The sequence below is a fragment of the Pan paniscus genome, chromosome 5, assembly GCF_029289425.2.
Source record: "Pan paniscus chromosome 5, NHGRI_mPanPan1-v2.0_pri, whole genome shotgun sequence".
Classification (NCBI taxonomy): Eukaryota; Metazoa; Chordata; class Mammalia; order Primates; family Hominidae; genus Pan; species Pan paniscus.
In genome coordinates, this window is record NC_073254.2 from 49,674,583 (window position 1) to 49,917,517 (window position 242,935).

The window sequence follows — 242,935 nt, forward strand, 5'->3', positions numbered from 1 at the left end:
CGATGATCCTTCCTTATTGCAGGTTTTCAGCTTCTCCTAGAATGATTTTCAGCCCAATGGGAGCCCTTCTATGGAAATGTAATAGAAGCTATTGGGTAACTGAGCTTTGTTTTACAACAATTTGCTTTATGTTCTACTTGAAGTTGGTTCATGGATAAATTGAACTTTGCCCCAATACTTCCACCTATCCTTTCCTTAATCCAGGATATCCATAGGAGTGGTATTGGTAGATGAAGTGGTCCTTCTCCACCTCTCCATCTTTTCCTCTGAGGAGGGAATCCAGTGGAGATCTAGGAGAGGATAGCCATAAAGAATAGGGTAGGGGGAGGGAAAGCAAGCCACCTCTTAGCAAAATTAGGAAGTTCCTTATGAGTGTTCCTACAGCCCCCTCCTCTGACACTCACAACACATTTTTTAGGGTGTCAACTGATAACTAAAGTTTTAACTGGCAAAGGCCGTCACCCTCTCTCACAGGAATATTCGTATTTAGGGACAAAGAACATAAAGGTTTAGCTCAAAGGAGTGATTCTCCAATAATGGAATGTTAAGCATCAGTCAGAAAGATCTTTGATGAGGTGGCAGAGAATCCCCCAGGGACTTTCAAGTGGCCTCACCTAGAGTTTTCCTTCCTGGAGTTGCCTCCCAGAGTTCATATGAGAGCTGCCTATAGACCCCTTTCATCTGTTCTGGCCCCAGACCTCTGACCACTCAGGCTGCTTCTTGACCAGTCTCCTACCTCTGGCTGCTTTATCTAGGCTGCCATTACCCAGTTCTTCAGACCTTTGGGGATATCCTGAGCTCTGGCTTGGAAGGTTCCAGACACGCATCTGTGTCTTCCAGACCCTGAAAGTCTCTAGCAGGAGTCCTCTCCTAGGCCCCCTGTGTGTCCATGGTCTTTCTTCAGTGGGGTTTTCCACACTGCCCTTCCATTGAACACCCTCTGCTGCCCTAGGTCCTCCAGGAAACCTGAAGCATCCTCAGACGGGTGGGAGGCAGGGAGACGAGGTCAGGGAATGCTTCACTTCTCCTCTGGGGTTTGCGTGAGCTCACCCTTCCTTTATTCTTTCAGCTATTCAGTAAATATTCACTGAACACAACTATCTGCCAGGCATATGCTTAGAGCTGGGGATACAGAGGTGACCCAAATGGGTCTTGCCCTCAAAGGTTTGACAGAACTAGTGGAAGGTAAACAGACCATTACCGATAGCCAGGGCCATCACTGGGATAGGTTTCAAGGACCACTGAGCTCCAAGTCTGCTGGGGCAGTAAAAAGACTTCCCTGCCAAGGTACCATGGAAGCTGGATCTTTTTATTTTTGTTTTTAACAGGGTCTCATTATGTAGCCCAGGCTAGAGTGCAGTGGTGAGATCACAGCTCACTGAACCTCCAACTCCTGGGCTCAAGCAGTCCTCCTACCTCAGCCTCTGAGTAGCTAGGACTACAACTGTACATCACCACTTCAGCTAATTTTTGAATTTTTTGTAGAGACAGGGTTTCATTATGTTGCCTGGGCTGGTCTTGAACTTCTGGCCTCAAGTCATCCTCCTGCCTCAACCTCCCAAAATACTGGGATTAAAGGCATGAGCCACTACAAGATTTTAAAGGGCAGTAGTTCTCCAGCTGACAAGAACATGGTGCATGCCAGGCATGGTGTAGCTAGGGTGTAGTGATGGTGAAGTTAGAAGACAAGCATGAAATGTCATTGGAAATAAAGGCTCAGGACTGGCACAGAAGGCCACGTACACTGTGCCAAGCAGCTAGAACTTAGCTCTGTCAGGCAGTGGCCCACAGGAGACACAAGAAGTACCTGAACTGTGGCAGCAGCAAGGGGGATCAGGAGGAGGACTGTCCTTAGGACTCTGAGGAGTCCAAATGGGGCCACTGAGTAGGTTTTGAGCTATTAACCTCAAGATGGAGATCACGGGAAGAGGACAGGTCAGGGGAGAATGTTGTGAGGAATGAGTTCAGCTGGGGGTAGGTTCAGCTTCAGGTCTTGAAAAATATCATCGGAAGTATCTATAAGTAGGTGGAAATATAGGACTAGATAGGAAGCAGAGAAGGGAGCTAGAGCTATAGATCTGCAAATTGAATATACGGAATTAGAGCTAGGAGAAAAGTGGGGTTAGGGATATAGATTTGGTGGTCATTGGCATATCGGCGGTGCCTGGAGCCATAATGCCCCACTACGTGCTGTCCACCTATTTTGTGAGGGACCTTCCACACAAGTCATCATCAGTAACACTCCAAACATCAGTAACAGAAGTTTATCCTCCCTATTTTCCAGATGAGGATGATAAAGCTCAAAGAGGTGAAGAAACTTGCCCAAGCTCACCCATTGACGTGGCTGGGATTTAAACTTGGGACTATTTGACCACAAAGCCAATGTTCTTTCCATCACCCTTGCTGTCCCTCAGAGAGTCCCCTAGGGAGGTCATGTAGAGTGAGAAGTGAAAAAAGCCAAGCTAGAAGCCCAAACTCTCCAGCATGTAAGAGGCCAGCAGAGAGAAAGCAGCCAGCAGGAGATACAGGAGAAGAAAGTGCTCCAAGAAGCGGAAGAAGAATGTTCAGAGGTTTTGGATGAGGCAGAGATGTCAGGCTAGATAAGGACCGGCAAACAGCCCTGGATATGAAGACGTGGAAGTCGCTGGAGACTTTGGGGGAGGGGTGGCAGAGGGAGTCTGGGACAGAATGCATTAGGGCCAGGGATGAAAGGGAAGCAGTGTCATGGAGACCTAGGGCAGAGAAGTTGGGAGCCTGGAAGGACAAGAGGCAGCAGGGTCTGGGTTACTTCCCTGTTGCTACTATAGGATGCTGCAGATCTTATTGTGTTTACAGGAGGAGCTGAGGTGAGACATTCAGGCAAAAGAGGGGATAACTGACAGAGCCAGCTCCCTGAAGTGGCAAGAGGGGATGAGATCCAGGTACATGTACATGGTATTAGGTTTGGCCAAAAGGATGGACCCCTCTCCCAGCAGTGGAGAGGGAAGGGAGCAGGCGATAGGAGGCTCAAGTTAGATGGCTCCTGGCTTTTTGGAGAAACAGGAATTGAGGATGCTGATTGGAGAAGTATGGGGGCTGGGGTTGGCAGAAGGGAAACAAGTTTGGGAGGGCAGCTGTGTGGAAGTGGACAGGGTGCAGACCTGGGGTGGCTGAAGATTTGCCTTGTGATGTGCAGGGGTCTGGAACCACACATCGGTGATGATGCCAGTTGGCAGGGTAGAGATTTTTGTTTCCTTAGTGAAAGCAGCTGGGGCACAGGTGGAGAGGAAGCAGGTGGCAAGGTAACTCAGGAGTGGATGTGGGCACAGAGGAGGGGTGGGAGGAAACTGGGGTGAAGGGCCAAGGGAGCTAAACTGGAGGTGGCCTAAGTGTCTGGAGGAGAGGCTGGAACAGGTGTGGGCAGCTTGGATTGGGTTACCTCTGCCCCATGTCTTGGCAGGGCTGCCTGTGGACCTCTCTGTAAAGCCAACACTAAGGGCCTGGGAACAAGGTACTCCTAAAATCCCAGAGCTGGGAAACAGACTTTGAGAGAGGGTTACTTCCAAGCCTCTGCCTATATGGCAAAATGACTCCTGAGCTACCCTGAAGGAGTGCAAAGCAAGGACAGAGTCAGCCTGTCCACCAGCCTAGTAAGATCCCCTCCTTCTGATTAGGGTGTGAGTGGCAAAAGTGTATCAAGTCTCTGTGAATTCAGAGGAGGCAGTGTAGACAGCTGAGGAGGTATACAAGCTTCAGAGTCAGGCCTGGCCCCAAGTCCTGGCTTTCTTCTTTCTTAGTCTGTCATCCTGGGTAAGTTAATCTACCTGAGCCTCAGTTTTCCCACCAATAAAATGGGGATAACAATTCCTGCCTTATAGGCTCGTGATGGAGTGCCTGGTATAGTGCCTGGAACATAGAAAGCACTTGGTAAATGGTATCTATGAGCTCTAATTTGTGTCTCGGGGTGTCTATGTCTTCTTAAGGTAGAGTAGGAGGTGCAAGACAGTAGGGATGGAGAGACTCCAGAGATACCTAGTGGGCAAGTGAATATTCTTCTAACTGCATAATGTATAAGTGCTGATGACAAGGGCAGTGTGCTGGAATGCATGGAATTTTTGGAACCTTCTCAGTAGGTATGTATGACAGACAGGAACCTGTTGGGGGTGGTGAGAATCTAGCCCAGTTGGCTGTGTTCACAGCCAGTGGCATCAAAGCCTAATCTGGGACAAGGCTGCTTCTTCCCACCAGCCACTACTATACCTTTGTTATCAAACCCTTGGGCTTTTTTTTTTGAGCTCTGTCGCACAGGTCAGAGCAGTGGCACAATCTCGGCTCACTGCAACCTCCAACTCCCAGGTTCAAGTGATTCTCCTGCCTCAGCCTCCCAAGTGGGTGGGATTACAGGCGTGCACCACCACACCTGGCTAATTTTTGTATTTTTAGTAAAGACAGGGTTTCACCATGTTGGTCAGGCTGGTCTCAAACTCCTGACCTCAAGTGATCTGCCCACCTTGGCCTCCCAAAGTGCTTAGATTACAGGTGTGAGCCACTGCAGCCGGCCCCAAACACTTGGGCTTTTGTTCTTCTGAGAAGTAGTGGAAAGAACAACAATAGCCTCTACCTATTAAATGCCTACATGTGCCAGTGCCAGGTGTTTTCTACATATTATCTCATTTAATTAACACCAATAACCCTACGAGGTTTTTATCCCCTATGTCAGATGAGAAAACTGAAACTCCCTGAGATTGAGTAATTTCCCTGAAGTCACAGAGGTAGAAAGTACCAGAGCTGAGATTTGAATTGCAGGTTTGTTTAGAGCCCACACAGACACTGATGGATGGACACTTTTGAGGTCATATAACCATATCTATTTTCCAGGTGAGGAAGCTGAGGCTCAGAAAAGTGAAACAACTCACCAAGAAAAATAGATGGCTGGGAAATGGTAGGGCCTAACAATGATCTCAGGGCAATCTACTTCCAGCTTGTATGTGCTCTCCATTAGACTATATGGCACTGCCCATCGAGGTAGGGTCACTGGACTCATTTTATATATAGGGAAACTGAGGAGCAGAAAGAAAAAGCAACGCTCATGGAAGGAGACCTTGCAGGGGAGGGGAAACCCCTGAGCCTGGTGGGCCCTGGCAGAAGGATCCCTAAACAGGACTGAACCAAGATCTATCAGCTAGGGGATCCCTGACCCCTGCCAGTCTTCTCCTCAGACATTTTCAGGAGCAAGTAGAATGAAACAAATGTCAGAAGCATCCCTGAAGAAAAATGAAGCCCCAAAGCAAACTGCAACCTTAGAGGTGCGTGTGGGAGGCCCAGAGCCCACTGGACATTTTGCCCCTGGTGGTTATGATATGGCACGTGCTGCTGCTGCTTTTGTAGTACCACTTGCAAGTGCCATCTTGTTGTTCCTTCCCTGTCATCTTCCTGAGTTACTGTCCAACTGAGTCCCTGCAGAAGAGGACAGGGCAAAAGGCAATATGAATTGGACCAGCACCTCAATTCACAGTGTCCTGGTGATATAAGCCCTGCTTCTACTCCTGTAGAATACTCTGAAGGGCTGAGGGTACTCTGGAATCAGATTGGGTGAGTGGCAGCAGGAGAGAAGAGCAGGGAACTGCCTCTTTTTGCCCAGATGTGGAGGAGTAGCTCATCTGGTCCAAGAGGAAAAGAGGAAATCATCAGAGGAAAACTGGTAGGATGAGATAAAAGGCAACTACGGGGCATAAAAATCAATCTTCCAGAGACATAGTGGCTTAGGTGGAAGAACCCACCAAACCTCCCTCCCTGAAAGCCAGGGCAATATCCGTACTCAGAGGGCCAGGAAATCACCCTGAACTGAAGGCCCCAAATAACCCATAATCCCCCTACAGAATCCTCCTTGCCCACCTCAAGGAGGATGTAGGGGCCCTCCCTCCATTCCCCCAGGGACCCAGAGGAGCTACCCTAGTGTCCAAAGAAGGCAGAGGCAGAGCAAAGCAAGGCAGCGTGCCATCTCCCCTCCCAGCCGTGGGGGAGCTCCTCGGCTCTCTCTCTCTGTGCCCCCATGGAGATCACAGACACCGTCCGGCAACCTCCAATTCTTTCTCTTTTTTTGAAACCATTCTCTTGTTGGGGGCAAAAAAGATGGCAAATTTACACTTGTCCTCCAACCCTACACATAATTGGTGGCAGCAGGCAAAACTGCTGCAAGGGGAGGGTTTTGCCAGTGGAATGAAGGAGGGAGGGCATCTTAGAGTGACAAGGCTGGGAGGGACCTCAATCATCTGACCCAGCCTTTCTGTGGCCTCCACACCATTCCCATGATCTATGTGCTCCCATCCCAAAGGTAATCTTTGATGCTATGCAAGGTTCTCCAGGACTCCTCCCCCAGGCTTCCTTGGGGCACTGCCCCCTTTCCACCACTGAGTGAATCCACTACCCTCTTGTTTTCTGAGGAAACTGAGGCCCATTGACATATGACTTGTTCAAAAGTAATCTTCATCCCAGGATAAGAAGTTTGAGTCTGTTTCCATCCTACTTTTCCACTGAATCCCTAGGAAAGGAAGGGCTCAGCTCTTCTCCCTGGTGGACAGGAACATTGCCAACAAAGTCCTCCCCTTGCCCCAGCTGATGTGGGCAGCCAATATGGAAGGTCTCAGAACTGAATCACCTTTGAGGAGATCTTGGTCACTGCCTCTTCCTCCTGGGTACGCTGAGGGCTCTGTGAGGCTAGTCTGGGTCCTAGCAGCATCTTCCCTGCAGAAAACTGGACCTGGCCTGGTCTCATTCTGAACACAGCCTCACACTCCAAGAAAGTCTTCATAGCCTTTCAAGAGGTCTTTCCTCTTTCCCTTACAATGGAAGGAAAGAAGATACAGAGTGGGTGAACAGTCAAGAGGCAGCATCCATGGTTGGAAGACCCTGCTCCTTCTGCGGTTTGCCCCTGTTTTAAAAATATCCTTTCTCTTTCCTCTGCTTCCCCTCAGTTGGAGGGATGAAGGGTTCAGAATGGACCAGTCAGGACCACCTCTTGAAGCGGGGTGCAGGTTTGGAGGAGCCTCTTGTACCTGTCTTTATGTCTCTGTGTTTATACACATAGACATGATTCTGTGGGGTAGCTTTCGCCCCTGTGCTGACGACATGAGAGTGTCTGTATGTGAGTCCATGTCTCTGCGGGTAGGGTGGTTCAGTAGGCTTACCTCCAAGGCCTTAACTGCAAGGGAGTCTGCCCTGGAGCTGGCAGTTTTAGCAGGCGGAGGCTACTTTCTTTTTGGTCCTCAAAGTGGACTCGGATCTAGGAATGGGGACTGAGTCTTGAGGTTGGGGGTGTGGTAGGTGTAAAAGTTGAGAGGTTGTTACTCGGCCTGGTGTCGGAGGCGGTGTGTTCCGAGGTCCTATGTCCCCTGTCAGGCTGTGTCGGTGGAAACGCCCGAGTGCCCGTGTGTCCGTGTGTCCACGTCTGCCCCAGCCTCCCCAACACCTCGCACCCTCTTTGTCTCGGGTGGAGGTGTGCGTTCAAACCTGGCGCCGCACGGCCGTCCTCGCGAGCGAGCGCGGGGACGCACCCTCGCTCCCCGACTCTTTCCTAGGGGAGCGAGGACGAGTCGGAGCCCGGTGCTGTTTGGTCTGGAGCCGAGCGGAGCTTGCATTGATCCATTGATTGCGCGCGGTCTGCGCCTGACCTCCCTGCTCCCGGGGAAGCCGTCTCCATGGAGACCGGGCCCGCTCCCCCATCGCCGGATTGTAAATTCCTGCAGGCAGCGGCCCGGCAGCCTGGGGAGGGGGCCACCGCGCCCGGGCGCGCAGGGGGAGCAGCCACCGCGCCGAGGCCCCATTTGAAAGAAAAAAGGGCACGAAAAAGGAGGTGGTGGAGAAGGAGGAGGTGGTGGAGAAGGAGGAGGAGGGGGAGGAGGAAGAAAACGAAAAGGAGCGAGGAAAGGAGGAGAAAGAGGAGGAGGAGGAGAAAGGCGAAGAAAAAGAGCCTGAGAGACGGAGAAAGAGCGAGAGAGGAAGAAAGAGAGGCAGAAAGGGCGTGTTTCTGGCGCTGCGTTTCCCCTCCCCTTTCTCAGGTCCTTCGCTCGGGCTCTGCGCGCTCTCCGGCTGCAGCTCTCTCCCGGCGAAGCTGGGAATTGGGTGGGATTACACGGAGCAGCCCCGCCGCCGCCGCTGGCAGAGGCCGGCTTGGAGAGGGCGGGGGTTCCCCTCCGTCAGTCGCCCCTGGCGCCCCTCGCCTCGTCGCACTCTCCGCCTCGCTCTCCCAGACGTCCGGCCAGGAGGAGCCGGTAGCATCGGGAGCCTCGCGCCGAGGGCGCCGCGGTCCGCGCCCCGCGACTGCAGCCCCCGGCCTGGCCCCGGCGGGGCGCCCCCTCCCCTCCCCCTCCTGCGAGCTGGGATCCGGCCGGCTTCCGCCCTCCCCTGGCCGCGAGACCGGCCCCGGCGGCTGGGCCGCCAGTAGCTCCAGCCATGGGCTCGGGGCGCATACCCGGGCTCTGCCTGCTTGTCCTGCTGGTCCACGCCCGCGCCGCCCAGTACAGCAAAGCCGCGCAAGGTAAGGAAGGAGGGGCGCGCGGCCTGGGGGCTGTCCTGGCTGCTGGGCCTCAGGGCCTAGGAGCGATTCCCGAGGGGCAGGGCAGGTGCTGGGGAGCGTGCTGCTGTCAGAACCCGGCTCTGTGCACCCGGACTCCCCGGCCAGGGGCCCGACCGCTGGGCGCTGCGCCCCGAGCGAAAAGCCGGACAAGCTGGGGGCGGCAGAGAGGAGTGAGAAACTCTTGGGGGCGGTGGGCAGAAGAGACCACGCGCCTCAGAATTCCGCTCGACTTCATCCACCCCCAGCATCTTCGAAAGACTTCTTGTCCTCCAAAATCTGAGAGAGAATTTTCTCTTCTCTCAAACATTGCCAGAAACTTACGCTGTGGCCTGGAGAGACTGAGGGAATAATGAAAACTTTTCAGCCGTGCCGTATATTTCTTTCCCTTACCCCCAACCCGCATGCAAAGTTAGACATTTCTAAGTTGATGCCTTATCAGTGGAAAAATGTTGAAGAAAAATAGGATCTTTTATGGAAAAATCAACTCATCTCTCACCGGATGGTAGGGGGCTGAAGAAGAGAAGAAAATTTCTGTGACTGGCTCCCGACAGGAATGTTGCGTTTCTGCCTCTTTGGGGTGAAATCTCTTTCGTCTTGCATGGCTTTCATTTCTTATCATAATATTTATTTATTAAGGCCTCGGGTTTCCAATTCCATTTAAATCCAGGTCAGAATTGCATTAAAATAACAAAGTAGAATTCCAGGCCGGGGAGCTCTGACAGATCCCTCTAGGAATTAAAGAGAGACAGGGAGGCCTCCCGCCCCCGTCCCTGACCCCCAGCTCATCGCCTGGTAGGTCCCAAGGCCGTGCAGGCAGAGACTAGGCTGATGTACTACAGTTCTCTCGGGACAGTTTCTCCTCCCCCTTGACCTCTTGCTGTACCCCTCCCCCATCGTGTCCTCACCGACAAGAGATTTATATGGACAAAAAGAAAATTCCTCCTGGCAAGGTTTTGCCCAGGAGAGTATGATTCTGCCTATTGTCCCAGGGGCTCCTGAAGCCAGCTGGGTGAGGAGATGGCTGGGCCAGAAGGAAAGTTGAACTTGGGAGTTGGGGAAGCCTGAGTGTCCGACACAGGTCGCTGTGTCCCAGAGCCTGAGTGTTTGGCTCTTAAGCTGCTCTGTTGTATTGGATGGGCTCCTGCTCTGTGAAGAGGAAGGTGCTGTATCAATGCCGCCCTCCTCTCCCCAAACACTGCCTCTTCAGCTAACCTCTTCCCCCTCCAACCTGTCCTTTCACAGAACTGAAACACTAGAGATCCTCAGCTGTCAAATACTGGACCCTGCCCCCACACCTTCCAGCCCCACACTGCCTCTTTTCCAGTCCTGGTTCCAGACAGCGCATCGCCACTGCCACCCCCAACCTGGGAGCAGCCCCTCTCCTCACTGTGGATTTGTGTTTTCATAAACAAAGCTGGCTTTTGTAGTGTGTGCTGACTTACTCATAACATGGAATTAGCTGGGGAGTTTAGTCTGAAGGAAGGAACAGATATGAAGTAACCTAGAGACAAGATAAGGGCCTCTTTTAAGTTGGAGCCAGTGTCTGTAGTGGACTAGTGAGGCTGTGGACCAAAGGAGAAGCAGTGTATTCGAGGGGGGCCCAGGGGCAGATGGAGACCCCTCCAAGGGACAGGTGCCATCAAGCCAAGGCACTCAAGTATGGGAGATCAGCTCATGATTCAGGAACGGGAGTCAGAATCCCTGCATGGTACTCCAGGGCTTCCACTTTCATTGGACTCCCTGCTGGGTACTGAGGAACATGCTGCCAGAGTGAAGGCCCCTGCCCTCAAGGAACTTAAGAGTAGTTTTTGTCCCCAGCTTATCTCATTCACAGGCCACCCTTCCTGTGACTGGACCGCAGTTAGCTTGGTATCCTCCTTCTTTTCTTCTGATCCCTAAGCTTGGCCTAGAATGGAAGCCTTTCATTGACCCTTCTCTTCAGGAAATCTACAAACCCCATCTGCCAGAGATTGCCTAATAGCAGGTTTGCTGGGTTACAGGGATGTCTCTGGACACAAACTTGCAGGCAGATGCTGCAGGAAGAACTAGTACTGACCAGGCGGGGCAACCTTACAGCCTTACCCATAGACACAGTCTGTGAGCATCAGGGAGGCCTTACCTTCAAACATATCTCCTGGTTATCAGCAGTGCCAGAAAGTGTGCCTTTAATGCCACATGCTTTATATGAAGCACTAGCAGGTCTTTAAAATCAAATACCCTTGGCAAGTATCTTGCACGGAGTTACTATACCTCTGGGGGTATCTGGGTTTCTGTCCCTTTTCATCAGTGATTCCCACAATGGGAAAACCAAAGTCATGTGGAAGGGGGGAAAGGGGGAGACAAGGAAGGGAGCCCTAAGTGTAAAGGTGAGTGTGCGACTGTGCACACATGAGAGGTTCACCACAGTTACCCACAGGCAACATAGCTGGATGTCTGTGTTTCTTGTGACGTAGTTGCTAAGGGTAAACTGCTGTTTTAGTGTCTGTGAGAACTGTATGGAAGAGTAGGTGGGTAAGCCTGTGTGACTGGGAAGGGAGGGAGCATGAGGGGACATGGTTTTGAGTGTTTTTCAAGTGCTTGTCTGTATATTTTAAAGTAGATAGACTGGATAACCAAGATAATTGTTAACTTAAAAGCATTAATTTGCTTTGCTTTTGGTAGGGGGGTGGGTGTTTGGCGGGGGGGGGGGCGGGGGGGAGGCGCGGCGGGGGTGTGTGTGCAGCAGTGGTTAAAAAGACCTAATCCTCGCATAGGGCTCAGGTTACAGCTGAATGAAAAGGTCTCTCGGCCTCCAGGGAAACTTGTCCCCAGGGCTGGCTCCAGGAGAGCCAGCCTGGCCGTTTAGTTTACCTGGTAGTTTTCTCTCCTTGTTAGGGATAGAGTTTTGATAAAGTCATGCATTTAGAATTTCCAAGTAACCCCATCCCTGGGACTGAGAGCGTTCGTGTGGTGGCAAACAGTGTCTCTCTGTCTCGGTGTGTCTCTCCGGGTCTCTGTCTGGGTGTATGTGTCTCTTTCTTTCCCCCACCCTTCTCTTCCTCTTTAATGTGGCTGTTTCCTTTCCTCCCCGCTTCCCTGGGCTCCTGTGGCCAGCTCTTACAGTGAGGGGACTGTTCCTACTAGCCCCTCCCTCCAAAATATGAAATGAAAACCATAACCATGTCAGCGGGTAAGGGTGGCCCCGTGGGCAGCCGGCTATTGCCTGTGCCCTGTCCAGGCCACACTGGAGAGAGGGAGAGTCCCCACTCAGAGCCTGATCTTTAGTCAGTTCCCTCTAAGCCCACCCCCATTTTTCCAGAAGGTGGAGAAGAGGGTGGACTGCTTAGAAATTCCTCAGGAATCCCTTTGACCTCTCTTCTCTCATGACATGTCTCAGAGGTGGGGAAAGCCTCGGGGTGGGAGAGTACAGAGACTTTTCCCTGTTTTCAACCCCTTCCTTCTCATCTCTTTGAGTCTCTGCAGGGTGGAATAAGAGAAAGGGGACTAGAAGACACTAAGGCCAGAATTACTGCAGGCAGAGAAAGAAGACAGTCATCAGCAGCCCTCAAATGAGATTGTTTTTTGAAACCTTCAGGAATCTGAGAGCATGAGAACCGGTTTGAGATGTGAGCAGCTGGGACCTGTTGTAAGAGGAGCCGGCCCTGGGTGTGAGTTTGGGAATGTGAAGTGTGCATTCACACACGTGTGAATGTGTGTGCATGACTCAGGGTGTGTGTGTGTGTGTAGTGCTCTGGTGAGAGGAAAAAGGAAGTGGGGCAATGTGCATTTTGTTTTAGTTGGAGAAATAAAGAAGTGGAATGGCTTGGTCCAGTGCCTTGAACTGAGGACAGGGGAAGGGAACGAAGGGCTTCAGACCTTTTGAGAAGATGGAGCTGGAAGAGCTTGCTGCCTGAACTCACTCAGTCCTTTCCCCCAGCTCTGGTCCCCAAATGTCAGGGTGTGGGCCTCCTTTGACATCCCGTATCCCTAGCACATGACCACTTATAAGAAAGAGTCCCTGTCAGGGCTGGAAACTGCAGAGCTGCTCTGAGGCTGGCAGTGCCTGCAAGAGGCCCAGACCTGGGGACAGCTTCTTCAGGCTCAGAAGACTGGAGTCTGGAAACAGAAGGACTGCTGGGCCTTGGGTATAGAAGCGAAACAACGGCCAACCCAGGGATGTCTGGGGGGTACAGGAGCTAGTCACCTGGGCTAAGAGGGGACAGAGACTCCCCTCCCCCACCGGCCACTTAACATTGGACTGGCTACTCTCCTGTTCCCATGCCCACCCAATGCCAGCCTCAAGTGGCACCGGGGATATAGAGGTATATGGTGCCAGTGGGTTTAGACAAATGCAGAGCCTAAGGATTTGAGCCTCGGAGGAAATCACTGAAATCCCTCTTCTCACTTGTAAAATATCAGTAGGGTTCCCTGCAGCCCTGAGATTCTGCACATCTCACTGAAATCCTTCCTGCTGAAGGCAGAAGGCGCCGGGCCTCCACAGGTTACTCACCCAAATCTCAGGCGCTCTCCTCCTTGGATGCTGGTCCACTTCTGCCTGCCTGAGGCTAGGTCATCTGGATACTTTTCCTTTCTTCCCCCACCCCAGTTTCCTGGAACCCCAAGTAGCTGATAGTTCTTACTGTGTCCATGAAGTGGGTATTTATCCCTGGAAATAGCCCCTGAAGAACACATGTGTGTTTCTATATGTGTGTATCCAACAAAGTTGGGAAGTGGAGCTGAAATATCCGTGTTATGGGAACTGAATATTCTTGGATCTGGGCCCCAGGATTCCGTGGTTCTAGCTCTGAGACTAGCTGTCTGTATTCTGCCCTAGCCTAGACATGTCCCCCTGCAGATCAAGCACTGCTTTGTAGTTGCTGTTAGATGCTGTGCTTTGGCTGAACAAATGGGATGATGACCCCTATATAGGGCACAGTGGTCCTTGCTCTTACCTCTGGTTTTCCCTGTGGTTATAACCATAGCCCTAGAGAGCTGTGGGGTTTGGATTTCTGAGCCTACACCAGGGGCTCTTCAGGTCTGGTCACTGGTGGTAACAAGCTGAGGAAAGACCTGGGCAGGGGCTGCAGGGCTGGAGGGAAGATCCAGGATAAGGAAATACATCTAAGGAATCCCTCTGAAAGGGGGGAGTATCAGGATATGTGGGCATTGGGGGGAGGGCTGGGGAAGGGGAGTGCTTGAAGGGTAGACCCTGGGGAGCAGGTTTACAGAGAGGACGTTTTTACAAGTTTCTAATTATATTTATTTGGAGTTTTCCTCTGGCGGTTTGAAGCTGTTAACAGCAGGAACCTGTATCCCTGGTGTTTGTTTTTGTTTCTAACCAGCTGCTTGGCCCCAGCATAGTGAATCCAAGGGCAGGCAACACCTGCCCACTGTTGCACTGCCCACCCTTTCCTTATTGCAACTGTGTCTGTACCCTCCCTGCCCACTACTCAGCCTTGCTCTCTTCTGCTGCTCCCATGCCCAAAGCCTCAGAGCATCTGCATTCCCACTGCTGATTTCCTCCCTGGATCATGTACATTTCAGCTCCTTCCGCTCCACGGTTATATACTGGATGCATGCTTCATGCTGAACTAAGTGCTGAGGTGGAGTTGGGGGAGGTACAATAATGACTAAGGCATGGATTCCTCCCTCAAGTGCTTAGAGAACACAGTGGGTAGTTAGAGAGCACTGGACTGGGAGTTTGAAGACCTGGATCCTGGCTTTACACTAGCTATTTGCTCTTTCCTGAGGTATCCTCACTGGGCTTCAGTTTCCTCATCTATTCAATGAGAGAGGACAGTTTGAAGACCACGTGAACCAACCTGCATGAAAAAACTGTACACTTAGTGAAATTATACAAATCTGAAATGAGTTTATTTTTTTCAATTAAAGAGATAATATTACTAATCACAAAACCAGAACCTACCCATGCCCACTGCCTGCCTCTCTGCCCCTCACTCTACAATGTTCTGTTCTTCCCCCACTTCACTACCCATCCTCTAAAAGTCTCTGATTCATGGTTGTTGATTTTGTCCATACTGAAAGGGAGAAAATTCTTGTCCAATTAGGGTTACATTCAAATGATCAGGGAGCTAGATTAGGGATAAGGCAGGACAACAGAGAGAAACTCATCAGGGTCCCCAGTAAGTGACAAGCTTCTGAGGTTCAGACCCCCTTCCCTTCAAATCACCAAACACCAGCAGCTTTTCCTGGCTGTTCAGTTGAGCAGGCTAAGCTTGAGTGAGAGGAGAGGATACTGTTTTTAAAAGGAGAAAGTGCTCTGTCTCCGCCTTGGAATCAACAGGTGGTCATTTGTGTGGTTTTCTGGACTTTCTCTAGGCTACCCTCATCCTTGCATACGCTTTTTCTAGACTGAGGATGGGCCCAGACTCTCACTGAAGTCACAGTGCCTCAGCCAGTCCCAAACTGGGAAGACAGCCTGGTACTCCAGGCTCTGCCAATCTCCCTGGTTGCTATTTTGATCTGGAGGTAGAGCACATATGCACAGATGTGGGTACATGTGCACATGCTGTGGGTTAGGATATCATGGCCCAAGGCTGGGCTGGTTTTATTTTGGATGTTACTTAGAGGTGAGAATGAGGGAACTCACCAGGGGCAAGCAGTGGAATGCCTGTCTCAGGTGCCCCATCATTGAGAGTTAGCATGGAGGCTGAGGAACATCTGTTGAAGGGGATGCTCTGAAAAGATCCCTGTAGCAGCCCCATATGATGTCTGAAGACCCTGAGACCCTATGACTCATTGGTTCCAGTCTCTTCTGGCCCCAGCACTCATCATATGGATGCCTTTAAGTGGGTACTACCCCTCTGAGTTTAGTTTCCTCTCTCCCTACTCTCCAGTTGAGACTAAACTTCCTGGGACTTCCTCCATCCAGAACAGTTGTGGGATCATGGAGAGTAAAGAAGTGAGATTTTTCTCTGAGGTAACATAGAGCAGAAGGGATGCCACAGATAGAGACATTATCCACTCACTACTAATGCATCCATGTCTCCATCCACTCGTCTATCTGTTTAACAAATATTTACTAAGTGGCTTCAATGTAGAATTCATCTCTGGTTCACTGCCAAATCCCCAGCACCTAGCACGGTGCTTCGCATGTTGGAGGTGCTCAATAACTATTGAGTGAGTGAGTGAATGAATGAATGCTGAGCTCTATTCCAGTTGCTGCATGGGTTTCAAAGCTTTAGGAGCCATGGCCTCAAGCTCCTACTGCTTCAGTAGGAAAATTATACACATGAACTAAAAGTTAAATAATGGTACAAGGTAGCATATGAGGTATCACAAGCCTGGGATTGATCAGGTGACCACAGAGCCTGACAGTAAGTCTTAGGAGTCAAGAGAAAGAGTAGATCAGAGAAGGCTGGTAGTGTCACAGGGAGTGTCCCAGCAGAGGCACCTGAACTGGGTCCTCAAGGACATTCAAGGAGAGGAAAATAGCAGAGTGTGCTACACACACCATATATCCTGGGCTAGCCTGGCTGGGCTGAGGATGTCACAGATATGTGGGTGGGTACATTAGGGCTCTAGGCAGGCTGTTTCTGACTGTCCCACTGGGCCCATCAAATTTGCCCACAATTACCCCCTCCCCTATGGGTGGTAAGGTAATAATTCCTGTGGTAATGGGAAGGTGGGGTGGACTCTACCTAGGGGGTCTGCTTGTCCACAGCCGGCATCCCTGCTCATTTCCATTTGTTACTGTTCCTGAGCTGGGCTTGGGCAAACTTGTGAAGTAGATGAAGTATTTACTTGGGAATCCCACTGCTTCCCTTTTAGGGTACACCTGCCCATCCTCAGAATCTTAGGACTACTTGTATTATAATAATCCACCCTTTCTGGTCTGACCCTCTGACCCTCATATCCCATACCCCATCCTACCCTTCCTACCTACTTTAGGAGAGTTTATGGAGTGCTCTGCTAGGCGCTAAAGCAAATTCAGAAGAAATGTCAGATGGTACTGGGAAAAGCTGCTGTAGTTACAGACCTGTGCCTTCATGCCAGGACAGGGCGAGGCAGGGAGGTCTTGGCTTGTCTATGGTATCTGTGCAGCCACCACTCTCCCCCACCTCAACTTTGGTTCCAATGCATGGCCTGAAGTAGGAGTGGGATCTCCCTAGCCTTCAAAAAGAATTGTAGAGGACAGCTTTTGGGTTCCCAACTGGCCTCTCACCCACTTCACCCCCATTCTTTGTGCAGTTCCCAGCACAGGTAGAGTAAGCAGTGGGGATGTGTCTCCCCAAATCCTCCCCACCAACACATGCTCACCTGGTGCTGCATTTCCCCACACCAGGCCTGAAATGGGGCTTTGATAGGGAAAGGGAGTTCAGAAAGAATACAGGGAGAAGGTTGGAGAGAAGGAATAATAGTAGCAAACCTTGGCTAGGCATGGTGACTCACACCTGTAATACCAGCACTTTGGGAGGCTGACATGAGAGGGTCGCTCAAATCCAGGAGTTCGAGACCAGCTTGGGCAACATAGCAAGACCCTGCCTCTAAAAAGAATTTTAAAAAATTGGCTGAGCATGATGCCACGCGCATATAGTCCCAGTTACTCAGTAGGCTGAGGTGGGAGGATCACTTGAGCCCAGGATTTCGAGGTTGCAGTGAGCTATGTTCATGCCATTGCATTCCCGCCTGGATAAGCAGAGCAAGACCCTGTCTCTGTTTCAAAAAGAAAGAAAAAAATAGCAAACCTTTGTTGAGCACTTTCTATATGCCCACACTGTGATGTTAAGTACTTCATGGGTATTAACTCAACTGATGTTCCTGGAAGCCCCATGGGGAGGTACTATGATGAATATTATTCCCACATACAGAGGAGGGAACAGGTAAGTTCAGAGGCTGGCCCAGGACCACACAGACACAGGTAGAGCTAGCAATTGAACTGACAATGTTGCTCCAGAACCTCTCTCTTAACTACTCTGTCATGTGGCTGCCCCGGTCTCTTCCCAGCTTGGGCAAATAGTTTATTGGCATTACCTTGGGAAAGGAAGACAGATAGTGGCCGCAGCCTCACCCTGGAGATCCTGATTCAGCTGGTCTAGGGGACATCTGTACATTCACATTTTTTTCAAAACCCCCAGGGAATTCCAGTGTGTAGCCCCAGGGTTGAGAACCGCTGGTTTAAACCAGTCCACACCCAGTAGCATCAACTGGTTTTCCAGCTAGTAAGCACCTGCATCCTGAGAGAACAGGCTAAGATGAGGCTGTGCTGTGAGCGTTGAAGGGTCCTTGCAAGGACAAATTCTGGGTGGGCACATATGGTAGGAGAGAACTCTGGAAGAATGAGTGGTAAAAGGAGGAGATACTGAGTATAATTTGGGGCCCTCTTTCACAGCTTTGTCTTAGGTCTGTTCTGCTTCAAAAGACTCCAACCAAACATTGAAGGGACATCTTCCTCAGCAGGTACCCAGCCAGGTGAGGAAAGCTGAACACGCTTTAAAGTATTAGCAGAGCAATTCAGTGACAGCTGTAAATGAACTGAGGAAAACAGTCCCCTTGGACCAGGAACTCACCAGGAACGGGGCTTACAAGGAAGAGCTTTTGGGAAGAAAAATTTGAGCTGGAATGGAAAGCTGAGCATAGTGTGGCTGGAAGAGAAAAATGAGGAATGCATCTGCAATGTGAATAACGAAAATATGCAAATGCATAGAAAGGAATAGGATGGTTAGGTATTGTAGAGGGAACAGGAAGAGATAATGTCTTCCAGAGCAGAGACTCTTTGCTGGAGAGGGATAAGCATTGTGAGCAGGGAGGTGAGGGAGAGGGGTTAGTTAGATGGTGGGAGAAGTCTGGCTGTAGGAGGGGTCTAAAAAATCTGTGGCCAGGTGTAGTGGCTCACGCCTGTAATCCCAGCACTTTGGAAGGCTAAGGCGGGCAGATCACTTGAGGTCAGGAGTTCGAGACCAGCCTGGCCAATGTGGCAAAACCATGTCTCTATTAATAATACAAAAATTAGCCAAGTGTGGTGGCACATGCCTGTAATCCCGGATACTCAGGAGGCTGAGGCAGAAGAATAGCTTGAACCTGGGAGGCAGAGGCTGCAGTGAGCCGAGATCACACCACTACTGTACTCCAGCCTGGGTGACAGACCGAGACTTCATCTCAAAAAAAAAAAAAAAAAAAAAAAAAGAATCTGCTGGGAGGCCTGGGTTTGTGGTGATCAGCATCAAGATCCACTCTAGTACTGGTGAGCACTGAATGGGAGGCAAAGGAAAGAATTGGGAGCCCATATAGTCTGACACAGTCTCTAGTGAAGCACCAGCTGATTCAGTCACAGGCACATACCTCTGATATGGTCAGGGGAGCAGTTCCAGACCAGTATCCGTGCTGCTGGACCCAGGGAGTATCTCTTATTCAGAACCCCAGAGCAGTGCTATCCTGTGGTGTGCTAATAGCAGTGCTATTTCTGTGGTGTTGGAAATGTTCCATATCTATGCTTTCCGCCATGGTAGCCACTAGCCACATGTGGCTATTGCGCATTTGGCCTGTGGCTAGTGCAACTGAGGAAGTGAATTTTAAATTAAATAACCACATGTGGCTAGTGGCTGTCATACTGTCTAGAGCATCTATTGCCTGACCAGTGATTTAATACCATCTCAAGCTTCCTGTATTGGGACCCTACTGTTTACCAGATACTTTATTAGCCAATTTACACAAATTATCCCATCAACTACTCACAGCCTCTCATGAGGAGGTATTATCATCCCCATTTTAAGGGGGAGGAGATGGAGAATAAGAAAACCATCCCTAGAGAAGGGTAGAGCTGGATTTGAATCTGGGACTGACTGGTTCCAGTGCTTAAGATCGTTCTGTGATAGCACATTTCTTTGTATTTTCTGTTCATCAGTTGGACAAACTGATTCTCCACAGAGCACCTTACCATCTGCGAGGTCCCTCTTGCCCTTACCTATGAACTAGTCTTCCATGCCCTCTCTTTTCCATTCTGTCACGTTGGGATGACTTCCCAGGATGGGCCAGCAGATAGACACCATGCCTATGGAGCCCGAGCGAGGTGGAGAGTAAGTGTAGACAGAGGCTCCCAGCACTTAGAATCAACTGGTATGATGGTTGGCTGCATAGGAGTTGAAGGGTAGAATGAAGAGCTGAACGGAAACCTGTGAGATTTGAGGCAGGGTGTTTGGGGATTTCAGTTCTCTTCTTAGCCCCAGGAAGTTTCAGAGTATAAAAGCGGAGGACAGATAACTGTCTCAAGCTAGGACTCTGGGTATCTATAAATTGGAGAGAATACTGGTCCATGCATCCATTCACTCAGTAAAAATAATCACTTAAGGATTTGGATTCAAAAAGGCTATAATGAGTACTGAGAATCTGCATTTTAATAAAACCTAGGCAATTCTATGGCCCATAGATCACACTTGGATATCAAATTGTCTTGGTGTCAAATCTCATCTCCTTTCTGTGCTCAGTTGTGGGATCACAGGAGAGTAATGCCTCCCATTCAGTGCTCACTCACTTGCAGGCTGCTACTTAAGACACTATTTTGGGTTTCCCAGTTTACAGCTGGAAGTAATCTCTTTCTCCTCTGATCTGCCCCGTAACACAGGTTCTCAACCTTGACTACACATTAGAATAACTGGAAGAGCTTTAGAAAAATATTGATGGCCCGGCACCAGTCCAGGCTATCTGACCAGAATCTCTGGGGTTGTGGCTTGGACATCTCCTAGGAGAGTTGACTCTGATGTGCAGGGTGGAGGACCCCCTCACCTTATCTCTCATGTCTTCAGGGCATGTACCACATTCTGCTCCATGTTTTTTGTTTCTCCTTTTGGCTGAGCTGAGTCACCTTTGAGCCTCCACAGCTATCATTATAGTGTCTTTCACAAACACACTCAATAAGGCGTTTTCAACTGAATAACACGTTCTCTATTTCAGTTCAGATTTAAGGGCACCATAATATTGCCTCAGAAGTTGGACTCTTTTCTATGTCCTTTTTTTTTTTTTTTTTTTTTTTTGAGATAGAGTCTCACTGTCGCCCAGGCTGGAGTGCATTAGCGCGATCTCGGCTCACTGCAACCTCCGCCTCCCTGGTTCAAGCGATTCTCCTGCCACAGCCTCCTGAGTGGCTGGGATTACAGGCACACATCACCACGCCCGGCTAATTTTTGTATTTTTAGTAGAGATGGGGTTTCATCAAGGTCAGGCTGGTCTCGAACTCCTGACCTCATGATCCACCCGCCTTGGCCTCCCAAAGTGCTGGGATTACAGGCATGAGCCACCGCGCCTGGCATCATCTATGTCCTTTCTTAACCATCCTCTTTTTTGCTAGATGGTGAGTGGCCTCTTCCTTCAAGTATAGCTGTGTGTATAGCACCTATTGTTAGAGCTAGGGCCAGGAGACAGAGGGCTAAACACTGGGGATTAGGGCCTGAAGGGCTGCACTTATTAGGCTTCAGGTAGCTGGTGCCAACCTCTGCCAGCTCTGGATGTCTCCATTGTTGGCAGCACAGGGGCCAAGGAAAATCATCCAGGATGGAACATTTTTCCTCTAAAGCTTCTTGGCTCCATGGTGGGCAAGTGGAAGCAGGCCTGGTCTCAAGCAGAATCATGACACAGATGAAGATCCCTCAGATGCCCCATCCCCCTTTCTTCCTCCTTTACTAGTGATTGCTGGACCCTGCCACCTTCCCAGAGACCACTGTTCCCATGCCTTTTCCCTTAACTTTCCCTCTAAGCCTTCTCCGTAAACTCATTCACTTTAAGTTGATTATTCCTAATCAAGTTAAGTGTACTACCCACTCTAAGGGTTTTTTGTTTGTTTTCAAATAAAAAAAGGAGTGTTTCGAATGATGGAGTTTTAGCTGTCACTGTGAATTTAGTGTTTTTGAGGGCAGTGGGGGTTCCTTCTGAATTCCCGAAATCAGTGTCTGCCTACTCTGAAATCAGAGAGATGTGAGACAGCACCTGTTTCTGGAGGGGGTCACTGCCTCTGTTTTAGAGAAGAGGGGATTCTGCCCTTGGAAGCCCACCTTCAAGACACCCCTTAAGAGGTGCCAACAGAGGTTCTCATGTGCCCCCTCTGCCCCTGCCAGATGTGGATGAGTGTGTGGAGGGGACTGACAACTGCCACATCGATGCTATCTGCCAGAACACCCCGAGGTCATACAAGTGCATCTGCAAGTCTGGCTACACAGGGGATGGCAAACACTGCAAAGGTGAGGCTGGGAGGGCACCTGGAGGAGAGGGACGTGTGGAAGAAGGCAAACCAGTGCCACTGCCCTCAGTTGGCCACTCTCCATCACATCAAGGCTAGAAATTCCACTGGTCAAGTGGTGGGGGGGTGGTGAGGGGGGCAACTGCATCTTCCCAGAGAGGGTGCCATTTTCTAATTTGCACAAAGGCACCATGCAGGCTAGCAGAGGCCCTGGTGGGGACAGTTCACAGCCCACAACCTGGCTGGGGTGGGAGCATGAAAATCATAAGACTAAGACCTGAGGTTCCCTGACATTGGAACCTTTATCTTTAGACCCTTACACCACATCCACAATGGATGGGAACAGAAAGTGTGCTTCAGAGGAAGTTCATAATGTAAACACATCTTCCCCTCATAATTAAATCAATGCAAATTAAAGTAGCCTTGAGATATTAAATTTATGAGCTTCAGTGTTGGTGAGACTTTAGTGGACAGGATACACTTGTTAATTCCTAGTTGCATTATAAATTGAAAAGTAATTTTGTAATACCTACCAGGAATCTTAAAAGGTATTTCCTTTGATCCAGGAATTTTACTCTTGGGGACTTATTCAAAGTAACAAAATAATACATGGGAGAAGATGTTCTTTGATGCATTATCTATGATGGTAAAATAAATTAAAGAAATCTAAATCTCTAACAATAGAGAAAAAATAGAAAAATAATATTCTGCAACCATGTACAATGGTAATTAGAAAGACTGGATGGAGACCTGAAAATGTTTATGACTTAGGTTTAAATGAAAACAGAAAAATGCTAAATGACTTATAGGCTATGAACATAACTATGTAAACACAACCATAAGGCTGAGTCTGGGGGTGGACAGTGGGTTCGCAGGTGGGTTCAGCTGTCTCAGCTTCTCTTTGCCCACAGACGTGGATGAGTGCGAGCGAGAGGATAATGCAGGTTGTGTGCATGACTGTGTCAACATCCCTGGCAATTACCGGTGTACCTGCTATGATGGATTCCACCTGGCACATGACGGACACAACTGTCTGGGTAAGCAAAGGAGAGGGGATTTGGTGGAGGGATGTCTTGTGGAGAAAGAGATCTTTTCAGCATTTCCTATTTCCCAGGGAAGGAGGAGAGAGTGATCAAGAAGAGCTACATTCACAAGAGAATAAGGTCAGCCTCCCCTTTGAGACTGGCCACTTAGGATGAAAAATCCTGCTGGATGAAAAACATTAGAGGAGAAGCTGCTACAAAATGCTCCTAGGGCAAGGGCCAGGAGATGGGAATAGTGGGTTTAGTCAGTGGTGAGGCATGGTAGGAAGCTGATTTGGCTCCACACAGATATCTTGGTTCTGCTGCTTACTAGCCTTGGGTCTTGGGCAAATCAGCCAATCTCTGGAAATCTCAGCTTTCTCCTCTCTAAAATGGGGGTGGGACCAGGTGTGGTAGCTCGCACCTGTAATCCCAGCACTTTGGAAGGCCGAGGCAGAGGGACTGCTCAAGCCCAGGAGTTCAAGACAGGCCTGGGCAACATAGTGAGACCCTGTTTCTACAAATAATAATAATAATAAAAATTAGTCAGTCATGATGGTGCATACCTGTAGTCCCAGCTACTTGGGAGCTCTTCCTTGGCTTGAGCCCAGGAAGTCGAGGCTGCAGTTAGCTGTGATTGTGTCACTGCACTCCAGATCGAGCAATCTTATCTCAAAAAATAACAATAAAATAGAATGGGGTGGTAATAACCCACATGAAGGCTGCTGTGCAGATCACCACAAGACAACATATGAAAAGAGCCCTGTACAATCCTTAGCACATGGTAGGAGCTCAGTAATGGGAAGAATGTTTTTGATGATGTTGACAGTGCATCCCTATGCCCCAGGAAGCCTCTGACCCTTACAGGCTTGTTTTCTCCCAGTTCTTCCTGCAATCTCCAGTCTCACCCTCTCCTCACTGATCTCCTTTGTCCCAGGAGCTGGATCAGAGATAAGAGAATCTCTAAGAAACTGAACTCAACTTTGGTCTCTGTCATTTTGGAAAATTACTGGGACCAAGTCAGACTCTTCCCCAAGCAGAAAATCTGAAGCTCATAGCAGAAAAGGATTTGAAATTTGAACCCAGGGCCTTCTCCCAAATTACTTCACCCTGTAGCCACAACAGAAAACAGGCACTAGAAGCATAAAGGACCAGGAAAGGAAGAGAAACAAAAGGAATGATGCCCAGAAAAGCAGGCTGGGCTGGTCCTCACCCACCAATTGACCAAATAGATGAATTCTCTTAAGTCCTATTGGCTGAGAAGAGCCTCCTTACTGCAGAGCTGCCTCCAAACCTAGTCATAACCCATCATTGGACCCAGGCTATAGGTTTCTACACCCAACCCTGGCCTCCAAACCCTGATATCTGCTAGGCCCTTAATCCCAGCCCTGGTCACCTCTCCTACCACTTTAGCTTCCAGGGAAGGGCCTCATATCTGCCCAGTCACCCTTGAGGGCCTCTTATGAAACTCCTTTGGGAAGGGAAGCTGTGGCACTTAGACCAGGACAGTGAGTTGCCTACAGGACATGCACAGAAGCTTCTGAGTTCTTTGGCTGCCTTTGACTTTTCTAGGCCCCTGATTCTCACCACATCTCATTTCCCTATAAGTGTTTTGGGGAGAACCAACCAGAGGGACAAGAGAATGATTAGGTATAGAGAGGGTCAAGGGACAAAGATTACCTAGGGTTAGGGTTCAAAGTCTCAATACTACCTTTGGCTCTTAGGGGAATTTTGAGAAAGTTGTCCATGCTCTGGGCCTTAGCTTCCCCACTGAGAATTGGAGGAAAGAGCTTGGCTAGAGTAGCAAAGCCACAAGGTTAGATAGTAAGGGAGCAGACAGAAGGATGGCATGTAGAATGTGGCAAGAGCAGGAAGACAGGGATGGGGAGAAGTCAAGAGAACAGCAAAAGACAGGGTAGAGACAGGAGCAAAGCACAGGAAAGTACACCTTAGCTCTTCCAACAGGTGCATCTCTTGGGCAAGAGCCAGCTGGATCTGGGCCTCTCTGCCCTGGCCAGAAGGGGAAGAGAAGGTTGCAGGATCTCAGCAGAGAGGATGGGAAGAGAGGGGCAGATGAAGCCCTCAGGAGCCCAGATTCTAGCTGCTCCATTTGACAACCAATCTACGTGATCCCTCCTGGGCCAAGGCAAACTGAGAAGGGCCATGGACTTGGGAGGGCAGTAGCTAGCATAGAGATGGAGTCAAGGTGTTGAATTGGGGGGCTCCAGGGTGAGCTTGGCTCTAGAACCTAGGGGTGGTGATTTGGGGGTGAGAGCCTACTGTTCTCCCTGCCCCCCACCCCCACCATCTAGGGTGTGGCCTGGCAGCTCTCCCCAAATCCCTCCCCGCCAAGTTGTCAGACTTTGTTTTGTTAAGCCAAAATAGGAGAAAGGCTAGGGAATATGGCAGCAAGCCCAGGCACAGGGGGGAGGGGAGGAAGGACGGGGCCGTGGCCTGTCCACAGAAATGGTCCTTGCTCCACAAGGAGTTGAGGCTCAGCTGGCTTTCCCCACCCTGTCCCTCCAACCTCAGCACCATGGCCATAGCTCTGCCTGCACCCAGAGCCACTTCCCAGGTTCCTACATTCCCTGGCTGCTCATTGCAACCAGCTGCAACCCCCAGTTACCTATCCGACCAATGTGACCAATCTCCATCCTTACCTTCATCACTGTTCCTCTTTCTCTGGCTTCTTTCTTGGTGTCCTCTGTCCTCATACCCAGTTTACACAGGTGAGGGAAAGGGAGGCATGGCTTCACCTAGGTGACATTTGAGGTTCAAAGGTCCCCTTTTCCCCCACTTGCTTAGCTTCCCAGCTCTGCCCTCAGGGCAGCCTTTTTACACTTAGTGAAATATTAGCTGACAAGGGTGTGAGGACTTCCTGGCTTAAGGCTGGGCTTAGGGGGTAGTAGTTCTTAAGACTGCCTTTGGTGCTGAAGTCTTGGGATATACCCTGGACCCTGCCTGTACCCCATGACCCCACTGACTACCTATCCTGCACAGATGTGGACGAGTGTGCCGAGGGCAACGGCGGCTGTCAGCAGAGCTGCGTCAACATGATGGGCAGCTATGAGTGCCACTGCCGGGAAGGCTTCTTCCTCAGCGACAACCAGCATACCTGTATCCAGCGGCCAGAAGGTCAGCCCATGACCTGGGATGGCCCCATCCCTGCCCTCCCCAGGCTTCTCTTCCCAGCTGTCCCTCAGCAGCCCCTAAGTCTCACCCTCCATTCTCAACTCAGCTAGCTCCTTCTTCTCTTGTCCTTCAACTCAATCACACCCTAAAGGATCTAGGAACAGACACCCTGTTAGGGCAAAATCTGGGGAAATTACTTTGAGGTTGGGATCAATATGGGATTAAGGCTACTATGGAGTATCCTCTGTGTCCAGACCTGAGGTGGATGTTGTCCCTAATTGTAGATGGCTGAGCTTCTCTAAGCTGCTGCCTATCTGAGAGGGCCTCACCAAATCTTTTTCCTTGGATTGGCATGGGAGGGTCAGGCAGGAATAATGGGTTTATATTGGCTGTTTCTATGACTCATGCCCCCCACTCCCACTAGACTGTGACATCCCTGAGGGCAGGGACTATGTCTAACTCATTGTTGTATCCCCAGCACCTAACATACTGCCCTGCGTGTAGTGAGAGTTTAATAAATGTTTGTTGAATAAAATTGCATAGTAAATATCTATACCAATTACCCTCCACTCTCATTGTAGATCTGATTGCTACTGATCTTCTTCCCAGTTTGACTGTAAGCTCTTTGAGGGGAGTGATCACACCTTGTATTTTTCTAGGACCTTCCTAAATCCACCCCATCTCCAGCACAGTGCTGGACACCTATTATACACAATTTTTTGGTTGTTTAAAGGAAAGGGTGATCATTCGTTGGGATGAGTATCAATAGCTAGCTAGTTATACATCGTTCAGAACAGCTCTGTGCTCTGCTCATGAGCACCCAGGTCTGTGGGGAAGACAGGAGGCCTGGGACAAGGAGAGTCAGTCCCCTCGTGTTGAATTCAACCTCAGTAGAATTCTCCCAGTTCCCTAGGTCCCCAGTTGCCCCCTGTAGTTTTTCTTTTCTAGACATCCAGGGGTACAGAGCATTCACGCCCCTTTCTTCTCTTTTAGAAGGAATGAATTGCATGAACAAGAACCACGGCTGTGCCCACATTTGCCGGGAGACACCCAAGGGGGGTATTGCCTGTGAATGCCGTCCTGGCTTTGAGCTTACCAAGAACCAACGGGACTGTAAATGTGAGATAATTGGGATGGCAGGTGGGGCAGTGGGGTCGGGGGTGAAAACATAGAGAAGGGGTATAGGGCTTCAGGGGCAAGAGGACAGGGCTGGGAGGAAAAGGGAATATGGGGGAGGCAACTAGGCAAGGGGGCCAGTACCCACATTGTGGAAAACTGTGGATGCAGGGAGGAGCAAGCTGACAGGGCCCTGTCCTCTCTGTGCACAGTGACATGCAACTATGGTAACGGCGGCTGCCAGCACACATGCGATGACACAGAGCAGGGTCCCCGGTGCGGCTGCCATATCAAGTTTGTGCTCCATACCGACGGGAAGACATGCATCGGTGGGTGAGGCCAGGGGAGAACTCAGTCCACCTGAGATAGGGGTGGGGGTGGGACCCTTTGGGAACCAGGGAAGTGGAGGAGTGCATGGGGCCCAGGTGCTGGGCACAGAGGGACTGGTGAGGGAGTTAAGACCCAGAAAATGCCAGGTCTAGTAAGGGACAACTCTAAGAGAGACTGAAGGGCTCCCCCGCCCTCTTCCCCTCCCCAACCCAGTGGTTTTACCACCCTGTTCCAGGAGCCTCACCACCCTCTTCATCCCAGGACAAAGTGTTGCCAAACTGGGAATAATTAGCAGAGTTGCTTATTGACCAAGGCTGTAGTTGAGAAGTGGGAAGAGATCTGGGGAAATGCATCTGCTTAGGCCTGACCAGAGGCCCTTGGTTGACTAGTGTGATAACAGAGGAATTATCAAAGCCCAGTGTCCCCACTCTGCAACTGAGGGTGGGACAGAGTGCTCCTTCCTGGAACAACCATCCCTGAACTGACTGACAGATGGGGTTTCCTGGCTCCAGGTATCTTTTTCCTCTTTATTCCTTCTCTCCTCACTCTCCTCCTGCAACTCCCCTTTCTACTCACCTCACCTTACCCCCCATTTCCTTCTCTCTCCTCCAGATGCCAGTGGTACTCCCTCTCAGCTCCACCAGCAACCCTGTTTCTTCCTCACCAACTCCAGCCTTCCATCTCTTACCTTGATTTGAGGTCCTCTTAATACCTGGATCCCTCTTCCTGAATTCTTAGGCCTTATCTCACATATTTTCAGGTACCCTAGATGAGTTTAATTCCTTAAAGTTAATTCCTAATTCCTTTAGCCTTTAGGTCTTTAGTGCTGAGAAGGATGATGGAACAAGGTTTCCCCTTGGAGAAGTGGGAAATGAAAGGAAGAGGTTTGGCTGAGAGAGAGGCTGTGTCTTTAGCCAGGCAGGGCATGAGCTTGCTGTGTGGGCATAGGTGTTTATGAATGACTGTCCATCTGGTGGGCTGCGGCATGCTGAGGATGGGGGTGTGTGAATCCAGTCACTGTGTATGAAGTTATGTATATCAGAGACATGACATTAACTGAGGAACTAGACTTTCCAGAGACCTGTCCCTTTCACTGCAGGAATAGGAACTGGAGAGCAGATGATGCTCTTACAGGGCTCCCTCAGGCACTTGCTCCAGAGACTGGCATATCCATTTCTAAAGTCCCTATATAATTAAAATCTCCCCTGCCACGTTTCCCTCTGAATTAACTCTTCAAAGACCCCAGAACATTTTTAGGCTCTTCTCATTGCCACCTTTGGGCTGGTGTGTTTCAGCTCCTTTCATTTTTTACTCATAGGTCTAATTATTTTGCTTTTCAAACCTCTCACCACCTCCTGGACACATTCACACATCCCCAGTCTCTCAAAAGAAATTGTTTGCAGTCCCCAAAGAAAAGATGCATGAGTCAGGGGCCAGGGATGTGAAGGTCTGATCCCTCTCTGATTTATTTCTGTTCAAAGTTCCAGACATGGTTGCTTCTGAAAACACCCTTACTGAGCTTGGGCTCTTCTCTAACTCAAGACCTATTCCAACACTGGGCTGTGGCCAAATAAAGCAGAAAAGGCCAAATGAGACAGAAAAGACCAAATGAGGCTATTCTGGGGTTTACAGCTATATTCTTTCCTAGTTCCTCTTCCTCTTCTCCAATAGAACTTATTTTACCTTGCCATATATCTAATTTTTCTGGCCATCCCTGGTAAGAGGAAACATCATTGCCTGGGGCCGTCAGGACATTCAGATTCGGTGGGAAGACTGAGAAGGCAGTATAGTTTAGCAGAAAGGGCAGCACCCTTTGGGATTTGGGATTTTGTGGTTAGTAAGACTTGAGGGTGCATCCCAGCTTAGGCTTGAGCATGCTCTGTGGTCCTGGGCCCATGGTTGGTTGCCCTTTCTGAGACTGTTTCAGTTTTTCAGTCACTTGCGGGGAGCTTGGCATCTTTGGGGATACCACCAGACAGGATAAGGATGAGGAGTGAAGCTGTCATAAGGGTCCCAGGGCTAATCATTTGGGGCTACTGGTTTGGGCTGGCAGTGGGGAGGAGAGGGTGGGGAGGGGTCCGGGGCCAGAGGGCCACAGTGGCTTCTGCCCAGCACCTAAACAGCTTTTTTACAATGTCAAACAGGGGAAAGGCGGCTAGAGCAGCACATCCCCACTCAAGCCGTTTCTAATGGTAAATATGTCTGCTCTCTCCGCTTGCTCTCACTGGCTTGCTAGGGAAAGGGCTAACCCGCTGGGGCTCCCACTAACTGCATGCCCACTGGGCCCAGCCTGACTGGGCCCCAACTTGCCAGCAGGGCTATCCTGGCAGCCTGGGCACTGGGCCCATTGGGTGACAAGAAACCTGAGTCCCTAAGAGCTGGCCCGGGAGCTTTCATGTTGGTCTCGTCTTTGTTCCTGTCACTCTCCTTCTGCCCTTCCTCTTCTGCTGTCTCCTCCCACACCCACCTTCTAACACCCCACCCCACTCCCAGCCATCTGCTCCCCACCCCCCTCTACCCAGCCAGCCTCATCTTCCCTGTCATGCCCACTGTGCCACCTGAGATAGGGGTGCGATAGGATTAGATGCCATCCCCTCCTTGGGGCTTCTTTCTTGGGTTCTTACCCACATTAGTTCACAGTCCCAGCATCACTCACCATTCTCTCCCACCGTAATGGCTAAGAGCATGGCATGTGTGTTCAGGCAGACCTGAGTTTGAATCCTGGCTCTGTTACTTTCTAACTGTATGACCTCAGGCAAGCTACTTTCCTCTCTGATCCTCAGTTTACTTTTCTATAAAATAACAGTCTTTCCTTAGGGTTGTAATGCTTGAGATAGTGCATGTAGAGCATCTACCTGGCAAGTGCCTGGCACAGCATAAGCACAGAGTAACTTGTGGTTTTAATATTGTGACCTAGAGAGCAAAGGGGTGAGACTATATGGTCCTGCTGCCCCACCCTACTCTCAAGAATGCCATCCTGCACAGGTGGGCAGCTATGCCCAGCTTTCTGTCCAGCCTGGGATGGACATTGTGCCAGCTCTGCTATTCCGTATCCTACATCCTTCAGAAGCTATCTGGCCTTGGCATAAGATCTCTGTGCCCCTCCCCCTGCTCCTGGGCTTAGTGGACCTCTTCTTATGCTAAAAGCACTCTTAAGGGGGTGGCTAGCCTTGGAACCTGAACTCAATGTTCCCTACTAGGTTCCTCCCATGGTCTTGGAGAGCCTCAGGAGAGACTAAAGTGGAAATGGCACAGACGATATCCCACTCCAGGTTGGGCTGTTCCACACATGGGCATTTGAGGGACCAGGGCATGGCCAGGGACCCATAGAGTTAGGCTTCTTTTGGAGCCCTGGCCTTCCTGTTCTCATTGGTGACAAGAGTTGGGCCTGAGTGTGGGGAGTCAGAGACTTAAGAAGATGACAGTACATCCAGTACTGGTCTTATTCAATTCCCTTGATTCTGAGAACCATTCTTCTATCTTCCCTAGTGGAGGTCTTGGGATTCTTTCTCTCTAATGGGAGAATTCTAGTCACCCCAAGAGGACAGTACGCACCACCTCCACAGTCTCTGTATCAGGGGCCTTCACTGTTTGAACTAATGGCTTTTCCTTGGACACATCTGACTTTCCCAAGCTACCATTTAAACCTGTTTTTCTCCTGCTGTGAATTCAGAAAATAGGGAGAGTGACCCATCGACACTCCTCCTACTCTGACCTTTTAGTGAAAGGGAAAACTTACCAGTTAAGAGGGAGCAGCATAAGAGACTTAGCTAAAATATGGATTTAGGTCTTATCTAGCTCTGAGGTTCTCTAACTCTTTCACTAACCTTTTTACACCCTTCCTTCTCCTCTGGATTCTTCTCTTTCTTTTGCTTCTCCCCTCTCCTATACAACATCTCCCCATTAGCAGAGTAAAACAACAAAACAGCCAGCTTATCTCCATCTAGAACTAAAAGGAGGGTTTGGGAGGAGTTGAAGGTAGATTAACCCAGTATGTGCTACCTCCTCTGAGGATGAGCAGTCAGTCGGTCCTGGAAGTGGGATCTTTCTTAAGACAGCTAGGCAGCAGGGAAGGGGAAGATAAATTGATGGATATCCTTCAGTTGCCTTAGGAATGGCCAGGCTCATTCTTTCCAATCCACTTACACTAAGATTGTCCCACCACAATCCCCACCCACCCACCAAAGACATAGTGGAAAGAGGAAGAAACTCCTATCTGTCCCTTCTGGTTCCCTGGCAGCCAGAACCACCCTCACTTAGCTCCCATCCCTCCCTACCGCCCCCCGCCCCACCTCCTCCACCCCCTCGGCACATTCCTGCCTGACAGCTCTGGCTTGTACCTGCCTCACTGCTGTCCACCTTGTTTCAATCAAGTAGGGGGCAGGGAAGTGGACTGCTTGGCTGTACTTGTGAGGGGATGGGGGTTGGGAGTGATGGGAGGAAAGGGGCTGGGAGCCTCCCTCGGCTTAATGCTCCTTCTAAAGCACAGAGAGGCAGCTGAGGCCTTCCCTCGGGCCTCTGTGGTCTCCACTACCCTCAGAGTTTGGGACTCCTCCAGGCTTGTAACCTCGTTACCATCCCCCACTTCCCTCCTAAACAGAGACCTGTGCTGTCAACAACGGGGGCTGTGACAGTAAGTGCCATGATGCAGCGACTGGTGTCCACTGCACCTGCCCTGTGGGCTTCATGCTGCAGCCAGACAGGAAGACGTGCAAAGGTAAGGACTTTGAGAGGACAGAAGCAGAGTGACCTTTGGTAAGGGGCTGAGGTTGGGACCAGAGATAGGGTGCCTATTAGGGGATAACACCTCCTCAACCTCCTTCTTATGAAGAACCCAGGACATAGCTAAGGGTTGTCTCCTATCTGCCTGTTCCATCTCAGTTCAAGGGACACAGAAGTCCAGCCAGTTCCTTAGTGCCCCCTTCCCCTACCCCACCTTGTTTCCCTACTCTCATTCCTATCCCCCATGGGTCCCTAACCCTCTTAGTTAATGGACATGCGATTCACATTTGCTCCTGGGTCTGGAAGGATATTTGAGCCCTGACTGTGTGTGTGCATGAGGTCACAGGTGTGTTCCATAACCTTCTTACCCGACATTCCTCAGACCTTCCCAGTGGGCTCTGGGGAAATGATGTCTACCCCTCGAAAGGCTGTACTGGTCAAAGGGAGAGTAGGATACTAGTTAGGAGGACTGAAGCTGGAGCCTGGCCACTTGGGTTCAGATCCCAGCCCTGTCTCCTACTAGCTCTGTGATCCTGGACAAGTCACTTAATGTCTCTGTGCCTCAGTTTTCCATAGTGCTCGCCTCATACTGTGTTGTGATTAAAAGAGTGATTATATAAAAAGTACTTAGAACAGTGCTTGGCAAATGGAAACACTTTGTGTTAACTGTTATTACAGTATAGTTACCCACATTATGCATTCTGTTTCCCTTTCTTTTAATTAGCCAGGTCTGAGGGAGAATGGGGGGAAAGGGTGGAGGAAAAAGGAAGGGTAGCCATACTGAAAATGATGATTCATTAGGTCCATATCCCCTGGTCACAAGGAGTGGGGACGAGGAGAACTGGGCTCGTTCTTTGTGTCTTTTGGCCCAACAGCTGCGAGAGGAGGGGGGAGGCTAGGGCAGCAGGTCAGCCAGCCAGAGTTGAGAGGTTTCCTGCTGGGAAGAACTGTTGACAGGTATGCTAAGAGTGAAGTGAAAGGCTGCCCTCCCTGCCCCTTCCCCCAACCAGGGGTGAGTAGCCTGGGTCCTGTCTGCCACCAGCTTGGGGAACTTGACCTCAGGAAGGAAGCCATTCACCAGCCCCCCTTTCCCTTACTAGTGCTGAAAGCTGCCTCAGGCCTGAGTCTCTCCAGATCTCTCCCAGTCCAGCCCCTTGCCTGGCCCCCAGCCCTCCCCCATCAGCTACCCAGCCTCACTGGCTCTCCTGGAGGTCCTCCCTGCCTGGCCTCTTTCCCAGCTCCTCCTCCTCCCTAAAGGGCTGCCCGTTTTCAGTGAGTCCCTTTAGACCCTCCACCTCTCCTTGCCCCGCACCCCCCCAACCCCCTGAGGGACAGGAAAGAGATAACCCTTACCCACCAGCCTTTCAGGGAATGGCCATCAGCTGGAGACTAAGGGCTAGCCTGTTAGGTAAAATGCCCACCTGCCCCTCCTCTAGGTAATTCCCTGAGGGCCTGTTCCTAGTTTTGGTTCCAATTTGTCCCCTTATAAGAACACTCAATCCCAGAAGAGAGGGTGTTACTAATGGCCACAGATCCCCTGAACAGGGAAGAAACAGAGACAGGAAAGAGAGAGACAGGAAAGAGAAAGAGAAAGAGACAGAGAGAGAGATCAAGAAGAGGCAGGCCCAGGACTCCTTGATTTTTGCATGTCTCTGTCAGTGAGGGAGGGATCTTTCTCCTTGTTTGTTCTCAGCCTTTGATAGTATCTTTTATCCTGTTTTGTCCTCCTTCTTCAGATATAGATGAGTGCCGCTTAAACAACGGGGGCTGTGACCATATTTGCCGCAACACAGTGGGCAGCTTCGAATGCAGTTGCAAGAAAGGCTATAAGCTTCTCATCAATGAGAGGAACTGCCAGGGTGAGCAGACTCAGCCAAAGGTGAAAGCCTTAGGAGAGGTTCTTGTGGGAGAGCTTCAAGGAGGCCAGAGGGCTAAAGTCTTAGAAACTCAACAGATATCACGCAGAGTCTCTATAGGCAGTGTCATCCTGCAAATTAGCAAATGGTACTCTTTCCCCTCAGCGGACTAGCTCCATATCAAAGCACTCAGCTTGGCAAGGACTGAGGGATGGATTTCACCCCCATTCATATCCTTGGCAGAGTAGGACGTACCTAACCACACATGGTGGGCCCTGACCTAAAGGCACCAGATCTTGCAGTTCCTAATTCCAAGGACTCCAAATAGAGGGGGCAGAGAAGATGGAATGGCATTGTTAAATCACTGGTCCTAGAGCTAGGACATGAATAGGAACTCTTCAGTTCAAGGGGGAAAGCCAAGGCCCCTCACTTGGGTCCTTCAACTGAGCAAGGGTCAAGTGCTCCAAGACAGATTCAGTGGCTTGAATCTTTGCTCTTCCAGATATAGACGAGTGTTCCTTTGATCGAACCTGTGACCACATATGTGTCAACACACCAGGAAGCTTCCAGTGTCTCTGCCATCGTGGCTACCTGTTGTATGGTATCACCCACTGTGGGGGTAAGCTAGTAAGCTTGCACCCCCAGCCACCCTGGCCCCCTCACCTCTTCACCCTCCAATTGAACAGGTCCCTGTGTTGGCTTGTGGCTATGGGCAATCCCTGGATGCATGCACCATGTCTGCATCCACTGTGACAAAATAGGAGGAATTAAGACAGCTTTTGAAGAACCGGGAGACTGCGGAAACAGCATCCTACCTCCAAAATTCCTATCTCCCATTCCTATAACTGTCCCTGAACCCCCACTCTCAGCTCCCAAATGACAGTCTCACTGGTTGGGAGGAGTGGAAGGCTTTAAAAAGCTTGTTGGCTTGGCCCCTTCTCGATCATTCCTTTGGGGACAGAGATAATTGGAGGAGGTTTGAGCTCTTCTCAGGCCAGTAGTCATCTTACAGTGCCTAGAATGCCTTTTTAATTTTTTAAATTGTAAGAATATTTAACATGAGATCTACTCTCTTAAGTTTTTAAGTGTACACTACAGTATTTATGCCTATGTTACCTATAGGCACATTGTTGTACAGTAGATCTCTCGAACTTATTCATCTTGCGTAATGCAGGGTACCTGAAACTCTAACCAAAGGCCCTCACTCACTGCCTACTCTCTGGCTCCTCCTCCAACTCCATCGTTGTTTTTCTGTCTCCCTACTCCTTCCTCCAGATGTGGATGAATGCAGCATCAACCGGGGAGGTTGCCGCTTTGGCTGCATCAACACTCCTGGCAGCTACCAGTGTACCTGCCCAGCAGGCCAGGGTCGGCTGCACTGGAATGGCAAAGATTGCACAGGTGGGCAGTGCCCTCTGCTGGCCAAAGATGACACTGCCATTTCAGGGAGCAGTTGGGGTTCTGGAAAGCATAGAGTATCACATTGGGGAAAGGTGTGAGGTGGGAAGGGTGGAGAATGTAGCCATTTTGAGTTAAAGACATGAAATTTGTAGTAAACAATCCCATCATCAGTCTCCATGGGTACAACAATAGTTATGCAAGTAGCTGATTCCTCCAAATTACCCAACTGAGGGAAAGGAATGCATTCATTTGCTCAGGCCTCTCTCCCCTTCCTAGAGCCACTGAAGTGTCAGGGCAGTCCTGGGGCCTCGAAAGCCATGCTCAGCTGCAACCGGTCTGGCAAGAAGGACACCTGTGCCCTGACCTGTCCCTCCAGGGCCCGATTTTTGCCAGGTACATGGGAGGAGGGTGCTGGAGAGCTTTGGAGGAGAAAAGAGGAAGGACTGGCCGTTCAGGCAGCTCCTTCATTCCCCCTGGATTCCTCCAGCCAGCGGGGGTTGGGAAGGCAGGTCAGAACTGTGACAGGCTCCTTTTCTCAGAGTCTGAGAATGGCTTCACAGTGAGCTGTGGGACCCCCAGCCCCAGGGCTGCTCCAGCCCGAGCTGGCCACAATGGGAATAGCACCAACTCCAACCACTGCCATGGTGAGCACCAGCCCAGAAGCCCTGTTCCCATGCTACTCTCTTACATTAATCCCTTATTTTTGTTCTTCATCAATCCCCTGGCCTTCCTTTCTCCTGGATCCTCTTTTTTGCCCTGTAATTCTCCAACCCTGCTCCCTCACTCCCTCTGCCCTAACATCTGATCCCCTTGACTTTCATAATCTCACTCCCCCAGCCAAGCCCCTGGCTTATTGCCCAGCTTCTCAACAACCCCTACGGCACCCCCGACCTCCATGGGCATCCCATACTGTGCTGAGTTTCTACCATCCCTCTAGAGGCTGCAGTGCTGTCCATTAAACAACGGGCCTCCTTCAAGATCAAGGATGCCAAATGCCGTTTGCACCTGCGAAACAAAGGCAAAACAGAGGAGGCTGGCAGAATCACAGGGCCAGGTTTGGACTGGGGACCCCATTCCAGTTGGCTGTCTGGCCACTAAATCCTCCTTACCCCTCAGCTCCTCTGCTTCCAAAAACCCACCAGAACCCTGAACTCTAGGCAGAGCAGAGGAAAAAGCAGCTGTAGGCATAGCACCCAAGGAAGTCCCAGAATATTCCCCTCCACCAACTAATTAGGACCCTAGACTAAAACAGGATTGAGAGATAGTTACAGTTAGAGATCTGGGGAGGTCTGTCTGGGCTGGGAGTGAGAACTTTCCAGGGGATGTCCCTGGGGTTGACAAGGCCTCTCTCCCAGGTGGTGCCCCCTGCTCTGAATGCCAGGTCACCTTCATCCACCTTAAGTGTGACTCCTCTCGGAAGGGCAAGGGCCGACGGGCCCGGACCCCTCCAGGCAAAGAGGTCACAAGGCTCACCCTGGAACTGGAGGCAGAGGTCAGAGCCGAAGAAACCACAGGTGGGACTGGGGGCACTGTTGGGAAGAGGACTGGAAGGGGAGGGCAGAGGTGGGGAAACCACAGGTCTCAGCAGCAAAAGGAAGGGATGGAGCCTGTACTAGGGGCAGACCCTGCCTGGTGCCAAGCCTAAAAGCTAGTCCCTCTTACCATGCCCCTCCTAGCTCCCAGCTTTGCTCCCCTGCCCTCCTGCTCACAGCAACTCTTTCTCCTCCCTGATACACACGGCCATCCACCACCAGCCAGCTGTGGGCTGCCCTGCCTCCGACAGCGAATGGAACGGCGGCTGAAAGGATCCCTGAAGATGCTCAGAAAGTCCATCAACCAGGACCGCTTCCTGCTGCGCCTGGCAGGCCTTGATTATGAGCTGGCCCACAAGCCGGGCCTGGTAGCTGGGGAGCGAGCAGAGCCGATGGAGTCCTGTAGGCCCGGGCAGCACCGTGCTGGGACCAAGTGTGGTAAGGGAGCTTACTGGGGAGCAGGGATGTAGGAAAGACCCAGTTTGGGCCTGACTCAGAGCAGGACCCTTTGTGGCCTCAGATGCATTTCTCAAATTATGAGGCAGCCAGGATGCTCCTGCCCGCTGTCCTCCCTTCCTTGGTTTCCAGGCTGAAATCTAGAAGGATGCCAGGTGGGGCCAGCAATCCTCCTGCACACGGTTTTGACCCTCCTATCCCCCCAAGTAGGATTGTGTTTGTTCCCTGACAGAGATTCTCCCTGAATCGGGGGTTGTGGTGGGGAGTGGGAAGGGGAGTCCCAGGCCTGGGTGGTGGGAAATGCGGGGGTGGGTGGCTAGCGCGGCCGACTCTCCCTCAGTCAGCTGCCCGCAGGGAACGTATTACCACGGCCAGACGGAGCAGTGTGTGCCATGCCCAGCGGGCACCTTCCAGGAGAGAGAAGGGCAGCTCTCCTGCGACCTTTGCCCTGGGAGTGATGCCCACGGGCCTCTTGGAGCCACCAACGTCACCACGTGTGCAGGTGCCAGGGGAACAAACAATACAGAGTGGGGTAGGGTGGGCACTGGGATGCCCATGGGCATGGGATTTCCCAAAGGGCAGGCCCAGGCTCCAGGCCACTCTCTTAGTCAACATCCTGTTTGTATACCTTTGTCCCCTGAGATCGGGTGACCCCATGGGGATGACTCAGGACCATCCCCATCAGAGTTGGGCCCTTGATTCATTGCAGGTCAGTGCCCACCTGGCCAACACTCTGTAGATGGGTTCAAGCCCTGTCAGCCATGCCCACGTGGCACCTACCAACCTGAAGCAGGACGGACCCTATGCTTCCCTTGTGGTGGGGGCCTCACCACCAAGCATGAAGGGGCCATTTCCTTCCAAGACTGTGACACCAAAGGTGAGTAAGCTACTCACCTCCCTGGGGGATGCCCCAACCCCAACTACTCCCAAAAAACTCTCCAATTTCCCAGAGGGGACATTGACCCACCATTTTCTCCAAACCAGTAATGGGCCCAGCTACTTGACCAACCATACCATCCTGCTTCCAGGACCCACCCTGCCCCTCCACTAGTCCCAAGCTTGGGAACTGAGAAATAATTAACAGTCCCACTTACCCCTCCACTTTGGAGAACTGGTGGCATATTCTCCTCCATATCCCAAATGAGTTTCTATATAGGTTTGGCACTGTGCTCAGCGTCTGAAAGAAAAGGATTGGCACTGTAGCCAACCACTCTGTAAACTCTGTTTTTCCGTGGGCTTAAATTCTGGCATGACTGGGAAAGATTGAGACCCTAGAAAAGAACTTTGATGTATCTGATCTCCTGATTCTCCAAGATGAATGTATCCTGTCCATCCCATGCCCGTAACTCCCACCTGCCTACCATCTTGATTCCTGCCCTTCTCCCTTGCCTACAGTCCAGTGCTCCCCAGGGCACTACTACAACACCAGCATCCATCGCTGTATTCGCTGTGCCATGGGCTCCTATCAGCCCGACTTCCGTCAGAACTTCTGCAGCCGCTGTCCAGGAAACACAAGCACAGACTTTGATGGCTCTACCAGTGTGGCCCAATGCAAGAGTACGTGGCAAGCCAGGCTGTGCAAAAGGGAGGAGAGAGGCCTGGGAGCAGTGGACATCTAAAGGAGGGGTGTGAAACCAACAGGGAGCAGGGCTGGGGGGTGGAGGAGCAGGAAAACTCCACCTTCCACCTCTCCCCAACTCACTCAATCTCAAGGCCAGTTGCTAGGCTGGACCCTGTAACACCCTCTCCCTGGAGACAGTTAATGAGGAAGCAGAGACAGGTGAAGTGAGAAGAGAAGGTACTAAAAGGGCAGGAAGGAAGATGGACTCAGAGCTTGGAAAATAATGATGAACTAGAACGCAGACTTCCCATAAATGTCTGACCTCTACTTCAGAACTCTTCAATTCCCCCAGCACACTTCCCCACTGACTTCCCTTCTCTGTCTTGTTTTATCCACTGGGGTTTGGCTGCAGATCGTCAGTGTGGTGGGGAGCTGGGTGAGTTCACTGGCTATATTGAGTCCCCCAACTACCCGGGCAACTACCCAGCTGGTGTGGAGTGCATCTGGAACATCAACCCCCCACCCAAGCGCAAGATCCTTATCGTGGTACCAGAGATCTTCCTGCCATCTGAGGATGAGTGTGGGGACGTCCTCGTCATGAGAAAGAACTGTGGGTGGCTTGCAGAGCTGGGCCAGGGAAGGGCAGTCCAAATCTGGTTAAGGCGGAGAACAAAGAGAGAGACTGATACAGGAAGAAATGGGGCAGTGAAGTTAGGGATCTATGAGGGTGAAATAGTGAGAGGCCTTTAGGAAGAGAGAAGCTAACAAAGGAAAACAGCAATGACACATGTTTGGTAGAAAACAGAGTTAAGAAAGCTAGCAGTGGGGCTAGAACTCCAATGGCGTTACATGTATCACTTTCCTATCCTAGCATATTTGCCATTCCATTCATTTAAATGTCATATTTATTACACTATGTGAGTGCCCAGGTATCAAGAAGGAATTGTGGAATGAGCCCAGTGGGCAATGGGAGAGGGTGTGGGGTAGGGTGTGTGTATGCGAAGGGGGAGCCTTTGTCAGAATGATTCTCTTGCCCTATACCCCCACCACCAGCTGTACAGCCCACGTTCTAGGAGGGCTTGGGTAGCCTGCCCTGCTGCTCTACTGACCTGCTGCTTGCCTTCCCAGCATCCCCATCCTCCATTACCACTTATGAGACCTGCCAGACCTACGAGCGTCCCATTGCCTTCACTGCCCGTTCCAGGAAGCTCTGGATCAACTTCAAGACAAGCGAGGCCAACAGCGCCCGTGGCTTCCAGATTCCCTATGTTACCTATGATGGTAAGCCAAGGAGGTGGGTGAGAAGGGGAGGTATGTCAGTTTTGAGAGGGAACCAGGAGAGCAGGAAGAGCTCCCGCCCCTGAGCCCCTCACCTTGGTTGACTTTGCAGAGGACTATGAGCAGCTGGTAGAAGACATTGTGCGAGATGGCCGGCTCTATGCCTCTGAAAACCACCAGGAGATTTTAAAGGTGAATGAATATTAACAATAATGATAGCTAACATTTAATAAGCATGTAACAATATATAGGCAATAGGCTAAGTGCTTACATGAATATTCTCACTTGATAGACACAATAGCTCTATGAGGTAGGTGCTTTCTCCATTGCCTCTTTACAGATGGGAAAACTGGGGTATAGAGAGTTAAAGAACCTGCCCCATGGGAAGCTGGGATTTGAGCCCAAGGCTATCCGACTGCAGCGTCACCCACACTATATTACACCTTGGGGAAAACTTGGAAGAGAAAGGGAAAGTGAGGAGAAGAAATGTCCCTACCTCTTCCAAGAGACATAGGGAAAGTGAAGTATAGAAAGATACTTTTGTATAAGTCCCTTCCTTCCCCTATTCTCTCCCCAGGCCTCATTAAGCAGCAGCAGATCGGCTGGGCGTGGTGGTTCACGCCTGTCATCCCAGCACTTTGGGAGGCCGAGGCGAGTGGATCACATGAGGTCAGGAGTTTGAGACCAGCCTGGCCAACATGGTGAAACCTCGTCTTAATTTTGTAAAAATAGAAAATTATCCGGGTGCGGTGGCAGGCGCCTGTAATCCCAGCTACTCAGGAGGCTGAGGCAGGAGAATTGCTTGAACTCAGGAGGCGCAGGTTGCAGTGAGCCGAGATGGCGCCATCGCACTCCAGCCTGGGTGACAAGAGTGAACCCTGTCTCAAAAAAACAAAAACAAAAAAAGCAGCGGCAGATCTAGCACAGCTTTCTCAGAATCAATTTATGTACAGACTTCTTTTCAAGGAAAATAAATACTTCCAACATTGAAGAATGGACTAGATGCCCTGGGTCGGTGAATCCCAATTTAAGAAAATCTTCCTTAAGAAACTATAGTCTGGCTGCGCATGGTGGATCACGCCTGTAATCCCAGCACTTTGGGGGGCTGAGGCGGGTGGATCGCCTGAGGTCAGGAGTTCCAGACCAGCCTGGCCAACATAGTGAAACCCCGTCTTTACTAAAAAATACAAAAAATTAGCTGGGTGTGGTGGCGGGCGCCTGCAATCCCAGCTACTCGGGACCCTGAGGCAGGAGAATTGCTTGGACTGGGGAGGCAGAGGTTGCAGTGAGCTGATATCATGCCATTGCACTCCAGCCTGGGCAACAAGAGTTAGACTCAGTCTCAAAAAAAAAAAAAAAAAAGGAAACTATAGTCGTAGTCATAGAATTATCCTTCATAAATTATCACTGCAAAAAAGTTAAGTGTTAGCAAAATATTTTTATATTATCATCAAAATAAAAGCCTTGACAACAAAAATCACCTAGAACTTACAGACTTCAAAGAATATACTTTTAATAATACTTTTCAAACATTTTTAAAGCATCTGAACCCTTATTTCAAATCAAATGTACTGTGGAATTCCAACACATAAAGCAGTGCAGCTGTTCTGATTAAAGTGGGGTAAGAGGCTGAAACCCCTACTTCTTATTTGAAAAATCCACTGACGCCATGGAAGGAGCACCAGCCTAGGAGCCAGAAGACCTGAGTTTTAATGCACAGTGCCTGGCACCTAGTAGGCTCTCCACATACCATGCTACTGTTGTAGACAGGGTGGTCAGGAAAGGCCTCTAAGGAGAAGAGACCCAAATGAGGTAAAAGGGCTCCCCATTAGAAGATGAGGGAGGAGCATTCCAAGCTAAGGAGCATGGGAGCAATTTAGTGTGTTCAGGAACCTCCAGAAGGCCAGTGTGGCTCAGCAGAGGGAGCAAGAGTGGAGGTGGAAAGCAAGATACAGATCACATTCTGCCGATGAGTGATAAAAGAAACCAGAGAAGAGTTTCAAACAGGAAAAAGATGAACTAATTAAAAACACAAAAAGTCACTCTGGCTGCTGTGGGGAGAAGAGTCTACGGAGGGACAAAGGTAGAAGCATGGAGACCAGTTAGGAGGCTACTACAGTACTCCAAGTCAGAGACGATGGTGGCTTGGGAAGATGATAAGTGGTCAGACCCAGACATATTTTGAAGGTAGAGTCAATAGGATTTGCTATACTTGTAAGCAAGAAAGAGGATTCAAGGATGGCTCCAAGGATTGGGGCCTAAGCAACAGAAGGATGGAGCTGCCACTGATTCAGTTGTGGAATTCCAGAATAAGGGCAGATGGTGGGAATGGGAATCCAGAGTTGCCCTCTGGATATATTCAGTGTAGGATGCCTAGTAGACATCAAGAAGGGCTGCTGAGTCATGGTGTTTCTCTTTCCCACCCCCGACGCTGAGGCTGACATTGCTCCCTGCCATCCTTTGCAGGACAAGAAGCTCATCAAGGCCTTCTTTGAGGTGCTAGCCCACCCCCAGAACTACTTCAAGTACACAGAGAAACACAAGGAGATGCTGCCAAAATCCTTCATCAAGCTGCTCCGCTCCAAAGTTTCCAGCTTCCTGAGGCCCTACAAATAGTAACCCTAGGCTCAGAGACCCAATTTTTTAAGCCCCCAGACTCCTTAGCCCTCAGAGCCGGCAGCCCCCTACCCTCAGACAAGGAACTCTCTCCTCTCTTTTTGGAGGGAAAAAAAAATATCACTACACAGACCAGGCACTCTCCCTTTCTGTCTTTCTAGTTTCCTTTCCTTGTCTCTCTCTGCCTGCCTCTCTACTGTTCCCCCTTTTCTAACACACTACCTAGAAAAGCCATTCAGTACTGGCTCTAGTCCCCGTGAGATGTAAAGAAACAGTACAGCCCCTTCCACTGCCCATTTTACCAGCTCACATTCCCGACCCCATCAGCTTGGAAGGGTGCTAGAGGCCCATCAAGGAAGTGGGTCTGGTGGGAAACGGGGAGGGGAAAGAAGGGCTTCTGGCATTATAGGGTTGTGCCTTGCTAGTCAGGGGCCAAAATGTCCCCTGGCTCTGCTCCCTAGGGTGATTCTAACAGCCCAGGGTCCTGCCAAAGAAGCCTTTGATTTACAGGCTTAATGCCAGCACCAGTCCTCTGGGGCACATGGTTTGAGCTCTGGACTTCCCACATGGCCAGCTTTCTTGTCTATACAGATCCTCTCTTTCTTTCCCTACATCTGCCTGGGGTCTACTCCATAAGGGTTTACAAATGGCCCACAACACTGAGTTAGTGGACACCGGCTAAATGAGGAAGAGCAGCAGGCATTGTCATGTTGAATGCCCCGCTGTAGCTCCCTGAGAGAAAGACTGTAACTCTGCAGGACAGAAACAAGGTTTTAAAGCATTGCCAAAAAAAAGAAAACAGAAAGAAAAAATGTATCATCTAAAGGACTAGACACAGAACAATTGGAAGTCAACTTCAAACACTAATCCCTTTTCTTGTCTTCCCTGGCCCAGCCACCTCCTCGGCCCCATGTGATGCTCCCTGGGGGAGCCCTACTCCCCTTGCTACATGTTGTCCTTAAACATGGTTATTGACCTGAAGCCAGCCTAGGCCTTGCCCTACAGTTGTTTTTCCCTTGTAGCCCCAGCTGGCTTGTGGGCTTCACCAAAGAGGACCCCACTCTGAAGCCAGCCTGGAGCCACCTACCTCTGGCCTCAGGCTGTGGGCAGCAAAAGGAATGTGTGTGCACTTGGCGAGCCTCCTGCCCACCCTGTCCACACCTAATAAGTGCAATCATTTTGAGTCTTTCTATGTTGTCTAGACGGAGGGGTTTTTGTTTTCTGGGTTTGTTTTTTGTTTTTGTTTCTTCTTCCTCTATTAGCAAAACCCTATTTATAGCTGCCCAAGAGAAAAGAGTGTATGTTTGGAGTGGAAGAAAATCGGTTTTGAATCCCATGAACCTTGAGTGCTGGAGCATCTGATCTGTCTCTATGCCACCACTGGCCACCTAGAGCCCTTGGCTGTGGTAATCCAGGGTAATTGCGCAGAGGCATCTGATGTGTAGGAAAGTAATTCTGGGGATTTGATGGAGCAGAAAGGAGAGAGACCTATGTTTGCTAAACCAATCCTGCTATCCCTATGCCTCTCCATGGAGTCAGTGTGGACCTCATGATTATAGAGGCCAATGGAACTGGTCAGTGATTCTCTACCCCAAGTAGGGAAAACCTCCATCTTTTCCCTGTCTTCATCCTGTTATCCCCTGGTGTACACATGGAAGAGGACCAGGACATACCACCTGGGGATGGGCTGACTCAGGGTCCCGAGGCCAGAGACAAAGCTGTGGGAGCCAAGAATAAGACAGAAGGCATCAGATATTTGCCTGGCTCTGGTCACTTCCCTTTGAAGTTGACTTCAAGCTTAGCTTCCTCAACTACTGTTTTTCAGAAGGAAGAAAGAATCAAATGGAAGAAGAATCAAGTCCATGTCCAAGCCCAAAGCCTGCACACATTCTGCCCTTAATCCAAGTGTTGCCTATAAAATTATTTTCTGTTTTCTCACTCTAGTTCCCCCAAAGCTGTAGTCCCAATCAATCAAAGGCTACCAACGGAGTCCTCAGGTTCATTTCTTTTTTTTTTTTTTTTTTCTTTTTAACTCTCCTGGTAACTCACAGAACAGCTCAGGTTCCTTTCTAGGTGACTGTCCTAGGCTACTGCTCCCCCAGGAGACTCAACACTAAATAAAGGAGTCTGACTCCCTGCCCTCCCATCAGTAGCATTCATCAGCCAAAACGGCCATAGCAGTAGGTAGCCAGTGACACAGCTAGATTCCCTGACAACCATTAGCCAACATCATGGCCCTTGTGGGTAGAGTGTCTGGCTACCTTTGTCTTTCTGGGTCAAGGAGGGCCACTGCAAAGATGCAAAGTGGCTGCTTCCAAACAAGGGAAATGGTCATTTAGTATGAGTGTCTCTGTACTTCCCAGGAAGCACCATGAAAACTGCTTTAATCAACTCTGACTATCCTAATTCTCCACCAGAAGCTAGGATAACTTACTTTCTTTCTTTTTTTTTTTTTTTTTTTTGAGATGGAGTCTCGCTCTGTCACCCAGGCTGGAGTGTAATGGTGCTATCTCGGCCTACTGCAACCTCCGCCTCCCAGGCTCAAGCAATTCTGCCTCGGCCTCCCAAGTAGCTGGGATTACAGGCATGCGCCACTGCGCCCAGCTAATTTTTGTATTTTTAGTAGAGATGGGGTTTCACCATGTTGCCCGGGCTGGTCTTGAACTCTTGACCTCAGGTGATCCACCCGCCTCAGTCTCCCAAAGTGCTGGGATTACAGGCATGAGCCACCGCGCCCAGCCTAGGATAACTTTCTGATTCCTCTCTGCCAGCCGTTTTGCATCTCTTGGAAAGCCAAACGGTGACCATGCTTCTTAACTTATGCCTTCAGGGTCTGGCTTCTCCTTTCTCCCTTCCTTTCCTGTCACACCATGCATACATACATACAAATACACATCCTTCAACCATTTATTCCATGGCTTATGAGACCTGCAAATGAGTTCCACAGTACGGAAGGCATAGACCACTAGGCTTCTTAATTGATGTCAAGGCAGATCTTGGTGAGCAGGTAAAAACCTGCTATTGTCCACCAAGTTTAATTTAGGTCCTCCAAGTTGGAGGGTTAAGAACCCAGGCAAAGCTGCTGCTGAATCTATGGAGGAGGCTGGCCCTGGGACATCAAACTAGGGGTTAACTGGATTGAATGAGGAGTCAATGCTCAGGGACATTCTAGGTCTTTACAGGTCAGACAGAAGAGAGGTTTTTACCATTGGAGGGAAATGGAAAGATGGCATAAATAGGATCCCTTCATGAAGCAACCCAGAGGCCTCTCTGCAGCGTGTAGGGTGTGGGGCTACAGTATTGTGGGGCTTCCATTCATCTTAGTACAAAACCTCACCTGCTCTGAGCCTGGAAATTGGAGGGCTTCACGCACCAAGTAATGCACACCAGAAAGGCACTTATATCCTCAGCAACATGGCAGTTCCTCTTTACTTCTCTGCCTCCCTCTTTCTATATTATCAGGCCATGCCTATTCCTACAACCTGAGACAACTCTTGGAGTCAGAAGAAAACTGACCAGATCCTGGATCTGAGCTGCCTGCTCCAGGCCTAGAAATCCCCAAAGGCTGGCACTGAGCTGTGACTGCTTTAACAGCCCCCAAGATTTGGTCAGTTTGAGGTGGTGGAGACTCAGATTTGTTGCTGAAAGTTCAGTAACACAGTCCTGGTCTTTGGCCCTAGAGAAACTTTTTATATATGAGAAGTGTTCTCTATATACATGTTTGAGGTGACTCTGGAATGGATTATGAGGTCATATCTCAAAATGTCAGAAAACGTTATAGAGCACTCAAACTTTTGTATTTGCTGCTTAACCTCAATATTACAGCCACAAACAAGGGGTACCAAGACAAAGTATAACTGAGCATAAGCAGAAAATGTTAACCCTCCAGGTTTCTTTCTTAAGCACAATAAAAGTGGGAGCAAACAACACAAGGATATTTTTACATTTGACCCGTCTCAAAAGTAGCACACCCTATCCTTGTGCCATTATTTGTACAAGGAAATATATGATTAGAAGGAATAGAACCCCCAGTTGTCATCAGCTTTTTTAGACACCACAGGTTGTAGCAGTTTGAACAAACTGAAAACTTTATACTTCTGTGTGAGCTGAACTCAAGTTTCAGAATAATCATCGCCATGTGGGAGGCTTTTTGTTAAATGCAGAAGAAATTTCAAAATATTGTATTTATATCTGCCTTCCACTGCTGCCAATTTAGTAAGCATCTCCTATACAATCGACAATAAACAGCAAATGATGCAGTTCATAGAGTATTTTGCACTTGGGGAAAAATATGTATCTGAATTGTAAAAAGAAATGTTTGGATTTTGTATGTCTTTTTTATTATTATTAAAATACTAAATGAAACTCCTCAGCCCGGCATCTTTTCCTCTATCTCAATAGCTTATCCTAGAGCCAGAAAAAGCCTTGAGGAGACAATGTCTTCTGGCTTCCAGATAAAACTTAACCCAAATTTTTTGGCAACTCATCCCTAATGATTTTAAAATTTGAAAAGGCTTGTCTTTTCTCTGTCCTTAAAAGCAGCATCAAGTATTATCTCTTGAGGGGGATCTAAGGAGTGGGGGAAATTTATTGTTCCTCCTCTCCACAGTACAGTCCACAACAGCTGGCCAGCCCACAGGTGGTTCAGCACCTCCCTAGTCAGGATGTCCCACCTCTAGGAAAGCGCCAGCACTGAGGGTCACCCAGTGTCATTCTTTGTATGCAGTACACTCTTAGCCACCAAATAGTATTGTGAAATACAGATCATTTAGTCACTACCACCATCACTACTCCTACAGGGCAGGAGAAAGCAATCTCCAATCTCTTTTATAAATGAACAGTCCCAATTTCTAGGCTCAGAGATATAGATAAAACTTTGCTGTTGCAATTATATAATTCCCTTTCATGAAATTTTATTGGATTTAATATCTACATGATATAGCCATTTAAGAGTATAACTTGAGCAACAAGGAAAAATCTACCTGATCAAAAAACACGTGGGGTGGCCTATCAGAATCTTAAACTTACCCTTTAGCATCTATAATGAAGATACAGATGAAGTACATTCATTCCATAATTACTGAGATCCTATTATATGCCAGGTAGTGAGCACCTGCTCATCAGCTCATTGACAATAGCCATGCTCAAGATCCACACTCCTCATGTAACTTTCTGATTATAATTGATCTTCCCAGATAAGATTTACCCAACAGGAGCAATAATCCAGTTCACTTGGTGGCTATAAGTATAAAAGAATGCACTGGCATTCTATTATGTACATTAACTTCCTATGAGTTTGATTTAATGTGACAAAACATGAACACCTTTGTGTGGACTGACCCAAAATCACACTTCTAGAACTGCAAAGCCAAGGACCATATCCATGACCTTCACACTATACCAACTTGGAGCCATCCTCTTTGACTTCTCTCATAACTCACTTCTATTCTAAGAACAACACGTCTTCCTCCTTACTTCCTAGGACATTTGCTTTGGTGTCTCAAAATAATGGATAGTCAGGGACACTGGAGTTTGGATATGCCTATATTAAGAAGTCTTCCAAGTGGGGTAAATGAAGATTTTTCCTAGGGTACGTAAGACTGCAAGGAATACCCAGGAAATAGCCTCAAATCAGTCTGAGGAGAGTTTTAAAGGAATAAATTTCCAGATCCTCAACTTCCCTATAAAATATTTTCTAAAACCAGGCTGGGTGCACTGGCTCACACCTGTAATCCCAGCACTTTGGGAGGCTGTGGCGGGCGGATCACCTGAGGTAAGAGTTTGAGACCAGCCTGGCCAACATAGTGAAACCCCGTTTCTACTAAAAATACAAAAATTAACCGGGTGTGGCGGTGCACACCTGTAATTATAGCTACGTGGGAGGCTGAGGCAGGAGAATCTCTTGAACCCAGGAAGGGGAGGTTGCAGGGAGCTGAATTGGGCCACTGCACTCCAGCCTGGGTAACAGAGCAAGACTCCATCTCAGAAAAAAAAAACAAACAGCCGGGCGTGGTGGCAGGCACCTGTAATCCCAGCTACTTGGCAGGCTGAGCCATGAGAATCGCTTGAACCCAGGAGGCGGAGGTGGCAGTGAGCCGAGGTCGTGCCACTGCACTCCAGCCTGGGCAACAGGAGCAAAACTTCATCTCAAAAAACAAAAACAAAAACAAAAAAACGGCCAGGCACAGTGGCTCACGCTTGTAATCCCCGCACTTTGGGAGGCCAAGACAGGCAGATCACAAGGTCAGGAGTTTGAGACCAGCATGACCAACACGGTGAAACCCCATCTCTACTAAAAATACAAAAATTAGCTGGGCGTGGTGGCACGTGCCTATAATCCCAGCTACTCAGGAGGCTGAGGCAGGAGAATTGCTTGAACCCGGGAGGCAGAGGTTACAGTGAGCTGAGATCATGCCATCGCACTCCAGCCTGGGTGACAGAGCGAGACTCCGTCTCAAAAAAAAAAAAAAAAAATTCTAAAAACCAATCCGTTTGGGAGCCAGCTGACATATTCATGCACATTCTCCACTCTACCACTGCCCCCACTTTCACCATAGTCCTTGTCTTACTTTACAAAAGAAAGGAATGTCTCTCCCCTACACTGAATCTTGATGCATGGTCCAGGGTGTAAAAACCTGAGGAGCTGGGAGGGAGCAATTATTTTCCACTTCATATCAAAATATTCCCATTGCAATCAGTCTTCCTATTTTATCTTATATAAAATGTTTATTATTTTCTACCTCCTAGTAAAAAGTGAAATTGCTAGCTGCTCAATTCATTATTTCTTAGCAAATACAGCTTTCCTTTCTAAAAAATACAGAAGAAAAAAATTTGTGTAACAAGATTATTAGTTATTTCTGATTTTTAGACATGATTCTCATTTAATTGTTCCCAAAAGCTGAACAACAAGAGTTTGATGAAAGCAGGCACACACATTTACCAAGGGAATATATGCCTTCTATATGACTTCTCAAAACTGATGGATTTAACTATACATTATACAGCATTATTCCTAATTATATAATGAAAAACAGTACTATCTTATTTTTACCATTTATTATGTTAATAGTAGGTCTAAATAATTTTAATCTTGACTGGTTTATCAGTGGTCCATTTTATAAGCTATAATCATTTATTTCCTAATAATTTTTATAATATTCCTCAAAATGAATGTTAACATATTTATTTGAATGGAAGAATAAAGTCAGACATTTTTCTAACAGAAAGTAGGTCTGATTTGGCTGATTGGTTTGAAATGAAAACTGGCTTTGCCAATTCCACAAATGGCAGTTGTTTTCTATACAGTGAATGAGCTGAATCTGCATTTCAGTTTAACAAAAAGTTCTTGAAGACATGTAATAAAGAATTTTACCAAAAAATATTGTGTAGGCAAAGAAGTATGGAAATCAATATCTGATTAACAAAGTGTCTCTGAGTGTAAAGGTCACAGATAATTAATAATCATGTTTAATAAAACCAAAACTGAGACTCTAATAACTAAATCCTTTTGGAAGTTCAGTGGTTTCTAATCCTTTGCTTTTAACAAAATTAAAAGAAGACTATTTGATAGTATTAATAGATCACTCTGTGATTGTTGGCATATAATTTAGAAGTTCAAAGACTCAAAGAATATCATTGTAACAAATCTCTTCCTTTCCCAATTGTGGAAACAAGGTTTCTCAATACTCGTATCTATAAAAATAAAAAACAGGTAAAGGATTGATGTTGCACCTTATCTCCTTCTACCATTAGGTAATATTAATCCATGAATACCTGAACTAATTGGGGAGAAACACCATATTTCTCATTAACAGATGCATTTTCAATAAAAATTGTACTTTTTAGGTTTCACAAGTCATAAAAATGTTAAAAATATTTAGGAAAATTTAGTATTTAGTAATATTTAGTAAAAAAAAGTTTAGTAAGTTATATACTAATGATTACAGGAAGTGAATGGAATTCAAAGTATAAGGAGAAAGAGAACCATATAAAATTTCTGTTGAAGAGCTTGTTCATATATTTTTAAGTGGATGATGGTAGGCATTAGATTTTTAGGGTACTTGGAATCCACCGGATACTTTTTTTTAATGTGAGACAGAGTCTGACTCTGTAGCCCAGGCTAGAGTGCAGTGGCACGATCTCAGCTCACTGCAACCTCCGCCTCCCGGGTTCAAGTGATTCTCCTGCCTCAGCCTCCCGAGTAGCTAGGACTACAGGTACGCACCACCATGCCCGGCTAATTTTTGTATTTTTAGTAGAGACAGGGTTTCACCATCTTGGCCAGGCTGGTCTCGAACTCCTGACCTCGGGATCCGCCTGTCTCAGCCTCCCAAAGTGCTGGGATTACAAGCATGAGCCACTGTGCCTGGCCTGCCAGATACATTAAGAATGATGTAGACCAAGTGTGGTGGCTCATGCCTGTAATCCCAGCACTTTGGGAGGCCAAGGCGGGCGGATCACGAGGTCAGGAGATCGAGACCATCCTGGCTAACACCGTGAAACCCCGTTTCTACTAAAAATTAGCCAGGCATGGTGGCGCATACCTGTAGTCCCAGCTACTCGGGAGGCTGAGGCAGGAGAATTGCTTGAACCTGGAAGGGGAAGTTGCAGTGAGCTGAGATTTCGCCACTGCAGCACTCCAGCCTGGTTGACAGAGCGAGACTCCGTCTCAAAAAAAAAGAATGATGTAAGTCTTAGTTTAAGATGTCAAAATTTGAAATTGTATCCTCTATAAGTATTTAAATTAATGAAGGAAAATTTAGGTATCAACTTAAAAATGAACAAGAGGTACATAGCTCTTCAAAATTCTTTTATGGGTTCATTCTAAAAAATGTCTGAAGATCACCAGCCTATATGTTGAGTGGAAGGGATAGGAGAGAAACTGCTAGCAATGGTCTTCAATACTGCCCTCCAAAATATCCTCACCAATTCTCCTGAGGACCTGAAATTACCTTCCATTAGGATCATTACTTCAGATTCAGACACTGTTTCCCAGAGCTCTTGTTAAATGTATAATTGCAGAGGTGACTGGCCATCAGATTAAGATCCGTAAGGAATGTGAGAAAAGACAGATATATATATAGAGAGAGAGAGCTATGGAAAAAGGGTGGTTGGAGAGGGACAAACTCAGGTACAGCCTGAGTTCTATTCCCTGCGGTATTTCTAACCCTCAATTCATATTATAAGAGGAGCTACTTAATCTTCTCTCTGTATCTATAAGGTACTTTTTCTTTTTCTTTTTTTTTCTTTTTTTGAGACGGAGTCACACTGTTGCCCGCGCTGGACTGCAATGGTGCGATCTTGGCTCACTGCAACCTCCACCTCCCGGGTTCAAGCAATTCTCCTGCCTCAACCTCCGGAGTAGCTGGGATTACAGGCGCCCGCCACCACGCCCAGCTAATTTTTTTGTATTTTTAGTAGAGAGGGGGGTTTCACTGTGTTGACCAGGCTGGTCTCGAACTCCTGACCTCGTGATCCGCCCGCCTCAGCCTCCCAAAGTGCTGGGATTACAGGCATTTAAGCCACGGCGCCCGGCCTATAAGGTATTTTCTATGGGAAATAACTTGTCAAACTTCTACCAAAAAGGAATGGAAAGAGGGCAGCATAGTGGCCAGGCAGTTTATTTCCATACTAGGAGATACAGAAGGGATTAATTCTAACCATAGGAATTCTAACCATCAAATGTCACTCACTGGCCTACCTAAACTGAACTCTGGTCCCAGCCAGAACAAATAAGATCAGGAAGAGGGGATGTCTAAGACTGAAAGGGGGGCTTTCTAGTTAAGCTCTTCAGGCAGGAGAGGAAAAGGATGCCCGCGTCCCCAAAGACACCTTTAGCTACCACAAGCCCCAAACCCCGTACTTTGTAACTGTGTCTAGTTTACGTCCTTTAAAAATTATTCTTATTAAGTTAAATTGTTTTCGGGGCGGGGAAGATACAAAAGAAACCAGTTAAAGTCTGAAAGGATAGAGAGGGGAAAGTTTCTCACCTCATTCTTCCAGCCACCCAGTTCCTCTCCTAAAAGGCAATCTTTACCAGTTTCTTCTCTAACGCCCCTCCTTTTTAATTTGATTTTTTACCGAAAGCTCGCTCCCTTTTAATTTTCTCTCAGGTTTCTGAAAATTTCCCAATCGCAGCCCCTCCCAGCAGGGAAATAGTAAAGGGGCTTGGTTTTTATGTTCAACCCAAAGCAAGCCTACAAAAGGGAGTAGCCGATTTCGAGCCTGACGGTGGAGCTGACGCGGGAATGAGAGATAACCTGAGAGGACCGCCAGGGCGCCCTCCCTGCGGAGGCGAGTCCCTCACCGCCCCTCTACATCGTCCTTTTCAATAAGGAGCTCTTAATACCTGCAACTGCTTCCTTCAAGGGGTGGCTCGAAGATCAGTAGGCAAGGCCTGCGGACTGCGCACCTTAAAGCGCTTCGGGACCGTAAGACAGTGAATGCTGAGCGCGCGGCCGGGAAGAAGCCTGGAGGCTCTGAGCTCGGAGGACAGAGACCGAAGCCCCAGGGCCTGCGTCCCTCACAACCTGCGCCTTCTGTCCTCCCGCGCTACTCCCGAAGCGCACCTTCTCGCCCGCAGGCCGCAGAAGTGATGACGCAAAGCCCTCGGGGCCTCCGCCACCTCCTCACGCTTCTGCTGGACCGAATCCTTGGAATGGACAGGTAGCGGTTCCCGATTGCTATAGCGACGACCCGGCTCCGAGCCGCGCCCAGGCCCTGACCCGGGCGTCGTGACGTCAGCACGCCTTCCCTGGGCGCTCAGCCTCGCGGGCCATGCGTCACCCCGGCCTTGGTGGGGGCGGGGCTCCGAGGAGCTCGGTTCAGATCCCGGCCGCCTGGGCTCCAGGAGCCCCGGAACCAGGATAAGTCGGATGGCTGCCGCGGCGAAGCGGGGGGCGGGGTGGACCGTGCCCGGTATTTTCTATACGGGTTCCGGGGCCCGGTAGAGGCGCGCCAAGAGGAAAGGAAAGTGCGGCGGCCCTGGAACCTGGATATCGCGCGAGGCAAGCTGCGCGCGGGCGGGCGGGCTATGGCGCAGGCGGGTTGTGGGGCCGGCGCTGGTGGCGGGGCCCGGTGCATGGCGGTCTGTCGGCGGAGTCGCCCTCGGGGGCTGTCAGGTTGGTGGCTGCGGGAAGAGTGGGCCAACCATGCCCAGGGCGGGAGACCGGGCGGGCGCAGGACCCCGGGAAGGTCCCGAGCCCGGCGTGCCCACCTCCCTCCGGCCCTAGCAGGGCGCCCTGGCCGCTGGACCGCGGCCGGGCCCCCTCCCCCACCCAGGGTCCCTGCCCCTCTTTTCCGCCTTGCGGCTCCTCCCCCGTGACTCCCAAACCCCACCCCGTGACGGCGCCCGCCTCCACCCTTGTGACCCCACATCCCACCCACTGACCCCAAGACCTCACCAGGTAACCGTTGGTTATTATTCATTGGCTGCTAACCCAGGAATTTCCCCAGCACTTCTCAGAGACCCACCAACCAGTGACTCCCTCAGTTTTAATCCGGTGACTCACATGACCCTGAGATCCCCACACTCCTCCTTAGTGACCCCCAAACCTGGGTAACCCTCCTGGCCCAGTAACCCCCCCGATTCTACCTTGTGTTCCCCACAAACTCGGTGACTCCCCTCAAAACTCTGCTGGCGACTCCTAAGCCCTACTCCAATAGTTTTCCACGCACTCACCTTGTACACAACCCTCAGTATCTTTATCCTGTAGCCCTATGACCTTCGTTCCACGTCTGCCTTTATCCTAAAATCACCCCCACTGGCATCTCTCTCTGCGATCCCAGCCCTTCAGTGTCAATCAGCACATGACTTACAAGCGTCCAGCACCTTTCTGGTGCTAAGGAGGATATGGAGATTAATATGAAGTAGTAATAATTGGAGCCATCAGAGAATTCTGGATCAATCCAGAATCCAGTCAATCCAGTGTGTGGTCCCAGCTCTGTCACTGCTGTGCTTTAGGGACCTGGGAGAAGTCCCCTCCTCAGTCTGGACCTCAGTTTCTCATCATGACTGTGATGAGGTTGGGTTAGATGATCTTTGAGTTTCCTTCCGTCTGTGAAATTGTGAAATTATGCAGTTCTCAGTCAAGATAATAATTTTTTGCAATCATTTTTGTACCCCACCCTGGAAATTTCCTCTTGTAACCTCATCCCAGGATCTGCTTGCATCATGAACCTTACTCCCTCATTCCCGGATCACCCTCTTCACTCTTCATAGTGCATACCCATTTCCCTTGATCAGGCCCCATCAGTTAACATGTTTGCAAAGCAGTATAGCAGAGTGTTTCATTTGGGGGCATTGAGTTCATAACAAACCTAGGTTCCAGTCTGATTCTGGCCCTTCAGCTATGGGACTTTTGGTATATTATTTAGCCTGTCTTATCTTCAGTCTCCACCTCTGCTAAGGGAGAAAATAGTAGTGCCTGACATAACATATGTAAAGCACCGGGCACCATGCCTGGCTCATGGGAACCCTTAGTATAAGCTGTTGTTAGAAATGAGAAGCTGCTATGGATCTTACTCTGTCCTGAGTGCTAGGGATTTAACAGACTGAACATGTGGCCCATACCTTGCATTATGTTGCTACTACTGACATCTTGGAATCCCTATCTTCTCATCTCTGCTGTAGCCTCACTTCTCTGGTTCTTACCCTGATTTTGCCTCAATAACGATTGGCTTGCTGAATACCTACTGTGTGCCAAGCTCTGGATATATAAGTTAAATTTACGTCTCAACAGCCCCAAGAGTTAATTATTATTATATCCACCATTTTCCCTTCCCATATTTTTGTTTGTTTGTTTGGTTGGTTTCAGAGAAATGAACCAGAAACTCTCACAGCTAAGTATCAGAGCTAAGATTTGAACCCACAGTTTAAAAAAACAAAACAAAACCCTACTCCATTGCCTGTCTTTCCCCCAGACTTACTGAACCTCAGCTCCTTATTCCTTATTTTCTAGTAATTCCTAAATCCAACATCAGCTCGTTCCTTGATCCCTAAGGTTTCTGTTCTTGAGCTCCTAGCCTCAAGAGATCTCCCACCTTAGCCTCTCAAGTAGTTGAGATTATAGGCGTGAGCCACCAAGACTGGCCCTGACCCCCAAGGTTTCTATTACCCTTTGCCATGTAACTTGGTGACTTTCTCATCCTGCTGTTCATGACTTTTGATCTCATATCCCCTGAAGCCCCTGCACCTTGTAGGGGAGGGAAAATATCTTCTTAGGTTCATGGCTTAGGCCCCTATAACAACAGATTTAATAAGAGAAGATTATATACATTTATTTAATGTAAGTTTAATGTGACAGGAGCCTTCATAAGGAAATGAAGACCTAAAGAAATGATTAAACTTGTATATTTTTATACTAGATCTGATGAAGAGTGGATAGTTGTGGAAAAATACAAAAAGGGTAATATCAAATAGCAATAAACTGGGAGAAACTTAGCAAGGCCTGTTTGTTCAGACTCTTCTCTGTGTCCCTGTGTCTTCACAGATAAGGGTGCTTCTTTCCTCTGAGTATAGGGAGGGCACCTCTTTATGAGGGTATTATGACCTGCTTCAGGGGAAAGTCAGAAAAATCCTTCCTAGGTTTTGTGATCTGCTTCAGGGGAGAAGAGCCTCAGAGAAAGTGAGAGTGACCTTCCTACTGCCATTTTCTCAAGTTGCCATATTTTGGAGTAGTGTCTTGAACCCAGTCAACTTCTCTCTTCATCCTTTGCCCAAATATCTCTTGTTCTATGAATCTTTGACGCTTCCAGCCCTTTCCCTGTGAACTCACTCACCATACAGTGTCTCCCACCTCACTGGCACTTTACCCCAAATCCTTTCATCTTGTTAAGTCCCTTAGCCCCAGGAATCCACATGTCTGTATGCTCTAAAACCATCTAGCCCAGTTGTCTTTCATCCTATTTTTTAGTCTCAGTGTTCTACTCCCACCACCCCACCTTCTGCCATCCTCAGCCACATTCTGTGACCTGAAACCTTCATATAATTTGTCCTTCATTTAGTGACCTCTTGATGTGACTAGCTTCAATGGAATCAGCTCCTTCCATCCCAGCATGAACCAATCCTGTATAACTTGCACACCCTCCCATTCTAAGGCCTCTCCTCTCATACCCTTGCCCAGTATCCTGTGAGATCCTGCCTCTCAGATTCCTCCCTCACCTTTTCAAACCCGGATTGTCTTTCACCCTTCCACAGGGCCTTCCTCTTCCTGCCTTCCTCTTATTTGTCCCCTCAGCCATCCTCACCTCACCAATCTTGATAACTGATTACGATATAAATCTCCCTTCCATCTCAGGTCTGCTCCTTTCTTCCTCCACTCTCTTGTGCGTCTATCTCCAGGGCCATGCGTATGCCCCTGCTGCTTTCAGCTCTGCTTCCTTCATACGCTGCACTGTCCCACCAAACTTCATCAGTCTCTTCGGTTTATCCAGAGAACTACACTCTTCTCTGGGAACTTCTGATGACTTCTGATAATAGATCACCAAAGGATCTTGGTTTTTTAGAGGGCAGGGAGAGAGCCCTTTGAAGTCCTTCAGAATCAATCTAGCTGTGTCTCCTGGACACCCTCCCACTATCCTATCCTGTTATGAAGCTGCTTGCTGTATATGCCCTCAGAGTAGAATGCTTTGGGTGTCAGCTTCTGCAGGCACTGAATTAGCCCCATTTTTTTCAAGCCCTGGGAAAACTTGATAATCCCCACCCACTGAAGTCTGAAGAGTCAGTAGCAAAATGTGACATCAAAGATCCACATCCAAAAGTCTATTCTGTGGGTCACCAAATTCCCAGGTCTCTTATAATGTACTTATTGGCTGTGCAACAATAAATACAGCAGAAACTAAAACTAGAGTTGAGGAAAGGGTATACCCTGGGTTCTACAACTGCTGTGGGTGGATTTTAAAAAGGAGTTCTTGCCTTAGATTTGTTTACTTAGGGCACAGAACTTATTCTGCCTTGTATTTGAGTTATTTGTATACTTTTCTCACCCCCACTCTGTGAGCTCTGTGAGAACAGAGACTAGGTTTTCTTTTTTCTTTTCTTTTCGAGATGGAGTCTTACTCTGTCACCCAGGCTGGAGTGCAGTGGTGCAGTCTTGGCTCACTGCAACCTCCTCCTCCTGAGTTCAAGTGATTCTCACACCTCAGCCTCCCAAGTAGCTGGTGTTACAGGCGCCTGCAACCATGCCCAGCTAATTTTTGTATTTTTAGTAGAGACTGGGTTTCACCATGTTGGCCAGACTGATCTCTAACTCCTGACCTCAGGTGATCCACTCGCCTCAGCCTCCCAAAGTGCTAGGATTACAGGCATGAGCCGCTGCACCTGGCTGGTTTTCTTTATCTTCTGTCTTCATCTCTTCCCTCACATTTAGCAGGTAGTCAGTAAATACCTGTTGGATTAAATTAACTCACTCAGAAATTCTGCATCAGGTGTACACAAGTAAAAGCAGTTCATGTCTACATTCATTTTGTGGACACAACACCCCTCCCCAAAGTTCTCCAGACATGATAATGGGCATGTCCCTTGATTTAAACGTCGGTAATTTAGACACTTCCTTTTTTGCTCAGGTGGGGGAATGGATGTAAGTGCTTTTCTTTTTTTTTCTACTGTATTTCTGGTAAGATAGGTTGTTTGACGCAGTTGCTCGAATACAGTGGTAACAGCATCAGGGGCTGTCTTATATAAATCTGTTCTCAAGAAAACAGCTAGTTTGAAATATTTAGTGTGGGTTGCAGAGACGATTAAGGAACAGAGGAAACCAAGGAGGCAAAATGTTGGTAATTTTTGAAGTTGGATAATGGGTTCAAGAGGTTCATTATACCATTCTTTCCATTTTTGTGTATGTTGGAAATCCATTATAAAAAGATTAAAGGCAGGGGCAGCTAGTTGAACAAGTGCAAATTTAGCACTGTTCCTTGGAAAACACCTCAGAGCAAATGAGCTACTGTTTCTGAATCAGTACTGTTATCTAGGTTAAGTAGTATATTTAGTCCTAACCTTTCTCTGACCTCTTCTGTTTGTGAGATATCAGGATGCTAAATTTAAAAATTAGCACCCTTCAGAATTCTGTACCTAGTGGCCTGGGAATTGTAACATCCTGGCATCAAGCACCTGTTGCACTGCTTCTCAGCTTAGGTGTGGTTTCTGGTGGAATAGGGCTGGACTGGACCTGAGAAGAGGGTGAGGCAGTAAGGAGGAAAGAGGGACTGAGGGCTAGAGAGAGACCAGAGCTCTACTAGGGTCTTCCCCTTCTTGCCTAAAGCTTTCAGGTTACTGGGAGATCCTAAAGGTATATATATTCATTCATTCACTGATTCATTCATCCCACAAATATTTGGTGAATATCTGCTGTGTGCCAGGTACTTTTCTAGGTACTGGGAATAGAGCAGTGAGCTCACTGTTTGAGGAATGGACAGGGTAGAGACAGACAATAAACAAATAAGTAAAATATATATTGAGAAAATTAAGCAGAGAAGGGAGATAGAAAATGCCAGGAGTAGGCCAGGTGCAGTGGCACACACCTGTAATCTCAGCACTTTGGGAGGCTGGGTTGGGTAGATAACATGAGGCCAGGAGTTTGAGACCAGCCTGGCCAACATGGCGAAACCCCAGCTCTACTAAAAATACAAAAATTAGCCAGGCGTGGTGGCAGGCACCTGTAATCCCAGCTACTCGGGAGGCTGAGGCACAAGAATCACTTCAACCCAGGAGGCAGAGGTTGCAGTGAGCTGAGATCACGCTGCTGCACTCCAGCCTGGGTGACAGAGCGAGACTCTGTCTCAAAAAAAAAAAAGAAAAGAAGAAGAAGAAAGTGCCAGGATTCTGGGTGTTAAAATTTTAAATAGGGTAGTTGAAGAGGTTCCCACTAAAAAGGTAACATTTGAGCAAAGACCTGAAGGAAGTTAGGGGGTAAGTCAAGCATACATCTAGGGGAAGTTTATTCCAATCAGGAAGAACAGCAAACACAAAGGCCCTGAGGCAGGAATGTGCCCTATATATTCAAGAAACATGAGGAAGCCAGCCGATACGGCTGCAGTATATTAGTGAGAGAAGAAATGGCAGATGTTGCGGTGGGGGTGAATTGGGGGCAGATCACACAGGCCACTGGCTTTTAGTGTGAGTTGTGAGTGAGATGGTAGCCATTAGAGAATTCTAGGCAGATAAATAACATGGCCTGACATATTGAAAAGGTCATTCTGGCTGCTGTGTTGAGAATAAGCTATAACGGGGCAAAAATGGAAGGAGAGAAACTGGTTAGGAGGCTACTACAATAGTCTAAAGAGAAGTTGGTGGCTTGAACCCAAGGTGAAGCAATGGAAAGGTGAGAAGTGGTTGGCTTCTGGATATATTTGGAAAGGAGCCAACAGGATTTGCTGATGGACTGGATGTGATATATAAAAGAAATAGCAGTTGAGGGTGGCTACAATTTTTTTTTTTTTTCAAGACAGTCTCGCTCTGTCGCCCACGGTGGAGTGCAGTGGCATGATCTCGGCTCACTGCAACCTCCGCCTCCTGGGTTCAAGTGATTCTTCTGCCTCAGCCTCGTGAGTAGCTGGGACTACAGGTGCATGCCAGCGCACCCGGCTAATTTTTGTATTTTTAGTAGAGATGGGGTTTCACCATATTTGCCAGGCTGGTCTCAAACTCCTGAACTCGTGATCTGCCTGGCTCCCACATTTTTGGCCTGAGTAACAAAATGGTAGAATTCCCATCTACTGAAATTGGGGAGCCTGGAAGGAGGGCAGGTTGTTAGAAGGAGGAGATAAGGAATTCACTCTTGAACATGTCAAGTTCGAAGTGTTTTTTGGATATCAAAGTCGAGATGTTGAGTAAGCAGCTGGATATTCAAGTCTTTTGGAGCCTAGGAAATGTCTACTCTCAGGAAATAAAAGAACACCATCACCTGGCAAGAGACAGCGGAGTATGGGAAGAACACTGGTGGTCAGGTGTTAGGCCCTGCTCTGCTACCAGGTAGCTATGTGATCCTTTGGGACTCCTCTGGCAATGCAGGCCTCTGTCTCTTCATCTGCAAAATGACTGCTTTATTTTATTTTATTGTCTATTTCTTTTTTTTTTTTTTTTTGAGACGGAGTCTCGCTCGTCACCCAGGCTGAAGTGCAGTGGCGCCATCTCGGCTCACTGCAAGCCCTGCCTCCCGAGTTCACGCCATTCTCCTGCCTCAGCCTCCCGAGTAGCTGGGACTACAGGCGCCCACCACCGCGCCCGGCTAATTTTTGTATTTTTAGTAGAGACGGGGTTTCACCGTGTTAACCAGGATGGTCTCTATCTCCTGACTTTGTGATCCGCCCGCCTTGGCCTCCCAAAGTGCTGGGATTACAGGCTTGAGCCACTGCATCCGGCCCCTTATCTGTTTCTTTGACAAGGTCTTGTTCTGTCACCCAGGCTGGAGTGCAGTGGCGCAATCATGGAGGCTCACTGCAGCAGTGACCTCTCCAGCTCAATCAGTCCTCCCATGTCAGCCTCCTGAGTAGCTGGGACTACAGAGATGGGCACCACCACGCCTGGCTAATGTTTGTATTTTTGGTAGAGAGGGTTTCACCATGCTGCCCAGGCTGGTCCTGAACTCCTGGGCTCAAGCCTCCACCTGCCTCGGTCTCCCAAGGTGCTGGGATTACAGGCATGAGTCACCACACCCAGCCAAAATAACCACTTTAGACTAGGAATGAGTTGTCTTCTCAGCCCCTCCTATTGTGGGAGTTGATGAACTAAGTAGAATAAACATGATAATATATGTGTATCTGAGAGCATTTTGGAAACTGCTGAGTTCTACACCAGGTAGTGGTATTGGCAATAAGATTTCTTCCTTCATTCGCTGAAGTAATACCCAGTGAGTGCCTGCCATGTGGTGGGCACTATGTCACATGAGGATATGATGATGGAGAAGACGAATCTGTGCCCTCAGGGAGCACCGCAGACAACCCCCTGTTGTGGCTTCACTGCCAAGTGCAGACGAAACATGGGGCTGGAGTGTGACATTAGCCAGGGAAAGCTTGTTCCTGATCTGGGTTTCCGTGGAAACAGTGAACGTGCATGTCAAAGATGAGGCAAGATGGTAATCCCGATGAGGGAAAAGTCATCCACTTAGCTGGACTAGGGAAGAGTTGGGAGTGGTTGGGAAGGGTTGGAGTGGTGGGGGCTTCAGTTCCTTCCCTCCTCCATTCTTTCGTTCAACATTTACTTCCTTGCCAGGAGCTTCTCTTAGAAGCTCACAGTTCTGTGGTAGATGAAGAGTTTCAAATCTGGTCTCAGGAGTTCAACTTAGATAATTTACAATAAGCAGAACTGAATCAGGATTCAAATCTGAGCTAAAGAGCTCAGTTAGCTATGTAACCTAATAGTATTAATCATTTGGTATCTGTGGGCACATTCTTTGTTAGGTGCTAATTAGGCTGAAAGGCATGCTCTCCAGGAACTTAAATTATAATCACTGTAACAGAAAGTAAGAATGTTATTTTCCCCTAAAAGAGTCAGGTGTTAAGGAAAACACACTCCGTGGCAGTGTAACCCTTTAACTGCATCTGGAAACTGTCCCTGTGGCTGTGTTTATTCTTGTGTCATTTAGATGTCTACGTTTATATCGTGAGGAGAGTCTCTTTGACCAGATAAGAGTATAAGATATAGCTCATCCTAATTGACAAAATTAGTCACCCACAAAATTAGTTTAGAGGAGACATAGTCAACATCTACCACTTAATGGAATGGGGAAATTTTGTCCTGGAGAGTGAAAAAAGAAAAAACAAAAAAAAAAAACGAAACCTGGCCGGGCGTAGTGGCTCACACCTGTAATCCCAGCACTTTGGGAGGCTGAGATGGGCAGATCACGAAGTCAGGAATTCAAGACCAGCCTGGCCAACATGGTGAAACCCCATCTCTACTAAAAATACAAAAATTAGCTGGGCATGGTGGCGTGCAGGAGAATTGCTTGAGCCAGGACCCAGGAGGCGGAGGTTGCAGTGAGCCAAGATCGCACCATTGCTCTCCAGCCTGGGCTATAGAACAAGACTTCATCTCAAAAAGAGAGAGAGAGAAAAAAAAAAAACACCTGCAATACAAATCCAAGTGCAGCTGAAGCTATTGTCTTTAACAGATGGCCCTAACCTGTTTTGAGTGCTGTTTCCTAAAGCTGCCAACAAACTTCAAATGCCTTTTACCCTGGCAGCTATCAGTCAATATATAGAAATGTGATGGTCTCACAAATCCTATGCAATTGTCTCTTTTGCTGGCAAAAGTATGAGGCCAGCCGGGTGTGGTGGCTCATGTCTGTAATCCCAGCACTTTGGGAGGCTGAGGCGGGCGGTTCACCTGAGGTCAGGAGTTCGAGACCAGCCTGGCAAACATGGTAAAACCCCATCTCTACTAAAAATACAAAAATTTGCCGGGCATGGTGGCAGGCGCCTGTAGTCCCAGCCGCTGGGGAGGCTGAGGCAGGAAAATAGCTTGAATCTGGGAGGCGGAGGTTGTGGTGAGCTAAGATCATGCCATTGCACTCCAGCCTGGGCGACAGAGCGAGACTCTGTCTCAAAAAAAAAAAAAAAAAAAAAAAGTATGAGGCGTACTCAGGCTCCTCTCTTCCAGTTCAGAATCAGAAGGATTTGTGATGTTGGACAGGTCATTCGGGGTCTCAGGCTCATTATACTGTCATTACCTGGAAGCCAGAGTGCCTCTTTTCTAGTGCCTCTATTTGACACTCCCTTAGAGCTGGCCGTCTGGTGAATAGTTCATCCCTAAGAAGGCCAGATACAACTTGTTAGCCTGGTACTATCTCACTTCATCACTTCATTTGTTGGGAGTTCCTGCTACTTTTGGATGGTTGATAAAGCATGAGACCCATACAGTTAAGATAAGAACCAAGGAACTGGGAGCTCTTTGAGGTTGTAGAACTGACCTGAGGCTTTGATGTTGGGGATTTGGCAGGGGTGCCTAAGACCAGAGTTCCTTCTCTGAGATCATCTTCTCAACCCAGGGAATACTGTCCTGTGGCCATATGGAGCAATGAAGGGGAAAGGTAGACCCTGCTTAGGCCACCACTTCGTCCTTGTGACCAGGCTGGGGACACACATGTTGAAGCCACCATGTCCTCAGGTCCTGTATAGACTTGCTGTTGCCTCATGCTCAGCTGATCAGCTTTCCATATGATGTTATAGAATGGCCTCCATGAATCACGAAGCTCAGTTTTCGGATGTGCTTTTGCTGTAGATCAGTAACATGGAATCCATCATATCAGCACTGGACTCTCCATTCCTCATGCATGGAGAATCATAGATATTCCTGTAACCAACAAAGGGAGTACAAAGCATGCATTTAGACTTTCTATTTTTAATTTTTTATTTATGTTGCATAGGTAACACATTCTCAAGGCTTTTTTTATTTTTATTTTTTTATTGAGACCAAGTCTTGCTCTGTCGCCCAAGCTGGAATGCAGTGGTGCAATCTTGGCTCACAGCAACCTCTGCCTCCTGGGTTCAAGTGATTCTCCAGCCTCAGCCTCCCAAGTAGCTGGGCCTACAGGCACGTGCCACCATGCCCAGCTAATTTTTGTATTTTTAGTAGAGATGGGGTTTCACTATGTTGGCCAGGCTGGTCTCAAACTCCTGACCTTGTGATCCGCCCGCCTTGGCCTCCCAAAGTGCTGATTATAGGCGTGAGCCACCGCACCCAGCCATTTGTTTTTCGTGGAGTATAAAAGATATTCCCTGAAAAGTCGCCTTTCCATCGTCATCACCACTCAGTCATCCCTCCACAGGCAACCCTGGTTAGTAATTTTAATAATTTCTTGACTATCCTTCCACAGATTTTGTTTGTTTGTTTGAGATGGAGTCTCGCCCTGTCACCAGGCTGGAGTGCAGTGGCGCAATCTCGGCTCACTGCAGCCACCTCCTGGATTCAAGCGATTCTCCTGCCTCTACCTCCTGAGTAGCTGGGACTACAGGTGTGTGCCGCCATGCCCAGCTAATTTTTTGTATTTTTAGTAGAGACGGGTTTCACCATGTTGGCCAGGATGGTCTAGATCTCTTGACCTGGTGATCCGACTGCTTCAGCCTCCCAAAGTGCTGGGATTACAGGTGTGAGCCACCGCGCCCAGCCCACAGATTTTTTAATGCCAATGACATTACATAAAAAGCACTGTTGAACCCGGGAGGCAGAGGTTGCAGTGAGCCAAGATTACACCACTGCACTCCTGCCTAGGCGACAGAGCAAGACTTCGTCTCATAAATAAATAAGTGGCACTGTTTTATACCTAGCCATTTTTTTCACTATGTTTTGGAGATCTTGCCATGTCAATATGTAAGGAGCTTCCTCATTTATGTCTACATAGTATGGAAGTTTGATATTGATGGACATTTATGCTGTTTCTAAGTTTTTGCTTTTATTACATGCAGAGATGCCATAGATAACCTTGGACATGTGCCATTTTCACGCATGTCCATCTACCTGTAGACTAGATGTGAAATTGCTGGGTCAGATAATATGTACATTTGTAATTTTGGTTGATATTGTCAAACTCTCCTCCATAGAGATTGTGCCAATATGTTCTCCCACCACCAGCAATGTATGACTGTGCCTGTTTCTCCACAGCCTCATGGACATTGCTTCGAGTTAAGAATATAGCAGATTCTGCTGCACAGTGGCTCACGCCTATAATCCCAATACTTTGGGAGGCCAAGGCGGGCAGATCACCTGAGGTCAGGAGTTAGAGATCAGCCTGGCCAGTATGGCCAAACCCCGTCTCTACTAAAAATACAAAAAATTTCCCGGGGGTGATGGCTCATGTCTGTAGTCTCAGCTACTTGGGAGGCTGAGGCAGGAGAATCACTTGAACCCTGGAGGTGGAGGTTGCAGTGAGCTGAGATTGCACCACTGCACTCCAGCCTGGGCGACAGAGTGAGACTCCGTCTCAAAAAAAAAAAAAGAAAAAAAAATATATAGCAGATTCCCTGAAGATCAACATAGGATACTGAATCATGGGGTCCCACTGTGACACTATTCCACAAGACAAACAAAACACGGCACATCCCAGTTTGAAGAATACAGCCAGGCACAGTGGCTGATGCCTATAATTCCAGCACTTTGTTGAGGCTAAGGTGGGAGGATCACTTGATCCTGGGAGATCGAGACCAGCCTGGGCAACATAATAAGACCTCATCTCTACAAAAATTTAAAAATTTAAAAAAAGAAAAATTAGCCAGGCATGGTGGCACACACCTGTAGTTCCACCTGCTCGGGAGGCTGAGGTGGGAGGATCGTTTGAGCCCAGGAGATCAAGGCTGCAGTGGGCTATGATCATGCCACTGCACTCCAGCCTGGACAGCAGAGCGAGACCCTTTCTCAAAGCAACAACAACAACAAAAACAGTTTGAAGACTACTGCATTAAAAATATATCCACCAGGCAAGGTGGCTCATACTTGTTAATCTCAGCACTTCGGGAGGCTGAGGTGAGACGATCACTTGAGGCCAGGAGTTCAAGACCAGTCTGGGCAACATAGCAAGACCCCATCTCTACAAAAATAAGTAAATAGAGATAGATGTAAGTAAATAAATAAATAAATTAGCCAGGCTTGGTAGTGCACACCTGTAGTCCCAGATATTTGAGAGGCTCAGGCAAGAAGATTACTTTAGTCTAGGAGTTCAAGGTTGCAGTGAGCTATGATCATGCCGTTGCACTTGTAGTGTGGGTGACAGAGCAAGACCCTGTTTCTGTATGTGTGTGTGTGTGTGTGTGTGTGTGTGTGTGTATGTATGTATATATATGCACATATATATATATCCAAGAGGTAGTTGGACTTCTGATAGTTAAAGGAAGAAAACTTCTTAAGGCAGTTCTCCACCTTGGTGTTTATGCCAGCATGAATTAGAAAAGAAGTAGATCGATGTTTTTCATTTTCTTTTGAGAAAGGGTCTTGCTTTGTCACACAGGTTGAAGTGCAGTGGCACAATCATGGCTCTCCAAAGCCTCAACTTCCTGGGCTTGAATGTTCCTCCCACTTCAGCCCCCGAGTAGCTGGGACTACAGCCATGTGCCACCATGCCTGGCAATTATTTTTGTAGAGACGGTGTCTGCACCTGACCTCAGCCTCACATTGATTTTTTTAAGACAGTGTCTCGGCTGGGCATGGTGGCTCATGCCTGTAATCCCAGCACTTTGGGAGGCTAAGGTAGGCGGATCACTTGAGGTCAGGCGTTCGAGACCAGCCAGGCCAACATGGCGAAACCCCGTCTGTACTAAAAATATAAAAACATTAGCCGGGCCTGGTGGCGCGCACCTGTAATCCCAGCTACTCTGGAGGCTGGGGCAGGAGAATCGCTTGAACCCAGGAAGTGGAGGTTGCAATGAGCTGAGCTCGCACCACTGCACTCTAGCCTGGGCAACAGAGTGAGACTCTGTCTCAGAAAAAAAAAAAAAAAAAAAGAGTCTCACTCTGTTGCCCAGTGCACTCTGGAGTGCAGTGGTGTGATCTCAGCTCACTGCCACCTCCACCTCCCAGGTTCAAGCGATTATCTTGCCTCAGCCTCCTGAGTAGCTGGGATTGCAGGCGTGCATCACCACACCTGGCTAATTTTTGTATTTTTAGTAGAGATGGGGTTTCGCCATGTTGGCCAGGCTGATCTCGAACTCCTGACCTCTAATGATCTGCCTGCCTCAGCCTCCCAGTGTGCTGGGGTTATAGGCGTGAGCCACCGCACCTGGCCAGACATTGATTTTTAAAGCCCAAGTCAGGGCCAGGCACAATGGCTCGCACCTATAATCCCAGTACGTTGGGAGGCCAACGCAGGCAGATCATGAGGTCAGGAGTTCAAGACCAGCCTGACTAACATGGTGAAACCCCATCTCTACTAAAAATACAAAAATCAGATGGGCATGGTGGTGCATGCCTGTAATCCCAGCTACTCAGGAGGCTGAGGCAGGAGAATTGCTTGAACCCGGGAGACTCCATCTCACAAAAAAAAAAAAAAGAAAGAAATGGGGGTCTCACTATGTTGCCCAGGCTGGTCTCAAACTCCTGGGCTCAAGGGATCCTCCCACCTCAGCCTCCCAAAGTGCTGGGATTTCTTTTAAATGGCGCTTCTTCTTTTAAAAAGAAGAAAAAAAAATTGAAGAAAAAAAGCAATGTGCTTTATGCAAAGATGTGTTTTAGCTGTTTTAAACTTGTATTATGTTAGTGCAAGTTTGTGTTACTAATTTCCTGTTTTCTCGTCAGTGTTTAGAAACCCACAGAACCAGGCCTGTTCACTAGGTTTTTCTGCGTGTAGTGAAGTATTTTTCTATAATAAACATTGAATCATTTTACTGCAACTTTTCCAAATCTGGTTCTGATTTGTTTGCCACTCATCTTCATCAGCCTTCATCCCTCCCAAACTAATGTGTCTTTGTTCTCATGAGAAGTTTTCTATGTTTACAAATGAAGAAGTTTCTGAGTGAAGATTAAGTCATAATTATTTTTGCTAATCAAAATTGAACATTCTTTTCAGGCAAATGTTTTTGTTGTTGTTTTCTTTTTTTGGCTTCTAAATACAGTTGCCCTCTGGGCTGGCTGAGGCAGAGTACAGAAAGCCTTGTTCCAACTGTCCAGAGTTCTGGTTGGCAGAAGACAATAGAATAGCGAACAGGTGCCTGTAGTCAGCACAGCCCAGCTTGCGTGTGGAGCACAGTAGGTCTCAACCATGATAAAGTGGAAAAACACAAAAACCATGGCTACTCTTTAGTTTCCTATTTTTCACATCCCTTATTTTTCTCCTTTGAGGAGGCAGTTTAAGCACATCTTGATTCATGGAGAGACCTAAAGATCCAAAGTATCTAAAAAGTTGGGAGTAGTGGCACACACCTATAGTCCCAGCCACTCAGGAGGCTAAGGCAAGAGGATCGCTTGAGCCCAGGAGGTTGAGTTTACAGGAGCTATGATCACTGCATGCCAACCTGGGCAACAAAATGAGATCCTGTCTCTAAATAAATAAAAGGTTTTTCTAAATGTTATCTCTCCTCAATAATTACAATTTATGTTTTAACAGTAAGAAACACATCGATATATTGCAAAGGTGAAGGGTTTTCCTGCATCAGGACCAGTAATGGGTTAAGTTTATTTAAAAGTGCAGCAGGCCAGGTGCAGTGGCTCACGCCTGTAATCCCAGCATTTTGGGAGGCCAAGGTGGGCGGATCAAGAGGTCAGGAGTTCGAGACCAGCCTGACCAACATGGTGAAACCCTGTCTCTACTAAAAATACAAAAAAATTAGCCGGGCGTGGTGGTGCATGCGTGTAATCCCAGCTGCTCACGAGGCTGAGGCAGGAGAATTACTTGAACCCAGGAGGCGGAGGTTGCAGTGAGCCGAGATTGTGCCATTGCACTCCAGCGTGGGCGTGAGAGCAAGACTCCATCTCAAAAAAAAAAAAAAAAAAAAAAAAGCAGCAAAGAGAACTGGATTTGCTCCTAGTTCTGGGAAAGTCAAGAGTGCTCCCTTCTGTCTTCACTCTTTTCTCACCTTCCCCTCTCCCAGTCTCTCTCTCCCCTATACACAGCTCAGGTCATTGCAGAGCTAGTAAACCTTATATCCTACAAGGAGAAAACAGAGCAGCCACCCTCACTGCCCCTCTGCCCTGTCTCGGAGGGCTGCAGGAGTAATGAGTCTGAACCGGCAAGTGCAGGCAGAACTCACACATAGCCATCCTGAAGCAGTAACAAGCCTTTCTTTGGCTCTGCCCATGCCACTGTTGTTAGTTCAGTGCCAGCATGGGAGGATTCAGAGTAAGCCATCATTGAAAGAAAGTACAGGGAGAAAAATGGCAATCAGGGCACTGGTAGATGCCTAGCAGCCACAAAGCTTCCTCCTCACCCTCTGCAGTCAGGCTCTTTTGGAAGGCAGCTTCAGAGATTGGGAAAGGTCAGGGAACAACAGTAGCCTCTTTTAAAGGTTTGTATTACGAGACTTAGGAAGGAAACGTGAATGAGTTGAGGTTATTTAGCCTGGACGCGAGAACATGAAAAGGAGTGGAAATTTGTTTTCTTTGAGTCTAAGAAGGGTTATTTTGGGAAGTGTGGCTACCAGCTATTCCCTTTTTCCGTTGCGGGTAGGCCAAGAAGGTCTGGGTTTAAGTTACAGTGGGTGAGATGGAAGTTAAGCCGTATTCAAGTGTTTTGAGTGCTGACAGTGTGCCAGTCACAGTGAATTAGCAGAAGGAAGAAGTGCGCCAGATATTGAGAAGTATGGGCTCTGGGGCCAGCCAGCCTGGCTTTGAATCCTGGCTTCAACACATAGTAGTGTTGGAACCTTGGACAAGGTACTATACCTCTAAGCCTCAGTTGCCTCATCTGTAAAATGGGTATAATATACCTACTTCCTCATCAGTTATTTTTAAGATTAAGAGTTAATATAGGTAAGGTGCTTTAAAAAGTGGCTGGTATATATTAATCACATTTATATGTGATAAAAATAAATATTAGCATGAGCAGTAGAAAGGATCTTAGGGTAATTTGGGCCAGCATTTCATTTTACAGATAAAGAGGCAGACATAGAGATAGAATCGAGATTAGAAGCCAATTCTGTAGACTTCTAGTCCAGGGTGGTTGCCACTAGTCCTAGCTGTTTTAGGACTTCGTATTGCTTCAAAAGCATTTCCCTTTAGGTTCCTCTTCCTTCCCCTCCTCCTGATAGCTGGTATTTCTAGAGTACAGGCATATGTGCCCTCATTTAATCCCTTACAGCAGGCTATGAAGCAAATGCCACTATTATCCCCATTTTCTCAGAAGTGACATCTGAGGCTCAGAGAGCCTGCCCAAGGCTACACAGAAGTTCAGCCTGGATTAAAACCCAGACCTCTGACTTCAGAGCCTGTGCTCTTAACCACACCACTGATTTTCCTTAGAAAGTCCCAGTGGAGTGCAGTTGTGCTCAGTTAAACCATGTGAGTATTTGACAGAGGTGAGCTGCAGGAGCCACAGGGCCCAGGGAGCCTGAGGGTATTTTGCAATCCCTTTTCAACCTATATCTGCTTTGTTTTTATTTTTATTTATTTATTTATGGGTTGTTTTTGTTTTTGTTTTTGTTTTTTGAGACAAGAGTTTTGCTGTTGTTGCCCAGGCTAGAGTGCAGTGATGCAATTTTGGCTCACTGCAGACTCCGCCTCCTGGGTCCAAGCAATTCTCCTGCCTCAGCCTCCCAAGTAGCTAGGCATGTGCTACCACACCTGGCTAATTTTTGTATTTTTTTTTTTTTTTAGCAGAGGCGGGGTTTCACCATGTTGGTCAGGCTGGTCTCGAACTCCTGATCTCAAGTGATCCGCCCACTTCGGCCTCCCAAAGTGCTGGGATTACAGGCATGAGCCACCGTGCCCAGCCTGCTTTGTTTTTAGACCTGGTTTCTCTTATGTGTCTTCTGACACAGTGCAGTTACACTAAAGCAGGTTACCCAAAGAATCTACCTGATGAAGAGAGTGAAGCTTGAAGGTCGTAGAGCAGACCAAGAGAGGCCAGGAGCAGAGCTCTTGTGAGACAGGGACCACGTGGAGGTTATCAGGGCTCTGGGCAAGGATGCTAATAGACCAGAGATGTCAGATGTCAGAATCCCCACCTTGACCAGTGGTTCTTCACCATTAATCCCTATCAGACCCTGATGACAGCCTTGGATTTCCCTCTCTCCTGGAAAATGCAAAGGCTCACACACCAAAAAAGTATTTTGGAGTAGCTTCAAGTTTCATAAACCCCCAGCTTCACCTCTGTGCTTGGCAGCATAGTAATTAAGGTCACACTCTGGATTAAATGGCGTAGGGTGAAATCCTCCTTTACTAGTTAGCTGTGTAACCTTGAGCAAGTTACTTAACTTGGTCTTGGGCCTCCCGGTTCCCTCACTTTTAAATGAGGATAATCATAGCATTTGATTGTAGGATTGTTAGAACTAAATGAGTTAATGTATGTGACATTCCTAGCACATGGTTAACTCTATAGTAGTGTTCACTATATAATAGTAGTATTGCTGCCCTTGCACTTTAGCCCATTTAGTAAATGTTTATGGACAGAATGAATGAATAATTCTAGTTGAGATGCCATGCCTGGGGTAGAGCATTCCAATCAGCGTGTCGCAGATGGTCTATAGGTTTTTTTGGGTTTTTCGTTTGTTTGTTTTTGAGACGGAGTCTCACTCTGTCGCCCAGGCTGGAGTGCAGTGGTGCAATCTTGGCTCACTGCAAGCTCCGCCTCCCAGGTTTATGCCTTTCTTCTGCCGTAGCCTCCCGAGTAGCTGGAACTACAGGCGCCCTCCACGCCCGGCTAATTTTTTGTATTTTTAGTAGAGACAGGGTTTCACCCTGTTAGCCAGGATGGTCTGGATCTCCTGACCTTGTGATCTGCCCGCCTCAACTTCTCAAAGTGCTGGGATTACAGGTGTGAGCCACCGCGCCCAGCCGGTTTTTGTTTTGTTTTTTTCTTTTTTTTTGAGACGGAGTTTCGCTGTTGTTGCCCAGGCTGGAGTGCAATGACACGATCTCGGCTCACCGCAACCTCTGCCTCCCAGGTTTAAGCAATTCTCCTGCCTCAGCCTCCCAAGTAGCTGGGATTACAGGCATGTGCCACCATGCCCAGCTAATTTTGTATTTTTAGTAGAGACGGCTTCTCCATGTTGGTCAGGCTGGTCTCGAACTCCCGGATGGTCTATAATTTTGCCAAGATATTGATCCGCTCGCCCCTCAGGGCTGTCAAAGCCCCAGTTGGTCGCTTCTGGCTTGAAGCAGTGACATCTGCAATGTGAACTTCTGACTTTAAGCAGCAGCATCTGCAATGCAATGTACAAATATCTGTCTCTCTAGGTCCCCTGACATGAAAACAGTTTGGGTAGCACCAGTCGAGGATATCGGTTGGTAAGTCGTGAGAATCCAGTAGGCAGTCCAGATTCCAAGTCCAGGAGAATTTTGAGAATGGATGTCAAAGAGAGTCTTCATGACTGCACTGAGTTTAGAGGCTGTGGGCTTCCTGCAGGCTTCACAAGTGTTGGGGTCCACTGCTAGAGCAGGCTGCACACCACAGTGGGTACAGAAGATATCCTGCCAGCAGGAAGCTTCAGTGCTTCCCACCTTGCACATGAGGGACCCAGGGAGTCACTCACAGGATTTGTGGAAAGCCCACAGTATGAGGTGCTGGAGAAACCACTGTGACGCAGAAACCAGGCTAGAGCCCAAAGCCTTGTGTAGGCAACGGACATTAAACAGATAGTGATGAGTACTGAAGCAGGTTGAGCCCAGAGGTGTGAGTGCTAGGAAAAGGTGGTACCTAGGCTGTGGGAGTTTATAACAGAACCCAGCCTTGTCTGCAAGGTGGACTCTAAGAGCTGTAGGAAACTATGGAAGGGTTTTAGTCAAGGAAGTGGTATGTTTAGATTTATACTCTTTTTTTCTTATAAATCTACTTTTATTTATTTACTTTTCATTAGCTTAAGTCCTTGAGGGGCACAGCATCACACAGATTCTGTGTTCAATAGCTTTAGCAAGATTGCTTGGGAATTTAGCACAAACCATGCCACTGTTTCCATGGGCCTGAGTTTACCTTTCCCCAGATTATGCTGGTTTTCTTCAGTTTGCTGCCAGCAGTCAGTGTGTTGTTCTTTGCTTTATACATGTAAGTACATCTCTTGCCTAAATAGAATTCAGTTTCATTTCGAGCATAAATACCTTCAATTTTTTTTTTTTTTTTGGGACGGAGTCTCGCTCTGTCGCCCAGGCTGGAGTGCAGTGGCGCAATCTTGGCTCATTGCAAGCTCCGCCTCCCAGGTTCATGCCATTCTCCTGCCTCAGCCTCCCAAGTAGCTGGGACTACAGGCGCCCACCACCACGCCCGGCTAATTTTTTGTATTTTTAGTAGAGATGGGTTTTCACCATGTTAGCCAGGATGGTCTCAATCTCCTGACCTCGTGATCCACTGTCCTCGGCCTCCCAAAGTGCTGGGATTACAGTCGTGAGCCACTGCACTCGGCCAATACCTCAATTTTAATAAGAGCTGTGTCCTCGCTTTGGTTCTGGAGGCCCCACTTACAGCTAGCAAAAAATGGCCTTGGACTACAGCCTTCCAAATGTATTGTATTTATCTTATTATTATTTTTGAGACAGAGTCTCCTTATCACCCAGGCTGGAATTCAGTGGTATGATCATAGCTCACTGCAGTTTCAAATTCCTGGGGTCAGGCAGTGCTCCCACCTCAGCCTCTTGTGTAGCTAGGATTGCAGGCATGTGCCACTACACCTGGCTAATTTTTTTTTTTTTTTTTTGTAGAGACAATGTCTTGCTGTGTTGCCCACATTGGTCTTGAACTCCTAGCCTCAAATAATCCTCCTGCCTCAGCCTCCCAAAGCACTGGGATTACAGGCATGAGCCACTACACCCCGCCCATATTTGCCTTTTGGAAGTCCTGTTCTCAGCAGGCCTCTACAGGCTCCAAGATAGTGGGAAGAGAGCTTTTTTTTTAAATTCACCCTGACAGCATAAACATGAATGTTAGAACATGAGTTGGAAGAGGCTGAGGCAGGAAGATCACTTGAGCCCAGGAGTTCGAGGTTGAAGTGAACTGTGATGGAGCCACTGCACTCCAGCTGGGCGACAGAGTGATACTTTGTCTCTAAAAAAGGAAAGAAAAGAAAATGAATTGGAAACAGATAAAAATTTATCTGAGGACATAAGTTATAAGGCTCCTTATAGTTGTCCAGAGGTGAAAGGTGAGACATGCCTGAAATAAGTACCTGGACTTTTAAGGGAAAAGGAGGACCCCCCCCCAGTTCTGGGTGGAAGGCGATACCACCCCTGGGATAGGGGATACTGGAAGTACAATAGTTCTGGAAGGTTGGGACACATTGTGAGTTCTGTTGAGGACTTATTCCACGTGTGGTACATGTGGGATGTTCCCTGAGGATGGTTAACAAGCCCAGTAGATAAATGGGTCCGAGCACAGGAGAGATGTTGGAGTAGGCAGAGAGAACCATCAGCAGTGGGGTTAACTGCCTGCCTTCAGCAGGGCTCCTTCCTAAGGGGAGAAAGTTTAGAAATGGGTTTTGATCAGTGATTTCTTACTTTATGACGTTTGATTGGCATGCTTCTCTTCTATGCTTAACTTTTAGAATTCTTAGATAATGTGTATTTTGAGCCCTTTTCATAAAAACCAATATAGTTCACTACTTTGAAGAATTCATCTTTTTTCTTCTTGGCTGGCTGGCCTCATTAACTCCTTCCCTGAGTGTCTTTGCGATAGGAGAAAGCTGGTTAACTCATAATGTGATACTGTTTATTTTCTTAGATTTGTGACCCAGAAGGAAATCTCTGACCTCAGCTGTGGCTCTTGGTGCTGGCCAGAAGCCAACTTCATGTCTGAGTGCACGAGCAGCAGTTTGCCATGGAGAGCTTGGGGCTGCACACGGTGACCCTTAGTGATGGGACAACAGCCTACGTCCAGCAAGCTGTCAAAGGTAAGTATTTCTGGGGTCCTCAGGATCCTGCCCTGTCCCTCAGCCTCTGGAAAGGAGTGTCCATTTCTAAGAGTCCCACCATCACCTTGCCCTCCCGCCTGCTTACCCTTGCCCACCACCACAATTTGCTCTGCATTAGAATCTCCTGTTGTGCTTGATGAAAAGGGAACTCTAAAATAAAATGCTACAAGTCAGACAGTCCCAGTCATAGGAACCAATACCTCTCAAAGACAGAATTCCTAATATGTAATAAGCAGTTGATAAATATTTCTGGAATGAACACAGTGTTAGTTATGACTCCCTGCTTTTCAGATATCCCCTGTCACAGTTTTTTAGTGCTTTCTAGAAGCAGTTTATCATCTTAATTCAAGTATATTCAAACATTCAAACTACTAAGCATCTGCCATGTACAAGATGCTCTTTTAAGCCAGGCATAGTGGCTCATGTCTATAATCCCAGCACTCAGAAGGCTGAGATGGAAAGATCACTTGAGGCCAGGAATTGGAGACCAGCCTGGGCAACATAGCAAGACTCTGTCTCTAAAAAAAAATAATAAAAATAATAATCTGGGTGCAGCAGCATGCACCTTTAGTCCCAGCTATTCAGGAGGCTGAGGTAGAAGGATCACTGAAACCCAGGAGTTTGAGGGTTCAGTGAACTATCACTGCACCACTGCACACCAGCCTAGGTGACAGAGCAAGATCCCATCTCTTAAAAAAAAAAAAAAAAAAAAAAGATACTCTTCCTGATTCAGAGAGGAACACCCAAGCAGAGATCTCATGCCCTAATCCCCACTAGGGGATGCCAGAATTGAAAATATAGGACATGTAGTTAAATTTGAATTGGACGTAACAATGAATACTCTTGTAGGATACATACATCCCAAATGTTGTAGGGACGTATGTATACTACATACTAGGGACATACATATACCCCTTATAAGGGATAGACATATATAAATGTGGGATTAAGCTGGGCTTGGTGGCATGCACCTGTAGTCTCAGCTACTTGGGAGGTTCAGATGGGAGGATCTCTTGAGGCCAGAAGTTTGAGGTCAGCTTAGACAACAGCAAGACCCCATCTAAAAAAAAAAGTAGGGGGTGTTAAATACTATAAAATACTAAAATAATAATACCAAGTTCTAAAAAAAAAAAAAAAGTGTTTATCTGAAATTCAGATTTACCTGGGCATCCTGTATTTTATCTGGCAATTCTACCCTTACACTGAAGGTACTTAAAATCAAGGTAGGTGTGGAGTCAGAATAAAGTGTTTAGGGCAAGGCCTGCAGGCCAGGGACACTTTTCCTTTCTTGCCAGTGTTCTCAGGCAGCCAGATAGCATTCGTGTCTTCCTTGGACAGCACCTTTAACAAGGCAAATACTGCCTTGTTCCTACTCTTCATTTGGCGTTTTCTGGACTCCATGATTGTCACTGTCCTCATGAAGCACTGTCATTGCAACATTGCCCTCGTTTATTTCAACACACTCTCAGAATATATTTCTGCTCCTAAGTTTACAGATAAGTTGTTTATTGACTTCATTTTAAGTTGTCTGTTTCCTGATGATGACTAAGGAGGCCCCTTAATCTCATCAGTAAGCACTTTCCATATGACAGTGTGTGGGGGTCCCTTCTGGAAAGGTTTCTTGTCAAGAGCTGTCTGTGACGTGGGTTCTTGTTGGCTTCATCTTCTTGAGAACGCAACTTCTCTAGAATACTTTTGAAGCCTGAAACTCTCTGTTTGCAGACTTCCCACTCCAGGTCTTGCCCCTCCAGTGCAGTCTCCATGGGATGGAAGAACTTAGAACTCTAGCTAGGGTTGTGTTTACTCCTTGGACCCAGTTAGTTCCCGTGCCTCAAGTCTTCCACTGAGAATTAATGGTCAAACGAATGAATAAAAAGCAAGTGACCACACCTGACCTGAGAGAGCCACTCTTTCCTTATATCTATCCTTCTTACGTATTTCTTTATTCTGTCAGTCTTCCTGGCTGTTCTTTGCCCACTCTGTAGTGTTGCAGTGTGCACTTACACACACACATATGCAAACACACACTCACTCACAACAGATTTTCCCTCTGCTCAGGGTAGAGCTCTCCTTCAGAGACCAGAACCACACTTTCCTGAAAGGCTTCTCTGACTTCTCCTCTGAAGCTTTTGACTGAGGCATTTTTGTCTCTGTCTGCTGGAAGCCCTAAAATTGTAAGACTTATCTTTAATTAGGATGAGTATAAAATGTATTATTCAAACCCAGCATTTTAAAAGTGGAAGAATGTGCTATTAATAAATGCACTAGGACTGTTCCAGGCAAACTGGGGCGTATGGGTCACCTCTCTGTAATGGGATATGAGGCCCTTGTCAGTCAGCTGTTCTCCCCACTGCCTCTCTCCATTGTAGTCTCTGGTTGTTTGAGGAAATAGTAGGCTAAGTTTTTTCTTCAGACAACTCTTCTCAACATTTTGTTTTCTACCTTGAAGCAGTACCCACTCTGCTGGCCGTAGCTTGCTGATGCTTTCAGAACCCCAAGTACTGATGCCCTTGCCAGGACAGATAAATTGTTAAAATGAGGGTAGCCTACTGCTCTGTGGGTGGGAGGGAAGAAAATGGGTTCATCTTCCCCCCATCTCAGCTGCCTTTCCTATTTCTTACCTTTATCTCCACCTTACCTGCCTTTGGCTAGTTGTAGGACTGTTAGTTACTGACCCCAAGAAGACTCAGTTTGGGAGCAAGTTTGGGGATTCCTCTAAAGGGGAGATGTCAGCAGAGACTTGGGCTGGAAGTAACTGTCTTTCCCACCTGAGCGCTCAGTTTCCTAAACCTCAATCTTCTAAGGAAAGGACAAATCACTTGTCATTAACTTTTTTTTTATTTTTTCTTCCTTTTTTTTTGAGACGGAGTCTCACCCTGTAGCCCAGGCTGGAGTGCAGTGGCGTGATCTCGGCTCACTGCAACCTTCGCCTCCCGGGTTCAAGCGATTCTCCTGCCTCAGCCTCCCGAGTAGCTGGGACTATAGGCATGTGCCATCACGCCTGGTTAATTTTTTTGTATTTTTAGTAGAGACACGGTTTCATGATGTTGGCTAGACTGGTCTCGAACTCCCGACCTCAGGTTATCCACCTGCCTCAGCCTCCCAAAGTGCTGGGATTATAGGTGTGAGCCACCACACCCAGCCTAACTTTTTTGTTTTTTCTTTTTGAGACAGGACCTCACTCTGTCACCCAGGCTAGAGTGCAGTAGTACAATCTCAGCTCACTGCAACCTCCGCCTCCCAGGTTCAAGTGATTCTCCTGCCTCAGCCTTCCAAGTAGCTGGGACGACAGGTACCTGCCTCCGCACCCAGCTAATTTTTTTGTATTTTTAGTAGAGACAGGGTTTCACCATGTTGGTTAGGCTGGTCTCAAACTCCTGACCTCAGGTGATCTGCTCGCCTTGGCCTCCCAAAGTGCTGGGATTACAGATGTAAGCCACCGTGCCCAGCCTTTTTATTTATTTATTTTTTATTTTTTTCAGACAGGGTCTTACTCTGTCACCCAGGCTGGACTGCAGTGGCATAATCACAGCTTACTGCAACTTCTGCCTCCTGGGCTCAAGCAATCCTCCCACCTCAGCCTCCCGAGTAACTGGGACCACAGGCATGCACTACTACACCCAGTTAATTTTTGTGTTTTTTGTAGAGACAGGGTTTTGTCACATAGCTCAGGCTGGTCTCAAACTCCTGAGCTCAAGCGATCCACCCGCCTTGGCCTCCCAAAGTGTTGGGATTATAGGCATGAGCCACCGAATCTGACCATCATTAACTCTTCAATCTCCCTTTCTTTCCTTTCTCATTTCTCTTCTTCCTTCCCCCTCTGTCAGACTCACTGGACACAAGGAAGGGTCGTCTAGTTCTAATTTCAAGAGCCTTATTAGAAGTGCTTTCCAGTAAGGTAAAAGAAGAGTAATATCTTAGGAAATCTGGAGGCTTGTTAATTTTTATGCTGCTTGTTGTGTTGCCTTAGGTGATCTAATTTTTTACTAGAAAATTGAAATGAAAAATGAGAGGTCAATGAAGGAATCATTACTCAACAGTGGCAGTGGAATAAGACCTTCATGGACACATAATAGCATAATAGTTGTGCTCACATAGTTCTCTATTGCTTTACTTTCCATTTCTTCTAAAATGCATATTGGGCTTATAATAAAAGCTAGGATTTATTGAGGGCTGACCATATATACCTGGCACTCTTCCCAGTTTTTTATATTCGTTAACTCATTTAACCCTAACAGCAACCCTACAAGAGACACCGTTTTCAATCCCCATTTTAAGAAAAGGAAACTGAGGCACAGAGAGGTTAGTTAAATAAGCTGTCCAAGGTCACACAGCTGTTAAGAGGTAGAGCTGGAATTCAAACTCTGGAGGCCTGGCCTGGTTCCAGAGTCTATTGTTTTTAACCATTAAGCTATATAGCCTGCCTTCACAGGGGCTCCTGGTCTTAGCACACTGTCATAGTGAGGGATGAGGGGATATGTTTTGATTTTGTTAGTTTGAGCTATATCTGAATTTTGACCCATTGGGGCTCATCCAGGTTTAAGGGCCATTAGTTCAAGTCTCAGCAACTTACTATTAGGTTGGAAGTTTCCACTTGGCTGGGCATGGGTAGAATAATAAGTGAAGTTATTCCTCCTGTTAGTAACTGGAAGGGAATCTGTTGGGAGGTGATGGGTTCCGGCAAGGCAAGTGTCTTCACCCTTAGTGTCTCAAGGCCCAGGCCCAGGGAGACAGAGCAAGGGAACAAGGAAGATGTTACCCATGCTTAGACCTGCAGGCTCGTGCCTAGAGACTCAAATAAGCCTCAGCTAAAAACAGGCAGGCGTTTCTTAGCCCTCTTCTGGTCCTGGCCCATTTCTCTCCATTTCCACTCTTAACAGGAGAGAAGCTTCTTGAAGGGCAGGTGATCCAGCTCGAGGATGGGACCACCGCATACATTCACCAGGTGACGGTACAGAAAGGTGAGGGCACCCCAACACACCATGCCTTGTCGAGGGAAGCCTGACAGCCCCCACCAAGGGACCCCTCCATGGCACTGAGCTCCAGGGAAAGGCAGGCATTGCTCTCGTTACAGAAGCTCTCTCCTTTGAGGATGGTCAGCCTGTGCAGCTGGAAGATGGCAGCATGGCTTACATACACCGCACACCCAGAGGTAGGGTCACCATCATCACAACTCGGGGAAGGATGGGAGGCAGGACTGGAGGATGGGGTGGCAGGACTGGAGGATGGGATGGCACACAACTGGGGTATAGACATGGGAGCTGTCATCTCCATGGTACATACATGCTCACCTGGATTAGCAGCCTTGCCCACCTTCCCTGGTGCAGACCACAGAAGCAGCTATGTCTGCAACTGGGAGGTGAGCCTTGGAGATCAGTGACGTGGACTTTGATGGTGGCCTTGGCTCCAGCACAGCCACAAAGTCTTAGGGCTTTAAATAGGACCCGAGGATATCATCCAAGACCAGGAAAAAAAACTAATATTTTAGAATGAAGCTCCTAAGGTGCTGAAGAATAACAATTTATTCCTTCCGCAGGTGGTTTCTTGAGTGACTGTTGCATGCCTGGCGTTGTGTTAGGTGTGCAGTATACAAGACAGAACAAAGTCAGACACAGTCCCCGCTCTCCTAGAGTCTAGAGGGGGAAACAGAAGTGAAACAAGCCATCAGTGATGAACTGATCATTACAAACAGAGATCAGGCTCAGGGAGGGCTTCTCTGAGGTAGTGATGCTTGAGCTGAGAGGTAAAGAATGAGGTAGACTTAGCTGGGGGAAGAGGGATGGCAGGGAGGGTTCAGTACTTCAGGCAGAAGGAATAGCATGTGCAGGCCTAGAGCTGGGGGGAAGAAAGAACAGCACATTCCAGGAACTGCTAGGAGCTAGAGCCCTGGGAGTGAAGGCAGAATTAGCAGGAGGAAACTGGAGAGAGAAAGACAGGGCTGGTGCACTCTGGGTTTGAGTGTCAGGGTGAGGATTTTGGTCTTTATCCTGAGACCAGTGGGAAGCATTTAAACTGTTGAGGCAGTTAAGTGACATGGTCACATTTGTGTCCCGCAAAGATCCCTCTGGATGTTGTGCTGCCTGGAGGGAACTAGAGGGGGTGAGGAGCGACTGGTCAGGAGGCTATTGTGGTCACCTAAGCCAAAATGATGATGGGCCCCTGTCAGGTCCTCAAGGAGCTTGTGAGTTCCCATTTAGTGTACCACAGGAGACCTCATCCTTAGGTGAGACAGCCGCAGAAGGAGGGCCAGCAAGAGTGAATCACAAAGTGAAGGGCCATGAGAAATTGGATGTTGAAACCCTCCTTGGTATATGTATCTCTCATTAACTTAAAGCTAGGGTCCCAGCTGTATCTCTTCCCCTTGTGTGGCATCAGGGCTAACCGCGTGTTCCCTGCAGAAGGCTATGACCCCAGCACCCTGGAAGCCGTCCAGCTGGAAGATGGCTCCACTGCCTACATTCACCACCCTGTGGCTGTGCCATCGGACAGCACCATCCTGGCCGTACAGACAGAGGTGGGCTTGGAGGACCTGGCAGCAGAGGATGATGAGGGCTTCAGTGCAGACACAGTGGTGGCCCTGGAGCAGTATGCCAGCAAGGTGAGCACGCACAGCGTGACACAGTCTGTCACTCTAGACAACCGGGCCTGGCCTGCGCACTGCCTTTTGGCCCTGCCAGAACTTCACCTCTCAAGAGGACAAGGGCAGCCCTGTGCTTGGGCACCATGTGGGATATTCCCTTTGCCCCTCCACCCCAGCTCCCCCAACTCACCTGTCACACATCATTGTCTAGGGCGTGCAACACAGCCTGGCCTGGCCGCTGACAGCTGTTTACGCTCACTTTTGTTTACGCTGTCTTTGCAGAGGGAAAGCTGCCATAAGAAACAGTGGCATCCTTATGCTGGGGAGTTAGGCCCAGCTTCACTTTGGCTGCTGTAGTAATCCTCTGCACTAGCTGGGAAAGCCCTGCCAGTGACTTGTATTAGCTTTCTAGTCCACTGAGGTAATTGTATTTATTTCTTCTCTGTGACTCAGTCATTTGGAAAATTAACCTCAGTGGGCTATGACAAGGGCATGTGCAACAGAACAGCTGGGATTCCTGGATTATGTGGCCCACACAGTAGCTCAGCTGGAAAGGAAAAGGGTCCTGGCTCTGCAAATACCAGTCAGTCCAAGTTCTTTCTGCCGAAACCATGGTCCTGCATGTGGGGAAAAGGGTACAGACATCTCTGAGCTTTCCAAACCAGGGTGTTCCCTTCCTGGAATGACTACAGAGCCTCAGGCTGGATGTGCCAGGGCTTCCTGCACGTTCCTTCCTTCCAGCAGTTTTACCCGAAGATGGGGGAGGTTTTTTATTTATAATGAAACCAGTGTGACTGAATGATGGAGGAAAAAAGGAAGTCCTCATGTCTTTTCAAAATGAAGCACAGGCCGGGTGCAGAGGCTCACGCCTGTAATCCCAGCACTTTGGGAGGCTGAGGCAGGTGGATTGCTTGAGTCCAGGAGTTTGAGACCAGTCTGGGCAACATGGCGAAACCTCATCTCTACAAAAAAATACAAAAACAAATTAGCTGGGCATGGTGGTGCGCACCTGTGGTCCCAGCTACTGGGAAGCGGAGGTGGGAGGATCAGGAGGCGGTGATTGCAATGAGCTGAGATTGTCCCACTGCACTCCAGCCTGGGCAACAGAGGGAGACCCTATCTAAAAAAAAAAAAAAAAAAAAAAAGTCACAAAACTTTACAGCAGGCTACATTCACTCCCACCCCGGTTCCCTGAGGTATATCTTAGAGACCAAATTTGAGACTCGATGTTGATGTAAAGAGAAGTGGGTTTTATTTAAATCATGAGCCCTGAGATCTATGCTTGCTCTACCGCTACCTAGTCCAAACTTGGGTGAGTCCCTCCTCTCCTAGACCTCAGCTTATTCCTAATATGATGAGATGGGACCAGATGATCTCAGAGGTCACTTCCATCCCTGATGTCCCTTGATTCCCGTGATTACCCCAGGAGCTACTGAGACATGGAATGAAATCCAAGTGCCTGTGTGGGTTAGCCCGCCAAGCAGGTCAGGCCACCTCTGACCCTACCCTCTACCCAGAAGCTGTTTAAGTGTCCGTGAAGCTCTCAGCTGCTTGAGCCTCTGAGCTGGAGCCTAACTAGACAGACCTTGCCATGAATTTGGCCTCACCCTTCTGTCCCCTGCTCACTGTAACTTGTAGAGTTCAGTTTCAGGAGCTCCTGGAAAGACCAGAGTGTGATTCTGAAGCATTCTAGAAAGAAAGACTAAGGGACAGTCCCACCAGGACCCTGCCCAGGAAAGCAGAAGAGCAATAAGGGCTCCCTGCATCCAGAGGCTGGTGTGAGATGGGTGGCTTTAGCAATATCCCAGAAGAGGAGACAAAAGGGGAGGACTTGTCAGCTGGATGCTGTCATTAGAGCTGACATTTCTGGTGGAAACTGCAGCACTCCCCTGGGTGCTTCTGGTCGTGGCCACCTCACTCTGGGCCCCATGTCCTATCAGATGAACCTAGGTGAGCTCATCTCCACAGCAAGCCCCCTTGTTTATGTACTTTTAAGCACTAGTTTCGTGCCAGGAGGAAGGGGACCCCTCCCATCAGAAGTTGGAGGTCTTGAGAGTTGCAGGCTCCTAGGTGTGTGTGCTTAGAAGGAGGGTTTCTAGCACTTGGTCCAGTTCAAGCATGGCCATTCAGACAACCTCCCTTTTCACCTTACCTAGCTGTCTATGTGATAGCCTTTCTTCAATAGCCGTCACAGCCACTATGACCTGTAGGTCTCCCTTTATCCCATCAGAGATGGGTGGTGACTCCCCATGCCCACCCTGTTTCTTCTGTAGCATGCCCCAGCATCTGTTCCTTGTCCGTCTAGTTATGTTCTTCTGCCCCAGAGGCCCCTGACAGGTTTAACCCTGCCTGTTGGGTCTTAAGCTGCCAGCAGGGCCCTGTGTCCCACCTTCTTCACTGGGGACAATACATATAGGGATCTCAAGACTTTTCCCCCAGGTACTTCATGACAGCCAGATTCCCCATAATGGAAAAGGGCAGCAAGTTGGAGACAGAGCATTCCGCTGTGGCTACAAGGGCTGTGGGCGTCTCTACACCACCGCTCATCACTTAAAGGTAAGGTTGCTGGCAGACAGCCGTCAGCTCTGCAGTCTTCCCTTCCAGGCTGTAATTCTACCTTTCTGCTTTGATTGGAATTGGTCCCTGCCCTCAAGTTGCTGGAGGGAAGAAATGAGGGTACACAGGAATGCCAGCACAGAGCGCTTGACACACATGAATGGTACAGGAGGGAAGAGAATCAGGGTCCTAAAGAAAACCAAAGAGCCCTGGTCATACCCTTGCTCCTCTGAATTATGTGATTGCTTGTCCTCACAGGTGCATGAACGAGCTCATACAGGTGACCGTCCATACAGATGTGACTTCCCCAGCTGTGGAAAGGCCTTTGCCACAGGTAACCTGCCTGGTGGGCTGCTTCCAGTTGAGGGTGGAGGGTTCTAGTTCTGTTTGGGACCTCTCTGAAGGGAACCCAACACCAGGCTGCTTTCCTGGAGAAACTACCGTCAGAGTACTCTGACTTGCAGGGTGCTCTCTCTGGAGGAAACCTTGTTACGGGAGTGAAAGGCAGCATGGTTCAGGCCAGCAGAAGGAGCCTGGAGGGTTGGTGGAGAGACCCAGCCTCTTGTGTCAGCTCTGATGCCAACCAGCTGTGGATTATTGGGTGGGCCATTGCATCTCTCTGGGCTTATTTTCCCCTCTGTGAAACTAGTACCTTTAGCCATGAGTTCTCTAAGTTTCTTTTCATGCTCATGTTCTGGTATGGCTCCAACTGCCCCTGGAGAGGGAAGCAGGGCAGAGTGGGCTTTTCCAGCCCCTGCCCAGGGCAGGGGTGGGATAGAGGCAGACATGGGCTTCTTGAGCCAAAGGAGGTGGAGAGCCTGTGCATGAGGTGGACGGTGGAGGATGAGACCCCACTGGGTGCTCATCTCACCCCCTGCCTGCCACATATGGACAGGCTATGGACTGAAGAGCCACGTTCGTACCCACACTGGTGAGAAACCATACAAGTGCCCAGAGGAGCTGTGCAGCAAGGCCTTCAAGACCTCAGGAGACCTGCAGAAGCATGTCCGTACCCACACTGGTATGCTGGGCCCTGCCCACTCCAACCCCATTCCCTGGGCAAAAGGAATTCAGCTTGCCTTTCAGACTTAGACCTGGAGCCCAGTGCCATCCCCAGCTTGCTCCAGCATGGCCCTCTTTCCCACACCCCTCCTCACATCCCACCATTTGCATAGGTGAACGTCCGTTCCGGTGCCCTTTTGAGGGCTGTGGCCGCTCCTTCACCACGTCTAACATCCGCAAGGTACATGTGCGCACCCACACAGGCGAGAGGCCCTACACCTGCCCGGAGCCCCACTGTGGCCGCGGCTTCACCAGCGCCACCAACTATAAGAATCACGTGCGCATCCACACAGGTGGGCTAGCTGGCATGCGAGGACTACCCTCACTCAGGCCCCAACCCCTCTTCTGTAGGCTTCCCATCTAAGACACATTCCCAACTCCCAGCCCAGAACCCTTCTGTGCCAGCCATTCCATGCTGGTCTGGGGGTAGGGTATCCCCAGAACAACTCTGCTTGCAGTGAGTAATTCCTCAATTTCCAGTTAGGTCCAATCTGAAAGGTATTGCCAGTCCTCTCTGGGGTCCCTCAGCTCCCTACCACCCCTCTACACCCACCCTGAGTTCTCCAACTCTGACTGAACTCCTGAAAAGAGGCCAGGGTCAGGAATGATGGGGAAGAAGCAGAGTGAACTGTCACCTTCAACTCCTCACCTTATCCGCCGTGCATGACTCCTGTGTATCCTCACCCTCCCCAGTGTTATGCCCCTCATCCAGCTTTCTGTGTTGTGTCTCAGCATGTGTGTCCCCTCTTTCCCATCACAACTGATACTTCCGTCATCCTTGTCTCTTGCCTCTGCTGTTCACCATTCTCAACCTCCCACCCTCAACCTTATAAGCCCCAGTGCCCCCTACCAGCCCCTTTACTAGCCCCAGCCTTGCCCTGTCCCCCGTTTCCTTTCCGCCTTGTCTCTGGATTCAGTGGTTCAACACCCGTGTCCTCTCTGTGTTCCACTGGCCATCTTCCCCAACCCTGTCCATTCAGAGTCTCAGGTCTCAGTCCCTCTCCCTCCCTCTGGCTCTCCCTTCACCAACCCTGTCCCTCACCCCTGTCCCCTTAGTCTCCCCCTTGCCAGCCCCAGTTCCCACCCCCCTCACAGCCCAGTGTCCCCAGGGGAGAAGCCATACGTTTGCACGGTGCCAGGCTGCGGGAAACGCTTCACCGAGTACTCGAGCTTGTATAAGCACCACGTGGTGCACACACACTGCAAGCCCTACACCTGCAGCACCTGCGGCAAGACCTACCGGCAGACCTCCACCTTGGCCATGCACAAGCGCAGTGCCCACGGCGAGCTGGAGGCCACGGAGGAGAGCGAGCAGGCCCTCTATGAGCAGCAGCAACTTGAGGGTAAGGGGAGTGGGCAGAGGGTGAGAGTGGGGACAAGCCAGGCCTCCCCATGGCATCTGGTAGCAGATGTCAGCCTTGGCTCTCCTCTCCCAGCCGCCTCTGCAGCAGAGGAGAGTCCGCCACCCAAACGACCCCGGATAGCTTACCTTTCGGAGGTGAAGGAAGAGAGTGATGACATCCCAGCCCAGGTGGCGATGGTGACTGAAGAAGATGGGGCCCCCCAGGTGGCTCTGATCACTCAGGATGGTGCCCAGCAGGTACAGGCCCTGGAGGGCAGAGGTGCCATACTAGCTGGCACTCTCCACTCTCTCTGGGGACTCTGGGAGCCCTGAAGTTCTGACAGCCCCACTGCCACCCAGCTTCTTGTTTAAGTTTTATAGACTTCAGAGGCTGAGGCTGAGGAGACCACATCTTGCAGCACAGCCTCTCCTCCTCCTGTGCTTCCAGCTCAGTCTCTGGGGCTTCTGGAGCACAGTTAGTAGTTTCTCTCTTTACTTGGAGGCTGACAGGTCCTATTCATCTGAACAGGACATGGGATGTCCTTCTCAAGAGAGGCATGTTCATATAGCAGCCAGAACATGGTATGGGGTCTGAAAGCCTGGGGTCTGGTCCTACTAGTGTACTAGCCAGCTATATAACCTGACCCTTGTCCGTACCCTTGCTAGAAAGTACATCTGTGCTTTCTAGAGTTGTTAGGACACAATCAGGTGGCGACCCTGAGCTGGATACAACAGGGCCCAGAGGCAAAGTGGTGATAAATAGAAGTAGTCAGTGGAATTCTTCTAGTGTGGCCTCTCTTTGCAACCTTGGACCCATTTTGTTTGCCTGTCACCCATCCCTTCCACCACTGTGACATGAAACTAATAAGCTGACCTTGTCTGGGAGAGCAGGTATATCTTCCTTAGGGACTTTCAGACAACCCTCCACTGACACTGCCAACTCATCTTCCCCTCCTGTTGGCAGGTCAGCCTGTCCCCGGAAGACCTGCAGGCCCTGGGGAGTGCCATCAGTATGGTCACCCAGCACGGCAGCACCACCCTCACCATCCCCAGTCCTGATGCCGACCTGGCCACATCTGGCACACATACAGTCACCATGGTCAGCGCCGATGGCACCCAGACGCAGCCCGTATGACCAGGCGGTTTGCTTGGGGTTTCTTATTTTGTCATTCCTTTCCATGGGGCGGGCATTAAAGTGCAGCCTAAACTAGTCAAGTCTTCTTACCAGGACAAAGATTCCCCACAAAAGAAGGGGTCTTCCCCACAGTTCCTGGGCCATGAGCAGCTCTTACCTTTAAAAGCAGTTGAATGGAGGTCAAGAGACACTTTCTAAATCTCAATTCAACCCTGATTTGTTGTGCAACCTTAGGCAAATCACTTTTCCATGGACTTCTGTCCATTTTCAAGTGAGGGGATTAAAATATCTCTGGAATTTTTTACAGCTCTGTCCTTCTGTGATTCAAAATCCCTAAATTAAATTGGGCTCTAAGTTGGGAGGAAACCCAGCCTTACTTAGCTCTGAGCCTCAGGCTAATTAATCTGACCCATACGGTTTTATCCATTCTCTTCTGGGTTGTTCCCAGCACCTTAATTGGAGGGATGTTTATTTGGATTGTGGGGAGGGAGAGTATACTGCAGGTGGAATGGAAGACCTCCTTTTGTCTTTCAGGTCACAATCATTACCTCTGGGGCTGTGGTGGCTGAGGACTCAAGTGTAGCATCTCTTCGTCATCAACAGGTGGCACTGTTGGCCACAGCCAACGGAACGCACATTGCAGTGCAGGTGAGTAGAGATCTGGGAGGAAAGGGGATCCCACGGCCAGAGAAGTCAACAAGGAATAAAGGGGAATTAGATGAGGATCTTGAAGAGAAGGGCATCTGACTCAAAAAGAGCCCATTTCAGAGGACAGATCCCTTTCCTCCTGCATCCATGCATCTGTCTCAGGCTCGCTCTTGGCTGAGGCAGAATGTTGAAGCCTCTTCTGGCCTTCAGGATAACTCCGATGGCAGTCCACCTGTGGTCCAAGCCCTTCATCATTTTGTGTCTCTGTTTCTTCATCTGGAAATGAAGGAGGCTGACGTAGATGATCACCACGGTTCTCTTCAGCCAGTCCTTCCTCCGTGAGCAAGCGGGTCTCTCTGACCCTGGCTATTCCAGGGCCCCCTGGCCATGCCTAGCCTAATAGGACTCTTCATCCGTGAACTTCATGTTTATTGGAGCCCTACTAAGTGCTCAGCGTATGGCACTGGGTAGATGGGGGAGAGTCAAAAAAAAAAGTAGGCCACATATTACTAACACTGGAATCTAGCAGGGAGGGTCTCACTGTCTCCTTCCTTCTGCACCCCCTTCCCCACAGCTGGAGGAACAGCAGACCTTAGAGGAGGCCATCAGTGTGGCCACTGCGGCCATGCAGCAAGGGGCCGTGACCCTGGAGACAACAGTGTCGGAGAGTGGCTGCTGAGTCCAAGAGGGCTGGGTCCCACACCATGCTGGAGGAAGTGCCATCTGCATGGCCACTCTTGCCCCCAAGGGCCCAGGCTGTGGCTGACACATAGAAGGTGGCCACATAGGTCTCTGGGGTGAGAAGACAGCAAGAAAACTGCCTAACTGAAGGGAATGGGGGCCCTGCCCAAGAGGGGGGCCAGGCAGCTGGAATCAGGGGAGTGCATCATCCTCGGGAGCTGACAACAGCCAGGCTACACCAGGGCACCCGCCTCTCAAAATCAGCTGGGCGCCCACTGTCCTCCTAAAGAACACCCTTCTGGCCCTCAGTCTGTTCCCCTTCTCAGGTAGAGATTGGGGCTGCTATGGGGACTGGCCCTGTAGGGTTGAGCCACAGACAGCTCTTCAGCCCAGTAGCAGTGGAGCAGGCCCTGTCCTGCCCTCCCAGCAATAACCACCTCCCTGGAGGCCAGCTGAGATGCCTGGCTACTTGGCACCAGGGACTTCCTGACACCACAGTCAATTAATTCCTCAGGGGCCTGTGGCTGGAGAAAAGGTGCCCAGCCCCCACCACTCCTCAGCTGCCCCCCAACCTCTCTATGGCAGAGAGGCAGGGAGTGGCCCTGTACATAGACTGCTGGGGATTGGGTTTGATTTGTTTTGTTTTTTTTTAATTCCATTTTGATAATTTTTTTCCTGCTCTGGGTGGTGGTGGCACATGGATGAATGAGTATTTAATAAAAGTTCCAAATTTCCACCTGGGTCCCTCCATCCTTTCAGCTCTAGGCCCGGGTGGCAGGGTTGGTCAAGTCAGGCTATCAGCCCTGTCTCCCTGGCACAAACCCCACTCAGCCTTGGTGCCAGAGTGGTGGGGCTGGCCTGCCAGGGACACAGGTGGGAAGGAAGCCCAGTATAAGATAAAGCCCTGAGGAGCTGCTGGTGGCTTCTTGCCCACAGCTGAGCAGGTGGGCTCCAGGGTAGCCAAACAGGACCAGGGTGACCGCTGCTTCCAGGCTCTGGCTGAATCTCAGGCCTCATGTGATTGAGCTGGGGGAACTCTTTTCCTGCCTTTTCTTGTGAAATGTAGTCAGAGCCCCTCCAACCCAGCCACCCCCAAATCACACAGTCAGCTTCTCCAAGAGGGCAAAGCCCCAGGTTAGAGTGAGGCTGGGGGACACCTTTGCCAAGGTTACTGAGATTCAAGGAGCAGAGTCTGATGCCTCTGGAGCTGAAGTCTTGGCTCTATTACCCAGCTCTGGGGGTGCCCACCTAGGTGCCGAGGACTGTGCTGTGGGATTTCAAAGCCACAATCAGACCCCACTGAAAAGTGAGTTGGTGAGACCAGATCAGCTCCAGCGGGAGGAAGGGATACAGGGGAAGGCACTTGATGGGAGGAAGCTCTGGGTTTGACTCTGCCTACACAGGAACATTGCAGGGATTGGTGGTGCCTCTTTTCCTCTCTCTGCTGTGATGGATATGCCCCAACCCCTTCCTGCCTCCTAGGATTGGAACCCCCTCCTCTGATCCAGGCATCCTCTCCCAGGATGCCTAGAAAGCTCCCATTTACTCTTGCCACCAGCTCCTTGGGAAGAGAGGGGCGGGGGCATGCTTCCAGGCAGGAGGTATTCCCAGCACCTTACTTGGAGGGATTTTTATTTGGTTTAGGGGGTAGGGGGAGGTGTCTTAGAATTGGCCTGAGCAGATGTCTTCAACATCTGTGACCACCATTCCTGGTGTGGGCGTGTCCCAGTCCTTTTGGACACTGGATCTGAAGAAAGGAAGCACTGACATGGAGGGCCCTGAATCCCAAGCCTGCTGCTGCTGGGACCCTTAAAGTTGAGGTGCACCACAAGGCTCACCCCCATGTGTTTCAGGAAGTTTCCAGTGTCTTCAGGGCTACTGGGGCTAGAGTGGGCAGTGCTCTGAGTACCGTTTAGAGCCAGTGCTGAGGGGATAGGGAGCCAGCAAGTCAAGTGCCACATCCTGACCTGGAGAGGTGCCCTGGCCCAGTTCCTTCTCCAGCTTTGTGATGTTGCCTTTGTTTCCTTCCACTTGGATGGAGTCCCACCACCATGGTAATGTTAAGTAGCACCAAAAGCTCTACCCAGAGCCTACTATGTGCTTTACGTCCATTCTCAGACATTCTTACAACACGGAGGCATTTTTCCTGCTTTACAAATGAGGAAACTGCTCAAGGAGGTTAAGTAACTTACCCAAGGCCTCCTATGTTGAACTAGGACTGGACCTTTACTCTGTCTGACCCCAATATCAGGATGAGCTTGCTTTTTCCCTCAGCAAGCTGCCTCTGGGAGCCCTGGAAGGCTCCAGAAGCCTCCGGGTCTGAGGAGGCTTCTAAAAGGGCCTCACATGCCCCAGGAGCCACGTGGATACAGAACGAGGGTTCCCGCTCTCAGAGAGTTGGTCCCCAGTTCCCATGCAGGGAGTGGAGCCTCTGAGCACTGCCAGAACAACAGGCAGGGTTCTCGACAGCACAGAGCCTCACGCAATGTGCAGGCAGGTGGTGCTCTCGCTCCACCACGGCACCTCTGCGGTCTCTGCAGCCGTTTGCATTTCCTGAAACCGGATCTTAGTGTCAGAGCCGCCCCCAGCCGGGCGGGCGCCTCAGCCATGGCCCTGCGCAAGGAACTGCTCAAGTCCATCTGGTACGCCTTTACCGCGCTGGACGTGGAGAAGAGTGGCAAAGTCTCCAAGTCCCAGCTCAAGGTGAGGGGCACCCGGGACCCGGGGGAGGACGGCAGATGCACCACACCAGCCCCTGCCGCCTGGGAGCCAGGTGTGGACACTGTGCCACTCCAGGGGCACCCAGCCATCCAGCGTCCCGGGCCTGGGGTCGGGGGGCTGGTCCTGGGTAACTGGGCCAACGTAGCCTGGTAGATGCCGCTGCCCACCCTCCAGAGACCTAGTGGAGTGTGTGCAGAAACCTTGCGCAGAACTGGGCCCCACAACTGGAGGCCAGGAGGTTCTGAGGGCCATTATGGGGTTCTGAGGGCCAGGAGCCAGGCCACATCCCAGACTCTGTGTGATGAGCACACACACCTCCACAGAGTCATGCTTGGGCACGCAGTGTGCTCTTTCTTGCTGCTTCCTCCTGACTTTCAAGAGAAACAGTTAGCCAGTGCTTGGCAGTCATTTCCTCTGGAGCTGAGAGAGGCATAAAGGGGCCGCCCCCAGTCCCAAACCTGTCTGGCCTGTCTAACCCTGCCCCCCAGGTGGGACAGAGCTGCGGAGTGGGTGAGGACTGAGGACCCTATTATACTGCTACGCAGCTCACCCCCCTATCCACCACACATATCAGGTTGGGAAACTTACCTTAGGCCTTGAGACCTCAGATAGGGAAGGGGGAGAATCTAAGCCCAGGAAAATCCCAATCAATGATTGTCCTGAAGTCAATCATCTGGCCTAGACAATTTCTGGGAGGCCAAGGAGTTTTTCTCTCTTCCTCCAGTCCTCCAGTAGTGCTGCCTTCCCTACCCTAGTTAGTGGGGAGGAAGCAAGGCCCTCAGCCACTAGAATCAGCGAACACTGGGGGAAAGGAGCAAGGTAGGCCTCAGCTCTCTAGGACCTGCCATAGGGGTGCCTTCATTCACTCTGCAAGTACTTGAGTGCCCCTCGTGAGGCTCTGTGCCTGGCATGTGGCTAGGCACTAAACTGGTGTCTCCCTGCCCCATCCTCCAAAGGAGACGTGTGGTCTCAAGGAAACCTCCATTCTTAATGACCGAGGTAGAGGGTGCTGGATACCTGAGAGATGAATGGGACAGAACAGTTATTGTGCCCCACCACCGTTCCAACCCCCTACTTTACTGAACTTGGATGCGAGGAACTTGAATATCCCAAACTGGTCCTATGTTAAATTCCTTACCTGGATTTGTGAGCATCTAATAGATGATTTCACTCCCCCAGGAAGGAGAGCCCACTACTATCTTTTGTCACCTAGGGAGAACCTCCTAACAGGCAGATTCTTCCTTACATCCTATTTAAATCTCTTGTATTGCAGATCATGTCATTTGGTTGGGTCCTCAGTATAAATGGAAAAAAGTCGATCATCCAAAATCCATTTCTGCAAACTCTGTGTCCCACCCCTACCTCCCACCCTGTCCCTTTAATATCTTGCCAGACAATACCAGCCCCCGTGGCTTTTTGCTTCCAGGGTAACATTTTCCACTTCTGTATTACCTGTGGCCACTGAGACCTCTCCAGGCTCTCTCTGCCCTTCACATGGAAAGTACAGCCTTTAAGTGGCTCCCCTTTTCCTGGTGCCATCAGCCAGTAAAGCCTCCTAGCTTGAGCCTCTGTCTTGCCCTCTAAAAGGGCCAGTACCCACTCCCTCATCCCCACAGGTTGCGTATTTCTAGGGAAATACTCCATGGAGAGCTTGCATGCTTGAACTGTCCACTGTCTGTACCTCATTACAGCTCATATTGAACCTACTGCCAGCAACATCTCTGGTCACACAGGATCAATGATAGAGTTCCCTCCTACTTGACAGAAAACTTGTCAACTCTGGAAACCTGGGCTAACAGTGGGAGTCTCAGGGGCCAAGTGGGGGTGGGGCGGAAATGGCAGGGCTCCTTTCAAGCCCATAATAGTGAATATTGGAAGAGGAGGAAGTAGTGATAGTGTCGGGGGGCGGGGATTCCAGCAAAGCAAAGGAGTAATAGAGAAGTGGTCAAAAGGCAAAGGAGGAAGCAGACGAGAGAGTTATACAAGCAGGGCCCACCTCTCCCCTGAAAAGATTTGGGGATGAGGGAAAAGACCTTGGAGTCAATCTGGTTTTTTGTTGTTGTTTTAAAGATGAGATCTTGTTCTATCACTCATGCTGGAGTGCAGTGGTGCAGTCACAGCTCACGACAGCCTCAAACTCCTGGGTTCAAGCGATCTTCCTACTTCAGCCTCCTGAGTAGCTGGGACTACAGGCACATGCCACCACGCCTGGCTAATTTTTTTATTTTTTATTTTTTAGAGCCTGAGTCTCATTATGTTGCCCCGGCTGGTTTCAGACTTCTGGCCTCAAGTGATCCTCTGGCTTCTGCCTCCTGAGTAGCTGGAATTATAGTCTTGAGCCACCTCACTGGGCTGGTTACTAAAACCATCCCTAGCGTTAGGGTCCTGGGTTGGAACCTGGCAAGAGACCTGCACTAGCCCAGGGCAAGATGTGTCGGTGCGTGACATTTGCCACTTCTCCCCTAATGTGTTGGTAGACGGGCTCCCAGTGGCTGTCCTGGGCAAACCCATGATGAGGCCAGAGGGTAGGAGGAAGAACAGCACGTCCTCTGAGAAAAGCCCAAGGAGTAGGGTTGTTTCTCCTGGAAAAGAGAAGGCTTGAGGGAAAAACCAGATACTTCTTTCTCTCTTTGAATTCTTGTAGAAAGTACAATGGCTTCGTCCAGTTGGGTTGAGAACAGAGAAAGTAAACCAATAGGAATGGCACTCCTGCCCAGGATGGATTTAGGTTGAACACAAAATTTCCCAGGAGTTGAGGGCTGTGAGTTCTTGCAAGGTTCCCAGAACCGCCTCTAAAAACCTTTGGAAGGTAGCCATCCTGACAGAGGGCTATAGAGAGGGGAGCCCTTGCGAATGATGTGTGTCCTACTGAACACACCCTCTTACCCAGGGGAGCAGTTTTGATTTTAGAACTAGTGGAGGATCAGCTGATAATTTGGCCTCCTTCCCCACTGACTATCAGGCAGTGGGGTGAAGGGGTATGTAGATGGAGCAGTGTGTCTCTGGTTTGATGAGGATCTTTAGGAGGCACCAGGCCTACCACTTCCTCCTTGACTGGCAGGAGCTGGGGGAAGGGAGGGAGGGTAGACAGGGGCCTTCCAGTCTCCTGCACCTCCAGCTGATATTCAGGGCAGTCCTGGAGCCCAGAGTGAGACTCTTGCCCACTGAGAATCAATGAGCTTCAGGTTTTGCCTCCTCTGGAGAGGGACAACCACCTTCTCCTTAGTGGAGGAAAAGTTAAGAACAGCTCCAGTCCAAAAACCTGCTGGCTGGCTAGGATCATCAGCTTTGTCCTGACCCCTGTGTGCTACTGGTCTCCCCAGGCTAGGATTTGTGGGTAGGGAGGGGAGGATGATTGAATGATGTGCAGAGCACTTGACTCAGAACCATGCAGGCTTGGATCCGTACTGCTCCCCATCTGGGTGACTTTAAGCAAGTCACTGTCCATCTTCAGTTTCTCATCTATAAACCAGGGGGTTGATCACCAAGCTGTCCAGCCAGCCTACAAAACTATAGAATAAATTATGTACCTCAAGTAGGTAAAATTGGTCTATGATGCAGCCTCTCCTTTCCCTTAACTGGGCCTCTGTCTCCTTTGATGCCCACACCCAACCCCTACAGCCCCTTCTTGCTCTCAGCAGGTGACACAGCTAATCCAAAGATTCCCACCTTTTAAAATTTCCATTGTTCCTCCATGATAGTAGTTATGCTTTTCTAGTAACCCTCTAGAATACATTTGGTAACTCTTAAAAGGAGCTGTGTCTTTTTTTTTTTTTTTTTTTTTTTTAAGACAGAGTCTTGCTCTGTCACCCAGGTTGGAGTATAGTGGCGCAATCTCAGCTCACTGCAACCTCCACCTCCCAGGTTCAAGTGATTCTCCTGCCTCAGCCTCCCAAGTAGCTGGAATCACAGGTGCCCACCACCACGCCCAGCTAATTTTTGTATTTTTAGTAGAGCCGGGGTTTCACCATGTTGGCCAGGCTGGTCTTGAATCCTGACCTCAGGTGATCCACCTGCCTTGGCCTCCCAAAGTGCTGGGATTACAGGCGTGAGCTACTGCACCTGGCTGGATCTGTGTCTTTTAAAAGGATCACTTGGAACCTAGATTCATTTAAAGACCTTGCTGGGCAAGGTGGCTCACACCTGTAATCCCAGCACTTTGGGAGGCCATGGCAAGAGAATCACTTGAGTCCAGGAGTTTGAGACCAGCCCTGGCAGCATAGCAAGACCCCAACTCTACAAAAAATGAAAAAAATTAGGCATGATGGCTCCTGCCTATAGTTCCTGCTACTCTGGAGGCTGAAGTGGAAGGATCGCTTGAGCCTGAGAGATCAAGGCTTCAGTGAGCCATGGTTACACCACCGCATTCCAGCCTGGGCAATAGAGTGAGATTCTTTCTTAAAAAAAAAAAAAAAGTCAATTTAGGAGAGAATTCTTTCTGAAATCATTGCTGGGTGCTTTTATGGATTCCCATACCCTGGGGATCCTGAAGGCTGGAAACTACAGAATCAGTTCTTGCTGACTGTTGCCAACATGGACCTGACACCCACACTTGAGTTTTTAGGATCCCCAATCCCCACACTTGAGTTTTAGAGGATCCCCCAAGTCCTGAGAGGAGAACTACTCCCCTACATGCCTCCAGAGGAAAGAGTGAATAGATGAAGCATCTCAAAGGTCAGTGACTGCCAACTCAGAGGCCAGAGGCTCCCTGGGTTTGTGGAGACTGTGGGAGTCCTCTCTGAGGAAACCCGAATGGCAACTTGTGAAAAATACACCTGGACCCCACCCCTGGAAACTCTGAGTCAGTAGGTCTGGGCTGGGCGGGCATGTTTCAGTTTCACCAGTTCCCTGGGTGATTGTGGTGCTCAGCCAGGGCCAGTGCACTGTAGAGATCAAGAGCAGGGCTTTGGAGTCAGACCTTGGGCAAGATGCTTCCTCTCTCTGAGCCTTGATTTCCTCATCTCTAAAATGAGGATAATGAGAGTGCCCTGATCCAGGGCTGAGGACTGATGGAGATCTGCAAGTGAGCTCCTGCTCACAACTCCTCTGTCACTGCCATTTCCTTTGCAGCATGACCCCTCCCCTAGTCACACCCTCTCTCCACCCCCAACCCCTACCGCACCCAGGCACAGGAAGCTGACAGTCTGAGGTCGGCCCAGCTCTCTGGAGAGAGGCCCTGAGTGTCTGGGCATTTAATTCTTCCTTGTCCTACTATCTGACAGCTTGCGGGGGTCAGAGTCTCTGCCCTGGGTTCTTCAGAATCCAATGGCAAAAGTGCAGGTGAGGTGCAGGTCTTAGGGACAGTACAGGGCGACAGAACTAAGCTCAAATAACTGTGCTGTTATGTGGCAGGTTCTGTCCTGGGTCGGGGAGGGCATTCATGGGTCCTCTCCTAAGACTCCCTTTTCAGAGAGATGAAAACTGAAGCCCAGTAAGGTTAATATGCTCACTGGGATTTAGTCAATCTCTGTCTGGCTTTTGTATTTTGTCTGCTTCTTCCCATGAAGTGTTTAAGTTCATTCAAGAGATACTTATTGAGCATCCGTTAGGTGCCAGGCCCCGTGATACCACAGTGAAAAAAACGCAAATGTTTCTACCCTTGTGGTGCTGACATTCTAGTCAGAGGAGGCAGATAATAAACTAAATGAAATGTACAATATGATGAAAGATGATACATGACATGGAAGAAAATAAAGCAGAAATGGGTAGGGATCATGGAGGTCAGGCAGGATTGGGTTACAGGTTTAAATTAGGTGATCAGGCCGGACAGGGTAGCTCACACCTGTAATCTCAGCACTTTGGGAGGCTGAGGCGGGTGGATCGCTTCGGCCCAGGAATTCAAGACCAACCTGGGCAACATAGTGAAAGCCCGTCCCTACAAAAGATAGAAAAATTAGGCCCAGCACGGTGGCTCTTGCCTGTAATCCCAGCAGTTTGGGAGGCTGAGGCGGGTGGATCACCTAAGTCAGGAGTTCGAGACCAGCCTGGCCAACATGTTGAAACTAAAAATACAAAAATTAGCTGGATGTTGGTGGCAGGCACCTGTAATCCCAGCTACTCAGGAGGCTGAGGCAGGAGAATCGCTTGAACCCGGGAGGCAGAGGTTACAGGGAACTGAGATCACACCATTGCACTCCAGCCTGGGCACAAGAGCAAAACTCCATTGCAAAAAAAAGAAAACACACACACACACATACCCACAAAAATTAGCCGGGTGTGATGGCGCACGCCTACAGTTCCAGCTACTCAGGAGGCTGATATGGGAAGATCACCTGAGCCAGGGCGGTCGAGGCTGCAGTGAGCTGTGATTGTGCCACTACACTTCAGCCTGGGCAACAGAGCGAGACCCAGTCTCAAAAAATAAGGTGATCAGAGGATATTCCACCTGGTCAGGGAATATATATTCCCTGAGAAGGTGTCATCTAAGTAAAAACAGGGAGGAGGAAAGGGTTTGAGCCATGCAGTGACCTGGAGAGAAATATTCCAGGCTGCAGGAACAGTAAGTGCAAAGGCCCTTGGGCAAGAATAGGCCTGACCTGCTGGAGGAACATTAAGGAGGCAGAATGGCTGGAGGCAAGTAAACAAGAGGGATGAGGTCAGAGAAGGTGCAGCAGGCCAGGTCACATGGGGCCTGGAGGCCTGTGGAAGGACTCGAACTTTTACTCTGAAAATTATGGGAAACCATTGGAGCATTTGAGTTAGACTTTAGGAGTCAGTCAGAAACATTCAGTGAATGGGGGACATTATACTATCTTTGGAGTCAAGGTTGAGATTAGAGTCATTGCCGCCCTCAAGGAATGTAGAACACCCAGAAATGCTCACACAAACAGTGAACAGCAAAAGAATATTATTATAGAGCAACTTAATAGGGCAAATTAATAACTGGGTTAATGGCACCCTTTTTCATCCCTATTGTTTTAAATTTTATCTTAAAGACAATATATTCTCCTGGTTTAAAAAAAGAAAACACACAGAAGAATATAATGTTAATGAAGAAATTCGGGACTGCGCTGTGGTAGCTCATACTTGTAATCCCAATGCTTTAGGAGGCCGAGGCAGGAGGATCTCTTGAGCCCAGGAGGGCTCTTCCTGCCTCGGCCTCCTAAAGCATTGGGATTACAGGTATGAGCCACCATGGCCTGGGCAATATAATGGGAACTCATCTCTATGAAAAAAAAGAAATTTTTTTTTTTTTTTCCAGACAGGGTCTGGATCTGTCACTCAGGCTGGAGTTCAGTGGCACGATCTCAGCTCACTGCAGCCTTGACTTCCTGGGCTCAAGCAATTCTCCCACCTCAGCCTCCTGAGTAGCTGGGACTACAGGAGTGTGCCGCCACACCCGGCTAATTTTGGTATTACAAAAAAATTTTTAACTTAGGGTGACACATGCCTGTAGTCCCAATTACTCGGGAGGTTGAAGTGGGAGGATCGCTTGAGCCTGGGAGGCGGAAGCTGCAGTGAGCAGAAATCGTGACACTGCACCCCAGCTTAGGCAACAGAGTGAGACCCCGTCTCTAAATAAATAAACAAAAATAAAAATGAATTTATTATAAAATTAAAACATGTTAGTGGTAATTTTTTTGTGTGGGGGGGTGTGTGTGTATGTGTATGTGTGACAGAGTCTCACTCTGCCACCCAGGCTGGAGTGCAGTGGCACTATCCTTCCTGGCTCACCGCAACCGCCACCTCCCAGGTTCAAGTAATTCTCCTGCCTCAGCCTCCCTGTAACTGGGATTACAGCCGCCTGCCATCACTCCCAGCTAATTTTTGTATTTTTAGTAGAGATGAGGTTTCGCCATGCTGGCCAGGCTGGTCTTGAACTCCTGACCTCAAGTGATCCGCCCACCTAGGCCTCCCAAAGTGCTGGGATTACAGGTGTGAGCCACTGCGCCTGGCCAAATTTGTTTTTTTGTTTTTGTTTTTGTTTTAATTTTTAGATGGAGTTTCACTCTTGTTGCCCAGGCTGGGGTGCAATGGCACAATCTCGGCTCACTGCAACCTCTGCCTCCTGGGTTCAACTGATTCTCCTGCCTCAGCCTCCCAAGTAGCTGGGATTATAGGCGCCTGCCACAATGCCTGGCTAATTTTTTGTATTTTTAGTAGAGACAGGGTTTCAACATGTTGGTCAGGTGGGTCTCGAACTCCTGACCTCAGGTGATCCACCTGCCTCGGCCTCCCAAAGTGCTGGGATTACAGGCATGAGCCCCTGCACCCGGCCCAAAAAAATTTTGAAGTGAAGAATATAATGTTGGCCGGGCGCGGTGGCTCATGCCTGTAACCCCAGCACTTTTGGGAGGCCGAGGCGGGCGGAACACCTGAGGTCAGGAGTTTGAGACCAGCCTGGTCAACATGGCAAAACCCCGTCTCTACTAAAAATACAAAAATTAGCCAGGCATGGTGGCGGGCGCCTGTAATCTCAGCTCTTTGGGAAGCCGAGGAAGGAGAATCACCTGAACCCGAGAGGCGGAGGTTGCGGTGAGCCGAGATCACGCCATTGCACTCCAGCCTGGGCAACAAGAGTGAAATTCTGTCTTAAAAAAAAAGATGAAAGTTTCTCCCCTCACTCTGGAGAGGTGATCACTGTTAACAGTTTGTGAGTCTTCTAGATTCTTTCTGTATACAAATAAACAGGTTGAACCATATGAAATTTCTGACACTTGATTGTTTTGACCTACTGAAATACTAGTTTCATATAATTCGACCTAATCTTTGCACGTGTATTTGACAAACATTTCATTCTGTAGCTTGCTTTTTTTACATGCCAGTGTAGTATGCGTATCTTTCAATGTCTGTTCATATAAACATAACAAAGATCACCCACAACTTTTATTAAGCAGTGCACTATGCACCAGGTACTCTTCACTCAAAACAGCCTTTGGAGCAGACCCTATCATTATCCTCACAGAGGAGGAGACTAAGGTGTTGGAGAATTAAACATTTGCCCATGAGCACACAAGTGGGAAAAGTGAAATCTTTCCAGCTACATACAGTGGTTCCTGACATGGTATACCTGTTTCCTACTGGAAGAGCCTCAGTTTGTCTCCAGTTTTTCATATTATAAACAATGCTTAATGAGCATTCTTGTAATGTATCTCTCCCATGAGTGTCTGTAGGTTGGATGATTAGAAATGCTGGGGTGGCCGGGCGCAGTGGCTCACGCCCTGTAATCCCAGCATTTTGGGAGGCCGAGGCGGGCAGATCTCCTGAGGTCAGGAGTTTGAGACCAGCCTGGCCAACATAGCGAAATTCCATCTCTACTAAAAATACAAAAATTAGCCGAGCATAGTGGCACGCATCAGTAATCCCAGCTACTCAGGAGGCTGAGGCAGGAGAATCACATGAACGTGGGAGGCGGAGGTTGCAGTGAGCCAACACCGCGCCACTGCGCTCTAGCCTGGGCGGCAGATTGAGACTGCGTCTCAAAAAAAGATAAGGACACGGGTAGTTTGAAAAGAGGCCAAGAGACAGCAGATGAGAATATATAAAACTTGAACACTTGTCACTTCAGAAGTGGTCAGTGGATGTTGGCATTATTCTCTTGAGGTGGTCACCCTGGGTTTTAAGTGCTAGGCATTGAGCCAGTGGCACCCCTTAGAGTGGGGATTGGTATTCTATGACCACAGATGGGTTAGGCAAGACTTTCCTGGAATTAGTGATAAAACCAAACTCAAATGGCTTAAGGGAGAGGGGATTTATTGGCTCACATAACCAAAAACTCCAGGGATAACTGCCCAGAGGGAAATGAGGGAAAAAAAGGAAATACTCCCTTCCTGGGATCTCCCACTTCCCAGTTTGCCAAGGAAAACTGAGCCCCAGGAGGACACTGAGGCAAAGTCTCAATACTTTCTCCCCCTCCTCTCTGAAAAGAGAATAAAACGAAGGCTTGGCACACACACCATCTCCGAGACAGTGCTAGCTCCTGCCTCCTAGGAACTGATTCCAAGGTGAACTGCTGGTGGTGGAAGAAGCCCTTCAATATAGCATGTATTGATTGCACTTGATGTACAAAAGAGGACATAGATGCTGAGGGACATAAAGATGAACAGAGACCTTGTCTCCAGAGTTCACAATCCAACGGAGGAGGGAGACTTGACATCAATATTCTAGTAGGAAGGCAACCTGTGAACCAGGCACATTTAGTTTCAACCTCAGCTCTGCCATTTACTCTTAAAATTTCCAAACCTCTGTGTCTTCACCTGAAAAACAGGCTTAATAATATTTGCGTATATAGGTGATTGTGAAGACTAGAAATGGGGTATAAAAAGCGCTTTGACTGGGTGTAGTGGTTCATGCCTGAAATCCCAGCACTTTGGAAGGTCCAGGTGTGAGGATCACTTGAGGCCAGCAGTTCAAGGCCAGCCTGGGCAACATATGCAGACCTCTGTCTCTACCAAAAAAAAAAAAAAAAAGTTTTGGCCGGGCATGGTGCCTCAGGCCTGTAATCCCAGCACTTTGGGAGGCCGAGGTGGGCGGATCACCTGAGGACACGAGTTCGAGGCCAGCCTGGCCAACATGGTGAAACCCTGTCTCTACTAAAAATACAAAAATTAGCTGAATGTGATGGTGGGTGCCTGTAATCCCAGCTACTTATGATGCTGAGGCAGGGGAATCGCTTGAACCCAGGAGGTGGAGGTTGTAGTGAGCTGAGATCATGCCACTGCACTCCAACCTGGGTGACAGAGTAAGACTCCGTCTCAAAATAAAATAAAATAAAATAAAATAACAGTTTTAATTAAATAAACCACCTCCTACAGTGACCGGCATATGGTAAGTGTGCCATAGTAACTAGTGACTTTTTAATCATTTACACTCCTTGTGACAAATGCTGTAATAGAATTACCCCAAGGAGATTTTATTTTCACCAGATTTCAGATTTCAACCCCTTTATTCTAATATCATGGATTTGTTCAACAAACCCACATTTCCCCTGCACACCATTATGACCACTATCCCTTCTAAGCCTTGCCCTCTCCATGTCATGGACCATTTTTCATGACCCTTCTTTGAGCCCTCTCCTCTCCCAGAGCAGACACGCTTAGGTGATAGGCACACTGCAGCCAGGACACTGAGTCTTTGATGGAAACCATGATAAATTGGCAGCTTCTGCCCTGGGGTGGCAGACTAAGTCCCTGCAAACCCTGCAAACTGTCCAGCATTGTGGGAAGCACTTGGGCTTTGGAATCTGATGGAGATGGATTTGAACTCAAAGCTCTTGTTCAGTGTGGGTCTTTTGGCAAGTTACTGAATCCCTTGAGCCTCAGTCTCCCTGTCTGTAGAAAGAGGACACCAATACCTAATGAAGTGGCTAAGAGTATAACTGCATGGGTTTGAATTCCAGTTCTGCCAGCTGTCACCTTGGGTGAGAAATATCTCAGGGCTGCAGGAGTTTTCATCTGTAAAATGGGTATATGAGTAGTTGTTATGGTGGTTAAGCAAATGACATGTAAAGTACTTTAGCTCAGTGCTTGGCACATAGTATATAAGTTTTAGTTATTACTGAACTGAACAGTGTGTGTAGAGAACTCAGCCAGGATGGGGTGAGGACAAGCAGAGAGGTGGGGAGCAGTCCTCTGGCCCAGTTTTGGTTGGGGTGCAGAAAGACACACTGCCACTCTACTCTATCCCAGGTGCTGTCCCACAACCTGTACACGGTCCTGCACATCCCCCATGACCCCGTGGCCCTGGAGGAACACTTCCGAGATGATGATGACGGCCCTGTGTCCAGCCAGGGATACATGCCCTACCTCAACAAGTACATCCTGGACAAGGTGGGGCCCAGCTTGTAGGGAGCATCTGTAACCTCTCCCCACTTTTCCAGCCTGGCCAGCAGCCTAATACCTTGCCACTCCAACTCTTCGCCCCTGCCATAAACTCCTACTTCTGCCTGCTCTGTCCGTGCCTGCTGTCCCATCACGTCCCTCACATCCCAGCCACCTGCCCCCTTCCTGTCCCCCTCAATTCACCTTCAATGTCCCTCATCTCTAATGAGGTGGGCCCCACCCTACCCATAACCTTCCACCGAATCCCTGCCCGGCCCTCCTCCAGCTTCCAGGGTTCTCCACCCTTCCCAGACTGTCCCCGTGAACTCCCCCTCCAACTCCTCCAATCTGTCACTGTGTTTCCAGGTTCTTGGCTCTTAGCTTCCTGCTGGGTTTCTCCTTCTTTGTCCTCTGGGCTGAAAGACTAGAGTTAATCTGTTGTCAGGGGGCCTGGGTAGGTGTGGGTGTGTTGTGGAGGGTGGAGTGGTTGGAGCCAGCTAGTTACCTGGTAATCAGCTCAGGGATCCCTTGAGTTAGGGCCCTGGACTTGGCCAGGTGGGGAGCAGGGGCATAGATGAACCCAAGAAACTCAGCTGGAGCCTAGTGTCGTGGTAGAGCTGAGATATGCAGTCAGCTGATTTGCAGCCCTGGTGGCAGGTGGAGGAGGGGGCTTTTGTTAAAGAGCACTTTGATGAGCTGTGCTGGACACTGACGGCCAAGAAGAACTATCGGGCAGATAGCAACGGGAACAGTATGCTCTCCAATCAGGATGCCTTCCGCCTCTGGTGCCTCTTCAACTTCCTGTCTGAGGACAAGTACCCTCTGATCATGGTTCCTGATGAGGTGAGGGTGATGGCAGCCCCAGGGACTGAATCACTTGGGACCAGACCTAAGCAAAACCATGAATGAGACCAAACCACCTTCGGTGCCTTCCCATATCCCCTTTCTTTCTTCACCATCTTCCCATGCTGGTATCTGTCCTCACCCAGCTGTCTCCAGATGCCTAGAACTGCCTGTGTCAGAGTAATTTTGCCTTCTTCCAGGAAAACTGAAATTACACTTTCATGAGGGTTCCGCTGGTCCTCACTGTAGGAAAATGATCTGCAAATTCTGTTTACACAGAGGTCTAAATGCCAGATACATTACTGAGCATTACTGGCAATCTAGGAAGGGTGCTTTTTTTTCCTTTACCTTTTGCCACTTCTTCCAGGACAGGAAGGATGCTTTACAAGGCAAGGGGAGACCTTTCTGAGACAGGAGGTTACTCTGGTTCCAGATTTTCCCTTTCTGCCTTTCTTCTGGAAAGCCAGGACAAACTCAGCTAAGAGACCCAGGGATAGGGCATCCTGGGAGAAAAGGCCGGGAATCTGGTCCCTACCTCCTTACTCCTGGGTGAAGCCAGGGAAGGCATTTTCCCATCCACCTGTACCCTCCCTCTTATCCTCACTTCCCTCCCCTGCCCATTTGGCCTTGTGACCCTTTAGTCCTCTTGGTGGCTGTGGAGATGCCAGGGTGACTTTAGGTCTTTAGAGTGGGGTTTACAGGAGAGGGGGCCTCTGTACTTACAAGAAGCCCTAGCATGTCAAGCTCCACTCACATTTGTCCTGGCTTCTGTTTGTGGGAAGGGTGATGAAGGGAACCACCCGAGCCCTGAACCAGTGCCCTCTACTAAACACCCAAACAAGACCCAGGATCCCCCAGAAAGTCCTAAACAGAGTGTCCCGAAAAGCTGCTGGGGCAGGTGAGGGACACGTGTCCATCTGCACATACACTTGGCTGGCTGCCCTTGTTAGACCCCTGCCAGTCAGGGCAAGGTGGCCTCTCGGAGGCCAGGAGGTTGTTTGCTTCTGTGATCAACATACAGAGTTAACAACTGCAGCAGGATGTACCCCAGCCACCACTTCCGGTTCCTCTGTAACAGGTTTCCTGTCCCTGCCCAGCTTACCTCTACTCCCCACTCCCCAACGCCTACCCCTACCCCAAATCCCCTTCCCCTCCCACAAGGGAAAGATCCCCAGGGTTGGGGACTGGGGCTTGGAATAAGGACCTGCATGGGATTCAGGAGATCAGAATTGGGTTCTGGCTGCCCCCAGTTTGCTGTGTGACTTAGAGCCAGTCACTTCCCCCTTTGGGCTTTTTTTTGGTCATCTGCAAAATGAGTGATTGGATGAGAGGGCCTTTGCACTCCCTTGACACTTTCTGTGATTTATTGCCTCTTTCTGGACCCCAGATCTCAGGTCCCCTTCACCTTGCCCTTAAGACAGGAAGGAATGGGACTGGAGGTTGTGGAGGGGGAGAGAAAACCTGAGTTGGGGTTGGGGCTCCAGGATCCTCTCCCAGGTCTTTTCCCTGGCTCCATAGCATTCGGTCCTCTGGCCCCCTCAACGCTCTGTCCCCTGTTTCCCTCTGCCCAGGCTCTGGGAGCCAGATAGAGCACTCCCTGGTGTTGGTGCTGGCAACACCGCCTGCTGCAGCTACCAGGCCTTCCTTCTCCTGCTCCAGGTGGAATACCTGCTGAAAAAGGTACTCAGCAGCATGAGCTTGGAGGTGAGCTTGGGTGAGCTGGAGGAGCTTCTGGCCCAGGAGGCCCAGGTGGCCCAGACCACCGGGGGGCTCAGCGTCTGGCAGTTCCTGGAGCTCTTCAATTCAGGCCGCTGCCTGCGGGGCGTGGGCCGGGACACCCTCAGCATGGCCATCCACGAGGTCTACCAGGAGCTCATCCAAGATGTCCTGAAGCAGGTCAGGCAAGCTGGGAACTAGGGGAAGCACACAAGGTGCAGGGCGAAGGGGGGCCTGGGAAGCCTCTGACGTAACTCCGGCTGGCAGGGCTACCTGTGGAAGCGAGGGCACCTGAGAAGGAACTGGGCCGAACGCTGGTTCCAGCTGCAGCCCAGCTGCCTCTGCTACTTTGGGAGTGAAGAGTGCAAAGAGAAAAGGGGCATTATCCCGCTGGATGCACACTGCTGCGTGGAGGTGAGGGGCAGGATGGGGGTGGAGGACACCTCAGGGCCCAGAGTGTCCTCAGGGGCATGAGAAGACAAGGGGGTCAGGAGAGGGGCAAATGGAGAAAAGCCACAGTGACACAAATTCCTGCTTAGATTAGTGTGACCCAAATATATCTGGATGCCTCAAGGCCATTCTCATCCACGTCAGCACTTAAAACTAAAACTGCAACTCAAGCACCAAAGTAATTGGTGAATAATATGGAATTTGCTCAAGATTTCAGAGGAAGTGGCTTATATCTATACTACACAGCAAATCTTTCTAAAAATCCCTTTTAAAGGTTTTTCTTCTTCACCCATATTCCATTCCCTTTAGCAACTCTGTACTTCCCTATTCTCCTTCCACACCCCTCTCCTCTGTCTTCCCCTTCTGTTTCCTCCCTTGTGTTCATTACTATTTTAGAGGCTTAAAACACAAGTGTCTTTACTATTTTAAATAATATGTATATATGTGTGTGTAACATGAAACTTCCCATTTTAACTATTTTAAGCGTACAATTCAGTGGCATTAAATACATTCATGAAATTAAAAAATTCTTTTGATATATAACAGATGTACATATTTTCAGGGTACATGTGATAATTTAATACATTCATATATTTTATAAAAATCAAATCATGTCATTAGGTATCCTTTACCTTAAATATTTCTTTATGCTAGAAACATTCAAATTATTCTCTTCTATTTTGAAATATACAATAGATTATTGTAAACTGTAGCCACCCTACTGATCTATTGAATCCTAGGTCTTATTTTTCCTGTCAAACTGTATGTTTATACCCATTCATCAACCTCTCTTTGTCCTCCCCCCACACTTCCTGGCCTCTGGTACCACTAATATACTCTCTATCTTCATGTGATCCACTTTTTTAGCTCCCACATATAAGTGAGAACATGCGATAGTTGTTTTTCTGTGCTTGGCTTATTCACTTAACAAAATGACCTATGGTGCCATCTATGTTGTTGCAAATGACAAGATTTCATTCTTTTTATGGCTGAATAATATTATATACATCACATTTTCTTAATCTATTTATCCACTTCTGGGCACTTAGGTTGATTTCATATTTTGGCCATTATGAATATCTCTGCAGTAAACATGGGAAGGCAGATATCTCTTCAATATATTGGTTTACTTTCTTTTAGATATATACCCAGCAGTGGAACTTCTAGATCATATGATAGTTCTATTTTTAGTTTTTTGAGGAACCTTCATACAGTTTTCCATAGTGGCTGTACTAATTTACATTCCCACTAACAGTTTATCAGGGTTCCCCTTTCTCCACGTCTTCTCCAGCATCTTTTTACAGAAAAGATATTCTTGGCCAGGCGCAGTGGCTCATGCCTGTAATCCCAGCACTTTGGGAGGCTGAGGCTGGTGGATCACCTGAGGTTGGGAGTTTGAGACCAGCCTGGCCAACATGGTGAGACCCCATCTCTACTAAAAATACAAAAATCAGCCGGGCATGGTGGTGGGCGCCTGTAATCCCAGCTACTCAGGAGGCTGAGGCAGGAGAATCGCTTGAACCTGGAGATGGAGGTTGCAGTGAGTCAAGATTGCACCATTGCACTTCAGCCTGGGTGACAGGAGTGAAACTCTATCTCAAAAAAAAAAAAAAAAAAAAAAAGATGTTCTCTATTTTTTTTGTAAAAAGCCATTTTAACTGGGGTGAAATGATATCTCATTTAATTTTGATTTGCTTTTCTCTGATGATTAGTGACATTGAGCATTTTTTCATGTCTCTGTTGACCATTTGTATGTCTTCTTTTGAGAAATATCTATTCAGATCTTTTGCCCATTTTTAAACTGGATTATTTGGTTTTTTGTTACAGAGTTGTTTGAGCTCCTTATATATTCTTGTTATTAATCCCTCATCAGATTGATAGTTTGCAAATATTTTCTCCTATTCTGTGGGTTGTCTCTTCACTTTGTTGATTGTTTCCATGGCTGTCCTGAAGCTTTTTAGCTTGACATAATCCCATTTTTCTATTTTTGGTTTGGTTGCCTGTGCTTTTGAGGTCTTCCACAAAAAATCTCTTTGCCCAGACCAATGTCCTGGAATATTTCTCCAATGTTTTCTTCTAGTAGTTTCATAGTTTCAGGTCTTACATTTAAATATTTAATCCATTTTTATTTGATTTTTTTATATGGTGAGAGATAGGGGTCTAGTTTCATTCATCTGCATGTGGTTATTTAGTTTTCCCAGAACCATTTATTGAAAGGACTGTTCTTTCCCCATTGTGTGTTCTTGGCGCCTTTGTCAAAAATGAGTTCTCTGTAAATGCATGGATTTGTATCTAGGTTATCTATTCTGTTCCATTGGTCTTTGTGTCTCTTTTTATGCCAGTACTATGCTGATTTGGTTACTATAGCTTTGTACTACATTTTTTTTTTTGTTTTATTTTAGAGACAGGGTCTTTCTCTGGTGTCCAGGCTGGAGTGCAGTGGTATGATCATAGGTCACTGCAGCCTCAGTCTCCTTGGGCTCATGGGATCCTCCTGCTTCAGCCTCCTGAATAGCTGGGGCTATAGGTGTGTACCACCGTGGCCAGTTTGTAGTGTATTTTGAAGTCAGGAAATGTGATGCCTCCAGCTTCGTTCTTTTTACTCAGGCTTACTTTGGCTATTTGAGGTCTTTTGTAGTTCCGTATAAATTTTAGGATTTTTTTTTCTATATCTATGAAGAATGCCTTTGCTATTTTGACAGAGATTGCACCAAATCTATAAATTGCTTTGGGTAATATTGTTATTTTAACAATATTAATTCTTCCAATACATGAGCATGGGATATCTCTCCATTTTTTTGCATCCTCTTCAATTTATTTCATCAGTTTTATAGTTTTTCTTGTATAGATCTTTCACTTTGGTTACATCGATTCTTAGGTATTTTACATTCTTTGTAGCTGTTGGAAATGGGATTGCACTCAACTTCTTTTTCAGATTGTTTGCTGTTAGCGTATACAAATGCTACTGGGTTTTGTATGTTGAATTATCCTGCAACTTTACTGAATTCATTCATCAACTCTTAACGGTTTTTTGTTGGAGTCCCTTTTTTTTTTTTTTTTTGAGGAGGAGGAGTCTTGCTTTTATCGCCCAGGCTGGAGTGCAATGGCACGATCTCAGCTCACTGCAACCTCCGCCTCCCGAGTTTAAGTGATTCTCCTGCCTCAGCCTCCCGAGTTAGCTGGGATTACAGGCACCTGCCACCACACCTGGCTATTTTTTTTTTTTTTTTTTTTTTTGTATTTTTAGTAGAGACAGCATTTCACCATGTTGGCCAGGCTGGTCTCAAACTCCTGACCTCAGATGATCTGCCCACCTCGGCCTCCCAAAGTGCTGGGATTACAGGTATAAGCCACTGTGCCCGGCCTTTTTTTTTTTTTTTAAGAGAGAGACAGGATCTCACTGTATTGCCCAGGCTGGTGGCGAACTCCTGGCCTCAAGCAATCCAACCACCTCAGCTTCCCAAAGTGTTAGGATTACAAGTGTAAGCCACCACGCCCCATGGAGTCTTTAGATTTTTCTAAGTAGAAGACCATGCCATCTGCAAACAAGGCTAATCTGACTTCTTCATTTCCAGTTTGGATGCCCTTCATTTCCTTCTCTTGCCTAATTGCTCTGGCCAGAACTCACAATATTACATGGAATAAAAGTGGTAAAAGTGGGCATCCTTGTCTTGTTCCAGATCTTAGAGGAAAGGCTTTCAATTTTTCTCCATTTATTACAATGTTAGCTGTGAGTTTGTCGTAGATAGCATTTATTATTTTAAGGTATGTTCCTTCTATACCCAATATTTTAGGGCTTTTATAACACGATGTTGAATTTTTTTAGAAAGCTTTTTCAGGGTCTATTGAAATGATCATATATGGTTTTTGCTCTTGGTTCTGTTACTATGATGTGTCATGCATATTGATTTGTGCATGTTAAACCATCCTTGCATCCCTGGGATGAATCCCATCTGATCATGGTGAAAGATCTATACTCACAATATTGTACAACCATCACCACTATCTATTTCCAAAACTTTTTCATCACACCAAACAGAAACTCTGTACCTACCAAGCAATAACTCCTCATACTCCCTGACCCCAGCTCCTAGTATCCTCTATTCTGCTTTCTGTCTCCATGAATTTGCCTTTTTTAGGTATCTTACATAAATAGAATCATAAAATATTTGTCCCTTTGTGTCTGGTTTCTTTTACTTAGAAATGTTTTCAGGCTTCATCTATGTTGTCAAATATATCAGAATTTCATTCCTTTTTAAGGCTGGATAATATCCCTAACAGTGTGTGAGGATCCCAGTTTCTCCATTTCCTTACCAACAGTTGTTGTTTTTCCTTTTAAAAAATTATCATAGCCATCCTAGGATCTGTCTAATTTTGTCACATAAGGTGTTACTGTGGAAAGGAGCATGGATCTACGTAGAAGTCCAAGCCTCATCACTAACAGACTAACAGTGTGAGGTGGACAATCCTGGAGCTCTTAGTGCCTCAGTTTCTTTCTCTGTAAAGTGGAGCTAATAATGCCTGCCTGGCAAAGCTGTATGGGTGGAGTGAAGATAATGATGCATATAAAATACTAGTACAGACTCTAGAATGTGGTAGCTATTATTTTCCACAGAATGTAAACTTAATGGAGGCAGAGATTTGGTCTGTTAGGCACACCTTAGTATCCCAACCCCTGGAGCAGTGAGTGGCACTCAGTAGGCACTCCAAAAACATCTGCGGAATGAATGAATGAACTCTTAACAAGCAGGGCTATGTGGAAGTGAGTTGTCATGGATAGTGAGGACCCTGTTACTGGCAGTGTTCAAGCGTGATCTGCATAAACACTGAGTGGCGATTATGTACTGGGCCCCGTGGAATAATAGCAAGATGGAAACGCACCCACCTAGCCTTCAAAGAGCAAAGGCTACAGAGTTGTGGGGACTTAAGTCCCCCATAACTTATGATGCAAGCCATGCAGGCTCCTGGCAGAGTGGGGTCCCCAGGGAAGATAGCCAGGAGGGCTAGGGGCTTGAGCTGGAGCACCCTTGGGGCAGGTGGGGCCCTGACCCAGTGAGGCCAGCCTGGCTGCGGCCACCTACCCTGTGCCAGGTGCTGCCAGACCGCGACGGAAAGCGCTGCATGTTCTGTGTGAAGACAGCCACCCGCACGTATGAGATGAGCGCCTCAGACACGCGCCAGCGCCAGGAGTGGACAGCTGGTGAGTGCTCGCTAGGTGGCTTGGGTCTGGGTGGTCCTTAGGCGCCTCATCTGTGAAAAGGGGGTGATAATACTTTGTCCAGCGGGAGGTTGGAGAGTGGACTCGGAAAACTCCTAAGGCCCCTTTCGGGCCGTGTGCGAGGATCCTACTGACCCGCTCCCGCTCTTCGGCAGCCATCCAGATGGCGATCCGGCTGCAGGCCGAGGGGAAGACGTCCCTGCACAAGGACCTGAAGCAGAAACGGCGCGAGCAGCGGGAGCAGCGGGAGCGGCGCCGGGCGGCCAAGGAAGAGGAGCTGCTGCGGCTGCAGCAGCTGCAGGAGGAGAAGGAGCGGAAGCTGCAGGAGCTGGAGCTGCTGCAGGAGGCGCAGCGGCAGGCCGAGCGGCTGCTGCAGGAGGAGGAGGAACGGCGCCGCAGCCAGCACCGCGAGCTGCAGCAGGCGCTCGAGGGCCAACTGCGCGAGGCGGAGCAGGTGGGGTTAGCTCCCGGCGCCGGGGACGGGACCGGTGGGCTGGGAGGCTGGCCAGGGGCGGAGCGCCGGGGGCGGGGCCTGGGCAGAGGACGGAGCTCCTGGGTTGAGGGGCGTGCACTGGGGTGGAGCTTGAAATGAGGGATTGTTGGGACAAAGTCCGCGGGTTTGAAAGAGAGATTTGGGATGGGGCTTCCGCCAGGGACAGAACCTGGGGCTAGGAAAGGGGTGTGGGGCGAGGTCCGAGCCCGTGGATGGATGGGGCCTGGTTCGGAGACCTTGGCTGTGGGTTGGGGCTTGGGCAGAAGGAGCCGTTGAAGACCGTGTGATTGGGGATTAGATTGGACCAAGTTTGGACTAGACTTGAACTAAGTTTACAGTGAAACCAGTTTGAGAGGCAAGCGGGACGCGTATGGAGGCGGACTAGGAGTGCAGAGGCAATTAGATTTAGGATTTAAGAAACCTGGATCTGGAGTCAGAAACACGTAGATTCAATCCTAGCTCTGCTTCTTACGAGCCCCGTGATCCCAGGCAAGCTCATTTTACTGAGCCTTATCAGTAAAATGCTAATGCTAATAGAACTTTGCTCACAGAGGTACGGTGAGGATTAAATGAGGAAACACTTGTAGTGTCCAGTAACTTTTTGTTGTAATAATTGTAGTTATAGTCACATCCTTCCTAGCATCAGCCATGATTATAACATATTATTATATATTACAATAATTATTAAGTTAGTGCTAGGAAGGAGATGACCATATTTTTATATCTTATTTAATTATATAATGTTGTTTAATTACATGTTATATAATTATGATTAAGGTTGGTACTAGGAAGGGAATAACTTGAGCCCGTTTCCCCCACGTGGCATCTGTTCACCGACCATTATCTGTTCCAGTCAGGCTCTCAGAAAGGGGTCAGATCAGGAAACCCCAACATGAAGGAGTTCCCCAGACCCTCACCCCTAGGCAGCTTAGCAACATGCCCACCCCCTCCTCCTCCGCCCCCACGTGCCCCTTTTGACCTGGCTCTTGGTCCACCACCTCCCTCCTCCACAGGCCCGGGCCTCCATGCAGGCTGAGATGGAGCTGAAGGAGGAGGAGGCTGCCCGGCAGCGGCAGCGCATCAAGGAGCTGGAGGAGATGCAGCAGCGGTTGCAGGAGGCCCTGCAACTAGAGGTGAAAGCTCGGCGAGATGAGGAATCTGTGCGACTCGCTCAGACCAGGTAGGCCTGAGGAACCTCTTCTGGTTCTCTCACCACCCCTCCTGGAACACACCCCAGTTTTCCTGCTTGCTGTGCACCTGCAAGGTGCCTTGGCACTAGAGACTACACAGTACACACTCACCCGGCAGACTGCTGGAAGAGGAGGAAGAGAAGCTGAAGCAGTTGATGCAGCTGAAGGAGGAGCAGGAGCGCTACATCGAACGGGCGCAGCAGGAGAAGGAAGAGCTGCAGCAGGAGATGGCACAGCAGAGCCGCTCCCTGCAGCAGGCCCAGCAGCAGCTGGAGGAGGTGCGGCAGAACCGGCAGAGGGCTGACGAGGATGTGGAGGTGAGGCCTGGGGTGGGATGGGGTGGAGGCTGGCAGGGTGAGCTCATTAGGGCACAGGCTCTGGAGCCAGGCTGCCTTCCCTCAAACCCTGGCCCTAGCAGCTGCTGGCTGTGTGACTTTGGACAAATGCCCAAACTTCTTGGAGTTAGTCTCTCACCTGGGAAACTGGTAATAGCGTTGTTATGAAGATTAAATGAGATGATACATGATACTTAGTACGTAGTAAGTGCTGAAGAAACATTTGCTGCTATCTTTGTTCACATCATTATTAATCTGGGGAAAAATTTTTCCTTCTACCCTTCCAAGCCCCTGTCTTGCTATCCTTGTACTTTGGCTCTACTCCTTGGAGCCTGAATCTCCATAAATTCAAACACAGAAATATGGAACATAGAAAGGGAAAGTTCCTCCATGATCCCCCCCACCTCACAACCACTGCTAATGGCTCCGTGAAATGTTGAACAGAGGTTCTTGGATTAGGTGCTGGAAAGGTGGTGTAGTGCAGTGGCTTAGAGCTCAAGTGTATCCCTGGGCAAGTCACTTAACCTCTTTTGAACTTTTTTGTTGTTAACTTCTGCTCTGGAAGTTAAATAAGATAATAAATATGCTTAGCACATCTTAGCTGCTCAATAAACGGAAACTATTATTATGGTTACATTTTATCTTTTGGAAGTCCATGAGTCCCATGAAATTGGAGGCAAACTCTATTCATGTATGTATTAATAACTCTATGAGCATATATGGTTTTTCTCTGGGGAGATGATCAGTAGTCTTGGTCAGATTTTAAGCAGCCTGCGAACCTGAAAAGATCAAGACTCCATGCCATGGATGATGGTTCTGATCACTCCCCACTGGCCCTGTCCCCACAGGCTGCCCAGAGAAAACTGCGCCAGGCCAGCACCAACGTGAAACACTGGAATGTCCAGATGAACCGGCTGATGCATCCAATTGAGCCTGGAGGTGAGAAGGAATAGACTCTGGAGCTTTCCCTGGAGCTGGGAGGGAGAAAGGAGGGAGAAAGGTCTCCCTGGGAGACCTCCAGATCTCCCAGGGCCAGCAAAAGCAGGACTGGCAGTCAGGAGGCTCCCCTCTCCTCTGAGGGCTGAGGCAAGGCCCCTCGCCTCTCACCTTTGCATGCCTTTCTCCTTACTTGCCTGCCTTCTCTCTGCCAGATAAGCGTCCGGTCACCAGCAGCTCCTTCTCAGGCTTCCAGCCCCCTCTGCTTGCCCGCCGTGACTCCTCCCTAAAGCGCCTGACCCGCTGGGGATCCCAGGGCAACAGGACCCCCTCGCCCAACAGCAATGAGCAGCAGAAGTCCCTCAATGGTGGGGATGAGGCTCCTGCCCCGGCTTCCACCCCTCAGGAAGATAAACTGGATCCAGCACCAGAAAATTAGCCTCTCCTAGCCCCTTGTTCTTCCCAATGTCATATCCACCAGGACCTGGCCACAGCTGGCCTGTGGGTGATCCCAGCTCTTACTAGGAGAGGGAGCTGAGGTCCTGGTGCCAGGGGCCCAGGCCCTCCAACCATAAACAGTCCAGGATGGAACCTGGTTCACCCTTCATACCAGCTCCAAGCCCCAGACCATGGGAGCTGTCTGGGATGTTGATCCTTGAGAACTTGGCCCTGTGCTTTAGACCCAAGGACCCGATCCCTGGGCTAGGAAAGAGAGAACAAGCAAGCCGGGGCTACCTGCCCCCAGGTGGCCACCAAGTTGTGGAAGCACATTTCTAAATAAAAACTGCTCTTAGAATGAATTAGTGGCTCAGGTCTGTCCATCTCTCCTGCCATTTCCTCCCTTCCTCCCTCAAGCCCAGTTATAGGTTCCAAAGAGCAGTAAAAGTATAATAAAGTGGTTAAGAAAGACCCTGCAGCTAGACTGCCTGGGTTCTGAACCTGGCTTTGCTACTTACTAACTGATTGACTTTGGTCAGTTTTCTTTATATCTCTGTGTTTCAGTTCCCACGTTGGTAAAATAGAGATAATGACTGTACTTACCATATAGGGTTATATGAGGATTAAGTGGCACACGAGCGAGCACCATTATTAGAATCAGCCAAAAGTGTTTATTGAGTGTCTACTGCAGTTTTCCAGGTTATTTAATTCTCATGACAACTCCTAGAGCTGGAAATCACCATTGGCATTTAACAAATGGATGAATTGAGGTTCAGGGAGATTTGGCAACTTTCCCAAAGCCTTTCAGACTTGCTTTTCTTCCCATCATCTCTGACTCGCTGACCTTGTTAGCCAAGACAGAGATCTGGGTATTTAGGAAGATTCATGTCCTCTCTCTCAGCCCCCTCATCCAAACCCCATCATCAAATCCAATAGACTCTCTCCTTCCTACTCTCCTATCTGTCCCTCCTTTTCCATCCCCATGGCTACTGCCATGGCTGAGGCCTTTGTGTTTTCTACCTGGTTGTTAACCTTTAACTCCTCCTCCGTCTTGCCCATCTCACCAAGTCCAACTGATTGGACTTCCTTGGTTACTCTCAGATCCACACTTTTGAGGCCATGTCTGTCATGGCTACTGCCTTATTCTGGCTCTTGTCACTTCCCAACTAGATAAGAGCAGTAACCAGGTCTCCTTGTCAACCCCTCTCCCCATTGCCACCTGGATAGGATTTCTAAAATGCAGATTTGTCCTTCACTCTTCCTAATTTCCAGTCCCTTGGTGGTATCCTAGAGTTTTGATATTTAAATTCACATTCCCATATGTGGCAGATGAGGCCCATGGCGATCTGTCCCAGGAGGGCCTCCTATGCCTCTGCCTTATAGAGCTACTTGCAGCTCCCTCTAGGCCTCACACTGACTTCCTTTCCCCCATCCTTGTAACAGCCTTCATAACTAAATGCTTGAGCCCCTCAAGGGCAGGGACGTATCTTCTTGAACTAAGAGCCATGGTGATTGGCTCTTAGAAGGCATGCAACAAATATTTGTCAAATACATATGTGAATGAATAAATTCTGAAGTGAATAATTCAGGTGTCACAAAGCTAAAAAGTTATAGAGTAGCTGAAATTCAAGTTCATTCGTTTTCCAGGTCCCTACAAGAGACAGGGTCTCTACAAAACTCGGCTGGCCTCCAACTCCCGGGCTCAAGCAGTTTTCCCGCCTCAGCTTCCCAAAGTGCTGGGATTATAGGCAGGAGCCAATGCACTCTGCCCTCATTCAACAAATGTTTATTAAGCTCTTATTATATGCCAGCTTCTGGCTATATTGTACAGAACAAAAACAGAGTCCCTGCCTTCCTGGAGTTTATGTGCTATCTGATTTTTTGAAACCAAGTCTTCAGGCTGGAGACTGTGCCTGATCAGTCTCCAGGCTGGAGCGCAGTGCCTGATCTTGGTTCACTGCAACCTCCACCTCCCAGGTTCAGACGATTCTCCTGTCTCAACCTCTGGAGTAGCTGGGATTACAGGCGTGTGCCACCACACCTGGCATTTTTTTGTTGTTTTGTACTTTTAGTAGAGACATGGTTTCACTACGTTGGTCAGGCTAGTCTCGAAATCCTGGCCTCAAGTGATCTGCCCGCCTCAGCCTCCCAAATTGCTGGGATTACAGGTGTGAGCCACTGCACCTGATTTACTTTGCAAGTACACTAAACCTGATTGCAAGGAACTTCATTACAGTCTATTTAAAGTGTCGTGAAACAAAGCTGCTAATATAATGAGGCAGATTTCAAGGATGAGCGGTGAAGCTCAAAGTGCTGTAGGAATTCAGAGAAAAGGAAGTTTTAGGTAGAAGCTGGGATTTGGGATGGCCTTTACTTTTTAATAAAGGCAGCCGGGTGCAGTGGCTCACACCTGTAATCCCAGCACTTTGGGAGGCCAAGGTGGGTGGATTGTTTGAGTTCAGGAGTTTGAGACCAGCCTGGGCAACATGGCGAAAACCCATCTCTACAAAAAATACAAAAAAAAGTTAGCCGGGTGTGGTAGCAGGCACCTGTAGTCCCAGCTACTTAGGAGGCTCAGGTGGGAGGATCACCTGAGCCCAGGAGGTTGAAGCTGCAGTGAGCTGTGATCGTGCCACTGCACTCCAGACTGGGTGATAGAGTGAGACACTGTCTCAAAAAAAAAAAAAAAAAAAAAAAAAGACAGAAATTGTATGCATCCTCTGTAACTATTGCTTTTTGTTTTTTTTTTTATTTTTTTAATTTAATTTTATTTTAAATTTTAATCTATTTATTTATTTTGAGACTGGGTTATGAGACTGGCTAATTTTTGTATTTTTGTAGAGACAAGGTTTCACCATGTTGCCCAGGCTAATCTCAAACTCCTGGGCTTAAGTGATCCACCCACCTCGGCCTCCCAAAGTGTTGGGATTACAAGCATGAGCCACCGCACCTGGCCGGTAACTATTATGTTTTAAACTAATGATGAAAAATACTATATGTCATCTTAAAAATGTGCAAGGTGGCTGGATGCAGTGGCTCATGCCTGTAATCCCAGCATTTTGGGAGGCCAAGGTGGGAGGATCACTTGAGGCCAGGAGTTCAAAGCCAGCCTGGGCAAAATAGTGAGCCATGTCTCTACAAAAAGTAAAAAAAAATTAGGTGTGGAGACATGTGCCTAGAGTCCCAGCTACTGGGGAGGCCACGGTGGGAGGATCCCTTGAGGCCAGGAGTTGGAGACCAGCCTTGGCAACGTAGTGAGACCCCATCTCTACCAAAAATTTAAAAACAATTTTTTTAAATTACCTAGGTGTGGTGCATGAGAAGGTCAAGGCTGCAATGAGCTATGATCATGCCACTGCACTTCAGCCTAGGCTACAGAGTCAGAATCCATCTTTAAAAAAAAAAAAGAAAAAAATGTGCAAGAGGTCCAGGGCCCAGATCAAAATTGCCAATCCAGAAGAAGGTTCCTCTGTCAGGCAAGTTACTATCTATCACTAGTTCTGCTGCCAGTATTAGTCAGGCCTGGTATCTAATCAATGCCAGGCTTTTCTCTGAGAAGGGAATGGGGTATGGCTAGAGCAGTGTAGATTCCCTCATAACCCCTTTCTGCTGTTTTCTTATGATCTAACTGTGGAATTTTTGGGGTCAGTGATTCCAGGTTTTTTTTTGTTGTTGTTGTTTGTTTGTTTTTGAGACAGAGTTTCGCTCTTGTTGCCCAGGCTGGAGTGCAATGGTGCAATCTTGGCTCACTGCAACCTCCGCCTCCCAGATTCAAGCAATTCTCCTGCCTCAGCCTCCCGAGTAGCTGGGATTACAGGTGTGCACCACCACATCCAGCTAACTTTTTGGATTATTAGTAGAGATGGGATTTCACCATGTTGCCAGGCTGGTCTTGAACTCCTGACCTCAGGTGATGTGCCCGCCTCAGCCTCCCAAAGTGCTAGGATTACAGGTGTTGAGCCACCACGCCCAGCCTGATTCCACGTTGTAAATAATTTGTAAGTATGCAGTTTCTACATCTTTATCATCTGCTAAGAATTTTAAAATAATATTCTCTGTTCAGCTGTCAATGTTGAAACCCATATTTAGTATTACAAGCTTTTCCCTGGTTTTAGCTTTGCTTGGAGTTTTTTGACCCATGAATGTTATTTCTGTTTGTCAATAAGAAATGTAAGACTGGAATGTTAATAAATTTCAGTTTAGTTCTATAATGTCAAGAATTTAAAAATTTAAAAAATTACTGCAGGAAAAAGATAGCTATAAAAAGAAAGAAAAAAAAAGGCCCAGGGCTGGGCACGGTGCCTCACGCCTATAATCCCAGCACTTTGGGAAGCCAAGGTGGGTGGATCATGAGGTCAGGAGTTCAAGACCAGCCTGGCCAACATGATGAAACCCCGTCTCTACTAAAAATACAAAAATTAGCTGGGCATGGTGGCACGTGCCTGTAGTCCCAGCTACTCGGGAGGCTGAGGCAGAAGAATTGCTTGAACCCAGGAGACAGAGGTTGCAGTGAGCCGAAATCACGCCACTGCACTCCAGCCTGGGTGACAGAGCAAGACTCTGTCTCAAAAAAAAAAAAAAAAAAATAGGCTGGGTAGGGCCAGGCGCGGTGGCTCATACCTGTAATCCCAGCACTTTGGGAGGCCAAAATGGGTGGATCACGAGGTCAGGAGTTCGAGACTAGCCTGGCCAACATGGTGAAACCCCGTCTCTACTAAAAATACAAAAATTAGCCAGGCATGGTGGCGCGTGCCTGTAGTCCCAAATACTCAGGAGGCTGAGGCAGGAGAATCGCTTGAACCCGGGAGGCGGAGGCTGCAGTGAGCTGAGATCATGCCACTGCACTCCAGCCTGGGCAACAGAGTGAGACTCCGTCTCAAAAAAAAAAAATTAGACTGGGCGTGGTGGTGTGCACCTGTATTCCCTACTACTCCGGAGGCTGAGGTGGGAGGATTGCTTGAGTCCAGGAGGCAGAGGTTGTAGTGAGCCATGATAGTGCCACTTCACTCCAGCTTGAGTGACAGAGTGAGATTCTGTTTCCAAAAAATAAAAAAATTTAAAAAATTGATTGGCTAAAAAATGCTTCATCTTAGATAAAGCTTGGAATTACTATCTTAAAAAATATTCAAGGGGCGGCCAGGCGCGGTTGGCTCACGCCTGCAATCCTAGCACTTTGGGAGGCCGAGGCGGGCGGATCACAAGGTCAGGAGATCGAGACCATCCTGGCTAACACGGTGAAACCCCATCTCTACTAAAAATACAAAAAAATTAGCAGGGCGTGGTGGCGGGCCCCTATAGTCCCAGCTACTCGGGAGGCTGAGGCAGGAGAATGGGGTGAACCCAGGAGGCAGAGCTTGCAGTGAGCCGAGATCGCACCACTGCACTCCAGCCTAGGTGACAGAGTGAGACTCCGTCTCAAGAAAATAAATAAATAAAATAAAATAAAATAAAATAAAATAAAATAAAATAAAATAAAAAATATGCAAGGGACTGTATGGTTCTTATATATTCTCTCAGGATTGGAAGGGCAATTTTGCTATGGAGAACCCATGAGTAGAAAGGTGGAGTGAGACCTGGTTATAGAGATTCTTGGAAGCTACGCAGAGTTTAGATTTGAGGTGGCAAGCCAACCTCTGAGCCTCAGTTTCCTCACTTGTAAATGGGGTCCATTCCAGGCTTTTAAATATTCTATGGTGGGACATAGGGATAGATCGACAGTGGAGGCGTGATATAGTGATATAATGAAAGGAAGATCACTCTGACACCTGAATGCGAGCCATGATGGGACTGGCATGAGAAGCCATCAACCTTGGGGGACATTTCTAGGTGGAAGGAGAATGTATTTTCTAGTCTTTTAATTCCAGGGTTAGAAAATAACTCCTGTGTCCTTTCCAACACCCTGACAAAGAAAAGTGTGTCCTGTCTCTGATGCCTTCACAGATACACATAAACCCTAGGGGCCATATGGAATGCGCAGCATTTGTGGTCCCACGTCTTCTTTTTTTCTGTGGCTTGTATGTGAGGATGGATGGGGAAGTGGGGCTGGAGTACAAGAGGCGTGTTAGCAACTATTGCCAGGAGTCCACCTGGCCCAAGGGGTGCCTACTGAGTCGCCTCTCTAGTTCCTGCAGCAGAGGGGAAGGAGAGGGCGATGCCTGGCAGGCTGATTTCAGAAGACTGAGGAGGCCCCCACCTGCTGGCTAGAGGCTGAAATGGCTATGGAGAATCAAATTCAGAGGCAATCCAGCCTTCCCACTCTGCACTGTAAGTTGTTCAGCTACACAATAATCAGGCATCAGAGCAGGTTTTGGTAGCTGAAATCCCTGTCTGGTCTGGAACGGGCTGTAGATGCTTGGCAGGAATCAACTTTTCCCACTCTGAGCTGTCCCCCAGGGCAAATCTAGTCAAAATGAAGATTCAAGGAAGCTATTTTAGTCTAGGTTTGTGATTTAAGTAACGGAAACTGACTGATTTAAGCTGACTTAACTGACTTTCCAGAAAAGAAATTTATTAGTAGAATATAAGGGAGTACCTTAAATAATTGGGAGGTCAAATGAGCTGTCTTGGAGGCTGTGTAGTCAGAAACAGTACCCAAATCAAGCCACACAACAGTTCTTGTGAACACACTCCAGCTGCCACCTGTGGGTACAGAAGCTGCTGCTTCCTTGGCTAATCTTACCAGATGCTGGATGCTGCTCTTACAACTGCTGCCCTGGCTGTCTCTGGAAATTGGGTGGAACTGCTGCTGCCACTCACCTGAATCAATTATGCATGCTTCCTGGTTCATCTTTCCACCTTCCAATACATCTGATTGGTGTGCCTTGGTCATGTGACTATGTCCTAGCTGCACAGGAGGCTGGAAGAAAATGCCTGTAGTTCCAGCTACTCTGGAGGCTGAGGTGGGAAGATTGCTGCTTCAGCCCAGGAAGCAGAGATTGCCGAGATCACTCCACTGCACTCCAACCCAGGCGACAGAGCAAGACCCTGTCTCAAAAAAAAAGAAAGAGAGAGAGAGAGAGAGAAAGAGGGAGAAGAAAGAAAGGAGGGAGGAAGAGAGAGAGAGAGGAAGGAAGGAAGGGAGGAAGGAAGGAAGGAAGGAAAGAAAATATATAGGGGAATGAAGTCAAATGTCAAACATCAGAAAAGCTCTTACATAGAAAATAATTTTGACTTAGTTTACCTCCAATGGGTAGAACTAAGATTATTGGGTAAGAGCATCAGAGGATATATGTTTTTTCTTAATATAAAGAAGATTTTTGTTGTTCTTAGAAAATAGCCAGGCAAGGTGGCTCACACCTGTAATCCCAGCACTTTGGGAGGCCAAGGCGAGTAAATCACCTGAGGTCAGGAGTTCCAGACAAGCATGGCCAACATGTTGAAACCTGTCTCTACTAAAAATACAAAAATTAGCCAGTGTGGTGGAGGGTGCCTGTAATCCCAGCTACTCGGGAGGCTGAGGCATGAGAATCGCTTGAACCCGGGAGGTGGAGGTTGCATTGTGCCTAGATCACGCCACTGCACTCCAGTCTGGGCGACACAGCTAGACTCCATCTCAAAAAAAAAAAGAAGAAGAAGAAAATAAACAATGTTTCTATTATGGAAAAAAAGCATGCTCAGAAAAAAAAACATAGAAAAACAATAACTTGCAGAACCACAATCCAAAGACAGTTACTGGTAACATTTTTGTGTGTTTCCTTTCAGTTTTTTTGTTTGTTTGTTTTTGTTTATTTTGGAGAGAGGGTCTTGCTCTGTTGTCCAGGCTGGAGTGAAGTGGCACGATCTTGGCTCACTGCAACCTCCACCTCCTGGGATCACGTGAGTCTCCTGCCTGAGCCTCCTGAGTAGCTGGGACTACAGACGCCTGCCACTACGCCTGGCTAATTTTTTTTGTATTTTTAGTAGAGACGGGTTTCACCATGTTGACCACGCTGGTCTTGAACTCCTGATGTTAAGTGATCCACCCTCCTCGGCCTCCTAAAGTGCTGGGATTATAGGTTGAGTCACTGCGCCTGGAATTTTTTTTTTTTTTTTGAGACAGGGTCTCACTCTGACGCCAGGCTGGAGTGCAGCAGAGCAATCTCAGCTCACTGCAACCTCCACCTCCCAGGTTCAAGCGATCCTTGTGCCTCAGCCTACTGAGTAGCTGGTACTATAGGCACACGCCACCATGCCCGGCTCCTTTCAGTTTTTTTCCATGCTAATTTTTAGTTTTCAAAACAGTGTGATTTCACTCCATATGTATCATCATATCCTTTTCCACTTAATATCAGATTATAACATTTTTCCACTTTATTACTGTCCAAAAGACCACCATGATAGTTAAATAGTAGATAGGAGAGCTTTACTAAGTGATACCAGTTTGCAAACCAGGAAGAGATAGCCTCAGACATGGACTGAAGGTGCTGTCTATTCTCTTCAAAGAGGGAAAGGGCAGGTTGGGTTTTAAGCCTCACAGGGTCTCTACTACACAATAGTCATACATATTTAGCGGTTTTGGGGGGAAAACTATACATATTTATGAGGGGAGCCAAGTACATGTGCAATGGGCAAACATATATGTAACATACATCCCATGTTCACTTTGGGGCAGGTTTCAGCATTAAAATGAGGTGGAATTTGGCTCTTTACATCAAAGGTGAACTGTAGAACACAAAGACGGTTTGTGTGGAGCCTCTATAAACTGGCTGAAACTGGTTTCAGGTCTGCAGCTGCTTATCAAAAAAGAATGTTTGTAGCCCAGTGGCTCATGCCTGTAATCCCAGCACTTTGGGAGGCCAAGGTGGGTGGATTGCTTGTGCTCAGGAGTTCGAGACAAGCCTGGGGAACATGGGGAGCTCCCATCTCAATTATACAAAATAAAAAATGTTAAAAAAAATAAAGAAAAGGGCTGGGCGCGGTGGCTCACACCTGTAATCCCAGCACTTTGGGAGGCTGAGGTGGGCAGATCACCTGAGGTCAGGAGTTTGAGACCAGCCTGACCAACATGGAGAAACCCCATCTCTACTAAAAATACAAAATTAGCTGGGCGTGGTGGCACATGCCTGCAATCCCAGCTACTCAGGAGGCTGAGGCAGGAGAATCGCTTGAACCCTGGAGGCAGAAGTTGTGGTGAGCTGAGATCGTGCCATTGCACTCCAGCCTGGGCAACAGGAGCGAAACTCGGTCTCAAAAAAAAAAAAAAAAGAAAGAAAGAAAAGAATGTAAGGCCAGTCCTCTGTCCAATCAGAGTTGTAGTGGTCTGGCTTGTAAATTAGCTAGGAGAGGTCTGATCATTTGCCTGATACCTCCTGTTGTTGAGAGAGTTTATCCAGAATGTGGTTTTTCCTGTAGCCACAGGAATTTAGGGAGTTGCCATGCCAGCTGCGTTGAACCGTATAATTAACCTTTGTTTCCTTAACCTTAGGTTCTGTCTTAGTGATAAAGGGGTGTGTGTTTTGGTCTCTCAGACCATATTACCAACTCTTTTTAAATATCATTTTTAATGGCTGCATAATATTCCATCAGAAGGATACAGCATGATTTACCTAAACATTTCTCTGTTGTTGGACAATTAGGTTATCTCCAGTTTTTTGTTGGTTTAAATAATACTGAATGAGCATTTTTGTGTACAAAGCCTTTTATGTATTTAGGATTATTTCCTCAAGCAGACTATCCAAGGTAGAATTATGCGTTCTAAATAATAAATATAGAGATAGGTATTTATTAGATATATTAAATTTCATATATTCTTAATATAAAAATGAAATGAAGTGAAAAATAGAATAACTTAACAGTGCTCCTTGAATTTCTTTTAGGAGAGAAACTGTCTTTTTGCTTTTTTGAGAAAGTCTTGTTCTGTCACCCAGGCTGGAGTGCAATGGCACGATCTTGGCTCACTGCAAACTCCACCTTCCAGGTTCAAGTGATTCTCCTGCTTCAGCCTCCTGAGTAGCTGGGATTACAGGCATGTGCCACCATGTCTGGCTAATTTTTTGTACTTTTTAGTAGAGACAGGGTTTCACTGTGTTAGCCAGGATGGTTGCAATCTCCTGACCTCGTGATCCAAACTGTCTCTATTAGGAATGTTAACTTAAAAATCACAAATTTGGGCCCAGCACAATGGCTCATGCCTGTAATCCCAGCACTTTGGGAGGTCGAGGCGGGTGGATCATGAGGTCAGGAGATTGAGACCATCCTGGCTAACACAGTGAAACCCTGTCTCTACTAAAAATACAAAAAATTAGCCGGGCATGGTGGCGGGCTGTAGTCCCAGCTGCTTGGGAGGCTGAGGCAGGAGAATGGTGTGAACTCAGGAGGCAGAGCTTGCAGTGAGCTGAGATCGCACCACTGCACTCCAGCCTGGGTGACAGAGCAAGACTCCATCTCAAAAAAACATCACAAATTTGGCCAGGCGTGGTGGCTCACGCCTGTAATCCCAACATTTTGGGAGGCTGAGGCAGACAGATCACTTGAGGTCAGGAGTTCCAGACCAGCCTGGCCAACATGGCAAAATCCCGTCTCTACTAAAAAATACAAAAATTAGCACATGGCTGAATAGGAACAGCTCCAGTCTGCAGCTCCCAGGGTGATCAACGCAGAAGATGGGTGATTTCTGCATTTCCAACTGAGGTACCTGGTTCATCTCACTGGGACTGGTTGGCAGTGGGTGCAGCCTACGGAGGGCAAGCCAAAGCAGGGCAGGGCATCGCTTCACACAGGAAGCACAAGGGGTTGGGGGATTTCCCTTTCCTAGCCAAAGGAAGCCGAGACAGACTGTACCTGGAAAAACAGGACATGCCTGCCTAAATACTGTGCTTTTCCAATGGTCTTAGTAAACGGCACACCAGGAGATTATATCCCATGCATGGCTTGGAGGGTCCCACGCCCACAGAGCCTTGCTCACTGCTAGCACAGCAGTCTGAGATTGACGTGCGAGGCAGCAGCCTGGCAGTGGGAGGGGCATCTGCCATTGCTGAGGCTTGAGTAGGTAAACAAAGCAGCCAGGGAAGCTTGAACTGGGCGGAGTCCACTGCAGCTCAGCAAAGCCTGCTGCCTCTGTTGACTCTACCTCTAGGGGCAGGGCATAGCTGAACAAAAGTAGGCAGAAACTTCTGCAGACTTAAAAGTCCCTATCTGACAGCTCTTAAGAGCAGTGGTTCTCCCAGCATGGCATTTGAGCTCTGGGAACAGACAGACTGCCTCCTCAAGTGGGTCCCTGACCCCTGTGTAGCCTAACTGGGAGCACCTCCCAGTAGGGGCCGACTGACACCTCATACAGGCAGGTGCTCCTCTGGGATGAAGCTTCCAGAGGAAGGATCAGGCAGCAATATTTGCTGTTCTGCAATATTTGCTGTTCTGCAGCCTCTGCTGGTGATACCCAGGCAAACAGGGTCTGGAGTGGACCTCCAGCAAACTCCAACAGACCTGCAGCTGAGGGACCTGACTGTTAGAAGGACAACTAACAAACAGAAAGGAATAGCATCAACATTAACAAAAATGATATCCACACAAAAACCCCATCCATAGGTCACCAACATCAAAGACCAAAGGTAGATAAAACCACAAAGATGGAGAGAAAACAGAGCAGAAAAGCTGAAAATTCTAAAAACCAGAGTGTCTCTTTTCTTCCAAAGGATTGCAGCTCCTCACCAGCAATGGAAAAAAGCTGGACGAAGAATGACTTTAGTTGACAGAAGTAGGCTTCAGAAGGTTGGTAATGACAAACTTCTCTGAGCTAAAGGAGGATGTTCGAACCCATTGCAAGGAAGCTAAAAACCTTGAAAAAAGATTAGTCAAATGGCTAACTAGAATAAACAGTGTAGAGAAGACCTTAAATGACCTGATGGAGCTGAAAACCATGGCACGAGAACTACGTGACACATGCACAAGCTTCAGTAGCTGATTCGATCAAGTGGAAGAAAGGGTATCAGTGATTGAAGATCAAATTAATGAAATAAAGTGAGAAGAGAAGTTTAGAGAAAAAAGAGTAAAAAGAAATGAACAAAGCCTCCAAGAAATATGGGACTATGTGAAAAGACCAAATCTACATTTGATTGGTGTACTTGAAAGTGATGGGGAGAATGAAACCAAGTTGGAAAACACTCTTCAGAATACTATCCAGGAGAACTTCCCCAACCTAGCAAGGCAGGCCAACATTCAAATTCAGGAAATACAGAGAACACTACAAAGATACTCCTCGAGAAGAGCAACCCCAAGACACATAATTGTCAGATTCACCAAGGTTGAAATGAAGGAAAAAATGTTAAGGGCAGCCAGAGAGAAAGGTCAGGTTGCCCACAAAGGGAAGCCCATCAGACTAACAGTGGATTTCTCAGCAGAAACTCTACAAGCCAGAAGAGAGTGGGGGCCAATATTCAACATTCTTCAAGAAAAGAATTTTCAACCCAGAATTTCATATCTAGCCAAACTAAGCTTCATAAGTGAAAGAGAAATAAAATCCTTTACAGACAAGCAAATGCTGAGAGATTTTGTCACCACCAGGCCTGCCTTACAAGAGCTCCTGGAGGAAGCACTAAACATGGAAAGGAACAACCGGTATCAGCCACCGCAAAAACATGCCAAATTGTAAAGACCACTGATGCTAGGAAGAGACTGCATCAACTAATGGGCAAAATAACCAGCTAACATCATAATGACAGGATCAAATTCACACATAACAATATTAACCTTAAATGTAAATGGGGTAAATGCCCAATTAAAAGACACAGACTGGCAAATTGGATAAAGAGTAAAGACCCATCAGTGTGCTGTATTCAGGAGACCCATCTCACGTGCACAGACATACATAGGCTCAAAATAAAGGGATGGAGGAAGATCTGCCAAGCAAATGGAAAGCAAAAAAAAGCAGGGGTTGCATTCCTCGTCTCTGATAAAACAGACTTTAAACCAACGAAGATCAAAAGAGACAAGGCCATTACATAATGGTAAAGGGATCAATTCAACAAGAGGAACTAACTATCCTAAATATTTGTGTACCCAATACAGGAGCACCCAGATTCATAAAGCAAGTCCTTAGAGACCTAGAAAGAGACTTAGACTCCCACACAATAATAATGGGAGACTTTAACACCCCACTGTCAACATTAGACAGATCAACGAGACAGAAGGTTAACAACGATATCCAGGATTTGAACTCAGCTCTGCACCAAGCGGACCTAATAGACATCTACAGAACTCTCCACCACAAATCAACAGAATATACATTCTTCTCAGCACCACATTGCACTTATTCCAAAATTGACCACATAGTTGGAAGTAAAGCACTCCTCAGCAAATGTAAAAGACCACAACAAACTGTCTCTCAGACCACAGTGAAATCAAATTAGAGCTCAGGATTAAGAAACTCAGTGAAAACCACACAACTACATGGAAACTGAACAACCTGCTCCTGAATGACTACTGGGTACATAACGAAATGAAGGCAGAAATAAAGATGTTCTTTGAAACCAATGAGAACAAAGACACAACATACCAGAATCTCTGGGACACATTTAAAGCAGTGTGTAGACGGAAATTTATATACTAAATGCCCACAAGAGAAAGCAGGAAAGATCTAAAATCGACACCCTAACATCATAATTAAAAGAACTAGAGAAGCAAGAGCAAACAAATTCAAAAGCTAGCAGAAGGCAAGAAATAACTAAGAGCAAAACAGAACCGAAGGAGATAGAGACACGAAAAACCCTTCAAAAAATCAATGAATCCAGGAGCTGGTGTTTTGAAAAGATCAACAAAATTGATAGACCACTAGCAAGACTAATAAAGAAGAAAAGAGAGAAGAATCAAATAGACGCAATAAAAAATGATAAAGGGGATATCACCACCAATCCCACAGATATACAAACTACCATCAGAGAATACTATAAACACCTCTATGCAAATAAACTAGAAAATCTAGAAGAAATGGATAAATTCCTGGACACATACACCCTCCCAAGACTAAACCAGGAAGATGTTGAATCTCTGAATAGACCAATAACAGGCTCTGAAATTGAGGCAATAATCAATAGCCTACCAACCAAAAAAAGTCCAGGACCAGATGGATTCACAGCCGAATTCTACCAGAGGTACAAAGAGGAGCTGGTACCATTCCTTCTGAAACTATTCCAATCAATAGAAAAAGAGGGAATCCTCCCTAACTCATTTTATGAGGCCATCATCATGCTGATACCAAAGCCTGGCAGAGACACAACAACAAAAAAGAGAATTTTAGACCAATATGCCTGATGAACATTGATACGAAAATCCTCAATAAAATACTGACAAACCGAATCCAGCAGCACATCAAAAAGCTTATCCACCATGATCAAGTCGGATTCATCCCTGGGATGCAAGGCTGGTTCAACATACACAAATCAAGAAACGTAATCCATCACATAAACAGAACCAACGACAAAAACCACATGATTATCTCAATAGATACGGAAAAGACCTTCAACAAAATTCAACAACCCTTCATGCTAAAAACTCTCAATAAACTAGGTATTGATGGGACATATCTCAAAATAATAAGAGCTATTTATGACAAACCCACAGCCAATATCATACTGAATGGGCAAAAACTGGAAGCATTCCCTGTGAAAACTGGCACAAGACAGGGATGCCCTCTCTCACCACTCCTATTCAACATAGTGTTGGAAGTTCTGGCCAGGGCAGTCAGGCAAGAGAAAGAAGTAAAGGGTATTCAATTAGGAAAAGAGGAAGTCAAATTGTCCCTGTTTGCAGATGACATGATTGTATATTTAGAAAACCCCATCATCTCAACCCAAAATCTCCTTAAGCTGATAAGCAACTTCAGCAAAGTCTCAGATTACAAAATCAATGTGCAAAAATCACAAGCATTCCTATACACCAATAACAGACAAACAGAGAGCCAAATCATGAGTGAACTCCCATTCACAATTGCTACAAAGAGAATAAAAGACCTAGGAATACAACTTACAAGGGATGTGAAGGACCTCTTCAAGGAGAACTATAAACCACTGCTCTTTTTTTTTTTTTCTGAGGCAATCTCGCTCTGTCATCAAGGCTGGAGTGCAGTGGTGCAATCTCAGCTCACTGCAACCTCTGCCTCCCTGGTTCAAGCGACTCTCCTGCCTCAGCCTCCCAAGTGGCTGGGATTACAGGCGCTCACCACCACGCCCAGCTAAATTTTTTATATATATATACTTTAAGTTCTAGGGTATGTGTGCACAATGTGCAGGTTTGTTACATAGGTATACATGTGCCAAGTTGGTTTGCTGCACCCATTAACTCATCATTTACATAAGGTATTTCTCCTAATGCTATCCCTCCCCCAGCCTCCCACCCCATGACAGGCCCCGGTGTGTGATGTTCCCTGCCCTGTGTCCAAGTGTTCTCATTGTTCAATTCCCACTTATGAGTGACAATATGTGGTGTTTGGTTTTCTGTCTGTGTGATGGTTTGCTCAGAATGATGGTTTCCAGCTTCATCCATGTGCCTGCAAAGGACATGAACTCATCAATTTTTATGGCTGCACAGTATTCCATGGTGTATATGTGCCACATTTTCTTAGTCCAGTCTATCATTGATGGACATTTGGGTTGGTTCCAAGTCTTTGCTATTGTGAATAGTGCTGCAATAAACATACGTGTGCATGTGTCTTTACAGTAGCATGATTTATAATCCTTTAGGTATATACCCAGTAATGGGATCACTGGGTCAAATGGTATTTCTAGTTCTAGATCCTTGAGGAATCGCCACACTGTCTTCCACAATTGTTGAACTAGTTTACACTCCCACCAACAGTGTAAAAGCGTTCCTGTTTCTCCACATCCTCTCCAGCATCTGTTGTTTCCTGACCTTTTAATGATCGTCATCCTAACTGGTGTGAGATGGTATCTCATTGTGGTTTTGATTTGCATTTCTTTGATGACCAGTGATGATGAGCATTTTTTCATGTGTCTGTTGGCTGCATAAATGTCTTCTTTTGAGAAGTGTCTATTCATATCCTTTGCCCACTTTTTGATGGGGTTGTTTTTTTCTTGTAAATTTGTTTAAGTTCCTCGTAGATTCTGGATATTAACCCTTTGTCAGATGGATAGATTGCAAAAATTTTCTCCCATTCCATAGGTTGCCTGTTCACTCTGATGGTAGTTTCTTTTGCTGTGCAGAAGCTCTTTTGGCTTTTGTTGCCATTGCTTTTGGTGTTTTAGTCATGAAGTCCTTGCCGATGCCTATGTCCTGAATGGTATTGCCTAGGCTTTCTTCTAGGGTTTTCATGGTTTTAGGTCTAACATTTAAGTCTTTAATCCATCTTGAATTAATTTTTGTATAAGGTATAAAGAAGAGATCCAGTTTCAGCTTTCTACATATGGCTAGCCAGTTTTCCCAGCACCATTGATTAAATAAGGAATCCTTTCCCCATTTCTTGTTTTTGTCAGATTTGTCAAAGATCTGATGGTTGTAGATGTGTGGTATTATTTATGAGGCCTGTGTTCTGTTGCATTGGTCTATATCTCTGTTTTGGTACCAGTACCGTGCTGTTTTGGTTACTGTAGCCTTGTAGTACAGTTTGAAGTCAGGTAGTGTGATGCCTCCAGCTTTGTTCTTTTGGCTTAGGATTGTCTTGGAAATGTGGGCTTTTTTGGCTCCATATGAACTTTAAAGTAGTTTTTTCCAATTCTGTGAAGAAAGTCATTGGTAGCTTGATGGGGATGGCACTGAATCTATAAATTACCTTGGGCAGTATGGCCATTTTCACGATATTGATTCTTCCTATCCATGAGCATGGAATGTTCTTCCATTTGTTTGTGTCCTCCTTTATTTCATTGAGCAGTGGTTTGTAGTTCTCCTTGAAGAGGTCCTTCACATCCCTTGTAAGTTGGATTCCTAGGTATTTTATTCTCTTTGTAGCAATTGTGAATGGGAGTTCACTCATGATTTGGCTCTCTGTTTGTCTGTTATTGGTGTATAGGAATGCTTGTGATTTTTGCACATTGATTTTGTATCTTGAGATTTTGCTGAATTTGCTTATCAGCTTAAGGAGATTTTGGGCTGAGATGATGGGGTTTTCTAAATATACAATCATGTCATCTGCAAACAGGGACAATTTGACTTCCTCTTTTCCTAATTGAATACCATTTATTTCTTTCTCTTGCCTGACTGCCTTGGCCAGAAATTCCAACACTATGTTGAATAGGAGTGGTGAGAGAGGGCATCCCTGTCTTGTGCCAGTTTTCACAGGGAATGCTTCCAGTTTTTGCCCATTCAGTATGATATTGGCTGTGGGTTTGTCATAAATAGCTCTTATTATTTTGAGATACGTCCCACAAATACCTAGTTTATTGAGAGTTTTTAGCATGAAGGGTTGTTGAATTTTGTTGAAGGTACTTGAAAGGAAGAGGGGCTGGGACAGGAGTTTTATGCTGAACAGGTTGGCTAAACATACATATTCTGGCTAATTTTTTTGTGTATTTTTAGTAGAGATGGGTTTTCACCATGTTAGCCAGGATGGTCTCGATCTCCTGACCTCGTGATCTGCCTGCCTCGGCCTCCCAAAGTGCTGGGATTACAGGCGTGAGCCGCCGTTCTTTTTTTTTTTTTTTAAGAGACAGGGTCTCACTATGTTGTCCAGGCTGGTCTCGACCTCCTGCGCTCAAGCAATCTGCCCACCTCGGCCTCTGAAAGTGTTGGAATTACAGGTGTGAGCCACCGTGCCTGGCAGAAAATATAGTTTATTCTTTAGGTGTAGGCGTGTGTGACTTAACCCTTACCTGCCACAGCCTTAGGTCCTGATTATAATTTGGTATCTTATTGCCATAAAGAGTGCATTCTGTTAGTCTATGATCTCTATTTTAACATTGATGCTGGTCAGATGTTGTGTCTGAACTGCAAAAGGGAGGGAGTATAACCAGGCATGTCTGACCCCCTGACCTGTCATGTCTGGAAACTCAGTTTTTAAGGTTTTTCTGGGGTCTCCTTGGCCAAGAGGGTCCATTCAATTAGTTAGGGGGCTTAGGATTTGTTTTTAGTTTACAGGGGAAATAAGCCTATTAGGGGTAGACAGATCTGCAAAGCATGAGTGTTGGCAGGAACTTAAGCAACAAAGAGATACGGTTAAAATGTCGCTTTCTCTTTCTCCCTAGAAAGCCAGAGGAATTTGTGTTTTCTCCAGAGAGGGTGGGACAGAGGAGAGAATGGTGGGGCAGGAGGGAGAGTTAGTGATTTTGGAGGAGGCTAGAGGGTGCAGGGCCAGTTAGAACACCTCAGCTGGGGGTGTGGAAAGGACTTTTAAAAACTTCTGAGGGGTGAGTTTAAACTGTTTGCCATGTATCATATGACCTCCCCCAGAGCCCAGAGTACCCTAATGTCTTTGTACTCGTGAATGTTTTGTGTGGGAAGGGTGCGGGCAGTCCTTAGGGAGAGCTGAGTTTCCTCTCCAGACTTCTGAACTGTGGTACGCAACAGCCTGGCAAAAGCAGAAACCCAGAGGCAGAGATATTTAGGAGAATATAAATCCCCAGATATTTGCAAATATGTTAAGGGAGGGACTTTGACTTTCACCGTCCATTTTTACCTCAATCTCAAAGGGCAAGGAGGTTGACATCTAAGTTACAAATATAATGCACAAACATTTCAAAAAGTAGGGAAAAAGAAAAAAAGAAAAAGAGAAGCAGAAAGAAGGGGGAAAAAATCACTCATCCCTGCCAGGCACGGTGGCTCACGCCTGTAATTCCAGCACTTTGGGAGGCTAAGGTGGGAGGATAACTTGGGTCCAGGAGTTCAAGACCAGCCTGGGCAACATGGCAAAACCCTGTCTCTACTAAAATCACAAAAAAATTAGCCGGGCCATGGTGGCGCATGCCTGTAATCCCAGCTACTTGGGAGGTTGAGGCAGGAGAATCGCTTGAACCCGGGAGGCGGAGGTTGCAGCGGGCTGAGATTGCGCAACTGCACTCCAGCAGGGGCGACAGAGTGAAACTGTGTCTCAAAAAAAAAAAAAAAAAAAAAAAAAATCACTCATCCAGATAGCTAGGTGCGGCCTAAGGAGCTTGTGGCCTACGGAAGGTGTGGCCGAAGGAGAGGGGAGGGGTCATCTTTAATGATGATGGAGGGGAGGCATTGGTCATATACCTGAGAGTCAAGCTTTGTTCATCGTCAGATGAAAGCCAACTTCTTCCACCAGATTGCCTCCCAGCTGCTAGGTAGTTTTCTGTGGTACATCTTAAGCGGTAGGTTGGGATAATAGGTCCCTTCCAGGTCTTAAAGATGTGGATTAATAAGTAAGAACAGAATTTTCTACAACAATAAGGAGGATGTCCCCTATTTTAGGTGAATAAGCGTATTGCATAAGCACATGGGAAGAAAGGTTAAGAACTCTAAGACCGTAAATTCCCAGTTGTAGAAGCCTCTTGAAGGCGGAAAGCCCTTTTTTGAAAATTATAGGCGATATGATCTCCTCCAGTGGACCTAGCACTGGGTTAAGAGTCTCTCCAGACTTGTCACTGCAAGTCACGTACCTTTTCTAGGACTAAGTTTCTTCACTGGAAGATGAGGAGGTTTCACTAGATGACCTAGAAATTCCCTTCCAGCTTTAAATTCCCTCTTGTGTCACTTGCTGGACTTGTTCTACTGGCCCTGGCGCTCCCCTGCTCCTCCCTTAGCTGCTACGTCCGCATCCCGCACCAGAGGGCGCCACAGGCTGGCCCGGGGCAGCGTGCGGTGGGCGGAGAGGCAGAATTAGGGGCGTCTCCAGGAGGCGTGGTGATTGGCCGCCGCCGGGCGGAAGGGGGCGTGGGGAGGGAAGGGCCGAGCAGCGCGGTGACGTCTCGCTGGCGGGGGCGGGGCCGGACCGCGGAGCGTGTGACGCTGCGGCCGCCGCGGACCTGGGGATTAATGGGAAAAGTTTTGGCAGGAGCGGGAGAATTCTGCGGAGCCTGCGGGACGGCGGCGGTGGCGCCGTAGGCAGCCGGGACAGGTCAGTCCGAGACGAGAGAAGCGGTCAGGCAAGTGGCGGAGGGAAGCGCCGGGCCTGGGCCGAGGCGGCCAGCGGGACTGGGGCGCAAGGCCCGGCGGCGGGGAACGGGGTGCGGGGAGCTGCCGGGGTCCGCGGACAGCGTCACGGCGGCTTCCTGATGCTCCGGCCCGCTCCGATCAGCCGTCGTGCGTTGCCATGTAGGCGCCCCGCTGACGCTGCGCCCCCCCGCCCTTGGACCCCCATAGCTGCTTGAGTGAGTCCGAAATACGGGCCTCCTTCCACCCTACTCTATGCCCCCTCTTGGGCCTGGTGGCTTCGTCTTCTCCCACTTGTGAGAACCCCGTCTCAGGCCCGGGGGCCTCTCCCATTCCCCTCCCCTGCCTCTGACCTCTTCCTTCAGCCGTTTCTGGTGTTCCCGAATCCACTGCCCTATCTAGCGAGAGTCTTCTCTGGGATCTTTTCCTCTGTCCCCCTCGTTATCCTTGTCTCCAGCCTTCATCCTCCCATCCTTGCTCTCTCAGGCTTTACTCTCTCTCCCCATCCCTGTCCCCTTCTTATCTGTGGTCTGATCCCTCCTAGTATTATGGGTCCCCATCCTCTTCCCCAGGGTGTTCCTAGGCTTTTTCCAACTCCGTGCCTGCAGTCCCTGTCTCCCTAAGACTCACCTTGGTTCCCTGAGAGGCCCTGTTTTTGCTCCTTTTTCCGATTTCCTTCGTATCAATTCTGTCCCCTACATTCCTGTCGCCCACCTCCTTTTCTCTCCGTGTTCCTTTCCCCTGCTTCAGGGAGAAGCCTTAGCTCCACACTCTACTCTACTTTCACTTGACCTGCAGTTGACATAACCATGGGGTGGGGTGGAGGTGTTCAGACCTTGATCGAATTAAGAGGCTGATTGACTAAAGGAAATAACAGATTGTGTGGGAGAATGTACGTGGGTGTTGCATCAGAGATGATGTCCAATTTGTAGGCCATTCTTCTTATCTCAGCTTTAATACTTCCCCTTTATGGGGCTGTTGACTTCCAGGAACCCTTGGGGAGAGACGGCGCTGAGCTGGATGTGTGCCACGGGTAGCCGGAGGCTTTGTCCAATTCTTTTCCCCTTCCAGGAACCGGGGTTTTGTGTCTTTCCACTCTGGATGTGTGGAATACACTTATACCATGATACCCCAGCCTCTCTCTGCCCTCACTCCCACCCTCCACCCTGTGCTCCATCCGAAAGGGCTAAGAGAATTCTCCAGAAGCTGTGCTCCAGAAAGTACTTGTGGTCCTCAACCTTTTTTCTGTGTACTGGCTCCAGAACTTTTTTTTTTCCCGTTTGAGTTTTGAAATAGATTGCTGGCCTGATAGCCCTGGGGCTGGCGGGCATCTGTCCCTTTTATTATTGGTGGCTTGAAACAGCTGCTGATTTTCTCTCATATCTCTTTGACAATCTTTGGCCAACTGAATGTGCCTCTGATGTTGGTCACTGAACATGTTCTCTTGGAGTCTCTTCTCCCTCTTTTTTCTTTGTTGTTTTCTGAACCTAGGGAATCCAAATTGTCCCTCTTTTTCCCTGGGAGCTTAATTTCCTCTGTATCCAAGAGGAATGGCAATCCCAGAGCTCTGTTCCCTTTGCCCAGGCATAGTATGAGGTATCAGATTGATAACTACCCTGGTGGGCTGTGGGGCTGCAGTAGTTAGACCTTGTCAGGAACTTGAGCAGACACATCTGCTTCCAGTCACATAGATCATCTTCTCTGGGGCTTGAGAGCCCACCAGCTTCCATGTGTGTCTGGATGTTTAACCTTACCAAGCAGAAAATTCTCGTCATATCCTTCAGTTTGAGCTCCTTTATTTGGCATTGGTTCTCTAAAGAAGTAGTAAAGAAATAACATATCCTTTGTTTCTACCCAGTCTGATCTTGGAGGATTCTGAAAGCGTGACCCACTCTCATGTTTAGAAATGAAGGCTCATTGTTTCACCTGGCCCCAGGTTTCTAGGGCTCCTCTTTTGATGATTGTGCTGTCTTTGAGCCAGATTGGACATGGGAGTTGGCAACCTTTAGGAGCTGCGGTGGAGAGCCAAAGGAACCAGCTTGACCAGACTTTAAAGTTTTGTAATCCTCTTGTACACGGTTTTCTGTGAAAGCAATAGGATTGTGGATGGCCTGTCGTTGAGCCAGTGCCTTCTCCACTGACCCCCAGACCCCCTTTGCAGTACTTGCAAGGATTTGGGTAGACTGGACCAGAGGGTTTTCCTTGTTCCTGTGAATAGCATCTCTCCAGGGTTTTAGTGGATCATTCTAAAGAGGTAGAGGTCAAGTGTTGGACAGATTTTTAGTCTAGTCTCTGGCTTTCAAGGACTCCTCCTTACTCTTTTGAGCAGTTTGTTACTTCTGGCCGTGCTTACCCCTTAGTAGTGCTCTCTGCTGTGGTGGCAGGTGAGAGATTTGAGAACAGGTCAAGGCCAGTCCTTGTGGAGCAGCTTGGGCACCAGCAGCCCTAGATGGATAGCTTCTTGCAGTTTGTCCACTCTCATTTTCTGAGAAGGTAGTCATGATTGTCAGTTACCAAATTCCTTCCCCATTCAGTGATTTTTGCAGAGTCTGGGTCTGGATTTTCTTTCCTTCTTTCTTTTCTGACACAAGGTTTTGTTCTATTGCCCAGGCTGGAGTGCAGTGGTGCTATCATAGTGCACTGTAACCTCGAACTCCTGGGCTCAAGGGATCTTCCTGCCTCAGCCTCCAGAGTAGCGGGGACTACAGGTGCACACCACCACACTCAGCTAATTAAAAAACAATTTTTTTGTAAAGACAGGCTCTCACAATGTCTCGAACTCCTGGCCTCAAGCAGTCCTCCTCACCTTGGCCTCTCAGAGCACTGAGATTACACTGACTGCTCGTTCAGCTGCCTTTCTCCTTGCCTCTTCACCATGGCCTTCTTGTGTGATATATGCCTTAACCCATTCAGGAAGAATTGCTCCTACTCAGCCTTTCAACCCCACCTGTGGTCCCTTAGACGCCTTCCCTTAGGGCCTGGTAAGAGGATAGACAGTGTAGAGCACTAGCCTGGGAAGCCATTAGGCCTCTGCTTTGGGCCTACAGCTGTCCTGACTGTTGTGCAAGCTGTCTTCAGGGCCTGCAGATTCTGGCACATCCTGGGATAGTGCAGCTCCTCTCTCTCAGGAGTTGGACCTGTCACTTTTTTTTTGTTTTTTTTGTTGTTTTTTTGAGATGGAGTCTCGCTCTGTCACCCAGGCTGGAGTGCAGTGGTGCGATCTTGGCTCACTGCAAGCTCCATCTCCCAGGTTCACGCCATTCTTCTGCCTCAGCCTCCTGAGTAGCTGGGACTACAGGCGCCCGCCACCACGCCCGGCTCATTTTTTTTTTGTAGTTTTAATAGAGACAGGGTTTCACCGTGTTAGTCGGGATGGTCTCGATTTCCTGACCTCGTGATCTGCCCGCCTCAGCCTCCCAAAGTGCTGGGATTACAGGCGTGAGCCACCACAACCAGCCTGGACCTGTCACTTCTAAGGGCTTCAGCTATATCCTGTCCCTGAGGCCCACCTCCCTGAGTGCTCTCTGCAGGCTGGGAAGCTGAACAGTGGTGCCTTGCTCCAGTGCCTCTGAAGGGCTTAGAAATTGCAGGACACAGCTTTACTGCTCAGCATTGCCCACACTGGAAACATTCTCTTCCTCCCTACCCAGGTCTCTGTGGGCTTTGTCCGTTCTGCCAGGCCCTTGCTTATATGATGTCAGAAGCCCTGTGCCCAGTGCCATTGTCTATGCCATGTCCCAGATTACCTAATGGCTGCTTCTTGGAGATGGTTTGGTGTCCATGCACATTTTTCTCTGCCTTTGGAGCAAGGGGGAGGAGCTGCTTGCAACAGCTGGATTCCAGGGTGTCAGAGGAGCCCTTGGAGCTTGCCTTGAGCCTGGCAGGGAGAACATGGCCCCTTGCATCAGGTTTCAGACATATGGGTCTTCTTCCTTGGCAGATGGCTCCTAGCCTTCATAACTTAGCAGGCTGGTGATTGGCATTTGACTCCAGTTCATTCTCCAGGGGCTTTGGTGAAGGAATCAACTATGACTCAGGACATCTTCATTTATGAGCTTCTACCCACCGGGGGTATTGGGCTCCAGCTCCTTTCTTACCTTGCCTGCGCCTTCTGCGCCGACCTGATAAAATCAGCAAAGCCAGTGTCTGCTTACTTGGGAGTGAGCAGACTCCTTCCAGGATTGGGGAAATATTTGCTGACTCAGGCTCAGAATCACATCTCAGGGTGGTGTGTAAGGGACCGACGAGGAGCCAGATTACCTTAGGAACACTCTTCGAGTTATGGTGGGTATAACTTATTAGAGTTGCTTTGAGGGCCCCTGGCACCTGTCAGTTAAAGCTGTTGGGGTTTTTTCTATCCTGCAGTGTTGTGCAGTGTTTTGGGCATGCACGTGATACTCACACAGTGGCTTCTGCTCACCAACAGATGAAGACAGATGCACCAACGAGGTAATCCCATTTTCTTTACTCAGGGGTCTCTGACCACCACTGACACAGGATCCAGATTTAAGATCCTGACCTTGAAGATGAAATAATTTCACTAGGGCTTATTCCCAGATTCCAGGTTCCTGTCACAGCATCTGGTACCAGTTGCTTATGCATAGTATAGGCATTTATTAAGTAATTATTGAAAGTCTATGGCTTACATAGTTTTTTCAGGAGCATGGAGATTCCCACCTTTGCGCCCATTAAAAGATAAACTCCACAGGGCAGGGAGTTGTTTTGCTGCCTGTTGTGTCTAGGATAGTGCCTGGCACAGAGGAGATAATGAATAAATTTTTGTTGAATGAGTAAATGAACGAACTTTCGTCTTTGCCCATATGGGTACCTAGGGTGCCAGGCCACAAAGATGGTGTCCATCATTCTCTCTTATTAGGGGGCAAATATATATATATATATTTTGTTTGTTTGTTTGTTTGTTTTTGAGACGAAGTCTTGCTCTTGTCCCCCAGACTGGAGTGCAATGGCATGATCTTGGCTCACTGCCACCTCCTTCTCCTGGGTTCAAGTGCTTCTCCTGTCTCAGCCTCCCAAGTAGCTGGGATTATAGGCACCTGCCACCACGCCCGGCTAATTTTTGTATTTTTAGTAGAGATGGGGTTTCACCATGTTGGCCAGGCTGGTCTGGAACTCCTGACCTCAGGTGATCCGCCTTCCTCAGCCTCCCAAAGTGCTGGGATTACAGGCGTGAGCCACCGCACCTGGCCTTTTTTTTTTTTTTTTTTGAGATGGAGTTTCGCTCTTGTTGCCCAGGCTGGAGTGCAATGCCGTGATCTCGGCTCACTGCAACCTCCACCTCTCGGGTTCAAGCGATTCTCCTACCTCAGCCTCCTGAGTAGCTGAGATTATAGGCATGCGCCACCACATCCGGCTAAATTTTGTATTTTTAGTAGAGACGGGGTTTCACCATGTTAGCCAGACTGGTCTCAAACTCCTGATGTCAGATGATCTACCTGCCTCGGCCTCCCAGAGTGCTGGGATTACAGATGTGAGCCACTGTGCCCGGCCGGGAACAAATATTTTTAAGTGCCAACTATGTGCCAGGCACTTGGGAAATGATAATAGTAAAAAACAGATCCAATCTCTGCCTCATGGGTCTGTGGTTTGCTGGTATATATGAGAGCTGGCCATAACACACAGAATTGTTTCTTCCATCTCTGCAGGGGTAGGAGGTTCTCACCAAGAGTCTGAACAATGCTCTGGGTTCCCATTGCTGTTTCCATGTTCTCAGGATGCCTGGCAGGTTTTATAAACTCTCAGAAGTGGAGCTCCAGGGAATACAATGTTCATTGTCCTATTTGGAAGGCTGGGTTGTTGTGGGTCCCTGCTGGGGGCCGGGGAAACGTGGGCCTCCTGCCTGATTTGTTTTAATCTCTGAAGTTCAGTGGTTCCAGTAGCTGTTTGTGGGCTTCACTTCCCCTTCTCTGCCTTTAACACCCTGCAGGTTTTCCTGTTGTCAGACAGGGTGGTGAGTCCCTGTGTCTCTCTGTCCGTGGGGGTCAGGTTGTTTATAGATCTTTCAGGAAGGTCCTGGGTGGGGGGCCCTCCTGCTTTCAAACCCATACCAAGTGCTTTCCTCTGAAGGGAATGTGAGGGAGGAAGAAGGGGGGAGTTTCAGAGACTTCTGAGGTTCCCCAAGAGGGAAGAGGTCAAAGTGCCTCCTGAGCAGGGAGAGCTACTGAGTTGAACTGATTTGCTTTGCCATTTGCTTTAGCAGCAGCCAGGCCCAGTGGCAGCAATTGTACGTGCATTTCCAGGGGTCAGTTGTCCAGTTCATCCCTGAGCCTTGAGCTCCCAGTCGCAGGTAGGAACTTCTCTTCTCCTTTCTTTCTTCCTTTCTTTTTTTTTTTTTTTTTTTTTTGAGACGGAGTCTCGCTCTGTCACCCAGGCTAGAGTGCAGTGGCGCGATCTAGGCTCACTGCAAGCTCTGCCTCCTGGGTTCACACCATTCTCCTGCCTAAGCCTCCTGAGTAGCTGGGACTACAGGCGCCCACCACCACGCCCGGCTAATTTTTTGTATTTTTAGTAGAGATGGGGTTTCACCGTGTTAGCCAGGATGGTCTCGATCTCCTGACCTCGTGATCCACCGGCCTCGGCCTCCCAAAGTGCTGGGATTACAGGCGTGAGCCACCGCGCCCGGCCTCTTCTTTCTTTCTTGATGGGGTACTGCTATATCACCTAGGACCAGGGGTGTGTCCAATCTTTTGGCATCCCTGGGCCACATTGGAAGAAGAATTATTATCTTGGGCTGCACATAAAATACACTAACACTAACAATAGCTGATGAGCTAAAAATAAAAATGGCAAAAGAATCTCATGTTTTAAGAAAGTTTACCTATTTGTGTTGGGATGCATTCAGAGCTCTCCTGGGCTGCATGCAGTCATGGGCCGTGGGTTGGATAAGCTTGGCCTCCCTAGGCAGTCCTCTCACCACAGCCTCCCAAGTAGCTGGGACTACAGGTGCACACCACTGTGCCTGGCTAAGTTTTTTGTTTGTTTGTTTTTGTTTTTTTTTTAATTTAATGGGTACATAGTAGTAGGTGTATATTTCTTTTTTTCTTTTCTTTTTTGTTTTTTTGAGATGGAATCTTGCTCTTGTCACCCAGGCTGGAGAGCAATGGCACAATCTCGGCTCCCTGTAACCTCCACCTCCTGGGTTCAAGCGATTCTCCTGCCTCAGCCTCCCAAGTAGCTCAGATTACAGGCGCCCGCCACCATGCCCAGCTAATTTTTGTATTTTTAGTAGAGATGGGGTTTTGTCATGTTGGCCAGGCTGGTCTCGAACTCCTGACCTCAAGTGATCTGCCTGCCTCAGCCTCCCAAAATGTTGGGATTACAGGCATGAGCTACCACACCCGGCCTTGTATGTCTTCTTTTGAGAAATGTCTATTAAAATCTTTTGCCCATCCTTTTATCAGATTATTCGTTTTTTTCCTATAGAGTTGTTTGAGCTCGTTATATGTTCTTGTTATTAACCCCTTGTGAAATGGGTAGTTTGCAAATATTTTCTCTCATCCTGTGGGTTGTCTCTTCACTTTGTTGATTGTTTCCTTTGCTGTGCAGAAACTGTTTAATGTGATGTGATCCCATTTGACCATTTTTGCTTTGGTTGCCTGTGCTTGCGGAGTATTGCTCAAGAAATTTTTGCCCAGACCAGTGTCCTGGAGATTTTCTCCTGTTTTCTTGAGGTACTTTCATGGTTTGAAGTCTCAGATTTAAGTCTTTATTTTGATTTGGTTTTTGTAGATGGCAAGAGGTAGGGGTCTAGTTTCATTCATCTGCATATGAATATCCAGTTTTCCAAGCACCATTTATTGAAGAGACTGTCTTTTCCTCAGTGTATGTTCTTGGCACCTTTGTCAAAAGTGAGTTCACTGTAGGTGTGTGGATTTGTTTCTGGGTTCTCTATTCTGTTCCATTGGTCTATGTGTCTTTTTTTTTTTTTTTTTTTTTCTCTGAGACAGAGTTTTGCTCTATTGCCCAGGATGGAGTGCAATGGCGTGATGTTGGCTCACTGCAGCCTCTGCCTCCCGGGTTCGAGCAGTTCTCCTGCCTCAGTCTCCCAAGTAGCTGGGATTACAGGCATGTGTCATCATGCCTGGCTAATTTTTTGTGTTTTTAGTAGAGATGGGGTTTCACCATGTTGGTCAGGCTGGTCTTGAACTCCTGACCTCAGGTGATCTGCCCACCTTGGTCTCCCAAAGTGCTGGGATTACAAGCATGAGCCACCGTGCCTGGGCGAAAGATGGCTTATTTTGAAGTCAACTTTAGAATATTATAAAACAGCATTCTCAAACTTTTTGGCCTCAAGATCCCTTTAGATTCTTTTTTTGTTTGTTTGTTTGTTTTTGTTTTTTGAGACGGAGTCTCTCTCTGTCACCCAGGCTGGAGTGCAGTGGCACAATCTTGGCTTACTGCAAGCCCCGCCTCCTGGGTTCATGCCATTCTCCTGCCTCAGCCTCCCGAGTAGCTGGGACTACAGGTGCCCGCCACCACGCCCAGCTAATTTTTTGTGTTTTTAGTAGAGACGGGGTTTCACCATGTTAGCCAGGATGGTCTCAATCTCCTGACCTCGTGATCCACCCGCGTCGGCCTCCCAAAGTGCTGGGATTACAGATGTGAGCCACTGCGCCGGTCCCTTTAGATTCTTAAAAATTATTGAAGACCCCAAGGGCTTATGTTTACCATGTTAGAAGTTATAATAGGCCGGGCGGGTGACATTCGTTAATATCACCACTGATCTCATTTTTAAAAAGTCTTTAAGTATTGGGAAGCTGTCAGGCTCACAGTGGTCAATACACGTTTTCTAAATTTGAGTTTTCTCTTGAAAGTTTGATTTTTATCATTGGTAACATACTGTTGGTTCTTTTGTTTGATTTTGTCTGAGATAGCATCTCCCTCAGTCACCCAGGCTGGAATGCAGTGGTGCAGTCATAGCTCACTTGCAGCCTCCAACTTCTGGGCTCAAGTAATCCTCCTGCCTCAGCCTCCAGAGTAGCTAGGACTACAGGTATGTGCTACCATGCCCAGCTCATTTTAAAATTTTTTGTAAAGATGGTGTCTTGTGATCTTGCTACATCGACCAGGCTGGTCTTGAATTCCTGGCCTCAAGTGATCCATCTGCCTCAGCCTCCCAAATTACTGGGATTATAGGCATGAGTCACCACACCCAGCCTTTTTTTTTTTTTTTTTTTTTTTTTTTTGATATGGGGTCTCACTCTTGCCCAGGCTTGAGTGCGGTGGCACAGTCTTGTCTCACTGTATCTAGCCTTGACTTCCAGGCTCAAGTGATCCTTTCATCTCAGCCTCCCAAGTAGCTAAGACTACATGCATGCACCATCATGCCCACCTCATTTTTTAACTTGTTGTAGAGATCAGGTCTCCCTGTGTTGTCCAGGCTGGTCTCAAACTCCTGAGCTCGAGCCATTCATTCCTGCCTTGGCCTCCCAAAGTGCAGGGATTAAAGGCATGAGCCACTGTGCCCAGCCAGTTCTTTTTTGTTTTGTTTTGTTTTGTTTTGAGATGAAGTCTCACTCTGTCGCCCAGGCTAGAGTGCAGTGGTGTGATCTCGGCTCACTGCAACCTCTGCCTCAGCCTCCCAAGTAGCTGGGACCACAGGCGCGCACCCCAATGCCCGGCTAATTTTTGTATTTTTTTAGTAGAGATGGGGTTTCACCATATTGGTCAGGCCGGTCTCGAACTCCTGACCTCATGATCCGCCCACCTCAGCCTCCCAGAGTGCTGGGATTACAGGCGTGAGCCACCGTGCCCGGCCACAAAGAATATTTAAAAGACAGATATCAAAGGTGGAGATTTTAATAAAGTTAGTTTTTATTTATTCATCTAGGACATTCTTAAATTGGCATTTTATTGTCTTTCATGGTTCTGTGGATTAACTGGACCCAGCTGGGTGATTCTTGCTTGGGATATGTCATGTTGCTATAGTCAAATGAAGACGGGGCAGGTGTCATCTGAAGGCTCAGCTGGGCTGGGTGTCCACACTGGCTTACGCACATGGGTGGCACTTGATGCTGTTGAATGGAGTGCGTATACATGACCTCTCTATGTGCCTTGGGCTTCTCATAGCATGACAGCTGGGTTCTGAGCAGAAGCATTCCAAAAATGAATGTATTGAGAGATTCAGAAAGAAATGTCAATGTTTCTCATGTCCTAGCCTTGGAAGTTACACAATGCCACTTCCTCTATTCCCTTGGTCTCAGGACCAGTTCAGATTCAAGGAGAGGACTACACAAGGGTGTGAATACTAAGAGGCATGATTCATTGAGGAGAGAAACAGGCCTCCTTGGAGACCAGCTACTACTTTTCAGCATCCTTATGTGAGGTAATCTGGTCTTGATACTTCCAAGAGAAAAGCACATCTTCTCATGATTTTCATTCCTGGAAGCTACTGTTAGTTAGGAAATTCCTAATAGGTTGATGGATGACATTGAATGCTAGGTGAAGGAATTTGTGCTCTGTTCTTTGGGCAATGGGGGAGCCATCAGTGGTTTTGGAGCAAGGAGTGGTGGTGTTAATATTGCAAAAAGGTAGATTAGGAATGGAGATAGAGAGGATAGGTAGGGGACTGCAGTGGTCTAAATGTAAGGAAATTCTTCTTCACATTAAATCTGAGTTCCTCTGGTTGCAATTTAAGTGCATTGATTTTGATATTTCAGCCACACAGATTAAGCACCCAGAGCCAGGGTGGAATAACCCATCCCTACCCCATATCCATTTAGGGCTGTTGATGCACAGGAGAGATTAAGAGTTCACAAACTTTAGAAGGCAACTAAATTTAGGTTTTATTGTCAAAGCACATAAAAAGTTAAGCATAAATTATTCAAAAATAAAAAGCAAGAAAGGTGAAACTTCATTTAACACCACTAACCATGTTTCAAATACACTTCAGTTTCAGTATTATAGAAGCAAGGAGTGGAGCAAGAGGAAGGAAGGGGGAGGACAAATTAGAGAATGGTAGGAAGAGGGACAAAAGTAGGGGAAGAAAGGAGTCAGGAGGGGCACACAGCAGAAAGAATTTGAAGGAGAAGGTCAGATTGGAGCAACTACTTGAAGCTGAGAGAAGGCTCCGTATGGGGCTAACATGTTAGCAAAGAGCTGGTGCCTTCTGTGTTTCCCTGAGGCACTGGCTTCTGGGTTTTAGCATCTGGTATCCTCACCCTTTTTTTAATACAGACAGTCCCCAACTTATGATGGTGCAACTTTACAGTGATGTAAAAGCCATACACGGCTGGGCGCCATGGCTCACGCCTGTAATCCCAGCACTTTGGGAGGCCGAGGTGGGAGGATCACGAGGTCGGGAGATTGAGACCATCCTGGCTAACACAGTGAAACCCCGTCTCTACTAAAAATACAAAAAATTAGCTGGGCGTGGTGGTGGGCGCCTGTAGTCCCAGCTACTTGGGAGGCTGAGGCAGGAGAATGGCATGAACCCGGGAGGCGGAGCTTGCAGTGAGCCGAGTGCATGCCACTGCATTCCAGCCTGGGCAACAGAGCGAGACTCCGTCTCAAAAAAAAAAAAAAAAAAAAAAAGCGATACACATTCAACAGAATCCCCATCCTTTAGTACTCATACAACCATTCTTTTTTTTTTTTTTTGAGATGGCGTCTCACTCTTGCCCAGGCTGCAGTGCAGTGGTGTGATCTTGGCTCACAGCAACCTCTGCCTCCTGGGTTAAAGTGATTCTCCTGCCTCAGCCTCCTGAGTAGCTGGGATTATAGGCGACTGCCACCAGGCCTGGCTAATTTTTGAATTTTTAGTAGAGATAGGATTTCACAATGTTGGCCAGGCTGGTTTCTAACTCCTGACCAGGTGACCTGCCCACCTCGGCCTCCCAACGTGCTGGAATTACAGGCATGAGCCACCGTGCCCCGGTTCTCATACGACCATTCTGTTTTTTCACTTTCAGTACAGTATTCAATTACATGAGATATTCAAAATTGTAACATAAGCTCTGTGTTAGATGATGTTGCCCGTAGGCTCATGGAAATGTTCTGGCACGTTTGCAGTAGGCTAGGCTAAGTAAGTTATGGTGTTCGGTAGGTTACATATATTACATGCGTTTTTGACTTGTGACGTTTTCAACATATGATGGGTTTGTCCTTATAAGTTGAGGAACATTTGTAGCCATTTCATTGTCTGTGAAGAGGCCTGAGTGGATTTTGTGCTGGAGACCGGTGTGACTCAGCTCCAGTGTTGACTGACCTTCTAACCATGGGCTTGTGACTGAATGTCCTGAGCCTTCATTTTCTTCCCTGTGAGGATTAAAGTGAACCTCAGGAAATGCTGGCTTGTCCTCTTTCTGTCAAGCTGGGTTCTGAGGGGGTGAGCCCAGGTAGGAGTGACTTCTGAACCAGCCCAGATTTACAGGCTTGGGCATAGGGAGCCCAGCCTCAGCCTGGGAGCCTCATCTTCCATTAAATAGCTCCTGGCATTCAGGGGAGTGCGTTGCAGCACCCCTTTTTTTTTCATTTAAGTCCTGTCTTCCAGCCAGGCGCGGTGAATCACTTGAGGCCACGAGTTTGAGACCAGCCTGGCCATCATGGGGAAACCCCATCTATACTAAAAATACAAAAATTATCTGGGCACGGTGGCGCACACCTGTAGTCCCAGCACACCAGAGTTCAAGACCAGCCTGGGCAACATGGCGAAACCCTGTCTCTACAAAAAATACAAAAATTATCCAGGCGTGGTGGTACATGCCTGTAGTTCCTACTCCTTGGGGGGCTGAGGTAGGAGAATCACTCAAGCCGAGGAGGTTGAGGCTGCAGTGAGCCATATTTGTACCACTGTACTCCAGCCTGGGTGACAGAGTAAGGCCCTGTCTCTAAAAAAAAAAAAAAAAAAAAAAGTGCCTTCTTCTTCTTCTTTTTTTTTTTTTTTTTGAGACGGAGTCTTGCTTTGTTGCCCAGGCTGGAGTGCAGTGGCGTGATCTCGGCTCACTGCAAGCTCCGCCTCCCGGGTTCATGCCATTCTCCTGCCTCAGCCTCCCGAGTAGCTGGGACTACAGGCGCCCGCCACCACGCCTGGCTAATTTTTTGTATTTTTGGTAGAGACAGGGTTTCACGGTGTTAGCCAGGATGGTCTCGATCTCCTGACCTTGTGATCCGCCCATCTCAGCCTCCCAAAGTGCTGGGATTACAGTCATGAGCCATGACGCCCGACCTCTTTCTTATATAATTTTTTTTTTAATCGGGCAGCCCTCAGAATCACAGCAGATTCAGAAAGACTCCCCAGAAAAGTTCTTTCACTCCTAACTTCTACCCAGCCTCATCATCACCTCAGCAGCTCTCCTGAGACCGTTACTAAGTTCTCCACAGCTAATGGTAACTCAGCTTGGAAAGAGTTCTCTTATAGGAGGATGCTGAAGGGAGGTTGCCAAGTGGTGTGGGAAAACTGCTTCATGCTTAAGTTCACTTCCATATCATGATACTAAAAGGTATCTAACAGCTGATTTTCATTGCTTTCATTTGTGATCTGCTAGGACCACTTGATCCTTATCACTGCTTTTGGCACACCCCTCATCCAAGAGTTGATCGCAGAGGCAGAGTTCCTTGCCACCAGTCCAGTGGAAGTACAAGCCAACTTTGCTCTCCAACTGGCAGCAGTAGCTGAGCAGGCCGCCCTGCATTCTCTCCTCATAAACATGCTGTTCTCAAGTTTGTCAGAATCCAGAGCTCTCTACTCATTACCCCCTTTTCCAAACAAGCAAGCAAAGCATGCTCTTCCTTTGTTTCCCTTAATTGCCTAAAACATCTCCATGTTCATAGCTGTTGACTCTCTTTGCCTCCTAGTTCCTGTTCCTCTGGTGTAGGATTTCTCAGCCCTAGCACTGTAAACATGTTGGGCTGGATAATCATCTCTTGTATGGGATGTTTGTGCATTGTAGGATGTTGAGCAGCATCCCTGGCTTTCTACACACTAAGTGCCAGTGACACTCTTCTCCCCTCCCCAGCTGTAAAACCCAAATGTCTGCGGACATTGCAAAATGTCCCCTAGGGGGCAAAATCACCCCTGGTTGAGAGTCACTGCTCTATCATTTCTTCACTAAATACTGCTGGTCAGCTGGGTCCACTGGCGAACCTCACATCAATAAACCTGGTAATAGAAGCATATTGTTCTTACATTAGAAGTTTACCCTCTTCAGTTATCTCACTGGGCCCTTGAGGGCTTTGGGGAGGAGTGATGGGAAATGGTTTACAATTAACAGCATATTCCAACGAAGAAAGAAAGCATATGATGTCTGCACAACAGAGGAGAATGTCCACAATGTACAGCTCTTCCCTGGAGCAGTTATGTTTCTCAGGGTGTGCTTTTCCAAGTCATTTCGTGTCTGGTTAGAAGCCACCTTCCCTTAGCATCCAGAGGTGCCATGTAGACTAGGGTTGGTCACAGTGTGTAGATTGCCATTGACCTGCCCATTCCTAGTGTTTGACCTGGTGGTCATGGCACTCTGACCACATCAGTTTTCCTCTCCAAGCCCAGATGGGTTCTCAGAACCCTCCACCCCAAGCTACACTCATGAGAGGCGGCACTTCTGCCATCCTGATCTAGAGCTTGTTCATGTGGTCCAGACCATTTCTTTGCAGCCCCCTCTCCTGTGTGAAAGCCTTTAGGAAAGTGCAGAGATCCTGATGGATTCCCCTTGACCCTCAGCACGCACGTCCTGGTATGTAGTGCTCAGCACTCCGTTGGGGGCTTCAGACTGGAGAAGAGAAAACTGCCCTTCCCTTTCAAGGACATCCTCCAAGGGCCAGAATGCTCAGTTCCGTAAAATTAACTCTCCACTGCCTACTTTTTTTTTTTTTTTAAGACAGTCTCACTCTGTCCCCCAGGCTGGAGCGCAGTGGCGTGATCTTGGCTCACTGCAACCTCCGCCTCCTGGGTTCAAGCAATTCTCCTACCTCAGCCTTCCAAGTAGCTGGGATTACAGGCATGCGCCACCTCACCCAGCTAATTTTTGTATTTTTAGTAGAGACGGGATTTCACTATCTTGGCCAGGCTGGTCTCAAACTCCTGACCTCTAGTGATCCACTTGCCTCGGCCTCCCAAAGTGCTAGTATTACAGTCATGAGCCACCATGCCTCGCCTGCTGCCTATTTAAATAGCAAGCAGTTACAGTTAAAGAAAGACCCTGGCCTGGGGACGCTGCCAAGGCTCCCAATCTGACACTTCTTTAATGTGGACCAGGGATCTGAACTGTGTTTCTTCCAAACTTTTGGAGCTTGCTTCCTTGGTGGTAAGCTAAATAGTGGCCCCCAAAATATACCCCTTTATAACCCCTGTAACCTGTGAATATTATATGACATAATGGACTTTGCACATGTAATTAAATTAAGGATCTTGAGATGAGGGGATTATCCTAGATTATCTGGGTGGACCCCTAAATGCAATCCCAAGTGTCCTTATGAGTAGGGGCCAGAGAGAGAGATTGGACACAGGAGAAGGAGGCAATGTGACTACTGCAGCAAGATGCTACACTGCTGGCTTTGGAGGTGGAAGAGAAGGCCAAAAATGCAACGAATGTAGCTTTGGAAGCTGGAAAAGGCAAGGAAACTGTTTTCCCTTAGAACCTCTGGAGGAAGTGTGGCCCTGCCAACACACTGATTTTAGCCCAGTGAAACTAATTTTGAATTTCTGACCTCTAGAACTGTAAGAGAATAAATGTGTTTTGTTTTAAGTCGCTAAGTTTGTGGTAATGTGGTAATTTGTTACAGTGCAGTAGGAAACTAATACAGGGCTCATCTGCCTCCAGGTACAGGTGGTGGCTTGGCTGATCCCTGTTCTTATTTTAAGGCGTCCCTCTCATGGCACAAAGAGAGCATAGGCCCAGCATTTTCCTGAACCAGTATTTGAAACAATCTGCACTTTGGGGGAACCTGTTGGGGAGTTCTTGGAAGCAAGAGAGAAAGCCTCATATGGTACCCGATCCTTGCTTTGGAACTCTCCCAGCACCTTCAATGATATCATGAACAAAGAGTTCTTTCAGACCAGTGAGGATGTAGGATTATTAAAATCTGATTCTAATTCCATCTTCCCCTCTCCTCTTCCATTTATTCAATAAATGTTTATTGTGTACCTCCTATGTGCTAGGCACTGGGGATGAAGGGATAAACAAAGCAGATAAAAAATCTCCTGCTCTCGTGGTAACTGAGGTGGGGGAAGTGGAGGGAGCCAGAGTTAAGTCAACAGCATGTGAGATGGCTTCAGATGCTCTCTAGAAAACTAAGCAGAAAGGAGGGTAGTGGCAGTTCCACATAGAGGGCCGGGGAAGGTCTCACCACGAAGGTGACATATAAGTGGAAAGAGGAGAGTGAACTATTGTGGGAAGAATCTCGCAGGCAGAGGGAAGGCAAGTTCCAAGGCCCTGCAGTGGGACACAGCTGAGGTGTTCAACGCATAGCGAGGAGGCCAGCGTGGCTGGACAGAGGGAGGGAGGAGACCAGGAGATGAAGTTAGAGACGAGATTGGTGGCCCTGAAGTGCCATAACAGCTTTTACTTTGCTTGGCATTTTGCCCCTTCTTTCTCCTCTCCTCCCCCTCACACCACCTCACGAGTTTTAGGCCCATGTTCCTCAGTTCCTTTCCATGGGATATTTATCACATCATACTTAGGGACTACCAGCAGGCAAACATAGTCACTTAAAAATATTAGAAGAGGGGGAGAAAGCAGCCTCCTCTTTCTGAATGATGAAAGCAGTTCCATGGCAGTGTTGGCATGGCACTGTGTATCTAGCAGTGCAGGCTGGCCATTCACCGCGTAGTTCTGGGTGGTTTCTGAGAGGTTCCCCTCCATGGCCTTCTTCAGCCCATGAGGAAGTCCAAACCCCCTGGCCCGCTGTTTCTTTCCATTTCACCCCTCTTGGTCTCCCCAGTGGGACTCCCACAGCTGACTTCTATCCCCACCTGTGTCTAATCCCCTTTCCATGGCTGAGCCGGTAGATAACCTAGTAACGATCTGGGTAGAATATGGCTCCCACATGTTGAATGCATTGTGCTGATCACTACATATATCACTTTGATTCACACAACAACCCTGAGAGGTAGGAACCATTGTACTCCTTTTAGAGATGAGGATACTGAGGCTCAGACTGGTTAGGAAAATTGCCTAAAGTTGCACAGCTAATGAATGGCAGAGCTGGGATTTGAACCCAAGTGATTAAAGCCCATGTCTTTGATCACTACATAGCAGGGCCTTCTAGGAAGGATGGCTGGCTGGATCTAGTTGTTCCAGTTTGGAAAGTACCTGCTTGACTGGCCAGACTGCTGTTGGCTTCAGAAAATAGCAGTCTCTTGTTGGTCACTGAGAAGAGGCAAAATTTTGGCAGGCCTTGGGGCCTCCTGCAGAGTCTCATTCCAGGTCAGTGGACAGAGGAGGCCCTGAGAATAGTCGTGCATACTGGCTCCCTGGATCTGCTCCAAGATAGTGAGCAGCCCCTAGAACCACAAGAGACTGGCCAGCCAAGCTGTGGGCCCGGCCTGTAGGGTGGAAGGAACTCTTAAGAGAAAAAAAAAATCTCTGCTGTGATTAATCAATGGCTTCAGTCTGGTGAAGTGAAAAGAGAGAAGTTGGCCCAGATGTGCACATAGGGAGAGAAATAAGGGAGGGAAATTGCCTTTATTCATGTTCTCCCTTAGGCCAGTCATTACCCCACGGATGAGCTCACCTTCCTTTTACACCAGCCTGCAAGAGGTGTGTAGTGGTAGTCTCATTTTACAGACAAGGTGTAGGATCAGAGAGGTTAACTCGCCCAAGTCAAACAGCTAACAAGTGGTGGAATTGGAATTTGAGCCCTGTTCTTCTCAGTTCAGTAGCCCTGCTGTTCTTGCTGATGTCACCTCAGCATGGGCTCTCCAGGTATGTGCAAATAGTTATGCAAGTGTTGCATCCACAGGCTTGTGAGCAGAGGCTGAAAGGGAGCCAGGGCTCTTGGTACTTGCCCTCTCAACATGGGCCCTGCCTAAGCTAGCAGGACTCACTATACCCAAACCAGCAGTGGCATTATATTTTTCTCTTTTCTTGCACCTTGCCATCCCTGATTTATTTTTAGAGAGCCTTTTCTATTTCTGTTCCCATTTCTTGGCTTGGATGCAGGGGCTGGGGTGCAGGGATGGCGCTAGAAATCAGAAGAGGCAGGCATAGATGGCATCTCACTGGTGGCCTTGGCTGGTCTCTGGGAATTGTGCCCATCTGCCTGCCCTGCTGGCTCCTCCTCAGGCCAGCTGTAGGCCCCAGGGATCATAGATCTCGGGTAGCTAGAGGCTGGGAGGGCAAGCGAGACAGAGAAACAGCCACACTTCTCATTTCTTTGGCTTCTCAGAGGGGGATGAGCTTCCTCCTGGAATAGAGAAGGGAGTAGCTCACTGCCTGTTTCTCAGGGTTAGGTTACGGACTTCTAGGGAATATGGGGTAGTGCTTAAGAGCCAGACTCTGTGTGGCATGGGGGTGATAACTGTAGACCCTCCACCCCTGGGGATTAAATGAGCTCATACGTGTAAAGGCACAGAGGAGGCACTCACTGAATGGTGATTGTTTCATTAGTGTCTTTAGACCCTCAGCACCCAGCACCATAGGTGGATGCCAGTCATTATTGGTTAGACCAAACAGGACTTCAAGGCAGCTGGGCATGGTGGCTCACACCTGTAATACCAGCACTTTGGGAGGCCAAGGTGGGAGGGTCACCTGAGGTCAGGCATTTGAGATCAACCTGGGCAACGTAGTGAGACCCAGTGTCTATTTATTTAAAAAAATAAAATAATAATAAAAAAAGAAAAATAACTTTAATGTTATTTTTGTCTTCCTCTTCATCTGAACATTGGCTTGCATAGGTATTAACCTGAGTCCAGTGATTGTCTGTGGAGCCCCACAGGGTACTTCCCAGTGACAGCAGCCTAGAGTGTGCTCCTGCCAGCCCCTGCCTGGGCCCTGGAAAAGGCAGGGGGGTGCAGCGAGGAATCTTCTGGCCTAAGGATGCCTGTAACCCCCAAACCTTATGTTTAGTTTTACACCTTGCTGAGGGTCTGGCTTTTGGATATGAGCTCTGGAGTGGTAGGGGTCTGTGTCCCATGGGGACAGGTGGTTCTGGGTGTTGGGCACGAGGTGATGGAGGAAGGGCCTGCCACTTGCAAGCTGTTTATCTGACTAGTAATAAACAGTGGATGACACCTTTAGGAAACTGTATTTGGGAGCTTTGAAATTAATCAGATGCCACCAATGGCATTTTTAATTTAGTTAAAAATGTTTTAGTTATATAAATAATGCTCATTCGTTATAGATGATTAGAAAATACAGATAAGCACTGAGGAGAAAAAAGTAATATATAATCACACATAAGTGTCTGCTTTGATATATGATTTTTTTTTTTACCTAGGTTCTTTTCAAATTGTGTATACCTAGTTATTTTTTCTGCCTTTCGAAATGGTATGCTGTTTAACATTTAGTTTTGTGACTTGCCTTTCCCATTTTTCAGGTGGTTTTGTGGTGTCTGCTTGTCCTCGGACCTCCCCTCCCATTTTGTGGGAAAGGCATTTGGCCTGGAGGGAGGCACTTGGGAAGAACTGTCTGGTTGTTCCTTGATGTTATTGCCAGACTTGCAGAGGGTAGAGAGGTGCATGAAGTCTTACTCTGCCTCTCCCCATCTGTGTCTCTCCCTGTCCCTGTCCAGCGCCCCATCTGCTCTGCCTACTCACCACTCCTGCCTTTTTTTTTTTTTCCTTCCATACAAATCCAGAAAAGGATACCACCTCCAGTCTGAAGGTTTCTTTCTATGGCTTTTAGGGATGAATCTCTCAGGAGTTTAGAAAAAAAGATGCACAGACGGTAGATAGGAAGGGTAATGCCAGGGCTGGGGGTGGGGGTCTTGGGAAGAGCAACTGAGAGGAGGGCCTGGGTCCCTGGCTCTGTCTTGAGTCAGTGAGAAGCTGCGTGGGTGATGGGTTGGGGCGGGGTAGGCAGCAGGTGACTGCAGGGACCTCTCTGAAACAGCAAGCAAGCTGGCCAGGAAGACGCCTGGAGAATAAGGGGCCCAGATAGGGGCCAGACATAGGGGAGAAGAAAATGTGTCTCAGTGGCACCTGCTCCTCCACCCTGGCCCCACTCTTTCCATGATCTTTCCAGAGATTCTCTCTTTTTCTGCCTGATCTGCTTCCCTCACCTGGCAGTGCCCAGCCCCAGTAGTTTGACACATCTGGTATATCTGGCTACTGTGCTCTACTGACACCTGTGTGGCAGCAGCTGCACAGCTTCTTGGCATCTCCCTGGGCAGTAGGCAGGGATCCGAGCATAGAGGAAGATGTTCCGTGCATCAGTAACTCAGATTCCGTTCCAGAAACGCATCTCAAAGCAAGGGAGAAAATTGAAGATGGGGTATTTTGTGGGGAACAAGCTATGCCTTCCTGTCACTTCTTACAGAATAAAATGGGGTCTCTGGCAGTAGGCAAGGAGAAGGCCTTTCTGAGCACTGAGGGTCAGTGGCTTCTCAGGTCTTTTCTGGGCCACTTTGGCCTGCACACAGGTTGGGCTAGGAATTCATGCTTAAAAGCAGGCTGATTTCCATAAGCTGTGCGTTCCTGTGGGCCTGCCTGGATCATATCTGTTCTGCTGTGATCCCAGGCCTGGTGAGACCCGCTGGCTTCCTGTACGTCCCCTCAAAGCCTGCGCCACCCCCTCTCCCTTCACCACTCCCGAACTATAATTAAGTTCCCATGTGAAACCATATCCCTCAGCTGACACACGCTTGTAACCACAGCCCTGGCCATTGGACAGCTCATCTGGGGTGACTTCTGGGGCTGGTGCCTCGGCCTCCAGACGCTCTCCAGTAGGTCTGAGTAGGTGGTGTGGACCCACCAGGAAAGGGTGGATCCAGTGAGGCGGGGGCCAGGCCTTGCCCAAGAGTCAGAAAGTGGGAAGTCACAGGGGAGATGAAGGGCGAGTGAGCAGCTAGAAAGTGCCAGGGGACACAAAAATGGGGGAGACAGGCAGCCTTTTGGGGCTGGAGGGCATGGACAGGGTGACTGATGCCTGAGCCACAGGCAGAATGTGAGCAGTTTATTTTATTTTATATTCTACATATTTTTATAGCATAAAATTAAGATATAGTTCACATAACCAAATTCACCACTTTAAAGTGTGTACTTTGATGGTTTTTATATATTAACTGTGTTTTATATATTATATTAAATTAATATATTTATATATTATATTAACTGTTTTATATATTATTTTAGCTGTGTTGTTTATATATTATATTAACTGTGTTCTATTAACCACTAATTCCAGGACACTTCTATCACCTAAAAAACACTTCACCTGTCAGCAGTTACTCCATCCCTTGGCTGCTAATCTACTTCCCTTCTCTATGGCTTTCCCTATCCTGGACATTTCATATGAATGGAATTATATAATATGTAGCCTTTTGTGTCTGAACAATTTCACTTAGCATGTTTTCGAGGTTCATCCATGTTGTAGCATATAATAGTACTGTATTCCTTTTTGTGGCTGAGTATTCCATTGTGTGTATATATTCCATTTTATTTATTGGTAAATTGGTGGACATTTGGGTTGTTTCCATTTTTTGACTGCTATGAACATTCATGTACAAGCTTTTGTGTGGACATATGCTTTAGGTTCTCTTGGGAATATACTTAGTGAAATTGCTGGGTCATATAGTATTCCATGTTTAACTTTTTTTTTTTTTTTTTTTGAGACGGCATCTGGCTCTGTTGCCCAGGCTGGAGTGCAGTGGCACGATCTTGGCTCACTGCAACCTGAACCTCCCTGGTTCAAGCAATTTCCCTGCCTCAGCCACCTGAGTAGCTGGGATTACAGGTGCATGCCACCACGCCTGGCTAATTTTTTTTTTTTGTATTTTTAGTAGAGACGAGGTTTCACCGTGTTGGCCAGACTGGTCTCAAACTCCTGACCTCAGGCAGTCTCCCCGCCTTGGCCTCCCAAGTGTTACTCTTTGTTTTTTGTTTTTTTTTTTTTTTGAGACAGGGTCTCACTCTGTCACCAGGCTGGAGTGCAGTGGCGCAATTTCGCCTCACTGCAACCTCCACCTCCTGGGTTCAGGCGATTCTTCTGCCTCAGCCTCCCGAGTAGCTGGGACTACAGGCGCATGCCACCATGCCCGGCTAATTTTTTGTATTTTTAGTAGAGACGGGGTTTCACTGTGTTAGCCAGGATGGTCTCGATCTCCTGACCTTGTGATCCACCCGCCTCGGCCTCCCAAAATGGTGGGATTACAAGCGTGAGCCACCGCGCCCGGCCCCAAGTGTTACTCGTTAGGCAGATACCTGATACCTGTCTGCTATACTCACTGGTCTGCACCTTGCTTCACTTATTGTATCTTGGCCATCTTTGCATACCAGACATGTAGAGCTTCCTTATTCTTTTTTTTTTTTTTTTTTTTTGAGATGGAGTCTCGCTGTGTCACCCAGGCTGGAGTGCAGTGGCGCGATCTCAGCTCACTGCAAGCTCCACCTCCTGGGTTCACGCCATTCTCCTGCCTTTTTTTTGAGATGGAGTCTCGCTGTGTCACCCAGGCTGGAGTGCAGTGGCGCAATCTCAGCTCACTGCAAGCTCCACCTCCTGGGTTCACGCCATTCTCCTGCCTCAGCCTCCCGAGTAGCTGGGACTACAGGTGCTTGCCACCACACCCAGCTAATTTTTGTGTGTGTGTGTATTTTTAGTAGAGACAGGGTTTCACCGTGTTAGCCAGGAAGGTCTCAATCTCCTGACCTCATGATCCGCCCGCCTCAGCCTCCCAAAGTCCTGGGATTACAGGTGTGAGCCACTGCGCCCAGCCCCTCATTCTTTTTTTTTTAACAGTTGGCTCATCCATTGTATGGATGTGCCAGTCTCTTCTTTTTTTTTTTTAGACAGATTCTTGCTCTGTCACCCAGGCTGGAGTGCAGTGGCACGATCTCGGCTTACTGCAACCTCTGCCTCCTGGGTCAAGTGATTCTCCCACCTCAGCCTCCTGAGTAGCTGGGATTACAGGCATGTGCCATCATGCCCAGCTGATTTTTGTATTTTTAGTAGAGACAGGGTTTCACTTTGTTGGCCAGGCTGGTCCTGAACTCCTGATCTCAAATGATTTGCTCATCTCGGCCTCCCAAAGTGCTAGGATTACAGGCATGAGTCACCATGCACGGCCTGGATGTGCCATTCTCCTATTCATTGATGAATGTGCAGGTGACTTCTAGTCTTTTTTGGCAATGAATAACCTTGTCATTTTACACACAGATAAACAGATTGACAATGCTTCTGTGTGATAGGTGCAGTGATGGAGATAGACACTGGGGAACTAGGGAAAGCTTCCAGAGGATACTTAAGAAAGGCTCAGGGTGAGTGAGCGCTGGTATCTGAGTGGGCCTTGCAGGCCTGGCAGAATTTCAGCAGGCTGAGATGTTGTAGGAAGGGCAAATATGACTGAAGAAAAGAACAACAGCTCAGGTGTGACAGGGGAAATGAAGAGTGTTAGTTATCTATTCCTGCATAACAAATTACCCCAAAACTTAGTAGCTTAAAACACTGTCTCCCAGTTTCTATGGGTTAGGAGAGATTTACACAAAGATGTGAATACCAGAAGGTGAGGATTGTTGCCAGCCATTTTAGAAGGCTGACTCTAATAGCAAGTTGCAGTAAGGATAGGATTGGCCAAGGCAGCAGATGGAGCCATGATTGTGGACAATCTTACATACTTAGCTGAGAGGTTGTCAGAGATTGATCTGAGAACAGTGTGAGCCATGGAAGGTCTTTGAGCAGGAGAATAATGTGATAGTTGCTATACAGGACAATTAATCTGATAGCATTTATGCTAGAGGGGTCAAAATGGAGAGAGATACACAGGCAGAGGCCTAGATTAGGAGATGGCTATAGTAGTACAGGTGAGAAATTCCTGGCCTGTAGTACTAAATACTTTTTTTTTTTTTTTAAGACAATCTCACTCTGTCACCCAGGCTGGAGTGCAGTGGCATGATCTCGGCTCACTGCAACCTCTGCCTCCCGGGTTCAAGCAATTCTAGTGCCTCAGCCTCCTTAGTGGCTGTGACTACAGGCGTGTACCACCATGCCTGGCTAATTTTTCTATTTTTAGTAGAGATGGGGTTTCACGGTGTTGGCCAGGCTGGTCTTGAACTCCTGGCCTCAAGTAATCCACCCACTTTGGCCTCCCAAAGTGCTGGGATTATGGGCGTGAGCCGCTGCATCCGGCCTCTGTACTAAATACTTTAGCTGCTTATTCTTTCTTCGAAATGACCACAAAAAGAAGGTATTACTGATTTATATTAATATGCATATGGTCTTGCGTATGGCCATACTTATGACTTGCGTATGGTCATAAAGGTAGTAAGTTGCAGAGCAGCACTCAGACCTGCCTGGCTTTGATGACCGTGCCTTGATGGCACTGGAAGTGGAAAGGTGGGGGTGACTGGGGAGGTGAGGTTTTGTCCGTTCCCTGGATGCTAAAAGGAAATGGAGGAGTGTAAGAGGTTGATTCTTTGAACCTGGATGGCTGGGACAAAGATAACACTGTAACAGGAAGAAGAGAGGCCGGAGGGAACACTGGTGTGATGAGAGGTGAGTGATTTGGGAACATGGGGCATTTGTTGGCAGGGTCCTTCCCAATTATAGGGCGAGTATAAATAGTTCCTGTACTTTGTGTATGAAGAGGTACCCTTGGCCCAAAAAGACTCTAAATGTGGAAAAAGGATATGGTGGTGTGGTGGTGGTTTGAACATTGGGTTTGTGCAGATAGTGATGGTAACTGGCACCGGGCTGCGCTTCAGACTTTCACAGCCCGTTCACTTCTGTTGAAACTCACACAACCCTGTTCAGGTTATCATCATTCCCTATCTGATTGATGAGGAAACCAAGGCTCAGAAAAATCCATTTGGTCAAGGAGAAACAGTGTTTCAGTTACCTACTGCTGTGTAACAAATCACCTGTGAAACTCAGTAGTTTAAAACAACCACCATTTATCCTTTCTCTTGATTGTGTGAATTGGGTCCAGCTGCTTGGTTCTGCCCCACATGATGTCGGCCAAGCTTGCCCATTTGTCTGTGTTTAGCTGCACTGTAATGTCCAAGGCAGCTTCTCTTTGCATGGCCTCTAATCCTTCAAGAGTCTATCCTGAACTTCTTGCAGCATGGCATCTGGGGGCCAAGACAGTGGAAGCCAGTCGTGTTGAGGCCTGGGCTCACGTCCCAGAACATCACCTCAATCATGTTCTATTGGTCAGAGCTGTCACTGGGCCAGCCCAGATTCCAGGTTGGGAACTAGATGCCACCTCTTGATGGAAAGAGTGGCAAAAGGTTTGTAGCCATATTTAATCCACAGACAGCCGGTAGTGGATACCTGGATTTGAACCCAGATCTGTGTGACTCAGACTCACAGTCTGTCATGCCATACTGCATCCCTTTCTGCTTCTGGTTCCTTGGGAGTTGCAAAGCTTGCTGGCTCTTTTGTGTGGTTGGAGAGGGCTGATTTTTCTTGTGGTCTCCCACAGTGGAAGTTGTACTAGTCATCCCCCTTTTCACAGATGAGCATCCAAGATCACTGTGTCTTAGGGAACCTTCCAAAATAGGCTTGCTCTAGGGATTTGCTAGCTTCCCCCAAGCTTCAGCAGTGATAGCCAGACATGCATGGAATTTTCCTGTGGAGTTTCCCTTTCTGCACTTAGTGGCCTTTTGATGCACAGTGCTCACTGGGTGGGATTCCTGCTGCATTGTAGCCAGATGTGGAGGCTAGCCCTATTTTGAGTTATCCCAGATGGTATCCAGCCCAGTGAGTCCCATACTTGACTCAACTGGCATATTCACCAGGGAGTTTTGGGGAAAATGTAGATTCCTGGGCTTTCCTCATGCCTATTGAATTAGAATTCCCAGGGATGGAGTCCAGGAACCTGCCTTTAAAGCTCCCCATTGATTTGGGAGTACAGCCTGGTTGGGAAACCACTGACTTCCAGAGGCTGGCACCCTCCCTCAGCCCAGTCATTTCAGAAAGATGCCTTTGAAGTCACTGATCAGAGGAGGCCACGTGGGAGAGAATGATTTGTCCAGAGGGCCTCACACTTCACAACCAGGAAGTGACTCCTGAAAGTGTCCAGGAAGTTTCTATTTGAATCTGCTCAAATCTTTGATGTTGTTTTGCATGCTTTGATAGTATCTGAGCTTTATGGTGGCCGCTGGGTGTTTTTCTTTGAAAGTGTTTGCAGAGAGTAGCAAGCTCTTCCAGCAGTCAGCAGACACTCCCTAACCAGGAGCTACTTGGTCTGATTTATTTGAAATATGAAATTCCTTTGCTTGGCTGTCTGGTTGGTATCTTTGGTGTGAAGAATATGACAACCCTAGAGATACCTAAGTTAGCACAGCAGTTGGACCTTTCTAGTCTTGTGCCTTGGACATACTTAAGGTACACTTGGAAAAGTAGATTTTAAAACCCTGGATAATTTGGTTTGCCAGTTAAATAAACTTCTATATTTTAGAATATTCAGAAAATAAAGATAAATATAAGGAAGACCATAAAATTACCTAGAACTTTCCTCTCAGAGAATTTCCACGGTTAATGTTTTCAATGGCTATTCATCCTTCCCCTCATGACCCTTCACACCCCCTCTTTTTGAAAACCCTATTGAAGTCATATTGAATGTTACTTTTTAGCAGTTTTGTTGAGATGTAAGTCATAAAGTCCACCTGTTGACAGTGTGCAATTTGATGGTTTTTAGTATTTACAGAGTTGTACAACCATCACCACAATCTAGTTTTAGAACATTTTCTTAGTCCCAAAAAGACATCTTATAATCCATTAGCGTGCATTCCCGCCTCGATGCCCCATCCCGCCCTTACTCCAGCCCAAGACTACCACTCATCTGCTTTCTCTACCTACAGATTTACCTGTTCTGGACATTTCATATAAATGGGATCATACAATATGTGATCTTTTGTGATTGGCTTCTGTCACTGGACATAATCATGGTACTGTTTTGAAACCTGCTTTAAACATTTATATCCTAGCAATTTGAATATAGTTTTCAAGAATGCACTTTTAATAGCAGAGCAGTATTCATTCTTATGAGAATATCTAATCTTATTTAATCAGTCCTGCCAACAGACGTTTAGGTTATTTCTCATCTTTTGCTCTTATAGCCAGTGCTCTCTGCACTCAGAAATTATTTTGTTGATTTATTGGTTAATTGTCCGAATCTGTGACTAGAACAAAAGCTCTTTGAGAACAGTCACCTTCTCTGTCTCCCCTACTACTTGGCATAGTTCCTGGCACTTGGTAGGTATTCAGTTTTTAAAGTATGTGTGTGTGTGTATATGTGCAAATTTTGAATGAATCAAAATGTAAGGATATTAATAAATGTTGCCATGTTGCCAAATTCTAGAAAGTTGTACTAATTTACCCTCTCACTGCAGTATAAGGGTACCTGACTCCCTGTTCCTTTGAATCTGGGTTAATTTGTACAGGAAGTCCTGTGATCTTTTGAATGATGATATTCTCTGACCTGTCAACCAGTTAGTTTGGGAATTGATGCTGTCTGTGTCCTGACCCTGTCTGTGGGCCAGGAAGGGTCTGGCTGTTGGGAAAGATGGTGGTGTGTGGGAGCTCTAGCTGCCCGGGTCCTCATTGTGGCTCCGTGGTATTGTATGGTTTCCTGTTGCCCTTAGAAAGGCTGCATCGTGTTGTCTGGCCACTTCCTCTGTTGTGTGCAGGCATGTTGGGGAGTGAGTAGAGTTGGGTGGATAAAGTATGTGTAAGAAGATACTGGTTATGGCTGCTGATTGGAGTGCCTTTTGAAGTCGTCAGGAGAGATGTCACTCTGGAAGTTCAGTGTCTTCAAAAATAGAAATGAAGAAATGCTTCCAGGAAGTCTGATGCAACTGGCCCAGTCTGCCCCCATCTGAGGGTGGTGGGCACCCACATGGCTAGTAAACGCTTCATGAGTCACCCACTGGCCACAGTCCCTGCTCCTCTCCACACACTTCCTGTCTGGAAAAGCCTGCTACCCACCCATGGTGAAGAGTCACCCCAGAGAACTTGCCAGGGATGCAGGGCAGGTCTTCCCAGGTCACAGCAGCAGCCTCTCGCTCATGGGTTTCACAGCAGTTCTTCTCCCCAAGATGAGTTGTGGTGACTGTTTTTTAGATAAATATGTGGAATGGATGGTTGGGATTGGAAAAAAAAAGAGCGGCTAGATGGCAAGGCAGCTCTTGTGTGTAGCAGGGAGCTCACACGAGCCCCATGGTGGGGCAGTTAAGGCCCCAGAATTCACCTTCTCTAGCAGCTGGCTGCTCATTCTTTTCTTCTTCTCGTGGTTTTCCCATCACATTTCCCTTGGGGTTTCTTCCAGGCCTTCCCCTACTCACCCCACACCCTCTCAGAAGATGCTGCCTCATGTAACTTTGCCAAGCGCTCAAGCATTACAGATGCCTTTACCTTCTTTTCTTTGCATCTTAGAAATCACTCACATGTTGGTCTCTCTCACATAATTGCTCTTTATTATTACTTCAGCGGTTGCCAAGTGCCTACTCTATGCCTAGTACCTTGTTAGACTCTGGAATGATGCAGAAGAAAGAGACTGGACCCTGCCCCCTAGGAGGGTAAATGTCTGTTCTCCCATGGTCTCTGTTTCCCTTCCTCTCTGACTGCGCCTTTGCTGCCCTGGTTCCTCTTCCTCTTTCCACTGCCTGAGTGTCAACATTCTTCAGGCTTCTGCCCTCTCTCCTCTCCCTCCACGCACTTGTCCCTTCCTATGGCTGTGACCATCTGCTCTTATAGCTACCAAATACTAAAGTTCTTTTCTCCTGAAAACCAGGTCCCCGTGTCCACCTGCCTGCTGGAGTGTGCAGCCTTAAAAGCAGAGTCCATCTTTGTCTCTGCTCTTTGCATATCCCCTTTCTGTTAATAATCTGTCATTCTCTCAGTTTCCCGGAGCCTTACTGACAGCTTTAAACCTCATTCCTCTGCCATGCACAGGTCGTTCCTCCCGTTCTTTTGAGTGTTTCTCCCCACTGATTTTCCTGCCTGTAGTGAGTTGGATGGTTGCCCCTCCAAAAGATATGTCCAAGTCCTAACCCCTAGAACCTGTGAACATGACCACCTTGTTTGGAAAAAAACTCATTGCAGAGATTCTTTCCTATGCTGCAGACGTACATGAACCTGTGCTCATTGGCCTCCTCTCTGGGCCTGGCCTTGTTGGTCTCTGGCTTGAAATAGTGACTGTACTTCTAGTCCACACAGTGATTACATATTTATTACTCTGTTTGAGCTTCCCTAGTCCAAAGGCAAAGTTCACTGCCTGCCCTCTCCACTAACTCCTAGGTCAGACTTGCTAGGTTGTGTGCACAGCAGCTACAAGTGTGGTTTCTAAGGTGGGTCTGGGTTTGAATCCTGGTTCTGTCATTTATTAGCCAAGGGCCTTTGACAGATTGTAACCTTTCTGGGCTTCAGTTTCCTCTTCTGGAAAATGGGGCTAATGGATTGTTGTGAGAATTAGATTGCATAGTGTCTAGCACTGTGCCTGACACTCTGAGCTTTATTTTTTTTTATTTTTATTTTTTGAGACGGAGTCTCGCTCTGTTGCCTAGGCTGGAGTGGAGTGGCATGATCTCGGTTCACTGCAACCTCCACCTCCCAGGTTCAAGCCATTCTCCTGCTTCAGCCTCCCGAGTAGCTGGGTTTACAGGCTCCCGCCACCATGCCCGGCTAGTTTTTGTATTTTTTAGTAGAGACGGGGTTTCACCATGTTGGCCAGGTTAGTCTTGAACTCCTGACCTCAGGTGATCTGCCCACCTTGGCTTCCCAAAGTGCTGGGGTTACAGGTGTGAGCCACCACGTCCAGCCCACTCTGAGCTTTATAACCAGACAGATTCTGTGGCTAGCCAAATTGCTCAACCTATACTTGGAGGATCCCAAGCTTGGATGAGTGTAAGAGCTGTGACTTAAATCCAGCCTACTTGTATGTCATTCTGCCACAGTTGTCTTTGTCTCTCCACAGTTTGTCCTGGAGCTGGGCATGGTGGGGGCTAAGACAATGGATTACAGAGCTACAGGTCTAGGAGGGCATGTGGAATTATGCCTATATGAGATAGATGACAAAGTGGGTAAGAGCATGTGCTCTGGAGTTAGACCTGGGTTCAGATTCAGGCTCTATGACCCTATCTCAGTGACCTTGGGAAACTTTTCTTTGCATCTCTGGGCCTCAGTTTTCTCATCTGTAAATTGGGAATAACAATGGTTCATACCTGTCTTAGTCTGTGCTGCTATAACAAAATTCCTGAGATGGGTAATTTATAAACAAAAGAAACTGATTTCTCACAGTTCTGGAGGCTGGGAAGTTCAAGATCAAGGCATTGGCAGACTTGATGTCTGGTGAAGGCTGCTGTCCACTTCCAAGATGGCACCTTGTTGCTGTGTCCTCCAGAGGGGATGAATGCTGTGTCCTTACATGGTAGAAGGGTGAAAGTGGCCCAGCTAGTTCCCTGGAGCCCTTTTATAAGAGCACTAATCCATTCCTGAGGGCAGAGCCTTCATGACCTAAACACCTCCAAAGGCCACACCTCTTAATACCGTTGTATTGGGGATTAAGTTTCAACATGAATTTTGGAGGGTTCACAACATTCAAACCATAGCAATGTCTTTTAGAGTAATCGGGATGATTAAATGAAAGAATGCCCATAAAACATTGAACACATGCCTGACTCTTTGTAAACAATAATTATTAGGTATCGCTATTATAGAGACCAGCTTCTGCTGTGGAGAGTGTTAAGTGCCTTGATGCCACAAGCCAGTGGACACGCAGCTGCATGGATCAATGTACCCCTGTAATTATGTAACAAGGGGACATGGAGAAAAAAACATTTCCAGTGTTGCCTCCTCTGTAACATGATTGTACCCCTAAACTGCACAGAGGAGCTTTCTGTTCTTTGAACTCCATAGCTGTTGGTACTTCTCTTGTGGGGTTTGCCATAGTCTGTCTTATACTATGACTGTTCTTCACTCTACGGTACATTTCTTTCTTTCTTTGTTTGTTTGTTTCTTTTTTTTTTTGAGACAAAGTCTCCTTGTGTCACCCAGGCTGGAGTGCAGTGGTGCAATCTCAGCTCACAGCAGCCCTGACCTCCCCAACTCAAGCAATCCTGACACCTCAGCTTCCCAAGATGCTGGGACTGCTGGCATGTGCCACCACACCTGGCTAATTTTTTTTTGTATTTTTTGTAGAGATGGGATTTCACCATGTTGCTCAGGCTGGTCTTGAACTTCTGGGCTCAAGCAGTGCACCCATCTCAGCCTACCAAAGTACTGGGATTGCAGTGTGAGCCACCACGCCTGGCCTACTGTATGTTTCTTGAGGTCAAGATTGGGCACTGGGTAACTGATTACTTGAATTGAACCTTGGGATTCAGCCAGTGAAAGTGGTCCACCTGGCAGTAGTGAACCTCTGGCTCCTGACCTCTGCTGCTAGTGAATCTGTTTGTCCTATGGCTGCACAGACAGGGTTTCCTGCCTCCAAAGAGCTTTTCCACTCTGTACACGGGACCTGAACCGGCTCCAGAAACCTTCGAGCCTGGCACCACTTTTCACATCACCCAGCAGGAGCAGAACTTAGATGGACCAGGCATAGATGGGAAACATGGGTTTATTGCTAAGGTCATGGTTAGTTCTCAGGCGGGGGGGGGGGGGGCGGGTTTAGTGGGCAATTGCTTTTTGGATTTTTGTTTTGTTTTAGAAGTAAAAAATATGGGCCAGGTGCAGTGGCTCATGCCTGTAATCCCAGCACTTTGGGAGGCCGAGGTGGGCGGATCACAAGGTCAGGAGATTGAGACCATCCTGGCTAACACGGTGAAACCCCATCTCTACTAAAAAATATAAAAAATTAGCCGGGCATGGTGGCAGGCACCTGTAGTCCTAGCTACTCGGGAGGCTGAGGCAGGAGAATGGCGTGAACCCGGGACACAGAGCTTGCAGTGAGCTGAGATCGCGCCACTGCACTCCAGCCTGGGCGACAGAGCGAGACTCTGTCTCAAAAAAAAAAAAGAAAAGGAAAAATATGTACATTTTTAATAGTGGTAGTAAGAATTTTCTGTAACTACTTACGGGACATCTTCACTGAGGGGTCTCCAGAGCTCCTAAAACTCAACGCTCCCCCAGTGATTCTTACATTTTCCTGCCAGACTTGCTCTTCTTCCCACAATCCCCACCTTAATGGAATCATCCACATCCGCCTGGTCACCTGACAGTTGCCCTCTATTTCTTTATTCTCCTCAGCCTCTTTTAATCAGCCACCAAGTCTTGTTTGTCCTTCCTCCCTAATGTCACTCCTGTTTTTTGCCGTGAGGTCTGATGGCACTAGTGCTGCCTGGGGTTGCTACTGCCTCATCTCTTCAACCTTTTTGTGTCATGATGTTTAGGAGTTTCTTTCATAAACAGAATGTGGCTGGATTTAAATCAAATCTGACAATCTGTCTTAAGTAATTTATGTACATTTTTGGGATTTAACTTAACGTATTACTGTATTATATTCTTTAGTACTTTCCATGTATTTCCATTTTTGCCCATTTTTCTCCTTCTGAGTTTTTTTTTTTTTTTTTTTTTTTTGGAGATGGAGTCTTGCTCTGTCACCCAGGCTGGAGTGCAGTGGCGTAATCTCAGCTCAGCGCAACCTCTGCCTCCCAGGTTCAAGTGATTCTCCTGCCTCAGCCTCCCAAGTAGCTGGGACTACAGGCGCGTGCCACCACACGTGGCTAATTTGTATTTTTAGTAGAGACAGGGTTTTGCCATGTTGGCCAGGCTGGTCTTGAACTCCTGACCTCAGGTGATCCACCCACCTCGGCCTCCCAAAGTGCTGGGATTACAGGCATGAGCCACTGCTCCCGGCCCGGAATTTTCTTTATTTCTATACATTTTACTTCTGTTGTTTTTTTCTTTTTTTGAGACAGGGTCTAGCTCTTTTGCCTAGGCTGAAGTGCAGTGGTGTGATCACAGCTCACTGTAGCTTTGACCTCCTGGGCTCAAGCAATCCTCCCACCTCAGCCTCCTAAGTAGCTGAGATTATAGGTGCACACCACCATGCTCAGATAATTTTTAAAAAAATGTTTTCTAGAGATGAGATGTTACTGTGTTGCCCAGGCTGGTCTTGAACTCCTCACTCAAGCTCTCCTCCCACCTTGGCCTCCGAAAGTGCTGGGATTACAGGTATGAGCCACCTTACCTGGCCTTTATTTCTGTTCTTACTCCAACATTTTCTCATCTTTTCTCCCATCCTTTTACTTAGAAAAATGTTAAAATTAGAGGAAATAGTACAATGAACATCAGTATTCTCTTTAATCTTATTCAATTAATATATTTCTCTGTATATGTATATATGCTTTTGTTTGGAATCATTTGAAATTAAGTGTGGATTTGTTCTCCATTTTCTTGCTCAGGATTTGGTGTGCTGCTTCTATCTGAGGACTCATTTATAAAAGAAAAAACAAAGAAAAAGCCTTTTTACTTTAAAATGATTGTAGATAAACTTAGCTTTACACAGAGTTTCTGTATTCCTTCACCCAGCTTCCCCTAATGTTAATCTCTTACATTTAATTCTTTCTTAAGTTCTGGAAAATTTCAGCCATTGCCTCTTTGGCTTTCTCGTTTTCTCTACAGTGGCCTCTGGAATGCCTCTTAGACATATTGTTGAGCATTTTACCACCAAAGTCTCTATATTTGTTCTTTCTGTGTTCCTTTATCTGTTTAATCATCTAAGTTTTCTTGTATAGTTTCTTTGAGACTGTCTTATTTCTGATTCTTGGGATGCTACTTCTCTTTTTGTGTCTGAGGCTTGCCCCTCTTGGTGGTTTATTTCCTTGTGTGGTTTGTAACTGTGGGTGTGAGTTCATCTCCAGGAGGGATTCCCTTTTCTGGCTGAGACTTGGGTCCTGAATTATCAAAGTATACCTCAGAGCAGCTTGTTTGCCTCTGGCGGGGCCATGAGTGTTTCAGTGGTCCTGGCTCAGTTTTTATGTTCACTGCTTAGTGCGGCACCCCTTCACTACCCTAGTAGTGTAAGTTCAGTTTTATATCCATGGGCAGGACTAGCTTGGTGGCTTAAGAAAGGGTGACCTCCCGCCGGGCACGGTGGCTCACACCTGTAATCCCAGCACTTTGGGAGGCCGAGGCAGGGGGATCACGAGGTCAGGAGATTGAGACCATCCTGGCTAACGCGGTGAAACCCTGTCTCTACTAAAAATACAAAAAATTAGCCGGGTGAGGTGGTGGGTGCCTGTAGTCCCAGCTGCTGGGGAGGCTGAGGCAGGAGAATGGCATGAACCCGGGAGGCAGAGCTTGCAGTGAGCTGAGATCACGCCACTGCACTGCAGCCCGGGCGACAGAGTGAGACTCCGTCACAAAAAAAAAAAAGAAAGGGTGACCTCCCACCCATACCTGACCCACAGAGCCTTGGAGAAGTGTTCAGCTTCTTGTTGCTTTCCTTTACTGGGCAGCCCTTTGAGGCTCTCTTCTTGATACTGGGGCTCAAAGCCACAGGCAGGCTTTAAACTGCTTCATATGTGGGTGCGAAAGTCCACAGGCCATTGTGGTGTCAGTTCCACTCACTGTTTATGTTTCAATTCTTCTCGCACATAGGGCATTTCTCTTTCCAATTTGGCTGCATGTCTACGGACGTCATTTGTTTTATTTTATCTGGTATTTCTCTGTGATAGTGGTGGAAAGGGGAAGCTCTTTCACGTTAATTTAGTCCCGTATCCTACTGAAAGTTTGTTCAAATGCTTAGCGTGTCATATGAAGCTTTTCATGATGCAGCCCATTCTACCTCTCCTGCATAAACTTAGCTCTTAAATTTTACACTTCAGCAAATTGAACTATTTGCATACCATGTACTGTAATGTTTAAAAGCACAGGTTTTAGGGTCCAACTCTTTGGCTTGGAACCTGTCTTTTCATAAGGTATGATTTTGGACAAGTTACTTATCCCTTCCATAACTCAGCTTTCTCATCTGTAAAATGGCAGCGTCAGGCATGCAGTAACCCTGATCCCTGTTGGCTCCCTCTGTGGTTGCTGCCCCCAGCAGTTGAGGCTGCCAGGCCTCTACGCAATTGCACTGCTTATTCCTTCCCTGGAATTGCCTGTCTCCCCTCCTCTCCTTGATCCCTCCCAGGAGAGCAGCCTTTACTCCTTCAGAGCTTGGGGTCTCTGTCTGTAGTAACTATCCCTCTGTGGGTCGCTGCTTGTTTACGTATCTTTTTTTTTTTTTTTTGAGACAGAGTGTTGCTCTGTCGCCAGGCTGGAGTGCAGTGGTGCGATCTTGGCTCACGGCAACCTCTGCCTTCTGGGTTCAGGCCATTCTCCTGCCTCAGCCTCCCACGTAGCTGGGACTACAGGCGTGCACCACCATGCCCAGCTAATTTTTGTATTTTTAGTAGAGACGGGGTTTCACCCTGTTGGCCAGGATGGTCTCCATCTCTTGACTTTGTGATCCGCCTGCCTCGGCCTCCCAAAATGCTGGGATTACAGGCATGAGCTACTGCGCCTGGCCACGTATCTCCTTTTTTCAGCCGACTCTGACCCCCTTGAGAGCAGGGTCTTGTTTTTCTTGGTACTTGAAACTCCTTACGTTCTACCTGTCATTTGGTGGGCATTCAGTGTTGGTAGTTTAATTGCATTGAATTTCTCTGGCTGAGTAGAGGCAAGTGCTGGGAGTGGTATGGACGCAGAGGCAGGGAGTGACAGCAGGAAAGCTTGTTTCTTTGGCACATTTTGTGCCAAGTTGATGGAAATGTGAATCAGTATGGCTGGGACACAAGGTGACAATTCTTAGTCTAGCTGAGGATGCCAGAGACTTAAAACAAGCCAGTGGCCAGAAAAAGCCACTAAATCTTGCAAATTAAAGTGGTTTCCAGCCTTAAGAATGCATGCCCCACATTCCCTTCCCAAACTCAGCATCTCTGAGTGCCAGGTGGAGGAATACAAACTAATTATAATCCTAGTGGGCCCTGAGAATCTTTAATTTTAGAATAAGGCTGCACTTCTGAAAGGCACAGTTGCTTTAGGAGTAGGTGACTCTGTATGCCCGGGGCCTCCAAGGAGACCAGGATGTGAAAACTCAGTACCTGGCATTTAGAGCTGTGTCACCCATCACTTCCGACCTTGTTAAGATTTCTACCCTACTGCGACTTAACAACTAGAAAGGGCAGATGAGATAGTTCCGGGGCAGAGCTTAATGGCCTGTGTCATCCTCCTCAGCTTTGCCTGAATTCTCTGGACTCTTGGGACTCTATCATAGGAATATTCTCAGAAGAGAAGGCAATTGAACCTTTAAAGATCCCCAGATTATCCATCAGATAACAGTCTCATGAGAGTGATGAACAATGACAGCACCAACTCTCAATTCCCTTGGCTGGAATTTCAGGAATCAGCTTGAACTCAGAGGTGGGCACAGGGTTAGGGCTTGGAGTAGGCATCTTTTCTTTCTTTTTTTTTTTTTCTTTTTTGAGATAGAGTCTCACTCTTGTTGCCCAGGCTGGAGTGCAATGGCTCAATCTCTGCTCACTGCAACCTATGCCTCCTGGTTTTAGGCGATTCTCCTGCCTCAGCCTCCCGAGTAGCTGGGGTTACAGACATCCGCCACCACGCTCGGCTAATTTTTGTATTTTTAGTAGAGATGGGGTTTCACCGTGTTGCCCAGGCTAGTCTCGAACTCCTGACCTTGTGATCTGCCCACCTTAGCCTCCCAAAGTGCTGGGATTACAGGCGTGAGCCACCGCGCCTGGCTTGCAGTAGGCATCTTTGCCCAACCCACGTGAATCCCATTAGTTCTTTCTTGACAGCTCTCAGTCTGTGGTCATATATTAAGCAACTATGTGTTCAGTACTGTGCTGGGTGCTATTGCTGAAGATACTGAAATAGTAATGCCACAAGTCCCTCTTCTTAGAGAGGAGAGCTTGCAGTCTAGTTGGAGAGAATTCCTAGCACACAGAAAGCTGCAACCAGTGGTGCCCAACAGTAATGCTGTCTGATGCCACTGCATGCAAGTGTGTCCCTTTGACAACTTGGTGCTTTTGCCCAAAAGGAGCTGTTCTTTTTCTGAGGCTTGGACTATTGGTTTGTTTTTTCTCAGATGACTTGCTGGCACTCTTACAGACTGGTCTGAATTAACTAGGACTACCTTTTATCTGTTTCTGAGGAATAGCCCCAAATATGCTCTCTCTTGGTCTTTATGAACTTTTCCTTTCTTCCATTTCTCCAAATTATGATAGATTAACTTTGCAGTGTCATCTGCTAATCTCCAAGGTCTTCTAGGGGCACGTCATCAGCAGTTGCTGCTTTTGAGGTATCAAGGTTTGTCCTGTGGACTCTCAGATAGTTTCTTTACCTGTTCAATGAATCTGATTTTCCATTTTTCTAGGAGAGTGTATCTCAAAGTGATTGCTGAATCAGAATGTCTGGGAGTGTGACTTGGAATCTATTACTGAAGATTAGAGGAAAATGTAGCAAATTGTGATCTGAAGCATTTATGGATGGATTGATGGATTCATGGATAGGGATTCTGACTGAATTAGGTAGTCCATAGTCTCAGACAGTTGTGGAAGCTCCATTAGGTCATGAGCAACCCAGGCTCCTTCCAATTCCGTGCCCTGCCATTCTTAGGGTGTGGCTGCTGTCCTCATGGTCCAAAATGGTTGCCGTGGTTCCACATCTCACAGTGAGATAGAAGAAGACAGAAGAATGATGTCTCACCTCCCTTCTAAGGAGACTTCAACAAAGCCTGCCTCTACCACTTTCTGTGACTGAGGGAAAGTTAATTCATATCTCAGAGCCAATTAACCTCGTGGTTTTTTTTGTTTGTTTTTTGTTTTTTTTTTTTGAGACAAGGTCTTACTTTGTCGCCCAGGCTGTAGTGCAGTAGCACAATCTCGGCTCACTGCAGCCTCGACCTTTCGGGCTCAAGCAGGGCTCCTCCCTGCTCAGCCTCCCGAGTAGCTGGAACTACAGGCACATGCACCACACCCGGCTAATTTTTAAATTTTTTCGTAGAGATTGGGGGTCTTGTTATGTTGCCCAGGTTGGTCTCGAACTCCTGGGCTCAAGTGATCCTCCTGCCCTGGCCTCCCAAAGTGCTGGGATTACAGGAGTGAGCCACTGCACCCAACTAGTTACCTCATTTGTAAAACAGGCGTGGTAACACTTAGTGCAGGAGCAAGAGGATCAGGGAGCACACATACATACAAAGTGCTTGGTGCTGATGCCCAGCCCACAGCACCTGTTCTCTAAATCATAGCAGCAATTGCTGCTGCAGCACACTTCTCTTTCTCCTCTCTCCACCACTCCATCTCTCCAGGGTCTCTGCCTTGCCTGTCAGGCTCCCGTTTCCTTTGCTCCTGCCTTTTGCATCTGTTCCTCTCTGCATTCTCCCCTCATCTCCTCTCTTCCGTGCACCTCATTTTCCTGCTCTCCTCCTGCCTCTGTCCCTCATCTTCTTTTCAGAGACTTAAAACAAGCCAGTGGCCACTGGCTTTTCAGTGTCTCCTCCTCCTCCTTGAACTACCTCTTCCTTCTAGTGCTTCTGTCCTTCCCTCCTCCTGACCTCCAGTGAACAATAATTATTTGTAACGTAATGACAAATTATCGTTACGTTACAAAGACCAGAGGTTAGAGGTGGCGATTGGCCTTGTAAACTGTAGGTCAGTGATGAGTAATTTAAGAAAACTAAATTTAATTGGTTTACTCATGAGTCAGTCAGGAATTCTATTTGGCAGCTAGAACAGAAATAGCAGTGGCTTAAACCAGTAGAAATTTTTTCTATTGTGAAAAGAAATCTAGGGGAACAGTCTAGGGCTTGTCACTCCACTCTGCCATCCTTAGTGCAGGGCGTCCAACCCCAAGGTTGTATCATGGTCTAAGATGGCTGCGGGAGCCCCAACCATCATGTCAGGTTCTAGGAAGAAAGCGGGAAGAAGAGAGGAAAGGCAAAAAGAACACATGCTCCATCTTAAGGAGCTTTCCTGCAAGTCCCACCAAATAGTTTCAGCTTCTCCTCCTTGCCTCCATTAGTTGCAAGGGAGGCTGAGACATCATTTAGCTGAGCACATTGCTACCTGAAGTAGAATTGGGATTCTGTCACCGAGAAAGAAGGGGAGAATGGATATTGTGTAAACAATTAGCAAGGTCTGCCGCCATTCATTCAGCATTAATTTAGCACCTACAGTCTACTAGTTATGAAGAACAGTCAAGGTGCCCCATTCCAGAGGGAAGACATAGATAAGTAAACAAGTACAGTACAGAGGATGGGTGAGGAAGAGGGGGAGAGTGGAGAAAGACACGAAGTGGGTATCTTACATACCCTCCAAGGGTGCATTCTAGAGTTCATCATGCAGACATTCTTGCCTGTGGTTTGTTTCCTCTTCTGCTCTCTCCTTTTTGTCATTGTCACCATTGTTGTTGTTGGGGTTTGTTTTTGCCCCTCCATTCTGACGTCAGCAGTAGCCCCTAGAACCTTAGGAAACAGAAACAGTTGGCCTAGTGGGAAGCTCTGGGATGGGAGCCATGTGTTTGAAGAGCCAAGTCCCAGGGCCATTAGGCAATTAGAGGCCTGTGGCAGGAGAGCATTCGTTCCTGGACATGCCGTGGCACTGCCAGGAGACTTTACTCCAGGAATGGGGTCGTTGTCAGGAGGCATGTTCTAACCAGGCACCTGGCATCACCTATACTGTGCTTGCCATAAAATGAAATTTTGGAGCAGTAAAATTCTCCAGGTCCCGTGAAATGGGTATAATTGTTTCACCCACATTAATTTAACCGGAGGTCTTGGTATGCTATAGTGTTAATTATGTGTAAAAATACTTCTACTTACTATAAAATGTATTGACAGTTAGACATTGATATTCCTTCTTGGAACTCAAAAATTCTAGGAATAACTTGGGAGACCCACATTATCTTTCATTTTGATCCCAAGAACATCTATTGCTGTTTCCTTTGGGAAGTTAGAGAGGCAATGGGAAGCCTGCTGCAGAGATTTTCTAAACAGGCATATCCCAGCCCCTAAGGAGTTTGAAAGTGTCAGAGAAGGCTAAAGGATTAAAAGATCGTTTGTTCTGGCACAGTGCAATCCTTATGAGGTTGTACTGTGACCCTGGGCAAGTTACCGTCCTATCCTCAGTTTCTTCATCTGTCAAATTTTGATCCTGTGGACCCTGCCCAACAGGGCTGTGATGGAAATGAAGAGACACATGGGAAGCATTCAGTATGTGTTGTTGTTATTATCATCATTATTGTTATTATTATTATTATTATTAGTGCTGCTGGTAGTGCTAGCCCACTAGCCCACTGGGTAGTGATTGCACCCGTATCAGAGTGTGGAAAGCCTTGGATGCCACATTAAGGAGTTGGATTTTGTGGGCAAGGGTGTGACAGATCATGGCTGGGCTTAGAAATGTCACTGACAGGAGTGGAGAGGCAGATCTAGTTGAGGAGTGGGCAGGGCTTGAACCTGGCCAGTCAAGGAAAGGGGAGAATGGATACGTGAGTGGTGAGGGAGGACCCACTGGTGCTGGAGTTCAGCCTGTGTGCCCGAGGGATGGTGTCCCATTGACTTGGGTGGGAAGCACTAGAGGTGGAGCAGTTGGGGTGGCAGGAGGGGAAAGAAGCATATGGTGATCAGCTCAGCAAACAAATGGGTAACTTGCTGCCTGCCAGGGACTACTGTGGCCTGGCATGAAGATAATTGACTGTGTTTTGAACACATTATGAGGCCCCTGCGAGGCCTCCGTGTGGTATTTAGACAGTCAGCAGGAGAGAGGCCCCGGACAGTGGTGTGGGATGCAGTCCCGGTGTGTGAAATTGCCAGTGGTTGGATTGTGCAGCGGATGGATTGAGCAGGGAAGCCAGCCAAGAACAGAATGGGGTTGGGAGGGCGTTGGGGGTAGGAAAGGAGGATCATCATTTCAAGGGCGGGTGAGGGAAGAACAAGCAGCAGAGTGCAAAGCCCCCAGAGGGAAGGGCGATCCTTATGAGGTTGGACTGTGACCCTGGGCAAGTTACCCTCCTGTCCTCAGGAGGAAGTGGTTGACAGAATCATTGCAGCAGTGAGATGGAAGCAGGACCAGGGCAGCAGCCAAGGGCCTCTTAGATGGCGGGGCAAGAGGAGGGCATCCAGGACCTCCAAGAGAACTGTTTCAAAATGGGAGGAGAAAGCAGTGTTCCTCTGGTGGTGGTTCTAATGCTTTGTATTTGTAGTTCTTAGTCGTTTTCAAGGCCCTTTGCATGCTTTGCATCGTGCTCTCTTACCACGATGCATAGTGAGACCCCACCTCTACAATTTTTTTTTTTTTTAGTGAGCCAGGTGTGGCAGTACACACCTGTAGTCCCAGCTACTTGGGAGGCTGAGGTGGAAGGATTGCTTGAGCCCAGGAGGTCGAGGCTGCAGTGAGCTGTGGTCATGCCACTGCATTCCAACCTGGGTGACAGAGCGAGACCCCATCTTAAAAACAAACAAACAAACAAATACTTGGTTCATTTGGTACTTGGCTTTTTGGATCCTGGGGAATATTGGAGATGACGGAATAACTTCAAGGAGACTAACTTCAAGGTCAAGACTCCTGCCAAGACTCCACCCAGACATAAAATAGGAAAATGATGATAGAATCTACCTCACTGTTGGCCTGGCAGTGGGAGTTTGTTGATAACCCTGAAGATGAACTCCTCAAGGTGAAGAGCAAAGCTTCAGAATGGGCTGCTCTATAGATGTGAGAGACAGAGACAGACCTAGCCTTGCAGAAAGGTTGCTGTAGTCTTTCTCCTACCATTTCCAGCACAGGATGGTTTCTGGTCCCAGGAGGCCCTGTCTTCTGCTGTGTGGGACCCTTAGTGCTGTGAAGACTAGCAGCACCCTGGAGGTCTTTGTTCCTTCTGCCCTTTCCCTTAGATTGCATCTCCCAATCTTGGTTTATATATTTGTCAGGAGGTGGGGGAAACCTGCTTTCCCCCACCTCCTGACAAATTTATAAACTGGAAATTGATCCAGTCCTGGATCAGTTTGGGTCACACAACAGGGTGGGCAGTGTTGGCCCACAGAGGGCCCTGGGCCCGTTATTCCCCCTTTGGCCCTAGGCTCTGAGCTCTCAGGTTTTGGCTACCAAGCAAAAGGTGGAGTTGCCTCAGTTGTTGCTCTTTACCAGGCCCCCAGGGGTTGCTGTCGGTGAGCTCACAGGATGTTTTCTTCTCTCTGCTTTGACTTGTGCTGAATTTCTGACTGACCCCATGCAGCATCTGCGTGGCTTCTGGGGCCCGAGCCCAGGTTTCAGCAAGCTGCCCATGGTTTACCCTCAGGATGAACTCTAGGAAGCTGGGGAGCACTGTGGTGGTGGTATAAGTTCAGCCCCTCATTTTAGTTTATTTTTATGTTAAAATGTTTATTAATACAAAATAACACATAGATCAGAATGTTGTATGACAGAAAGGGACTGACTGGACTCAGGATCTCCCACCCCAGCCCCAGGGGTGAAGGTGAAGGTGATTGGTTTCCTGGGTATCGTTCCTTCCACGGTTTTTCCATGCACGCTCTCATGTGCGTGTGTTTTTATCCTCATCCTGCTCTTAACCATGGCAGTGGGGAGCACACTAAATTGCTCTGACACCTAGTTTTTTTTTTTTTTTTGATTGAGTATATCTTGGGAATCTTTCCATATCAGCATATACAGATACACTGTATTCTTTCTTTTTTTTTTCTTTTTTTTGAGATGGAGTCTTGTGCTGTCTCCCAGGCTAGAGTGGAATGGCACGATCTCTGCTCACTGCAACCTCCACCTCTCAGGCTCAAGCAATTCTCCTGCCTCAGCCTCCCAAGTAGCTGGGATTACAGGCACCCACCACCACGCCCGGCTCATTTTTGTATTTTGGGTAGAGATGGGGTTTCACCATGTTGGCCAGGCTGGTTTCAAACTCCTGACCTCAAATGATCTGCCCACCTCGGCCTCCCAAAGTGCTGAGATTACAGGTGCAAGCCACCACACCTGGCCATTCTTTTTTTTTTTTTTTTTTTAAAGCTTTTTTGTTGTACATATGATGTATGTTAGGTGGACTGTGGCTTATAAAACCTCTTCATAGCTGTTTTCCAGTGTGATCCTTCTAGCCCTGTGAGGAAGACAGACCAGAAGAAATTTTTTGCAGCTTAGGATACTCTGCAAACAAGGAGGAAGTGAGAGGAGTTGGGGCTCGTTTAATGCAGACTAAAACAGGATCTTTCCTTTGAGAGACTGAGACAGAATGAGGAGCAGGCTGTAGATGTGCACACATATCCACTCAGAGAGAACATGAGAGGCAGCATCTGCAGAGGAGCCTGATGGGCAGCACATGCCGTGGGGGCGGGAAGGGGAGAGCTTCCAGGAAGGGGATGGAACTTGAGCCAAACCTTCTTTTCAAAAAGAGGGGAGGCCGGGTGTAGTGGCTCACACCTGTACCCAGCACTTTGGGAGGCTGAGGTGTGCAGATCACTTGAGGTCAGGAGTTTGAGACCAGCCTGGGCAACATAGCAAAACCCCATGTCTATTAAAATTACAAAAAGTAGCCGGGCGTGGTGGCGCACACGTGTAATCCCAACTACTCAGGAGGCTGAGGTGGGACGATCACTTGAACCTGGGATGCCGAGGTTGCAGTGAGCCGAGATCGCGCCACTGCACTCCAGCCTGGGTGACAGAGTGAGACTCTGTCTCAAACAAAAGAGGGGAAGGTAGGAATGAGACAAAGGAAAAGGGGAGGAGGGCATTTCAGGCAGGAGAGCAGCATAGGCAGAAGGTGCAAACATGTGGCAGAGGGTCGGTGTCCATGGACACGCTTCCACCACCTGGTCTAATCATTGACTTAGCAGACATCTAAATGCCTGCTGCGTGCCCAGCACTGTAGAGGGCCACAAGGCAGCAGGAACCTCTCAGTGCCTGCCCTCTGTGGGCTCTGACTCCAACCAGGAGAAACTGGACGCACAACAGCAGGCAAAACTAGCTGATGGTGATAGAGGTCAGAAGAGTGGTTACAGCCGGGCACAGTGACTCACACCTGTAATCCCAGTACTTTGGGAGGCTGAGGTGGGAGGATAGCTTGAGCCTAGGAGGCTGAGGCTGCAGTGAGCTGTGATCAGGCCACCACTGCATTCCAGCTTGGCCTGGACAACAGAGCAAGACCCTGTCTCAAAAAAAGCGGAGTAGTTACTTATTGTGGGGATTAGCTGGTCAGGGGCACAAAGAACCTTGTAGGGTGCTGGAAATGTTTACTGTCTTGACCTGGGTGATGGGTTTTTTTGGTTGGTTTTTTGTTTGTTTGTTTTGTTTTTTTGAGATGGAGTCTTGCTCTTGTGCCCCAGGCTGCAGTGCAATAGCACTATCTCGGCTCACTGCAACCTCCACCTCCTGGCTTCAGGCAATTCTCCTGCCTCAGCCTCTCGAGTAGCTGGGACTACAGGCGCCTGCCACTATGCCCGGCTAATTTTTGTATTTTTAGTAGAGACAGGGGTTTCACCATGTTGGCCAGGCTGATCTCGAACTCCTGACCCCAGGTGATCCGCCCGCCTCGGCCTTCCAAAGTGCTAGGATTATAGGCATGAGCCACCGCGCCCGGCCTGGGTGATGGTTTTATGGTGGTATATAAATGTAGGAATTCATGGGGCTTATTATATTTAAGATTAATGCAGATTGCATACTCTAACCATGAGTATGTTATACCCCAATTATAAATCAAGCAGGCAAATAAATAGCATATTCCCCAAAATAAAGAAGTAAAATGCAATAGCAAGAAAGTGTGCAAAGAGCTTTGCCTGGGAAAATACAGAAACTGTATCATTTTGAAAGGGTGAGAGATGAGATTTCAGACCCTCACCCTCTCTCACTCTGTCATTTCTGAAGGACCCTGGTGACTTTCTTTGCCCCTCTCCACTCTTACAGTCATTGGAACCAGAGGGCAGAACCCCGGGCCTCAAAATTAAGTCTATACACCTTAGTAACTAGGAATTCAAGGCTAGCCAGGTCCTGGCCCTTTATCTGTCCTTCAGAGAGTGGGGTGCCCCAGCCAAAGCGGACAGCTCGCCATTCCCAGATGTGCCCTGTGTTCTCGGCTGCATTGCCTGACTCACCTTGGCCTTCCCTGGGAGTGCCTTTTCTAGTTTTCTGGCCTAGCTAGAAGAAGGGCCATTACACCTACTCCAGAATCATCCCTGCTGCTCCCAAGTTGGAATATTTCTTCTTCCACAGTGGCCACCTCTTATGTGGCCTCCATCACACAGTTTGTATACTTACCTCTTCAAGGGCAGACTGTGTTTTACTCCTTTTGTCATCTCTCCCCATAGGGGTCTAGGTCAGTGCTTTTGTACATGGTGCCTGAAACAGTCCCATAAATGATATTTTATTTGAGTGGGGCTCTCTGGCTGGAGCTACTAGGTGGAATGTTGCCATGTGGGAGCAGGGGTCATAACGAAGGCTGGCCATCAAGATGCTGGTACTTCCAAATTCCCAACAGTTATTAACTTTCAGGATTGAGGAATAAGTAATAGAAATTCCCTGGAATTCCCAAAATCGTAAGTTTTTCTATATCTTTCCTAACACTTTATGAGTTTTTAAATAAGGAGTGGTCATAATAATAAATGGAATTATTTTTTCTGTGATAAAATTTCAGAGGTGTTTCTGTAAAAAAAAAAAAAAAGAAAGAAAGAAAGAAAAGAAAAAGAGAAAAAAAGATATAACATTAAATGCGTGGTTTGGTGGTTTGGTTGGGCACAGTGGCTCACACCTGTAATCCCAGCACTTTGAGAGGCCAAGGCAGGAGGATGGCTTGAGCTCAGGAGTTTGAGACCAGCCTGTTAACAGAGAAAGATTTTGTCTCTATTAAAAATCAAAAAAATTAGCCAGCATGGTGGCATGTGCCTGTAGTCCCAGTTACTCAGGAGGCTGAGGCAGGAGGATCGCTGGAGCCCAGGAGTTTGTGGCTGCAGTGAGCTATGATAGCACCACTCCGGGTGGTGACAGTCTTGGTGACAGAGTGAGACCCCATCTAAAAAATTAAAATAATAAAAATAAAATAAATGCATAGTTTATTGTTATTATGGACAAATATATTGTGATATATGATTGTATATATTTCATTAAAAATGATCTCTATCTGATATAGACATCTGATAATAGAAAATGCGGAAGAGAGCATTAACACAAAATGAATACCAAATAAAAATCACTTAATGATTTAAGAGTAATACTACACATATTTAATATTTAAAAGTTACTCTTAAAGGTTAAAACTAGAGAAAAGTTAAAAGAATAAAACAATGAATTTCTGTATTTCCTTCACCAAGATTCATCAGTTGCTAACAGTTTGGCTCATTTGCTTGACGTGTCATAGATTGTCCACATTCCATATCTGTTGGATTGTTTCCTTGTGATTAGATTCGGGTTTACGTTGTTGGTGGGAACCCACATAGATGAGGTGTGCTTCCTGTTGCTTACATCAGGAGGCACAGTGGTGCCAGTTGGCCCTAGTAAAAGTGATGCTAACTTGATTCACCTAGTTAAGTTGGCATCTGTGAAGGCTACTTTTGTATTAAGGCAGTGAACTTCGAAAGGAACTTTTCCCTGACTTTGGGAATTGCTGACAGCCATTTAGGAAAAGAGACGACTGTTTTCTCTGTCACGTGTAGCTGCAGTTAAGAAACATCCTAGTATAGTCAGACAAGCTCTGGAAGCCGGTATGTCAGGACCTGGGACCAAGCTCTACAGCCATCTCTCCCTGTGACCATAGCCAAGTCATTTCTGAGCTATGTGAGACTGTACATATAAGGAAATAGACACTCAGAGAAGTGAAGCAGTTTGCCCAAAGCTACTCAGCTAGTGAGTGACAGAGCTAGGATTCAAACCCATTTTTGTCTAGGGACAAAGCCCTGCCCTTGTCCTTATGCCAAGCTGCCTCCTTTGTGAGGCGGCTGGTTGTTATGATTGTGGCACTGACCACTCGGATGTAGTGTTCGGAACCAAGCAGAAGAGCACCAAGCCTTATAGGCCCTGACAGGTGAGAGGGAAGAGAGAGGTGCCTTCCTTCATCCATCTGGACTGCCCTTGGAATTCCTGGGCCAATTTGGGGAACCCTGGCACCAACCCTAACATGGGCCAGTGCCAGCACCGGGTATATGCAGCCTGTACTTCCCGGTCTGGGCAGGCAGAGGCTGGAACCGCACCAGCAGCTCTCCTCTGTAACGCAGCACGGAAGTATTTATTTCAAGGGTGGCTCAGAGAAGTGAAGCAGTTTGCCCAAAGCAAACTGGTTCCTCCCCTGCATGTGGCAGGCTGTCCTGCAAGCTGGGAGGCGGGCTGTTGGACGCTCCCCAGCCACCCTTGAAATAAATGCTTCCATGCTGTGTTGCAGAGGTGAGCTGCTGGCACCGTTCCAGCCTCCGCCTGCCTAGACTGGGAAGTACAGGCTGCACATACCTGGCACTGGCCCACTTTAGGGTTGATGCCTGGGATCCCCAGACTGGCCCAGGAATGCCAAGGCCAGTCCAGATGGATGAAGGAAGGTATTGCCTCAGCCTGCCTGGGTTCCTCGGGGGAGAGAGGGAGACAGGAAGCATTAATGGGGGTAAGGTGTGCCAAGCCTTGCCAAGCAGGTCATTGTGGGTGGGGAGACACCGCCTACGTGCTCGGGACGCCCCAGGATTTGGGTGGAGGTTCTTGAGGAGGCAGCAAGAAAGGAGGGCTGTGACAGCGACTCTGGAGCACTCTAGAATGGCTCTTAGTGACCTTCTGCTCTGGTGACCCACCAGCAGCCCACCAACCTGTCATCTTCCAGTTAGCAGCCATCCCCAGGGCCAGTAGCACCTGAGCACTTGGTAAGTAGAAAGACCCAGTGTCTGCTCCTCATGTTACCCTGGTATCCTTCCCCAGAGCAGTTGTTTTGGGAAAAACTGGCTCCGGCTGAAGCAGGAAATGGTGCTCCTTGTCAAGGTCATGTTGTCCTGTTGCTATAGAACTGAGAGACCCTGAGGATCAGCCCTCTGAGGTTCCTGTTACCTCTGTTCACACTATTCATCCTCATAGGCCTCCAGGAAGGGGGCCAAATTCAGGGCCAGGGCCAGGGCCAGGGCCAGTGGCTTGGTGAGGCATAGGCTGTGCTGTATGGGCCCTGTGGGGAGCTCTGGGGAGTTCTTATTCCCCTGGCTCATGGCCACCTTTGACCCTGCATCATGGAGAGACCCCCAGGGCTCTGGCAGCCAAGTGGGCAGGAGCGGAGGGAGGGGGCACCTTGGGAGGGAGAGCCCCAGAAGGAAACAGGGTTTATAGACAGACTCCCGGTCATCACTGCTTGTAATGCTTGCTCAGTGAACAGTGGCAGTGCTTTACCTGACTCTTTCAAGAGAGTCCCTTCTCTCTCCTGCTGGGTGGGCTGAGATCCAGGCTGGTTAGAAGCCTAACATGACCTGGCGTGTGAGACCTTGCGCTCTCTGAATGTATTCCCCAAGTGTCATCAATAAGTCACTCCGGTTCTGGCATTTCCCTATCTTATCCCGCATACCCCTCCTCCTGGCTCTGAGTCCTGAGGAGTGAGATTGCAGTTTTTGACCCATGTTCTTACTGAGAAGCGGGCTGTCATGCAGGTATAATATAAAATCCAGAAGCTGCTGTCAGAATTATGTGAGAATTGGGAGGTGACAGCATGGGCCAATTTTCTGAATCTCTAGGGTGCTTTGATGCTTAAGAAGTCTTTCTGGGCTCCCTGAGATTTGAAACCTCTTGTTTTATCTGTCCTTTCACTCTGGTTCTTCCTTTCCTCTCTTGGGGACTTCATGCTTCTCAAATATTTGTTAAGTGGGTGCTTATATGGGACCTTAGAAAGCAACCAGCTAGGCATGCACTTGGAAAGGGACAGGAGGACTGAGAACAAGACTAAACATTTCTGTGAGATTGAGCAGCAGGAGAGCTTTGCTTCTTTACTGGTGTCAGTATGTGCCTGCAGCTCCTGGGCTGCCTTTACTCGAGTGAGATCCATTTACAAGACTCCTGACTCTTCTACTCCACTTTATTACAAAAGATGTTGATGCTCATTTTAAAAACAATTTAAACTACAAACATGAATAAAGGTATTTATCTCCCCACCAGTCCCCCTCATTCTCCCTTCCCTCCTGTTCTTAGACTGGTTTCCCCTCCCAGTAGTTTAGGTTGTGGGGCAAGTGTATGTAGCTCTGCATCAGAGTCTTAAACAAAATGAGTGTGTCGCGGATGCGCAGCTCGGCCACTTCCTGTTTTCTTCGGCTGTATGTCATGGCCATCCTGCCATGGCACCATGTCTGTGCCACCTGCTGCTCTTGGGCATCTGCAGAGAATTCCATGACATGGATCTTGAGGTAGTCTTCTTCAGCTTTTTCTGCTTCATCTTATTTTCTACAATCATTTATATCTGCTTGTAAAACCTTTTTTTAAAAAACTTGCTTACTAGACACAGCACATGTTCATTTTAGAAAATGTAGAAAAATCAGATAAGCAGCCGGGCATGATGACTCATGCCTGTAATCTCAGCACTTTGGGAGGCCAAGGCAGGCAGATCACCTGAGGTCAGGAGTTCGAGACCAGCCTGGCCAACATGGTGAAACCCCATCTCTACTAAAAATACAAAAATTAGCTGGGTGTGGTGGTGCGTACCTGTAGTCTCAGTTACCGAGGAGGCTGAGGTGGTAGAATCACTTGAACCCAGGAGGTGGAGGTTCCAGTGAGCCGAGATCACGCCACTGTACTCCAACCTGCGTGACAGAGTGAGACCCTGTCTCCCCGCCCCCGCCACCAAAAAAAAAAAATCAGATAAGCAATAAAAAAAGTAGAAATGACCCCTAAGAGGTAACATTTTGGTGTGTATAATACAGATGTCTTTTACATTTGCTCCCTCATCTCAGCATTGCTACTGCCATTAAAGAAGGTACATGGTCATTAGTCCCATCTCACAGATAGAAAGCCTGAGCCACAGAGAGGGTAGCAGGTTGCCCAGAGGTACACAGCATAGTAAAGACAGAGCTGGGGGTGTACCTGTCATATAACTCAGCACTAATGCTCTCTCCACTGTAGCCCACTCGCTGTGTTCGCACCTTGGGACAGAGAAGGGGGTGCCAGGCATTAGATTTCAGATGCATTGAACTGCCTTATCCAAAGGTTAATAGACAGATGACTGCTTGAGGAAAGCCCCTGATTGACTTAGGAGAAGAGGTAGAAGACACGCTCTTCAGGTTTACAGACGATATGAGACAAGGGATTGTTTGCGCATTAGAGAACAGAATCGGGCTTAGAAAACCCTCAAAGAGCTTAATGACAGGTCAGGAGCAACAGGATAAACTTTGGAAGGGGTGGATGTAAAGGGGCCCCCTTCTATTTCCGTAAGCACAGGAAGGCCTGACTTGATGTTCAGGCAGTGACGACTGGTCTGCCTGGGAGTCATAGTGGACTGTAAGCAGGGGGACATGTCATTTCAACACTTTAACTTCATCTTACTTCCTGGGAGTGTTAGGAGCCACACATCAAGAGGACGTGATGAACTAAGGAAGAGGGTTTGGGAACCTGTCAAATGACAAATGCTGCAGTGACAGAGGTTTCACCTAGAGAAGATGGGTTTGGGGAGGAAAAGGTGCAGGCCAAGACTTGGTGACCAGGGCCAGGCAGGACAGGACCAGGAATGGCAGTTAGTTGAAGGGAGAGTCTAATTGGTCAGGATACAGAACACCTTTTTAGCATTAGAGTTCAGGAATAGTAGCGAGAGGCAGTACAGTAGAGTGGTTAAGAGCTCCTGCTCTGATGGCTTACTGGCTCCTGGCTCCCAGAGTCTTGGAAGTTACCTCACTCTTCCATGTTCCAATTTTCTCATCTGTAAATGGGGATAATGGGTACCTGCCTTATAGTCCACTTGTAAAACCTAAGGGAGTTACTCCATGAAAGCAGCTTAGAATAATGCCTGGCACACAGAGGTGCTGTGCACTGTTTGATTCACACGGAAGCTGGGTAGGCTCCATGGAAGAAGAGTTGTAGAAGGTCTTCTGCATGCATTTGGTATGACCTGCTTACCCAGCCTTTTCCATTCCCTGCCTCCCTGTCTCCTTCTTTCTTTCTCCATCTTCCTTTCCTGGGTCTAGGATCCTACATTTCCCCTACCTAGAACACACTACCCCTCAATCTTTATTTTCTTCTTTGAAACTCTTAAGTATTGTATTTCTTCTTCTTCTTCTTCTTTTTTTTTTTAGACAGAGTCTCTCTCTGTCACCCAGGCTGGAGTGCAGTGGCACGATCTTGGCTCACTGCAAGCTCCACCTCCCAGGTTCACGCCATTCTCCTGCCTCAGCCTCCCGAGTAGCTGGGACTATAGGCGCCTGCCACCACGCCTGGCCAATTTTTTGTATTTTTAGTAGAGACAGGGTTTCACCGTGTTAGCCAGGATGGTCTCGATCTCCTGACCTCATGATCCACCCACCTCGGCCTCCCAAAGTGCTGGGATTACAGGCATGAGCCACTGCGCCTAGCCCTATTTCTTCTTCTTTAAATTGTTTTTATTAAAAAAAAAAAAAAAAAAGGGCCAGGTGTGGTGGCTTATGCCTATAATCCCAGCACTTTGGGAGGCCGAGGCGGGCAGATCATGAGGTCAGGAGACAGAGACCATCCTGGTTAACGTGGTGAAATCCCATCTTTACTAAAAATACAAAAAATTAGCTGGGCGTGGTAGCATGCGCCTGTAGTCCCAGCTACTCAGGAGACTGAGGCAGGAGAATTGCTTGAACCCAGGAGGCAGAGGTTGCAGTGAGCCGAGATTGCACCACTGCACTCCAACCTGGGCAACAGAGTGAGACTCTGTCTCAATAAAGAAAAAAATGAGACAGGGTCTTTCTGTGTTTCCCAGGGTGGTCTGGAACACCTGGGCTCAAGCAATCCTCCCATCTCAACCTCCCTGCCCAGCTGCTGTGCCCAGCAGTATTTTCTATAATTAGCATAGTGTACTTTTCAGATTATCTTGAAGACCCAGCTCTCCTTGACCTTGAACCTTCCCTGAGGCTTCCAGAGGCAATTTCCTCCTCAGGACTCAGCTGCCCTTCACTCTTCCCTCGTGCACAGCCTGTCCTGTGAGTAGGTGCAGGTACTGACTGGTCTTATCTTTCGCCCTGAAAATATAAACGTTTTAAAGGCACCTGAGGATTTGTCAGCACCTCCCCACCCCCACCCTGGGTCTGACCTAGGACTCTGAGTCAGGGAGGCCTCCCTCCACTGAGTAATAGTAGCCTTGGGATCTGCTCAGCAAGAGGATTGTATAGTTTAAGGGAGGAAGAAGCACCAGTGCTGCCTCCCCATGGGAAAAATGAAGCCCCCCCCTCCCGCAACCACCACCACCACAGAACCACCAACCCCAACATCACTTGGCAGATTAGCAAAAGAACTAGCCAGACACTGCTAGGCCCCTCAGGCTTCTAGATTCGCTCTCCACCACATTTCTACCAATTTATGCTCATCTTGATGAGCTCCTCCTTTGAAGGGTCTGGAATGGTCTGGAGTGGTCTGGAAAGCAGGGTCAGATACCCCTGGAAAACTGAAGCCCGTGGAGCAATGATCTCTACAGGACTGCTTCAAGGTGCATGGTGAACAGACATCTTTTTCCAATTATGCCAGTTGCTCCTCTGATACTTGAGGATTATGTGAATCTAACAACAGACAAAAATCTCTGCCTCATGGGGCTTATATTCTTTGGGAAGAGACAAGCACTAAACAAATAAGGAAATATATATACACTCTTCCAGATAGCCATAAGATGGATGGAGAAAGTTGAAGCAGGGAAGGGAGATGGAAGTACCTGAGGGTGGACTACGCAGATTTGAAATAGGGAAGCCAGGGAAGACCTCACTGAGATGGCCACATTTGAGAAAGGACCTGAAGAAGGTGAGGCAGTGAGCTGTGGAGATGGGTAACTGGGGAGGGGGAAGAACTTTAGCTAGAGAGAAAAGCCGCTGCAAAGGCCCACTGAAGGCAGGATATGCCTGCTGTGTCGGGACCAGCAGGAGGCCGTGTGCCTGGTACTTAATATACCAGAAGGAGTGGAGCAGGCAGGGGTACCAGTTCCAGAAGGACTTGCTGGCAGGTATTAAGATGGGCTTTTTCTCTGAGGTAGGAAGCTCCAGGAAGGATTTGATCACAGGAGGGACAGAATCTGAATTGTATTTTAGAAGGATCACTTTGACTGCTGTACAGAGAGTGGGTGGTGAGGTGGGAGGCAGAAGCCAGAAAGCCAGTTAGGAGGCTGTTAAGTAATCCAGGCAAGAGGTGGTGTTGGCTGGGACCAGGGTCATAGCAGTAGAGGTGGTGAAAAGTAATTAGATTCTGTATATTTATTAAAGGCAAAGCCAGCAAGATTCCTTGACTCTAACTTGAAGGTTGGAGTTTTTATTTACTGAGATGAGAGAGACCATGGGGGGAAGGTAAAGGGCTCGGTTTTGGATGTGTTAGGCTTGTGCTGCCATTGGACATCCGTGTGGAGGTGTCAGAGAAGCTGGCCTGTAGAAATAAATTGGGGAATCATCGGCATACTGAAGGCATTGGAAGGCACAAGCTGGCATAAGATCAGAAAGAGACAGAGCGTAGATGGAGAATGAAAGAGACCTTTAGAGATTAGGAAGAAAATTGCTGACTGAGACCAAAAAAGTAGATTGATACGGAGCAGCCAGTGATATCAGAGGAAAACCTGGGAGGAAGCCAAATGAAGAGAAGGCGTAGAGGAGGAGGGATCGAGCAGTCATATCACTATCACATGCTATCGTGGGTCAAGTAAAATAAAGATCGTAAGTGTTACCGAAAGTTTCAAAGTACAGTGACATTGGCCGGGCGCGGTGGCTTATGTCTGTAATCCCAGCACTTTGGGAGGCCAAGGTGGGTGGATCACTTGAGGTTATGAGTTCAAGATCAGCCTGGCCCACATGGTGAAACCCTGACTCTACCAAAAAATATAAAAATTAGCCGGGCGTGGCGACGCATGTCTGTAGTCCCAGCTATGGGAGTCTGAGGTGGGAGAATTGCTTGAATCCAGGAGGCAGAAGTTGCAGTGAGCTGAGATCAAGCCATTGCACTCCAGCCTGGGCAACAGTGAGACCCTGTCCCCCAAAAAAAAAGGCCGGGCGTGGTGGCTCATGCCTGTAATCCCAGCACTTTGGGAGGCCGAGGTAGGTGGATAACTTGAGGTGGGTTCAAGACTAGCCTGGCCAACGTGGTGAAACTCCATCTCTACTAAAATTACAATAATTAGCTGGGTGTGGTGGCAGGCGCCTGTAATCCCAGCTACTCCGGAGGCTGAGACAGGAGAATCACTTGAACCCAGGAGGCAGAGTTTGCACTGAGCTGAGATCGTGCCACTATACTCCAGCCTGGACGACAAAGTGAGACTCTGTCTCAAAAAAAAAAAAAAAAAAAAACAAAGGCTGGGTGCAGTGGCTCATGCCTGTAATTCCAACACTTTAAGATGCCAAGGCGGAAGGATCACTTGTGATCCGGGAGGAGTTCAGTTCAAGACCAGCCTGGCCAACATGGTGAAAACCCATCTCTACTAAAAATACAAAAATTAGTTGGGTGTGGTGGCATGAATCTGTAGTCCCAGCTACTCTGGAGGCTGAAGTAGGAGGATCACTTGAGCCTAGGAGGTGGTTCAATGAACTGAGGTCACACCTGCACCCCAGCCTAGTGACAGAGCAAGACTCTGTCTCAAAAAAAAAAAAAAAAAAAAAATCACCTACCACTCTCTTCATACAGGGAAACTTTCTTCTATTCTTTTTCTAGTCATTTTCTTGAGAATCATGATCTTTATGTAAATTCGTATTGTATTTTTCACTTAAGTTATTAAATATTCTATGAAAACATGAGTTTAATGACTAGGTAATACTCAATTGTCTGGGTGTGCCCTAATATATTTAACCATCCCTCTATTATTGGGCATTGGGCCATTTCTGATTTTTTGTTATTATAAATAACATTGCGGTGAACCAGCTCAGTGTTTTCCTATAAGGGGAAGTATAGGGTCAAAGAACATGAACGCTTTTAGGTGAGACTTGAACTTGAAATCCCTGGGTTCTCCTGGACAGACTGACCAATCACAGCTTAACTGTGGGATTTTTCCGTGTCTCCTCTCTCCCTGGGAAGGTTGAGAAGTCTCTCTGCCCTGCAGATCCCTATTCCTGCCTCCCCGCTGCAATTGCACGTCCCATTTCTCCTGGGCCAGTCAGAGTTTCATTGCCTCTCATGGGGCCTGCTGGCCACCCACTCAGTGGCTGCCCTTCTCCTTACCACCAGCCTTCGTCCCCTCACCTAGAGCATTCACAGGCGAGCAAGAGCCAGTCAGAGCTTCCCTCAGAGTAGGGGGTGTAGTGATAAATGAAGTAGCCCTGCCTTCACTCATCTCACTGGGTTGATTAAGTGATGTGTGATGTACCTGAAAGCACTTCTTGTCTCATGCTCTTCCAACTGAGCTAGCCAGGTGCCCTTAAAGGGCTGTCCTAGTCTTAATTGTTTGAAAAGAAATAGGTAGCTGGGCATGGTGGCTCACGCCTGTAATCTCAGCACTTTGGGAGGCTGAGGCGGGCGGATAACCTGAGCCCAGGAGTTCGAGACCAGCCTGGGCAACATGGCAAAACCCCGTCTCTACAAAAAATACAAAAATTTGCCAGGCGTGGTGGTGCACACCTGTGGTCCCAGCTACTCAGGAGGCTGAAGTGGGAGAATCACCTGATCCTAGGAAATCGAGGCTGCAGTGAGCTGTGATTGTGCCACTGCACTCTAGCCTGGGTGACAGGGAGATCTTGTCTAAAAAAAGAAAAGAAAAGAAAAGAAAAAGGTGTAAGTGGTGGTGTCCACATTGTAACCACAGAGCCCCTAAAGCAGGGCTGTTGACCTATGGTTGGCATCCTGGTCACAAGAGCTCTGTGTCAGATGTGTGAGGGGCTTGGGTGTAGTTGTCAAGCCTGGGAATGTGGCTGTTAGTATCGATTGGCCTCATGCCAAGCAGTGCCAAGTGCCACGTCTGCTCCCCAGATACCTGTGTTTGTATGTGTGTGTCATAGTCGGGAATCACTAAGACCAGGACCTCTGGGAGGCTGGATCCTGGGAGGGCAGAGCAGGAACAGGCCTTGGAGATGATCTAATTCTGACATTTTACTCAGTGAGGACACAGGTGGGGCAGCCAGAGAGGTACTCAGCTCTGAGTCAGGGCCCCATCCCTCAACTCCTCAGCCTGAGTCTTCCCGGGAATACAACAGGCAGCTGCTTCCCAGACCTTGCAGGGCTCCAGGTGGCCTTCCCCTCCCGCCGACTCCCTTGCTGGGTTTGCTGTAACTATTGCTCCTCCGAGCCTGGCTGAAATCATCTTCAGTCTGTTATCATCTTCAGTCTGTTCTCCACAGCAGCCTGAAAAGTCTTTGTAAAAATGCAGCTCTGTTCCTCCCCATCCTCTTCATAACCCCCTTGGCTCTCTGCTCCTCCCAGAATAAATACCCACATCCTCAGCTTACCCTTCAAGACGCTGAGTGACCTCTAGCCATAGCCCTTCTCTCTACCCACAGACAGCCCAGGTCCTCATTCCTTGGGCCTTTTCACATCACTGTTCCCATCACCCTGGAATCCCACTCAGCCTGCCTGGGCCAGAGGCTACGTAAGGTCCTCAGGAAAGCGTCTCCTGGCCACCCGCACCTGACTCGTGCTCTGAGTGCCGCACCTTGCTTGGCATTTGTCCTTCATAGCCCTGGTCATTGCTGGCTAATGTAGCCTGGCACATGGTAGTAGGTACTTGACAAATATTTGTTGAACAAGTGAATGAAACCAGCTGGCAGGGACCAGAAGGGCAGAGGGGCAGGGACAGAGTCCACAACCATAGCCCCTGTGGTCTTAGCTGAGAAGGGCTCTGGCTCGGTCCCTGGTGAGTCTCTCTGCTGGCCGGCAGAACCACCCTACCCTGGAAGCCCTCTCCATGTAGTATGAGGGGTCTCAGGCCCATTCAGGCTTCAGTAGGAGAGATCTGGGTCTCTTCTGGGACCTGAGCAGGTCTTCCCTTTACCTCGTTGGCATCTCTCAGTGTTTTATTTGGTTTTTAAAATGTCTCCCCCTTCCCCCGACCAACCCCGGATTATAGAGGTATCCCATGCTCACTGTGAAGAAATTGGATAACATAGGAAAATATAATTAAGAAAATCGAAATCACCTACAGCTCCACCCCTCAGAGAAAAGTACCCTTAACATTTGTGGCCATGTCTTTTCAGTTTTGTTTTTATGCATGTGTATGTGCTTTGACATTGCTGAGCTTCTCTTTGTGAAAACCACAGATTTTTCGCAGTCTTCAGTGGCTGCGGTCAGAGGTGGTCAGCACGTTAGTGCTCCCAGTGGAGAGGTGATGCAGGGATCTGGGTGCCCCTTTCTCCCTACTGCAGGTGGGTGGGTGGGCACACCCAAGGCCCCCTTCTGTGGCAGCTTTCCTATCCCTGGTGAAGAGTACCCTCCTGTCTCTGGTCTCTTCTCCAGGACATTCTCCAGCCCTGGAGGCTGTTCCTAGGGGGCTGCCTCTTGGGGCAATGGGAAGAATTGTGGAATGCGTGGGTGGCCTCCTGGCTGTCTTTTCTCTGGTTCCAGCACTCTCTGAACAAAACCAGCCCCAGGCCACTCCTGGGGATTGGCCTCAGGTGACTCTCTGGGCTGACTCTGGCCAGCTAGAAGGCCACCCGGGCTTCTCCTGTGTCCTTAAGAGGGTGGGGTGACCTGGATTGGCAAATAGTAAGCAGAGAACACGGCAGAGTTGCTGGCCTAGAAAACCAGGTCACTAGGTCATCACTTGGATTAATGATTGATAAGAAAGGTTGGGAGAGAATCAGCCAGACCCATTCTCCCATGACATCCCTCACTTCTGATCCCAAAAGCACCTGCCACGGAGACGGGGCAACCTCTGTCTTGTATCCAGAGGCTGCCCCTTATTCCGTTGCAGTATGGGAGGAAGGAGATGACAGCAACTGGGTCACCTGCATGTGGGGCGAGAAGGGGAGGAAGGTTTAGGCCCTTCTCCCTGAAAAAAGAAGCATGTGCCCAGAGTAGGGGGCTCCCTGCCGGTTCTCTCCCCACAATTGATGGTGAGGCAGGGAACGGGGAAGTTCTGTCTGTGGAGGTCCCTTGGGTTTCAGCAGGCTAGCACATTTCTAGGACTGGAATATCACCGTACAATCCCTTAACACAAGCCATGGGTGATAATAATAGCAGCCACTGTGGTCCTTATTTGTAGGACCCTTACTATCTACCTGGCACTGTTAAGCAGTTACTGCGTCGTTATTTATTCCACACAGCAGCCTCTCAGGTTAGGTGGTAGTATTCCAGTTTTAATGTCTTCCCCAAGTCATAGGATGGGAGGAATGAGCCAGGGTGTGAACCCAGGCCTGACTGAAGCCGGTGGAATTCACTTCTTTGGAGTATTGCATCTCGATGGCAGTAATATATGAAAACTGATACAGTGGCAAGTGCTACAACTCAGAATAGTGTGGCTAAGGCTCATGTTTTTAGTATATTTATTCATCCAGCAAACGTATGTTGAGGACCCACTAAATGCCAGGCACCGTGCCAGGTGCTGGGACCTACCTCAGTAAGATACAGGGCATTCTCTGGGAAACTGATAACATGGTGAGGCCAGAGCAGTTAGCAGACATTGCAGTTTGGTGTAGTGATTGCAGATCTGGAGGGCCTGGGTCAGGGTTGTGGTGAGAAGGAACAGAATGGAGCTAGTCCAGGAGAGCTTCCCGGAAGAGGAGGTGCAGACAGGTCGCGAAGGAGAGAAGGTTTTAGCTAGTGGAGGGGATGGCATTCAAGGCAGGTGCCAGTTCAAGCCTCCATGCTCAGGGAGTGATGTGGGATCATGAGGCACATAGGCAGGCAGAGCAGGAGGATAGGCCTGGAGAGGGAGGCAGGGACCAGAGCCTGTGGCTGTCTTCAGCACACAGGAGTCATTTTCTGGCAGTAATGTCCAGAAGGGCTTTGATCAAGGTGTTCTTGACAGAAACAGCTGGGGACTGGCAGCCAGACAGAGGATTCGGAGGTGATGGCTCCAGACTGAGACTAAGGAGCCCCAGCTGGGCAAGGACATGCCAGCTCCTGGTCCAGTCTTACCCAGCACCATATATGAGGCACACAGTAGAGTGGCTAAGACTTGAGCCAACCTGCCTTGACTCAAATCCTGCTTCTCTAGTTACTGTGTGACCTTGAGCCAATTACTTTGACTCTCTGTGCCATAATTTCCACGTCAGTTAAATGGAGATGACAATAGTACCTGCCTCTTAGGGTTGTTGTGAGGATTACATTTGCCAACATACACAGAGCATGGTGTGTAATAAGTCCTTGGAGAAGGGAAGCTAGTACTATTGTGATGGAGGTGGTGATCCAGCTTAGGCTCTGGTACAGTAAGAAGGTCCATCAGGCTGTACCATGTGGCAGATGGAGCCCATGGAGGCCCCTGGCACACTGACTGTCCCCACTCATCCCCTGGGTAGGGCAGAAGTGTTCCCACACCGTACAGCCTGCCAGTGGGCATCAGGGAAACGCCTGAGTCACCACGAGGAGTATGAGGCACTTGGGGGTTGCCCAGCTGACCAGGAGCACAGAGGGCTGCCCTGAAAGTGAGACCCTCCCTACTCCTAGCAGAGACGGGGAAGGGAGACAACTGGACTTGGTGGGAAGGACTGGGCCCCAGGTGGCTTAGTTGCTCTGGCCCCAGACCAGGTCTCTCTAGAGCTCTGGGTCATTTGGGTTAAGCTTCTGACTACCACTGCCCATGAAATTCACCTGCCAATGGGCAATGGATGGAGTCATGCCCCTCCCTGCACCTAAGCTCTCTGAAGGGCTGAGTTTCTTCTTGGGGCCAGACAGTGGGTATTGGAATGGGAGCATGGGGGCTGCATGTGCACTGCAGGCGTGTGTGTGTGTGTGTGTGTGTACACACATACATATATGTCAGAATTGGAATAGTCCAGGGGTTTGTTTTGCAAGAAATCCTTTTATTTTTATTTTTTGAGATGGAGTCTTGCTCTGTTGCCAGGCTGGAGTGCAGTGGTGTGATTTTGGCTCACTGCAACCTCTGTCTCCCTAGTTCAAGCGATTCTCTTGCCTCAGCCTCCCAAGTAGCTGGGATTACAAGTGTGTGCCACCACACCCGGATAACCAGGGGTTTCGCCATGTTGGCCAGGCTAGTCTTGAACTCCTGACCTCAGGTGATCTGCCTGCCTCAGCCTCCCAAAGTGCTGGGATTATAGGCATGAGCCCCCTTGCCCTTCCCCCATGCCCCATGCAAGAAATTATTTTGCTAGGGACTACTTTTTGGTGAGGGGCTCCATTGCTGCATTCGTGCCCCCTCATTCTGGCTCAGGGCCCTTGTGTTGTCTGGGGGTCTGAAGCTCCAGCCTCTTAAGTGGGGCAAAGCTGTGACATGATCAGAGGGCTTCTGGCTCTGGCATAGTGCTGGGGCGTGGAGAGGGGAGATAGCCAACACTGGGAGCCAGACCAAAAAAAAAAAAAGCCAGGGTTTTTTGCCAGCATACAAATTAAACTTAGTGCCTGGCTGTATTGTGGTTGTTGTTGTTGTTTTGAGACAGAGTCTCCTCTGTCACCCAGGCTGGAGTGCAGTGGTGCGATCTCGGCCCACTGCAACCTCTGTCTCCCAGGTTCAAGCGATTCTCGTGCCTCAGCCACCCAAGTAGCTGGGATTACAGGCGTGCGCCACCATGCCTGGCTAATTTTTGTATTTTTAGTAGAGATGGGGTTTCACCATGTTGGCCAGGCTGGTCTTGAACACCTGACCTCAAGTGATCCACCCACCTTGGCCTCCCAAAGTGCTGGGATTACAGGCATGAACCACCGCACCTGGACTTTTTTTTTTTTTTTTTGAGACAGGGTCTCAATCTGTCCTCAGGCTGGAGTGCAGCAGTGCGATCTTGGCTCACTGAAACCTCTCCCCTCCGGGTTCAAGTGATTCTCGTGCCTCAGCCTCCGAGTAGCTGGGATTACAAATGTGCACCACCGCACCTATCTGATTTTTGTATTTTTAGTAGAGACGGGGTTTTGCCATGTTGCCCAGGCTGGTCTCGAACTCCTAGCCTCATGTGATCTGCCTGCCTCAGCCTCTCAAAGTGCTGGGATTACAGGCATGAGCCATGCCCGGCCCAGCCTGTGCTATCTTTAGTGCCAGGGCTTAAGAAAGGAAGAGGAGAATAGGGTTCATTGCAGGAATTGTGGTGGGTGGGGTGGCAGCTACCTGAGAAAATCTAGACAGTGGGCCTAGGTCCAGTGGGTCAGGGGAGAGAGCCTAGGGGTCAAGGTTGCTCCTGGCTGGGCAAGCTGAGAACAGGGAGCAACCTTGGCTCAGGGTAGATGACAGACCTCAGCTGTAGATGGAGCAATGAGGCCATATGAAAATGGCAGGCTTCTGGCAAAATGCAGGGATGGGCTGCAGCACAGCAGTTCAATCTAAATAGGAGCAGCCCAAGGGACATGGGTAGGTTTTAGAACAGCCAGGCTACAGCTCCCCTTCCTCTTCACTGGTGTCCTTGAGAGGCCACAGTCAGAAGAGACAATTCCAGCCTAGGGAGAGATGTCAGCGTGGGAACTAGAGACGCTGGTCCCAAATTCAAAACTCTAGCCAGAGTCCAGAACTGCATCTGAGTCTAAGAGGCAACCACTTACACCTCCCGAAACTGAGAACAGTTTTACCGGTTCTGGTGAGAAAAACCCACTACCAGCTCATATGTGGGAGTGGGAGCTGAGGCTCTGCTGAGTAACACGGCCCAGTGCACACAGCTGTCAGGGCCTGGCCCGGCTCGAGTCCCGCTGTGTCCGAAGCTCTGCCATTTTCTGCTTCGTCCTCTAGCATGTTCTGAGATGCCCTGTTGGGATCCTCAGGCCTGTCACTTTTGTCATCTGCAAGGGGGGCCTATAAGGCCTTAATGGGGGCTGGCGAGGCTTGAGTGGGAGCGTGACGCATAGTGGGAGCTCAGTCAGCTCCCTCCCCTCCCTCCAGGATTTGGTCCTGACAGGGAGCTCCATCAGGTCTTCCCCAGGGTCACCAGAGGCTCAGATGCTGTGTTGTCAAGTATATATACCAGGCAGTATTGTAGCTTTTCCTCCTCTGTTACTGCCTGCTAAGCGGGGACCCCACATCTTCATGTCCTCCTCTTCCTGGCTCTCATCACCACAGCCTGGTGTGCATTGCCCCGTGTCCACTGACACCCATGCCACATGGGTCCAAAAACAGAGTGTGTTCTCATTGCCTCATCCCACTCACCCTGGGCTCTGCCGCCACTGCACTGTGGCTCTCGGGGGGTCCCACCATCTGACCCTTGTCACCCGTGCTGCTCCTTCTCTTGGGACTCATCCCTTCTGAGGCCTCTCGTGGCCCCTTCTCACCCTCCCCTACCTCCTCCATCTCCAGGCTTTCAATCTGGTGGAGCATAAAGAATCAGTGTTTCTGGTACTTGTTATTTGGATAGTGGCACCTAATGCTAAATGACGAGTTAATGGGTGCAGCACACCAGCATCGCACATGTATACACAGGTAACTAACCTGCACATTGTGCACATGTACCCTAAAGCTTAAAGTATAATAATAATAAAATAAATAAATAAAATAAAATAAAATAAACTTTGAAAAAAAAGATTTCAGCTAAAATTAGTTTCCTCTCCACGCAGAGTCTGAATATATTATAAAAATAAAAGAATAATTGTCTTTCACACAAAAAAAAAAAAAAAAAGCTGACTAATGCCACTACAGTCACACACTGCTGTTGGTAATTGCTAGGGTCCTTTTTCCAGTATTGTGGCCAACTTCCACCCCAGAACCCCACTCTACTCTTGAGCTAAGTGTCTTTATGTCTCCTATTTTAAGTTAGGATTGTGTTCAGTTGCATGCAACAGAAATCCGGCAATCAGTGCCTGGTAAAACAAGTTTGATTTTTTCACCCAACAAGCAGTCTGGAGGCCGGCATTGCAGGGTGGGTCCAGCAGCTTTGGGAGGCCGCAGTGGCCAGGTGCTTTCGGACTTTTCACCCACCCTCCTACCCTGTCTTCTGCTGCTCCGAAGGCAGCTGCTACACCTCTAGGCATAGTATTCCTGTTCCAGGCAGGAAGACGGGAAGGGCAGAAGTTTGTCTCTCTATTAGGAAATAATAGCTTTTTTGGAAGCTCCTCCTGGTAGATTTCTGTTCACATATTGCTGGTCAGAATTATGCCAATGAACACTGTAGCTGCAAGAGAGCTTGGGGAAATTGAGTGCTTAGGTAGGCACAGATTGCTGATCCAGAGAAGACTGAGACTCAGAAGGAAGGAGAATGGAGCTGGGGAGAAGTAGGAGTGACTGCCCCAGCTGCCACTTGGAGAAAGCCACGGGGTGAGCAGGACAGCACCTGTGAACATTTCCTGTGCTCTGGGTCTGGTGCTTCTCAAGTTTAACACCCAGGGGTGAGTGGTCAGGGACTGATCCTTGAGGAACTGATGTACATTAAACAAACTATCAAGTCCCTACAATGCAGTGTAAATGAGTAAAGAGCCTGCAGGGGAGAAACTGCCACTAGTGGAGACCATGCGAGTGGGCAGCCATTGCTTGGCTCTGGGGTGGGTGCCAGAGGCATGCAGGTGCCCAAGGGCCAGGTCTGCCCAATTTTCAAGAGAAGCCAGAAAACCAAAATTTTTAAAGGTTTTTTCGTTCTAACTCTATTTTGAAAAAAGTTTGGTGTTACAGAGTAAGTTGCAGAGATTGTACAGAGTCCCCACATATCCTTCACCCAGCTCACATTAAATCTTACATAAAGGAACACTGGTACAATACTATTAACCAAAGTCAGTGTGTTGTTCAGACCTTACCAGTTTTTCTGCCACTGCCCCCTTTCTGCTTCGGGGATCTGGTCCAGGATCCCACATTCATTTAGTTGTGTCTCTGTGGTCTGCTCCTGTCTGTGAGGCTTCCTCAGTCACAAAGCTAGAGGTTTACGTGACCTTTTCCAGGTTTTCCCACTCTACTGTAATGATTTGGAAATCATACATCGGCATCTTGAGACATCTTTTGAGAAGTAAAGGGACTTGAGCTGATTGAATGTTGATCACTCCCTCTCATCTTCCACATTATTAAGTTTTGCCTTCTTTTTTTATTATAATTTAAATTATTTTTAAGCCAGGCACAGTGGCTCATGCCTGTAATTCCAATACCTTGGTAGGCCAAGGTGGGCAGATTGCTTGAGCCCAGGAGTCCAAAACCAGCCGGGGCAACATAGCAAAACCTTATCCCTAAAAAAAAAAATACAGAAATTAGCTGGTGTGGTAGTGCACACCTGTGGTCCCAGCTACTTGGGTGGCTGAGGTGGGAGGATCGCTTGAGCACGGGAGATAAAGGCTGCAGTGAGCCATGATTGCGCCACTGCACTCCAGCCTAGGCGACAGAGTGAGACTGTCTCAAAAACAATAACAACAACAAAAAAAACCCCATCAGAAAACAGCTAAGAGTTTTGTGGTGTTGTTTTATTTTAGGTTCAGGGTACAGATGCAGGTTTGTTATATGGGTGAACTTGTGTCACAGGGGTTTATTATACAGATTATTTCATCACCCAGGTACTAAGACTAGTACCCGATAGTTATTTTTTCTGCTCCTCTCCTCCTCCCAGCCTCCACCCTCAAGTAGGCCCCGAGGTTATTGTTAAGTCCAAGCAAGGGAAGGCCTGGTGGAAATGAATGTGTAGCCTTAACATGTTTTGAGAGGGAATGATTTACTACCAGTTGGAAGTTGCTTTGCTGTGAAGCTGGTAGTGGTTCTCAAACTTGGCTGTACATTACAATCACCAGGACAATTAAAAAATAAGAAATCCAATGTCCAAGCTGCTCCCCAAACCAATCAAAGGAGAAACTCTGGGGATGGGACCAGGCATCTGTCTTTTTAAAAACTCCCCAGTGACTACAGTGTACAGCCGAGTTGGCAGGTCCAGAGCAGGGAGAGAGAGCAGAAGGAGTCTCTGATCACTCCAGGTTCTGGCTCTGATGAGTGGGTAGACAGGCAGGTGGGTTGCTAAAGTAAAGATTACTAGAGGACGAATGGGTTTGGGGAAAATGATGGGTTCTGTTTGGATAGATTGAGTTTGAGCTGTCGGTAAAATATCTAAGAGGTGGGGTCCCACAGATGCTTAACGTCTTAAAGCGGATCTTTTCTTCTCCTGATCCTTCCACAAGGTCTGGTGCAGACATTTCCCCGCTGGGAGACTCTCCACAGTACCTCATGATCTTATCATCTCTGACTGTGGCATTTGTGGATAATGTTTTACTTGCTAAGGGTTGGAACTGTCTCCTCCTGGGTGATGTGGACATGGCGTCACCACCCAGTAAGTTGTCACCTTGGAAAGACTCCAGGATGGAGCACATCTTCCTTTTTCTGATGTCTCTGCTATTGAGGCCATGGTTGCAGATCTGCTGTCAACATGAGCCAAGAACAGCAGGGCTTTATGTCTTTTTTCCACACCCAACCACTGAAAGGATGGGACTCACCCCTTCAGGAACAGTAGCACAGCAGAGCCGTGATTCTTGGGCCTGAGTGCTGGTAGGGACAGGGTCGGGGATGGGAAGCGTGATGCATATCTGGATTTCCAGGTGGGCTGGAGAGTTGGGAAAAGCCCCTCAAGTCATTCCAGTGTGCTTCCTGGAGACTCAGAACAGAAGGCAGCAGAGGAGGCAGGGAAGGGTGGCACAGTGGTGTGTCACCTCTCTAGTTTATGGAGCCTGCTCCGAACCCCACAAACCCACTACAAAAGCCAGGTGGGAAGGGTGATAGGGCAGGTGACTTGTGATACAAGGAGCAGAGACCATGGTATAGCACTGCAGGAACTGGGGAAGGAGCAGGAGCAGAAGAACCCCCTCCATGACAGCAGCCCCCAAGCGTGCCCCACTCGCACCATCCTCTTCCTTGTCACTGCCTCCCCTGACCTCTTCCTGTCTTCTCCTCTGCCCAGGCTGATGGGAACCACCCTGTAGAGGTCCATCTGCGTTCAGACCCAGACGATGCCAGAGCTATGACTGGGCCTGCAGGTGTGGCGCCGAGGGGAGATCAGCCATGGAGCAGCCACAGGAGGAAGCCCCTGAGATCCGGGAAGAGGAGGAGAAAGAGGAAGTGGCAGAGGCAGAAGGAGCCCCAGAGCTCAATGGGGGACCACAGCATGCACTTCCTTCCAGCAGCTACACAGGTGAGGAGAGGACTGGCAGGGGACACGGGGCAGAGGAGGCACAGCCCAGTGCAGTGGGGATCCTGGCCCTCTGCAAACACCATCATGTGGGGCGCAGAGTAGCAGAGTGCTGAAGGACTGGAGCCGGAAGCCTGGGTTCACGCCCAGTGCGGTGGGGATCTGCTCTGCCACTCACCAGCAGTGGGGCCTGGAGCAAGCTGCACCACTTCCTTCTGTAAAACAGGCCAGAGGATGGTAGGTGATGCGGATATGGGCTCTCGTGAGAATTAAATGAGTGGGCATCTGTAACACATGTCATCATCATTATTAGTATTCCCACCACTGTTACCACAAGGCATCTGAGACCAATCTCCACTAACAGCACACTAGAAAGATCAGCTGTACCTGGGATTGTTATGATCAGTCGAAACCCACAGTTCAATTGGTCTGGTAATAATTATACACATCATCATTGAGCTGTATCATAATTAGATAAAAATGCTAAGCAGTTAGTATGAATAACTCAACTAATATTATTTTTATGCAGCCAAGCAGTTGTAGCTTCTCCTGTCTCACTTATTGGTTCCCCTTTATTTATCAGCAGTGCAGACAGTTTTCTCTAGTACCCTGTACTGTTCTGTCATCTTCATCATCATCATGTTATGTTTACCTTCAAAAGCACCCAGAATCCATGCAGCCCCTGGCTTTCCCTGCTGCAGTTCCCCCTGCTTTTTTGTTTTTGTGGTTTTTCAGACAAAGTCTCCTTCTGTTGCCCAGACTAGAGTGCAGTGGCACAATCTCAGCTCACTGCAACCTCTGCCTCCTGGGTTCAAGCGATTCTTCTGCCTCAGCCTCCCGAGTAGCTGGGATTATAGGCGTGCACCACCACGCCTGGCTAATTTTTGTATTTTTTTAGTAAAGATGGGGTTTCACCATGTTGGCCAGGCTGGTCTCAAACCGCTGGGCTCAAGCAATCCACCCACCTCAGCCTCCCAAAGTGCTGGGATTACAGGCAGGAGCCACCGCGCCTGGCCTGATCCCTCTGCTTCTTGCTTTCTCCCGCCACTTCTCTCCTTACCCAAGTGCTGCAGGCCTGCACATCCAGCTCATCCTCACTCCTTCCCTTAGAGGGAACTCAGGGTCATAAGGATGTACTGCCGGGAGTAGACACCCTGCACTCGCTGCTGCTTTCAGCTGCAGGAGATCCTAGCCACAGGCGGTGACTCAGGCAGAGGAGCAAGCCCACCCCACAGAAATGGGCTCTGGACCCCTGTGACTGCATGGAGCAGGAGGAGGCAGTTAGTGTCCAAGCTAAGGCAGGGTGGAGGCTGTGGAGGTAGCGCAGGCTCCTGTTTGGGTCTGCAGCTAAGATGGGTCTGAATCCTGGAGCCACACCACCTTGAACCTGCAAAGCAAGTCTCAGAATTTTGCAGAAGTTCTTCCTCTTCAGTGTATAGAGTTGGGTGGAGGGAGTATAGAACCATCATTCAGTCCTTCTCATCTCACCCAGGATCACCTGGGAGTGACCAAAATAGGCCAAATGTGATTCTAGGGCCAAAGTGAAGGTGTCCGCCATTCCCCGAGTAAGCAACTTCCTGTCTATTGGCTGGTAACTGGGATGGCTTTGGAGACACAGCCTGTCTCAGAAGAGAGGAACAGCTAACCAGGAGTAATAATTCACTCAGTGCCAGTAGCACATACTGTTCTAAATCTGAAGAAGGTGGGGAGGGTTAGAAAGCAAAGGGAAGACAGTGGGGACTAAGAATGAGTGTGGGATGTCATGAGGATTCAAGGGAGAATGCAAGGAGAAGAGACGGCCACAGGGTTTGTGGCTATGCCGCCTGCCGTGGCCCACCTCATCCCCACATCTGAGCCCAGGCAGATGGAAGTCCCCTGCAGAGCAGTGTTCTGTCCTAGAGTTTCCTCCACACCCCTTCTTGGGACCAGGGCTGTTTCCCAAATAGCATCACTGTTCCCGTGCAGGCCAGGTGAGGTGCCTGGGAGCAGGGGTAGGGTGAGGCAGGCATGGCGGTGACCTCTCAGGCAGCTTCGTTGTGGGATTTAGGGCACAGCGGGAGACGTCCAGGGCAGAGGTTGCCTCACCAGTCACACGGTACTATGTAGGAGGTGGTGTTTAATAGATTCTGTTTATCAATAAGTGGATAAAGTGGAGATAGAGAGACTTCCTTGTTCAGTCATTGAAACAGGAGAGAGGGTTACTTGACATAATCACTTTGTGTTAAAGCTGTAGTGTATGAAAAGTTCCCAAAAATTCTACAAGACAAGCAACCTAGCAGGAAAATCAGAACAGGTAACAGTAGGACAAATACGAATGGCCTGAAATCCCGACAGGTTTTTCAGTCTAACCAACTCAAAGAAAGCACCTTAAGTTGCAATGCCATTTCACCTGTCAGATGGGTGGGGAGGACTTGGTTCTCCCACCACCAGGGGTGAAAGGGTAGTGTGGGCCAACACTTCTTAATGTGCGATTCTTTTTTTTTTTTTTGAGACAGAGCCTGGCTCTGTCGCTCAGGCTGGAGTGCAGTGGCACACGATCTCAACTCACTGCAACCTCTGCCTCCCGGGCTCAAGCGATTCTCCTGCCTCAGCCTCCCAAGTAGCTGGAATTACAGGCGTGCACCACCGTGCCTGGCTAATTTTTGTATTTTTAGTAGAGATGGGGTTCCACTGTGTTGGCCAGGCTAGTCACGAACTCCTCAGGTGATCCTCCCGCCTCGGCCTCCCAAAGTGTTGGGATTGCAGGTGTGAGCCACCACACCTGGCCAAGTGTGCATTTCTTTTACCCTGCATTCCCACTTCTAGGAACGTGTCCTGTGTAAGGACTTGCTCAGCATGCTCAGAGATTCCCATGCCAGCTTATTTACTGCAGGACTGCTCATAAGAGCAAAAATAGGAACGTGCCCATCTGTGGGGAACCGGTTATGTAAACTGTGGTAGAGCCATATGGTGGAATACTCTGGAGTCATTGAAAAGGATAAGGCTGGTTTATATATATTAAATAAGTTCCTGACAAGTTGGGGATCCCATTGTTTAAAATCCTTATGTTTCATAGAAGGCACCGGAAGAGTCTATACCGAAGGACTCAGGGGCTAACTCTGAGGAGCAGGATCATGGTTAAGGAGGCTGTGTCATAAGATCCTGCATACCCTTCTGTGTTTTTCTCAACAAGTCTGCACTACTTTCATAATTTGAAAGGCAACTGTACTTTTTTTAAGGCTAAAATTAACTGTTTAAAAGGCGGGTGAGGATCTGGCAGGTGAGGGGCCCTGGAGACAGAGCCTGATCATGTGTCCAGAGCAGAAGGGCTTGGAGATCACAGAGACCAGGGCAGGCATCCCAGGTCTGTCACTGTGAGCTGTAGCCCTCGCCAGTGCCATCACTTCTCCAAGTCTCATTCTCTTCACCTTTATAGGCTGTGTCCTACCCAGCCTGAGGGCCAGCCAGGTGAGAGTCAGTGGGGGTATGTGACCCATCGCAGGTCTCAGCACCTGCTAGTTCTCTGCCCCATCCCCATGAGTTATTACTTTGGCCTCGGGAGTCCCCTGAGGGACCCATAAGGACAGCGCACAGCTTTGAGCCCTGAAACAGCAGGAAGGCTCCACAGTCACCCCTGACCACCCTCCTCAGCAGTTCAGCACTGACTCTCAGTGCAGATATTGAGCTCAACACCTGCCATGCACCTTCTCACCCTCCCCCCAGCCAGGCAGGACAGACCTTCCCATCAACAAGGAAACTGAGGTTACCAGAAACCCACTTGCCAGGGTCCCCTGGGCATGTAGGAGTAGAGACAGCTAGAGCCAGGATTCACCTCCCATTCCCATTCTCATCCCTCCTGCTTCAGTGACATCCATCCCAATCACCCTTGAGAAAGAAAGAGGAAGATAAAGTGTCCTTCCTCCTGGCCTCAGCACCTCCTCACTTGGCAAGCACTTGGTGGGCATCAGGCTGGGCCCAGCACTGTGCCCAGGGCTGGCCATACAGTGGTGGACAAGGCTGAGTGCCTGTCCCAAGGAGCCCACAGTTCAGGCAAACAGGACAGCAGAAGTAAAGAGGCTGCTCAGTAACCCAGCCTCAAATCCCTGCAGAATTTGGCCTGACTTCAGAAGCTGCCGGGTGCTTGTTTGCCTGTGAGCTCTGCCAGCAAAGTAAATAGACCAGTCGGGCACCTCCTGGCTGTCTTCACAGCCATGACAACGGCATTCTCCCAGCATTGGAGGCTAGATATGCAGGAGAGCTCTCAGCCACAAATGATGTGAATAAGGTCAATAGTGTCTATTTGCTGAACTTGTCATCAAAGATGGTGAAACTGATACTTTACTCTCTGGGTGAGAGGGCTAGTGTTTACACTGAATCCAAACATTTGGATAATGACATGGTGCCTCCTCAGCAGTGACTGTGTCTTCTTGTTCATCATAATAATGTTATTGATTAGCGGTACTGAACATGTAGGTATGTGTAGTAGTGGAATGCCGAGGTTAAGAGCTCAGCTCCAGGAATTGCATGGTTCTAGGTTATAATTCTTGCTCTGTCACTGTATTAGTCAGGGTTCTCCAGAGAAGGAGAACCTGTGTGTGTGTGTGTGTGTGTGTGTGTGTGTATGTGTGTGTGTGTTGAAAGAAAGAGATGTGTTTTAACGAATTGGTTCACACAGTTGTTGGAGTGGCAAGTCCAAATTTTGAAAGGCAGGCAGGCTGGAGAGCCGGGGAAGTTGATGTTGCAGCTCAAGTCCGAAGGCAGCCTGGAGGCAGAATTTCCTCTTCCACAGTGGGGCCACGGTAGGCACTCAGTCTTTTTTCTTAAGGCCTTCAGTTGTTGGATGAGGGCCACTCACATTATGGAGGGTAATCTGCTTTACTCAAAGTCTTCTGATTTAAATGTTAATTGCATCTAAAAAATATCTTCTTAGTGGCCGGGCGCAGTGGCTCATGCCTGTAATCCCAGCACTTTGGGAGGCCAAGGTGGGTGGATCACCTGAGGTCAGGAATTCGAGACCAGCCCGGCCAACATGGTGAAACCCCATCTCTACTAAAAATACCAAAAAAAACTAGCTGGGCGCCTGTAATCCCAGCTACTCGGGGGGCTGAGGCAGGAGAATCGCTTGAACCCGGGAGGCAGAAGTTGCAGTGAGCTGAGATCGCGCCATTGCACTCCAGCCTGGGGAACAAAAGCGAGACTTCATCTCAAAAAAAAAAAAAAACAAAAAAAACACCTTCTTAGCACATTGTTTGGTCAAACAACTGGGCACCGTGGCCTAATCAAGTTGATACGTAAGACCAACATAGCCGCTGCCAGCAAGTTACTAACACTTCTGAGCCTTGGAGCCTCGGCTTCCTTGCCTGTAAAGTGGGGGTAAGAAGACCATCTTGAAAGGTTGTTTTGAGGTTTTACATGAGATGAAATGGGTGTCCAATGGAGTGCCTTCAGCAGGACACCTGCTTGCCCCCACCTCTACCCAGGACATCATGGTGCGGGGGAAGTGGTGGAACCTTCAGAACCCGGCCCCTAGTATGAGAAGAATTCTGCCATCACCTTTCTTTCAGCAGAGAGGGAAGCAGTCCCCTTCCATGACAGTCAAATGCGTGAGTGATGGCTCCTTCCAAAATCCTGCACTTCTTACTGCCCCTTACCTGGCATTGCTCCACTCTATCTCATGTTCTAGTTTTCTTATCTCTTTCTCTTTTTTTTTCTATTTTATTTTTTTCCTGTAGGCACAAGTGAGTTACAGTAGGTTAAGTTACACCTTACCTTTCCTTGTTTTTCTTGTTTATTTATTTATTTATTTTTTTGAGACAAGGTCTTGTTCTGTCACCACAGGCTGGAGTACAGTGGTGCAATCACAGCTCACTGCAACCTGGACCTCCCAGGCTCAAGTCATCTTCCCACATTCAGGCAATCCTCCTGCCTCAGCCTCCCAAGTATCTGGGACTACAGGCATGTGCCACCACACCCAGCTAGTTTTTTAATTTTTTATAGAGATAGAGACAGGGTCTCACTATGTTGCCCAGGCTGGTCTCAAACTCCTGGGCTCAGGTGATCCTCCCGCCTCAGCCTCCCAAAGTATTGGGATCACAGGTGTGAGCCACTGCACCTGGCCTTTTGTTTTTTTTAAGTAGAGACAGTCTTGCTTTATCACCCAGGCTGGTATACGACGGCACAATCACAGCTCTCCTAGGCTCAAGGATTTTCCTGCCTCAGCCTCCTCAGTAGCTGGCACTATAGGCAGGTGCCACGACACCCAACTATTTTTTTTTTTTTTACTTTTTATAGAGACAGAGTCTTACTATGTTGCTCCTGGCCTCAGGTAATCCTGCCTTGGCCTCCCAAAGTACTGCGATTACTGGCATGAGCCACCACACTCAGCCGAGTGCAATGGCGCGATCTCAGCTCACTGCAACCTCCGCTCCCCTGCCCCCGGGTTCAAGTGATTCTCCTTCCTTAGCCTCCCGAGTAGCTGGGACTACAGGCATGTGCCACCACGCCCAGCTAATTTTTGTATTTTTAGTAGAGATGGGGTTTCATCACCATGTTGGCCAGGATGGTTTCAATCTCTTGACCTCGCGATCCGCCTGCGTCGGCCTCCCAAAGTGCTGGGATTACAGGCGTGAGCCACCACACCCAGCCCTGCTGTTACCTCTGTCTTACCTCAGCTATTTGAGGATAGAGTCTAGGTCCTGTCCTGCATATAGAAGGTGCTTATCATGTGTCTTTTGAGTGAACACAGAGGGTGACATTGTCACGTGCAGTGCCAACAGAAACCAAATGACTAGACACCTGCTGACCTTCCATGGCCACAGGGAGGATGAGAAAGGCACCTCCAGGAGGTGTGAATAATCTGAGGGTATTGGCCACTGTGGACAAAACTCGGTGGTGGAAGTGAGCTCCGAGATCCAAAGGGAACGTGAGTAGAGACATGGAGAGTCTCGCAGAGGAAGCAGACGTGCAGGCCACAAAGATAAAATTACAAGAAATGCCCCAACACGAGCATATGCTCACGGACTGCACAGATTCAAGGAGGAAGTGCCAGAAACCCTGCCTGCCCCAGCATCTGCACAGGCCTCCACAAGGGGTTTCTGTCATGTTATCTCTTTTTCTTCCAACATCCGGTGCTGTGAGTTTTATTGTCCCTGTTATAATGCCTCCAGGAGTGGCAGGTCCTGCCCAGCCCCATCAGCCAGTTGGTGCTGCGGTCAGGACACCCAGGCAGCCTGAGGACTGCCAGTTGTGCAGAGAGCAATCGCGTGCCTGCTGCGTGCCCAGCACCTCACACAGCTCTCAGTGTCGGACCATGCTGGTGCCCTGGTGGACAAAGTTCCTGCCCTTGTGGCCCTTTTGTCTAGTGGGTGGCTTCCAACAATGAACACACACAGGATATGTCAGGCGGTGACAAAGGCTACTGAGAAGACCAAAGCAGCTTCACCCTCCCAGAGCACAGCTTTTCCCTCCCAGGCCCGAGAGATGTAGGGAGCCCGCTGTCCCAATCTGGGTCAAGAGGAACAGTTACACACCTTGGAATGACTGAAGTTGGGAGCTAAGGTGCCAGGACAAGACAGGCCATTTTAGGAACCAGAGACTTGTGTCACCCCTAAACCTCACCAGCCAGGAGGGGAGCAGCCCACTGGGTCCTCTCTGCCACAGTTGGGTGCTTCTTGTGCTCCCCCTCCTGTGGTCAGGATAGGGGAAGCAGGCTTTCCTGCTGCCACTCCTAGGACCCAAGGGGAAGCTGGGGGAGTGGGGAGACCGTGTGGGAAGGATGGAGTGCACTTTGATTGGTAGCAGGTGGATAGCTACTCCCATGGTGGGGAAATCAAGGTTGCTTGGCCTCTGTAGTAGAGAGGTATTACCACAGGCCTGGAAAACATTAGCCTGGGTTTATCTCTGTGGCTTCGGTCCCCCGACATCCCCTTCTACTCAAAATGGCTGATTCTCTGGTTTGGAGGTTTGGCACCTGCTTTTGGGGAGGTTGCTCAGTCATTAGAGAAGAGTGCAGAGGTTGGACGGTCATCATGGCAGAGGCAGGACAGCTGGTATGTGGGGCCATGAAACCAGCTTTGGGCTAGGAGTCAGGAAGCTGAGACTCAGTTCAGGTCCCCTTTCCAAGATGAAGAGATCATTTCCGAGTGTCCAAAGGGCACTGGGAAGAGAATCCTAGCAGTTCTTATGAAATCATCTGACAGCAGATATATCCTGAAGTCATAGCCTTAGCAAACTGCCTTTCTCGCCAACACATTCAACACCCCGTGGTTCAAACATCTATACGTCTGATAGAAAAACTTGGAGAAATTCAGTGTGTTGCTTAATCAATATGACTGATACCTAAGCTGTTCTACTCAAGCAAGAAGTTTCATGGGAATGAACTTGAGCTTCTTGAGAGATTGTTTACAGCATCCCTGGAGTCTATGCAAGAATAGAACTTCCTGTGGGGGATGGTGGGGAGGCTAGCTCTGCAGAGGTCTACAGTCCTGCAGTTTCTGCAAAACACGTTGCACACATCTCCATATGGGCCACACGGTGGCAACCTCTGAACCAGGAGAGCTGCTTCCTAAGGGCTAAGACCCTCTGTCTGCTTTCTCTCTCTTGCTTTCCTCCCAAAACACAGCCATCCTCCTCCCCACTGCTACCCCATGGTGAGTTCAGCCCAGGAAGCCTCTGACCCAGCCCTGATGGTAATAGCTGCTGTGTACTGGACATCTTCTGTATGTTAGGCTCTGGGAGAAATGCTGTGGAGACTTTTTGCCCATCCTCCCAGAGAAGCTGTCAGTACCCCCTGTTCTAGGTGAAGAAACTGGTCCTCAGAAAGGTTGACTCCCTGAGGCCACACAGCTGTTAAGTGGCTGAGGCGAGGGCTGTGGGGCTGTTCCCACGCCCTGGCTTCCAGGCCTGGCAGCATGTGGAGCTGCCCCTCCATCGTGTGTCCGCAGACCTCTCCCGGAGCTCCTCGCCACCCTCACTGCTGGACCAACTGCAGATGGGCTGTGACGGGGCCTCATGCGGCAGCCTCAACATGGAGTGCCGGGTGTGCGGGGACAAGGCATCGGGCTTCCACTACGGTGTTCATGCATGTGAGGGGTGCAAGGTACGGACTGCGGGGAGCGGTGGCTGGCCACTGAGGCTGTGGTCACATGGTGAATTGACCCTCCACAAAGCTTTCCTTGCCTTGGGGTGGGGCCCTGACTGTACCTATTGCAGAATTCCTGCCCAGGAGGCAGCCAGGCCCTTGCGCTCCAGACCTCAGCTCTGGGCACTGCAGAAGAGGGGGTTCCCTTGTCAAGCCTACCCTGCTGGGCACCTGTGTTGACCCAGCTCTGTGGGTGATTGTGTCCCCCTGGGGACCAGGCAGCTAGGACAGAATGAGGGTCTTGGGCTGAGCCATCATCTTACCTGAGGTCTGAGTTTCTTGTTTCTCAAGGCTCAAAGCGGGCTCTGAGAAAAAAGGACAGACATTTGTTTTTCCAGTGATGTTTGTGGGTCCTTCCTAACTTCACACCCATCAAAATCTCACAGATTATTTTATTGAATCACCACCTCACAAATACACAGAACCAGATACATTTATGAAGAAATCAAGTTAGCCGTGAGACAATCTTATGTTACCAAACTAACAAAGAAGCTTTTTTTTTTTTTTTTTTTTGAGATGGAATCTCGATCTGTCGCCCAGGCTGGAGTGCAGTGGCGTGATCTCAGTTAACTGCAACCTCCACCTCCCGGGTTCAGGAGATTCTCCTGCCTGAGCCTCCAGAGTAGCTGGGATTACAGGTACATGCCACCATGCCTGGCTAATTTTTGTATTTTTAGTAGAGATGGGGTTTCACCACATTGGCCAGGCTGGTCTCGAACTCCTGACCTCAGGTGATCCACCTGCCTTGGCCTCCCAAAGTGCTAGGATTACAGGTGTGAGCCACTGTGCCTGACCCAATTTTTGTAGTTTTAATAGGGACGGGGTTTCACCATGTTGGCTAGGCTGGTCTTGAACTCCTGACCTCAGGTGATCCACCCACCTCGGCCTCCCAAAGTGCTGGGATTACAGGCGTGAGCCACTGTGTCCAGCCCCAACAAAGAAGCTTTAGGACTTCTTTAGACATTTAAAATAGTTGTGTTATTTTTGTTTTGTTTTGTTTTGTTTTGTTTTGTTTTGAGATGGAGTTTCACTCTTGTTGTCCAGGCTGGAGTGTAATGGCGCGATCTCGGCTCACTGCAACCTCCACCTCCCGGGTTCAAGCGATTCCCCTGCCTCAGCCTCCTGAGTAGCTGGGATTACAGGGGTGTGCCACTACACCCAGCTAATTTTTCTGTATTTTTAGTAGAGACGGGGTTTCACCATGTTGGCCAGGCTGGTCTCAAACTCCTGACCTCAGGTGATCCGCCCACCTCGGCCTCTCAAAGTGCTGGGATTACAGGCGTGAGCCACTGTGCCTGAACTAAAATAGTTTTAATTAAAGTTTTAGAATTACTTTCCTTCTCCATCTCCCCTGCAAAAAAATTTCTTCTCATTACTTCCAAATGTCAGGAGTGTTTACACCTTATGCATAATCGGGCCCTTTGGCACAGCCTCCCTCCCACCTCCTGGTGGCCTTTCCTCACCTGTTCTTGGTGCTTCAGGGCTTCTTCCGTCGTACGATCCGCATGAAGCTGGAGTACGAGAAGTGTGAGCGCAGCTGCAAGATTCAGAAGAAGAACCGCAACAAGTGCCAGTACTGCCGCTTCCAGAAGTGCCTGGCACTGGGCATGTCACACAACGGTGAGAGCTGACCAGGGCAACTCACGGGCTGCTGGCTCCACACAGCCTGAAACCAAGGTCCAGGGAGCCCTTGGGGCAGCCTAGAGGGGGCACCTGTAGAGCAGTGCCTGGCGCACAGTAAGCACCATGGCTGTTGGCTGTTGGCTTTGCTGATCTGGACCTTGGATCTTAGAGCCTAAGACCTGCCACTTCCTCAGACTGCCAGCATCTACCATGGGTCCCAGGCGTGGGGTAGTGTTTACCTCCCTATACCTGAGGTTTACCCATTCTGGCCCAGAAGGGAACTGATAATTGATACCAGCTTGAACAATTTGGGGAACACCAGTCCCAGAAACTCAAGCCTGTCTCAGATGACCTGACACAGCATGAAAGCTACTGCCAAAGCCAGGTGGCCCTTCTTGGTTATAGAAGGCAGGCAGTAACCAGTAAGTAACCACATTTGTCAACTGCCAGGAGCCAGGCAGAAGTTTCTTGGAGGTCACCCACTCCCAGGAGACAGAGCCTTCTCTGCCCTGTGCTCCAGGCCTCCTGCAGAGCCTTGTCTTCGGACCCCTAGGGTAGGATATTGCAAAGCCCACCTGTCCCCTCAGTACCTCTCTGAGTAAGACCCCTAGAGGACAGGGGAGAGCCTCTTGTGATCTCTACAGGCAGGTTAGCTGCTTGGCCAGCTTTTACCCAGGGATGCCCTAACTGCCTTGCATCTTAGAGGGTAGCAGGACCTGAGCCCTCCATTTGCGGCTCTCCTGGGTAATGGGGTCTGGCAGGTCTGGGTTTGACTCCTTTCTTAGGAAATCTCGGAACTGACCGAATCCCTCTCCTTACGCTAACTCCAGGAGAAGTCGAATTCGTATCCTACTCAATTACTAATGACAACAATTTTTGAGTGCTTACTATGTGAGGATTCTTATTTAATTGATCTAATAACTCAGTTTTAAAAAGTATTAGCCTCATTTTTCTGATTAAAAAAGAAAAGTGGCCAGGTGCAGTGGCTCACACCTGTAATCCCATCACTTTGGGAGGCCAAGGTAGGAGGATTGCTTGAGTCCAGGAGTTTAAGACCAGCCTGAGCAACATAGTGAGACCTCATCTCTACAAAAAAAAAAAAAAATGAGCCAGGCTTGGTGGCGTGCACCTGTAGTCCCAGCTACTCAGAAGGTTGAGGCGGGAGGATCACTTTAGCCCAGGAGGTCAAGGCTGCAGTGAGCCATGATTGTGCCACTGTACTCCAGCCTGGATGAGAGTGAGACCCTGTCTCAAAACAAAAAAAGAAAAAGGCTGGGCATGGTGGCACATGCCTGTAATCCTAGCACTTTGGGAGGCCAAGGCAAGTGGATCACCTGTGGTCAGCAGTTCGAGACCAGCCTGGCCAAGATGGTGAAACTCTGTCTCTACTAAAAAAAAAATACAAAAATTAGCCGGGCATGGTGGTGGGCGCCTATAATCCCAGCTACTCGGGAGGCTGAGGCAGAGAATTGCTTGAACCCGGGAGGCAGAGGTTGCAGTGAGCCGAGATCGTGCCACTGCACTCCAGCCTGGGAGACAGAGCGAGACTCTGTCTCAAAAAAAAAAAAAAAAGGAAAAAGAAAAGTGAAGGAGTCTGCCCCAAGTCACAAAGCTAGTAAACTGCTGAGCTGGAACTCAAGCCCAGGCCTTTGTCACCAAAGTCTGTCTTACCCCAGCTAGCGTAGCTCAGTCACTCAGTAAGTTAGAGCCCTTGTGTGCTGGGCACTGTGAACAAAACAGACAAAATCACTGCTCTTGCAAAGATACACCAAAAAAAAAAAAAAAAATCACATCTTGTGGAGCTTGCGATCTGGAGGGGCCACCCCATCATTCCTACCTTGCTGACTCTAGAGCTTCTGGGGGCCTTAGGCTCCAAAAGGATTTGGCCCATGCACCTGTAAAGGGATGAGGATGTCAGAGGTGCTGGGGCCTGCCTGGGCTCCTTGCTGACTGCCCCCTTCCCTGTGCAGCTATCCGTTTTGGTCGGATGCCGGAGGCTGAGAAGAGGAAGCTGGTGGCAGGGCTGACGGCAAACGAGGGGAGCCAGTACAACCCACAGGTGGCCGACCTGAAGGCCTTCTCCAAGCACATCTACAATGCCTACCTGAAAAACTTCAACATGACCAAAAAGAAGGCCCGCAGCATCCTCACCGGCAAAGCCAGCCACACGGCGGTGAGTGTTGCTGCTGCTTGGCCTGGCAGCATCCTGGGCTCTGGGTCCCACTGCTGCCTGCCTGACTCCTGGGAGAGCCAGGCCTTCTCCCTCCCTCAACTTCATGGTGCAGGCAAGGGATATGGGGAGCACAGGGTGGGGGTCTCCCGAGGCCTGATCTCTAACGGGGCCTGGTTTTCAGCCCTTTGTGATCCACGACATCGAGACATTGTGGCAGGCGGAGAAGGGGCTGGTGTGGAAGCAGTTGGTGAACGGCCTGCCTCCCTACAAGGAGATCAGCGTGCACGTCTTCTACCGCTGCCAGTGCACCACAGTGGAGACCGTGCGGGAGCTCACTGAGTTCGCCAAGAGCATCCCCAGCTTCAGCAGCCTCTTCCTCAACGACCAGGTTACCCTTCTCAAGTATGGCGTGCACGAGGCCATCTTCGCCATGCTGGCCTCTATCGTCAACAAGGACGGGCTGCTGGTAGCCAACGGCAGTGGCTTTGTCACCCGTGAGTTCCTGCGCAGCCTCCGCAAACCCTTCAGTGATATAATTGAGCCTAAGTTTGAATTTGCTGTCAAGTTCAACGCCCTGGAACTTGATGACAGTGACCTGGCCCTATTCATTGCGGCCATCATTCTGTGTGGAGGTGAGTGAGAGTGGGGCAGGTGGGCTGGCCTGGCACACCCGGTCGTCCGGGGGTTGGCCCTCACTGCAGGGCAATGTGCCTGAGCTCTGACAGTGTGGGGAAGTGTCCCTGTGATCTTGGCAGTGGAACATGCAAGGCACTGACTGAGCATGCAGGATCAGCTCCATCTAATTATGTACGTAGATAGAGGTGGAGACAGGAAAAAGACTAAGCCAGACGTGGTGGCTCACACCTGTAATCCCAGCACTTTGGCAGGCCGAGGCGGGTGGATCACTTGAGGTCAGGAGTTCGAAACCAGCCTGGCCAACATGGTGAAACCCCGTCTCTACTAAAAATACAAAAAATTAGCGAGATGTGGTGGCATGCGCCTGTAATCCCAGCTACTTGGGAGGCTGAGCCAGGAGAATCGCTTGAACCCGAGAGGTGGAGGTTGCAGTGAGCCAAAATCCCACCACTGCACTCCAGCCTGGGTGACAGAGTGAGACCCTGTCTCAAAAAAAAGGAAAAGGACTAACAGGCAGTATGCTGTCATGTTAATGTGGGGTAGAAAAATTGTCTGCATTTTTTCTGCATTTTTAAAATTCCAACACAATAAATACAATAATAACTATGCTAACTAACAGTGGTCTAGAGCTTACTTCATGCCAGGCACTGTTCTTTTCATCGATGATGACTCACTTGATCCTCACAACAGCCCTGTGCAGGAAGAATGTTTTGTGTCTCCATTTTACACATCAGAGAGGCTGAATGACCTGCCTGTAGCCTCACAGGCAGACACAGGATTTGAATTAAGCATTGAGTCTCTTAACCACAATACTACGTTGCCTAATCGGGGGGGAGGTGGGGGCAAATTGGCAAAAAACAAAAGAAGTGGATTAAGACCAGGGGTAGGGAGATTAGAACACCCAGTGGAGCATTGCTGATGGGACAGGGCTTGGTCTGTCACGGCCAAGGAGGCCTGCCGTCCCCTGGGCCAAGTCACCTCTTGGGGTGGAGGTAGGGGAGCTCCACTGCCTTTCTGAGCTCCCTGGCGTGCCCTGTGTCCCCACAGACCGGCCAGGCCTCATGAACGTTCCACAGGTGGAGGCTATCCAGGACACCATCCTGCGTGCCCTCGAATTCCACCTGCAGGCCAACCACCCTGATGCCCAGTACCTCTTCCCCAAGCTGCTGCAGAAGATGGCTGACCTGCGGCAACTGGTCACCGAGCACGCCCAGATGATGCAGCGGATCAAGAAGACCGAAACCGAGACCTCGCTGCACCCTCTGCTCCAGGAGATCTACAAGGACATGTACTAACGGCGGCACCCAGGCCTCCCTGCAGACTCCAATGGGGCCAGCACTGGAGGGGCCCACCCACATGACTTTTCCATTGACCAGCCCTTGAGCACCCGGCCTGGAGCAGCAGAGTCCCACGATTGCCCTCAGACACGTGACACCCACGGCCTCTGGCTCCCTGTGCCCTCTCTCCCGCTTCCTCCAGCCAGCTCTCTTCCTGTCTTTGTTGTCTCCCTCTTTCTCAGTTCCTCTTTCTTTTCTAATTCCCGTTGCTCTGTTTCTTCCTTTCTGTAGGTTTCTCTCTTCCCTTCTCCCTTGCCCTCCCTTTCTCTCTCCACCCCCCACGTCTGTCCTCCTTTCTTATTCTGTGAGATGTTTTGTATTATTTCACCAGCAGCATAGAACAGGACCTCTGCTTTTGCACACCCTTTTCCCAGGAGCAGAAGAGAGTGGGGCCTGCCCTCTGCCCCATCATTGCACCTGCAGGATTAGGTCCTCAGTTCTGTCTCCTGTCTTCAGAGCAAAAGACTTGAGCCATCCAAAGAAACACTAAGCTCTCTGGGCCTGGGTTCCAGGGAACTAAGCATGGCCTGGACTGACTGCAGCCCCCTATAGTCATGGGGTCCCTGCTGCAAAGGACAGTGGGCAGGAGGCCCCAGGCTAAGAGCCAGATGCCTCCCCAAGACTGTCATTGCCCCTCCGATGCTGAGGCCACCCACTGACCCAACTGATCCTGCTCCAGCAGCACACCTCAGCCCCACTGACACCCAGTGTCCTTCCATCTTCACACTGGTTTGCCAGGCCAATGTTGCTGATGGCCCCCTGCACTGGCCGCTGGACGGCACTCTCCCAGCTTGGAAGTAGGCAGGGTTCCCTCCAGGTGGGCCCCCACCTCATTGAAGAGGAGCAAGTCTCAAGAGAAGGAGGAGGGATTGGTGGTTGGAGGAAGCAGCACACCCAATTCTGCCCCTAGGACTCGGGGTCTGAGTCCTGGGGTCAGGCCAGGGAGAGCTCAGGGCAGGCCTTCCGCCAGCACTCCCACTGCCCCCCTGCCCAGTAGCAGCCGCCCACATTGTGTCAGCATCCAGGGCCAGGGCCTGGCCTCACATCCCACTGCTCCTTTCTCTAGCTGGCTCCACGGGAGCTCAGGCCCCACTCCCCCTGAAGCTGCCCCTCCAGCACACACACATAAGCACTGAAATCACTTTACCTGCAGGCTCCATGCACCTCCCTTCCCTCCCTGAGGCAGGTGAGAACCCAGAGAGAGGGGCCTGCAGGTGAGCAGGCAGGGCTGGGCCAGGTCTCCGGGGAGGCAGGGGTCCTGCAGGTCCTGGTGGGTCAGCCCAGCACCTGCTCCCAGTGGGAGCTTCCCGGGATAAACTGAGCCTGTTCATTCTGATGTCCATTTGTCCCAATAGCTCTACTGCCCTCCCCTTCCCCTTTACTCAGCCCAGCTGGCCACCTAGAAGTCTCCCTGCACAGCCTCTAGTGTCCGGGGACCTTGTGGGACCAGTCCCACACCGCTGGTCCCTGCCCTCCCCTGCTCCCAGGTTGAGGTGCGCTCACCTCAGAGCAGGGCCAAAGCACAGCTGGGCATGCCATGTCTGAGCGGGGCAGAGTCCTCCAGGCCTGCAGGGGCAAGGGGCTGGCTGGAGTCTCAGAGCACAGAGGTAGGAGAACTGGGGTTCAAGCCCAGGCTTCCTGGGTCCTGCCTGGTCCTCCCTCCCAAGGAGCCATTCTGTGTGTGACTCTGGGTGGAAGTGCCCAGCCCCTGCCCCTACCGGCGCTGCAGCCTCCCTTCCATGCCCCAGGATCACTCTCTGCTGGCAGGATTCTTCCCGCTCCCCACCTACCCAGCTGATGGGGGTTGGGGTGCTTCCTTTCAGGCCAAGGCTATGAAGGGACAGCTGCTGGGACCCACCTCCCCCTCCCCGGCCACATGCCGCGTCCCTGCCCCCACCCGGGTCTGGTGCTGAGGATACAGCTCTTCTCAGTGTCTGAACAATCTCCAAAATTGAAATGTATATTTTTGCTAGGAGCCCCAGCTTCCTGTGTTTTTAATATAAATAGTGTATACAGACTGACGAAACTTTAAATAAATGGGAATTAAATATTTAAGAGCTGACTGGAAGCTGACTCAGTTACTTGCATGTTTTTCCTGGGGCTGACAGGGCTCCACGCCTCCTCCACATCCAGTACTGGAGGGCAAAGGAGGCTTTGGGCTCCAAAACCCTCCCCTGCCTCCACCTCGCTTTGCTCACCGCTTGTCAGTCAGGTGGATGACTATGCCATTTCCACCCTGCAGAGAGAATTTGGGATGTGAGGGGACAAAGGACGTGTGGTGCCCTGGCCTCACCTGGTGGAGCACTTGGGGTCTAGGGAAGGGGAAGGCCCCTGGAGGAGGCGGATGCAGGACTCAATAGATCAAAGCCAGTTTTTCATCACCACAAGAGATGACGGCTTTCCTCTCCTTTGCTGCCACCCAGCTCTCTCCTGTCTTTCCTGAGTGCCATCTCCCCAGCGGTCCAGTCGAGCCCAGCCCCCAGCAGCCATGGGTTTGTTTGCAGTGTGAGGCCAGGTCAGGGTGTGTAACAGAATATGTGTTTAGTCAGGAAAAAAACTACAGCTAAATATTTCCAAATGGGGAATGTACTGCAGGGAGTTGTTACAAAAGTATTGGAAGTACTGAAAGATCAATAGGGGGAAATAGGAGTCATCCAGAGATGAGTAACTGCAGGAAGCCATTCTCACCTCCAGGGCTGAATGGGAAAATGGTATCATTCAGGGCCCACCGTTGCTACAACACACACTGACACTGCGGCGACCCAGGAGTCTGAAGTCACCAGTTGATTTGACTGTAGAACCAGACTGCTGGTGCCTGAGTTCACGCAGATGGTACATATGGGGCCACCAGAGTGCCCGAGGCCACCACCACTGCTGCCCCTGGAACCTCACTGCTTGAGTGCTGTAGCCCCATAACTCATAGCCTGGTCTCAGCTGCTTCTGCCAGAAGTGCTGTCAGAGTTTGGGGTTGGGGAAGCAAAGGATTCTTCCTTCTGCCTATCTTCCAGTCTGTTGCTTTTACCTCCCATTGGGGGAAAAAAATGCATGGTAGTCTAGGAAATGGAGTTTGTAGACTTCCAGCCCTTGCAGCATAGAGGAGCATGTGGAAGGGTGGGAACTGAACCAAGCGTCTGCAGGCAAACAACTAGCACACCGTACAGGCACCAGCCCCAGTGTGAGGGATCCCAGAGGCCCACAGCTAAGGGATGGTCACTACAGCACTTGCCTCCCTGTTTTCTTTCTTTGCTGGTCATCTTGGCAGAGCAATCTGAATTGTCAGGTCCCATATGGTTCATCTCAGTCCAGAGAGTGACAGCCCCAGGGGGGAACAGGAGGAAAAGAGGAGAAGGAAGAAAAAAAGGGGTGCTTGGAACCAGGGCATCTCTGAAATTGGTAGCCTTTTTTATAATGGAATCCTCTGGTTTACTTGGTGTTATAAGTAAAATGTTTATTCAGAAACAGAATGCTTGTTCCTTGGAACTATAAGGAAAAACTAGCATTTAGACAAAAAGTTTTCTCAGCAAGGCAATTTTACTTTCTGCAGGAAGGGTGTTCCTCACAGATGGAACAATGGCGAGAGCACACACGAACAAAGGAGGGAAGCAATTTTTATCCTTTATGCAGCTTGTCCCTGCTACTGTGTCCTGTCTCCATTGGCTGAAGCCAGACCACACAATCTAAGCTAAACATGACTAGCTAATAACTTAAAACTTTCCTAAATAGGTGAAGGCAAGGGAGAACCAAGGAAAAGAGGAAGTTGCTTGCAAAAGGACTTAGAAAAGTAATAACCAAATATCTGGTTAAAGTACAAGGACATAGAATGTACTAATTCCCTTATATCTAACAGCTACACAGGATAGGGCTTAACAAAGAGTTATTAGCACAAAACAAGGTGGCTTGAAGGAAGTTAGTCTTTAAAAGAAACTATTATTTCTAACACTTATGATTTATTTTTTAACAAGAAGGGAAACTTTGAAGAGGAACCTTTTTTACTTTCTACATTTGGTTTATTTTACTCACCTCCCTATTCTTTCCCACACTATCAAATTGGGAAAAAATAGTCAAAGACTGTGTGTGTCTCAGTTGTTAAAGGCCAGTCCTCTTCCCAGCACTGAAGAACCCAGTATACTAAATAACCAGTTCTCACTCAGTTCAGAGAGTCGAAGCTGTCTCAACCACTTTGCCTGGCTTCTGGTGCTGCAAAGAGCATCATATGACTCTGGCCCCCGTTGTTACTATCCCTAATTGCTATTCCTTATTAAGCAGCTATTCATGCATTATACATACATCACCTCTAATCTTATAAGGTAAACATTATCACCTGTCATTTTACAGAGGAGGAAGCACAATGAGAGATTAAGGGGTGTGCCTGTGGTCACAGCTAGGAAGAGGCATGGCCGGTATTCCATCCGCAGCCTTAGGATCTCTGCTTTTCAGCCAGGATCAAAACTTTGGGGAAAACAGTTGGTCACCTGGTCTCTTTTTAATAATGCTCAGGACAAATGAATCAAGCATTTAAACTAAAAAAAGAAGAAAGCAAACTTAGGAAACTTAGAAGATGTTCTTGGCAATAATTCTATAAACCTAAAAGTATTCTGAAATTAGAAGTTTATTAGAGAGATAGCCGGGCACGGTGGCTCACGCCTGTAATCCCAGCACTTTGAGAGGCCAAGGTGGGCAGATCACCTGAGGTCGGGAGTTAAAGACTAGCCTGGCCAACATGGTAAAACCCGGTCTCTACTAAAAATACAAAAAAAAAAAACCACAAAAAACTTGGGCATGGTGGCGCACACCTGGGTAATCCCAGCTACTCAGGAGGCTGAGGCTGGAGAATCACTTGAACCCAGGAGTTCGAGGTTGCAGTGAGCTGAGCTCACACCACTGCACTCCAGCCTGGGTGACAGAGAGAGACTCTGTCTCCAAAAAAAAAAAAAAAAAAAAAAAAAAATTATTGGAAAGAAAGAAAGAAACAGGGTCTTGAGCTGGTAGTATTCCTGGGAAGCCTGGCAAAAGCAGATGCAAAACCTTTCTGGAGGATGGATACAGGCAGTAGAGAATTCCCACAAAATCATAGATTAAAAAAAAAAAAGCCTGCATGAAAATAAATAGACATAACAACCAGTGAAGTTAGAGCCCTGGCACCTCAAAAAATATAACTATTGACTATTATACAGGAAATAAATGTTTTACTCAGGAGGCTGAGGCAGGACAATCACTTGAGGAGGCTGAGGCAGGAGGATCACTTGAGCCCAGGCGTTTGAGGTTGCAGTGAGCTATGATTGCGCCACTGCACTCTAGCCTGGGTGACAGTGAGACCCTGTCTCAAAAAAATAGGTTGGGCGTGGTGGCTCATGCCTGTAATCCCAGCACTTTGGGAGGCCAAGGCGGGTGGATCATGAGGTCAGGGGATCGAGACCATCCTGGCTAACATGGTGAAACCCCATCTCTACTAAAAAATACAAAAAATTAGCCAGGCATGGTGGTGGGCGCCTGTAATCCCAGCTATTCGGGAGGCTGAGGCAGGAGAATAGCGTGAGCCCAGGAGGCGGAGCTTGCAGTGAGCCGAGATCGCACCACTGCACTCCAGCCTGGGCGACAGAGCGAGACTCCGTCTCAAAAAATAAAAATAAAATAAAAAATACATTTAAAAAAAAAAAGAAATCAAGGTTGGGCGTGGTGGCTCACACCTGTAATCCCAGCACTTTGGGAGGGTGAGGCAGGTAGATCACCTGAGATCAGAAGTTTGAGGCCAGCCTGGCGAAACCCTGTCTCTACTAAAAACACAAAAAATTAGCCAGACGCAGTGGCACATGCCTGTGGTCCCAGCTGCTCCAGAGGCTGACACAGGAGAATCTCTTGAACCTGGGAGACGGAGGTTGCGGTAAGCTGAGATCGAGCCACTGCACTCCAGCGTGGGCGACAGAGCGAGACTTCGACTCAAAAAAAAAATCAAAACATAAGAAAGGAATAATTTGCTTTGTTTGTTTTTTTGTTTTGAGATGTAGTCTCGCTCTGCAGCCCAGGCTGGAGTGCAATGGCATGATCTCGGCTCACTACAAACTCTGCCTCCCAGGTTCAAGCAATTCTCCTGCCTCAGCCTCCCAAGTACCTGGGATTACAGGCGGCCGCCACCACGCCCGGCTAATTTTTGTATTTTTAGTAGAGATGGGGTTTCACCATGTTGGTCAGGCTGGTCTCGAACTCCTGACCGCAGGTGATCTGCCCACCTCAGCCTCCCAAAGTGTTAGGGTTACAGGCGTGAGCCATTGCGGCCAGCCAATTTGCTTTTTTAAGAAAAAAAAAATTAAGAAATGCCTGGAACTTCTAAGAAAAAAAAAAACCCGAATGAGTTAAAAATTAGACACAGCTAGAGATCATTTTTTGCTCCTCAAGAAGGTTCTGTAGAAATTTTCGGCCGGGCATGGTGGCTCACATCTGTAATCCCAGCACTTTGAGAGGCCAAGGTGGGCGGTTCATGAGGTCAGGAGTTCAAGACCATCCTGGCCAACATGGTGAAACCCTGTTTCTACTAAAATACAAAAAATTAGGCAGGCGTGGTGGTGCACGCCTGTAGTCCCAGCCCCTTGGGAGGCTGAGGCAGGGGAATTGCTTGAACCCGGGAGGCGGAGGTTGCAGTGAGCCAAGGTCGTGCCACTGTACTCCTGCCTGGCGACCGAGCAAGACTCCGTCTTAAAAAAAAAAAAAAAGAAAGAAAATTTCCAGAAAATAGCACAGGGAAATCAAGATATAGAAAATACGGAAAGAATATCAATAAAAATTCTCATACACTGCAGAAGGGAGAAGTTGTGCTATACGATCAATTTGAAAAACAATTTGGCAAAATCTAGTCAAGTTGAAGGTGCACACACTCTGTTACCCTGCATTTTCCTATTAAAATGTGCCTGTGGATGCTACTGGGCACAACCCAGATCCCACCCCTCAGGACCCAGCTGCTGGGGGTATCGGCTGCTGAATTCAAAGCTGAGTTCCTCTCGGTGAATTGCCCTTACCAAAGGAAGCTGCCTCACCCAAGGATATGCACACGCCCTGCTCAGGGCAGCCTGTGTCCAACATGGGAGTACAAAGGCCAAGCCTTCTTGCCCATTTTGGAACAACTGCAAAGACTGGCCCAGCTCCAGAGCTGAGGCTTCTCTTATAATTACATTGCAGCTTAACTTCAATGGTTAACTTAACTGGTTAGGGAGAATCCTCTGACCAATCCTGCTTCCTTCAGTTCCTTACAGGTGTTGTTCTAAAGAGCATTCCCCAGAAAGTGTTGTGCAAGTAAACTTCCAAATCTATTTCCTAAAGAAGCCATCCTGAGACAGTACCCCAGAGAGAAACCCATCAAATTACACCAAGACTTATATAAACATTTACAGGAGCAATAGCAAACATTTGGAAACAATAAAAATGTTAATCAGGCTGGTGCAGTGGCTCATGCCTGTAATCTCAGCACTTTGGGAGGCCAAGGCAGGAGGATCACTTGGGGCCAGGAGTTCAAGACCAGCCTGGGCAACATAGTGAGACCCCATCTCTCCAAAAAGTTTTGTTTTGTTTTGTTTTGTTTTGTTTTTGAGATGGAGTTTCACTCTTGTTTCCCAAGCTGGAGTGCAATGGCATGATCTCGGCTTACTGCAACCTCCATCTCCCAGGTTCAAGCAATTCTCCTGCCTCAGCCTCCCAAGTAGTTGATATAATCTCCCAAGAGATTATAGGCGTGCGCCACCACGCCTAGCTAATTTTTGGTATTTTTAGTAGAAACAAGTTTCACTATGTTAGCCAGGCTGGTCTCAAAATTCCTGACCTCAGGTGATACACCCACCTCAGCCTCCCAAAGTGCTGGGATTACAGGCATGAGCTACTGTGCCCGGCCAAAACGTTTTTAAAAATTAGCCGGGCGTGGTGGTACATGCCTGTAGTCCCAGCTACTTGGGAGGCTGAGGCAGGAGGATCGCTTAAGCCCAGAAGTTTGAAGCTGCAGTGAGCTAAGATGGCACCACTGTGCTCCAGCCTGGGCATAGAGGGAGACACTGTTCCCCCAAAATATAAAGTATTAAAAACTTTTGCTACATACATTTAAAAATGTTCTGCCTGAAATAAAACACACCATAAGGAAGCAATTTTAAACCAACCATGTAAAAATGGCAAAACCTTTGGGCTAATTTCTTTATTATATAAAGAATAGTTATAGGCCGGGCATGGTGGCTCACGCCTGTAATCCCAGCACTTTGGGAGGCTGAGGCAGGTGGATCACCTGAGGCCAGCAGTTCGAGACCAGCCTGGACAACATGGTGAAACCCCATGTCTACTAAAAATACAAAAATTAGCTGGGCATGGTGGCGGGCACCTGTAATCCCAGCTACTCAGGAGGCTGACGCAGGAGAATCACTTGAACCCGGGAGGCAGAGGTTGCAGTGAGGCAAAATCGTGCCATTGCACTGCAGCCTGGGTGACAAGATCAAGACTCCGTCTTAAAAAAAAAAAAAAAAAAGAACAGTTATAAATCAATGAGTAAAAGGTCAATCCAATTGAAAAATGAGCAAAGGATATGAACATAAAAGGAAATGCCTCTTAATATGAAAAGATGACCAGGCGCGGTGGTTCACGCCTGTAATCCCAACACTTTGAGAGGCCAAGGCGGGCAAATCACCTGAGGTCAGGAGTTCGAGACCAGCCTGGCCAACATGGAGAAACCCCATCTCTACCAAAAATACAAAATTAGCCAGGCGTGGTGTTGAGCGCCTGTAATTCCAGCTACTCGGGAGGCTGAGGCAGGAGAATCGCTTGAACCTGGGAGAGACGGAGGTTGCAGTGAGCCGAGATCACGCCATTGCGCTCCAGGCTGGGTAACAAGGGCAAGACTCTGTCTCAAAAAAATAAAAAAAGAAAAATATGAAAAGATGCTTAACCTCACTCATAAGAGAAATGTAAATTAAAACTACAATGAGATACTGCTTTGTTTTTGTTTTTGTTTGAGACAGGGTTTTACTCTGTCACCCGGGCTGAGTGCAATGGCATGATCAGAGCTCACTGCAGACTGGACCTCTCAGGCTCAAGCGATCCTGCTGCCTCAGCCACCTGAGTAGCTGGGACTACAGGCATGCACCACCACACTTCACTAATTCTTGATTTTTTGTAGAGACAGGGTCTTACTATGTTGCCCAGACTGGTCTCAAACCCCTGGGCTCAAACGATCCTCCCATCTTAGCCTCTCAAAGGCCTGGGATTACAGGTGTGAGCTGTGGCACCCAGCTGAGATACTGTTGTTTTACTTACTAAATTGAATACTTAAAAGTTTGATAACATTGTGTTGGCAAGGGTGTGAAGAAACAGGCAGTCCATACTGTTGGTAGGATTGTAAACTGGCGCAGCCTCCAATGAAGGTCATATTGGTAATACCTATAAAAATTAAAAAAAAAAAAATTTGATCCAGCAAAAGTGAAATATATAACAAAAATTTCCAGGACTATTGGTTTCCCAATCTAGTGTTTCAACCTACTGATAGGCATAGGAAGTTGTAAAATTCAATTTTAAAATCTCTCCTTTAATTTTAAGTTAATTCCTCTTACTTGTTTTTTTTTTTTTTAACTTTCGCATCTTGTCTCCCACACAGGGCAGTACAGTCTGGCAGAGAGAGACTGGGCTTTGGAGGCGTAAGATGGGAATTCAGGGAGTCTTAGAAACAGAGCTGGAAGCGCTCTTAGAGGTCATGATCCCCCTTCTCTAAGGTCCCCATCTCCTCAGACACATTATGTAGCAGAGACTGAGGCCAAGGCCTGGGAGGCACCTTGTCCAAGGTCATATCAGGTCTCCTGGCTCCCTGCCCGTTGCTCTTTCCCCGCTATAAACCCTCGCTGAGCTGTGTGTCAGGCCCAGTGCCAAGCAATCTTCACCTATGGCCTCATTTCATCTTCACAACAACTTTATCAGATAATCTTTGCCACAAACAATTTAAGACAACAGATTGTTTACCTGGAAAAGGGAGTTATGAAGTGTAGTGCCAGCTCACAGAACCTCCTGGCAGCCCAACTGCCAAGCCTGGAGCCTCCTCGGCCAGAAACAATGTTCCTGTGCCCCACTGGGCTGCTCAGCACCCCCATCCCAGGGAGAAGGGGAGAAAGTCCCCGACCAACGCTCCAGCAGGGCCCAAATCCCACGGCCATGCTGCTCTCAGGACCAGGTGCGGGGGACAGACTCACTGAGAGAGGGAATCAATCAGTCCATCACCCAGCTCAGGCTCGCCATCAGGGCAGGGATAGCCTGGTTCTTGGGGCTGGTGGATTTCCAGGAGTGCCGGCGAGCCCTGGCATCAGTCAGTCCCCAGGAGGTTGCAGGGAAGAGGCACACAGCATGTCTTTGAGGAACTTGATTGAGAACTCTTGGGAAGATGCACTTAGGGTCAGTCCCTCCCAGACAGACATTTCCATAGGCCTCCTGGGGGGCACAGACGTAGGCTCTGGATCAGTCAGGGTTAGCCCCAAGCCAGGTGAACCATCTATTCTCAATATACCCAAAAAGGAGGCTCTGATGGGCTGCCTTCCTCCCATCCGATGTGGAGTGTCCTCACCACATAGTTTCGGGCAGCCCCCTCCTGGCTACCTTTCATAGTGGCCTTTGCTAGGACATCAACACTATTCTAATTTTTTGTGACCAGGTTAGCAAGCTGGTTTCACTGGCAAACACAGGCCAGGCAACAGGGACTTTTTGTGGAAAGATCTCAGGCCTGGAGTCAGGACCCTAGAGCCTCCTGGATCTGTCCAGTACAGGGCCAGTTTGGATCAGCCTCTCTGTGCCCCCACCCAGCTCACACCATCTCCCAGCCTGCTCTCTGATCTCTCCACCTGACCTTAGCTCTACAGGTGGGGCTCATGTAGCTCTGGAGGTGTGGGGAGGCTCCCAAGTGGCTTCCTCAGTCACAAATACCTTCAGACGACACATTACTTCCCAAGCCCCAGGACTCCCAGACTCCCAGGTCCTCATGGCCCCCTCCCAAGTCACCCTGCCTTCCCAGACTGTTAAAGTCCTTAAACCATCCCCCAATTTCCTCCAATAATTACCTAAACATCCTTGAGGGCTTTTATACCCCACCCACAGCCCTGGAGCCTGGATTGGACACCCTGAGCCCCCAGCTCCCCAGCCATCATGGCTGGGCCCTCCTTGCCTCCCACCGGCAGGCCTGGGGCCATGGGATGGGGCGGGCCTGGCTGCAAATCGCCTCCTCCCTTTGGCCCTGCCCCCAGAGGGTGGGATAAAGGAGCACTAGGGCGGCCCCACCAGATTCTTACTAAGGGCTGCAGCTGGGATGGACCCTGCAGGGCCAGACGGCAGTGGCCATGGTGGGGAACTCAGCCGCCACTCCCAGAGGTCATGCAGGTAGGGGGCTGGACCTCAGGGAAACACAGGGGAGGTGGGAAAAAATTCTTTGGAGTTTGGCCTGGCCTCTGGAAGCCCAGCCTCTAAGAATTTGGGATGCATCTGATAAGAAGCGGCTTCCTTTCCTCCTGCCCAAAGTTGGAAGGGTCTAGAGGTCATGTCTCACCCTCATATAGTCTACAGGAGGAGACTGAGACCAGAGAGGGGGAAAGACAGACTGAGGCTGCCCAGCTGATTCAGGCCTGGCTCAGGGTCTGACCATCTAGAGCAGGGATTCCCCACTTTCTTTTCTTTTTCTACCCAACAAAGGTTTCTCTTGCCCAGAAACACCACACAGCTCCATGCGGCTGGGATCTGGTCTTCTGGTCACCTTTGTAGCCCCAGCACTTAGCATGGTTCCAGGTACACATAAATGTTTGGACGAAACATGCCAGGTTGAACATTGCACCATTAGAGAGTTATGCCTTTGGGGATACCAGCTTTGTAAAAGGGCATGCTAGCTCATTGGGCCTTCCATCATTCTTACCTGAGCACAAATTCATTTTGCAAACAGCTGTAAGAGATCAGTTCTCCAAAGAAAACTGACTTTGGGTAAAGGAGGGATACTTGTGGAGCTTGGGGTCTCAGTGTGTCCTGGTTTTCCCAGGCTAGAAAGAAAGGCAGCCATGTAGTAGATGGGGAGGTTGGCGGGTGGGGGAGGATGTTTACTAAAGGATTGTTTTGTTTTTTTTGAGACGGAGCCTTGCCCTGTTACTCAAGCAGTGGTGCGATCTCGGCTCACTGCAGCTTTCGCCTCCCGGGTTCAAGTGATTCTTCAGCCTCAGCCTCCTGAGTGGCTGGGATACAGGTGTGTGCCACTACACTGGCTAATTTTTGTATTTTTAGTGGAGACGGGGTTTCACCATGTTGGCCAGACTGGTCTCGAACTCCTGACCTCAGGTGATCTGCACGACTCGGCCTCCCAAACAGCTGGGATTACAGGTGTGAGCCACCATGCCCAGCCCCTAAAGGAGATTTTCAGTTGTTCCTTCCTGAGCCAGGACAGGAGGGTGGCACCTAAATTTGGGCTCTCAGGTTGTAAAAATCCTGGTAGAGGGCTTATTTGGCAGCTCCACCTGGCCCCTCCTGCTGCCAATCATCCCCTTCTCAATTCTCCCTTTTCCCACAGTCTCCCTTCACCCATGGAGTCCAGTCCTCTCTCCTCGGGCTCACTGTTCAGGGCCCCACGGCTCCACCCCTTCTTTGGCTTCCCAGCCTCTGAGCCCCTTTGGCTGCCTCCCCAGGACTGCATGACCTGTCACCTCTGGCTGCTCTATCCCTACCCCTTGGCCTGAGAACTTGGCCTGAGAAATTCCCCAAATCCAGCAGCCCTCACCCTTGACAAGTCAATCTCGGTTAACAGGAGAATTATTGGCTGAGTGAGGACACCTGGGTTATATAATCTTAGCTCTTGTTTGGAGTCTCAGGCCAGTTACTTTCCTGTCTAAGGGGGTTTGAAAACTGGAAGAATGATTCCTGACTTTTAAGGCTTGTGTTGAGGATCAAATGAACTAATTTGACATTCCCCCAAACAAAATGTGTTTTATTGGTATGCTAAGAGGTGTCTGGCTGTGGAGGGCCTAATCGAGTAACAGAAAGGACAAGTTTAAGCAATCCTGGGTTAAATCAAATCAATTCCTTTGCAGGACATATCAGAGCCTTTAATATGTTTACCTACAATAAACACTATATAATATGCCCCTAAGAAAATACAGAAGGAGGCCAGGCATGTGACTCACTCCTGTAATCTCAGCACTTTGGGAGGCTGAGGCAGGAGGATCACTTGAGCTCAGGAGTTCAAGACCAGCCTGGGCAACATAGTGAGACCCTAGGCCTGCAAAACATATTAAAAAAATTAGGTATGGTAGTGTAGGCCTGTAGTCCCAGCTACTTGGGAGGCTGAGGCGGGAGGATTGCTTGAGTCCAAGAGGTCGAGGCTGCAGTAAGCCAAGATTGCACCCTCTCTCAAAAACAAAACAAAAAAAAGAACAGTACCTGAATTATAGAAGGTGCTTGCCTTTGGCCTTGGATCTCTCAAGCCACCTGCTTGGCCCTTTTCCAAGTGTACTTTACTTCCTTAAAAAAACATATATATTGAGAGAGAGAGAAGGAAGAGTTTTTCTTTTCTTTTTTCCTTTTTTTTTTTTTTTTTTTGAGATGGAGTTTTGCTCTTATTGCTTAGGCTGGAGTGCAATGGCGGGATCTCGGCTCACCGCAACTTCTGCCTCCTGGGTTCAAGCGATTCTCCTGCCTCAGCCTCCCGAGTAGCTGGGATTACAGGCATACGCTACCATGCCCGGCTAATGTTGTATTTTTAGTAAAGACGGGGTTTCACTATGTTGGCCAGGCTGGTCTCGAACTCCTGACCTCAGGCAATCCACCCACCTCAGCCTCCAAAGTGCTGGGATTACAGGCATGAGCCACTGTGCCGGGTCTGAAGAGTTTTTCAGATTGATTTAATCATAAGACCCCTACCCTCTGTTTCTGTGGCTCATCTAATGGGCAGAGAGTCCCTCTGGATGTGCTGGGAGAGCTCTGTCACTGGACTTTTTGGGCTAATGAAGGAGCTAGGGTGATGGCCTCTGACAGTCCTCGAGGTCAGCCTCATTAGTGGCCCTTAGGAAAAGGCAAAGCGTTTCCAGCACATCCCCTATTGGTGGACAGGGGACATGAGGCCTGCAAGTCCCTTGCTCTGAGGGTTACTGGCTCCACCCCTGTGAGATTAGAGGCTCCTCCTCTCAGGGCTCACCCCTTCCACGGTGACTGTTTCACCTCCACTCACCCCTGAACCCCCACCCCTCAAGCCCTCCCTTACTTTGGCTGCTGCCCACTAATCTAATCCCTACTTCAACCCAGCCTCTTACTGTCTGCTTCCCTCAACTCACCAGCCTAGGCATATTCCAACATTTTTACTTGTAAACCACCTAGAAGAAATTTGGAAAGTTATGTCTCCCCTCGATACTCTAAGTTATCTGATGGTTTTCATCATAAACATAAATTATTGCAAAAGTTACAATTTCTTTCTTTCTTTCTTTTTTTTTTTTGAGGCAGACTTTCGCTCTGTCACCCAGACTGGAGTGAAGTGGCACAATCTCAGCTCACTGCAACCTCTGCCTCCTGGGTTCAAGCAATTCTCCTACCTCAGCCTCCTGAGTAGCTGGGATTACAGGCGCGAGCCACCGTGCCCAGCTAATTTTTGTATTTTTAGTAGAGACGGGGTTTCACCATGTTGACCAGGCTGGTCTCGAACTCCTGACCTCATAATCCACCCGCCTCGGCCTCCCAAAGTGCTGGGATTACAGGTGTGAGCCACTGCACCTGGCCCACTAGTGATGATTATTACTAGCACCTCCTCAAAGGCCTTTCCTGACCTCCCACCCCGCCATCCACTCCATCACTGTTGACTGTTTCTGTCAGAGTCCTGCTATGATCTGCATTAGTCTTGGTTATTTACGCCTGTGTTGTAGGGCCTGGACTGGGGAAGGGAAATGAGATGAGTTGCACAGGGTTGGCTCTTGTCTTTATTCAAGAGTTTGATTTTTTTTTTTTTTTTTTTTTGAGACAGGGTCTTGTTCTGTCACCCTGGCTGGAGTACAGTGGCGCCATCTTAGCCCACTGCAGCCTTAACCTTTTGAGCTCAAGTGATCCTCCCGCCTCAGCTTCCTAGTAGCTAGGACCACAAGTGCACACCACCACGCCTGGCTAATATTTTGTATTTTTAGTATAGACAGAGTCTCACCATGTTGGCCAGGCTAGTCTTGAACTCCTGAGCTTAAGCGATCCCAAAGTGCTGGGATTACAGGTGTGAGCCACTGTGCCTGGCCTGAAGTTTGATATTTCGTTAGTGGATATTTTTGCATTAGTTTTGATCGTTTTTTTTTTTTTTTTGAGATGGAGTTTTGCTCTTGTTGCCCAGGCTGGAGTGCAATGGCGAGATCTCGGCTCACCACACCCTCCGCCTCCCAGGTTCAAGCAATTCTCCCACCTCAGCCTCCCGAGTAGCTGGGATTACAGGCATGCGCCATCACACCTGGCTGATTTTTTTTGTATTTTTAGTAGAGACGGGCTTCTCCATGTTGGTCAGGCTGGTCTCAAACTGCCAATCTCAGGTGATCCGCCCACCTCGGCCTCCCAAAGTGCTGGGATTACAGGCGTGAGCCACCACTCCCAGCCTAGTTTTGATCTTTTAAAAAAAAAAATTATTTTTTCCTTTCGAGATAGAATTTCGCTCTTGTTGCCTAGGCTGGAGTGCAATGGCATAATCTCGGCTTGCCGCAACCTGGAGTGAGAGAAATAAAATATTATTTCTCTTGGTTACTTAGTTCTTTTGGCAGCCCCTGGAATTTCATGTCCAAGACAAGTGCCTCACTCACTTGCCCTAGTCCTGGCCCTGGTTTCTGGGTTCTCAGCTGGAGTCATAGAGTTATCATGCAGGGGCTCCACGCACTGTTATAAATGAAGGACCATGTGACTGACAATCTGGCATCTTCACTAGCAAGAGCAGGCCCTGTCCGCCACCCCTCCTTTTCTGTGTCTGCTTCTCTGCTAGCACCTTGCCCTTGGACACTCTGGGGAAGAGGTGTGACCCACACTCTGGCAGACCCTCCGCTTGGGCTGGGCCAGCCTGCTCTCATGGAACTAGAATGCAGCCTCTGTCCCTGTCCCTGCCCTGGTCTCCTCATGTGTGGGCTCCTTCCCCCTCAGGACAAGGTAAGGCATGACAACAGCTGAGTTCCTTTCTACCTTGTACCTGTCCCAGACCCCTGGCCTAGGCCTGGACACTGAGGAGACTCTCACTAAATGCTTGCCCACCTCATCCTCCCCTCACCCTTCTCTACCTCCCACCTTGATTCCTCAGAGGAGGAGGGAAAGGGGGAGGGAGAGGGGAAGTGATAAGAGAAGTGATGGCAACAGCTGTCATTTACCCAGGGCTTGCTATGGGCCAGGGACTTTACAGACAGGGTCTTAAGTTTGACATCACCCCATGAAGTAGGTCCTACTATTATCCCCATTTTACGAATGAGAAAACTGAGGCATGGAAAAGTTAGGTGACTTGTCCAAGCTTACATAACCAAAAAGTAGTGTTACTAGGCAGAACTGGCTATATAATTTGTGGGACCCATTGCAAAATGAAAATGTGGGGCTCAAAAACTATTAATAATTTCAAGACCGGGACAGCAGAGTATTAATGCAAGTGTAGGGCCCCTGTGTGATTGTATAGGTCCCCACTGGTGAAGCCAGTCCTGGTGGTAGAATGTGAACCTAGAATTCTGACTCCAGAATCCACAACTCTACTTTTGGGGAGAGTAATAGTGATCACTGTGATCACCAAGCACCTGCTATATGCATTGTGCAAAATCTTTTTTTTTTTTTTTTTTTTTGAGATGGAGTTTTGCTCTTGTCACCCATGCTGGAGTGCAATGGCACAGTCTCAGTTCACCGCAATCTCTGCCTCCTGGGTTCAAGCTATTCTCCTGCCTCAGCCTCCCAAGTAGCTGGGATTACAGGCATGTGCCACCACACCCGGCTAATTTTGTATTTTTAGTAGAGATGGGCTTTCTCCATGTGGTCAGGCTGGTCTCAAACTCCCGACCTCAGGTGATCTGCCTGCCTCAGCCTCCCAAAGTGCTGGGATTACAGGTGTAAGCCACCAGGCCAGGCTGATTGTGAAAAATCTTAAAAACCTTTACAACAACTCAGCAAGGGCTAGGCATTGTTACCACCCACCCCCGCTTTTTTTATTTTGAGATGGAGTTTCACCCTTGTTGACTGGGCTAGAGTGCAGTGGTGTGATCTCGGCTCACTGCAACCTCCACCTCCCAGGTTCAAGCAATTCTCCTGCCTCAGCCTCCTGAGTAGCCCAAGGTGCCTGCCATCATGCCTGGCTGATTTTTGTATTTTTAGTAGAGACAGTGTTTCAATATGTTGGCCAGGCTGGTCTTGAACTCCTGACCTCAGGTGATCTGCCTGCCTGTGCCTGCCATAGTGCTGGGATTATGGGCATGAGCCACTGCATCCAGCCTGTTACCCCACTCTTAAGAGTGAGGAAACCAAGCTTTAGAGAAGGTGAGTTACTCACCTAGTGTTCCCAGTGGGGTCAGGATTTGAACACCAGATGAATTCCAGAGCCTGTGTTGTTCTCACCGTATCAGACAGCCTCTGTCCGTAAGGAACACAAAGGCAGGACCTAAAACAGGGCTGGGCATGACTTAGACAATCTCTTAGGAACTTTGTTTTCCGGGCCCATCGCTGGGGGTCGAGGCATCGCTTTGCTCATGATGGAAAGGTGTCCCAGGTCTGCAAGTACTTCCAGCAAGGCTTCTGCTTCCCTGGACATCGTGGAGATCAATGCAGGTAAGTTCCTCTTCTTCCCCTCTGGGGAGTGGTGTTAGGGTGGGACACTAGAGAGATCGTCCCTTCACAAATCATGTATCTTCCCAGAGCTGCTTCTCCCAACTCAGCTCCAAGTTCTAGGCTGAGCTGGCTCTGAGCCCCGGAGGGCTGTCCCTGTCTCCTCACTCTCTTCTTCCCCACTACAGCTGTCAGCACCCAAAGACCCCCAGCCCCCTGGAGTGGGGTCGCCGCCATTCGGAGCCACATGTCACTCTGCCAGGGCCCCACCTAAGACTGGCCCGCAGGGGATCCGAGCCCACCTACCTGCCCTCTGTGGCTGTGGGCTGGGGCTGGGCCAGGGCCAGGGCCTGCTGGGGCATGGAGCCTGCCCTGGAGGGGCTGGCTAGCAAGGCTGAGGAGGTTGGTGGCAGCTCCTGGAAGTCCCTGCCTTCATCATGTGAGTCATCAGGGGCACCGCAGGTGGGCATAAGTGGGCACTGACACTAGAGCTCGTGCTCTGCCTCTGAGCAGGGTTTATGTTTTCATCCATTCCCCTTCCTCTTCAAGATTCCCAGCTGGAGGGAAATTTTCCTCTAGTTCTGTTGCTTTGTGTGTTCTAAAAGCCGAATACCATGGTGCCAACAGAGTCAAACCCCCTAGTTCCAAATGCCCTATCCCTATACCCAATAGCTGTGTGATCTTGGACAAGTCACTTAACCTCTCTGGGCCTTGGTTCCCTCATCTACAAAACGGCATTGATAATAATACTTAACTCACAGGCTTATTTTGAGGGTTGATATGCTTAGTACAGTACCTGGTACAGAGTATGCACTAAATGTTAGTGGCTATTTTTTATTTTATTTATTTATTTATTTGAGACAGGGTCTCCCTCTGTCACCTAGGCTAGAGTACAGTGACGCTATCTCAGCTCACTGCAACCTCCACCTCCAGGGTTCAAGCGATTCTCCTGCCTCAGCCTCCCGAGTAGCTGAGATTACAGGCATGCACCACCATGCCCAGCTAATTTTTGTATTTTTAATAGAGACGAGGTTTCACTGTGTTGGTCAGGCTCATCTCGAACTCCTGACCTCGTGATCCGCCTGCCTTGGCCTCCCAAAGTGCTGGGATTACAGGCGTGAGCCACCGTGCCCAGCCTGGCTATTTTTTAAATTATTGCTCTAAATCAATGTTATTCAGAATATAAAGAAATTTAAGTCACATATGTAATTTTTTATAACAGCTTTATTGAAATATTCACAAACCAAAAAATTCATCAATTTATACAATTCAATGCGTTAATTCACAGAGTTATGCAAACATCACTGCTACCTAATTTTAGAACATTTTTATCATCCCATTAGCAGTCAGTTTCATCCTCCCCGCCCCCAGCCTCTAGTAACCACTAATCCACAGTCTGTCTCTGTGGTTTGGCTGTTCTGGACTTTTCATATGAACGGAATCTTAAAATATGTGGCCTTTTGTGTCTGGCTGCTTTCATTGAGTGTAATGTTTTCTAGGTTCGTCCATGTTGTAGCACGTATCAGTACTTCATCCTTTTTTTTTTTTTTTTTTTTTGAGACTGAGTCTCACTCTGTCGCCCAGACTGGAGTGCAGTGGCACAATCTCGGCTCACTGCAAGCTCCGCCTTCTGGGTTCATGCCATTCTCCTGCCTCAGCCTCCCGAGTAGCTGGGACCACAGGCGCCCACCACCACGCCCGGCTCATCTTTTTGTATTTTTTTAGTAGAGACGGGGTTTCACCATGTTAGCCAGGATGGTCTTGATCTCCTGACCTTGTGATCCGCCCGCGTCGGCCTCCCAAAGTACTGGGATTACAGGCATGACCCACTGCGCCTGGCCTATTTTTTATTTTTGATAGAGACAGAGTTTGCCATGTTGTCCAGGCTGGTCTCCAGCTCCTGAGCTCAAGTGATCTAACCACCTTAGCCTCCCAAAGTTTTGGGATTACAGGCGTGAGCTACCGCGCCTGGCCCTATTTTCTACTTATAGCAGGTGTCAACTCAGACTTGCCCCATTTCAGTTGCTCAAGAGCCGCATATGGCTCTTGGTTACTGTATTGAACAGCACTCTTCTAAATGGCTATAGGAGAGGCTTCTTTTTTTTTTTGAGTCAGAGTCTCGTTCTGTCTCCCAGGCTGGAGTGCAGTGGCACGATCTTGGCTCACTGCAACCTCCGCCTCCTGGTTCAAGCGATTCTTCTGCCTCAGCCTCCTGAGTAGCTGGGACTATAGGCACATGCCATCACGACTGGCTAATTTTTGAATTTTTAGTAGAGACAGGGTTTCACCATATTGGCCAGGCTGGTCTCAAACTCCTGGCCTCGTGATCTGCCTGCCTTGGCCTCCCAAAGTGCTGGGATTACAGTCTGTTTTTTTTGTTTTTGAAATGAAGTCTCCCTCTGTTGCCCAGGCTAGAGTGCAATGGCATGATCTCAGCTCACTGCAACCTCCGCCTCCTGGGTTCAGGCGATTCTCCTGCCTCAGCCTCCTGAGTAGCTGGGATTACAGGCACTCGCCACCACACTTGGCTAATTTCTGTATTTTTACTAGAGGTGGTTTCGCCATGTTGGCCAGGCTGATCTTGAACTCCTGACCTCAGGTGATCCACCCGCCTCGGCCTCCCAAAGTGCTGAGATTACAGGTATGAGCCACCGAGCCTGGCCTATATGAGAGGCTTCTAATTCTGACTGGTCTCTAATCCACTTGGGGGCAGGACGTGGGTTACCACAGAGTCTTGCATGCAGGAAATGCTCAGTGGTTGCCTCAGGGGTGAGTGAATGTATGCAGTTTTCCCAACAGCTGCTGACAGGGATCACGGCCACTCCCAGGAGTCTCTGCCGAAGTTCCACCTTGTCCGAGAGCTCATGGCGCCACTTCAGAGCCTGGACCTTGAGGTGCAGCAGGTTGTGGGTGAGGGGTGGCAAAAGATGGCTTTCTGGCCCTCTGGGACACCCAGATCTGCTGGGGGAGGGCTTGGTGGCCACTGAGGCTGAATGTGTGCATGCGGGTGGAGTGTCTGACCCTACCTGTGGCTGCCTGGGAAGCAGGACAGTCGGGATGTGGTGTGTGGCATCTGCATGGACAAAGTGTGGGACAAGCCAGAGGCCCAGCGGGTCTTCGGCATCCTGCCCAACTGCACCCATGCCCACTGTCTGGGCTGCCTGCGCACCTGGCGGAAGAACCGGCAGGACTTCCCGCTGGATGTCATCAAGTCAGTGTCATGGGGGTCCCAACAGGGATGGAGGGAAACACCCCAGTGAGGAGGCCGGCCTGGGGGCCTGTGACTATTCTCCCACATTCTACTCCACTGCGCAGGGCGTGTCCACAGTGCCGTGTCCATTCCAGCTACATCATCCCCCACAAGTTCTGGGTGAGCAAGGGGGCCCAGAAGGAGCAACTCATCAGGAACTTCAAGGCTCGGACCAGGTGAGGCTGCAGAGGGAACGAGACTCAGGGTTAGGGAAGTGGAGAAGGTAGCCCCTGATTCATTCTGGTTCAGCCATGGTTCCCAGCCAGTGAATCCCCAAAGCCCTGAAGTTTAGAGTGACCAAAATGGCAGGTGAAGGCATGAACTATTTTCATGATTTCAGAAAGCCCAGTTAATAAGGCCAGGCATGGTAGCTCACACCTGTAATCCCAGCACTTTGGGAGGCCAAGGCGGGCAGATCACCTGAGGTCAGGAGTTCAAGACCACCTGGCCAACATGGTGAAACCCCGTCTCTACTAAAAATACAAAAATTAGCCAGACGTGATTGCGGGCGCCTGTAATCCCAGCTACTCGGGAGGCTGAGACAGGAGAATCGCTTGAACCCTGGAGGTGGAGGTTGCAGTGAGCTGAGATCGTGCCACTGCACTCCAGCCTGGGCAACAAGAGTGAAACTCTGTCTCAAAAAAAAGAAAAGAAAGCCCAGTTAATAAACGGAGAGTGGCTGAGATAGCAGAAGGAACACCAGGGCCAATTTTCTCTTCTAACTTGGCTCAGAATCAACTTAGAGCAACTCTGGTTCTCTCTGCACCATGAGAAGCCTTGCTTTGGCTTTTATTTCCAATTTGTCATAAGGCAGGAAAGTAAACTGATATGAATACATGTTATTTGCTTAGCTGCTCTTTGAAAACATGGGGTGGCTGAGAAGGGGGCTGAAAGGCAGCCTTATTGGATAGGTCTGAATCTCTTGGGAAGGGTAAGCACTTATTCAAAATCTGGAATTAGCTGCAATTCCAAGTTCCTAACTCCACCTTCCCAAAGGGTTTACTACACTTGATCTATGCAAAATGTATTTCGGTAAAGGGAGGGATAAAGAAGGAGGCCTTGTCTTCACCCAGGAGATAGTCAGACGTGTTCTGGAGACACCTGTGAACGCTAATAGCTGCATCAACAAAATTACTGAAGGAAACACTAACTCGAGTGACTCTTACAGAAGGGGAAGTATTTAAGCTGTGCATGGGAAGAACAGGGTTCCTCAGGAGGAGAAAAAAGAGGGTGTCCCAGGCAAAGAGAGATGGAAGTGAGGAAATACAGTTGACCCTTGAACAACTTAGGGGTTAGGGGCACCGAACCCCATGCAGTCGGAAATCCATACAGAATGTTGTTGTTGCTGTTGTTGTTGTTGAGACAGAGCCTCGCTCTGTTGCCCAGGCTGGAGTGCAGTGGTGCAATCTTGGCTCACTGCAGCCTCAGCCTCCTGGCTCAAGCAATCCTCCCCAGTAGCTGGTACTATAGGCGTGCACCACCACGCCTAGCTAATTTTTGTATTTTTTGTAGAGACAGGGTTTTGCCATGTTTCCCAGGCTGGTCTTGAACTGCTGAGGTCAAACGATCCACCCACCTCAGCCTCCCAAAGTGCTGGGATGACAGGCGTGAGCCACCACACCTGGCCATGTATAACTTTTGACTCCCCCAAAACTTAACTAATAACATGCTGCTGACCAGAACCCTTTCGGACAACATAAAGTCAATTAATACAGATTTTATATGTTATATGTATTATATAACATAATATGTATTCTTACAATAAAGTGAGCTAGAGAAAAGAAACATTAAAATCATAAAGGAGAAAATATATTTACTATTCATTAGGTGAAAGCAGATTACCATAAAAGACTTGATCCTCATTGTCTTCACATTGAGTAGAAGGACGAAGAGGAGGGAATTGGTTTTGCTGTCTCCAGGATCTTGTCTGCGTATAAGCTGCCCCAGGCAATTCAAGCCTGTGTTGTTCAACAGCAACTGTACTGGCAGCTGGGCCACCAGTTGGAAGTTTCCCAAGGGGAGCTCTCAGGACTGGATGTGATAGGAGATGGTGTAGATGGAGGTTTATTGTGTGACAGGCTTTGTATATCGTAAACTGCATGAGGCAGGGACTCTTACTATCCTCATACTGTAGAAGAAGAAACTGAGGGGCTGGGCACGGTGGCTCACACCTGTAATCCCAGCACTTTGGGAGGCTGAGGGGGAGGAACTCTTGAGCCCAGGAGCTGAGACCAGCCTGGGCAACATGGTGAAGCCCCATCTCTACAAAAAATATAAAAATTAGCCAGGCATGATGGCACACGCGTGCAGTCCCAGCTACTCAAGAGGCTGAGGCAGGAGGATCACCTGAGCCCCAGGAGGTCAAGGCTGCAGTGAGCCGTAATCATGCCATTGCACTCCAACCTGGGTGACAGAGCAAGAACCCTGTCTCAAAAAAAAAAAAAAAACCAAAAAGGCCGGGCACGGTGGCTCACGCCTGTAATCCCAGCACTTTGGGAGGGCAAGGTGGGTGGATTATCTGAGGTCAGGAGTTTGAGACCAGCCTGAGCAACATGGTGAAAACCCATCTCTACTAAAAATACAAAAAAATTAGATGGGCGTGGTGGTGGGTGCCTGTAATCCTAGCTACTTGGGAGGCTGAGGCAGGAGAATCGCCTGAACTTGGGAGATGGAGGTTTCAGTGAGCCCAGATCATGCTACTGCACTCCAACCTGGGCAACAAATGTGAAACTCCATCTCAAAAAAAAAAAAAAAGTCTGGTATAGTAGTTCACACCTGTAATCCCAGCACTTTGGGAGGCTGAGGTGGTTGGATAACCTGAGGTCAGGAGTTCAAGACCAGCCTGGCCAATTTTGTGAAACCCCACCTCTACTAAAAATATGAAAATTAGCTGCACGTGGTGGCATGCACCTGTAGTCCCAGCTACTCGGGAGGCTGAGACAGGAGAATTGCTTGAACCCCAGAGGTGGATGTTGCAATGAGCCGAGATTGCGCCACTGCACTCCAGCCTGGGTGACAGAGCAAGACTCCATCTCAAACAAACAAACAAACAAACAAAAAACCCAAAAAACAAACAAAATAAACCAGAAAAATGAAAGGAGGTCCCCAGGGCCGCTGCTGTTGCTGGCTCAGAGACTGAGAATTACAGAAAGGGGCCCCTTAAGATACTTTACTGCCATCTGCTGGAAGATAGAATAAATGTAAAAGCTACACTATGATGCTAGTGGTGTCCGCTTAGATGCGGGGCTTTGGTGCTGTGTACAACCTGCCCAACCTTATGTGTCAGCCTTGAGTGCCCCTTGTTCTTGGGGTAACAGGTTTTGAAGGCGATGGTCGTCGTCTTCTCTCTCATAGCCAGATCCGATGCCGGTTCTTCGTGCGAGGGAATGGCCGCTGCCCCTTCAAATCTGAGTGTATCTACCTGCACCAGCTCCCAGCTAAGGCTGGGACCTCCGGTCCTCCCTGGCCTGAGAGAGTGCAACTGGCCTCTGGGAGTGAGGTGGTAACTGCAGGGGTATGGGGCAGGGGAGGCTGCTGGTCATGGCTTATAATACATGTTTGTGATAAATATGAAACCTATGGATGGTATCTATGATGCTAATATGGTGCCTACTTAGATGTGGCACCTTTGTGCTATGTACAACCTGCCCAACCTTATATGTGAGTCTTGAGTTCCTCGATTCCTGAGGCAACCAGTGTTGAAGTTGATGGGTTTTCACCGATTTTTCTCTCTACTCCCAGGTGCTGGGCCCAGCATTGTTCCTAAGGGGTGCTGAGCCAGAGGACAATGTGCTCTTCACAGACGGTGCCCTGGCCATGACCTTCTGGGGTTCAGAACTCCTGCAGGACCCCAACAGTTCTTACCATGGCCTTCTGTAATCAGGATCAACTTGAGGAAAATTGGGGTGAGGGGAAGGAGTTTCTAGGTGGTAGGTCTTTCCCTTTTAGGGTTTGGTGGGGGGGCAAAAGTAGCAAGCCCTCCACCCCCATGAACTGCAGCAGTGACACAGCTGGGGACATGGAGGAATGGGGGAGGGCTCCTGGAATGAGGAAGGTTCAAACCCTCTTGCCAGGGCCTTGGTTTTTAACTTTGCTCTTTTGTAGAATGACTCTGAAAGAAAACCAATAAAATGCACCTAAGTTATCATTGCTGGTGTCTGAAGAGTGGTCCGCTCATAGCCCAGCCCCACTGCCAAGTGCAATAAGGCTGCTTCTGCATTCAATCTGTTGCAATATTACTTGTCACTTAGCTTCTGGAAAACTTCACGGTGCATTTTTGCATTATGAAAATAGTAATAACCTCATGAATCTTGTGAAAGGGACTCAGGGATCCACCAGGGTCCTTGAGCCATGTTTAGAACTTTTCCTCCCTGTTCCCTTTCAGGTGGCTAGAATACAGACCTTGGTGGGTGGGAGCCATAGCCACTCAGAGTAAAGCTGTAGGTGAGGATGCACAGGGCATTGCAGGCTTTTTAGCATTCTTGGCCCTGCCTGCTATTCATCAGGTCCCACTCCTCTAACAGCTTGTCATTCGAAGACCCAAAACATCCCCTGTAAAGTTAGAGCTGCTTACCTGAAACAGAAGGTGTCTGGAAGAAACTTCTTTCTTGCTATTTTGGCATTTGCAAAGCAGCCATTATCTAAGAAATATCACTAGTCTTTCCCGACATCTCCCTTGAAATCATTTTGGCTCAAATGGAGATCAGATCAAGCTCAAGATACTCCCATGGCTTTCCATACTATTCAGAGTGAAAGCCCAAGTCCTCTCTGTGACCTCAGGCCTCTTAAGATCTGACCTGGTTCCCACTCTGACCTCAACTCCTATTACTATCCAGCAAGTGCCCTCCGTTCCAGCCATGCTTTTGCCCCAGAGCCCCCCCGCCCTCCACAGGGAGGACTGAAATGGTCTTCTCACAGACTTCTATCTGGCTTGCCAACCTCATCTTCACATTCATCTTGCCTGACCACCCTATTTAAAAGCACTTCGTGCTGTGTGTCGGTGTTACGTTCTTTTTGAACACTTATCACAAACATTGTTTAATTAGCTTTCCGTCTCTCCCCAGTTGTGTGACAATGAGGGCCAGGATCTTTGTTTTGTTCCCAGTATCCCCAGTCCCTAGGTGCTCAGTAAACATTTCCTGAATGAAGGGCTGTGTGTGGCAGCAGAGCTGGGACGGGAAATACAAGCTAGCCCCCAAAGCAAGGTTTAGGAGGCACTGTGGGGGCTCTTCTCGCTTATTTCCTACGCTTTGCAGTGATCTCACCCTTGGCTGGAAGCCAAGTTCTCCAGCGGACTTCCTTAAACTGAACCCTAGGAAGTGGAGCCACACCTGGCCCCCTATAAACGACCCAGAGCAAGGTTACTGCTTGGTCTTTGGGAGGAAGTTCAGAAGAAAGTCTTTGGCCGTATTAATAGTGTTAGGTTTTACTGTGACCATGTCATTCTCAGGGATGTTTGTATATCAAATACTATTTCTG

At 48.5% G+C, this 242,935-nt stretch overlaps 4 protein-coding genes across 26 annotated transcripts; all 4 read left to right on the top strand.

The window, feature by feature from the left end:
- Positions 1 to 1,331: 1,331 nt before the first annotated feature.
- Positions 1,332 to 49,509, top strand: SCUBE3 (signal peptide, CUB domain and EGF like domain containing 3). 3 transcript variants are annotated; one of them, XM_063604845.1, is made up of 23 exons: positions 8,383 to 8,515; positions 21,601 to 21,723; positions 22,634 to 22,759; positions 25,745 to 25,879; positions 26,870 to 26,995; positions 27,205 to 27,321; positions 29,467 to 29,514; positions 31,923 to 32,039; positions 33,781 to 33,903; positions 34,403 to 34,519; positions 35,176 to 35,301; positions 35,578 to 35,694; positions 35,841 to 35,945; positions 36,239 to 36,355; positions 36,657 to 36,815; positions 37,056 to 37,271; positions 37,630 to 37,791; positions 37,999 to 38,166; positions 38,685 to 38,846; positions 39,263 to 39,460; positions 39,979 to 40,131; positions 40,241 to 40,320; positions 42,595 to 49,509. In XM_063604845.1, the coding sequence occupies exons 1-23, from the start codon at positions 8,431 to 8,433 to the stop codon at positions 42,742 to 42,744; spliced, it is 3,030 nt and encodes a 1,009-aa protein (XP_063460915.1). In that variant the 5' UTR covers positions 8,383 to 8,430; the 3' UTR covers positions 42,745 to 49,509. The 3 variants fall into 3 exon arrangements, with proteins under 3 accessions (XP_003808576.1, XP_054969467.1, XP_063460915.1); XM_003808528.4 differs by lacking the exon at positions 29,467 to 29,514 and having other exon boundaries at positions 1,332 to 8,515; XM_055113492.2 differs by lacking the exons at positions 29,467 to 29,514; positions 37,630 to 37,791 and having other exon boundaries at positions 1,332 to 8,515.
- Positions 49,510 to 53,488: 3,979 nt separating this feature from the next.
- Positions 53,489 to 89,951, top strand: ZNF76 (zinc finger protein 76). Of its 7 annotated transcripts, none has more exons than XM_008960596.4 (14): positions 53,489 to 53,750; positions 75,024 to 75,192; positions 80,094 to 80,174; positions 80,288 to 80,365; positions 81,612 to 81,811; positions 84,233 to 84,349; positions 84,608 to 84,683; positions 85,245 to 85,370; positions 85,525 to 85,704; positions 86,521 to 86,754; positions 86,848 to 87,011; positions 87,718 to 87,882; positions 88,423 to 88,536; positions 89,111 to 89,951. In XM_008960596.4, exons 2-14 carry the CDS (start codon positions 75,120 to 75,122, stop codon positions 89,213 to 89,215), a joined length of 1,713 nt encoding a protein of 570 aa, XP_008958844.1. In that variant the 5' UTR covers positions 53,489 to 53,750; positions 75,024 to 75,119; the 3' UTR covers positions 89,216 to 89,951. The 7 variants fall into 7 exon arrangements, with proteins under 7 accessions (XP_008958844.1, XP_054969471.1, XP_003808578.1 ...); XM_003808530.5 differs by having other exon boundaries at positions 53,565 to 53,864; XM_055113496.2 differs by lacking the exon at positions 87,718 to 87,882 and having other exon boundaries at positions 53,523 to 53,750.
- A 135-nt stretch (positions 89,952 to 90,086) lies between these two features.
- DEF6 (DEF6 guanine nucleotide exchange factor) lies at positions 90,087 to 115,678 on the top strand. Its single transcript, XM_003808527.7, has 11 exons — positions 90,087 to 91,920; positions 103,566 to 103,706; positions 104,355 to 104,540; positions 106,200 to 106,436; positions 106,524 to 106,670; positions 111,798 to 111,906; positions 112,080 to 112,378; positions 113,431 to 113,597; positions 113,726 to 113,924; positions 114,791 to 114,881; positions 115,094 to 115,678. Exons 1-11 carry the CDS (start codon positions 91,564 to 91,566, stop codon positions 115,315 to 115,317), a joined length of 2,157 nt encoding a protein of 718 aa, XP_003808575.4. The 5' UTR covers positions 90,087 to 91,563; the 3' UTR covers positions 115,318 to 115,678.
- A 19,410-nt stretch (positions 115,679 to 135,088) lies between these two features.
- PPARD (peroxisome proliferator activated receptor delta) lies at positions 135,089 to 218,496 on the top strand. 15 transcript variants are annotated; one of them, XM_055113498.2, is made up of 9 exons: positions 135,105 to 135,255; positions 139,656 to 139,739; positions 140,954 to 141,594; positions 201,327 to 201,557; positions 210,476 to 210,630; positions 212,154 to 212,292; positions 214,266 to 214,468; positions 214,650 to 215,100; positions 216,152 to 218,496. In XM_055113498.2, the coding sequence occupies exons 4-9, from the start codon at positions 201,428 to 201,430 to the stop codon at positions 216,397 to 216,399; spliced, it is 1,326 nt and encodes a 441-aa protein (XP_054969473.1). In that variant the 5' UTR covers positions 135,105 to 135,255; positions 139,656 to 139,739; positions 140,954 to 141,594; positions 201,327 to 201,427; the 3' UTR covers positions 216,400 to 218,496. The 15 variants fall into 15 exon arrangements, with proteins under 15 accessions (XP_034817804.1, XP_054969473.1, XP_063460919.1 ...); XM_063604849.1 differs by having other exon boundaries at positions 216,268 to 218,496; XM_034961914.3 differs by having other exon boundaries at positions 141,505 to 141,594.
- Positions 218,497 to 242,935: the final 24,439 nt, after the last annotated feature.

Coding starts and splice junctions, on each gene's coding strand:
- SCUBE3 (XM_063604845.1), top strand. CDS start 8,431: ATGGGCTCGGGGCGCATACCCGGGCTCTGCCTGCTTGTCCTGCTGGTC. Junction 36,816..37,055: donor CAGAGCCGAAGAAACCACAG/GTGGGACTGGGG, acceptor ATCCACCACCAG/CCAGCTGTGGGCTGCCCTGC. Junction 40,132..40,240: donor TCCCTATGTTACCTATGATG/GTAAGCCAAGGA, acceptor TTGACTTTGCAG/AGGACTATGAGCAGCTGGTA.
- ZNF76 (XM_008960596.4), top strand. CDS start 75,120: ATGGAGAGCTTGGGGCTGCACACGGTGACCCTTAGTGATGGGACAACA. Junction 80,175..80,287: donor CCAGGTGACGGTACAGAAAG/GTGAGGGCACCC, acceptor CTCTCGTTACAG/AAGCTCTCTCCTTTGAGGAT. Junction 87,883..88,422: donor ATGGCACCCAGACGCAGCCC/GTATGACCAGGC, acceptor TTTGTCTTTCAG/GTCACAATCATTACCTCTGG.
- DEF6 (XM_003808527.7), top strand. CDS start 91,564: ATGCCCCAGGAGCCACGTGGATACAGAACGAGGGTTCCCGCTCTCAGA. Junction 106,437..106,523: donor TCCAAGATGTCCTGAAGCAG/GTCAGGCAAGCT, acceptor TCCGGCTGGCAG/GGCTACCTGTGGAAGCGAGG. Junction 112,379..113,430: donor AACTGCGCGAGGCGGAGCAG/GTGGGGTTAGCT, acceptor CCTCCTCCACAG/GCCCGGGCCTCCATGCAGGC.
- PPARD (XM_034961913.3), top strand. CDS start 201,428: ATGGAGCAGCCACAGGAGGAAGCCCCTGAGATCCGGGAAGAGGAGGAG. Junction 212,293..214,265: donor ACTGGGCATGTCACACAACG/GTGAGAGCTGAC, acceptor TTCCCTGTGCAG/CTATCCGTTTTGGTCGGATG. Junction 215,101..216,151: donor GGCCATCATTCTGTGTGGAG/GTGAGTGAGAGT, acceptor GTGTCCCCACAG/ACCGGCCAGGCCTCATGAAC.